This window comes from Zootoca vivipara, chromosome 16 (genome assembly GCF_963506605.1).
Source record: "Zootoca vivipara chromosome 16, rZooViv1.1, whole genome shotgun sequence".
NCBI lineage: Eukaryota > Metazoa > Chordata > Lepidosauria > Squamata > Lacertidae > Zootoca > Zootoca vivipara.
This window is the reverse complement of record NC_083291.1, coordinates 27,440,589-27,728,946: the sequence shown is the minus strand read 5'-3', so window position 1 is coordinate 27,728,946 and position 288,358 is coordinate 27,440,589. Positions and strand designations below refer to the sequence as shown.

The 288,358-nt window shown below is 44.4% G+C and overlaps 5 protein-coding genes across 9 annotated transcripts; 2 read left to right on the top strand and 3 right to left on the bottom strand.

Moving 5' to 3' along the window:
- Nucleotides 1-57,661: 57,661 nt before the first annotated feature.
- DUSP12 (dual specificity phosphatase 12) lies at nt 57,662-78,215 on the bottom strand. The gene is made up of 7 exons (XM_035141218.2): nt 78,173-78,215; nt 76,318-76,684; nt 73,458-73,571; nt 73,254-73,372; nt 66,608-66,704; nt 63,611-63,797; nt 57,662-62,959 (listed from the first exon to the last, which is right to left on the bottom strand). Exons 1-7 carry the CDS (start codon nt 78,213-78,215, stop codon nt 62,795-62,797), a joined length of 1,092 nt encoding a protein of 363 aa, XP_034997109.2. The 3' UTR covers nt 57,662-62,794.
- A 14,455-nt stretch (nt 78,216-92,670) lies between these two features.
- On the top strand, nt 92,671-100,155 carry TENT5C (terminal nucleotidyltransferase 5C). Its single transcript, XM_035097384.2, has 2 exons — nt 92,671-92,870; nt 96,580-100,155. Exon 2 carries the CDS (start codon nt 96,602-96,604, stop codon nt 97,763-97,765), a length of 1,164 nt encoding a protein of 387 aa, XP_034953275.2. The 5' UTR covers nt 92,671-92,870; nt 96,580-96,601; the 3' UTR covers nt 97,766-100,155.
- An 8,581-nt stretch (nt 100,156-108,736) lies between these two features.
- Nucleotides 108,737-137,140, bottom strand: GDAP2 (ganglioside induced differentiation associated protein 2). The gene is made up of 14 exons (XM_035140768.2): nt 136,652-137,140; nt 133,657-133,958; nt 131,624-131,763; nt 130,006-130,159; nt 124,108-124,196; nt 121,296-121,372; nt 119,574-119,733; nt 117,899-118,049; nt 117,437-117,513; nt 116,885-116,961; nt 115,439-115,578; nt 114,969-115,023; nt 112,500-112,643; nt 108,737-110,987 (listed from the first exon to the last, which is right to left on the bottom strand). The coding sequence occupies exons 2-14, from the start codon at nt 133,827-133,829 to the stop codon at nt 110,943-110,945; spliced, it is 1,482 nt and encodes a 493-aa protein (XP_034996659.1). The 5' UTR covers nt 133,830-133,958; nt 136,652-137,140; the 3' UTR covers nt 108,737-110,942.
- A 31-nt stretch (nt 137,141-137,171) lies between these two features.
- On the top strand, nt 137,172-162,849 carry WDR3 (WD repeat domain 3). 2 transcript variants are annotated; one of them, XM_035140766.2, is made up of 27 exons: nt 137,173-137,618; nt 138,839-139,042; nt 139,639-139,848; nt 140,287-140,405; nt 140,846-140,924; nt 142,570-142,665; nt 143,624-143,734; nt 144,618-144,719; nt 144,839-144,936; nt 145,675-145,779; nt 146,466-146,696; nt 147,201-147,294; nt 148,619-148,720; nt 149,390-149,475; nt 149,786-149,921; nt 150,471-150,527; nt 151,083-151,183; nt 152,204-152,315; nt 152,439-152,573; nt 152,962-153,012; nt 154,712-154,777; nt 155,924-156,016; nt 156,453-156,500; nt 156,916-156,959; nt 158,761-158,889; nt 160,595-160,688; nt 161,888-162,849. In XM_035140766.2, exons 2-27 carry the CDS (start codon nt 138,872-138,874, stop codon nt 162,041-162,043), a joined length of 2,826 nt encoding a protein of 941 aa, XP_034996657.1. In that variant the 5' UTR covers nt 137,173-137,618; nt 138,839-138,871; the 3' UTR covers nt 162,044-162,849. The 2 variants fall into 2 exon arrangements, with proteins under 2 accessions (XP_034996658.1, XP_034996657.1); XM_035140767.2 differs by lacking the exon at nt 158,761-158,889 and having other exon boundaries at nt 137,172-137,618.
- Nucleotides 162,850-163,865: 1,016 nt separating this feature from the next.
- SPAG17 (sperm associated antigen 17) lies at nt 163,866-251,877 on the bottom strand. 4 transcript variants are annotated; one of them, XM_060268869.1, is made up of 49 exons: nt 251,713-251,877; nt 248,772-248,912; nt 247,549-247,632; nt 244,871-245,002; nt 242,928-243,126; nt 240,951-241,145; nt 237,614-237,795; nt 236,039-236,179; nt 234,134-234,212; nt 232,387-232,478; nt 225,341-225,478; nt 224,958-225,068; nt 222,570-222,720; nt 220,207-220,437; nt 218,290-218,382; nt 216,531-216,580; nt 214,922-215,035; nt 213,761-213,915; nt 212,318-212,508; nt 210,795-210,880; nt 209,994-210,266; nt 209,286-209,397; nt 206,755-206,895; nt 206,389-206,502; nt 205,318-205,541; nt 202,844-202,961; nt 200,613-201,052; nt 199,592-199,718; nt 197,017-197,231; nt 195,526-195,670; nt 194,422-194,576; nt 192,148-192,339; nt 189,327-189,439; nt 188,028-188,158; nt 185,803-185,930; nt 184,826-185,008; nt 183,559-183,672; nt 182,746-182,791; nt 181,951-182,053; nt 181,495-181,548; nt 180,505-180,607; nt 180,182-180,287; nt 175,133-175,243; nt 170,560-170,705; nt 168,259-168,428; nt 168,011-168,071; nt 166,887-167,031; nt 165,497-165,634; nt 163,866-164,217 (listed from the first exon to the last, which is right to left on the bottom strand). In XM_060268869.1, exons 1-48 carry the CDS (start codon nt 251,812-251,814, stop codon nt 165,498-165,500), a joined length of 6,774 nt encoding a protein of 2,257 aa, XP_060124852.1. In that variant the 5' UTR covers nt 251,815-251,877; the 3' UTR covers nt 163,866-164,217; nt 165,497. The 4 variants fall into 4 exon arrangements, with proteins under 4 accessions (XP_060124852.1, XP_060124849.1, XP_060124851.1 ...); XM_060268866.1 differs by lacking the exons at nt 163,866-164,217; nt 165,497-165,634 and having other exon boundaries at nt 166,094-167,031; XM_060268868.1 differs by lacking the exons at nt 163,866-164,217; nt 165,497-165,634; nt 192,148-192,339 and having other exon boundaries at nt 166,094-167,031.
- Nucleotides 251,878-288,358: the final 36,481 nt, after the last annotated feature.

Below are 288,358 nucleotides of genomic sequence, written 5' to 3'. Positions count from 1 at the left end.
GCGAACGTAGGATTATATTAGCACAACGGATTGCGATCTTACCACATACTGGCTTTCCAGTACCAGGATATCCATGCACAGCTGTTTTTTCTTCTTCTGAATGGCCACTGTTAATACTTATTTCCATCTGTACTTTCCAGCATTTAATCACCTTCTGATCTTTTTGTTTGCAATTCTACCCCATCCCAAAATACTAGATAGATGATAGATAGATAGATAGATAGATAGATAGATAGATAGATAGATAGATAGATAGATAGATGGATAGATTAGATAGATAGATGATAGATAGATAGATAGATAGATAGATAGATAGATAGATAGATAGATAGATAGATAGATAGAACATTCAAGCATTTGATGAAGTGGATTGTACCTTGTGTTGTGTCCGCTTCATGTTGCGTCTTTTTGCATTACGTCCCGCAGCAACCCGGAAATACCGGAATGGGTTACTTCCGGGGTTTTCTGCTTGCGCATGCGCAGAAGCACTAGATCATGTTGCGCACCTGCGCAGACGCAGCGCTTCGAGTTGCGGGCATTTGACATTGCGGACAGGCCTCCGGAACGGATTCCGTCCGTAACACGAGGTACCACTGTACTGTAGCCCCTGAAAGCTTATGCCATAATAAAGTTGTTACTCTTTAAGGTCTCACAGACACTTTGTTGCATCCTCTCCTGAAAAACTTCCCCTCATCTTGTGCTCCTTTTCCCCATGAAACTATCTAGCCATGGAATCCTACTTATCATTTCCCTGAACTTAAAATATCTGTGTTCCTGAAAACCAAAGTACCTGTACATATTTCACTGTGCTCCCCTTTAGCTTTACATAAGAGGGTAAATTCCAGCATTACATGGTAATTTCTCCCCAATTTCCTGCTACTTTCAGCTCATTGGCCAATTCTTCCCTATTAGAATCAAGCTGGAGATAGCCAACCCGCTTATTCATTCTGCCACCATCTGAAAGAGAAAGCAGCAGGGCATACCAAAAATTTACTGGGGAATTACTGACTAACTCTTGGTTCCCTGAGGCATCTGCAATTTGATTCAGAAAAACACATTCCGCATTGTCTCTTTGGCTCAGCAGTCTGAAGCAGGCTGACCACAATGTTGCTATTTTATTTCTCCATTTATTTTTGCCCAGAAGCTTTTTTTACACTCCTGAATTTCTGTGCAGTTGTACATATTTGACATAGAATGCGACATTCCCCTCCCTTTCTGTTGCACCTATTCTTTTTGAACAACTTCCACCCTTCCATTACTCAGTGGTAGATCTAGAAATTTGGTGTTATGTTAGTGGATCCGGGAATTATATTTTTTTTTTAAGAAAATGAAAGGATTTTACTCTCCTGAAATATTAATTACAGTTTACAACTTTAAAAAGCGATACAAGTAATTTTCACCTGTGATCTCTGCTGCTGTTGATTTCAAATGTTGTGTGTATCTAGAAAACTCTTAATTAGGTGTCGTTGTCCCCCGGATGAGTTAGTAGAAACTATAAGTTTTAAATGAAAAGGAACCTGAAAGAAAACAGAAAACCAAAGAAGAATTAGTCCCAATAAAATAAGGACAGCAAATTGTGGGCAGATGATGTACTTTGAGAAAGTCCCCAATAAAAAGCCTAGTGTCAAGCAAAATTTAAATTGAAAAAATATCAAGATGGAGATTTTAAAGAGAATCAAGAAAAATAAAAACGCTTGCCGATTTGAAAAGCCAGGAGAAAATGAAGATAAATGAAGCAATATGAGAGAGAGAGAAAATCAAGTTTTGTTGACATTTCAAACTAACTAGCCTTTGGATGTAAAAAAGGAGTACATGAAAGGATAGGTGGATATCAAGTCTGCTTCCAGCAGAGTGAAAAATAAGTAGAGAAAATGGAATGATTCTGTTTGAAAAGACAGCCAGGGAAGCCATTTCATAAATGAGAAAGTATGCAACGATACCTAATTTGTAGTTGGGCAGGGAGAGTTGCTTCCTTTGCAGATGATGGGTACCAAAATCTTCTTGTGTTTCTCCCCTTCAGGTGTGTGTAAATCCAGAAGTTCCAAACATTCTAACACTTTAGGAAGAAAAATAATAATCACAAACTGATGATGATTTGCTGATTGTGAAAAAGGTAAAGAAGGCATTTTGAGGCCGAATCCTGAAGGTGGCAATGATAAGAAAGAGGCAGCTCGTCCTAGTCACCTGTGGAGGAGGAGCTAGAGAACTATTGCAGGTCCAGGATACTGCATGAAATTGTATGCTTCCCCTTAGGAAAGTTTCTGAGAGCCAATGGAATGTAGTGGGTAGAGTGCTGGACCAGGATCCTCTTCTTCTTCTTCCACTTCTTCCTCTTCCTCTTCTTCTTCTTCGCATGTCTCTTGTTATAAAAACACTCCCCTGATGCATCACTGTATTTGTCTAGGTAGGCAAGATCACATGGATCAGGAGGTCCAACATGCAGCCTAAGGCCTCAAGGCCCTTTTTTGTGACCCTCAGCAACATTTGACACCCCCTCCAGCCCTTCCACTGCCTTCCCAAAGCCAGGTAAGTGAGACACTGGGCTTTGGGAAGCAGGTGTGAGGGTTCTGACAGGGTCCTAGAAATGCATGTTCCCAGCTTTGGGAAGGGGGTGAGAGGCCTCTAGCAGCGAACATGGTACCAGTTTTAAAAAATGGATCCTGTTTAATTTATGTGGAAATCGGGAAAAGTCTCAATGAAAGAGGAACTGGTACCATGTTCACTCATTAGTTGAACGAGTAGAGCAAAGGTCGGGAGGTTGTGCATCCCTCTTTATTAAGGAAGTTTAGACTGTGATCTCAGAAGCCAAAACTCTCTCATTGACATTATCTGCATGACAGGTGATTCACTCAAATGTTCTCCTTTCTCTTTGTCATCCTCTACCTTGTACAAAATAATTGATGAGAGCATCAGCTGAGCCCAAGGCCCATCAGCTTCCTTTCCAGTGCTTTGTAGCCATATGTGATATGATCATAGCTAGGCCTGGCAGAGTGATTCATTTTCCTGTGATTTAGTAAGAAGGGATAATGATCAGTGGGCTTGATCCATCTGGTGCCTAGCACAAAAGCCCCTGATCTGCCAGCTTCACACCAACTGGCCACAAAACACAAGGGGAGATTAGAGGAGTCCCATTCTAAAGTTGCACTGGCTGCCCTAAAACTGTAGTGGCTGGTGAACAGAGCTAGGTTTCTGAAATTTGGCAGGATTCATGCTCTCAGAAGGGGGCGACTACTCATGTACAATAAAGCTCTGTCCCTGGTGCCTGCCAGTCCAATATTTTCTAATTATGAAGCAGAGAACAGGGCCTGTGATGCCTACTTTATGGTCCTTAAGATAACCTTAAATGTTCTCCTGAGCCTACAGAGGTTAATGCCACAGAGGCCAGATAGCCAAATTGCTATCAGTGTTGGATTAAAGTAATCTTCTCTGATCATCTCACTCCTCCAGCATTCCAGTGGCTGCATTTTGTGCCAATTACAGTTTCCTAACCACCTTTCAGGGACGCGGATGGCGCTGTGATCTAAACCACAGAGCCTAGGGCTTGCCAATCACAAGGTCGGCGGTTCAAATCCCTACGACGGAGTGAGCTCCCATTGCTCGGTCCCAGCTCCTGCCCACCTAGCAGTCTGAAAGCACATCAAAGTGCAAGTAGATAAGTAGGTACCGCTCTGGCGGGAAAGTAAACGCCGTTTCCGTGCGTCGCTCTGGTTCGCCAGAAGCTGCTTTGTCATGCTGGCCACATGACCCGGAAGCTGCCTGTGGGCAAACGCCGGCTCCCTCAGCCTATAGAGCAAGATGAGCACGCAACCCCAGAGTCATCCGTGAGTGGACCTAACGGTCAGGGGTACCTTTTACCTTTACCTTTACCCACCTTTCAAGGCGGCTCCAGATAGAAAACATGGCAAAAGACCAGTCTGAATGAAGCTAGTGTATGAGTGATTGAGATCAGATTCACCTTCTCTGATTGGTGAACTACCCAAAACTGGTAAATGTGTTCCTAATCACCAATGTCACCTGGGCATCCAAGGACAATGTTGGGTACAGGGGATATCCTGCCTCCAAACTGCACTCCTCCTGAAAAAAAACAAGAACATAGTCTCATTCAAAACAGGTTGCAGACAAACATAACTCCCAGTCAACAACCCTTGTACTTTGTCTGGCTCCGAATCAAGTTCTGCCTCGTTCCCCCCTCACCTAGACTACTTCCCTAGGCTTGCATGATGATGGAAAAAATAGGTAGAGCTACGTGTCATCTGCATATCGATGATATGTCAGCTCAAACCTTTGGCTAACCTATCACAGCAATTTCATGTAACGTTCATGGTATGGGAAACACCATCAGGCAAAATCCTTGGAGTGGATTAGTCATTCCCCAGCAACACTATAATATTGTCTTTCTGCCCCACCTTAGCAAGACGACTAAGAAGAATGCCATTATCCATGGTATCGAAAGCTGTTGAGTTTTCCAGGAGACTTAGCAAGGCCATGCTTCTCCTAAACAATCTTGGGCAGTTTTGAATATGCCCAGAGAAATGGCAGGAGGTGGTGTTGCCACCACTTGGTCAAGGAGCCCTACCCAGCACTTGGCCTACCACGTTTCACCATCTCACCCACTGCCACCAATTTGTGGAGTATTACCGTACTTACTGATTCCACCTTCTCAGTATACACAGTGGTACCTCGGTTTCCGAACAGCTTAGTTCCCAAACAACTTGGAACTCAAACGCTGCAAAGTCAGTGTTCCGGTTTGCAAACTTTGCTTCGAAAGCCAAACGTGCTCTGTTTTGAGTCCTGAGCTTCCTTTTTTGCTGTTGTGCTGCTACTTTGCACCCCCCATTATAATTCAAGTCTTCCGTTTCCAATTGCAGTGTTCTGAGGTGTCATTTGGAGCTTATATTTGGTGTTTCTGTTTTTGCTATTTATTTTGCGGGGTTTTTGTTTTTGAGGCTTTTTTGGTTAATTTGTTTTTGTGACTGTGTGGAATCCAGTTTAGGTACTGACTGATTGATAACAATGACTATCATCAGTGCAGGTAAGGGAAAAATAATTTTAATTTTTGTCATCTACAATACAGTCTTATTTATTTTATAGTACAGTACATTAATTATTGCTTTCATTTAATGAATCAATGTTCTTGTTAGATAGTAAAATCCATGTTAAATTGCTGTTTTAGGGGTTGTTTTTTAAAGTCTGGAATGGATTAATCCGTTTTGCATTACTTTCTTTGGGAAAGTGCACCTTGGTGTTGGAACACTTTAGTTTTGGAACCGACGTCCGGAAAGGATTAAGTTTGAGAACCAAGGTACCACTGTACCCCTATAGGATCCATGTTTCAAACAGTTCAAATAAACCATACCAGCTTTATCTAACCCTCTTAACTTACAGTTGGTGCCATTTAATTCCAACTTGTCCCTTTAACTACACACAAGAATGAGCAGATTAAGAGATCTGTATCAAACTAATATGATACCGTTAAATATAGTTTTATAATATAATATAATATAATAGGATATAATATTATATCAACTTGCAGCAATGTTATTAAACAACAGTTGGTTTGATAATTGCTTAATTGGGTCACTGTAACTCGAAGAGATCTTATTTTTGCTTGAAAACCAACGCTTGCTTCAAAAGAGGTGGCTATATATGCTTGACCTCGTTCTCACCCTCACGGAAAGTTAAAAGAAAATTTCCCTTTATCTTCCCACATAGTTTTTCTGGTCGCTCTGATAAGGCTCTCGCTGAAAGGATGCAAGGTAGAAGACAGTCTCTCAGCCATCACTCACATTAGACTACTCTGCTTCTTCAGGAGGCAGCTGGCCCTCAAACAGGAGGATAAGGAGATTGCAGAGAAGCTGGATGAATTCTTTGCATCTGTCTTCACAATGGAAGATATAAGACAGATCTCAGCACCTAAGCTAACTTTTGCAGGACGGGAGTCTGAGGAACTGAGGCAGAGAGTGGTGTCAAGAGATGAAGAAGGCCTAACAGACAATATCAAAACCGACAAATTGTCTGGGTGATATCAACCCGAGAGTTCTCAAATGAGTCAAACTTGAAATTGCTGATCTTTTAACAACAATACGTAACTTGTCCCTCAGATCAGCTTCCATACCTGAGGACTGGAAAGTAGTCAATGTAACACCAATTTATTTATTTTTTTAAAGGGTCTGGGGGATCCCGGGTGGCCCTGCACGGCATAGCTCATAGCTTCTCTGAGTTATTCAAGCCCCTTCGCCACGACAAGGCAGTGATCCATGAAGGGGAGAACAAACTTAGTTGGTCTCTAAGGTGCTACTGGACAATTCTACATATATATATATATATATATATATATATATATATATATATATATCTGTGTGTGTGTGTGTGTGTGTGTGTAGACTGTGTCAGACCAACACAGCTACCTACCTAAATCTAGAACCATGGAAGGCACCACATTGAGCCGCATGAAATGGAAGTCCAGGTATCTGAAGAAGTGTGCATGCACATGAAAGTTTATACCAAGTACAAACTTAGTTGGTCTCTAAGGTGCTACTGGACATTATTTGTGTGTGTGTGTGTGTGTGTGTGTGTGTGTGTGTGTGTGTGTGTGTGTGTAAAGGGACCCCTGACCATTAGGTCCAGTCGTGACAGACTCTGGGGTTACGCGCTCATCTCGCATTATTGGCCAAGGGAGCCGGCGTATAGCTTCCAGGTCATGTGGCCAGCATGAAAAAGCCGCTTCTGGCAAACCAGAGCAGCACATGGAAACGCCGTTTACCTTCCCGCTGTAGCGGTTCCTATTTATCTACTTGCATTTCGACGTGCTTTCGAAATATATATATATATATTAAAACATCAATCATTAAAAACTTCCCTAAACAGGACTGCCTTCAGATGTATTCTAAATGTCCTATAGATGTTTTACAGTGGCACCTCGGTTTAAGTACACAATTGGTTCCGGAAGTCTGTACTTAACCTGAAGTGAACTTTCCCATTGAAAGTAATGGAAAGTGGATTAATCCATTCCAGACGGGTCCGCGGAGTACTCAACCTGAAGCGTACTTAACCTGAAGCGAACTTTCCCATTGAAAGTAATAGAAAGTGGATTAATCCATTCCAGACGGGTCCGCAGAGTACTTAAACTGAAGCATACTTAACCCGAAGTATGAGTGTAATTGGTTCTGGAAGTCTGTACTTAAACTGAAGCATACTTAACCTGAAGCGAACTTTCCCATTGAAAGTAATGGAAAGTGGATTAATCCATTCCAGACGGGTCCGCGGAGTACTCAACCTGAAGCGTACTTAACCTGAAGTGAACTTTCCCATTGAAAGTAATGGAAAGTGGATTAATCCATTCCAGACGGGTCCGCAGAGTACTTAAACTGAAGCATACTTAACCCGAAGTATGAGTGTAATTGGTTCTGGAAGTCTGTACTTAAACTGAAGCATACTTAACCTGAAGTGAACTTTCCCATTGAAAGTAATGGAAAGTGGATTAATCCGTTCCAGACGGGTCCGCGGAGTACTTAAACTGAAAGTACTCAAACCGAAACATACTTAAACCGAGGTATGACTGTATTGTGCTTTTAATTCTGTTGGGAGCCACCCAGTGGCTGGAGAAACCCAGCCAGATGTGTGGGGTATAAATATATTATTATTATTATTACTACTACTACTACTACTACTACTATTAAAATGGCAAATGGCAAATGCCAAATGCCAAATGCAATGTATGTGCAGAAACAGGAATCCCCCCCATGTATCTAGAGTAAGGGTCCCCAAACTAAGGCCCAGGGGCTGGATGCAGCCCAATCGCCTTTTCAATCCGGCCCGTGGACGGTATGGGAATCAGCATGTTTTTACATGAGTAGAATGTGTCCTTTTATTTAAAATGCATCTCTGGGTTATTCGTGGGGCATAGGAATTCATTCATATTTTTTTCCAAAATATAGTCTGGCCCCCCACAAGGTCTGAGGGACAATGGACCGGCCTCCTGCTGAAATAGTTTGCTGACCCCTGATCTAGAGCCATTCCATGATTGCTGAAGCCACTAGCATTGTTGTTTTATGCGTAGTGGTCTTTCATCAATGAAGCTGTTGAGTCCTTCAGCACTGAAGACACTGAGCCAGAGGTCTGTTCATCTGATGAAAATGCACGCTATTGCTTGCACACGCCATGCTTGCAGTTGATGAATGCAATTGCATTAATGCTTTATGCTTACAATTGATAAATGGAATTCTCAGATGCAGACAGCAGATAAACGATGGTGCGGACTCCCTCTTTGGCTCTGCAGCGGCTCACCTTTGTAACTGCCAGAGGACCATTGATTAAGAGGGATCAGATTCTTCGCTAGCTTACTAATATCAAAGCAGAAAGATTAATCAAACACTACAACCTAGTGAAACTTGCCAAGGAAACAACTGCTTCTCTTGATGTATTAAGAATAGACTTTAAGCAATTAACAGAAAGAAGCTCGGGAGCAAATTCTGGATCCTGATGAGTGCAGAGGGTTTGCTGAAGTCTGTTGAGACTTCTGTTCCTAAGACCAACTTGAAAAACGTTAAGAACAAAAACATTCATTTAATCCAAATCATAGATCTTTTGCTCTTTTCATGGGGGTGGGGGAAGGAGAAGGGAGATGTACACCACATATTACTCATAAAACTTGTAATCTTATGTTGCTCTGACAGTGACTTAATGAAAATGAAAATAAAAACAGAGAAACTGTAAAAGGAAGTATCCTCTATAATAATATCCAAGTGTCTCTGCGTCCAGTCCCTGTGTCCGAGGGATTGCGCTACTGCGCATGTGCCCTACGGACAGCCGTTGGGACTTGGAGGCTCACGTGCGCCGCCGGGACTGTAGGCTCTTGCCACTCACTGTGATGGGAGGGATTAACTACGTGAGGCGAAGCAGGGCGGCACTGGAGAAAGACGTGGAGTCCTCCTGGAAGGAGCTGCCGACGCTGACGCATTGGGAGTCCCTCCAGGGAAATTATGTGTTTCTGTTAATGACCATGATGGTACCAGGGAAGTTCTCAAACAAGACATAATGACAATACACATAGTCCATCACCAATTATAGCTCACTGTTCTAGCACCCGTTAATTTAACGGGCTTCATGATACTAGTCTCAATATATCCTTTGAGACCTAAAAGAGCACAAGAAGATTGGGGGGGGGGAACCCTACCATGACCCATAAAAAATACATAGATTTGATACTTTGACTCCAAATTAGTTAGTTAAAAAAATGTCATAAATCTGCAACTCGATTAATTGACTTACATTGGAAGGAAACACTTGAATCAGGGAAGAGGGGGCACAAATGAAGCACTTTTCAAGTAACTGGTGATTCCAGAGACCTTACACACAAGGCTTAGTGACCCATAGGCAAGGTAGGAATCACTTTTGAGGTCAACCTGTGTCACTCACTTTGAATTAAGTGGCTTGGAGGAAACATGAATCAGGAACACCTTCCTCCCCACATTAAGGGCATGGCAGGATGGGGGGAAGAGCTGAGATTGGGGTATATCTTAACTGGTGGGGTTATTGTCAGCAAATTAGTTAGAAGACAGAAACAGAAATCTCTTGTAATTTTGTACCGGTGCCTTTAAAGTTTCCTCACAACATGACTGTCATTGAGATACAACAGCTTATATCTTGACAAGTGTGGGGGGGGGGGATCTCACAAGTGTTTGGTTCACTTTCCAAACTGTTTTCATCAATTGAGTTAGATCAGGGTCATGGTCCTTGGTATTGCTGCAGCCCATAACCCCTCTGGATAGTTATGAAGTGGAGAAACAGAAACTGCTTCTCCAAACACCACAACTATGTTTCATTTTGAGGTAACTGTACAAGTTCAAGCAAATCAGGTCCCTGCTGGATTTCCTTCCCCACCGCACCGCACCCCATTATAGACTGTGGAAAATATGTTGCCAAATCTAACAATGCATATTCTTGCTAGTTAGCATGTGAAGGGGTTAAGACCATAGAGGTGTATTACTGAGAGGCTGACTCAGACCATAGAAACATAATTGGTAGAGAAGGTTTTGTATGATGTCATTTCCTGCGACGGAAGGAGCAAATAAGCATTTCCTGTTCCTTCTCTCTCTCCAAAGCCATGGGAACAGATGTCTGTCTGCATGCTCCAACCTCAGGCATATGCCTGAGGCAGTTTTTGCTGTAAACACAAGTATTTTACCTGCATTTATTTTTATTGCTGTTGCTACTAAGGATGAATGTTTGACTGTGAGCAAGCTATAGGTTTTAAACTTACTTTTCAGTCTGTAGCCTGTTTCTTTGGTAAATGGGCAAACAAAAGCAGGTGATCAGCCTAACGGCTAATTCCTATGCTTTCAATTAAGCATAGGGATTTCAATTAAGCACTGCTTAAGATGGGATTTAAACTCTGCTGAGAGGGCTTTCTCTTGTGGAAGACGCTGCAAAAGCCCTATAGTTTGACAAAGGTTGGCAAAGCCGCTCTTTTCACCATTGGATCCTTTTATATAAATGGTCCCTCAATTCCGATGCTCTTTCAATGTGGTGGGCCTGATAGCTGGTTTTGTGCAATTCCTAGATCACCGAACGCCTTTGGAGACATGCGTAACTGCAATGGTCGCTTTGCTTACGGTTTGAATGCACTTTGGAATCGCTCTAACCAGGATGGTTGGCACGGGAAATGAAAGTCATGTTTTACTTCCCTGACACATGCAATTCCTTCACCAGTAAATGCCCTATTTTAAATTCCCCCACAGACTGGTGAAGGATCTAGGGTCCTCTCCAGAGTACATCCACCAGCCTCCTATGTTGCATCTGGAACAGACAAGCGCATATGCACTGCAGGAAGCACCATAGATCCCTGGTCTTCAACTGATAGGTTAGGACCCGTTAGTGAGTCACAGCCTGGTCCAAGGTGGGTTGCAACAGGATCACTACCCTCACTCAAACTATATGGTAAAAGATTAAGAAAAGGGTCCCCAAATGCATGTTTGAGTTAAAATTGAATCCTGGGTCTGAAAAGGTTGAGGGTATCTGCTGTAGATGATCCATGCAATGAACCAACTCAAAAGCCGGTATAATATATTTTTTTAAAATTCCTTCCGGTAGCACCTTAGAGACCAACTAAGTTTGTCATTGGTATGAGCTTTCGTGTGCATGCAGACTTCTTCAGATACCAAGTGTGCATGCACATGAAAGCTCATACCAATGACAAACTTAGCTGGTCTCTAAGGTGCTACTGGAAGGATTTTTTTTATTTTGTTTCGACTACGGCAGACCAACACGGCTACCTACCTGTAACTATAATATATTTTGTTCTTTGTTTTAACAAATTTTATATACAGTTGAATGTTGGTAAAATCTCTGAGCGGTTCCAAGGGGCTGTACAACAGTCACAACTTCCTGTATCGGGAAGTTTTTAATGTATGACTTTTTGTGTTTTTTTATACGTGCTGCAAGCCACCCTGAGTGGCTGGGGAAACCCAGCCAGATAGGCGGGGTATAAATAATAAAATTATCATCATCGTCATCACAAATGGCTATGCAAATTGCAATATTCTTGCCATGTAATTCCCCAGCTTTCTCATTTTCTTCCTCTTTCCCTCTCTTTCCCTTCTTATTTCATTGCTTCGTGAAGCATCACCCTGGGACGGCTGCATTAAGTGCTGAGTCTGTTTTCCCCCTTTTAACTACAAATACATTTGGAGCCTGCAAATACAGCTTGTTCTTTGATTTATAAAGGTCAGTGGGTGACTGCATAGATCAAAATTTGACTTGTTTTCAATAAAGGTTTAGCTCTGACAATCAATAAGCTCAAGACTTTCAGACTCGAGCCTCCAAACTCCTTGTTAAAACTCTGTGTCTACAGTCACCTTTGACATCCTGGCTTCACTCCTGCACCATGGGAGCAACAAAGAGAGCATCTTCTGTGACAAACAGCATCTCTTAGGAATTTGCTTATAGTTCCAATGTCAAGAGGATTATATACTGTCTCTCAATTAGAAGACCCTGGGCTGCATCCACAGAATGGTGAGCAGAAGGAAAATATCCACAACTCTTTACACAATGTTATGTGTAGGCCTGCCTCCATGGTGCAAAAGAGTGTATGCAAGCAGAATGTATTTGGATTTAGATTCACGTTTTTCCCATCCTGCTCCTCCATGAGGGGTAAAGCAACTCTACCGTGGGCAGAAGGCATCTTCCACATAAACAAGGGAATCTTTAGCTTCCATGTGTTATGTATTCAGTGGTTTGTCTTTGCCTGAGCTTGAGTCTGGACTAAGGATTCTGAGCTCCTGATTCGATACTTGATGTCCAATCACAGAACATTTCAGGATTTGGGCCTCTGCCATTGGCCCTTCAGCTCTGAGTCATGATTCGCAGCTTGGCAGTATAGACAGCCAATTACGTTGGGAGTGGGAGTGGCCCAGGACTTCAGGAATGTATATAAGCAATTGCTTTGCCCCTGTTTCCCAGTTATGTAGTTCAATAAAGGTTCTTGCTGTCATCGCTATGTCTTGCCTCGTGGGAACCCACCTACACTTCACTGGCGACGAAGGTGGGATGCAAGGCTAGGTATTCACCACGAAATATATTTTTGTTTACTATTGGCTACATTGCAGTCAAAAGCCTATTTTCAGCCACTATTCAATCCACACACATGGAGTTAGTTTTAAAACTGCCTCTTAAGAGCTAAATAACACATTACATAAAATGTGTGACTACATTAACATTATATATAGTATATATATAAAACCTTTGAAAGTGTCTGCTATTTCACCCACACACGCCCACACCCCAGCTGCTGCAGCAAATATTACCTTTGGGGGCAATTTTCATTGGGAACATGGTGCAAAGGGAAAGTCCCATTTCTGATGATGCTATGAAATAAACATGCATATAACAACAAAATGTGCACTTTTGCCCTTAGTGTCATATTGTTCTCTATCTGTGTTTTTCAGATATGACCTAACTTCTGATACTAGCCTTTGTATCAATCAAAGACCCAGTTCATCTTATTAGCTATAACTACAGTGGTACCTCAATTTACGAATGACTCGACAACCAAATTTTTCGACTTATGAATGGGGCAAATGGCCACACGCTTACGAATTTCTCAACATCCAAACAGAAACCGCGGCGGTTTTAGATAGGGTTTTTTCGACTTACAAATTTTTAGATGGGGTTGCTTCGACTTACGAATTTTTCCGTTTCCAATGCATTCCTATGGGAAATTGAGTTTCCAATGGCGCTTTTCGACTTACGCATTTTTTGACCTACAAAGGTGCCTTTGGAACGGATTAAATTTGTAAGTTGAGGCACCACTGTAGTAGCGTTTGAATTTTTCTGGCACTCTTCAGAATCTATGCAGCATTCTTCCACCCCAGGGCTAGAGAGTATTTTTTCCCTCTTGTTCCAGTGACATGTCAGAGAAGTGGATCCTAAGTCTCCCCTAGCTCACTTCCTGGGCACCAATGATACTTCCTTCCACATTGAGAGTGGACCTCCTTCTCTGCAAAGAAGGAGGTTCATAATGGCCTATGACTCCTGGGACACCCTCGCGGGGACTGTAGATGTCATGGATTGGCTGGATGTAAAGGAATGGTGGGAGGAACCAGCTAGGGAACGCCCAAGGGAACAAGGCTCGGAGCCAGAGGATTGGCAGTCGGATGACAATGAGTGGTCAGAGGGAGAAAAGGGATAAGAATGGTAGGAGGAGGTGTCAGAAGCGGGAGATGTAACAGGGCTTAGTGAGCTGGGAGAGCCTGTGGCAGAGAGAAATCCAGAATCAGAGGCAGAAGCTGAAGCTGAAGCAGGAGAGGAGGGAGGCCAAGAGGCAGAGTCCAGCTGGTGAAGAGGCACAGGTGTCTCCCCATCCTGCTGCGACAAGCTTCCTTCCCTCCTTGTCTCCCAGAACCAGGAGAGGCATGAAGAAGGCTGATGAATCAGCTTCACGCAGGCGCAGTCTCAGATAGCTTGGGGAAAAACTTGAAGAGGAGGGAACTTAGATGGCTGTGGGGAGGTGGGGACTTCTGGTCTTGACAACTACCTACTGTGGATGAGCTGCTGTGCTCATTAGGCCTGGCAGTCTGCCAGGTCTGTGCAGATTGTATTCTTGCCAATAAAGAGTTAAGTCCAACTTCTTCAGTGTGATTTACTGCTTGCTCTCTCCTGACAGTAGGATTTTTTCCTTAGAGGTTAATTTCATAAGGTTTGTTTTACAAAAACAAAAACAAGACATTGCATGTAATACTAGAAAGTGGGGAAATGCTTCGCATTGTTTTGAAATTCAGCATCACTTCAGAATCACACCATACTGAATTCAGCAGGACTTACTCCCAGCTAAGTGTGTTCAGTGGATTAAAAAATAAATAAATAATAACTACTTAAGTACCGTTGATTTATTCTTAAGGCAAGTAACCATTGATAGCCTTCTCCTCCAATGATCAGGCACCCACACCCCTGGGCAACATCATTTAAAAAGGTAAGTGTCAACAGCATCACCTCTGACCGGGAGTGAGCCAGAAGTAAATCACACCAAGCAAGTGAAGTTAACTCTTTATTAGCAAAAACAGGATCTGCACAGGAGTGTCAGGCCAAATGAGCGCAGCAACTAATATCTGGTGGGTCTTGTCATTTTCTCAGATTGTGGATTGTTCTGTTCAATCCTTGTTCTGTTGGAAATATTAAAATTATTTGCTGACCAGATCCCTAAATAGCCTAGTCCCAACATACACCCAGGGATTCCTTTCTTGTTCTAAACTTTCCTGTTCTCTGATTCAGAAGACCTAGGCATGACCCGGGAGCATTTGCGTGCCCAGGCGGAGACCCCCTGACCCCAGGTGACCCCCAGGTGGAATCATGACTCGTGACACGTGTTATGGGATTAAAATTGGCCACAACTTTATTAAACTTTCAGATGTAGGAAGACCTTGGCTTAGGCATTGGGCGTTTATCCCTCCCGGGGATCTGGGGCACATCAGGGTTAATCAATATGTCTGGAGTTTGGGCTGACTCTGGAAGATGTACGGTATGTTTAAGCAGAGAGCCCCCCCCCATTTAGCCACAACACAGGGGAGAGCACTGACAACCTTTCAGCATATGGCCAGTGTCTCCCCTCAACACAACCTCTTCAACGGGGAACCCTGGGATCGCTGTCGCTGGGAAGGGGGTCATCGCTTCACACCCACCCCCATTTAGGGAAGATAGACTAAAGGATTCCGCCTAAGGCCTGAAACCACCAAAGTTGTGATGTTTTGCTATGGGGAAGGCGAAACCTGCCAATGCAGGGAAATTCCTTCCCGGTCCTTCAACAGCAACCATCAAAGACCGTAGCAGCGCCCACATGCCTGTAAAGAAGATGTTAAAAAGTAAAGGGACCCCTGACCATTAGATCCAGTCGTGGATGACTCTGGGGTTGCGGTGCTCATCTCGCTATACTGGCCGAGGGAGCCGGCGTACAGCTTCCGGGTCATGTGGCCAGCATGACTAAGCCACTTCTGGCGAACCAGAGCAGCGCATGGAAACGTCGTTTACCTTCCCGCTGGAAGATACCTATTTATCTACTTGCACTGGCGTGCTTTCCAACTGCTAGGTTGGCAGGAGCAGGGACCAAGCAATGGGAGCTCAACCCGTCGCGGGGATTCGAACCGCCGACCTTCTGATCGGCAAGCCCTAGGCTCTGTGGTTTAGACCACAGCGCCACCTACATTCCTAAAAGAAGATGTTACCCTGCAATAAAAGGCATAACCAATTTCTCATTCTGGGACCTAGGAAGACAGTCTTGCCTCTTCTTCCTCTACTCTCAACATGGTTTTTCTTCCAGCAGACACATCAGAGCATAGAACAGCAAGCTCTTGTTTGGGGTCAGGCTATGCGTTGCTCATTCCTGCCCCATACGGTTCCAGAAATTACCCCGCCTAGTGCATCTCCCCATCTTCCATCCAGCTTTGGTACACAGTTGCTTGGAATCTGGTCCACATCCACCAGCTTTAAAATCCTGGCGGCTATGAAATGGCAGAGCACCATTATTAAAACTAATCATTGGGTGGCATCCAATGATGTCCGCCCAGTAGCAGAACAGAAAACCGCCTGCAACTTCAGATTTGTGCCTGCTGCCACACGCATCTCCTCTGGGGCAGATTTTGGAGTGATGGGGAGTGCAGGGAGGAGTAGAGGGAACAAAACCTGTGTTGCATGACCAGATGCTCACTCACCCTGCACTGGATCTCACCCATTGTTTTTTGAAGTAGCAGAATGAACTAGTTACCAGTGATGTACTGGCAGAGATCTTGACAACTACTGTTAAAAGCACGTAAAAGCACGTAAACAGTGCCAAACTGAGCCTGAGCTAGAGCAGCAGATTGCTTAGTGCTAGGTTTAGACTCTCAGCTAATATCTCTGAGCTGCTGGCTGCGGCGACTGTTCCTGCCATCTGTTATTTTCTCTAAATCTGTAAACTGACAAACGTAGCCTGATATAGAGGGATGCCGTGCATTTCCATAAACAGAAAAGGCTTTAAAAAACAAACTAACAAAGCAGCTAGTAGTACAATCACTCTGCTATCCTGCCACCATTTTACTTCCATTTCATCTGGCATGTTCACATATTTACATATCGCTGGATGGTTTAAAATCCATTTCACAGTACAGTCGTACTTTGGAAGTCGAACGGAATCCGTTCCAGAAGTCCGCTCAGCTTCCAAAACATTCGGAAACCAAAGTGCGGCTTCTGATTGGCTGCAGGAAGCCGAGGAAGCCCCATTGGACGTTCAGGTTCCAAAGAATGTTTGCAAACCTCACTTCCAGGTTTGTGGCGTTCGGGAGCCAAAATGTCTGAGTACCAAGGCGTTCAGGATCCAAGGTACGACTATATGTAGAAGTGTCCTTTCTTTTGCGCTCTCTCTCTCTCTCTGTGTGTGTGTGTACATACACACACACACACACCTGACCAGGGATCGATAGACTTATTTTATTTTTACTTTATATACCGTCTTGCTCCGGTGAGCATAGCTGCCAAGTCTCCCGTATTCCCCGGGAAACCCCCGTTTTTCCAGCTGTTCCCAGCCGGAAAAAAATGGATTTTTTTTGTTTTCCCCCGGTTTATTCTGGTGCGGCGGCCATTTTGGAATTGGGCGGAGCATGCTCAGAAGCAACTTTTGATGCTGCTCTGCCCAGTTCCAAAATGGCTGCAGCGCGACTTTTGGTGCGACGGCCATTTTGGAACTGGGCACAGCAGCATCAAAAGTCACTTCTGAGCATGCTCCGCCCAGTTCCAAAATGGCGGCAGCACTACTTCTGGTCTGCTACTTCCAGTCCGGTCCCTTATTTCTCAGGCTGGAACTTGGCAGGTATTCAATTCAGCTGGAACTGACTGCTGAATTCTGCACCAGCTAAAGTTTCCAAACCATCTTCAACCAAGCATCTGAAGTTGATATGCTTGCTTAATTTGTTTTTAAGGGAAGTCCTCCTTTTACCTTTAAAAATGTCTTCCTGTGCTGACTTTTTTTTAAAAAAAGAAGAAGAAATGTTTTCACTTAAATAAAATAATGACGAACAGCTAACAGGCACGCAGTAGGCAGCCTTCCCACCTTCCTCTGTTTACAGAAAAGTTCAAGGTTTTGGGAAGCAGGAGGCTCCCAGAAAGGCTGCAGAGCGCAGAGCGCCAGAGAGATTATTCGCAGAATGAAGAGACACAAAAGCACCTCAGCTGCCCCAACAGTAAAGTGCCTTCTGTTTTCAACTCTTAAAGGCTGGCTGAAAATTTTTCTACTCTGCAGGCAAGTCATAATACACATTTCCATAATAATTTAGCCGATTTCTGATTTTACCTTTTTTAATGCTTTTTTTTTGGCATGGTTTTATATAGTTGTTGTAAACCACTCTGATTTTCTTTTTTTATGGATATCATAGAGGTATATAAATATTTTTCTTTAAAAATAAATAAGTGCAACAGAAACCTCACACAACACTGATGAGAATTTCGCCGCAATCTCCTCTCCCCTATGGTAATTTTCCATCACAGTTTCTTTTCTCGGTTGATGGGGAATGGTAAAAAAATAAAAAATAAGCAAGAGAAATGTTCGGTCCTGTGCTATTGATAAGGTCGCACCATTTATCAAATGATAGTGTTGCCAGCACACACTTGCTAGATGCCTCTGAGGCGCAGAGAGAAGGGGCTCTGTTTCTTTCAGTTGCCCCCCCCCCCACCTTGAAGTCACTCCATCGTTTGCGAGAGAGTTGCTGTGGACAGGTAGCTAGCTCCCTCTCCATGTAGAAGGTGGCTGTCAAACCTCCCCCCCCCCCCCCCCGCTCAATAGGTTGCTTTCAACAACCCAGAGAGGATTAGTGTCCTTCATTTTGAAGGTCACATTTCTCCACGCTCTGCAGCACATATGCCCTGTTTCAGTTGCCTGGCAACTGTTGTATTTTCTTGGTCACACTGACAAGAGGTATTTGATATAATAAATAATGTCTAGCATAGCATCACCTTCTTTTTTCTGGTTCTTGTCTCTTCCCCTACTGTCACAATTTGTAATCCCAAAGTGGCTTTTGTGACTGCAAAGGATGGGGCTGAAAACTGAGCTCAGAGTATGCAGGTGTGTCCCTCATTTCCTGCCTTCATAATAAACCATTTCTTTTTGCATGGTTTGTCAGCACTGTAAATGCAGAGCACTTCTTCTTCTTCTTCTTCTTCTTTTCTCTCTCTCTCTCTCTCTCTCTCTCTCTCTCTTTCTTTCTTTCTCTCTCTCTCTCCAGCCTAGTTGCCATCTGGGACTGAATTCCAGTAACACACACACACACACACACACACATATAGAAGAAAGGAGCCATGAATAAGTGTGAGTCATCTCTGTTGTCAAAAAACACAGCTTTGAAAATTCCTACTATAAATTCCGAGGGCTTTCCCTCTCTTCCGAATTAGCAATCTGCCAAATTATTTACCATGAGATAGAGTCAGCAAACAGCATTGAATTCCACAGTGAGGTGAATAACAATCGTGAAGCCACTGCTGTCGACAATGACTTGCTGTTTCTTGTCACTTCTCCCCACCCCCTTTTAATGTAAGAGTCAGGAGAATAGAGGACAAAATGACATGGTGCAGGTAAATGGTGATTTCTGCCTCTGGAACGGCCATAAAAATACAGTGGCATAATTTTCTCAATAGCAGCACAAGCAAAAGTTTATTGCAACTCTTGTGTGACCCATTTGCATTTTTCTTCTTCTTACATTTATGCCTCACCTTTCTTCCATCGTGGAGCCCAAAGCTACATACCTGCAGTTCCCAGGTGAGTCACCCATCCAGGCACTGACAAGATCCCACCTGCTTCGCCTTAGCAAAGTGATGGCCCCATATGTCTTCAAACCCAGAACCAGAGACTCTACGGCATATTTTGAACATACAGGAAATTCCCAGCCCTGAATCTTGCAGAAGCAGAGACAGGGATGCCAAATTGAATAAAATATTGGGGGGCAAGGTAAGCCCCACACCCCATAATTGATCATTTTATTATTCATACCACACCCATCTGTGGCTGATGGCAATGTCCATCATTTTTTGGGGGGGGGCTCAAATATTTTATGGGGAGGGCAAAGGGACCTCGGCCCGTAGGAGTTGGCTCCTATGAGTGGAGAGGTTTGACTGGGCCAGAGGAATTGACCCCAGTGGGGATGAAATATTTTTAAAACAAAATCAAAGTGGAATACAAAGAATCATAGAATCATAGAGTTGGATGAGACCACAAGGGCCATCCAGTCCAACCCCCTGCCAAGCAGGAAACACCATCAAAGCATTCTTGACATATGCCTGTCAAGCCTCTGCTTAAAGACCTCCAAAGAAGGAGACTACACCACACTCCTTGGTAACAAATTCCATCGCCGAACAGCTCTTACTGTCAGGAGAGAGAGGAAATCCCTCCCTCTTTTCCGCCCGGATGACATGAGCCCAGCAAGTTGTTGGGAAAGGTGGCTTCAGGCCCAGCTCTAGGTGCAGTCCCGGTGGCACAGGGCACAAGGGCGCTGGGCTGGCGGGGGGCGCTGCACGGCGAAGCCGCACGGAAGCCGTGCTGCGCACTGCGAGGACGGGGGCGCCGGAGAGATTTCCACGCCTCAGCGCCAGGGCGCCCGACCTGCTCGAGACGGCCCTGGGTGGTTTGTACACCTCTCTCCCCTGATATTTGGATTGTTCCACCCATTCCAGATTATCTTATGCAAGATCACAGAATGCAGACGTGGGGAGAAAAAGAAAGGCAAAAATTAAAAAGTGATAGTGCATATTTATTAATCAGATGAAAACAAAGGAAATACGCCCAAGTCTTGCCGGATCCAAAGCCTGCCTTAGAGAGAGATGGGGGAGAAATGCAGCTCTCATTTGCACTTCCAGAAAGAGGATGCAAACTGGAACGCAGCTACCCTTTGAAATCTACACTACTCTGATATTTACAAAGCCGTTCTCTCACAAAAGGATGTGCACGAAAACATGTATATTCGGGGAATGTGTGCTTGAAAATGAAAGCAACTTACAGAAAAACATTAATTAGGGGGAAAACAGCTTCAAAAAAATCGTACATTAGGAGAAACGAGCACTAAACACCTTATGAATGTTAATGAGGAAATTAAAATAAAAAATAAAAATAGAATTACAAACTGAATCAGGAACGAGGCGAACAGAAGATTGGAAGAACAGAGGGAAAGCAAAAGCGGCAGGTTCATTCAACCCTACCTGCTTGTTCCTCAAAGATTTATTTATGTAAAACATTTTTTTTGTAAAACATTTATTAGCCTCTCTTCAGCCACAGCTTCCAGAGCTACAAAATAATACAGTAAACTCCAAGAGATTTGGCGGCCCGTTAAAAAGTTTGGCACAAAGCAAGCACATCCTAAAAAAGCTGTGTGTCTATTAAGGATAAACATAGTAATCTTAGGCCTTTGATTTTCTAATACTACAAGAACTAACCACTCATCAACTGTAGCAGGAAATGGGCATGGATGAAAAGAGGCAAAGTATCCTGCACTTGGTTTTGAGCTGAGCAGCACATTGTTCAGGAGCATCAAGTTAGCTGTTCATTCAGCGGACCCGACATTCGCAAGACCCGTCCTCTAAACTTACCCATATTACCTTGTCCCCCAATTTTCCCATTTTTTAAAAAACAGTTGTTCCTTATACAGTACATACAAAATAACAGGGTGCCTTCTATAAGTCACTGAGAATACAAAGTGGGGTTTGTTTTTTTCAGTTGTAGCTTATAAAACGCTTGCTGACCTAATGCTGCTGGAGACAAGGGTTGCAACAGCTTGTCAGTCAAATTATAAACCAGATCCAAGGGGGAAAGCCGTTTTCCTCCATGGCTGAGGCAGCCTCAGCACTACCCTCTAATATTTGGCATAGGTAAGGTAAAAAGGCAAAGGACCCCTGGACGGTTAAGTCCAGTCAAAGGCGACTATGGGGTTGCGGCACTCATCTCGCTTTCAGGCCAAGGGAGCTGGCGTTTGTCCACAGACAGCTTTCCAGGTCATGTGACCAGCAGGACTAAACTGCTTCCGGCGCAACGTGACGGAAACCAGAGCGCATGGAAACACCATTTACCTTCCCGCCACAGCGGTGCCTATTTATCTACTTGCACTGGTGTGCTTTTGAACTGCTAGGTTGGCAGGCGCTGGGACTGAACAATGGGAGCTCACCCCGTCGCGGGGATTCGAACTGCCGACCTTCCGATCTGCAAGCTGAAGAGGCTCAGTGGTTTAGACCACAGCGCCACCCGCATCCTCAGCACTACCCTCTAATATTTGGTATGGGAGTGTTTTGGTTACTGTATCTATTTGGCTCGTAAATCCAAAAAAAGGTGAAAGATTTTCTGCAATACTATCTTGCTGCGTTTAAAAGTTATGCTGCACATCCCCCCCAAAAAGAAGGTGTGCATTTGACTTCATGGCAAAGGAGGCATTGCTTCCATGTAATAGTGGTCACATTTCAACCCAGTCTCCAAAAGTCTCACGTTATTTATTTCGTTTCGCATGGCAGTCTTGCTACTGCTCACAGCTGATTCCTCGTTCAAAATCACTGAAGCTGTCAGCTGCCACTACTGCTCTCCCTCTCATCCAAAAAGTGATGGATGGTTTTTGAATCAGGTTGGGGGATCATTCCTACAATTCCCAAGGAGAGTGATATTTTGAAATGTGATAAAAACTTCACCAGTTGCTTTCTATTCTCGTGAAACCTGCAAATGGGATACATTTTTTTAAAAAAAATAATAAAATAAAATCCAAATTATGTTGCCTCAGGGCAGATACATTTTAAACCTTGCCATTTGCCTTTGATAGTTTTTCATTAGTATTTATTTCGGAAGAGAGCTGCCATTTCATTACCATAGCAACTCAAAGCAGAAACTATAAACGATGCAAATGGCACACACACACTAATGAGTCATTCCATAAAGGTGATGCATTTTAAAGACCACTGAAAATGAGGATCTTTTAGTTAATTTAGTCCAAGAACCAGCGGCGGAGCTTCATGCTCTGCCACCGGTGACGTGGTGCACATTCTGGAGGTAGGGCACGGCGCATGTTTCGGGGCAGGGTGCACCGTGCGCAGTGACGTGGCGCGCATTTTGGGGGCGGGGCCATAGCTGCCAAGTACCCCGTTTTCCCCGGGACACCCCCGTTTTTACTTACCTTTTCCCGGTGGTTCCCCGTATCACTTCATCTCCCGTTTTTCTCCGTTATTTTCTCCTGCTGGCGGCCATTTTTTTCTGATTTGCCCTTCTATGGGCACAAAAAAATGGCAGCCGCCGGCTTCAAAAGTCGCATCTACACATGACCGGAAGTGCGTAGACGCGACTTCCGGTGTCAGCGGCGGCCATTTTTGTGCCCATAGATGGGCGGGGCGACACCGGAAGTTACGTCGACGCAACTTCCGGTGTCACACGGCTGCCGGTCCCGGATTCTGCAGTCCGGGACTTGGAAGGTAAGGGCGGGGCGCATCGTGCACAGTGACGTAGCGCGCGTTTTGGGGCGGGCAGCAGCAATGGTGCCCCTGGGATCACGTCGCTCGGGGTGCACCGCCCCCACCTATCATCCTACGCCCCTGCCAAGAACCCATTTCACACTATGTGAATCAGAAAAATAAAAGATAAGGTGAATAAAATAATTTACAGGTGTTGTAGCTTCATCAGAAACCTCATTCTAAACTATTGGGAGGTTTAGGGAATGGCATACCCAGTACATCTTCTCTGGGAGCCAATATTTACCTCATTAGGATCAATTTTGAAACAATTGATATGTGCTGGTGAAAAGTTTGTGCAATTCTCAACCGTCCAGCCTGGCTATGTTTAGCCTTAACCTCTTCCTAAACCAGGCATGACCAAACTTGACCCTCCAGCTGTTTTGGGACTACAACTCCCATCATCCCTAGCTTACAGAACCGGTGGTCAAGGATGATGGGAATTGTAGTCCCAAAACAGCTGGAGGGCCAAGTTTGGCCAGTCCTAAACCCTCTGATTAGGGATAACAGGAACCAATATTTACATTGTAAGAAAGATGGCTGAACTGATGCCATTTTGTAGAGATCACTTTTCTATATCATAAAATAGTCAATCTGACCATTTTATGCAGGGCTAACTCCAAATGGTGTACATCCCTCCATTAACTTCCACACTGAGCTGTCCTTTGCATCGAATGGGGAAAGTGTAGCATTTTTTGAAGTCGATTTAAATCTGCTTTCTGTGTAAGTTATTTTATTTTTTTAAGTTATGGATTATTATCATAATAAATGATAAAGAACTCTTTTTTTAAAAGCTAAAGAAAAGCAACTGGGAGTCTGTGACACCTAAAAGAAAAACAAACTTATTGTGGCATAAGCTTTCATAATCTAGAGCCCATTTCCACAAAAGCTTATGCCTCAATAAATTTTAGTCTTTTTAATCTTAAAGGTGCCACAACAAGACCCTTTGCTGCAAAAAGACTCACGCAGAGCCACCCTTCTGGAATTTTTATTTTTTATTTTACTGAAAGAATCCATTCGTCTTTGTTTTTGTTTAATTGGGTCCCAACTTCCAAACCACTTTTTTTCCCCAAACACTGTTTACATGAAGAAATGAGAGTTTTGTGACATAACTTGTAATTGCTTTGTAAATGAATACATCAGCTAGAAATAAACATGACTGTTGTCCTCACAGAGTTCCCAATATCATATAGTATTTGACAGAAGAAAAGTATTGCAAACAATTTTATTCATATGGATAATATTTTGAGGGATCATCACTACAAATCTTTGCCCAGGTTTCATTGCTTCACTGAAAGTAACTACACTCAGACCTTGTCAGTATGAATATCTCTTTTCAGTATGAGTATCTCTCTCTCCTTTTTAAGAGGTAACCTGTTTTAAAATGATAGAAGGAACAGCACTGATTCACACACACACACACACCCTGTTCCCTGGCCCACAATAAGCCTTTCTTAAATGTCCGTGGGTAACCTGAATCTCCCTTTAAAAACAGCCAGTGGAAGCCCTTTTTAAAAGAAATTCATTTAACATCCTTAAAATAGGCAAAACAGCAGCACCACCACAAGGTTTTGAATGCTATTTTCCTTTCACCTTTTAACAGTCTGAGGTGCTATTTCTTTCAATATTGCCTTTCTGAAGTATGCAGTGTGTTATGTTCTGATGTGCAAGGCAGATGAATACAGTGGTACCTCTACTTACGAATGTTTCTACTTATGAATGGAGCTCCGTCCGCCATCTTGGATGCGGTTTAGATAGGGTTGCTTCTACTTATGAATTTTTTCTCCCAATGCATTCCTATGGGATTCGACTTACAATTTTTTTCTACTTACAAATGTGTGTTCGGAACGCATTAAATTCGTAAGTAGAGGTACCACTGTAAATGTAAACCTCAAAGAGTGCTCAGCAAATTCAGAAATGTTTAGAAAAGTACATTCCAGCATATAACTTTGGGTAGGCTGGCCTATCTGTTGGAGAGAGAGGTCTGGAAGACAGATCTCTTACTCTCTAATAGCAGAGTTAAGCACAATGGTGATTCCTCCAAACACATTAAAACTTTGTTAGTTTTACATCTGCCCTCATCTATCTTTAAACAAATGTTCCCCACAAAAATACTTAGGCTAAAATAAATCACACACAGCTTTGCAAAAAAAAAAAAGTGAATATTTTACTCACAGAATTTCCAACTTCATTTCCTTACAAAAGGATTATACAATATTTTGAGTAGCAAATGTGCAGGCTATAAAACCTCCTAATTTGGAGTGATAGTTCACCTGCAGCATTTGCCAAGTTGAGAGCCCAATCCACATGGCTCCTTTCTTGTTCCAGGAAGCAGTAAAAGAAGCAGACAGAGAAGGCAGGGAAGCAGGGGCAGCTGAGAGCCTTCCAAGCCACACCCCCTCTGGCAACTTGAGTTCAGGGCTCAGGTTAACCCTTTCATGCATACAAATTTGAGTCAGTAGCTGTATATTGCAACACTATCAGTTTGACAGATGACCTCCTACCTGTCTGGGCACTAGGGAAGCCCATGTAATAGGTGAGGTGAAGCCATTTACTTCAGGTGGTGAATCCACCCCCTGCTCCCCACACACCATGCAGCTGCCAGCCCCTCCAGGGCTTCACCCGCACTGCCAACACAGCCCCATTGCTGTGCATTGTGGTTACACTTGCAATGATGGGGTTGGCAGCAGCATAGGGGCAGGGTGGGAATCCAGATCTGGGAGGAGGCATCATGGCATTCTGCTTACAGAAGCAAGACATCTTGGGCTGGCCTTTTGGGCACTCTCAATAAAATGTCTAGGATCCTTAAATAATTGTTTCTGTTCAGGGACGAAACTTAAAGAAACTTTTAAGTGGAGCCAAAAGCTTGTGAAACATGAGAACTTTAGAAGGACCTGCTCAATTAGGTCAATGGCCCATCTACTTCATTAAGCAGGACCTGAGTGCAAGAGTGCTCGCCCCTCCTGCAGTTTCTATACAGAAGCATACTGCCCATAACTGTGGAGGCAGAGAAGAGCCATCATGGCTAGTAACCATTGATAGCCTTCTCCTCCAATGATCAGGCACCCACACCCCTGGGCAACATCATTTAAAAAGGTAAGTGTCAACAGCATCACCTCTGATGGGAGTGAGCCAGCAGTAAATCACACCAAGCAAGTGAAGTTAACTCTTTATTAGCAAAAACAGCATCTGCACAGGAGTGTCAGGCCAAATGAGCGCAGCAACTAATATCTGGTAGGTCTTGTTCTCATGAAGCAGTTACTGAAACTGAAGCTCCCCACTTCTCCACAGCTGCCCAATTCTCCTCCTCTCCAAGGGTTTTCCCAAGCAATGTGAAACTGTGCCTATGTGAAACTGACTTCTCCTTCACAGTTTTCATGGCTCTCCTGGTTCTGGGAGACAAGAAGGGAGGGGAGCTTGTTGCAGCAGGATGGGGACACACCTGTGCCTCTTCACCAGCTGGACTCTGCCTCTTGACCTCCCTCCTCTCCTGCTTCAGCTTCTGCCTCTGATTCTGAACTTCTCTCTGCCACAGGCTCTCCCAGCTCACTAAGCCCTGTTACATCACCAGCTTCTGATTCCTCCCATTTTTCTCCCTCTTCTCCCTCTGACCACTGGTTCCTCCAACCATTGCTCTGCATCCAACCAGTCTATGACACTACAACCACACAGTCACCAATACCCCCTGCACTCACACACCAGCCATGCCACGGAACTTTGCCAAAACCAACACATCAATGCAAACAAAAAACAAAAAAACCCACCCTTTATTGCAAGTAGGGATGGGAAAGAAATTTGATGTAGGTCTCATTTGAAACCAGGTCTATCCAGCTGGCACTTTTGGAAACAATATGAGAACTGGAACACACTCATCCCTCCAAATTTGCACTTATGTGAATTTTGTGATGCAGTTCACCAACCAAGCTATGTTTACAAAAATGCATGTATTTTTGTGCATAAAATGAATATACTGGTGAAATTAATACACAAAGCTGCATCATTTTAAGGAAAGCTGCTTGCACAAATGGGTACATTAGTCAAAACTGCACACCGTATAAAAATGTCTGTCTGCTGACACTAACTACTCTCTGAGAATACATTTTGTGCTATAAGTCTCAAAAGGGCTGATATTCAAGCTTTTAAAAAAAGGATATGAATACTGCTCAGCCTTTGGGAAGATCTTCTTTGTAAACCTGAAGCTTAATAATAATTCTAAGCACAAACAGCACTTTATTGACTGCATCTACTAATAACAGTTATTAGCACTATTAACATTATCTTTTCAGAGAGATTCTCGCTTGCAAAATATTAATGTCATAAGAAGAGAAGAGCTCACTGGAAGGACAGATCCTGAAGCTGAGGCTCCAATACAGTGGTGCCTCGCAAGATGAAATTAATTCGTTCCGCGAGTCGCTTCGTCTTGCGATAATTTCGTCTTGCGAAGCGCGGTTTGCCACGGCAAAAAGCAAAAAGCCGCCCAAAAAAATACGTCTTGTGAAGCATGGCCATAGAAAACTTCGTCTTGCAAGTCACCAAATACATCGCAAAATGCTTTCGTCTTGCGAGTTTTTCGTTGCGCGAGGCATTTGTCTTGTGAGGTACCACTGTACTTTGGCTACCTCATGAGAAGAGAAGACTCCCTGCAAAAGACCCTGATGTTGGGAAAGATTGAGGGCACAAGGAGAAGGGGACGACAGAGGACGAGGTGGTTGGACAACATGAGGGAGGCAGTGGAAGACAGGAGTGCCTGGCGTGCTCTGGTCTATGGGGTCACGAAGAGTTGGACACAACTAAACGACTAAACAACACGAAGAAGAGAAGAGCAGCTCTATTGGATCATTCCAAAAGCCCATCCAGTATAGCATCCTTTTCTTGCAGTAGCTGACCATGAAAAACCTACAAGCAGTATCTTGAATACAACAGCACCCTTCCCTTTGGTGAGTCCTAGCAACCAATATTCAGAGGCTTACTGCATCCCACAGTGGAGGCAGAGCCGTCATGGCCACTGATAGCTTTATTCTTCATTAAACATCATTTTAAAAAGATGAAGAGAACGGATGTTGATGCTGCTATATATGATTGAGAAGACCTTGGGCCTTAACAGAGCTTTATATCCTAGAAGAACCTGTATTAATATTATTGTTTGCTTTGGCAAACACTCCCGGCTTATTAGTTTTAATAACTGAGGCTGCAGTTACCTGGGCCTTACTGAATTCAACAGGACTTACTTCTGTGAGTCTGTTAAAAATCAGACTTAGAGAATGTTTTATTTATAAATACTAACATTACTTTAGAGACCGAGGGAAGATATGTCAACACGGCTATTATTTCTGGGAAGATTTCCCATCTATATGTACTAACAAGTGTTTTATTGACTGCTAATGAACTTGGATCACCAATGGTTCATGAGCTTCATTCATCTCGGCTGTCAGTCCTGGGGGACATGCTTCCTACCTTGCTAGCCTCTTTCCACCTGGCCTGGGAGAACAGGGCCGTGACTGACTCCAGCTACAAAAGCTGAGGCTGCTGTAGAAGCCAGAGACCATCTTGGTTTGAAGACCTCCTCCTTGCCTTGCTGGCCGTTTTTCTGCCAGGGCCCTGACTGACTCCTGCTGTGAAAACGGAGGTTGTGCCTAACAAACTTGGATTGGGGTATTGTTTAGGGGTGTTTGCTGCTGTTATTGATTTTAATTTTTTTATATCTTTCTTTTTAGATATTATTATTTATGTGGAAATTGTTCGGTTTGGTTGTGTACTTTTTGATTTGGCTTATTTATAGTTTATGACCACTTTCATTTGTAATTATGTAAATCTCTTCATGTTGTAAGCTGCCTTGAGCATGGTTTTAACTTTGGAATGGCAGCTTGCAGATAAAACAATGGTGATGATTCAGGTGGTTCGTAACAGGTCTGTAAAAATACAGTTAAAATTATGCTTCATCTAGTACAGTGCATTACAATTGCTCATCAAGTATAAAAAATCATCAAGTTATCCACAAATTCCCTCAGCCATTATCATCCATAAGGTGAGGTTGGGAACCACTGTACAATACTACCTTTTACTTTGGGACATGAAGAAAGGTCATTGAGTTGCCTGCTGTGACCAGTTTGCTAGGCACTGTGGATGAAATTGCTCAGATCTGTTCTTTTTGATGCTACAGTTGGAATAGAATCAGTTATGTAAGTTGGGTGATTGCCTGCTCTGTTGTTTTGGGCATCTTTCACTTGGTGCATCCCAAGGATTCTTGAACAAGTGAAGCAAATCATGAGTGTTTAGCACAGACATCCCCAAACTGCGGCCCTCCAGATGTTTTGGCCTACAACTCCCATGATCCCTAGCTAACAGGAAAAGTGGTCGGGAAAGATGGGAACTGTAGTCCAAAACATCTGGAGGGCCAAAGTTTGGGGATGCCTGGTTTAAGACCTTTATTGGAAAAAGCCACCTCTGATTCCTACCATATTAGACAACGTCCAAGCACTCTCCAACATTCCATTCCTGATCAAGGTTCTCAAATGCACAGCTTTGTGACTTATGTCCAGAGAGTCCTTCTGTATGAGGTATCTGGATCCACTTCCAACTTCAAGCCTGATTGCGGTACAGAATTAGCCTTGCAGTGTGACCAACACCAGAAACTAGAGTTGGTTAGTGTGTCCCTGTTGGTTCTGCTGGATCTCTCTAAAGCTTTTCATGGCACCAACCATGGTATTCTTTGGGGAAACCTGGGTAGGATGAGGGGCACCATTTTACACTGGTTCTGGTCATTCCTGCAAGGTGACTCCAAAAAAGTGGTGCTGGGGGGGGGAGGGGGAGAACCAGCTGGAAAAGAACCGTCCCTTCCTTCCTTCCGTACCCTGGAGGCTTTCGGTGGCAGGGAGAGTTCTGGGGTGTGGGGGGAAGGAGGGGAATGGAAGGAGATATATAAGTAAACAAATAAAAAATTTATTGATAATCTGATTAATTGGCTAAATGGACAATTTTAAATTAAATGAGATTAGAATGGTTGGTAAATAGTGAAAACTGTAAAGATGGAGCTGGTAAATGAAAATCAGCAAAGGGGGGTGGGTCTGGGGAAGCCCAAGAGACAATGTTTAGGAAATTAGATAAGGTTTAAATTTTTGATGTTGTGTGCTTTGTTTTTATTTTTATCATATTTTTTTAAGCTGTGGTTTCTTTCTGTTTTTTGTCATCATTTTTATTTTATTCTTTCTTTTATGTGTATGGTTTTTGTTATTATGTAAAATCTTACTATGTAAAATCAATAAAAATTAATTTTTTAAAAAAAGTGGTGCTGGGAGTCTACCGTTCAACACCTAGTCCATTGACCTGTGATGTCCCACAAGGGTCTATCTTGTTCCCCATGCTGTTTAAGGCCTTCATGACACCCCTAGAGGAGCCACCAATATGTGGATAGCTTCCAACTCTCTTTCCCATCCATTTCCAAGAAGATTAGAAGAGTACTAAATCAGTGCATGGCAGTGGTAATGGACTGGATGACAGCAGATAAATTAATCAAGGCAAGACAGAGGTCAGTGGAACTGCTGATTGTGGGCTATGAAAGGAGCCACAGGGACTCGGGGTTGCTGGGAGAGATTAGATCTTGACAGTGGAGTTGTAGCTTTTCTATCCTTACAGCATTCTTACTTAGCAATTCGAAGAGAGGAAGAGGGGCCAAAAAGAGGTATTGTATTTGGGCAGAGATGAATTTCTCATTATTGATTTGAACTAACCAGCCAATTATTTGCCTGTATTGCTAGCAACACGAGATACATTGGCCATTATTACATTCCATGAGCTACACTTTCTCTTATTTAAACCGTCTTTCACCTCTAGTATCTGACAGCCTGGCATGCCATCCATACAAAGGACTAAACTCCTCCCGCTGATGAATTGAGATAAATCTGTTTTATTTTTCAATCTATTGTAGTAATCCTTTTTACATCAGCACCTCTGCCAAAATATGTAATTTATATGCAAGGGCACACTTAGGAGATATATTAGATGAGGATGAACATTTCAACCACAGGTAACAAAGACAAGCAAGGGCTAGATTTCTTTACCTCTTAAGGAAATTTTTAAGCTTATATTGAATAAAAACAACAAGGGGAATAAACCGGAAAAAAATGAACATTCCATAACTAGCAGGACTCGAGTTCAAAAGCAGAAGAATGAATTGTGCATGTTAATGAACATTACAAGGTTCTGCTTTAGTTGTGATGCCACCCCCATTCTCTGAAAAGGTTCCATGTCGAAAGTGAGAAGAATAGTTTGGTGAGAGAGACTTTGAATGGGGGAAGGATAGAGCAAGAATGTAGAGATGCCATGCAATAGTCAACATGAGCTTGACATTGTGGTTTTATACAGCATCATCCATGCATCTAGTACTTACTGATTCATAAGAAAAACACAGGCAGCCTTTTGCCCTGCAGACCATAAATTCTACATTTCAACACTTGTTTGTATGCTGCCTTTCCATAGTTCAAACCATGCTCAAGGCAGCTTACAACATGAAAAACCCCACATAATTACACATAACAGAAGTAAAGGGAAAGGGAAAGGGACCCCTGACCATTAGGTCCAGTCGTGACCGACTCTGGGGTTGTGGTGCTCATCTCGCATTATTGGCCGAGGGAGCCGGCATACAGCTGCCAGGTCATGTGGCCACGTATTGCTCTGCTTTCCTTTGGACCCCATCCACAAGACCAAGAGTGTGGTCTTGTTGTCTGGGCAGCCCAGGACCTCTATACACACTGCCGGGGCTTGCACCCCGGGGAGGTCACTTTGGTGCTGCTAACATAGCAGTTTGACTTCACTCCTGGAGGCACACTCCATTGTCTCTCGAGACATGGATGCCAACAACAACAGCAACTAAGGGATTTCCAAGGACAAATAGGAGCAAGCTCTTCCTATGGTAGATGCTACGTTTTGCCAATATGGAAACCTTTGTGGGTCAAATAATCAGTCCTGAGTGTGACCTGCCTTACAGGCCTTTTCCACCTGGCCTGGGAGGGTGGGGCCCTGACTGACTGCAGCTACAAAGGATCAGGCTGCTGTACAGACACTTAGACTGGGGTATTGTTTAGGGGGGTGGGTTGTTGTTGTGGAATTTGTTGCTGTTATTGATATTAATTTTTTGTATCTTCATTTTAGATCTTATAATTGATGTGGAAATGGTGCAATTTCATGGTGTACTTTTTGACTTTTGCTTATTGTTTATGACTATTTCTGTTACAGGGGACGCGGGTGGCACTGTGGGTTAAACCGCAGAGCCTAGGGCTTGCCGATCAGGTTGGCGGTTCAAATCCCTGCGACGGGGTGAGCTCCCGTTGCTCGGTCCCAGCTCCTGCCAACCTAGCAGTTCAAAAGCACATCTAAGTGCAAGTAGATAAATAGATACCGCTACAGTGGGAAGGTAAACAGCGTTTTGTGTGCTGCTCCAGAAGCGGCTTTGTCATGCTGGGCACATGACCTGGAAGCTGTACGCCGGCTCCCTCGGCCAATAATGCGAGATGAGCGCCGCAACCCCAGAGTCTGTCACGACTGGGCCTAATGGTCAGGGGTCCCTTTACCTTTTAGCCCATATATTATGGACATGTAGAAAGACAGCAGGGAGAGGGCAAAAAAAAATGTGTTATAATAATAATGGGCAATTTCAGCTACCCTCCCATCAACTGGGCAAGCTTCTGTCCGGACCAAATTTGTTGATACAATAAATGACTGTGCCTTGGTCCAACATAGAGCTTAATCCTGAGTGGTGCCCAGAACCTTGGTGCAAGATGTAAGTGTTGTTGCACTGACCGGAAAGAGCAGCCACAGTCCTATGAGTGTCAAGTGGAACGTTTGCCCAGGAAGTCCAGTACTCTCACATTTGATGGCCTACCTTCCCAGGTTGATGAGCCTCATCTGCCCCTCACTTCCCTCTGCAACACAGGCAGTTGCCTTCTTGACCACTGGACCCACTATTGGTCTTGTCAACTCATCCTCTGGAGCCTGTCTTTGCATGCAGGGGAAGTCCTTAACTCACTGAGGGTTTGAGACCCATTGGCTATCCTCACCTGGTTTAGCTGGCCAGTTGAAGCTGTTTCCCAGGGTGTGGCCGCTGTTGCATGCTGACAGCTTCTAGGAGCCACAAGTGAGAGCTGAGTGCAGGGTTGGACCAAAGGTGGACAGACTACCCCAGAAGGAGCTTGATGTGTCCCCCACCAGAGCTACTACCCCTCCCCTAACACCCCATACACCCTTAGTAACACAGAGCTAATCAGCGGTGAACAATGATGCTCTGATTTTATATTGGGAAAGAGTGATGATTTGCATTGTTCTCGAAACTGGCGGTGAAACGCATCAACCGAAGAACCAATTTCAGGAGATTAAAACAACCAGCAGTGTGACTGGGCTTTTATACGTCTTCTTTATCTGGTATTTCTGAGCCCTCTGCCGATTCACGCTGGTGACAAAGACAAGCAGCTTTAATTAACTCATTAAACTTAAGCTTGGTCTAATTATCGGCTTCCAATAGTTGAATCTGTTATTTTGGACTCAGATGCGCTCTGTTTGATTATTCCTTTGATAACTTTTGACAAATACATCCCCGTTGAAGTGGAAGGGCTGCTTCCCTGTACAAGCTGCAGGAAAGCAACGTAGCTCTCTAATGTCAAGTGGCATAAAGGAAGGCTACAACATCTGCTCCCACGCCTATGGAACTGAGAGTAGACATTGTTGATGCTGGGGAGCCATTGTGAAGAGGGACATAGAAAGCGGAAGTGCACTTGCAGCAGTAACAGCCATTCAGCTCCAGAAGGACAATGGAGCCCTGTGGAAAAGCCACAGCTTGCTTTCATTCTTAGCCTTCCCGCAGATGTTTTGTCACATCTCTTGACATGAATACACCAGGGACCATCGGACTGTGGGGTTAGTGTACTGTTCAATAGCCTCCACTGCATTTTCCTTTTGATTAACCACTGGTTATTTTTCCAAAGATGCAGAATTAAACAAAGTGCTTGACAGGCTAGCAAGAAGTCCGTGTTTATTTTGTGTCGTAACAATTTCATTCACTGCTGGAAGTGCAATATATAAAAAGATAACAAAAGGAGACGAGGGGTTTCCTAATGTTCTATCGCATTATTGGGCAATGAAATTGGTAGCATTTGCTGAATTGTTTCTCTCATAAGTTGGTGGACACAGAAGGAAATAGTTCCATACAGGGATTCAAAAAGCTTAGCTGAAGGAAAACTGACTTTCAAGACAGACGGGTGTCAACAATGATCCCAGAATAGTGTTACGTTATGTAAAGGACTTGACTAATGAAACTAATCTTGAAATTGTTGTGGGCCTACTTCTGACTGCTAATATACCATACTTTTCTGTGTATAACATGCCCCCATGTATAAGATGCCCCTATTTGGGGGGACTAAAAATTAAGAAAATGGGGGAAGATTGCACAAAGTTGTTGAGCTTTTTTTTAAGGGAGATTGCCCAAATTCACTCACCCGCCTGGCCGACGCTAACACTCACGCACTCCTAATGTCTGTCCCCTCGCCAGCAAAAGCAGCCTATTGCCCGCCCAATTGCCACAGCAACACCCAATCAACACCACCCCTGGCCGCATACACCAATTACACGCTGCAGACCATCTCCGGCTCACAGTATCAACCAATCCCACATCATCCCTAGGCACTACCCATGTATAAGACGACCCACAATTTTAAACTTACTTTTCCAGTTAAAAACATAGTCTTATACAGACATCCCCAAACTTCGGCCCTCCAGAAGTTTTGGACTACAATTCCCATAATCCCTGACCACTGGTCCTCTTAGCTAGCGATCATGGGAGTTGTAGGCCAAAACATCTGGAGGGCCGCAGTTTGGGGATGCCTGGTCTTATACATGGAAAAGTACGGTACGTATGGCAGCAAACTGTATGTGAAGAGCTTCCCTCTTGATACCTGAATGGTACAGGAGAATATGGAACGCTGCCATTTTATCCAGATTTTGTTGTTGTTGTTGTTGTTGTTTAGTCGTTTAGTCGTGTCCGACTCTTCATGACCCCATGGACCAGAGCACGCCAGGCACTCCTGTCTTCCCCTGCCTCCCACAGTTTGGTCAACCTCATGTTGGTAGATTTACTTGCTATAAAAGAATGCTTGGTAGACAGTAGACAAACACGTTTATTGAAATATTAGTTTTATTCACAGTATTTTGGAATGGTAACTACCGGGACATTTTCTTTATTATAGAAGAATCATTGCTTACTGCTCTACTTTTTGTGAAAGAGCGTATCATGTAGATGTTGCTGACTTTGAAAATGTGTATAATTGGGTTTTGAGCATTATGAAAGCAATTGTCCCCAAATGAAATCCACAGAATACGGCATATCTGCCCTAGTGACTCCTAAAGCAATGGAGCTGGCCTGAAGCTACTCTCCGGTGACCAACAACATGCAGAACACTTCCCTCTTAGAGACTCTTGTTCTTTACTGTTCACATTTGTCATGGAATTCTACTCAATATTGATCCAGAGCAGTTTCCAATGTATAGTTAGCAGAGTAAAAACTTAAACACGTTGCAGAATCCCCAATAAATAGACCAGAGGCAATCATATTTAATCCAGCAGAGCTTTACGGCTACTGAAGGCAAATAAGCATAATGGTCACAAACCCAATACATTCAGGATTGGAACCATCCGTAAGAAATCTAATTGCAGCAGACTTAACTTACAATAACTTATAATAACTCTGAAACCTTAACACTAAGCATACTATATACATAACAGCACAGCAGAAGGAAGATAGATAGATAGATAGATAGATAGATAGATAGATAGATAGATAGATAGATAGATAGATAGATGATAGATAGATGATAGATAGAGTGAAACCCAGGCTCCTTCTGGCCTTTTACAGCCATCATGACATTGACAGAAGAGATAAGAGAACCAGTTTAAGCCAGCTGTATTCAGCTTCTCAGAAGGAATAAGCCAAACATCATGAACCTACTGCTTGCTTCTTTCACACAGAGAAGCTTCCAGAACCCTCTTGAATTAATTAGAATAGGAAATATCTCTACACATCAGATTAATACTTCCTGCACTAAGAAATGCAAACTGACAATATTATGTACTTGCTTGCTTCCCTGCATACCTTGCTTCCCTGCATACCTGCCAAGTCTCTCGCGGAGAAATCCGGGATCGACAGCCACACAGAAGTGTGTAGACGCAGCTTCCGGTGTCACTTTGCCCATCTATGAGCACCAGAAAATGGCCGGCGCTGGAAGTCACGTCTACGCATGTCCAGAAGTGCGTAGACGCAACTTCCGGTGTCAGTGCCGGCCATTTCCGGTGCCCATAGATGGACAAAGCGACACCGGAAGCTGCGTCTACACACTTCCGGACATGTGTAGACGCGACTTCCGGCACCGGCCATTTTCTGGTGCCCATAGATGGGCAAAGCGGCACCAGAAAAATGGCCGTCGACAGGAACCAAAATAAGGGAAATTAACGGGAGAGGAGCTGGAATGGAAGACCTCTGGGAAAGAGTAAGGAAAACCGGGGTTTCCCGGGAAATACGGGGTACTTGGCAGCTATGCTTCCCTGCATGGAGGATAGAGAAGGGTGGGTGTGCATTCAAAAAGTAGACCACTGTGCAATGTTAAAATGCACATTCATTGCATCGCCCACTTTCCACCCTGGCCCTGCCCCCCTCTGGCATATGGCCCCCAGAATGTTGCTCAAAAGGAATGTGGCCCTCGGACCAAAATAAATTTCACCACCCATTATATATTACGTCGTGTGTATTTTTTTTCCTGTAAGCCGTTACTGTCATAATCTGTGCAACATGCCTGTAGAACTATAAAAGTCATCCTTAGCTTTTGATAAGAAATAAACTTTGTATTTGTTTAGTGCTTTTAGCCATTCCAGCTGCTTTGCATATCTTGTTTTATAATAATCTGTATGGTAGGTCAGTTATTCTACTCACATTGTAGACAGGGCATGTGCAAGATCACTTAAAGATCTTGTGGCAGCAGTGAAATATAATTTCCTGATTTGTAACTCACAGAACAATCCTTTACACACACAAAAATACTAAGAAGAGATTACTGAAGCTTTTTCATGATGCAGTAAGATAAAAGAAAATAATATAAAGAAAATAAGGAAAAAGAAAATGCAGCATCCTCTCCCAAATGTATTTCTTAACCCTTGTCTCACTCACACAGAAAGTAGAGAACCCTCCCTGCTCTCACCTGGCAGGTTTCCTTTCTTCTCTCATGCTGGAAGGTCTATACTTTTACCGTGTGAGTTATATATTTAAACTACCTATAGATTTGAAAGGCCACATGTTGCATCCGTAATCTTGAAGACTTTTTGCTTTTGCCTTTATGAGGTCAGGAAACTGAAAAATACAGGCCAGAATGATGTCTGAAAAGCAGAAAAAAACCAAATGAATATAAAGACCGGAGTGAAGTTTTCATGGATAGACAGTTTGGGATGAGGGCGGTGTTGCATTAAAAATAGGATGTAACTAAATATACTGCAGTTCCGTCCTGCTGGCTAAAAATGGGGACATTTATGGGAAGTACCTGTGCAATTAACTCCACTCACAGCATTCTGCTATTTCCTATATCACTTGTAATTGCTTTGATAATGAATCAGAACATGGCAAGAAAATCCTTCCAGCTCTTATCAGGGGGAACAATTAATATATAGAAGGATTTGTCATAGACATGCATATCTTATATGTAAAGGATGTTGGGGAGATGTCAGGAACAAGACATATGTCAAAGCTGTAGCAGGTACTTTATAAACAATGGGGAAGAGTCAAGAGGGGGAGACAGAGGTGATTGAAAGCTGGAAGTGAAGTCAAAGCCTTAGGGAGGGGTGGTGAAGTCAAACCACATTGTTTTTTGCTGTGTTAACAGCACTGAAGTGACTTCTCTGGGGCCCAAGGCTGGGCAGTGTATATGGAGGTCCTGGGTTGCCCAAGTGACAAGACCAAACTCTCAGCTAGGGTTGCCAGACTCAGTAGTGGACAGGACTTCTGTGCCTTTAATTGCCCTGCTCTCTTTTGAGTCTGGAAACCTTAAAGAGAAACCAGCAGACCCTTTGCTTGGAAATTAAACAAAGGTTCTTCATAGTATGGAAAGCAATATTTACCTAGAATCATTCCTTCTTTCTTTTCAGTGTATTTCAGCTGGGAATCTTCCTGCTTCTCTGTGTTAGAAAGGAAAACCGTTTAATGCAAGCTTAGATGAGAGGTGGCGCTGTGGGTTAAACCACAGAGTCTACGGCTCGCCGATCAGAAGGTCGGCAGTTCAAATCCCCACAACGGGGTGAGCTCCCGTTGCTCGGTCCTGGCTCCTGCCAACCTAGCAGTTCGAAAACATGTCAAAGTGCAAGTAGATAAATAGGTACCGCTCCAGTGGGAAGGTAAACGGTGTTTCCGTGTGCTGCTCTGGTTTGCCAGAAGCGGCTTTGTCATGCTGGCCACATGACCCGGAAGCTGTATGCCGGCTCCCTCGGCCAATAATGTGAGATGAGTGCCGCAACCCCAGAGTCGGTCACGACTGGACCTAATGGTCCTTTACTTTAAGGGTTAGATGGACTTTATAACTACATTAAATGATTAAATCCACTCCAAAACTGAATCATTATTCATTGGTCCTCTCCATGATTTGTACCACATTAATTTGCCCAGAAACGCTTTAAAGTTAATGTTATTATGGCTATAAGTGAGGACTGCTGGCTGGGAGTGTTGAGAGCTGTATTCCAACAAGATCTGGAGGGCATTACATTGAATACCAGATATAGAGGACCAGAAAATGGCATTTTCCACCACTGATTCTCACAGGCAACTTCATTACTGCAGCATTTGTTTTACTGCATTCGTAGAAAACTGTCCAAGGTTGTGTTTTTCTTGTAGAGATGCGAGAAATTAAAATATCCCCACCCGCCCAAAAACGTTTTCTGAGGTTTGACTTGGTTCTAATCTAAGTTACCTTTAGATTTTAAATACTGCATCACACTTGCAAGGGGTAGCCATTTCCCAACATTCAGCTTCACAATATCAGGAATCCAGGAAGAAACAGATGACAAATTCATTCCTGAAAGACAGAAATTAAAAAGAATGAGATAGGTCTCAGCTAACTCTCCATGGTTTTTGTTTGGTTTTTCTGCAACACAATTTGTTCTTTTAAATGGGTATACCAACTTGACATAAATCGTTTTAACATTTAAAATTTTTAAAAACCCTGAAAGGTTGTTAACCAATTTGAATTTAGGTAATTAGTACTTCAAGGTGTTATTTCAAGCATTTTAACTACAATTAATTTCAAAGGGAGAGTTTTAAGCATTTACTCAACACTTTTCCTGCTTCTCACTCAGGTTCCTTTCATCAACCATCCACTACCTTCATGTGTGTGTAATCCTTGGACTCCAAAAGCAGCCCAGAGCAAAGAGAGAGAAGAGAGAAGAGAGAAGAGAGAAGAGAGAAGAGAGAAGAGAAGAGAAGAGAAGAGAAGAGAAAGAGAGAGAGAGAGAGAGAGAGAGAGAGAGAGAGAGAGAGAGAGAGAGAGAGAAAGGACTTCTGATTTTCCATCTTTCAGCTACATAAAATATTTTGTTTTTAATATGCACTCTAGAATGACATCCAACTGATCTACTTTCTGTTAGGCACTATTTCCCAATCTTCCAACCCAAATGTCTTGAATTAATTCCTTTTCACACAGAAAGTTCGAATGGTATTTCTCTAATTAATGGGTAAGCAAACTAAGGCCCGGGGGTCAGATCCGGCCCAATCGCCTTCTCAATCCGGCCCGTAGACGTTCCGGGAATCAGCGTGTTTTTACATGAGTAGAATGTGTGCTTTTATTTAAAATGCATCTCTGGGTTATTTGTGGGGCATAGGAATTCGTTCATCCCCCCCAAAAAAATAAAATAGTCCGGCCCCCCACAAGGTCTGAGGGACAGTGGACCGGCCCCCTGCTGAAAAAGTTTGCTGACCCCTGTTTTAATTATTGTTATTAATAAATGTCAGTGAAGTGTTGCTGTTTTTCTAATCAGACATATCAACTTTGTCTTCAATAATAGCAACTCTGATTTCTCTTCAGATCGTATCTTTTTTTTTCACTTTACTCATGACACAATCCTATGCAGTCCACTCAGAAGTCCCACTGCATTCAACACAACTTACTCCCTCGTAAGGGTGTGTGAAATTGCAACTTCGGTCCCATTTCACCATGCTGCCTTTTCTCCTAACAGCAACAATGAGCCCCTTCCATTTTCCCACAGTTCTCAGTAGAGTGCAACTTTCGGTTAAGGAAATACAAAGTATCTATTATGATTGTTTTAGTTGTGTGAGAACAGGAGGTCAACTATTTCAAAGGCTTTCCTCCTGTCTCATCATTCTTCATAGGGGTTACTGCAAATGTGTATCACTCGCAGACGCAGCAGGTGATGACTTCTTAATTTCAGTTGCATTTGCTGAGGGCTTGAGGGAGAAGTGACCTGCGACCTTATTACAGTGAGGTCTGGTGAGGAGGGAAACTGTAATTGTAGTGTAATAAAGCACATCCGGACCCTGTTTAAATGGCAGAATTTGCATTTAAATGGGAGATACAAAATGAAAACATGTAAATACTTGATAGGTGCAATTTTTGATTTACAGCTTGTCTAGCCAAGGTGAAACTGTTTCCGGTCCAGAGCAACTTGTGAAAAAAAAACACCAACTATCCATTTTAAACCATAAAACTTTGAAGAGCTTTTCTTTTTCAGATGTTAGGACACTCAATTCAATTGGTACATTATCTGGAGCGCCACCCCCCCTCAAAAAAAAACCCATTTCTGATACAAAAATAAATAATGGATATGGGCTATCTATGTTGTCTCTGACTATTAATCAGATTCTCTCTCTGGGAGTTGAACTAGCTTAATTTCAAGGCACAGGCACTGCAATGCTATATGATGTATTTTAGGCAGAAACAGACCATTTCAATTGACCTTTGGACTTTTCAAAACAACGGTTAAGTCTTTTAAATCTTTTTTTAAAAAACAACAACATATTGATTCGTATGCTGTTGGTGGATTCTTGTCGTTGTCTTGTTGGGCTGTGATATGTGATATAAGGGAGCCATACTGGGGTGAAGGTGTCTTCTTCTATTTGTGTCAGTTTCAGTTTGTTGATTAGTGGTTTTTTCTAAGAAGGCTGTTTCCCATACTATTTGGTACCATTGGTCTATAATTACTCCCGACAGGTCTCTCCAGTATCTGGCTAGGATGTTTCTGGCCGCTGAGAATAGGTGGGTTATGAGGTCTTTATGATGTGAATGGGCATTATTATCTTGGAAGATGTTTAGTAGGGCCAGTTCTGGGGTGACTTCTAATACTTGCTTACTTATTTTGCATATTTCTTGTATGATTGTTGTCCGGAATAGTTGGATTTGGGGGCATTCCCACCACATGTGGAGGTATGTGCCTGTGGAGGTGCACACTCTCCAGCATTTTGGCGAGGTTCCAGCCAGACAGTTTACAGAAGACAGCAACATCTTTCCCGCAAAGCACTCTCGCAGCAGAGATCCAACACAGAAATGGTAGGTTCCAGTCAGACCAGACATTATTATTACCAACACAAGAACAGATACACCCTCCTTTGTGAGGAGTCATTTGCCTCTGACCCACACCTCACAAGCAGTGGCGTAGCGTGGGTTGCCAGTGCTCAGGGCCACGCAAAAGGGGTGGGTGGAAGGGAAGGACGTGGATGGAGTATGTATGCAGATTGAACTGCCTAACGGTGTCCGCATCATCCAGCTGCAGAGATAAGAAGAGACTTTCTGTCGTCTGGTGTCAGGACGCTGTCAGCGGCACCTGGCTGGTTGCCCAGGAAAGTATAAAGATGAGGAAAAGTTTCTTATAGTCCTTTTTTATTGCAAACTTTACAGAGAGAGGATATAGAACCCAGCCTTTTGGATAATGCTGTTGTCCAGAGTGAATCTCCACTCCCTCTTCTCTCCCTCTTCCTCATTCGTCATCATCATCACCTCCTCTATGGGTGCCGCTAAGTGGCCTCTGTCTTCGAGCTCCTTGCTCTCCTACTTTTAAGACTCACTGGGTTCTGGAGATGGTGGGTCTGGAATGCTTTCTAGCAGGGGCGTAGCCAGGATAAACATTAGGGGGCAAGGGGCGGGGGCAAGGCACGGGGGAGGGGCCACAGTGGGGCAAGGAAAGCTATGGTCGTTCAGGGGCAAGGGGGCGCCAGGATCAGCCTGAAATCAGGCTGCTCCGACCCCCTCCGACCCCTCCGAAACCGGCAGGGGCGAGGGGGCACCAGGATCAGCCCAAAATCAGGCTGCTCCGACCCCCTCCTCCCCCTCCGCAACCGGCAGGGGCGAGGGGGCGCCAGGATCAGCCCAAAATCGGGCTGCTCTGACCCCCTCCTCTCCCTCCGCGATCGCCGGGGCAGGTGGAGGGAAAGTGGCTTTCCCTCCGCCCACCCCACAGCCAGCAAGGGAGAAGGGAGATGTCCCTTCTAGCCAGCTGGCTGTGGGGCGAGTGGAGGGAAAGCCAGCCAAACGCTTTGCACAGCTCTGGGGCTTTCCCTCCACCCGCCCCACAGCCAGCCAGGGAGAAGGGAGACGGCACCGGGCGGTGGTGGGCAGCGGGGCAGGCTGGCCAGCGGCCCTGCTTCTAGGGGGGCAATTGCCCCCTCCTGCCCCCCTGCCTATGCCCATGCTTTCTAGTGATGTGTCAGCCAGCTGCTGTTCTGGCTCTGCCTGCTCCTCCTCTCCCATGATTTCCCAACTCTTCCCCTCATCTGCTTCTGAGCTGTGACCTCCCGCAAACCACTCCTCCCTGGAACGGTCAGGATGAGGAGACGGTCTCCATCATTCCTCCTCCTCTGCCCTGCCCCTGACATCTGGAGAGGTCACTTCCTGGTTCGCATGGAGAAGCCATTTTCAATGGAGCCCAGCAATGGAAGCACACAGCTGTATTGAGGCAGCACCTGGTGTTGAAATTTTGTGCCCCCTAACAATTTTGCACCTGGGGCAACTGCCCTATGGCCCCTCCTGCGGCTCCTTGAACTTGTGACTTTGACTGCACTCAACTAACGATATCTTGGTTTTTTCTCTGCGAGGATAAACTTACACACTCCAACATGTTGTTGAGGTCCATCGAGGGATGTAAACATTTGGGAACAGGAGCCTCTAGAGTGAGTGAATGAATGCTGCCAATTGCATGGAAATTATCGGGCATGGAAGCAGCCGCAGTGACAATGAATCAGACATATAACTATTCAGTTCATCGGGAAGTTAGTAGGGAATTAAGAAACGACAATTATCACATTAAATTGCAACACTTATCCTTAACCCTAATGTTCGGATATCAGGGTGTTTCCATCTCAGGAGCGGTTTTTCATTATCAAACTGTCAAGGAGTAGGAAGCTGTCGTCTTGTAGGCTGTTACATTTTACGGGAAACTAATGCAAGCTTTTGCAGTAAATGAATATTTTTCTCTCTGTTACCTCTTAAGACATCTGAATAGACATTTCCTCAGCTTTTCTTCTCTGCTAGAAAATTATGGTGGTGATTAATTTTGTTGGTGAAATTATATCTGTTCCCACAGCAACCAGCTGGGATGTCACAAACTAAAATTATAACTATATGAAGAAAACCAGTGGTGAGATCCTTGTGCTAAACTTCCTATTAATGGAAGAGAAATGAAAGTCCATTTCTCATTAAATATCTGTTCTAAGCTGAATGCCTTTTTTATTATTACCTTCAGTGGCTGAAGCCTTCAGATCTGATTGTCATACCTTTCATAGAGCATGTTAAAACACATGGACAGAAACTTTATCTTGGACATTTCTTCAACTTACTATGAGTTAATCCCTGAACTTGTCCTAGAATAAAGGACCTCATGCTTTTGCTTGCGTTAAAATGGGGTGGAGAATGTTGCCTGTTTGTACTTGAACCTTCCTTGGAAGTGTTATTAGTGCCTCTTATTTGCTATTTTGATGCATCACAATTCTTTGCAATTTTTTTATTCTTCTATAGGGCTCGAAATTTTCAAAACAGAAATATACAGGAGAGAAGTGGGGGTGGATCTTCCCACAGAGGGACCATGTCAGTGGTGTTTTGTTTTTTTGTTCTTTTTATTATGTGTTTTATCTTGTATATTTAGGCTGCGAACCACCCTGAAATCTTCGGGTGAAGGGCAGTATACAAATTTAATAAGAAAAAAATAAACCTCATTAAAGAGTGGTTGGGTCATTTTTTTTCTAACACATTCCCCTCTTTCAATACAAAAACATTGCCTCCAACAAGCAATATCAGTATTCCCTTTTATGGGGCAGATCAATTGTGGTTGGCTGGGACTGCTGTAAACCAATCTGTGATCTTCGGGTGAAGGGCAGTATGTAAATTTAAATAACAACAACAACAACAACAACAACAACAACAACAACAACAACAACAACAACAACAGTGGGTGTTAGCAAATCCCAGAAGCAGAAATCAAATTTGCATCCTGGCTCCATTTTGCAATAAGCAGTGCTCTTTCCTTTAATAACGCCCAACATTTCTCTGATGAAAATAGGAATGTCCTATTGCCCCAGCTACTCTGGACAGCTTCCAACATATTTAAAAACTAATAAAACATTAAATAGTAAAAAAAAAAAACTTGCCTATACAGGGCTGCCTTCAGATATCTTCTGAAGGTTGTCTAGTTACTCATCTCCTTGGGTCGGGGGTCACATAACTCCATACCCTCCAACATTTCTGTAATGAAAATAGGGGCGTCCTAAAGAAAAGTGGGGCCTTCTGGGATCAAATCAGGAACCGGGGCAGCTTCTGTCCTTGGAAAAAAAGGGGTCTGCCCTTTTACATATGTCCCCCTGAACACTGCACTGCACAATATTCATTTCCATTATAGAGATGGTCACTGCTTGTTGTGCTTGCTAAGAGGGCGTGGATGCTGAAGCAGGGAGCCCCTCTTGCAAGCCAGGAGAAGCGCTTGCATTCTTCCTTTGAGGAGGCATACAATACTTCTGCCTGGAAAGCTTCCACGGCTATCAGGGGATGAAGAGACGAAAGCCCAGGTGAAAGGGGACAACCCTCACGTACATTCATTACGCTACTCCTGGCTGATTTGTGCTTTCCATGCATTGTTGCTAAGGAGAATAGTCTGCCAAGCTAGTGAGACTTGGTGGTGTGGTCTTTTTGGATCAGAGCAAAGGCCCATTAGTTGCTAACAATGTCCAGTCAAATCCTCCCAAGCAGGGCATAAAAAAGTGGTGGCTTTCTCGTGTTATTTATTCAGGTAATGAGCTGCTGCAACAGCTTTTCACAGAGCAAAACTCTGAGCAGAAAGGCAGAAAGGAGAACGGCCTGGTGGTGAAAGTAGGGCTTTTTCAGGCCCAGCCAAGATGTCTGTCCTCCTGGCAAAAGATGAGAGGACAAAGAGGCTTGGAGGCTGTCTGGTTGTCTGGCTGAGAAGCATGTTGCTCATTATCAAGGCCTTGCTTCTATGAGAGGTTCCCAAACTCCCTCTCTGCCCAAGGACCACTTGGAAATTGCCGAGGGTCTTCGCAGACCACTTCATTGCTTTTCTGCTTCTTGGTGGGCAATTGCAACGCGCTAGACACTGAAGTATTTTGAAGAAATTATATGGGATGCAAATTTTAACGCAGTAAAAAAAAACCACAAAAGCAGCAATTTAAAATGTCATTCAAAGAATAATACCGGTATGAATATTGCAATGTGATGGGTGTGCCTGTTGTGTTGAAGAAGTTCTTTGATGTTTGGTGCAGTATCTGTCAGCTCAAGTCTTAGGTCCGATTTGGCATCCATCCACTCCGGGTCACTCTCTTTCTCTTGCATGAGCTTCCTTAGCTTCTCTCCCCCCCTTTCTTGCTGCTCCCTTCGTTCCCATATATTGACTTTCCACTAAAGTGCCTTGTACTATTTCTAAATTTGCATCTATACGCATAAATTTTATGCAAATTTAATGTAGTTTTATGCAAATTTAATGTAGTTTTATGCAAATTTAATGTAGTTTTATGCAAATTTTATGCAAATGTTGTCAGGTTTTGGCCTCTTTTTTGGGAACGAATAACTGGCAACCCTACACACTGTCCCAGAAAAGGAGTAATTAACCTACCCAGACAAATAAGCATCCATTTCCTTTAACTCCCGCCTACCCTCTCAACCACAACACCACACCCTCATTCCTGCAGCACAGGCAAAAAACAACTTCCAAAATGTAATTCTATTTAGGCATTATTACAGCCAATTACATCAGAAGGATGTGTTAAGATGCCCTTTTATTACTCATCTGTGTTTCTTTTCCAGCCTCTGTGCAAATACTTTACCTCAGCAACCTATATTTTGCTAGCTAAATTTCTTTTGCACAGTGATAGCGAAGTATTCTGCTTTCCAAAATACATGGTCCCATTAATACTTAAAATGGTGTTTACATTTGTAAGAATGCTGAATAATTAAAAATGCACATCTAGCCAACTTAGCAGCAATAACTTCAAATGTAACTTTTATGAGGTACGCTTCCATTATTTATTTCAAGCGCAGCAATAATTATCAACAATAAAATTTAGTAACAAATGTCAAGAAGCTGCTAGAAATCATCTTGTGGCTAGGCAAATACTATACTGCGACTTCTTGTATATTACAAATGGGGGAAAGCTACGCAAGAACCAATTGCAGCTGGAAAGCAAAAACATTGCGACTCACCTAAGTATAGTTTGTCGTTTTTATTTGCATTCATCTGATTGTTGTTGTTTTCATGCAAGCCTGTGTGATTCCAATCCTATGGTCCTTGAGGTGGGCAATAGGATTCTGTGAATTTCCTTTTCCATGGATGGAAGGGGTGGTCCATGGTGGAGCCAGAAGCAGTGACTGAGTGTGTCCTCATGGCACCCGGGACAGGCCCAGCCCTCACTGCCAATGCAACGCCAGTCCTGATCTGCTTTGAGCCTTGGGTTGAAGGGTGCATGGCTGTTGCGTCCTCTTCACACCGCCCTGCCAGCGCCCCCCAGAAAATTGTGCCCACAGCAATCGCCCCAGCAGCCGCACACACACAAGCTACGCCCCTGGCCGGAAGTCCACCCACAGAGGGCTCCTCGTTGCAACCACAGAAATATCCACAGCAGACCCTCCTGTGCAGTTGGTGCTCTGAAGGTGGAAAATGCAAAAAGGAGGCATTATGGGGAAACTGGATCCAAAACCTTTTTGCTCATCTGGGCACACACACCAGGCCTGGATCTGAAATACTGATTCCTCTTCGCATTGGGAAAACAGCTGTTGGGGAAAAGCAGAGAGACCCTGCTTGTGCTCCTTCCACCCTTTAGCTGCGGGGATTTTTCTCTTGCCTTCAGTTCTCATACACCAGCTATGTCCAAAGTCCGTTTCAGGGGCCTAATCCAGCCCTCCAGTCGATTTAATCCGGTCCCCGTGGCAGTATATGTCCTGGGGTAAAATCCTACAAAAAGCTCAACAGCCGTGGGGGGAACTTCAATCCTAAGAAAAGCTAAACAACTTCAAACCTAAAAAAAGTCTCAGCAACTTTGGTCGACCCTCATGCATGTTCACTTAATCAAATCCAGCCTTCTTTGAAAAAAGTTTGGGCACCCCTGTCACCCACTGTGTGTGGGATGTTAGCATCCAAAATGCATGTGTAAAAGGCTAATCGCAAGAGCTGAGGAACTCTGTTGTGTCATAAACTCTACTGCAGTTATGGCAGTTAGTAGTACAGTCTTAACCAGGCATCCCCAAACTGCAGCCCTCCAGATGTTTTGGCCTACAACTCCCATGATCACTAGCTAAAAGGACCAGTGGTCGGGGAAGATGGGAATTGTAGCCCAAAACATCTGGAGGGCCGAAGTTTGGGGATGCCTGGTCTTAACAGTCAGAGCAGCAGGTGAATTGTGTTGTGTTGCTGCCTGCCTCGGAGTCAGTTAGTCTGTAACAGTTTAATCATGTTAAGATGTTTTGCATCCACCTCCATTGTATAATCCAGAATGCGGCAGCTAGACTGGTGACTTGGAGTGGCCGCCGAAACCATATAACACCGATCCTGAAAGACCTGAAAGGCCTACTCAAAGTGTTGGTGCTGACTTTTGAAGCCCTAAATGGCCTCAGCCCAGTATACCTGAAGGAGCGTCTCCACCCTCATCATTCACCCGGACACTGAGGTCCAGCTCCGAGGGCCTTCTGGCAGTTCCCCCACTGCGAGAACTGAAGCTATAGGGAACCAGGCAGAGGGCCTTCTCGGTAGTGGCGCCCGCCTTGTGGAACGCCCTCCCATCAGATTCCAAGGAAATAAACAACTACTGTATCTGACATAGAAGACATCTGAAGGCAGCCTTGTTTAGGGAAGTTTTTAATGTTTGATGTTTTATCATGTTTTAAATATTCTGTTGGCAGCCGCCCAGAGTGGCTGGGGAAACCCAGCCAGATGGGCGGGGTATGTATGTATGTATGTATGTATAAATACAGTGGTGCCTCAACTTACGAATGTGATCCGTTCCGTGGTGCTCTTCGTAAGTCGAAGTCTTCAGTTGTCGAAGTGCCTGTTTTGCGCATGCATGAAGCGCAATTTTGCGCTTCTGCGCAGGTGCAGAATGAAAGACTCCTGGGGTTGTCGACTTCGTAAGTCGAAACCTTCAGAAGTCGAGGCATTCGGATGTCGAGGTACCACTGTAAATAAATTTATTATTATTATTATTATTATTATTATTATTATTATTATTATTATTATGCAACTGCAAGTACACTAAGTAAAAGTTATTTGTTCTTTAAACTTTAAAAGAGTGTGACTTGCATTGTTTCTATAGGAGGGGAAAGAGAACTAATTAAAGGGTCAAGCTGACTTCCGCAAAATTCTGCTAAATGGGAACAAGTTTCCCACACTTTGTGCATCTTGGGTTGTCGCTCTGTATTTAGACGCCACCTTCTCGCCAGCTCCTCCCAGTGGTTCACAATAGGAATAAAGAAAATACAATGCATGCGGTAAGACAGATTGCCCATACAACATCCCAGGCATCATTTACAAACAAGCAGCAACAATCACACTGTTTTAAGGCTGGAACAGATAAAAGGCCTGAGACATTTAAAAGTCTTCCAACGGAGGTCACAGGAGAGCTTCTCGGAGGGAGGCATTCCATAGAAACATCTAAAAGAAAAAGCCCTTCCCCTCTCAACTCCCCTTACTCGGCAGGACTACTCCGAGAAAGATCTGCCTAACTGAATCATTCAAGAAAATTAATTTTCCACCAGCGGTTAAATGAATAATTCTGTACATTGCTTCCTCCCTAGGATGCTGGCAGACACACTGCATGCTGATGCTGCTTTTAATGGCAGACATCACTTCACACATGCTATTTGGACAGGTCGTGAAGCTGAGGCTCCAATACTTTGGCCACCTCATGAGAAGAGAAGACTCCCTGGAAAAGACCCTGATGTTGGGAAAGATGGAGGGCACAAGGAGAAGGGGACAACAGAGGATGAGATGGTTGGACAGTGTTCTCGAAGCTACCAACATGAGTCTGACCAAACTGCGGGAGGCAGTGGAAGACAGGAGTGCCTGGCGTGCTCTGGTCCATGGGGTCACGAAGTCGGACACGACTAAACAACAACAACAACACTAGACCTATAGTGGCACTAGGTCTTGCATATGTTCACAAGTAACCCTGCAGTGTCGCTCGTTGGGGTTTGAGGGGGGAGGGAAGAGACCCTTCCACTTGCGAGGGCGAAGTAGTGTTCTTTTCATTTCATGCTCCCAGCTCCAACTCAGAAGGGGCAAAACTGACCCATCAGCCTAGCAAGCAGCAGAGGACAAGCCAGGCCACAGGCCAAGCTCAATAATGCGTGAGCCTGAAACCCTGAATCAAGACATGCAGAGTTCAGTCTTACTGTATCTCTGGAACATGAGACCCCATGTCAACCCAGCAATGACCCCAGAGGGACATATTGAGTGCTGGGCTCACATGAGGGCTTCTATTCCTCAAGGAAGACGTGGCTGGCACCTGAGAGGAGTAGTTTTGGTCCTGGAAGCATAAAAGCCTTCAGATATTAAAAACACGATAAAACATCAAACATTTAAAAACGCCCCTAAACAGGGCTGCCTTCAGATGTTTTCTAAAAGTCAGATAGTTGTTTATTTCTTTGACATCTGATGGGAGGGCGTTCCACAGGGTGGGTGCCACTACCGAGAAGGCCCTCTGCCTGGTTCCCTGTAACCACACTTCTTACAGTGAGGGAACCGCCAGAAGGCCCTCGGAGCTGGACCTCAGTGTCCGGGCTGAATGATGGGGGTGGAGACGCTCCTTCAGGTATAAATTTAAAAATTGTCCAGTAGCACCTTAGAGACCAACTAAGTTTGTTCTGGGTATAAGCTTTTGTGTGCATGCACACTTCTTCAGATACACATGCATGCACACGAAAGCTTATACCCAGAACAAACTTAGTTGGTCTCTAAGGTGCTACTGGGCAATTTTTTATTTATTTCGACTGTGTCAGACCAACACGGCTACCCACCTGAATCCTTCAAGTATACTGAGCCGAGGCCGTTTAGGGCTTCAAAGGTCAGCACCAACACTTTGAATTGTGCTTGGAAATGTACTAGGAGCCAATGTAGGTTATATGATCACTCTCTCACTTCCTTGGAGCAAGTTACTCACTTACTTAGTTTATTGACTTGTTCTTATATTTTTTATTTATTAAATGTCTATACCACCCTTCATCTGAGGATCACAAGGCAGTTTACAATATAAATGCACAGAAATACGTAACTTTCACCTGACCACAAAACCCCCCAGGGAAGAATAGCACAAGCTCGTGACTCCTCCTCTGCATTGACAGAGAAAGACAAGCGATTGAACAGAGCGGCAGCTCCTATTATTAAGTGCAGATGGAAGAAGTCAAAACCCCATCAGCTAATAGCAGGCAAGATGAAGTCAAGCAGGCAATATTCTGGGAGATTTCAGACACATACTATATTTATATTTCTTAATTCTTCTGAGCGCTCCTCTATCGATTCTTAAAACAATGTGCTCCAACTCTTAATGTCCTTGTCAGCATGTTTGCAATCCTAAATGAAACTGACATAACGATGATCAAGCTAAGATATGTTTGGCACCATTTCAGAGACCAGGCGATTTATCAACAAAATAAAGGAACTGTCCATTTGCAGATGATGTTAACAAAACCGGAACTGGGCTCATTTTTACCGAGATGCGTTGATCTACTTCAAAATTATTTGGAGGGAGAGACTTCAGAAAGGTATGCACAATTAACATAGCTATTTAAAGTCTGTTAACTGGCAGCCAATGCAAAGATTTCAGAGCTGGCGAAAGTGTGTTAAATCACCTTTGATTTTACAAAGAACCTGGCACCTGCTCTTTGGGTCTCTTGCACAGGGCCTTATCAGGCAAGGCAGCTGAGGGAATTGGACTAATCTAATCTTGAAGCAACAGCAGCATGGAAAAGCACTTTGAAGGCCTGACAGGGGCTCAAAAATGGTCACAACCAAGCAGCAACATGTACCTTGCAAAAGGGAAACATTAGTCACAGAACCTAGATGTTTCTCAAAAGATAAGGACAGAATTAAATTCATTTCCATAGTGGAACAGAGCCTGTTTAATTGACATCCAGGAGATTAGAGGGCAAAAGTAGTCGAAGTTGCATCTAGGTCTTTTGGGGAAGTGGGGGGAGGTGAGCAAGACTATTTTTTTAAAAAAATAGATATTTGTTTGTTTATTAAATGTGTATTTCACATTTCCTCCTCAAAGCAGCGAACAGCAAGTGATGAAGCAATAAATCAAATCATTTCCAATACAGAGACAGCCTTGGAAAAATCTAAACATACTTACAAGGTTTGTTGGAAGAGGAAAGTCTTCAGTAGGTGCTGAAAAGACAACAGCGATGGCAGCGGTCCAATATTCGGTGGAATTAGCTTAACGTACCTTACTGTTCCACAATACAACAAGGGCTTCAACAGGGTCACCTGTTGAATCTACTGGCACCCTTACCATTGGGCATTTAGGAATCTATTGGATTCCCTTAGTCTCCAGGAACAGACCATCTTAATCTGCCTGCCATCCCTGCAGGAGGGGATTGGATGTGCAAATCCAAACTTCACCAGAAACAATGGGGTGATCCATGAACCCCCAAAAGGTGGTGACCTCTAATTTAGGCTGATCTTTGACATTAAAATGGGCAAATTCAGTAGGTGGTGTATCAACACCAAAGGTTCCCATGGAACATGCCAATATCTCAACAGAAAGCCTACCAAAGCTAGAGGCAGTGCTTAGCTGTTAGATCTTGGGAGATAACAATGTTTTTTGTGGGGGTGAATGATTGGGGGGGTGCTTTCCAGTCCTCCTGTAAAACAGAGGCTCTATGCAGATAATTAATTGAAGCACTCTATAAATGCTAGTGCTAGAAGCCTCCAAGACAAATGGAGAGAATCAGAGTCCTTGATGCGGAATGAGAACATAGGGATAGCAAACATACTGGAAACCTGGTGCAACAAGGAGAAACGGTAGAATGCAGGTCAACCCTGGATAGAAATTCTACACAGGAAGGGAAAGGAAGAACAAATCTTCCAGGTCAGTGGAAAGTGGAGTGGAGCTGTTCTTTTTGTCAAGGAGGAGTTAGGATCCAATAAGACAGAAAACCTAGGAGAAATCAATTCTTCCAATGAAGTACTGTGGCTGAGAACCTGAACGCAATAAGTAATTTAGTGTAGGGGACATACTATGCTGTTATTGACACCCGTCTATCTCGAGAGACAATGGTGTGTGCCTCCAGGGGTGAAGTCAAACTGCTGTGTTAGCAGCACCAAAGTGACCTCCCTGGGGTGCAGGCCTGGGCAGTGTGTATGGAAGTCCTGGGCTCCCTGAAGGACAAGATCCCCTTCTTGGCCTCACTGATGTGGTCCAAAGGAAAACAGAGCAATGGCATCAGCCGGGCTGCAGGAGTTGCCAGAAGGAGGCGTACAAGATGCCGTCCAACCGTCTTAGGGACTCCACTCCAGATTTGTGCAGGGTTTACTCCTTAGCTTTTTCTTCTCCCAATGATATCCCACAAGTGGAGATTCAGCATCAGTGTTTTCTTTCTCCTAGAAGGGCTACTTTCCCAGGTAGCCCCATTTGCCCCTCACTTCCCTCTACAACACATGCAGAGATCACCTTCTTGATTGTTGGTTGGTCAGTATTGGTGTAATCCACTCAATCCGCCAGAGCCTGTCTTTGCGGCATACTATAGCCCATAGGGACTCGGGTGGCGCTGTGGGTTAAACTACTGAGCCTAGGGCTTGCCGATCAGAAGGTTGGCGGTTCGAATCCTTGCGACGGGGTGAGCTCCCGTTGCTCGGTCCCAGCTCCTGCCAACCTAGCAGTTCGAAAGCATGTCAAAGTGCAAGTAGATAGATACCGCTACAGTGGGAAGGTAAACGGCGCTTCCGTGTGCTGCTCTGGTTTGCCAGAAGCGGCTTTGTCATGCTGGCCACATGACCTGGAAGCCGTACGCCGGCTCCCTTGGCCAATAACGCGAGATGAGCGCCGCAACCCCAGTCGGTCACGACTGGGCCTAATGGTCAGGGGTCCCTTTACCTTTATAGCCCATATATTATGGACATGTAGAAAGACAGCAGGGAGAGGGCCAAAAAAGTGTGTTGTAGTAATAATGGGCAATTTCAGCTACCCTCCCATCAACTGGGCAAGCTTCTGTCCGGACCAAATTTGTTGATACAATAAATGACTGTGCCTTGGTCCAACACAGAGCTTAATCCTGAGTGGTGCCCAGAACCTGGGGCAAGATGTAAGTGTTGTTGCACTGACCGGAAACAGCAGCCACCGTCCTATGAGTGTCAAGTGGAACGTTTGCCCAGGAAGTCCAGCACTCTCACATTTGATTTCAAGAGGGAACTTCTAAAGGACAAAGAGGATTTGTTAAAAGAGAGCGTCGAGGTTAAATCTCTCCAGTGTGCTCGGGCAGTTTTTAAAGCCTCAATATTATAAGCCCAGACAGAATGCATTCCACGGATTAGAAAAGGTACCATGACATCCAAGAAGATGTTGGTGTGGTTCAGGTTCACATGCTGAGTCAAAGAAGCTATAAAAGGCAAGAAAGCTTCCTTGAACTTTAAAAAGTCTTCTTGCCCAAATGAGAACAAAGGGAGAGCACAAATCCTGGCAAAACAATGCAAGCTGAAGGTAAGGGATCCAAATCAAGAATTTTGCTGAAGGGGTGGGACAAGTAAAAAAACACAACCCTCTTTAAATACACCAGAAGCAGGAAATCAGCCGCGAGACTGTTACAGAACAAAGGAGAGGAAGGGTCGTTAAGAGGTAAAGTAAAAGGTAAAGGATCCCTGGACGGTTAAGTCCATCAAAAGCAATTATGGGGTTGCAGCGCACATCTCGCTTTCACTGAGGGAGCTGGCATTTGTCCACAGACAGCTTTCTGGGTCATGTGGCCAGCATGACTAAACCGCTTCTGGCGCAATGGAGGACCGTGATGGAAACCAGAGCTCATGGAAACACTGTTTACCTTCCCGCCACAGCAGTACCCATTTATCTATTTGCACTGGCGTGCTTTCGAACTTGCTAGGTTGGCAGGAGGTGGGACAGAGCAATGGGAGCTCACTCTGTCGCGGGGATTCGAACTACCAACCTTCTGATCAGCAAGCCCAAGAGGCTCAGTGGTTTAGACCACAGCACCACCAGCATTGGTAAGAGAGGACAGGTAAAACTACAAAAGAGCTAGATGAATTCTCTGCCATTGGTCTTCATAGAGGAACGTTTGGACAAGTTGGGCAAGCCATGACTGAAGAACCTACTTTCCCCCCAGGTAGGAGATCTGAGAAGCAGAGACATATGGATGTAACAAGAAGAGTAAGCTGTAGGGTCAACTGACAAACTAAAAATTAACAAGTCAGTAGACCTGGATTACATCCACGTAGGAGCTCCTAAACCGTTTAAATGTGAAATTGCTGATCTTCTAACATGCAATTTGTCACTATCGAAAAATTGGAAGGGAGCCAACAGGACACCAGAGGGGAGGCCGGTGATGAGAGGCCTGTTAGCTGATCCCCAGTAAATAGGTGTAAGTAGAAAAAAATTGTAGAATTACCGTGTTTCCCCCTTTTTAAGACGTAGCCATAATATAAGACATAGCAGGATTTCTAAGCAGTTGCGCGATATAAGCCATAACCCGAAAATAAGACATAGTGATAGACCCTTCCCCCCTCCCGCCAGCCAACTCTCCCCCATAAAAATCTCTCCCCATTTTACTGTCGCTCCAAAGACACGTATTTCTTTTAAAAGCTTGTAAAAATGCACCGTAGAGCCGTTCCTGCAGCCTCGTGATTCCCCCTCCTGTTTCTGTAAGCATTTTTTAAAATACCTGTAAAAGGATTCCAAAATATATTTTTTTAGCTAGGCTGTGTGAGCTCTGCTTGCTTGGTGAAGAGGAGAAAAGTGGCATTTGCGGTGGGGAGAAGATGAAAGCACGAGGGAAAAAAGAGGGGCGATTGAAGACGCTGCCTTCCCCTTTAGGGAGAGACTCTGTGTGCGCGTCTCTCTCTCTCCCCCCCCCCGCCTCTCTCTCTCTCTCTATCTCTCTCACACACACACAGCCCACCTCTCGCTTCCCCCCACCTTTCCCCCTTTTAATAGCCTTTTAAAAAGTGAGGATTCTTTTTTCTTTCCATTGCTTGTCTGTAGAGCTTCCCCTTTAAGGATTTGTACCGGTACCGGGATCGCTGCCGGTGGCGCAGTCCTTGCCTTGGGGATTAAGGACTATCCCCTTCTCGCTGTTTAGGAGCTGCTAAACACTGCCCTACACCCTACACAAAAGTTAACATTTTGTGGGTAAGAGAAACACGGACGGGTTGTTAGGACCAGCAGATTATCTCACCCCGCTTTCTGCTGGCTCAATTGCTACTTAATTGCTACCATTTACCATCTTAATTGCTGCTCAGCTGGCTTCTTTGTTTTGTACAGTATCTCAGCCGGTAGCCTCTTTGCTATCAGTGCTACAAAGTGATACATTGTTGGAACTTTCGCTCTTAAGTCTTGGGCAGTTGGCTGGCTGGTAGAGATCCTTATTTGCTTTAGTATAGGCTACTGCTACGACTGCATCACACAGATAGATTCCATTATACAGTACTGGTTTAAATTTAAGAAGCTCCAGTGTAGCAGATTGCTATTAAGTGAGTCCCCACCTGGGAGGGGAGAGAGAGAGAGCAGCCCTTCGGAGGAGCTCCTTCCCTCCCTCACGAACATCCCAGGGCCGGGGAGAGAGGGCTGGGCCAGCGATGCACACACCTCCCTTCCCTCAGACTCCCTCTCATGGAGCTTGGTGGTGGCTGTTGCCCGTCATTTTCTTTCAGTCAAGAGTCCTGCCCCGCAGGGAGACAGGGAGCAAGAGGGGCACTGCTCCTGATGTAATAAAAATACCGGTAAGACATTCCCTGAAAATAAGCCACCCAGTGTTTTTTTGAGGAAAAAAAGTGATAAGACGGTGTCTTAAAATGTGGGAAAGACGGTAGTTTATCTTCACACATCAGTCTTACTGGAAAAAGGAGGGGACGAGTTTCTGGAATTGCCAGCTGGAAGGTCAGAGACAGGACTGAATCATAGCTGCCAAGTTTTCCCTTTTCTCACGAGGAAGCCTATTCAGCATAAGGGAATGGACTGAATGGATGGGGTTATGTATCTGCACACACAATGAGCTAAAGCACTAGAAATGTTGTGGTTGATTTCCCTATGCAACCATCTGCCCAACTGCACACATGTACTGCCACTTTCTCAGTCAAGTCCCCTCCTCAGGTGATCCATGCAGATCAGCTGGGGAATGGGAGGTTATTTTCTAACACAATGTGCTAATATCAGGATAAAAACCAGGTCCTTCTAAACCCTCAATCAGTGCAGTTCAGCTGAAAAATGGAGAAGGGCCTGGTTTTCATCCCCACTGTGGTTCAATGGGCAGGGAGATTTAAACCCGTATGCTGAAACTGGGAACAAAATCACCACCTCAGTTGATGTCAGGGAGCCAACCAGCAATAAATCACGCAAGTATGTGAAGTTAACTCTTTATTAGCAGAAACCAGGGGAGCCAGACCTAATGAGCCTAGAAGCTCTTCTCAGTAGGTCTTGCCCCTATGAGGCAATTGTGCAGGCTGAAGCTTTCCCACAGCTGCCTAATCCCCTCCTCCTCTGGAAACTTTCCAAGCAATCTGAGCTTCTGCTAACCCACCTATCTCTGCTCCTCCCTCTTCATGCATGCTTTTCTGGTCCTGGGAGACCAGAGGAGTGGAGCTGGTTGCAGCAGGAGGGGCAGACACTCGTACGTCTTCCCCAGCCAGACTCATTTCTGCCTCTTGTCCCCACCTCTGCTTCTGCCTCTGATTTTGGACTTCTCTCAGCCACAGACTCTTCCTGCTCACTAAGTCCTGTTACCACTTCAGCTTCCGACACTTCCTCTTCCCAAGTCTCCTTCTGATCACTCATCATCATCCAACTACCACTCTCTGGGCTCTTGGGGAGCCCTTCTTCCCTTGGGGATGCCCAGCGGTGCCTCCCACCATTCCTGTGTCCAGCCAGTCCATGACAGCTGATCCACTCTAATCAGTGGTATGTTGGGTGGGGAGCTGAGTGCCCAGTGACAGGGGCAAAAAGAGCTACCCGAGAAGGGAGGGCATGGCCTGGAAATCACCTAAGCCTATGGGCCAGAGACCTGTGTGGGCACAATTACTATTCTTTTAATAAAAGACCCACTGTTTTTGTCTTTTACTGTCTAAAGCAATTTTTTAGTTTTTCGAAACGGTTATTGTGGGTCATGGCACAGCAATGGCATGCATGCTCCAGCAGCAGAAGAGTTGCATGAAGGAGTAAGTGTGCAAGCATGGTCCCAGGTCTAACCTCTGGAAACATCACACAGGTGTCAATGTGCAGAAGGCAGAACAACACTTGCGTGAGCAATGCCTCCATGCATTCCACTGCAGCCCTATTCGTTTTTAGCGAGTAAATTGCAACAAATGAACTTCCAACATAGAACAGGAAAAAGAATGGGGGAAACATAGAAGGACAACATGGTTGGCAGCAACATTTCCTGCATTTTCCAAAAAAAAGGAAAAACAAAGGATTGTAATTGCAGACTAAATAGCTATACTTTTCTGATCCAGCCAGGCTATTCTACTGACCTTAAATTAATCGTCCTAGGTTAAGAAATCTGTCCAGTAATTTATAATGAATGGATGGGAAAACCACAAAGTGAACATAATAGGCAACTATATTTTGTACAGCTTTATTTGACAAACGTAAACAGTAGAATTTACTAAGAACCATTATCAACCAAACCAAAAAGTGCAGTAATACGAACCACCTCTAGATGTCACTTTTTATTCAACAATGCATAAATCCATTTCAACACAGCTCAAAACAATTAGCATTTAAAACGTAAAGCTAATCGTTGCTGACAACTTATTCAGCTTTCTATTACTATTTGACTTCGTTTAACCCAAAATGCTTTTAAACAGTTGTTTTCATCAACTCGTAAGAACAAATTAAACGAAACCTTGAAAAAGCTGCAGTCGAGAAATCTTGAAGCTAGCTGGTTTGCAAAAAATCGCTCCTCAATCCTACACATGATTACAGGTAAAGGTAAAGGGACCCCTGACCATTAGGTCCAGTTGCAGACGACTCTGGGGTTGCTACGCTCATCTCGCTTTACTGGCCGAGGGAGCCGACGTTTGTTCGCAGTTTTTCCGGGTCATGTGTCCAGCATGACTAAGCCACTTCTGGCAAAACCAGAGCAGCACACGGAAACACCGTTTACCTTCCCTATTTATCTACTTGCACTTTTGACGTGCTTTCGAAATGCTAGGTTGGCAGGAGCAGGGATCGAGCAACGGGAGCTCAACCCGTCGCAGGGATTCAAACTGCTGATCGGCAAGCCCTAGGCTCAGTGGTTTAGACCACAGCGCCACCCATCCCTTGACAAATGATTACTTGGAGTAAATCCCACTGAACCTGGCGAGACTACTTCTGAATAAACAATATTATTAATTAAACTTATATCCCATCCTTTCTCCCAAAGGAGCCGAGGGCTGCAATCGGCAATGTAGGACATGCACTGTATTGGGATAGTTGAGCACCATAAATGAAGAAGCATCTCTCAAGAATGAGCCAGCAAACTTACATCAAGAAAACATACAGCAAATGCAATAAAATGTGTAGGACACAGTAATTTCCTGGTGAGAGAATAAAAAAATTTCCAGATGTCTAGCACAATTACAAGGCACTTTGTTGGGAATACTGAATGTTATTTGATTACTAATCAGTGAATGTTTTATTGGACCGGCAATTTATCGCTACTGTAACAATGTAAGAATTTCTAGTTCTCTGTGCGTTGTCTGAACTATATAGCAGTCAGAAACTTCAATAGCACAAACAGTGGATTTATTCTTGCACTATTATACACATCACTGTGCAAGAGGCCCAGGTTTATCATTTTTGGACACGCATGGGGAATAGTACGGTACCTTGAAAAATCCCCCCCAAGCCCAAGAGGCTATGATCATTTCATAGCCGTGGTCAAAGTTCAAGAGCTGGAAGCCTTTTAGCTCCCCTGAGCAACACAGGTGTGTCTTAACCACAGCACAAGCCATGGAGCCTGAACTTTTCCTTCAGTGCACTTCTCAAGAACAGTGAAAGCAAAAACAGATTATAGCAGAGTTTGGTTTTGATGGTACAGCTTCTTACACCAGGATGAGGTGTGCTGCAGCATTTTGCAAAGTTCTACTATGCCAACGCAGGTCAAACCTCAATGTTTCCCTTTCTGTTTCTTAATTTGTAAATGGGCTTTCATGTTACACACAACTCTTCTTTATTTTTTGTAAATAATTTTTATCAATTTTCGATTACTAAAATCCAATAACGGCCACATTTTTTCAGTTTCAAGTTACAATTCATATTCAAATACAGTGGTGCCTCGACTTACGAAGGCGATCTGTTCCGCGGCGCTCTTCGGAAGTCGAAGCGTCCATTTTGCGCATGCGCACAACACACACACGGTGAAAATACTTCCGGGTTAGTGGACTTCGGAAGTCGAAACCTTCGGAAGTCGAGGTACCACTGTATGTATCGATTATAAAGCCAATTGTACATTTTCTGTGGCTTCCCATGTGGTGGATTTCAGGGTGCAAAGTTTTCATTTCTTCCTGCTTCCAAATTCTTAATTAATCTAATTACATTCAGTCCTGATCTTAATCCCTTATCATCAGCTACAGAATTCTACACGCAACTCTTCTAGTGATGGAGAGAGGGGCCACCATTTTATCCAGACACATTTCTAGCTTGCTTAAGTGTTCTGTGTTAACCCAAATACTGTATATTTCTGAGCCAAGAAAGACCTGCTATAATCTTACAAATTTGCCTCTTTCTAACCTTTGGACAAATGTATTACCTGAACTAGTGTCTGCCTCACTAAACATCCATACACTAAAAAAAAAAAAAAAAACCATACCCATCCACTAAATCAGGCTTCCTCAACCTTGGCCCTCCAGATGTTTTTGGCCTACAGATCCCATGATCCCTAGCTAGCAGGAACTAGTGGTCAGGGATTATGGGAATTGTCGGCGTTAACTCCTTCAATCTCAGAGTTTTACCAACCGACCCTTCCAATTTTATGGCTGTCCAATGCCTAGGCCTAATTTGTGTCACCTTTCATTTCTAAAATCTATTTCACAAGAATCTCAGCTTTTGTTTTAAAATATCAGCTTTTGTTTTTTTTAAAAAACCAGAATATGCAAAATAAGGAAACATGGAAATATATTTGGAACCAATTGCTCAAGGGGAATTAAGCAATACCGTGTCCCATGGAAAAGGATGAAACATACATAAAGTAGGCAATGTGCATATATTTAACAACAAATACTTGTACTTCCAAGATGTGCAAGTTGCAAGTCCCCTATCAGTTGAGGTGAGCAGTCCAGCCCTTATAAACTCCCTAACATTGAAAATATACTGCAAAAGCGTATTTAGTATTTGTCATCTTGCTTTAGATCTGCAGGCAGTGCTATGGCAGCCCTGTTTAGGGAAGTGTGGCGATCAGCCTAAAGGTAAGCCAGGTTACTAAGGGTTAATCCAAATAGAACTGTTAGAACCCAAGGGGGTGGGCTCTGGCAGAGTATAAAAACCCCACCCCTGGAGTCAGGTAGTCAGAGTTCGTGAGGTGGTTTGTGAGTTGGTAGTCAGTTGGAGAAGTACTCAGTTGGTTGTTAGAAGAGATAGAGCTGGTTTAATATTGAGGTGAGGCATAGATGGTGTGGGTTATTAATCAGTCAGGATAAAGAGTTTGTGTGTTTATTTACAGATACATTTAGTTTCTTTAGCGGTAATAGGCCGGTATAGGAAACATCTGTTATTTGTAACAATCTTAAGACAAATACTGAAACCATTACGCTTATGTACCAACAATAAAACAACATATTTTTAATTGCAGAATATCCTGGTCTGAAGTGATTAATAAGTGACAGCGGTTATTTACTTTGTCGTTGGTGCATCATCAATAGACCGTAAAACGTCCGGGGGTGCTGCGCAGGTCAGGGTGACCGCGACAGGAAGCTTTTAATGTTTGATGGATTTCTGTATTTTAATGTTTTGTTGGAAGCCGCCCAGAGTGGCTGGGGGAACCCGGCCAGATGGGTGGGGTATAAATAATAAATTATTATTATATTATTATTATACTTAATTATCTTCGACAACTGAGCATCTCTGTAATGTAACAACCTGCCAATTCCCCTCCCCTACCATTAACTCACACACCAAGTTTTCAGAATTTTTTTTAATTTCAAAATGCAATTTGCATACAGCACGTAATACCTTGTTGGAAGAAGATTACAAGCCCTTTCAGTAAATGACCTAGAAACCAAGACTAATCTTTGTCAGTCAAGTGATTCAGCAAATGCTGACTACCTGTAATTTGGATCCATTTCACAACAGATTGTTAGAAACCCTCATGATGTAGGATAGCATATAACTTATTGCTGATAAATCAACGCAACAGTCACCAGAGACACTCACAAAGCGATTTTTCTGATAGTCCTTTTCCAAGTTATAATCCAGTTTAAAGTGATAATTAGACATCAGGCATCCAGTGGCTGGCACGCCTGCATCATCGTGAGTAGTACTCTTCCTGTTCTGTATTCCCAAACATCCAATCATATTTCGCACCAAAACTATCAAATTTCAGAATGCTATTTTATAACAATCTAACAGCTGCAGAGTCTCCCTAATTACTTTTCCTTAATAGTCATTTGGACACTAAAACCAAGCGGGTTTGTTTATGAAAACCCTCTGGATGCAGAACATTTCGGAAAATTTCTTGACAAAACAAGTGAAAGAGCTAGGGACAAACAACAAATTGCATTGCACACATCTTGGTTTTGTTTCGAAGAAACCGTAGGCATGGGGATGGGGGAGGCTGATAAAAGTCAGGACCATAGCCTACAGGAAGAGTAGGGAGGTGAGATTTTTATCAGAACTGTGATGCAGAGAGAATGGTTAATTACCACATGCCACGGTCCTAATCTTGCCCCCAGCTCTGGCTTACCCCTAGGGCCTGCTCCCTCTTTCTTTTTTCCTTTTTTTTAAATGACACATGAAGTCTAGGTATTCTAGTACAAAATGACTTTTCTGGAAACACTCAACGTGGAGTTCAACTGCTGCTGTCGTACGTATGACTTGCTGTAAACCCATAGGGAGCACTATACAGGAACGAGGCCACTGACTGGACTGCGGAAGTACAAACCAAGTTCACCTTTTTACAGTCTGCAGATTACTCATGGGCAGCAGTCCTTTTACTTCATCCACACGGCTCTTGTGAATTTGGAAGGCAGGGGTCACCCAATGGCCGCACGAACATTGCTCACCTTGCCAATGGAAGGAGCCCAGCTTTGATGTACATTTTGGGCACAGAAGCTGCAAGAGAACAAGACAAATGAGTCACTTAACGCTCCATTTCATCTCTGAGTACAGGAAAAGATAAACTTCAAAACTAACCATCGCTATGGATCTCCAACTTTTAAAGATTTGACTGGTTCGTTCAAATCAACATAAAATCTGGCCTCCTCTGGCCACATTACTCAGCAACTGAAGTTCTGTTACCCAACCTCTCTCTTCCTGCAAACAATGCACACTCACACATGCAGAGAAGTATCTATGGGCCCTATAACCCCCCCCCCCCAAAGCCCATCATTTTCTCAACTCTATTGCATTTTTCAATACAGTGGAACCTTGGTTGTCAAACGTAATCCGTCCCGTAAGACCGCTTGACTTCCAAAACGTTCGACAACCGAGGCGCGATTGCTGGTCGGCAAAATTCATTGAGAAAATAGAGAAACACGCCTCGGAAGCCCTTTGACTTCCGAGGCGTATTCAAAAACAGAAGCATTCACTTCCAGGTTGTTGGCGTTCAAAAGTTGAAACGTTTCACTTCTGAAGTGTTCAACAACCGAGGTTCCAATGTATTTGCTCAGGTTCCCCTTCAGCTCACTACTTGCTTTGCTGCCATTTTCTTAGCTAACTAGTTGAAGATTTCCAAAGATTCAAACTGTAATTGCTTCCCCTCACCTGTCCATCCATCACTCCTAAGAGTGCAGGTTCCATCCACTGCATGGGCTCAATGAAGTAAGAAGTACACCTAGACTGGTCATCACAGTGAAAAGGGGCAGGTCTCGAAAGCCTCTTATGAGCAAAAGTGGCAGGTCCCTTGCCTTCATCATGAGACAAAATGCTTGAACTTCGAAAGAGCAGGCGCCTGTCCTCCAGAAACAAAGGTAACAGAATGACTTGGAAAGACATCTGAAAGCAATGTCATCTTTGTTCATTAAAGCATATGAAATGAAAGAAACATATAATCAAAAGCAAAAATATACTGTATCTAAACTATCCTTCACATCAATAAGATATGAGGAAGAAACCGTGAGTAAATAGTATGGAGTCAACAGAAAAATTCATTGTGGGAGTTCCTAATCATAAAGCAAACACATTCTTTCGTATGTAACAGGTTTTCATATTGCCACATTCATAAGTTCTTTAATCCATACATTAATTTAGGATGAAATCCTTCTTCCATTCTTCTAAAGATGTTATTTTGGTTACGTAGGCAGCTCTCCTGATCTGACTGCTGAAGCCTACTTGGAATTCCCATGTATCTCCAATATGGTCAAAGGATAAGGCATTTGCAAGCAACCTGCAATAAATTAACCCAGGTGGTCACTTGCGGCCAAGACTACTGGGTAGGCCTACAACAATAGTTTAGAATTGGATCTTCATTTTTCTTGCATTTTTTAAACTAATGCACACTTAGCACACCAACACCAGAAGGCACCACATCCTATACCACAACCCTATTACATATTCAGGCAGCAACCATTTTGCGCAGGGGTTCCATCCCCGGTCCCTACACCCATCGGCTGAGCGCCCTGCCCTGTTCTGCCTTCTTCCAGATCCAAAAGGACCTGCACATCAGTGACCACATGTCAACTGGATGCACCTGAAATAGTCATCACCTATACAGGTGTGGGAATGTTGCTAGGCCAGTCCCAATAGATGCTCTGAATTGTCAGGACTACAGGGAGGAGAAAGAGGATTCAAGTGAAAGGTGTGGCCAGGACCTGGACAATCCAGGGCAAGCTGGGGATGGGGAAGGAGATGTTGGTGCAGGAAGTACTCAGGAGGTGATGGGGATCGGTGAACAGGAACCAGAGCAACAGGACCCATCACCAGAGGACCCCACTGTGTCTATGTACACGGCAGGCTCTGATGTTTAGGGAGCAGCAGTTAGGGTGCTCCAGAAGGCTGAGGCAGGCAAGGGCCCACAGCCCAGCTCCCTAGCTGGCCGAGTGGGGCTCACTAGTTCTGGGAGGAAGTGTATGATTCCTCAGCTGGAGGAGGCTGGGAGCACGTGAGGGTCACATGCCTCTCATCAAGCCCAAATGCTGCAATCAGCATGTATAGTATAATAAGGCAGCAAAGCTGTTCAACTGCCCATGTTGAGGGACCTTGACTTGAGTGCTCTTGGACCTGCACAGGACTGCACTTTGGGTTTGATGCTGGACTGTATCCTAACTGCAGAACTTCAGGCTTAACCCTGAACCTCTTTTCCTGACCTTTGGACTTTGGATTTCTGACTCTGGGTGTTGCTTGTGCTGATTGACCCTCGGATTTTGAACTTGGATTTGGCACACTGACTTACTGCCAGGCAGGCCAGGGGATCAGGACAACGGGCCAAGATGACATCTTAGTCGGCCAGCAAACAAACTTGTAATCGGGTCAGACACAAAGACCACTAAAGTTGGCATGTGCAATCAGATTGCGTTCAGATCGGCTCCAGATCTTTGTTCAATGGGTCACTTAAGTAAATACACATCCAACACCCAATTCTCATGTAGCTGCTATCAGTTTGCCTGCAAGATAACAAGGGCTGCTACAAGGGGGGAAAGGAAGGATTGGGTCTCTCCTGCCACCATCTGCAGAGTTCTCTCCAAATCAAGCAATTGGCAGGCATTCCACTGCCTCTCAGCAGTAACCAGGGACCATTGCCAAAGGACATGAGCTGCTAAGAGCTGCAGGTTATCTCAGTTGACACTTCTACTCTCACCTCCAGCAAGGCAGACCTCATGGCTGTGCAGTCTAACTAGACACCAAATCACCACGGCTCCTTCAGAAAGCTCCCTCTGCTGCTGCATTAAGTTCCAAAACTTTTATAGCACTGTTTCCTTCTACTTTATATTATATATTGCCCATGAGGGTTAATTAAAACCAAATTGTTTTCTCACTCTGCTACAGAACCTTAGCGCTGGGCTTCTGACATCTGGAATCATACCTCTTTCCCTTTCCTTACACATTATGACCACAGCATCTCCATTTTTCAAGTATTATTTATAGATAATCTATTTGCTGCTGTATATCTGGGACACTGAGCTAGTTGTCATAAAAGCAGGCAAAGGGGTAAATCTGCATTGGGACAGTGTCACTTCAAACTGCACATAGAAACTGAATGATGGAATGCTTTCCTCATGCAGGGGAGGGGGCAGAACCCACAATGCATAGAAACCTAGCTTATTGCAGAGATGATTAGGTGGGGACCTTTCTGCCTGATTCTAGTTTTTTTATCTGCACCCCTTTTTCTGGTTCAGCAGAATAGTAAATCACCTTCCAATCTTCTTCAATTTTACATCCATTCACAAAAACAAGTTTACCACATCTTGCACAATTTGCAAGAACATGGTCAGTTTTACCTGTCAGAATAAGGTGCCCTACAAGTCAAAAGAGATATATTTTTCCACACAATAAATGTGCAGAACTAAACTTCCAGAGAAATATGGTTTTACTAAAAGCTTGCCAAAACACAGCCTTGGCGAGGACCCTTGTATCACAACATTTATCAGGCAGCACAAATACTACATTTATTTGTGTGAACTGAGTAAATCAAGAAAGGACACTTTTTTGGCTCCCCAGACCAGATCCATGGGGACAGAAGTGTTACTATTTGAAAATAACTGCTGTAAGTCACAGGACAGAGTAGTATGCAAAACTAATAAATATATTTGTGGAGCCCCGTACCTGCACTTTCTACACCTGTACAGAACCTCAGTGCTTGGAGTTTCCTGTACAGTGTTTGGATCAACTGCAAAGACATCTAGCGGCAGATTTCGTAGCTCTGAAAAGAAGAAGCAACGGTGCATTTATAAACTTGCAGACAGTAATCATTAAACATTAAAAGCTTGTATTGGTTTACTGCATTTATATACAGTATTATCCTTAAGCAAAATTTTCAACAAAATCTACTTTTAACAAAAGAAAATAGCTTTTGTCCCAATAAGTACCATAAAGAAGCTAATGCGGTTGAAACTACCTACGGTGAACTCCTTCCTTCATTAAAAAAGCCTATACTCAAGATGTGCATTTATTCTCACTTTATGAGATCATTGCAAAAACCAATTTCACATACGGTAAATATGCTATCAGCTATGTTGATCCATTATTATTTTTTTGAAACAAAAGCAACAGAATCTACTTCACTTATTTAATTAATTTATAGCCCGCTTTTCCTCCAAGAAGTTCAAGGTGCCGTGGTACCTTTATTATATTCACGTCAAAGTCTCAAAGCAGTACACTAACTTTTGCATTTCATGGAATTCTTGAGCAGGCTGGATGTTAAACAAAAGGGGTAGGAGAAATATGCTGGTGATAAAGGGCATAGTGGAAGCCTATTTGCAATATCTTTAGTAGATTATTCAGGAAGCTCGCTGTAAATAATTTAAGTTAGTGCTTGGTGCAAATGATCTGCTTGCTAGGGGGAAAAGCAGAAACCATCACACTCTTTTTGAAACTATCAAAGCCAGTACTTATATAGCTCTCCCTCTTTCTCTGGCAGTAATCTATGAAAGCCCTACACCTGCTTCCTATCCACTCCTGGATCCTGCATCCTTGCCTTCAAAACCATCAATAGACTTTCCCCTTACATCTCCACTCTTCTATCCAGATGCATTCAAATGCATGAAGAAGAAGAAGAGTTTGGATTTGATATCCCGCTTTATCACTACCTGAAGGAGTCTCAAAGCGGCTAACAATCTCCTTTCCCCTCCTCCCCCACAACAGACACCCTGTGAGGTGGGTGGGGCTGAGAGACTTCAAAGAAGTCTGACTAGCCCAAGGTCACCCAGCAGCTGCATGTGGAGGAGCGGATACACGAACCCGGTTCCCCAGATTAGGAGTCTACCGCTCTCAACCACTACACCACTGGCATGACTACTTCTTCACTTCACCACCAGTTGCCCCAAGGTCTCGTTTTAGTTTGTTTATTGAATCTATATCCCTCCCTTCCTCCCAAAGGAGCTTGGGGAGGGGGAAGTCTTCGGCTCCTTTAGATCACTCATTCTCCATTACTGCCAAATGCCTAGAGCAGGCATAGGCAAACTCAGCCCTCCAGATGTTTTGGAACTACAACTCCCATCATCCCTGACCACTGGTCCTGCTAGCTAGGGATGATGGGAGTTGTAGTCCCAAAACATCTGGAGGGCTGAGTTTGCCTATGCCTGGCCTAGAGCTGCCTCTCAAAATGCCTGTGATACTCCCACTCTCTTGCTTTCTTCAAATCCACCCTAAAAAGCCACATTTTCTGTGAAACCTTTGGCACGACCAACTGGGCCCAAAACCACATGTTGCATGTTCTTTCCCCTATTACTGCACCTCAGTTTCCATCCTTTTCCTCTGCTGCCTACATGTGTCCCCTGATCATACATTACATCTAAACACACTGGTTTCTATGGAGAGAGATGAAAGTGGAAAGTATTACTATTGCGTTTTAGGGGAAGGGAAGGGGCACTAGGGATCTTGCAGGCTGCAATGGAGGCCTGGGGCAGGGGGTGAATGAAAGCTTGAAATGTGAATGGTGCAAGTTTGGTCCACCCGAGGGTAGAAAGAAGAGCAAGATCAGGAGAGAGAGAGCAAGGAAGAGAGAAATGCAAGAGCTGAAGTGCCAATTACCTGTTCCAAAGGAAGAGTGAATATCCCAAGATTCAGTGTTATTCAAGAGTCTGGGGTTCTTGGAGTGGCCAAGTACAAATTTTTGGGTGGTCAGACAACTCTCAGATAACAGGATACAATTTTTTTATCTGGGGACAACCAGGGGAAAAGGCTGCAATGTAGGCAAGGATTCCAAAGATCCTCCAAGACCCACATGGCGCAATACCCAAGCAAGCAACATAGGTTTTCCTTGAACCCCCTGCCCCAAATGGGGAAAAGCAGAAAGTGTGCCTGTGGCGATCGGCCTAAAGTTAAGCCAGGTTACTAAGAGTTAATCCAAATAGAACTGTTAGAACCCAAGGGGGTGGGCTCTGGCAGAGTATAAAAACCCCACCCCTGGAGTCAGGGAGGGAGTTGGTAGTCAGTTGGTTGAGGTAGTCGGTTGGAGTTAGTCGGTTGGTTGTTGGTAGAGAGAGAGAGCTGGTTTTAAACATTGAGGTGAAGCATAGATGGTGGTTATAATCAGTCAGGATAGAGAGTTTGTGTGCTTATGTACAAATACATTTAGTTGTCGTTAGCGGTAATAGGCCGGTAATAGTTATAAATCAGAGGTAATAGGCCGGTATAGGAAACATCTGTTATTTGGAACATTCTTAAGACAAATACTGAAACCATTATGCTTATGTACGAACAATAAAGCAACATATTTTTACTTTCACACTATCCTGGTCTGAAGTGCTTATTAAGTGACAGCAGATATTTGTTTTGTCGTCGGCGCAGTCATCAATAGACCGTAAAACATCCAGGGGTGCTGCACAGGTCAGGGTGACCGCGACAGTGCCTTAAAAGGGGAGCATAAGCCTGTGCGTTCCCTTTAACTTCCTGACTAGATCTGAGAAAAATAACGAACACAAACAGACAAAAAGAAAGGAGTCAAGCAGAGGAGATAGGAAGGGGGAGCTACTAGCTAGGGCAAGAACAATCCATCCTGGAGGATCCCACAGACACTGCAAATGGACTGGGTGAACAATTCAATCCTTTGGGGGAAGAATTTAAAGATTCTGCTCTTAGGAAGGAGGGGATACCTAAAAGAAAAGACAGCAAGGTTGCAAATCTGGCATTGAAGAGGAAGAGCTTTCCCGTAACAAAAGGTAGCATCGCTTTTGATTGACAGTAGGATACTTTAAAGTTTCTTGCCATGGAGCAGTAATGAGATGACTTACAGCAAGCATGGCCAAACTTGGCCCTCCAGCTGTTTTGGGACTACAACTCCCATCATCCCTAGCTAACAGGATCAGTGGCCATGGATGATGGGAATTGTAGTCCCAAAACAGTTGAAGAGCCAAGTTTGGCCATGCCTGACTTACAGGCAAAGCTGAGTTCCATGTGGAAAACAGAAGAGGGAGCCTAAGCTCAGCTTAACCTTGAGCTGTGTCTAAGTCCATTACAAAACTGGGGTGGCAGTTCCTAACTTGTTGGAAAGAACTGAAGTGTGTTCTTATGCTGGCCGTGCGCAAAAGGGAATCAGATGCAAAGCAAGACATTTGCGGCTATGTCTTTGTTGCTTGTGGTAATGAGAACATGTCTAAATCTAAGAAGGGAGGTTTGCTGGTTCATGCCACCGTGTGCCTCCTTTGCTGTGCCTGAGAAAGCCCCATGCTTTGTACTGCCGCTCCTCATGTGAAGCACCAGGAGCAAAGAGGCATGCTGATGATGAAAAAAAGACTGAGCACATAGTACAGTCATACCTCGGTTTAAGAACACTTTGGTTTGAGAATATTCAGTTTAAGTACTCCGCGGACCCGTCTGGAACGGATTAATCCACTTTCCATTACTTTCAATGGGAAAGTTCGCTTCAGGTTAAGTACACTTCAGTTTAAGTACAGACTTCCGGAACCAATTGTGTACCACTGTACTGTAATATATTCCTAGGCTGTAAGTAAGCCACTTGGGGCAGATACCTCCTTGTAAAGTGTCATATTTAGCAATATACTATATAAATAGCTAATAAATATTATTATTAATTACAGCTCACAAGTCTCTGCCAAGCAGAAGGGGAAATGTTGCAGTCTTTTTATTAGCAAATCTCTAGGTAAATTTGTGAATAACTTCTGGAAGCACCATCTGAAGACTGTCATGTGTTGCAAATGGGGCTTCCACCCAGCTTCCTACCTGCACAGCGTTTCCCCTCACACAAACCTTTAACTCTGTTTGATGTTATTAGCCTTTTTAGCATCCAGCTTGAGGAAGAGTTTTGTGAAGCTCAAAAGCTAGTTTTAACAGATTATACTATTCCGGTTGAAACACTGTGTTTTATAAAATATGCTTACAGGATCCTCTCTTTCTTCACTGAGCAGAGGCACTAGAAAGTGGAGGATCCATACTTCTGCAATTCCAACCAGCTTTATATCTTACATAACATGGACTGCTTGATCTTTAGCCTTTACATTGTGAAAAATGCTTCACAAACACTGTGCATGTGCCTAAGTTCTTTTGTAGCACAAAACACCCAGTCCTGAGAGCAAGATAGGAGACCAAGAGAGAGAGAGAGGAGGAGGAGGAGGAGAAACTTTATTATTCTTACTGCAAGCAAAGCCCATTCTTTGGGTTTTCATATTTGATTTAGTCCAACCTGAAAACGATAACAAAATTCTAAACCAAGGATCCCATTGAGACTTGCCTCAACTGTTCCCTTATGCAGCTTGATAATGTGAAAAGAAAAGAAAGAATTACACATATCAGCCTCATTCATAGGGACATAAAAATGTGAATGTGCTTCCGCATAATTTAGACTGTTGAGATTTAGTACACACAAAAGGTCTGATTACAAAATAAAAAATTGAAAAGGAGGCATTTGTATAACTTGCCTTGAAAAGGGAGAGGGCATACATGAGACTGTAGCCCAAAACTGTTACACTAATCCAGGGGTCAGCAACCTTTTTCAGCCGTGGGCCGGTCCACCATCCCTCAGAACATGTGGTGGGCCGGACTATATTTTGGGGGGGGAAGTGAACGAATTCCTATGCCCCACAAATAACCCAGAGATGCATTTTAAATAAAAGGACACATTCTACTCATGTAAAAACACGCTGATTCCCGGACCGTCTGTGGGCCGGATTAAGGTGGTGATTGGGAGGCATGCAGCCCCTGGGCCTTAGGTTGCCTACCCTGCGCTAATCAGAAAGCTTAAGGCTTTTACACACAAACACCTTAAGACAGACTAGTAATCAGTAAAGTCTGAAATTAGAACGTTTTTACAACTAGCAATCAAAAACTCCATTTACTTTACCTAATTTCTAAATGACTTGAACTCCAGCACAGCAAGGAAACTCAACCATGTAGCCTGAAAGAAAACCACTCACGAGCATGCCACTCACAAGGTGTTTTATCTTGCTGAGCACTGCCCAGGGGACAGAGATGGCTGTAAGTTGCGTGGCTTACAGATGGATTTCATCCAGAGTAATAGAGGGGGGGGGCGCAAAACAGGGCTGTTACAGAGAAATGAAGCTGGCATGTGCCAAAAGAAAACCTGGAGTGGATTCTTCTGGAGGGAAGATTGCTGAAAACTGATTTCTGCTCTTGCACGAATGAGATCAAGTTTAGGTGTGCTAGATTATTCATAGTATAGCAAGGCTGGAGGCTTTTTGCAGCCTACCTACTGGCAGATCCTGCTTCTGCAAGTTTCCTCAGAAGATCGCAAACCCCTGGGCTCCTAACAACTGCCTTTTGCATCTGAGTACACTTCCAGCTGGCCTCTCTCACCCCATGTCCCACATCAGACAGAGGAAAAAGATTTGTTGCACCAACTTCCTCAGAACCAACTGGGGGAGTGAAGTGCCCAGAATAGAGATGCTACTGGATGGGAATTTTGAAATACCTAGATTTGATTTTGGGAAGGGGGTGTCTGTGTTCCTTAGTTAAGTATATGCTGTACTATAGAGGTGGGGGGAAGTGTTTCGTTTAGAGACATGCAGGGACGCTGTCATGTAGCACAGCAATTTTATTTGGAGGACAGATTGCACTCATATAGTGGAAAGAGAAAAACACTCGGCATGTGTTCAGGGATACTTTAGATATATTCCCACTGGCTACTAGAAATAATTTCCAGCTACCAAACCCAAACTTAAGATTGTGGACTCCTGCATCCATGGGACACAAAGCTGAACTGTGGGAATTATTTCCCCTTCACTGGGAATGTGGCTCCAAATTACACTCCCCTGTCAAGCAACAGCTCCAGCTGCTGAAGATTCTGAAGAATTCAACACTAGCAGGTAGAAAAAGCTAAAGTATGGACAGCTAGGTATACAGCAAAGAAGTTGCTGTTTGACTTTATAACTGCACTGTTTGTCTTTTTTTAATTCTTCTCAGAAGCTAATTTTTACTAGAGGTTGGGAAATGAGCAGGAAAATGAGAGGTGGAGCTGCTCTTACATGGCAAGTATTCAATGTACCAAGGCTCGAAGACAGGGGTCGGGGTGATTTCCAAAAGTAGTCAGTAACGCGTATCCATGCTTTAAGAATTCAAGCTTACTAATCTATCTATAATACAACTCATGTTTTGAAAAAGAGTGCTATTTATTACAGTTTTGTTATTACCCAAGGTGGAAGAACATTGGGGGGGGGGGCACAATTCAAGTAGAGTTCAATAAAGCAAGTTCAGTTCCAGTGTGAATAGCTGAATTTGTATGTAGCCATTTCTAGCCCAATGTTAAGAGATTAGAAAAGCACTTCTATTTCCTTACCAGGATATTTCTCTGTCACCTTTTGCAAACGATACTGTTTGTAAACAGGACTGGTTACATTGACTTCACATCCCATTTTTTCATAGAGTTTCAGTTGCCACTCGAAGCCTTCATTCATTCTGGAACAAAGGGGGAGAAAGCCTTCTGACTACATTCCAATCTTCACAAGGAAGAAAAACAATTTTTTATCAAATAAAAACGCACTTGGCATCTGGTTTGATGGCCTGAACAAAGGCATAGGCCTCTTCAAAAGGGAGGTTATTGGCTTTCATTAAATAGGCAGTCACGACAGCAACACTCCGGCTGACTCCAGCTTGACTGAAAACAAAACAAAACAAGGAGACACCCAATAAAATATGGTCACACACAACAAAAAATGGGGGGGGGGGACGACACAAATAACCAGATTCTTCATTCCCTTCAAACTGCATTTCCCCCTAGAGAACATCTTTCTTACAATACACTTGTACTCAGGGAATAGAGCACTGCACACACATTTCTCACGACAACTTTGGAAGATATACTTGTGTATCAATAGCTTTTCCCTTAGAAATACTATACTCAAGAGTCAGAGCCTCAAGTCTTCCCCAGATGCTCTTGGTGTATTTTGATGCACAATGTATTTTGTACTCTAGTTTCACAATACCCCTCATTACCTGCTGCCAACCCCACCCACCTGAAAGACATGACCTCCCTGAAAATTATCCTGCTCTTGTCCTAACAAACAAACAGATGGCAACAGTGTGGTGGAAATCCTGTACAGACAATGATTCACACACACACACACACACCCCTGGCACATAGCTGCCAAGTTATCCCTTTTTTTAAGGGATTTTCCCTTATGCTGAATAGGCTTCCTCGCGAGAAAAGGGAAAACTTGGCAGCTATGCCCTGGCACTTCCTAAACAAAAGTAAGAGCATAAGGGTCCTGCTCCATTTGACCAACACCCATATAGCCAAACATTTCTAACAGTGGCCAGGGCCGGCGCGGCCATTCAGGCGACCTAGGGAGCTGCCTAGGGCGCCAGAATGGAAGGGGCGCTGGCCAGCCTGCCCGCCTGCCCCCCCACCCCCTTCAGGCCGCTCTACAGCTGACAGGCGCAGTGGAGGCGGCCCCAGGCTCGCGCTCCCCGCGCGAAGCTCCGGAGGCGAGCAGGAGCCTGGGACCACCTCCCCGCGCCTCTCAGCTGTTTTTATTTTTATTTTTATTTTTTCTACTTTTTTCCTATTTATTTTTTTTTCTACTTTTTATTTTTATTTTTTCTATTTTCTATTTTTATTTTTTCTATTTTCTATTTTCTATTTTTCTATTTTTATTTTCTATTTTATTTTATTTTAGGGGGGGGGGCGCCAGAAGGTGATCTCGCCTAGGGCGCAAAAAACCCTAGCACCGGCCCTGACAGTGGCCATCTCCTGTCATTTGTCAGCAGTGTCTGGTATAATCAGTACACAAAACCAGAAATAAGGAAAGGGGGGGAGAGACTTGATGGAGAAAGTGGGAGACACATTCTACATCTTAGGGTAGGGCTATGATGTTTTGTTGATTATTGGCTAGAAAAGCAGGGTGCCACTTTTTAAAAAAGAGGAAGTGTACAAGAACAGACAAAAATTGCAGGTGATAGTGGCCATCTTCAAACAGGCATCTTGCACACACACCCCACACACACACCCTGCACCCTGTCTCTCACACAGAAGGGCAAGTGACTGTCCCAGATGGAGCCTGCTGTGGCTTTTGTCAAGCTTCATCAAAAAGAACACAGAAAGGAAATTGCATACACACGTAATCAACGAAGCAACAAAAATTTATTTGACTGCTCCGCCTTCTGTGCAGGCTAAGAGTTGGGACATGCTGAGATTTGGGAGCACATCGGGGCACAAGGTAAATTAGACAGTGAAAGTTCAGCCAAAAGTTAATGCTAGGGAAGGATTTGCCGGGGGGGGGGAGCACATTGCAGTCGTGTCTCATTGCCTGTATAGGTGATTTCCGGATTCTCCTGGAGGAGGTGTTTTTTTTTTCTTTTTAATACCCTGAGAGACAGAAGAAACTGAAGATTCAATGTTATCTGTGTTTGAGCACCAGCATGTCTAGGTCACACGTAATAAGATCCGAGTTAGAAAAAAGGCCAGAGAAACCCCGTCTTTTCCGGTACTTTGGCTTCTGGCTGGACATGGAGGTATCCGATCGCAGGCTGTGCTAAAAATAAAAAATAAAAACCAAAAAAGCACCCCTTTATTTCTCCCAATATCTGTTGGACAGCTCTTATTACCACCCTGATTTATAGATAGATATATCTGGCCAATATCCAACCTGCTTGTGGCAGCGTCCTTGATGTCAAGTGAGGATGGCCACATTGAAATGTTGCATAATTTTATTCATTTATTTATTTATTTATTTCAATTGGAACATGAGACACAGAAAAAGTAAAAAGCACTTCTCAGCATTAGGGAGAGAAGAAGTAAAAAGTATTTCTCGGCTGAAAAGGAAAGATGGGCAGTTGCCTTTCACAACAAAATGTGGCAGAACAATGTCAAAATGTCTCTGGGTTTTTACACACACACACACACACACACAATTGAGGGCAGAAACCAGGCCCTAGTGCTGCTTGTTATAATAATTGCTATATTATATTGTTTTCTTATATAATTATTATATGATGCTTGTAATAAATAAATAAATATTATTGTTCCACTGCCAGTCTGCAGCGCTCTAATAATAATAATAACAACAACAATTGTTGTTGTTGTTGTTGTTCTCCTGCTGTGCACTAATAATAATTATTATTGTTCCACTGCCAGTCTGCAGTGCTCTAATAATAATAATAATTCTTACTGTTTCACTGCCAGTCCGCAGCGCTATATTAATAATAATAATTGTTGTTGTTCTCCTGTCAGTCTGCAGCGCTATATTATTATTATTAATAATAATAATAGTTGTTGTTGTTCTCCTGTCAGTCTGCAGCGCAAAATAATAATAATAATAATAATAATAATAATAATAATAATAATAATAATAATAATAATAATAAATTCTGACTGTTCTCCTGCCCGTCTGCCGCGCTCTCACCATCGCACCACGGCGGCCCCTCCCCGCTCCCGCGCGCGGCTGATGAAGGAGGCGCAGGCGTCCAAGTGGCTCAGCAGGTCGGCCTCGGGCTGGTCCAGGGCCTGCACGTGCAGCACCGCTTCCAGCCCCGCTGCCGCCGAGGCCTCGGGCGGCTCCGAGTCCACCAGCAGCAGCGCGGAGGCCGACGCGCCATCCGGGAAGCCGCCACCGGCGCCGCTCAGATACAGGCCGGGGAGAACGGGAACCATGGCAAGGGCCAGGCCTCGCCGCCGCCTCAGCGCCCAGCAGCCACGGGTCGCTGCCGGGGTGGGCGGGAACTGCTGTGGCCCCGCCTTCCCGCTCCTTCCACGCCAATGAGGCGCCCTTCCTTGAGCAACCGTAAACTTGCGAAATGATAGACACGCACGCTTCCGCGATTATTTTTTTGTGGGTGTGGAATAGTACATACTGTATATCTAAATTAAGGAAAATAAAAAAATTCCTTCAGTAGCACCTTAAAGACCAACTAAGTTTTTATTTTGGTATGAGCTTTCGTGTGCATGCACACTTCTTCAGATACCCGCAAGTAACACTTGCGGGTTCCGTTTGATTCCCGCCCTTTTCTTCCGTTTTAAACTCAAAAAATATATATTATCCTACAACTGCAGAGCTCGATTATGTTATTATGTACACAAATTTAATAAATAAATAGCAGCAACAGCATTTATTCAGTAGATTTGTATACCACCCTCCACGCGAAGATCTCTGGGCATAAAAGTGCAAAATAAAAACACAAAATACATAATAAAAAGAAGACTCAAAACAAAAGAACAACTCCCCCCTTCCCACAAACACATTTAAAAGGATATAGGTGTTAATCAGCCCAAGGCCTAACTGAAGAGGAGCATTTTCACCTGTCACCTAAAGACATTTCTCATAAACTAAATTATTCTGAGATGATTTACTTAATCCTTTACTTTCTTCTAACCACAGGGGTCTGGAAAGAGTGGATTTCAAAATCAGCCCTTCTGATAATTGCCTATGATGCTATTCATTTATCACTGATAATTTTCTAACGAATATTGTTGGCATCTGTCTGTCTTGAGAGTCAATGGAGTGCGCCTCCGCGGGTGACCTGAAGCCGCTGCATAGCAGCACCAAAGTGACCTTTCCTGGGTGCAAGCCTTGGCAGTGCGTATGGAGGTCCTAGATTGCCCAGACCCCTGTCCTGGCCTTGCTGATGGGGGTCCAAAGGAAAGCAGAGCAATGGGTTTGGCATCAGCTTGGATGAAGGAGTTGCCGGAAAGAGGTGTACAAGGCGCCATTCAACCGTCTTAGAGACTCCAGAGCTGTGTACTTCTCAGCATTTTCTTACCATTGGACCCACTCTTGGTCTCATCTGCTCAATCCGCCAGAGTCTGTCTTCGCATTCAGGGGAAATCCCTAAGTCGCTGAGGGTTTGAGACCCATTGGCTACCATTACAGTCATACTTCGGGTTACGACTGCTGCGGGCTGCGGGCTGTGCCAAACCCGGAAGTAGCGGAATGCGTTACTTATGGGTTTCGGCGCTCGCACCTGCGCAGAAACACAAAATGACATGTGCAGAAGCGCGTCATGCGTGCCCAGACGTGGCGCTGCGGATTGCGAACGTGCCTCCTGCACGGATCACATTCGCAACCCGAGGTATGACTGTACGTGGTTTAGCCAGCTACTTGAAGCCATTCCCAGGATGTGGCTACTGTCGCATGCCAATGGTTTCTAGGAGCCACAGGCAGGTGAGAACTGAGTGCGGGGTGGGGACCAAAGGTGGACAGATTACCCCAGAAGAAGCACGACTTGTCCCTCACCAGAGGTACTATGCCTCCCCTAACATACCCTCCAACATTTCTCCGACGAAAATAGCTTTGTCCCATTCCATAATGATAATTTTACTATTTATACCCCACACATCTTACCGGGTTGCCCCAGTCACACTGGGCTGCTTCCAACATATATAAAAACACAGTAAAACATTTTTTAAAAAAACCTTCCCTATACAGGATTGCCTTCAGATGGCTTAGGGGTTGGATAACTCCATACACTCTGCCAACCTAGCAGTTCGAAAGCACGTCAAAAATGCAAGTAGATAAATAGGAACCGCTACAGCGGGAAGGTAAACGGCATTTCCATGTGCTGCTCTGGTTTGCCAGAAGCGGCTTTGTCATGCTGGCCACATGACCTGGAAGCTATACGCCGGCTCCCTCGGCCAATAATGCGAGATGAGCGCGCAACCCCAGAGTCGGTCACGACTGGACCTAATGGTCAGGGGTCCCTTTACCTTTTTAACTCCATACACTACAACATTTATCCAATGGTGATCCTTAGGGATTTCCTAAGGAAAAGCGGGGCATTCCGGGATCAAATCAGAAACCGGGATGGCTTCTCTAAATCAGGGATGTCCCTGAAAGATAAGGACATTTGGAGGGTTTGACCTAACTCCCCATAATAATAAAGATAGAATTAAAATATTTGGATAATGGGACTGAGTGGGGATTGTTGTGACGTGGGGTTTGTGATTTCAGCTCTCTTGACAAAACATGCTGGAGACAGTTCTCTAGTAACAGCTCTTTATTAAAGTGAACAAGACTGAAGACTGAGGAGAGGAAAGCTACATTTATAGGGACAGGGAACTAGCTAGGAAGGGATACATTTTGGAGGGAACAATATCAAGCAATCACAGTGCTGCCTTTTGGAGGAAACCAATAAGACAGAGGATCCAAATACAGCAGCTTAAATGAACCAATAGTAGCTGTACCCTCTGGAACCAAAAGGCAGTTACTTTATCCTAATGCAAATACAGACAATAATAATACAGATATAAAATCCTTTGACTCAATACACAACACCCCTCCCCCCCTAGTGAGCACAGCAGACGTAATCCCTCAGGTACTGTGGGGTCCTACAACTTCTACCTGATCTCCTGACAACAGGTGTTGCAGGTTCTGGATTGGGTGTTACCTGTGGTGGAGGGGCTGCTATAGGGGTTTCATCAGGAACAGATGGAGTCCCAGACATCTCAGGGTCCCCGACCTGTACCTTGTCATCATGAGGACTAGCAGACCCTGGTTCATTTGCTGAAGCCCCTGGTGACTGTACCTCTGGACCATTTTCACTCTGGTCTTGCAGCTGTGCGTCATTAGCCAGGGATGAATTATCTGACTCCTCCCTGCTGAGCGCCCGGCGCCTCAGCTGATCTATATGTCTCTTCCAAACTTGCCCATTTTCCAAGGTCACATAATAGGACACAGGTCCACTAGCCCGGGTGATCACACCGGCCACCCACCGCGGACCTCGTGAATAGTTCCTCACCCAGACCAGATCTTCAGGGGCGAGATACCTTGTTGTGTCAGTCTCAGCCTGGGGGGTTGCTCTTGAATTACGGTTTGGCATTTTATCTGGGTGGACATAATCCAGCACCGTTACCAGTCTTCTACCTAAGAGCAGCTCGGCTGGCGACTTGCCCGTCGCAGTACACGGCGTCGCATGCTGCAAAAATAACATTCGCGCAATGCGAGCCGACCAGTTACCCTCCATTAAGCGCGCAATGGATTCTTTGGCTGTTCTTACCATGCGCTCAGCCTGCCCATTGGAGGATGGGTGAAAGGGCGCGGATGTGACCCCTCTTATAAAGTTATCAGCCAAGAATGCCCTGAATTCTTGGGATACAAAAGCTGCCCCATTATCTGATACAATGGTCTCAGGTAACCCGTGGGTAGCAAACAGCTGCCTCAACACCTTGATTACGGCAGCTGATGCCATGCTAGGGACCATCGCCACTTCTAACCATTTGGAATATGCATCAACGATAACCAAAAAGACCTTCCCTTGGAATGGCCCAGCAAAATCTATGTGCAGCCGGCTCCAGGGAGTCCTGGACTGCTCCCACCAGTGGACTGGTGCTCTGGCCACTTCTGGCCGCACCTCTTGGCATGCCTTGCATGTTCGTACCCATTGTTCTATGTTCTGGTCCATTCCAGGCCACCACACATAACATCGGGCTAGCGACTTCATCCTGACCATTCCCGGGTGTCCCATGTGAAGCGTCTCAAGAACCCTGTTTCTCAGTGGTGCTGGGATTATCACCCTATCTCCCCATAGGAGACAACCCTTATGCATGGACAATTCGTGCTGCCTTGTTGCATAAGGCCTGAATTTTTCTTCATGCGGACCACCTGGCCACCCCCTCCCCACCCAAGTGAGCACACGGGAGAGAACAGCATCTTTCCTAGTTTTCTCAGCTATATCCGTAGCTGTTACAGGAGCCCCCGGAAGTGTTTCTAGCATCATAATGTGCTCCGCCGGAGCAGGATCCTCATTGCTCCCGCCAGGAAGGGGCAATCGACTCAGCGCATCAGCATGGCACAACTGTTTCCCCGGCACATGGGTCAAGGTGTACTGGAACCCATTCAGGAATATTGACCAACGCAACATTCTGGGGGAGAGAATTTGTGGCGTTTGTTTGTTTGGGTTGAACAACCCTAACAGTGGTTTGTGGTCCGTTTCAATGGAGAAATGGCGACCGTACAAATAATCATAGAACCTTTTGATTCCGGACACAATAGCCAGTGCCTCTTTATCAATTTGAGCATAGTTGCGCTCTGTGGGCGACAACGTACGGGAATAGAAAGAGATGGGCTTTTCCGACCCATCCGGTTCCCTATGACTCAGCACAGCCCCCAGACCGTATTGAGAGGCATCACATGCCAGGACCAGCGGCTTTGACTCATCATAATGAGCAAGGACGCTCCTGCTACTCAGCATTCCTCGCAAGGAGTCAAAAGCCTTCTGCTGCTCCCGCCCCCATCGCCACACATTCTTTTTCTGCAATAGTCTATGTAATGGTTCAGCTACCGAAGCTTTCTGGGGTAAGAACGAATGATAAAAGTTAATAAGTCCCAGGAATGACTGCAACTCCGTCTTGTTCTGTGGTCGTGGTGCCTCGATGATGGCCTTAATCTTAGCATCTGTGGGGTGGATGCCTGATGCATCAATTTTAAACCCCAAGAAATCCACAGTTGGCACCCCAAAACTGCATTTTTCTTTTTTCAGTTGCAACCCCACCTCCTTGAACTTGAGCAACACTGCACGGACACGCGCAACCAGTTCCTGTGGGTCTTTTCCAGCAATCAAAACATCATCAAAAAATGGCAAGACCCCCGGCAGACCTCTTAACAGGCGTTCCATGAGCCCTTGAAAAATCCCTGGGGCCACACAAACTCCGAACTGTAATCTGTTAACTCTGAATGCCCCTTTATGTGTGACAATAGTCTGTGCTTCCGCTGATTGTGGGGTTACTGGCAGCTGTTGGTAAGCTTGTGCCAGGTCAATTTTGGCGAACACCTTGCCCCCAGCCAGTTTAGCCAACAGATGTGATACGACTGGAATGGGGTATGAGTTTCCCCTGAGTGCCTTATTGATAGTACATTTATAATCTGCACATATCCTGACTTCCCCATTTGCTTTAAGGGGTGTGACGATTGGAGTCTCCCACTTAGCAGAGTCCACGGGTGAGAGAACTCCCTGCTTGACCAATTTATCCAGCTCTGCCTCGATCTTGGGTTGCAGTGCAAATGGCACTCGCCTTGGTTTGAGTCGGATTGGAGCCACCCCGGGGTCCAACTCGAAGTCAACTGGGGGCCCTTTATAACAACCCAGTTTTCCATTAAAGAGACCAGCAAATTCCTTGCATAATACCTCACTCATCTCAGGGCAGGTTTGGATTGAATTAAGCCCTGAGATACTCAGTCCCAGGGCAGGGAACCAGTCAGTGCCCAGGAGACTGGGGCGACTGCCCTTCGCAATCACCAGTTTGAGTACAGCCTGTTTGTCCCGGAACTGTACTCTCACGGCACACATTCCCATAACATGGATGCGGCCTGCTGAGTACGACTGCAAGGTTGCCGGAAAGGGCTCCAGAGGGGGCAACTTACCCCTGGGGAAGAATGTCTTCGCGGTCTGGTCCGACACGATGGTGAATGCGGATCCGGAGTCCACCTCCATGTCGCACTGCTGACCCTCAATCTTCACCTTGACGTGTGCCTTGCCTTGCGCTGGAAACTGCACGGCCCTCCCGTTGATCTCCGTTACGTAGTGGCAGTCCTTTAGAAAACGAGTTGCTGTGGGCGGTCTGCGATGCTCCAGTCTAGGTGCTCCTGTCGCTCCCGACGCCGCCGATCTACAGACCCTGGCGATGTGACCCGTCCTTCCGCACGTCCGGCAGATAGCATCCCTGAAACGACAACTCTTCCTTTCATGGTTTCCGCCACAACCTGGGCAACTGCCTCGGCGATCTCTGTGCACTGTGCAGGCCTGACGCACCGACTCGACCCCACGGACTGGGCTCTGGCTCGGAGTAGCCTCTAGCTCGTCCATGGCATGCGCAACTTCTATCTGTGGCTTAGTGGCCTTGCGACTGGCATCAAGCTCCTCTCTTTCATAATTCTCCGTGGCGGTGGCCTCTTTCAAGGCTGAAGCAAGGGTAACCTCTTCTTTAGCCACGATGCGTCTTCTGGCTTTCTTGCTGCTCAGACCACCAATAAACCGATCCAGGAGAGTCTCTTCCAGATTTTGGAAGCCGCAGTGCTGAGCGAGCTTCCGGAGTTCAGCCAGAAATGTGGATACAGACTCCCCAGCATGCTGCTGCCTCTTATGGAACTCCATCCGCCGGGCCATCTTGGTCTCAGTAGGCGCCAAGTGGCTTGTTAGGCAGGCAAGAATATCTTTGAGAGATGTCTCACTCAGCTTCGCTGGAGCAAGTAATGCCTTGGCCAGCTTGAAGGTCTCGGGCCCACAGTAGCTCAGGAATGTGGCCCTTCTTTTGCTGGCATCGGTGATCCCTTGAGCCACTGCAAAGAACTCGAAGCGTTCGACGTAGTCTTCCCAGGTGTGGGGCTCTGATGGCTGGAAGGGCTCCAATACCCTTGGACTCTCCATTGTCCTAGCGGGCAGGGTCGTCTTCTCAGCTGGCCAGTGAGTCTTGTTCTCAGCTGCAATCCGGACTCTGAGGCAGGGTTGTGTTTAACCGCTCCTCAGCATTCCGGATCCCACCTTCGTCGCCAGTTGTTGTGACGTGGGGTTTGTGATTTCAGCTCTCTTGACAAAACATGCTGGAGACAGTTCTCTAGTAACAGCTCTTTATTAAAGTGAACAAGACTGAAGACTGAGGAGAGGAAAGCTACATTTATAGGGACAGGGAACTAGCTAGGAAGGGATACATTTTGGAGGGAACAATATCAAGCAATCACAGTGCTGCCTTTTGGAGGAAACCAATAAGACAGAGGATCCAAATACAGCAGCTTAAATGAACCAATAGTAGCTGTACCCTCTGGAACCAAAAGGCAGTTACTTTATCCTAATGCAAATACAGACAATAATAATACAGATATAAAATCCTTTGACTCAATACACAACAGGGATTTTCTGGCTAAATATTTTTTACACAGATCAACAATGTCTTACAGAACCTGAGTTAAAATTAACTGTAGTATCAAGTACAGTGGTACCTCGGTTTTCGAATGTAATCCGTTCCGGAAGACCATTCGAGTTCCGAAACGTTCAAAAACCGAAAACTCAGTACGGAAGCCTCAATACGGAAAACTCAATACAGAAGGCATGTGGCATGTTCGACTTCCAAGGCGAGTTCAGAAACTGAAGCATTTACTTCTGGGTTTACAGCATTTGAAAACCAAAATGTTTGTCAACAGAGACGTTCGAAAACTGAGGTACCACTGTAATTGGTTTGCAATATACCAGATGCGGCATTTTCTAAGTCAACAAAGAGTCCAAACATGGGCATTATAACATAACTTGACTCCTTTTGAAAAGATTGTGCTCATTTATAATTCACTGGGTAAAGGTCTTGTTTCCCAAATTTATGGAACACTGTACTCTCAAATGCTGTCACCTCTCACAACTTTAAAAGCACAATAGGGATAAGATCTGGGTGAGCCATTAGATTATACTTTATGAAGCAGAATGTGAATAAAGGCCCCTTCAAATATGTCTCCGTAAGAATCCAGGAAAACACACTCAAAATCATGCACCAATTGTATATAGAGAACTAAAATGACTAAAAACGTATCAGCTATGTGTGGTTCACTTATTCACATGTGGTTGCAATGCCCCAAAAGTCTTTGTGTTTGGGGAAAAAAAAGTTTTTCATGAAGCAGCCCTTATCACAAAACAAGATACCTCTTTGGATCCTAAATAACACTCCTATCATACCATTCAGAAACTGTCCAACAACTTTCCCACAAGGATCTCATTACTCACCTGACGATTGCAGCAAAGCTTACTATTGCAAGGTATTGGAAGACGCTAAATGTAGACCTGTTTGAGATCCGGATCTTACAACTTTAGGGCTTAAAATTAATGGACAAATTGACAGCCCCCGTCCAAGAGAGCCAAAGAGACAATGAAACCACTACTTTTCAATCAATTTGGCATAGCTTTCTTACATATGCAATATTGATAGAACATGGTTACAGGCGTCTAGTGGCACATGGCAACTTGTGGAAGGAAATCTTTGTTTAAAAACTGAAAGAAAGGACTAAAAAGTTTGATCCAATTTAATGGACACTTTGTGCTTCTGCTGGGGATTCGGGTAGTAAGCTGTTGATTGTTGCTCTTTGTATAAATAAGGGGAAACAAATTTTTTTTAGAAAGGAAAGGTAGCATATCTATTAACAGAGTTCTCCAGGCACTTCCATGATATAAACCAGGAATACTGGAGCCTTCATGTTTGGCCAAATATTGCAGACCCTGGATAGGGTGGAAGATGAGGCTATGTAGGTTCAGATTTATCTAAGTCTGTTGGTTTGGTTACCCAGAAATCCAGCTGAATTTCTTAACTTCTCAGTGGTATGCTCTCTTTCCAAAGCACTAACAGTGGGTCGATTGATAGCAGATGGAGGGTTAGAGTCAGTGTTTTTTTCCTCTGACAGGAGTTGCTGTTCCAGATTTATTTCCAGCAAACAAACTTGTGGTGGATCCATTTGCTTTGAAATCATGATGATGATGGTGGTGGTGGTGGTGGTGGTGGTAGTGAGCTAGAGATCTACATTTCCCCCTAGCCAAGAGTTAAATAAAAAAAATAAAAGATTGATCGATCTGGAATGGATATGCAAGCAGAAGGTCCCAGCTTCAATCCCAGGCATCTCAAGGCTTTTCATCATGATGTGTTGGAGGGTATGTTAATTATGTGTAGGAGAGCTTTGTGCACAGGCTAAATGTGCACACACCAGGAATTAAACAATCAAGAGGTGACACCTATGGGTCAGGTGATGGTTAGAGACCTGTGTTCAAGCCCCCAGCCAGTTATGGACTGGTGCCCACATAACTCTCTCAAAATTCCAGATGTGCCCACTGGCCCCAGAACGTGAGAGATGCTGTAGAAGGCCACAGTGAGGTGACGAGCATCCTCCTCCTACCTTGAAGGGGAAACAAGAACCCCTGAATTCCTCAAATGGATCAAAGCTACATTGGACTATTGCATCTTGAAGCCTTACAGTTTGTCCTCCGAACCTGAGGACAGGGGTGGACTTTGGCCATCTTTGGTAGTATGACGCCCTGAGCAAGCCCAACATTTGGCACCCTGAAATGGATCTTCTCAATCATGGACTTTCTCAATTTTGCACCCCCTCGGCTCAGTTCCCTGTGCCAGGGAACCACCCATACTGGCCTAAATCTGGCACTGCCCAGGTCTCTTGCTGACAGACATAGCTCCTCTGGACATTTCCCCACCTCTCGGAGCAGCAGGTGGTGGTCTAGGAGCTATGAGCAGTCTGGCCATTGTCCCTTCCATTCTAGAGAGCACCAGTGGGACAGAAAATGGTCTCACCACCAACCCCATCACTCCCTGAACAGACTTCATTCAAGGGAGAGATGAAGGAGTTCATCTAATCATCATGTTCTGTTGAAAGGTCTTGTTGGGTGGGGTGGGGGGGTGTCATGTCACTTCACCCATTGCCTCATTAGATGCTCATGGCCTCCCAGGGCACATCTTGCCTTATAAATGAGAATAGGCATTTTCTTCTCGGGTATGCGGGTGGCGCTGTGGATTGAACCACAGAGCCTAGGGCTTGCTGATCAGAAGGTCAGCGGTTCGAATCCCCGTGACGGGGTGAGCTCCTGTTGCTCGGTCCCTGCTCCTGCCAACCTAGCAGTTCGAAAGCATGAAGTGCAAGTAGATAAATAGGTACTGCTTCAGCGGGGAGGTAAATGGCGTTTCCGTGTGCTGTTCTGGTTTGCCAGAAGCGGCTTAGTCATGCTGGCCACATGAGGGAGGTCTACGCCGGCTCCCTCAGCCAGTAAAGCGAGATGAGCGCCACAACCCCAGAGTCGTCCGCAACTGGACCTAATGGTCAGGGGTCCCTTTACCTTTTTTATGCCTTCCATGACCAGCCCTTTAAAAAACCCTGATGATCTGCCTCCTCTCTCACCCCCTACCCCACCAATAGAAGGATTTCCTTTAGATCTCCCTCTGTGGCCACTTTTGGAACCCAATTTCCTTGCTAAAGAACCCTCCAGACATCTCCAAAACATACTTTTGCTTCCTGAACATTTACAAAGCATCTCAGACAAGTCTGTACAGTATTCAGTTTGTGGCTGGGTTTGCCTGAGGTCCTTACAATTATTTTCAAATCCTCAAAAAAAAAAAGAACCAGGTGAGTCTTCTGGCAAGAACTATATCCCTTGTTCTCTGCAAAACAAATAATTCTCTTCCTAAAGACGTTTCTCTGGAGGCTAAGGACTATTTTGCCATTTGATTCAGGAAAGATGCCAACCGATCAGGAAGACCTTCAGATATTCAATCTGAAATTATGCAGAGAGCTTGTCCTTTCATCAAAAAAAGTCCATCCCTGATCAACCTTCTACATTTCAGCAGCCTAGTTGAGGTAGGAAAGGTCATTCTGTTGCTGCTGCTGTTAAACTGGTGGGCATCAGAACACCTTCCTGGTTTCAGTGGCGGACTTCGGACTTTAAAATTTAAGGGGCGCTCTGTGCGATGCCAAAATTCAGCACCTCCCCACCTCTCACCTTCCATTGTTTGTTATTGTTGCAGCACCCTCTTAGCTTGGTGCCCACTGTGTGGAACTAGACACAATCCCCTAAATAGAGTATCACAGCACATGGAGACTTGGATCTTTGGTTTCCAGTGATATATACGGTAGGTGGCTGCAGAATGTGGTTCCACCATTGCAACATGGTCTTATGTTCAAAAGCAGTGTTCCTTCTGCCGGCCAAAAGCTTTTTGGTTACTTTGTCTTTCTTTCTTTCTTTTCTTTCTCTGAACTCCTTTTTCATTTTATTTAACACCTGTGTCCGAAACCAGCAGTCTTGTTTACTGAGTTTGCTCTCAATCCTTCCCCAAATAAACTAGCTATTTCTCGGTTTCATCCACACTCTCCCACCACTGTCATTTCTGTAACAGAATTTACATTTTTACTGTTTTGTCCTGCCCTTGGTTGCATGCAGATATAGTTGCAGTGGGGAAAACACACTCCAATAAAATAAATGAATCCTATTTGTTTTACCTTTTCTGTTTAATGTGTTAATTTTTTTATAATCTAAGAATCAAATTAATCTTGGAAGTACTGTAGTCTTTTCTAATTCATCCTTAGAAGGATGTAGCAAATCAAAAAAAAATCCTGTAAATCAGAAAAAGAATCCAAAATCCATATTACGGTGATATACTTATCAGAAAAACAAAAATATTATAAAACAACATGCAAGCTTTTGAATACTCCATAACACTTCATTGGGTTACATACAGAGCAATTAAGAGTAGCAAAAGGCGGTAAGCTGGCTGATGCTGAAGCCATGGAGCCTGTATCTGACCACAGTCTTAAGACTAGCACAATGCCTAAAATAATTTTTCACACTTGATAAGATGAAGACTGCCTAGTTTCTCTTGATTCTTGTTTTCTACCTACCGAGAACAATCTATTATTTCACCTAAGGATGGGAATGACCTGCATGACAGCCAGTTTTTGTGATTCAAAGATGGGGCAAATCACCCTTGTTAAGTTAGACATCTTGTTCCCAGCAGGCCTGTTGCAAACTAGTGCCAGAATAGAGGTGGGTGTTGAATTAAGGAACAGGATGGATGCCAATGGGCATATGTTTGGGCCAGGAGTTTGTCTTCCGCAGCAGACAAGCTCACAGTCCTTCCATACAAAAATCCAGTCCTAAACTACATCCTTTGTTCCAACAGCCTGATTTAGAAAAGGGGGAAATAAGCATTTTCTTGATGCTATTGTTAAAGGAAATTAGGTTCGGAAACACTTGTTGATAACTCAGAGATCTATCAGAGGTTTGTGGTCTAAATTCTACTCCCTCCCCTCCCCACTGTAGTGCTTCTGGGGCTAGTGTAGCTAATCCCTTCCCACTTTTTTTTTTACACCATTACTAATGAACACACCTCCGCCAAGCATCTCAACACCAAACACAAAAAGTACCAGGTTTGGAAAGGGGCTGAGAACACTCAGTGTAATCATACCGACAGTGTCATTCAAAATCCATTGGGGTGGGGGGGGGGCAATACTAAGCAGTGTAACTTCGGATAAGCACTGGATTTTAAATTTATCCCGCTTTACATAGCATTCGTGTACTGAAACAGTCAGCTAGCTCAGCCAATCGAAGTCAGAGGGCCTGTAGTCTCTCAGCTGCACTGTGGTATCAGGGCATATTAAGAGTGGCTGGGGCAAGCCAGCCAGATGGGCGGGGTATGAAAAATAAAATTATTTTTTATTATTATTTTAAGTTTGAACCACTCACTGCTGGATGATCCTTGCTGCCCATGGTCAGTGAGCATGTTACTATTAAATAGTACAGTAAGTCATGCATTTTGAAGGCACTTTCCACCTACCCTGGGTTGTTTTATAGGAATGGGGAAATTGGATGTAGATGTGCCTAAGGATGCTTGCTTTGGGAGTCAGCCTCCTGGCCCTACCCCGTCCCTGGTCCTTTAAGCTGCAAGGAAGCAGGATCCCTCAAAATTTAAAGGATCAGCTGCCACCTATAGGACTCTTCTATTAGGTAAAGGTAAAAAGGTAAAGGACCCCTGGACGGTTAAGTCCAGTCAAAGGCGACTATGGGGTTGCGGCGCTCATCTTGCTTTCAGGCCGAGGGAGCCGGCGTTTGTCCACAGACACCTTCCCAGGTCATGTGGCCAGCATGACTAATCCGCTTCACAATGGAACACCGTGAAAACCAGAGCAGCGCACGGAAACGCCATTTACCTTCTCGCCGGAGCGGTGCCTATTTATCTACTTGCACTTTGACGCGCTTTTGAACTGCTAGGTTGGCAGGAGCAGGGACTGAGCAACGGGAGCTCACTCTGTCGCAGGGATTTGAACTGCCGACCTTCTAATCGGCAAGCCCAAGAGGCTCAGTGGTTTAGACCACAGCACCACCCGCATCCCTCTTCTATTACCTGTGTAGAGCAAGAGGGTTCAGGTGGCAGCTGTCCTCCAGAAGTTTATGACAAGCTGTTGCCAGGCAATTGCTTCTTTTGCAGCTAGAACAATGGCTGAATTGCACAGCTGTAGCAACGGGGTTTGTACAAAGAGTCTCCCAGTACCTTTAAAACAAATTTATTTTTTTACGCATTCATTTCTTTCATATGGTTTACCAAAATAAAAGATGGGACAATAAAATCAGGGGGGGGGCGGAAGGACAATCTGGAAACCCGCTGGAATTGACCACTGGGAGGAGTGCAGAAACGCCATGATGCATCTGTATCAGCGAAAGTGGCTGCAGTGAAACATGTCTCTTTCATCTGGATCTCTACAGCCACAGCAGGCGCTGTAACTCTCCAGTGGCTTGATTTTATCCACCCTGCCATGGCACTCTCTTGAAGGCAGATGGATCCCAGCAACCACAAACTATAATTATAAAGAAATAAATAAATTGGATGCTTCCTTTGTTGCCTGTTAAGCTGGGAAGGAAGGCGAGGGGAGTGAGCTACTAGGGAAGAAAGCACAAGAGGGGTGGGGGGATTCTGGGGATGAGAGAAGAGAATTTAACGTCAGAACTTATAAGGCAATGTATTAGGACCAACATTAGCTTTCTTTGCTTCTGTATGTGTGTTAGTTAAAGATCCCCCATACCCTTTCTCTTCCTAATTGACTGGGGAGCTTTTGCAAAGAGGCGAGTCTTCTTTCCTTTATGTTGCGACCCAAAAACACTTTCTAGGGAGTAAGACTGCAATCCTGTTTTAATCATTACCTAGGAGTAAGTACGAAGGAAATGTGTGGGGCTTACATCTGAGAAGATATGTAAAGGCTTGCATTCCTGTAGGTCCTATGGAGACTGAGGGTTGCAAACCTAAGCCCCTTTGAGCACAATAGCTCTTTCTTATGAGTAAGCATCCATGTATAGAATTGGACTATAAATGCATTTAAAGAGATGTTCTTGATTTCCTATCACACCGAAACTCAAGTACCCCATTGTATTATTTAGCCACATGTATAGCTGACATTCTTGAAGTAAAGGTAAAGGTAAAGGGGCCCCTTACCATCAGGTCCAGTCGTGTCCGACTCTGGGGTTGCGGCACTCATCTCGCTCTATAGGCCGAGGGAGCCGGCGTTTGTCCTCAGACAGCTTCCGGGTCATGTGGCCAGCATGACAAAGCTGCTTCTGGCAAACCAGAGCAGTGCACGGAAACGCCGTTTACCTTCCCGCCAGAGCGGTCCCTATTTATCTACTTGCACTTTGATGTGCTTTCAAACTGCTAGGTGGGCAGGTGCTGGGACCGAGCAATGGGAGCTCACCCCGTTGCAGGGATTCGAACTGCCGACCTTCTCATCAGCAAGCCCTAGACTCTGTGGTTTAACCCACAGCGCCACCTGGGTCCCAGGTGAAGTGAAGAATGTTAAATCTCTCATTAGTTTTCCAAATTGCAAAAGGGACATAACTTGACAGCTAAGTACCTGGAAATCAGGTTAAGGAACAGTGATTAATTTTGCCCCTTTGCTGCTTATTTAGGTGTTATCTGTTTTCTTCACTGAGGAGCAATCTATACATAGGAACTGAAGCAACAATTTTAAAGGACTTGCATTTTAATTCTTTAACTCTTTTGTTATGGTTATTGTTCAGCTTCAACAAATAAAAATATTAATGTCAAAACTGCTCGTTGTTTGAATTTCTGTTTCTGTATAAGCTCACTACCTTGTTTATTGCCATGTTTGAAATAAAGAACTCTTTTTTAATAAGAGTATGTGCAGAGTGTCATTCATACATACATACATCAAAGCAATTCAGTGCTACATAACACCACCTTTGAACCTGCCAGCTTTTCCAGCTTTAAAAAATGAACTTTTATTTTATTTTAAACACATATCTTTCCCTACAGAATTGTGCTCATCCCATGAAAATGTGTCTAGCATCAGGGTAGCAGAAGGACGCTCCATTTTATACCTGTAATAATCATGCTGTGACTTAAGTGAGCTTAAAATGCTAAACTGCACACGCTCATAGTATTTCTTTCGTCTTTCAAATAAGTTTGGCAAAGAATTTTGGTTTGTTTGTTTTTGCTCTAGAGTTTTTTGCTCATTTTGCTCATTTTTGCTCATTTTGCAGCAGCGGAAAAGCTGTAAAAACGTGGAAGCTTGATACAGTAGGCTTCACAATTGAAGTAACACACATTTTAACATGCTTTAATTCTTCCCCTCCTCCTTCAATTAATGTGCTGCATGCATTCACCACCAATCACAAGTTATGTTCACGAGTGTGAGACCACAAACCTCTGCTCCATTTCTCATTATCAGCCATTTATGGCTTTAAGAATAGAAGCTGTAAGTTTTCCCCGGCTTTAATAAAGCACTTAGCATCCTGTACAAGTAAAACCATCTGGTGTCTGAGTAAGTCTTAAGTCATAAAGTGATCTTGGTTAATTTCATAGGATGACATCTAAAGAACCGGCAGAGGGCACCCCCCAAATTGGAGCTGAAAAGTATCTATTTATTTGCAGAATCATTCGTGATTTATCAAAAATTCCTGCAGCATCATGCACTCCCCTCGACCCATCCCGAAGGCGGCCACCTATGTTTGCTGCTTCTTATCATGGCAACCCAATCACTGCTTGGACTCCAGGAAATAGAAGCAGTCTCATCATAGCTATACCCGGGGGGAAGTGTGGATGATGGGAAGAAGACCTCAGGCCACTGGATATGGGGGTGCCTATGTAAATACCGGTAACTGCATTTCAGAGGCGTGCCTTCCTTTAAAACAAAAAAACCCCAAAAAACCCAACTACACCTGCAGGTGGCTTTGGCTTACTCCGATCTCACTCAGCCTACTCCGGCTTCAAACCAGCTTGGCAGCGGAGCGAAACAGGAACGCCCAATCAATTGATCTGGGCTGAACGAACCCGAGGAGGGACCTCGCCTCCACTCGCCTCCGGCTGCCGGGGCGGGGTCCCGCTGGAAGGCGGGTCTCTATAAAGCTAGACACGCGGGACGGCCCCCCGCAAGAAAATTCTGGCCGCAGCTGCTGTTGCTGCGCGTTTTGGAGAGGAGCCTGCGGCGCTTTGGTGAGTGGAGCGCGGAGGCGAAGGGAGGCGCCGCTTTCCCCTTCCTCTCCTTCTCCTCCTCCGAAGGGAAACTCCTAGCTTGAAAGCTGAGCTTTGCCCATTCGACATAGGGAACAGAGAGTGGTTTTTTTGGGGGGGGGAGAGACTTTGAGCCCCTATATGCCAAGCAAATGGCAGGAAGCTTGGATGGCGGAATGGACGCCAGCGCTACTACTGGGTGCCAGCCGCCGCCGCCGCCCAGCTGCTGCGCCCTGTTAATGCGCGCTCCCTGCAAGCAGAAAGCTAGCGCATCAGGGAAAGAAGGGGTTGAGTGGGTTTTTGCTCTTTGGTTCGCTCCCCTTTCCTGCTTGCATAGAGTTTTTAATAGCGGAAGCATGGGAAGTTGCCGGTCTTCCCATCCGCACGACCGTCCCTGCATTTGTATGCGGTCCGTTCTTATTCCAACGCCTTGCTCTACTGTGACACACATTCTTCAAGATGCGGCTTGTTTTCCTAAATACTTGGGAGTAATTGCCACCGAAATTGCTGTGGCATGCTTCTGAGTAAATGCACGCAATAATGTTAGGAGGTGGTTTTTTTTTTTGTTTTTTTAAGGGGGAAGAAGCCCCAGTAGTGAGTGTCTTAGCTAAAAACCATAAGTAAGTTCTTGTGTTTCACAGCCCCCTTGCATAGATCTTTTCTTCACACCAAGTTAAATAGAAAAGGGGTGTGGAGTAGAGACCAATAAAAGTTCGTGATGGGTACTTGTCTTTAGATCAGAGTGGGAGGTACAAACTTAATTACTGTACAAAGAAATTGCAAAGCTGCCTTGAATACAATTCCATGTAGCTATTGGGTGTCTTATCGCTCGGTCTGGTTGAAATATGTAACTTAAGCTTTGGTTGGCACAGCAATAAAACTGTTAGCACATTTGCAAAACTAAGCCGGGTCTGGTATGGTTTCAAATTGGATAGGGGACCGTGTGTTAAGATTCCTGCATGTGGGCGTGGGTGGACTAGATGACTCTGGGTGCCCCTTCCAACTTTGATTCCTTTTCCCACTGGGGCACAGGCCACATGTGATCGAAAGCTTGTAGGTGTGTGTGTGGGGGGGGGGGGTTGTTTTGTTTTACCATGGCAGATAAGGAAGCACCTGCCACTCGGTTCCTGTTCGTTCTTCTAATTGCGAAAATGCCCCGAAAAGAATTCTGAAACTTGCCTGTTGTGAACATAAATTATGATGGAGTGGGCAAAGCTTGCACACTAATATGTTGATATCTCAGAGCCGTAAGGCTCTTAGCTCCCCCCCCTTTTTGTTCCTAAGAAGGCTGCCGCCTGTTTTCCCTGCAATCTTGTTTCTGGGACTGTCTAGCCTTTTGCTTCTGCCACTAACAAACCCTCTTTTGAGGGGCTGGCTAATATAGAGAGCCGTTGCCGTTCCTAGGTGTGACAGTGGTTAAGAGGCAGGGAAAGGCACCCCATTTGTGTAGCTAGCACCCATACAGACATTAGGGTTTCTTCCTCTCTCTTATTTCCCCTTATTTCCCCAATACTAAATAAGACTTGCAGGCCACAGTTGGGTGTTAGCTGTTCTACCTCCCCTGTGTTCAGCTGCCAAGTATTGGATGCCACACTTCCCTGTGCTTCTAATACTTCTAACCTTACACAAAGGATCACTGCCTGAACATACCTCTCTGGCATTGCCATTGCACATTGGTGAAGTCTCATCTCTATGACATGCTGGATTGGTTGGTTCAAACTAAGCAGTAGAATGTAAAATGGCAGTCCATGTGCATTGCAAGTCCAGTGTTCATGTGCCTGCACCTGTGAAGGGGGAGAGGGATTAGCATGTACATTGGTTTTGTCCTCGGTCAATGCCCAAACTAGAGCCTAATCGTCTGACTGGCAACGAGGATACTAAAATTCATTTTTTTCCAAGTCGCAGGTCCTTGGGAGAGCTTAATGGGGCACCCAACACCAGTTTCCCCCTCTAAAATATTTCAAATGTTTTAAAAGCAACATTTGGAGCAAAACAACAACACCCTGCTGTAGTTGGGCGTGGAAGATATTATAATAAAATAGTGCTAGTTGCAGGTAGGTAGCTGTGTTGGTCTGACGTCAAAACAAAAATTAAAAAAATTCCTTCCAGTAGCACCTTAGAGACCAACTAAGTTTGTCATCGGTATGAGCTTTCGTGTGCATGCACACTTCTTCAGATACTTAAGCTCATGCCAATGACAAACTTAGTTGGTCTCTAAGGTGCTACTGGAAGGAATAATAAAATAGGGCAGGGGTGGCCAACTCCCAAGAGACTGCTCAGAGTTAAAAAGAGGCAGTGATCTACCCCATTTTTGGGGGTTCAGGTTGTTGAGCTTTTTTAGGGAGGAAAGCCTGTTTTTTAGGGGTTCAGGTCAAAGTTGAGCTTTTTTAGGGGAGTCAAAGTTGTTGAGCTTCTTTGAGGGGAACCAGTGATCTACCACAGATGTCCAGTGATCTACCGGTAGATCACGATCTACCTGTTGGACGTGCCTGAAATAGGGTATGGGAGAAAAGAGGAGAGGTTCTCTCTGTGTCAGGTATTCTTCCTGTCAAGACGTTGTGGTATGTGAACTGCATTTTAGTAAATTAATGAGCTCTGGGTCATTGCCTAGAAACTGCCCTTGTGCAGCAGTTGTGTGGTGGTTGTTGTTGTTTAGTCGTTTAGTCATGTCCGACTCTTCGTGACCCCATGGACCAGAGCACGGCAGGCACTCCTGTCTTCCACTGCCTCCCGCAGTTTGGTCAGACTCATGTTCGTAGCTTTGAGAACACTGTCCTACCATCTCATCCTCTGTCGTCCCCTTCTCCTTGTGCCCTCCATCTTTCCCAACATCAGGGTCTTTTCCAGGGAATCTTCTCTTCTCATGAGGTGGCCAAAGTATTGGAGCCTCAGCTTCACGATCTGTCCTTCCAGTGAGCACTCAGGGCTGATTTCCTTAAGAATGGATAGGTTTGATCTTCTAGCAGTCCATGGGACTCTCAAGAGTCTCCTCCAGCACCATAATTCAAAAGCATCAATTCTTCGGCGATCAGCCTTTTTTATGGTCCAGCTCTCACTTCCATACATCACTACTGGGAAAACCATAACTTTAACTATATGGACCTTTGTCAGCAAGGGGATGTCTCTGCTTTTTAAGATGCTTAAACTCCAAAGAAACTCAGCCATATTAACTAAACCTGGAATATATAGGTATTTGTGTGGTGAGGGAGAGAGGGGTGGTGGTGTGTGGAAATTTGGGGGGCGGGGGGGAAATAGACAGAAAAGGTAATGAGACCAGAAATCTAAGGTACAACTCTATTCTATATTCAGAGTATTTTAAGGGAAGATGTTTGTGTTCCTCACAACAAATGAGCAGTACTTGCATTTGCTGCTTTGAACCTTTAGAAAGCTTGGAATATAAAATATAAAAGCTTAGAATATACTGCAGATAAACTGACTACAAAGGAAGGTTGACACAGTCCATCCTTCCATTGGTATTAATGGAGCCAACTTGGGCGACTAGGACTGAACCTGTGAACCACAGCAAGTCTGGTGGTGCACAGAATAAGTTTCCAGGCTGCTAGTTCTTCCCATGAAGGCCTTCCCTAACCAACTGCAGCCTCTCATATTAGCTGTACCCTGTTGGTATAACTGGATGGTCTGATTAACATGTTCTCTTTCTTTCTTCCTTCCTTCCTTTCTATTTTTTTAGTTACCTAAAAGATCAATCTACAATGGCAGACAATAGACCAAATGCTGATTCCTTGTCCCGCAGTGTGCTCAGCTGGGATCAGGTCAGTCGTCTTCATGAGGTCCTGTCCGAGGTGGTGCCAATTCATGGGAGAGGCAACTTTCCGACTCTGAAAATAACTCTGAAGGATATTGTCCAGACTGTTCGCCGCAGGCTAAGTGAAGCAAACATTAAGGTGCACGACGTCCGTCTGAATGGTTCTGTGGCAGGTCATGTCTTGGTCAAAGACAATGGACTGGGTTGCAAGGATCTAGACCTTGTCTTTCAAGTACGTCTCCCAAGTGAGACTGAGTTCCAGTTGGTCAGAGATGTGGTTTTGCAGTCCCTCTTAAAATTCTTGCCTGAAGGTGTGAACACAGTCAAAATTAGCCCCATGACCCTTAAGGAAGCCTATATTGAAAAGCTGGTGAAGGTGTGCACCGATATTGACCGATGGAGTCTAATTTCTCTCTTCAACAAGCATGGCAGGAATGTAGAGCTCAAGTTCGTGGATCGTATAAGGCGGCAGTTTGAATTTAGCGTGGACTCTTTTCAAATAATACTAGACTCTCTGCTCTTATTCTATGATTGCTCAGAGAACCCAATGTGCGAACATTTCCACCCAACTGTGATTGGCGAAAGCATGTATGGTGACTTTGAGGCAGCCTTGGATCACCTTAAGAACAGGCTGATCGCCACCAAGAACCCCGAGGAGATTCGAGGCGGCGGGCTCTTGAAGTACAGCAATCTGCTTGTGAGGGACTTCAAGCCCATGGACAAAGAGGAGATCAAAACCCTCGAGCGTTACATGTGTTCTAGGTTCTTCATAGACTTTCCAGACATTCTAGAGCAGAAGCGCAAGTTGGAGACATACCTCCTGAACCACTTTGCGGAAGAGGACAGGAGCAAATATGACTACCTCATGACCTTGCGCGAAGTCGTCAACGAGAGTACAGTGTGCCTCATGGGACATGAGCGAAGGCAGATACTGAACCTCATCTCCCTTCTGGCGCTCCGAGTGCTGGTGGAGCAAAACCTCATCCCGAATGCCACCAATGTCACTTGCTATTACCAGCCAGCTCCATATACCAGTGATTCAAACTTCAGCAGCTACTACGTCGCAGATACCTATGGCCAGTCTCATCCCACCTGGCTGCCTTGTAACTGATTTTGAGCTTCCTATTTTTCAAAGCCCCTAACCAACCAGATCTCATACATACCCAGTCGAATGGCTCCTGGTTCTCTTTCCTCATTCCTTAAGTAGCCTCGGTCAACCCATAGAGTGGGCCTCATCTTTCCTAGTTTCCTCTCCTCTCCTCTAACTGGGGGAACTGTCCTAAGGTTTGTATACAGTATATTATTGCCCAAAGCTTCTGAAAACTGAAGATAGAAAGATGCTGTTGGAGCCAAGCCAGACTAGTAGTAACTGCTCGATGGCTTCCATGCCATGTTGTCTTCTGAAGTTTGAATTAAGCTCTTTTTGCAAATAATGAGGACTAGGCTGATATGACTACGGAAGATCATAGCTACAGTCCTGTATGCCATTAGGCTGTTCAAAGTCAATAGGACTGAAGCAGCTTCTGAACTGTATGCAGGACTGAAGCCATTTTCTTCCCCCTCAGAAAGTCTTAAATTAGCAGTTGACTCATTGCTGCTGCTGCAGCAGGACTAAAGAATGAATTTCAGTTTGGAGAGGATAATGAAGTCTGCCAACAATTGTCACTTTTAGTTTAAAGAAATCGAGGCTATCCTAAGTTACATGATGCAGAAATTCTAAGAACCCAAGTCGAGTTTTTTTAAAAAAGCAAAGTACTAGAAAATATATGGTAATTACGAAACTTAAGTTTAATATATTATTTTTCCACTGGTGCTTGGACTGACCTGCCAGGGAAATATGGAATACTTTTGCCCCCAGAGTTCAGCTGAAACTGCAGGATTTTCCCGAGTCTCTGATGTCACAAGTCTGATCAGTAGGAAATTGGGATGGCTTTACTTTGTGATGTTTATGTACTGTACCGTTGGCTTGTAAGTGTGCATAGTTAGGGGTTTCTAGAGTACAGCAGTATCGTTGAAGACAAATTGGTAAAAAAAAACCAACCTCACTTGAAATAATTGTCCCAAGTTTGTAGATGGCTTGGACTGGAAGAGGGTTTCTATAACATGGATTTTCTAGTTTCGGGGGGGATTCCCCTTGAAAAATGGGTTCATTAATTTTTTTAAAAAAACCATTTATTTAAATGTGATATTTTTGGCTAAATGTCAGTTGTGTGCCCCCCTGCAAGTATATAATAGAGTGCCTTCTCACATGTGCTGTTTAAAGAGCCTGGCTTTAAGAAAGGATCCTGCAAAGAAGTGCTGTTCTAGCACCATAGTCTAAGTAAGGCTGTTAAAAGGGAACATGGTATAGACTAGAGATGTGGAAGACCCAGAAAAAAATTGGAAAAAGTGGGGGGAAACACATGTGTGTCCCCCCCCCCAAAAAATCCAGGCCTTCACATTGCTAGTGCAAAGGATCAGTGTTATGGTTAGCAATGTTAATGGGATCCATGTTTTGATGAACTGTCACAGGTACAGGAAATGCAGATAGTGGGTCCCAGCAGAAGTCTTGAAATTCATCTTATCAAATTCAAAAGGCAGTAAAAGAAAAAACAACCACCACCTCTTAGGCAATATAGCTGTCCACGGTGTTCCTATAGCTGAAAGCCTGGCTACTTACTTAATGGGCAAACTTTCTGTATATGTCCCCCCCCCCAAAGGAAACTAAGCTAAGGTTAGGCGTGTGATCGTGATGGAAATACCTACTTGGGAAACACACTGTATTTGGACGGCATTGGGTTAATGTGGAATAGTACTTGGCCCCCTTCTCATTTAATTGTTCAAAACAAGAGGGCAGAGGGTTTTCTTGTTCTTAGTACTGCTACTTCTGCAACACAGAGATAAACACTATCTGTAGCAATGCAGATGTCGCTGGCTGTTGGAAAGCAGCAGCACCTTGAGTTGAAGTAGTAGTTGAACAAAACGGATAAGCAGGGAAATGTAGGGCTTCTGATCTGAGTGCCAAGGACCTGCCAGTTTCAATTGCTTTTGGCCATTCTACACATTTTTTTGCTGAGTAATTTCAGACTGCCTGAATGTTTATTGGCTGTGCTCTTCTGCCTATACATCGATCTGCCCGTAGAGCAAGGCACATACTTACTCTTAATGCAAAGACTACAAAGTGCAGGATTGCTTCCTTTCACATGACTGTGTCTTGGGGTGGGGGTGGGGAAGGAACAGAAAGAAGGATCATATTAAGTGGGGCTACAGCAACAAAGCAAAGTTTAGATTTTTTTCCCCCCCTCAACATTGAACTCAAAGTTGAAATGGACTATAATCTTAAGAGTAGCATTTCTTTACGCTGGAAGAAACCTTTTCCATGCATGTCTGGTAAATATGTATTTCTTTAAATTGTAAACCTAATGTCAGTTGCCGGATGAGCAGCTCTTCGGAGTGCTAAGGATGCGTATCTTATTTTGGTTTCCTTAAGGTGAAAAATAAAGTCTGTCAACTTAAACATGACTGTTGTTGTTGTTGTTCTTCCTCCCCCCGCCACATTAAGGGGTTTCCCCCTTAATTAATAACTCCCCCACATACCCCTTGCCCAGTTCAAACGCCAAATATTTAATATCCTTTTAGTTCTTTAGCATCTTAGGTTGGATAAAGGTGTGGAACCAGCTTGCCTATTGACTTCTCAAGGGGTAGTGTAGGCTTCCCCAAACTGCGGCCCTCCAGATGTTTTGGCCTACAACTCCCATGATCCCTAGCTAACAGGACCAGTGGTCGGGGAAGATGGGAATTGTAGTCCAAAACATCTGGAGGGCTGAAGTTTGGGGGTGCCTGGGGTAGTGCTTATGGTGTCTCTCTTTCTACCAGCTAGGCCAGCCATCCCCAGATGTTTTGGCCTACAACTCCCATGATCCCTAGCTAAGATGACCAGTGGTCAGGGATGATGGGAATTGTAGTCCAAAACATCTGGAGGGCCGAAGTTTGGGGATGCCTGAGCTAGGCTGTTAACTCCTTACACATTAGGTTGAGACTGCACAAGCTCCTTCCTGTCTGGTCCTAGCACATGCATTAAGATCAGTGCCAGATTTACGTATAAGCAAAACAAGCTGTAGCTTAAGGCCCCACTCTCTTGGGACCCCCCCCCCCAAAAAAAAATCAAAGGGAAAAAAACCTGGATGTGCATTTCCAAAATATAAGATGAAAAAACCTACATGCAGCAACAGTGTTTTGTGTTGTGTAGGCTCCTATGATGTAAGTAATGGGCCCCGCCTGCTAGTCTGCTCCCTAAAATTTCACTTGCTCATTTCTATATACTGTATAGGGTGCCTACATTCTGCATGTGCAAATGGCTTTAGATACCTATTAGGTCCATAAATTACCATATAGCATATATTCAACACAAAAAAAACAGCAACAATTCATTGTTGACGAAGGACAGCTGGACATATAAAGGGCTCCATTACCTTCATTAGCTTAGGGCCTTATCAAACTTAAATCCAGCCCTGATTAAGATGATACTAGCATGACCACCACAGTGCCCTAGATTTCACAAAAAAACTCTCCCATCCAGGCCTATGAGACATTAATTCCAGAGCAGCCTGAATGAAAACAATCAGTAGTGCCCTAAGTTAATATTCGTCCCTGCTAAGTCATTATCCATTCACTTTATTTGTTGTATTCATATCACACCCTGGGGTGTATGGGGTGCTGGTGGGGGACACATCATGCTGCTCCTGGGCTTGGTTGCCCACCTTTGGTCCCCACCCTGCACTCAACTCTCACCTGTGGCTCCTTGAAGCTGTGAGCATTTGACAGGGACCAAGCCCCAGCAACAGATTCGGCTGGCTGGCTAAACCAGGTGAGGGTAGCTGATGGGTCTCAAACCCTCAGTGAGTTAGGGACCTCCCCTGCATGCAAAGACAGGCTCTGGTGGATTGAAGAGACGAGACAGAGAGTGGATCCAATGGTCAAGAAGGCAGTTTCTGCATCTGCTGTAGAGGGAAGTGAGGGGCAGATGGGGCCCAGAAGGAAATCTCCACTGCCTTGTGGGATATATTTGGGAGAAGAAAAGGCTAAGGAGTAAGCCCTACACAAATCCATATGCTGTAAGGTAAAGGTAAAGGGACCCCTGACCATTAGGTCCAGTCGTGACCGACTCTGGGGTTGCGCGCTCATCTCGCATTATTGGCCGAGGGAGCTGGCATACAGCTTCCAGGTCATGTGGCCAGCATGACAAAGCCGCTTCTGGCAAACCAGAGCAGCACATGGAAACGCCGTTTACCTTCCCACCGGAGCGGTACCTATTTATCTACTTGCATTTTGACATGCTTTCGAACTGCTAGGTTGGCAGGAGCTGGGACCAAGCAACGGGAGCTCACCCCGTCACAGGGATTCGAACCGCCGACCTTCTGATCAGCAAGCCCTAGGCTCAGTGGTTTAACCACAGCGCCACCTGGGTCCCAGCTATGCATAAAACCTGGCAGCCCAAATGGAATGAAAATCAAAGGATACAGTCAGTGGGAGCCAGTTGTGCAGCTGTGTATTCAGTAAGGATACAACTCTAGTATCCAGTGTAGGCAAACCCAAATGTGTATTCTAGATTATAACACAGGGATATCTGACTTCTGTATGATTTGTGTTAATTTTCCCTTCACAACTTTGTGAGAAACACCACATTTTATTAATGTAAAAAAACAGTATTTTGATCTTAGTTCTCAGTATGATGGGGATCTTATTTCTTCCCCACATGCAATGTTTCTCCATACAAAAAAAAAAAAAAAGCACCACCCAAATCTCCTTGCCGCTAGAAAACCAGCATGACAACTAGGCTAGAACCCCTCTCTCTGAAATCCAGTTTTCTATGGGGAAGGGATTTTGTGTCTGTTGGGCAATTTGGGGCACATTTGTACAGCAGTGGCATTGCTGGGATTTGCCGCTTCACTGATAACTAGATTCTGGTAAGATTAGGTTGTTGCTGCATTAGTATTTTTTTGGTAGGTTGTCCATGTTTCTGTTTGATAGCTGCGGCAAGAATAACCTTACTGCTTTCAGAACAGTTTGCTCTGAAAGGCTCAGAAGCAAACACCCCTCCCCGCAATTCTGGTTTCAAACACCTGTTGGTTTCAGCCCTGCACACCCTGGATATAATTACATTAGTAGTTAGAATGTGAGGCACAAATGCAGTTCTGAATTCAAACTGGTACAGAAGTAGTTTTACTTTTGGCTTGTCACGTGTGTTTTCCGAAAATGTATATTGGAGAGGACAGATCGTGAAGCTGAGGCTCCAATACTTTGGCCACCTCATGAGAAGAGAAGAATCCTTGGAAAAGACCCTGATGTTGGGAAAGATGGAGGGCGCAAGGAGAAGGGGACGACAGAGGACGAGATAGTTGGACAGTGTTCTCGAAGCTACGAACATGAGTTTGACCAAACTGCGGGAGGCAGTGCAAGACAGGAGTGCCTGGCGTGCTATGGTCCATGGGGTCACGAAGAGTCGGACACGACTAAACAACAACATATTGGAGAGGGGTGCATGCTTTATTGCCCTGGATAAAAACAGAGGCTGCAGAACACGTAGATGCAGCTTGCCCACTCCATCATGGTGTGTAAAATTCAAAGTAAACGTCTCTGTGCCTAGATAGGCAGCTTAGAGAGATTTTCTCTAAATGTCAGTTATGCATTACTTAAAAGAGAACACCAGTTTGCATATGATAACATATATGTATAGGTGCAAACTTACAAACAATTGCTGCAATTGAAATAGAAATCCTCTAACCATAATGGACTCAGGTGCTTGCTTAGTCTGACGTCCAGGTTTGTTAACTGTTGCTGCTTAGCAATTTCAGACAAAAAGGCTCAGGCCGGGGGGGGGGGGGATGGACCAGAAAACCTGGGGAAGAAACCCCCTTTCCCCAGAGATCCTTCCAATGGATAATATTGAAGCAATGTTTCCTTTTTCAGAATGAGCATCATACTTCTTATAGTCACAGCTCGCGGTTATGCTAAAAGCCTAGGATGAGAGCTAATGGTTAGGAATTGCCTGCTGGCACCTAGAGATCCTTCTCAAGGGTTTTGAAGGCGGGAGTCATTGGGGCTTAGAGAAGATGCCCTTCACCTAAGAAGAGGGCCCCTGGGGCCCTGGCATTTTGCTGCCTGAAGCAGAAGAGCAAATGCAGCCCCTCCTGGCATTAAGGTGCACAAGGACATAACACCGGTCTTGAAAGATCTACATTGGCTCCCAGTACGTTTCCGAGCACAGTTCAAAGTGTTGGTGCTGACCTTTAAAGCCCTAAATGGCCTTGGTCCAGTATACCTGAAGGAGCATCTCCACCCCCATCGTTCTGCCCGGACACTGAGGTCCAGGGCCGAGGGCCTTCTGGCGGTTCCCTCGTTGCGAGAAGCCAAGTTGCAGGGAACCAGGCAGAGGGCCTTCTCGGTGGTGGCGCCCGCCCTGTGGAACACCCTCCCATCAGATGCCCATCAGATGTCAAAGAGAAAAACAGCTACCAGATTTTCAGAAGGCATCTGAAGGGAGCCCTGTTTAGGGAGGCTTTCAATGTTTAATCAATTATTTTATTTTGTTTTTCTGTTGGAAGCCGCCCAGAGTGGCTGGGGAAACCCAGCCAGATGGGCGGGTAGAAATAAATTGTTGTTGTTGTTGTTTGTTGTTGTTATTAAGTGGATAGCAAGTCAGTTTGGCAGCTGACAGCAAATCCTACAAGTACACCTCCAGGAAATCAGCTGAGAGGCCATCAGGATGGGATAAGACATCCCCTACCACTCTCTGGAAGCCATTTGGATCCATTAAGGGAGTAAAGGACGGGGGCAGACCATTGAAATTGGTCACTAAAATGTCATTAAAAGGGCGGAATAGGGGTGGGGCAGAACACAGGCGGGAGGAACAATTTATGCAGTCCTCACTGATGCTCACAGGGGTCTGGAATGTAACCCCCATGCAAAATGAGGGTTGCCTGTATCAACAAAAGTGGCCAGCTACTCTCTTGGAAAAACTAACCCACCATATTCAGCTGTCTATCATCAGGTACAGCCAGAGGCTTTTTAATGTTGTATAGCAGAGAAGAGGGTTGGTGCTTTCCCCCTTTTTCCTTTTCCTTATATGAACCAAGCAAATATGGACAAGTCTCTGTCACTTGTTTGGCAGCAGGCTATGGAACAATAACACTTCACTGCTGGCTGATCTTAACTCTTCCTGGAGATTGTTCTGACAAACATTTCCTGGACATCCTCGTCACTGTGGAAATCAGAGATTAAGCTGGGAGAAGTATTGAGAGAACCAAAAGGCATTTCTTTGTTTAGTTCTGTTGGAAATGTTGACTCGTAAGTTTTGCACTGAAGCATGATCTATGGAACGGCACCCTGTGTCGTTTCTTATCCTTTGCTATCGTGTTACCCCCATAAGAACAGAATAAGGATTTGCTGGTACAGCGACACTGACATGAAGTGCTTTTAGTTAGAAACCCTGGTGCCATGAAGCAGAGAGGCAGATTCGTTCAAGGACTGAAATGCGGACGCTTACTTTGAATTCTGACAGTGATTTTCTGAAGGATGGTCTTTTCTGTAGCCGTGTGAAGCAGAATTGCAGAGAGCAACCCCGTGGTCCTAGCCGCAAAAGCAACAGCATACCGGTACTTCTGCATGTGAAGACATGCTCTGGCAGATTGAGAGGATGAAACCAAGAGTGGGTCCAATGGTCAAGAAGGCAGTTTCTGCACATGATGTAGAGGGAAGTGAGGGGCAGATGGGGCTCGTCAACCTGGGAAGGTAGCCCATCTAGGAGAAGGAAAACGCTGATGCTAAACCTCCTTTGCCTTGCGGCTATACGCATTCATGATTAAGGCTTTGGGTGTAAAACATCTTCAGGAGTACAGATGGAATCTTAACCCAACTTACCTGGTAAAGGTAAAGGTAAAGGTAAAGGGAACCCTGACCATTAAGTCCAGTTGTGGACGACTCTGGGGTTGCAACACTCAACTCGCTTTACTGGCCGAGGGAGCTGGTGTTTGTCTGCAGACAGTTTTTTCGGGTCATGTGGCCAGCATGGCTAAGCCGCTTCTGACAAACCAGAGCAGTGCACAGAAACGCTGTTTACCTTCCTGCTGGAGTGGTACCTATTTATCTACTTGCACTTTGACGTGCTTTCGATTTAAATTGGATTTACTGCTGAGTGGGCATGGTTAGGAATGGATTTCTGGTTAGCCTGGTAATGTATATAGATTGTATTGTTTTTATTATCAGCTGTTAGCGAAAGAAGTGACACGGATGTGGCAATGACAACTTCTACTGCATGGCAAACCGTGTGTCCATGTGTTTCTGTGTGTATGGCTTTTACAAAAAAATAAGAATCCTGAGCTACAGAATTCAGCTTTACTAACCCCCTTCCCCCAATCATGGTAGGAAACAGGATTAGAAATGCTACAAGGAATGTTAATGGCTATTGCCATCACCTCAGTTACACATAATTCAAGAGAATACACATTTCAGTATTACAACAGGTCTGACATTGAAATGAGTTGTGCACTTATAATGACCTGGTTTGATCTTATTATTATTATTATTTTAAAATTAAAGAAATTTGCAGCACTAAATATAGCTAACACTTGCATGAAACCTGACTGGCTCACAAATGAATGTCTGCAAGCGAGCAAACAGGGCTGAGTTTGAGTGCAAGCTCAATTATTGCAAAAATCGCCACCATCTCTACTTAAGAGAAATACGCCATCTTCAACTGTAGCAGATTTTGAGAGTACCAACTACTCTATTCCACATTACCGTAAGCATTAAGGAATGAAACTATTTAGCCAGTTTGTATTTTTTTCATCTTGGTTATAAAATGACTGCTTCCTGTTTACAAGCTGGGAGGTTGAAAAGGTCAGCCTGGGAAACTGAAACCTAGTTCTTAGTTACCAGAACCCGAAGAAAATGTAAATTTGCCACCTCAGATTTAGCTGCCTTAGTACACTACTCAGTGTAGGGAATTGAATGGGCGAGGAAGTAATCCTACAAACACTTACGGTACTTGAAACTAAGTTGCAAAGTGTTAACAAATTTATGCACAGGGCAACCCTGGTGCCCATAGAGTCCCTCCCTCCCTTCCACCTGCTGAAATTATTATTATAAGAAGTATTCTATTATTACAGTGCTTGTGTGATGCCCACAATTGCATCTGGATTGAAAATGGGTCCACAAACCCCCAAAGGTCATAACTGCTCCTAGTGGTGCAGCAATAAAACTGCAGGCACATTTGCAAAGCTAAGCAGGGTCCAGTATGATTTCAAATAGGGACCGCGTGTTGACATTCCTGCATCGCAGGGGGTTGGACTATATGACCCTTGGGGTCTCTTCCAACTCTACAATTCTATGGTTCTGTTACAGACGGCTGCTTAGAAGAGACACCTAGGAAAAACAGATTTCCACTTGGCAGCTGTGAGGACAACGCAGGTGGTTAAATTGTCTGGTTAGCAACACTCTCTCTCTCTTGGTGCAGGCTATAACCCTTGCCATATTAGGATGGAGGCTACAAATCTCCTAAACAATCATTTTTTATATTACTGTATTTCACAAATGAAGCCACTTTTCGATACCACCATTTATCCATAGATCCCAGGGTGGCTCGCAGGCAAGTACATTAAAAAACAGCAACATCTATATATATAAAAATGGTGAAGGTGCATGTGTGTTATTCCCCACTTTTCTCCCACAAGCACTTACCCGATCGTCCTGAAATTTGGCCACAACCTCAGAGTCACATGTGAGCAGGTAATCATGCACTTACACTGACCAGCTGACACACCGAACACAGGTAAAAACCTGGATTTGTGGTCAAAAAAATTGCGCCCTCCAGTGGACATTCAACAAACAACGGACAAACATACTCCCACAATCCCTCACGCCCCAGAGACCACGCCTCCAAATGAGAGCAAACCACCCCGAGACCAAGCCGCTCCCCAGGGACCAGCGCCCGCCCAGGAGATCACGTACCAGCGACCCCCTCCCCCACACACCCCGACTCCCCACACCCCCACCGCACGGATCCCACCCCCGCCAATCCCGCCACCTCCCGCGACCCCCTCCCGCCCTGAGCAAGCCCACTCCCCCCACACCTACGGATCCCACCCCCCCGATCCCTTAACCTCCCATGACCCCCTCCCCCCAGAGCAAGCCCACTCCCCACACCCCCACACCACGGATCGCACCCCCATCAATCCCGCCGCCTCCTGAGACCCACCCCGCCCCGGAGATCACACCGATCCACCCCCACCCCATGGATCCCGCCGCCACCGATAACGCCACCCCCATGAACCAGGCCGCCTCCACAACAGCACTGGGCCTCTCCAAAAGACAAAAATAAATACCTCACTTCAAAACATTAACTAACTTCTTCCTTTCTTCACAATTTCACACTAAGCCAAACAATTCTTTAGCAAGCCTGACAGGCCACATTTAGAAAATTGTGACCACTTTGTTCCTTCCTTGGTCCTGCTGCTGCAGCACTACTAAAAACGTTTTACATGTCAACCTGGACTTTTGCTTTGTATCTCCCAAGCAAACCAAAAGAAGGAAACAAAACTTGCCTACTGTATGTGGATTGTTTGGAACAAGACAAACCATCAGTCTGGGTTTGCACATATAATGGTAAGTCAAACCATGACTTAGCTTCTAATAGCAGCAGGAGCAGTGCAAAAATCCGGTTACAGGTTGGCTTAATAGAAACCCCAAAATATGTCCTACAAATAAACACAAAATAGATCACGTTTTCCTGATACAGCAAAACTTTATATTGCAGGGGAATGTTGTCATAATTCCAATCTCGAAAAGGGATGACCCGGGGGTGGTGGGAAGAGGGGGCGTGATACGTCTGGAACGGGACAGGTTGGGGGAAATCGCAGGGGAAAGCCGGGGGTGGGGGGAGGAGGGGGTGGGATATGTCATGGATCGACACAGGGTGGTGGCAGTCACAGGGATTAGCCACAGCAACGCGTGGCAGGGCCAGCTAGTACACTATAAAACATCAAAACAGGAGGAAATTCTTTTTTATGTTTAATTACTGTATAAGAATGAAAATATGATCTGTAAATATAAAACTGGGGGGGGGAACCCATAAACAGGATAAAATTAATTCTATCAATGTGGCATGAGCTCGTGTATTTAACCTCTGCTATGTGTTTGATGGTGGAATGTTCTCCAAGCCCACTGTGTCCTGTGCACAATCCTTTTCTGATTCCTGAACTCTCAGTGACACCCATACATCACAAAATGCAAACTATTCAGCACTCTGCAACCATTTCTGATGAAGCGGAATCCCGTTTTCTTCATTAAAAGGGAGCATGCTCATTTAATTAGAATGCTCATTTGTCATACAGAAATACCACCTCCGATTCCACACAATTACCTTTGATATTTAATTGGATGCAAGCTGTGACCATGTTCTCTCACTCTTGCTTATTTGAAATGGTTTTAATTTAGTGTCGTGCTTTGCAGCAGTCGGGATGAATGTGACAAGAGTGTGCTTTGCAGCGGTGGACCAGGAAGGCTCCCTTGGCACCAACATCATCTTTCGGGCCAGGTGAAGATGTTTCACCCCTCCTGGGCATTTCTAGTGTTAAGCCCTTGCTGTACTTCTTTCAATAATAGGGGTTTAGTCTTTGTGCTTTCAAGTACTGTATTGAGAGCAGTGCAGGGAAAGGAGAAAAGTTATCTTATGTTTGAATCACCTTCAGTGTTAAAGAAATATTCTATGTATTGAATTTTCATTTTGTAAAGTCACCTTGAGTCTCCTCTGCCCCCCCCTTTTTTTAAAAAAGTCAGGGTAGTGGCATCCTTTGAATTTCCTGCTTCAGATACTGAAGTGTTGTGGTTTGTCTCTGACTCAGTTTCCATCTATCCACATTGCAAAAAAATAATTTCAGTTCTACCTTTTGAGTTAGTTTCCTTCAGAATCTGCCCACTGCTTTTACTAGTTTTTCAGCGAATCTGAATCTTGAAACAGCAGAGACGTATTTTCAGAACCTCTTAGAGGTTTGTTTTTAAATGAGAATCAATTGCATTTGCTTACCAGTTTAGTGGGTCATGCAGGCATGTATCCATTAACATACCCATGCTGTGTACCTTGTATCTAAACCAGAGTAAGCTACTGCAGTTTTATCTGGTGCACATCTTCTCATATGGCGTAATTCTTCTCAAATCAGAAAGAACAGAGTAGAAAATAGTAGCAAGGAATGTGGCTGATTATATTATAGAAATATGAAATCCAACCAGGGTCATATCACCTCTCTGCTTTCTACAAACTTCACTTGCTTTCTCATGTGCGAATATTTTCTTCATCCTCCCGCCTTTTTCAGCCAGTGTCTCATCTAAAACTTCCTCTGAGGTTAAGTATTTAGAGAATCGTTGGATCCACCAGTTCAAAAATGTAAGAAGGCAGATAAAGCAACTATGAAAGCTGTAACATTCTGCAAGAAAAGTTATAGATTCAGTTCTACAAGGCCACTACCAAATAATTTATTTTCAAAATAAAAGTTGCATTATTTTACTCCTAATGATTAAAAATCTGCATCATAATGGAGATTATATAGTCCAGTTGATAATGGGTGTTTACACATCTTGTTCTTTCAAGTGTACAAGTAGCATGAACTACAGGAGGCACTGTTGATATGTCCTTCAGGTTTATTATTTTGTGGAAAAGCAGCAGCATCCTTACATCTCACATCATCCAGAAAAGAAAGACAAGACCGTCAGATTCCTAGCTAAGTAGCATTTATAATGCTTAACTTTGTAATAGCTGTAGGGACTTGCAACAGTGCCTTGCAGAAATTTCTACAGGGAATTCTGTAACTGTGTCACCACTGAGGGTGGACTCAAAGCGCGAAGACCTTAGAACATTGTTAAACAGATACTGTATCTTTTCCTCCAAACCACTCTAACACACATAACTGAAGGAATTGCTGAGAACTTTGCAGAGATCGGATTCCAACACGGTTCAGAGATCTCTTGGGAAAATGGCATTAATTGGGGGTGGGAGAGAAACCCTTGAAATCAAGAGGTGGGGGAATCTATGCTCATGTTCATAAATCAACTTTTCCACTGGACTGATGCTTAAATACACAGCACATTGCGACGAGAGTTTAGATTGCACGTGTCCTTGCAAATACCGTTGTAAAAAAATAGCAGAGGTGGGAGGAAACTCCTCTCTGTGATCTCTCTGAATAGGCTGGGTCAGCTCAGCATGTATGGCAAGCAGCATCTCATGAGGTTGGGAAAGCAGAAAGCGCAGAGCTGCAGAGTCAGAGGTCTGGAGAAGACGGATAGGAATAATACGATCCATTTTCCTACAAAGAGAAAGCGAGAGACAAAGATGAAATGGCACAGTGAATACACATGTAAAACACAAATCAATCTTCCTAAATCTTGCTGAATGAAGAGTTTCTCCTCAGCCCATTAAAAATCTATCTCAGAAGTGGGCAATCTTCCCTTCCTTTCAAAGGAACATTTTCTCCAAGGAATCTGTGGAAGTGGGCATGTCAGCTGTTTGCAGGGCCACCACTCTGACGGCAGCCACCATCCCAAATGTTTCTCTCAAGGATCTTTAACTCCCCCCGCCCCTGCAAAAAGTTCACTAACACACACAAAGAGGGAAGACTTTTGAAAGAGTGGATCTACAGTCGTACCTTGATTGTCAAACGCCTTGGTACTTGGACGTTTTGGCTCCCGAACGCAGCAAACCCGGAAGTGAGTGTTCCGGTTTGCGAACGTTTTTTGGAAGCCGAATGTCCGACGCGGCTTCCGACTGGCTGCAGGAAGCTGCTGCAGCCAACAGGAAGCCGTGCCTTGGTTTTCTAATCGTTCTGGGAGTCGAATCAGACAGGTCCCACTACCCTTCTGAGAAAAACCCCACCCCACCCTCCCACTCTATATAAGGGTCTGGTGACTTCTGTTTCAGTGTATCTAAAGAAGTGTGCATGCACACAAAAGCTTATACCCAGAACAAACTTAGTTGGTCTCTAAGGTTCTACTGGACATTATTTTTTTTTAATTGTATTCTCATACAGTCATTCTCATGTTTGTAACAAAGGTAGCAATCTAAACGTTGAAAAAAGTAACATAAGAATTGACCTACCAAATAATACAGTGTAATGTGCTGGGGGCTGGCTTATAAATGTTTCCCACACTAACTTTATGGTAGACTTGCAAAAAATCATGAGAGGCACCGGTAACTAGATTGTTAGTAAAGAAGCCCACAAACTTAGTTTAGGCATACTTGGAAGGAAAAAAACTAGGAGACGGAACAAGTTAAAGAGTGGGGGAAGATTTTCTCTTGGCGTACAACTTTAAGGAGTCTACTGCGCAAACCAGAAGCTAAGCTTTTAGAGGACATGTGCCTTATAACAGAAGCCATGATAAGCTGCTTCATGGCTATTGGGTGCTTTTCTCCCCCCAGCCCCCAGTGTACTGCAGATCATGCTCTCTTCAACAATCTTTTGAAAGTGAGGACTTAAGATGATTTAAGTACCACATATGTCAAACATGTCATGTTAAGCATTCCTCTTTGTTCCATATACTAGCTGCTGCCTGTGGGCTTCTCAGAACTACACACCAACTAAAACCATATTCACTTCAGTTTTACCAAGGTAGTGTGGCTAAAGCTCTTTCTGTTAGAGAAAATGCTTCAAGCCTTTCACAGATTCAGTCAGTTTCCAAGCTTTTTTCCTGTTTCAAAAGCAATCCCCTCAGATTTCTTTTAAATCAGGCAGAAGGAAAGCTCCTCACCCCTGGTTTGCTGTATGCAGCTGCTTACATACAGAAACAGAAGCAAACATTCAGTAGTGCCTGAAGCTACCTACCCTAGTATCATATTCAAGAACAAATGGGGGGAAGTCAATTTGTTCGGGTGGAATGGCTGCGAACAACTGTTGGAGGCTTTCCACGTGATGGATTTTGTCCTTTAGTCCCGAGACCGTAAAGGTTGTGAAAAACCATGTAGAAACCTAATAGACAAGAATGGGAAATAAATGTTACCAGAATGGGAAATAAATGTTACCAGAAAAACTGCCAATAACTGTCCAGAGTCTCAATCCTAACAATCTAGCAATTCCTTCACCATTTCAGCAGACAAAGGTAAAAGTGCATGCACAATTCAGATTGCTAGTTTAGCAATGTTAATATAGCATTATCTGGGGATGCAGGGGGCGCTGTGGGTTAAACTACAGAGCCTAGGGCTTGCTGATCAGAAGGTCGGCAATTCGAATCCCCGCAACGGGGTGAGCTCCCGTTGCTCGGTCCCAGCTCCTGCCAACCTGGCAGTTCGAAAGCACGTCAAAGTGGAAGTAGATAAATAGGTACCGCTACAGCGGGAAGGTAAACGGCATTTCCGTGTGCTGCTCTGGTTCGCCAGAAGCGGCTTTGTCATGCTGGCCACATGACCTGGAAGCTGTACGCCGGCTCCCTTGGTCAATAATGCGAGATGAGCGCCGCAACCCCAGAGTCGGTCACGACTGGACCTAATGGTCAGGGGTCCCTTTACCTTTACGTCTACATTTGTTGTTGTTGGTAGTACCGTGTTTCCCACATTTTAAGACACCGTCTTATATTTATTTTACCCAAGAAAATAAGCCTATGGCTTATTTTCGGGGGGGTGTCTTTTTAATTTTTTTTTAACTGTAATTACGGCAGCCAGCGTTGCTGCTGCTGGGTTCCGGAGGCAGCCTGCAGGGTCGGTGCCCAGCTGCGCCGGTGCTGGACACTGGAGAGAGCAGGAGACTGAGCAGCCACTGCGGCATCGCGCTGCCAGAGACTCGCAGCCACTGAGGAGCTTGCGGCGCCGGGGCTTGCGGGCGGCTCTCGCCTTTCCGCCCTTTCTCCTGCTCCCGGGGGAGACGTGGCTTCTATTCCCCATTGCCAAGGAAACAGCCCGGGGGAGAGACGCCAGAGCTGAGGCGCCCCCCGCCCGCGGATCCCACGTGCCGCCGAAAACGGCAATGCTTAGGGCCCCCCACTCCTCGCCCGAAGTGGAGTAAGGCCCCCCGAGCGGTCCAGGGCTTGCTTCCGAATGCGCAGGGACAGGACTGCGCTGTTAAACTCTTTGCAAACTCCTTGCCCAAAAGAAAGCTGTCCTGCAGAGTGCCGGATCGAGGAGCCGGTCTGCAGAGTCAGCGCCCAGCAGCGCGGCGCTGGATTGAGGAGGCGGTGCTTCGTGCGGAGCTGCTGGGCGCCGACCCGGCAGGCCGCTTCCTCGATCTGGCGGCCTCCCGGGTTGGCGCCCAGCAGCGCCGCGCGGAGCACCGCCGGTCTGTAGAGTCAGCGCCCAGCAGCACGGCGCTGGATTGAGGAGGCGGTGCTTCGTGCGGAGCTGCTGGGCGCCGACCCGGCAGGCCGCTTCCTCGATCCGGTGCTCCGCACGGCGCTGCTGGGCGCCCACCCGGGAGGCCGCCGGATCGAGGAAGCGGCCTGCCGGGTCGGCGCCCAGCAGCTCCGCACGAAGCACCGCCTCCTCAATCCAGCGCCGCGCTGCTGGGCGCTGACTCTGCAGACCGGCTCCTCGATCCGGCACTCTGCAGGACAGCTTTCTTTTGGGCAAGGAGTTTGCAAAGAGTTTAACAGCGCAGTCCTGTCCCTGCGCATTCGGAAGCAAGCCCTGGACCGCTCGGGGGGCCTTACTCCACTTCGGGCGAGGAGTGGGGGGCCCTAAGCATTGCCGTTTTCGGCGGCACGTGGGATCCGCGGGCGGGGGGCGCCTCAGCTCTGGCGTCTCTCCCCCGGGCTGTTTCCTTGGCAATGGGGAATAGAAGCCACGTCTCCCCCGGGAGCAGGAGAAAGGGCGGCAAGGCGAGAGCCGCCTGCAAGCCCCGGCGCCGCAAGCTCCTCAGTGGCTGCGAGTCTCTGGCAGCGCAATGCCACAGTGGCTGCTCAGTCTCCTCTCTCCCATGCCCAGCGCTGCTGGGAGCCGACCCTGCAGGCATGGCTTATTTTCGGGGTATGTCTTATATTTTACAAAGGCTTTAAAATCCTGCCATGGCTTATATTATGACTCCGTCTTAAAAAGGGGGAAACACGGTAGTAGTAGTAGTAATAATTACTCAGCCTTCACCCTAAGGGCAGGTATCTAAATGGCTTGGATGAGAAGCTTGAAAGAGCTAACCAATCCAAATGACAGTGGTCCTGATTCCTATCTTGCTATGTAATTAGTCAGCTCATGTTATAGAAGAAGCATGCAAAGGATTTGTACAAACTGATTATGCCCCATATTTTGGGATCCCACACATTCACTACAACCCAAAACGTACAATTTCCCCATTGAGTAGGGCATACTTCACCTTTGAGCGAAATGTTGGATGGACAAAGTACAGGGCCTTCAGATTTTTTTTGTACCTAGGTTAACAACAAGAGCAGTAAGCGCCTCAAGTTTTAAATGAACATTTGCAGAAATCAAACAAGTTCTTAGCAATCTGCTCCATGTAAAAAAGGGCACTTGTTTCAAGCCTCAACTTATTAATGTATGTGCAGCACTGGCCTGGATTGTTTCTGTGGTAAAGCTCTACAGAGACATTGAGTAGTCTCATGACAGCTGACATGCCTTTTGCATAAAGCCAAGGAAGTTTATTCTAGCAACCCAAAGGTGCTGTGTCGCATGAGTGACTGGGCACATTCTGAAACTAAGCCTCCTGTACTCACTGAACACACTGTGTCTCCAAGCCCACTCCCCTTTAAAAGTTTCTTTATGATGCTTTTTGATCCAAAAGGGAAGTAAGGAGAAAGGCTTCAGGGCAAGCCGAGTTATACTTACTTGGCATCAACAATGTCAGAGAGTTTTTTTAGGAAATCGGAATCTAGGTGATTGTAGATATTAGTGAGTGTGTGGAAATACACAATGACATATTCCTTCATTACAATGTGGTCCATTACATGAATGAAGTACAAGAGTGCCTGGAGAAAGAGAAAAGTCACAAATGTCAGATTTCAAAAGAGGACTGCAGCACCCATCCTTGCATGAGTAATACGGCTAAAAGCAGAGCAACCTTTAGGGGGATCGAGGAAAAAGTTATTTCAAACTTTTTGAATGTGCAGTGCTTACATATGGGAACAGATTCTCTCAAGAAATAAAAAAGTGAATGCTTCACAATAAATTCTCCCCCAAGAAAAGATGCCATTCCTTTCTCACCCAAAACAAGTGCTGAGCTCACAAATCCTGTTATCATGAACAAAGTGGTAGGCTTGAACCAGAAGCTGGCTCCAATCCCCCCTTATTTATTTATTGAATTTATATACTGCCCTATACCCGGAGGTCTCAGGGTGGTTCACAGAAAAGATCATAATATACAGAAAAAATAACAATAACCCAATAACCCCCTCCCCCCAAAACAGCCACATTTTAAAAGGGTATAGGATGTTGATCAGGTCAACCAAAGGTCTGGTTAAAAAGGAACGTTTTGCCTGACACCTAAAAGTGTATAATGAAGGTGCCTGACAAACTCCCCTGGGAGAGCATTCCACAGATGGGGGGGGCACTGCAGCGAAGGCCTATTCTCGTATTGCCACCCTCCGGACCTCTCAAGGAGGAGGCACACGAAGAAGGGACTCAGAAGATGATCTCAGGGTCCGGGTAGGTTCATATGGAAAGAGGCAGTCCTTGAGGTATTGTGGTCGTGAGCTGTTTAAGGCTTTATTGGTCAAAATCAGCACTTTGAATTGGGTCCAGAAACTAATTGGTAGCCAGTGCAGTCGGACCAGGATTGGTGTAATATGCCCAAACCGTCTTGCTCTGGTGAGCAACCTGGGTGCTAAATTCTGCACTAGCTGAAGTTTCCGAACAGTCTTCAGAGGCAGCCCTACGTATAACGCAGGCCTTACTCATGAAGTCTACTGGCCGGTCACTACCTGTGAAGAGATGTTGTGAATATGCCTATTTATGTCTGCAAAAAAAATCTGTCAATATACTAATGACAGTCAATTACCATCTATTACCCTTTCCCATCTAACTTAGGTGAAGTAGTGGAAATACTGGTGGAATTGTACTCCCAAGTAAAGACCAGGTCCACAGTTGGAGATGCTGTTAGCCTGCCTTATCGGATATGTTGATATGTTTTGAATTGAAATGAATTGTCATGTGCTCTGGAAATCCTCTTAGGGGTGAAGAGCAGGATATAAATGTACAAAAGAATAAATAAATCTGTATCCAAACAGAAATTTACTATTTAATCCCCAATAATTTTTATGTTTGTTAGGATCTTACCTTCTCCATGTCTATTAGAGTTACAGGAATATTCCTTCCAACCACTGCCATTACTGTACGACCACAGTTATCGACACCTACAAATAGAATATGAACATCAGAAACTTTTAAAGGTTAATTTTAAAGCCCCCCACTTCTGTGAGCAGAAATAAAGCTCATCTTAAAATCTGGTAATTCATAAACACATGGTTTTAGCAATGAGGGAGCAATACTATTAAATTAAATATTAGCTTTCACTTCATAGGGCACTGTTTCAAGGGCCACAGTTGTCTGGGACTGTATAGGTCATGCTCCTTGTTTTAAGCCCTTTTCAGGTCTATGACCATCCTCTACTGAAGGACTTATGACTTTCTTGCATTACTTTTGCCAGTCTTTGACTAAGTCAATTTACTTATGTGTACAAAATCAAAAATAATTTTCAAAGGCTGGACTCTCCTGTAAAGTGTAGCATTAAGACATGGAGGACTTCCTTTTATCACAGTATATCTTCATTACAATATATTCAATGAGGAAGAGTTAAGGGGCAATTAGAATTTGCGACCTTGAACTCACCAGTTTGGTATAAAGCTTTAAGGGACGCAATATCAGACAGGTCTTCCGCTCTTGCTCGACAAAGCCAGCGATTGTAACTGGAAGGCAGCCACATAAGGTTTCAGAACTTAGACTGATCTGGTTGTTCATGTTTGGCAATCAAAGAGCACCTCCACAGACATATTATTAGACAAATACAGCAAACAAATGTGCCACACTTCTCACATGATCTTATACTCTGTCATAATCCAAAAGGAAAACGCAAATGGAGCAGTGTGGGATTAAGTTGGAAATAATTGAACAAAAATAAGCAGCTGAGCTGCCATCCTTCCATTAAAAAGCACAGAAGCTATGTCTAAAGCCCCCAGCACAAGAGGAAGCATTCCCCACAATGCATAGTGTAGCAGCTCCAAGGCATACAGCACTGAAGTTCAAAACACAATGAATCACCAATAGGAACAGTCATCTGCAATAACTTCTTACTTTCTCTGATGCTGCTTTTGTAGTGCTGCCTCTGAGAGCTGCCCTTGAAGGATAAGACGCCTCTGTTTATCAACATCTCCCTCCATGCGGGCAAAAGCATGGGAACCAATAAATGAAAAGTCTGCTTCCAGGCCTTCCTCATCAGAATTATCTGCAAAAGATGAGCAAGAACAATGAAGTAGCTGTTCAAAGTAGAGCCACAATACAAGTCCAGTCCAGGAAAACAATGAGACTTATGGACGGGAGATAGAGATTATATTGCATTGCATTATGAGTTCATCAGTATCTTGTTCTGCAAAGCAAGCAGAGTGGATGAAGTGTGGCACTCAGAGTTCACCATATGGCAAGAATCAAGTATGTCAGCTAGGCGTAATTGTTCAGAGCCAAAACAGAACACTGAACATGTGAGTGCATTTTCTGGGAGATAGGAGGCATCCTGTGAAGTCTTAGCCAAGCCTTAATTACAGAACTTGCATGTATATATTAAGAAAGCATAGGGAGCCCCGCACTACCTTCTGAACCCTGACATTTGGATAGGACTGGAACCATCATGACCCTGTGCTCCTAACCCAGAGATGGTCAAATCCCTGATCATCCACCAAAACAATCAGGGCAGTTTCTGCTCCAAAGCCAGATTGGGATGGATATAAATAACCTCTGCCAGGAGGTTGATGAGCCACCACCTAAGCCTGGACCAGACTTAATAATGGTATATTAACAGACAGAATTTCCAGCCATGGAAATCTGAAGCTACTGTCATGGAAGAAGCAAGACTGCTCTTGTAAGACTTCATGGATAGCCTTTCATACAAAGGTTTGTGGTGGTTTTTACTCACAAGCTTTCCAAGCTGCATGAATAGATCTCTGCCATAGATGTCTATTTCTCATTGCTTTTTAAAATCCACCTTCTGGTTTTCGTGGTGTTTTTTAAAAAACCATTTTTAGTTGTTTCATTATTGTTTTGTACTTCACCTTGATATGCATTTGTGTGCATGCCTAAGGTGATGTATAGGAACAACAAATGATATATGTTCTGAGACTGCCCTCTTCCTGCTCTTCAGTGGTAACTGGCTGGAGTCAGGCATATGGATCTTGATGGCGGAGAAGATATGAAGATCAACAGGAGGTCAGTCAAGCCCTGCATCTAAAGCTAAAGTCTCCCACCAAAAATCTAGCTTTCTTGGCAAACATGAGAGGAAAACCAGATGAAGACTCTGCCTACAGCAGTGAGGAGAGGAAATTCAGGCAAGTTGTGCCTCTGAACACTGATGGAAGGAGTCACTTTTCATGAGATGCCCTCCTCTGACAAGGAATGACTGGGTCTGCTTTCATGGGGAAATAATAAAATACCGTATTTCCAGGGGGTTTCCCCTCCACGGAAGATCTGAAAGCTTTAAGTGTGCTTTAAACTTACATAGATCCAGAGCCACAGAAGATTTGCTCCCAGACATGAGAAGCCAAAACACGAGTCAAAGGGCAGGAGCTAATCCTATCTTATATCAGCTTCACAGACAATTCGCTTGACTTGTTCTTACCCTTTCCAGCTACAAATGGAAAAGCAGTTATAGTCTGAATACCTATCTCTCCCAATGCCTTGAGGATAACTACATTAGCTCTGTAGATAATGTTTATCCTAACTCTGCAGAAGACTCTCTGGACATAATCTGCATACTCACCCTCAGAAACACCTGGCTTTTCACTAATTCTGATCTGACGCTCTGGCACGACTGGCTCCCCTTCAGCATTGCCAATATCAACAGGAAGGAACGGAAAGGACTTTTTCTCCTCTTCTAGAGACCTTGGGAAATACAGAGGCAGCAACTTCTGATAAGTATCCTGGAGAAAGGAAAAAGTTTGAGAATGCTTTTTAGAGCTCCACTTTTCAAGGCAGGTTGAAAACAGGTCACAAAGACCATTAAATGCCACCAGGTATTCTTTTGCATGGTGAATCATGATAGCACCAAACTGACTGGTTAGTCAAGATCTACACTTCTCCCATAGGTGGAACAAAGTTGCAATGCATTTAGCAGCCCCCATAATTTTTCTTTCAACTTCTGACATGTGCCAAAAGGTTAGGATGCAGAGAATAAATTTTAATACAAGTTTGATACAATAACTCTACAGTCGTACCTTGGATCCCGAACGTCTTGGTACTCGTATGTTTTGGCTCCTGAACGCCACAAACCCGGAAGTGAGTGTTCCGGTTTGTGAATTTTTTTGGAACTCGACATAGCTGCCAAGTTATCCCTTTTTTAAAGGGATTTTCCCTTATGCTCAATAGGCTTCCTCGTGAGAAAAGGGAAAACTTGGCAGCTATGGAACTCGATTGTCCGACGCGGCTTCCATTGAGTGCAAGAAGTTCCTGCAGCCAATCGGAAGCCACGCCTTGGCTTTCGAACGTTTTCGGAAGTCAAACGGACTTTCGGAATGGATTCCGTTCGAGAACCAAGGTACGACTGTATTCACTTATATCCATCCTATGCTTATCCCTTAATGCTAGGGATGGGGAACTTGTGGATTTGATGTGTCGTGGAGTCCAATAGATGGTTCTCTACAAGCCTTCCATCCTTTTCTTATGTATCAACATTTTTGCGCAGGGCAGGTACCAGAATTCTGCTTCCAGTGTGCAGCAGAACACTTACTGTGGCAAGCAAAGAAAGTCCCACCCAGCTATGAACAGCTGTGTTCTGTTTTGGTTGCTCAGAAGGGATCATCTTCAACCCTTAACTCTTCCCCAAAGTGCTTTGGAAGCACTTGTGGACCATAAGCCTCCCATCTCCCTTTCTAGCTTCAAGCTGAAGTGCAGAGCCCAGGTTTGTGTCTCTGCTTCCAAGGAACATAGAGCACCTCACAAGCACAGAATCAAAGGAAGCTCCCGCTGCCATCTCCACCTCTGAGCTGGAGAGGGGTGTGTGAGTTTGTTGGCTTGGTTCCACCCTTTTGGGGCACTGGGAATGTGCCTTTAAGTGCAGAGCCAAATCAAAACCCCAGCTCTCCCGTCCAGCTCCAGCACTAAAGCTGTGGCAGTGAGTATGGGATTGCCCCAAACTTCATGCTGCAATTCAGAAAAGTGGCCTTGGGGAAGGAAATGGGTCCTAGGAGCCACCACAGGATAACTTTCAATATTAGTACTTTGCACACATAAATTGCACTTTTGGTTTATAGATGAGATGGACTGGAGGCTATTTAGAAAAACTGAGAAATGGCAACTTGGGAGTATATTTGTCTGAAGGAATAAGAAGGTATTGAAACCAAGTTTATTGTGTACTTTTGGATGAGAAGTTAATTGAATCACTGGAGTGGAGAGCAGTAAAAAGATCAAGGCATGAGGGTTTTGGGACTCGGTTAGCTCAGCAGCACAGCAATGCCTACAGACATAAACAGAGTACTTTACATACCTCTTCAAGTTCAGACACTGCAAACACCACTTTTTCAAGGGTTTCCCCGTGAACCTCTAAAAATCGCCGGACGGTTCCTGCAATGGGGGGTGGATGGAAGGAAGAGGGAGAAATCAACACACAGAGTCAGCAAAACGAGAAGAAACAGGCACCCATGTTGATGTAAAATATAGGGCTACCTTTTTCTATGCCATTCTTTAATGTTATTAATTGATCTAATTTAATTTAATTAGTTATTTTGCCCATTCTTGTTGACCACATGTACTGTGGTGGTGTTTGGGGTTCCGGGCAATAGTATCTTTGGGTTTGAGATTTCGTTTTCTCAGTCTCAATTAATGCCTTTCCCAGAAGAATGCTGTACCGTGTTTCTCATATTATAAGACATGTCTTATATTAATTTTTTCCTCAAAAAAACACGACATGGCTTATTTTCAAGGGAAGTCTTATTTTTTAATAAAGTGCACGCGGGCGCTGTTTGCCGGGCTTGTCAAGCCCAGCAAACAGCGCCCGCCGATCTTCGGTGACAGGCGGGGGTGGGCGGAGAGCGGAGAACGATCTCCGCTTCCCCCCCCCACCTGTCACACAGCACAGGTCTGAAGATTGGCGGGCGCTGTTTGCCGGGCTTGTCAAGCCCAGCAAGGAGCGCCCGCCGATCTTCGGTGACAGGCGGGGGTGGGGGGAGAGCAGAGAACGATCTCCGCTTCCCCCCCACCCCCGCCTGTCACACAGCACAGGTCCGAAGATCGGAGGGCGCTGTTTGCCGGGCTTGTCAAGCCCAGCAAGGAGCGCCCGCCGATCTTCGGTGACAGGCGGGGGTGGGGGGAGAGCGGAGAATGATCTCCGCTTCTCCCCCACCCCCGCCTGTCACACAGCACAGGTCCGAAGATCGGCAGGCGCTGTTTGCCGGGCTTGTCAAGCCCAGCAAACAGCGCCCGCCGATCTTCGGTGACAGGCGGGGGTGGGGGGAGAGCAGAGAACGATCTCCGCTTCCCCCCACCCCCGCCTGTCACACAGCACAGGTCCGAAGATCGGAGGGCGCTGTTTGCCGGGCTTGTCAAGCCCAGCAAGGAGCGCCCGCCAATCTTCGGTGACAGGCGGGGGTGGGGGGAGAGCAGAGAACGGTCTCCGCTTCCCCCCACCCCCGCCTGTCACACAGCACAGGTCCGAAGATCGGAGGGCGCTGTTTGCCGGGCTTGTCAAGCCCAGCAAGGAGCGCCCGCCAATCTTCGGTGACAGGCGGGGGTGGGGGGAGAGCGGAGAATGATCTCCGCTTCTCCCCCACCCCCGCCTGTCACACAGCACAGGTCCGAAGATCGGCGGGCGCTGTTTGCCGGGCTTGTCAAGCCCAGCAAACAGCGCCCGCCAATCTTCGGTGACAGGCGGGGGTGGGGGGAGAGCGGAGAACGATCTCCGCTTTTCCCCCCACCCCGCCCGTCACACAGCACAGGGCCGAAGATCGGCGGGCGCTGTTTGCCGGGCTTGTCAAGCCCAGCAAACAGCGCCCGCCGATCTTCGGTGACAGGCGGGGGTGGGGGGAGAGCGGAGAACGATCTCCGCTTCCCCCCCACCCCCGCCCGTCACACAGCACGGGGCCGAAGATCGGCGGGCGCTGTTTGCCGGGCTTGTCAAGCCCAGCAAGGAGCGCCCGCCGATCTTCGGTGACAGGCGGGGGTGGGGGGAGAGCGGAGAACGATCTCCGCTTCCCCCCCCACCCCCGCCTGTCACACAGCACAGGTCCGAAGATCGGCGGGCGCTGTTTGCCGGGCTTGTCAAGCCCAGCAAGGAGCGCCCGCCGATCTTCGTTGACAGGCGGGGGTGGGGGGAGAGCGGAGAACGATCTCCGCTTCCCCCCCACCCCCGCCTGTCACACAGCACAGGTCCGAAGATCGGCGGGCGCTGTTTGCCGGGCTTGACAAGCCCAGCAAGGAGCGCCCGCCGATCTTCGGCTCTGTCCCCCGATGCGCTACGGCTCGGGGAAGCAGGCAGGGAGCTCCTGCTGGGTCCCGCGCCTTCGCCTCTTGCTCGGTCGGGGCTTTGCGATAGTGCTTATTTTCGGGGTATGTCTTATTTTTCACCAACCCTTTGAAATCCTGTCATGGCTTATTTTTTGGGGATGCCTTAAAATATGAGAAACACGGTACATAGGGAAACAAGTACCTACAGCCCTTAGTGCAACTTTCGTGAAAGTCCTTTACGACTCCTTCATTTTACTTCACCAGAAGGGCTGTTGTAAAATGTTAGAATCGTTTTCTCTAATTGAAAAGACAGTTGCACTTTTCACTGTAAAGACAGCCGGTTGCAACTTAGTGTAAGGGAAGTGGAGCAGGGGATTGGAGAGGGGTTTTTGCAGTCAGAAGATTGCAATATAGTCCCCACTTCAGTAATTATGTTTTGAATTGGGCTGTAGGGAGTTCAACCACCCACTACCATCTTTCTCAACCTACTTCAACGTAGCACCACATCAAGACAGCTGTGCCGCCAACTGCAAATAAAGGAAGACTGCATTCCTAGCAACAAAAAGGGGAAGTCACCTACCTCACTGTTTTACTAGTTCCTCAAATTTTAACTTGCATAGTCTTATAGTTTCTACATTACGACAACTTAAGTGAAAGCTTTGCAACACTGAAGACCTAAGGTGGCTTAGATTAACATATATATTTTCCTATGAACCCTTTGCCACAACCCTCAAGTCCCAATATTCAACTGTAACTAAGCCCAAGTATATATAACCAAAATAATCACATTCTTAGCAAAGCAAAATGCATGTAAACGAAGCTGTACATCCAGCAAAGATCCTTTCAAGGCTACTTACGCAATGCTATGTGGGTAGCATCCACTAAAGGGTAACCTCGTTTCACCGTGTTTATCACACAGAATCCGACTGAGGACATTGCTTGCTCCCTGCAGCCAGAAGAATAATTAAAAGTGTAAGCATCACAAACACATCAATGCAACTGATGTCATAGCATAGCAGGATCATGTCAGCTTATTCTGTATGAATAGGCTGCATTTGTTGTAGTGGTACAACAGTGGTGATTAAAATTACCAGAGCAACACCAAATTTAGAATCAAATAGTAAAAAGGATTCACAGAGATGGCTTAATCCATAATACCGTGTTTCTCATATTATAAGTCATGTCTTATATTAATTTTTTCTTCAAAAAAACACGACATGGCTTATTTTTGAGGGATGTCTTATTTTTTAATAAAGTGCACGCGGGCGCTGTTTGCCGGGCTTGTCAAGCCCAGCAAACAGCGCCCGCCGATCTTCGGTGACAGGCGGGGATGGGCGGAGAGCGGAGAACGATCTCCGCTTCCCCCCCACCCCCGCCTGTCACACAGCACAGGTCGGCGGGCGCTGTTTGCCGGGCTTGTCAAGCCCAGCTAGGAGCGCCCGCCGATCTTCGGTGACAGGCGGGGATGGGGGGAGAGCGGAGAACGATCTCCGCTTCTCCCCCACCCCCGCCTGTCACACAGCACAGGTCGGCGGGCGCTGTTTGCCGGGCTTGTCAAGCCCAGCAAACAGCGCCCGCCGATCTTTGGTGACAGGCGGGGGTGGGGGGAGAGCGGAGCACGATCTCCGCTTCCCCCCCACCCCCGCCTGTCACACAGGACAGGTCCGAAGATCGGCGGGCGCTGTTTGCCGGGCTTGTCAAGCCCAGCAAGGAGCGCCCGCCGATCTTTGGTGACAGGCGGGGGTGGGGGGAGAGCGGAGCACGATCTCCGCTTCCCCCCCACCCCCGCCTGTCACACAGCACAGGTCGGCGGGCGCTGTTTGCCGGGCTTGTCAAGCCCAGCTAGGAGCGCCCGCCGATCTTCGGTGACAGGCGGGGATGGGGGGAGAGCGGAGAACGATCTCCGCTTCTCCCCCACCCCCGCCTGTCACACAGCACAGGTCGGCGGGCGCTGTTTGCCGGGCTTGTCAAGCCCAGCAAACAGCGCCCGCCGATCTTTGGTGACAGGCGGGGGTGGGGGGAGAGCGGAGCACGATCTCCGCTTCCCCCCCACCCCCGCCTGTCACACAGGACAGGTCCGAAGATCGGCGGGCGCTGTTTGCCGGGCTTGTCAAGCCCAGCAAACAGCGCCCGCCGATCTTCGGTGACAGGCGGGGGTGGGGGGAGAGCGGAGAACGATCTCCGCTTCCCCCCCACCCCCGCCTGTCACACAGGACAGGTCCGAAGATCGGCGGGCGCTGTTTGCCGGGCTTGTCAAGCCCAGCAAACAGCGCCCGCCGATCTTCGGTGACAGGCGGGGGTGGGGGGAGAGCGGAGAACGATCTCCGCTTCCCCCCACCCCCCCTGTCACACAGCACAGGTCGGCGGGCGCTGTTTGCCGGGCTTGTCAAGCCCAGCTAGGAGCGCCCGCCGATCTTCGGTGACAGGCGGGGGTGGGGGGAGAGCGGAGAACGATCTCCGCTTCCCCCCCCCGCCTGTCACACAGGACAGGTCCGAAGATCGGCGGGCGCTGTTTGCCGGGCTTGTCAAGCCCAGCAAACAGCGCCCGCCGATCTTTGGTGACAGGCGGGGGTGGGGGGAGAGCGGAGAACGATCTCCGCTTCCCCCCCCCACCCCCCCTGTCACACAGGACAGGTCCGAAGATCGGCGGGCGCTGTTTGCCGGGCTTGTCAAGCCCAGCAAGGAGCGCCCGCCGATCTTCGGCTCTGTCCCCCGATGCGCGACGGCTCGGGGAAGCAGGCAGGGAGCTCCTGCTGGGTCCCGCGCCTTCGCCTCTCGCTCAGTCGGGGCTACACGACATGGCTTATTTTCGGGGTATGTCTTATTTTTCACCAACCCTTAGAAATCCTGTCATGGCTTATTTTTTGGGGATGCCTTAAAATATGAGAAACACGGTAGGTGCCCATGACTAACATGATTATGGATGTTTATACTTTTGCTTCATACTGTGGATAGATTGTGCTCTCCAAAAGCTTTTAAGAGCAGGAAAGGATTCTATTGAAATTTTCCCCAAACCCCCACTGCTCCTAATAGCTGTTATAACAACTCTTGACATAGGAGGTTTACGTGTTTTCAGTATCATTGGATGTTTTATGTTTGCTGGTGACTTCTTAAGACATGGCTTTCATATCATAAGGAGGAGCTATAGTGTAAACTATGCCAAAAGATGTGAAGACTGGATCACATTAAAAAATGAACATGTTGATTACTGGGGATGTGTAGTTGTAAAATAAAAAGTATTACTGGTTATTTCTTAAAATAACCTATAGATTTCAATTTAAAAAAACAGAAACAAAGTAAATTTTCCAAAATTTTAAGATTATGAACTTGGGAGATGACAAATCCAAAATAAACTGAAGGTGGGGAATAATTTAACTTAAGTATTCTGAAGCTTAAGACGTTTGATGTCGTGGCATGAGGACAAAGCATAGTCCTGATATTTGATAAATTCTGTCTAAGTGACAGCATGAAACCAAACAAACAATTTGAAAGGAGTCCAAGAGATTATATGAGGTTTGGGAAAGAAATAAAATGTTGTTAGAGACAAAGACCCCATGGTGGATTTCGCCTGTAGAGGTGTTAACTGTTAAAAAGATAAATAAGGAGGGGAGGAGGGCCACATACGAGGAGATTTTGATGAAATCAGATAGAGGTTGGAAATTAAAACCATATGAAGAAATAAAAGAGGTATTGACCGCATGGTTGCAGTACCACCAAGTAAATGATGTATTGTTAAATGATAGAAAAATAGGTTTTGAAGATAAAAGGTCCAAACTTCAAATAAAATTGTTGGAAGGCAGAGTGAAATTGTTATCGAAAAAGTATAATTTTTTGTTAAGCGTGGTTTACGAAAGATGAAATGACAAAAGATGTGACGATAAAATGGGCAAGAGATTTTGGGTACAATATTGATGCGTGGTTGAAATTGTGGAATCAAACATTGAAATTTACTGCATGTACCGCTCTGAAAGAAAATGTACAGTAATGAAAATGATGTATAGATGTACCTAACACCAGTAAAATCAGCTAAAATGTATAGAATGAGTAGTAAATCATGCTGGAAATGTAAAGATAAAGACGGTGAATTTTATCATATGTGGTGGACATGCGAAAAAGTAAAAAGATTTTGGGAAACGATATATAATGAATTGAAAAAGATGTTTAGGTATATTTCCCCAAAAAACCTGAAGCTTTTCTATTGGGACTAATGGGAGAGGAGATAGCAAAAGGAGACCAGAGACTATTTATGTATGTCACAACCGTGGCAAGGACTTTACCAGCCCCCAAATGGAAACTACAAGAGATACCGACAATTCAGAGTGGCAGACGAAAATGATTGACTATGCAGAGTTAGCAAAGTTGACCTGCGGAATCCGTAACCAGGGAGAGGCAAAGTTCCAAAGTGAATGGAGTAAAATCACGGACTATATAGAGAAGAACTGTAGAAGTTTAAAGACACTTGCAGGACTGAAATAAATCCTACGAACTGATTTAAAATGTGGGTAAAAAAGAACTGCGAGATAAGAGTGAGAAATAAAGCCGAATGACGGGAGGGAGGGAAGTCACAGCTCGGCAGAGCGAAATGAACTGAGATGGGTGAATATAAGATGAATTGTATTTAAAAAAATTGTTTTTGTTTTGTTTTGTTTGTTTGGAAAAAGTTAATAAAAAATTATTCTAAAAAATATATATGAAAGGAGTCCAAGAGAATCATAAATGCCGTTAATCATTCAGAAGAGCACAGTGTTGCAAATTTTACTGTTTCAAAGAGCACCAACAGATTATACAAAGATGATGTAGACCTAGAGCTCACCTAGGTTTACAACTGAGGAGGTTGTAACGTTGAAGGTTACCTCCTGTAAGAGTAGTGGGGGTGCTCTCCGCAAGAAATGGTGCTGATCACTCAAAGCTATACATATTTCAGTCTTTATTTACATATGTACAAAGCAGCAGACATCATTCAGCCATCTGTAATGTCGGACTCAGATCCAGGAAGTAACTTTTGGCGGCTTTTTCTCCAACATAAAAGCTCAGGCGGCCCTACTCTCCGCTTCTGTGTTTTACGTTTCCACTCCTGCCTCTCCCTTGCTGACGGGACCTGCGTAATCTCCCCCTGTGTTCCTGAGCTGGTGGAGCGGTGCTGAGGCTCCTGTTCAGTGTCCTCGAGCCCTTTCACTCCCTGGCTGCTTCCTGCCACCCCCTCCCCTTCTCCTACCACTATTTCCTGTCCTTCTTCTCCCAGCCGTCCCTGCCCAGCCTCCCTCTCCCTCTCTACCCTCAAGGTCTTGCTAGGCAGTGCCCTGACACCTCCCAACATGTAATTTTGCACACAAACTCACAGTCTTAGATGTGAGACACCTAACAAACCAATAGTCTGCACAGGACAAGAAACACAGTGCTTGTGATCTTAAACAATTTTTCAGACATTGGGCAAGACAAAAAAACCACACAGAGCTGCCACCATTCACCACTATCCCACCTCACAAACACAAAATCCACATGAAGACACTGTAGAAGTCTGCAAAACATGTCTGGGGTTACATCAGATAGGAGATGTGTTAAGCAGCTTAGCAATGGAAAAGAGGGTTTAAAGAAAACAATAGAATTTTTTTAGTAAATGATGTCAGTTTGCATCCTTAATCTAATAGTCATTCTCTGAACTGATCCTCAATTGTCATTCCCTCTGTGAATGATTATGTTATTTACATTTATTATGTTATTATAAACACCATCTCCAACTCCTCAAAAGATTCCATCAATGGTGTGTCCGAAAAATTTCACACATCACTTGGGAAGACAGGTGAACCAATATCAGTATACTGGAAGAAGATAAGATCACCAGTGTCGAAGCAATGATTCTTCAACATCAACTTTGTTGGACTGGTCATGTTCTGTGGATGTGTGAGTATCATCTTCCAAAGCAACTACTCTATGCCAAATGTAAAAATGGAAAGCGTAATGCTGGTGGTCAGCAAAAGAGGTTTAAAGACTCTCTCAAGGCAAATCTATATAAAAAAAATGTAGTATAAACACAGACAACTGGGAAAGGTGTCATGGGCTTTGAAGACGCTCGAACTCAGGATGAAAGGGAGAAATGTGCTAAGAGGAAGGCATGCTTGGAAGGCACCCTCACCGTGATCACTGTGGAAGTACGTGTGGATCCCAAATTGGCCTCCACAGTCACTTACAGACTCACTATTATAAGCCTGTTCATGGAAGACAATCTTACTCGGCTACAAGTGATCGCCAAAGAAGAATTTATACTTAACAAGTGCTTTGCTAATAATAACAATAGCAACAACAACAACAACAACGATACTTTTATTTATTTATAACCTGCCCATCTGGCTGGGTTACTCCAGCCACTCTGGGCGGCTTTGAACCCATATAAAAACATAATATCAGGCTTTCCAATACATTCTGTTCCTTGGAATGCCATATAGTGCTTCTCAACATCTACCCCCATTACTAAGCAACTAATACTGGAATGTGGGAATGGAAGAATCTAAAGCACGTGTAAAATATATGTTTGGATGAAGAGAGCCAGGGGATTAGATGTTGACGTATATACTTCACAAGCTATCCAAGATGTTAAGGTATGATAGATAACTTTCAAAACTTGTTTCTTTGCACTAGTTATGCATTCCAAAATTTTATATGCATTGTTGTGCTCTCTCTTTCTCTCTCTCTGTGTGTGTTTGTGTATGTGTGTGTTTCACAAGGTACTTGCCTGTCACAAGCAGACACATGCTTACTTTGCAAGTTGCAGAATGTTGCGATAGCAGCTGTACAGGGAGCTTTCTGCTGCTGTCCGGTATCGACTTTTGTATTTGGGACCCACAGTGTGAATGATGAAACGGGCAGCTAGATTAAATCCTTTTGTCAGCTTTGCTTCTCCTGTCCGGCAGCCTATAGGAAAACAAAACAAAGCAGGATGAGCTAAGTAATATTGAAGCGACTGAAGGATAAGGATTTTAGGCTTAGCACAGAGACCCTCTTTTATGGATGGATTTGGGAACACACAACAGCTCCCAAACCTATGTAAGAGTAAAAAGCAACTTGCACAACTGTGTAGCTGGGTACAGAGAAGTCGCAGTTAGATATAGAGATAAGCCATGGTTTACTGAGAGAACAAGCTGGTGCAAGCCTTGGGTTCACACAACCCTACACTGGTGCAGGTAGAGGGGGAGGCGGAAGTGGAATCTGGAAGCTTTTGCTTCCATTTTTTATTTTTAATTACCTGCAGCTTAGTTTTGTCCAAATCTGACAGACCAACTTTATAAGCAATGGTCTTGAAGCTGACCTATTCTGGTAAATCACAAGAAGTGTTGCAATATTTTATAAAGATCTGCCATGAATGTTTTTCATGATTTATTCATATCATCACCTATTCATTCTTGCATCGCTAATGGTCATTTTAAGGAAATTTATTACCTTGCTTATTTTACGAGGAAGTTCAGCTGTGCAATTTGTAATTTGAAGGGGGAAGAGGGAGGAGGAGAGAGACATACTTTGAATTCAGAAGCTATTCTCTAAATCAGATATTGTTGTAGGGGAAGAGTTTGGTTAACCCTGCAATGCACACACAACAGTCGTTGATGCAGTTTATTTATGATTTACTCATGTTGTTGCTTTCTATATGTAAACGCTTGGAACAGAATTGGGCTGCAAGTTTAATTCTTCCTCAGATATGTATTTTTTTGTAACCAAATTCTCTGTTCAAAAAATCATCACTCCAAATATTTGCTTCCATTACACCGAATTGTGTTTTTATTAAATTAATTAGAAAGCTCTGTAAGAGGGCTGAGAATTAATTTCATATTTGTTGACAGGTGGGATAATTTTATACACAGCAAAGACAGCTCCATCCACCCAAGAAGCAAGCAAATATGCATCAGTGACAAAATTAACTTAATATATCAGATTTAAAGAACAAAGTTAGAGACAATATACCTTTTTGGTCAGCTGGAATAAATGGGTCTGTCACTATAGGGATTATGGGTAATTCCTGGTACAGCATATGATTGTGCAACTTTTTGAATTGCTCGTACTCTTGGTTACTTTGTAGAGTTATATTTATCAGCTTCTAATTTTATTGTATTGTTACTTTTTATCAGCTTTGTAACTGATAAATTGAATTGTTACTATATAAGATGAGTATATGAAAAATTAATTTTAAAATATGCCAAATTTTTGTTTAATTTCTGTCTTACACGTATGTAGCCTGGTCATTATGACAGACACGTTTTAACTTTACAGCATAGTTTGTTCATGGTTTTTATTGTGAAATGAACTTTTAAAACCAAAGTGCAGTCCCCTTTTTGGTTCAAGCTGAATGTTTTGAAGTCAATCAAAAGTATTTACTATACTTACCTTTGAGCTTCTGTAGCTCAGCCCTCAGGTCAGGTCCCGCATGTGTGCAGATACTTTCAGACACTGGGTTCTTGTCGGTGAGAGACTCATTGCTGGTGTTCACGATGGCTGTGCAGTTCAGCAATGCTACATCTCCCCTCCTGAGGAAAAATCACTACCATTCAGCAGGCGGCATGGAAGAAAACAGAAGTACAACACACACACAGGAAGCTCATCAGAGCTGTTACATGATACAATGGAAAAACATAACCTCATTTTCAATACAGTGGAACCTCGGTTTTCGAATGTAATCCGTTCTGGAAGACCGTTCGACTTCTGAAACGTTTGAAAACCAAGGATCAATGGGCGGTTGGCAGAATCCATTGAAAAATGGAGAAACACGCCTTGGAAGCCATTCGACTTCTGAGGCGCGTTCGAAAACGGAAGCAATTGCTTTCGAGTTTCCGACGTTCGGCTTCTGAATTGTTCGGTTTCCGAGATGTTCGAAAACCGAGGTTCCCTTGTGCTTACAAGTTAAGAGTTATGTAACAGTACAAAGGGAAATTACAGAAGAGTTATTTGAACATATATTATCTTGCTCATGGAGTTCAAAGGCTTAATACCAACTCTACACCAAGGATGGGGAATCTGTAGCCTTCCAGATGTTGTTGGGCAGAAACTCCTATCAGGCCTAGCAAGCATGGTGAGTTGTCAGGAATGAAGGAAGTGTAGTCCTAAAACATCTGGAGGGCCATAAGTTCCTCTACCTCTGCTTTGTGCTCATTATTAGTACAGACGATACAGTTAAGAAGATTTAGGGCATTATACATCTATAGAACAGCAGAAATTTATATGCAAGTGATAGCCATGGGACTTCATAGCCGCCACAGAACATTTTTAAGAGGAGGCTTTTGGTACACTTGGTCCAGAATGCAGCAGCAAGGATGTTAACAAGAGCATTTCTATGGGATCCTGTTATACCTATCTTGCAATTTCGCCACTGACTGACAATCTGCTTCTGGGCACAATTCAAAGTACTGGTGATGACCTTTAAAGCCCTTAATGACTTAGACCTGGGGCTGCCTCCTCCTATACCAGGCATCCCCAAACTTCGGCCCTCCAGATGTTTTGGACTACAATTCCCATCTTACCCGACTACTGGTCCTGTTAGCTAGGGATCATGGGAGTTGTAGGCAAAAACATCTGGAGGGCCACAGTTTGGAGATGCCTGTCCTATACCAGTCATCCCACTCCCTAAAATCAAAAGCTGATGCCTTTCTCTGCATCCCACATATGGCAGAGGCACAGTTCATGGCTATGAGAGATACAGCCTTTTTTAGTGGCTGCACCAATATTGTTGAATCCTTGCTCCATGCAGCGCAGATGACTTCTTTTTCTGGTCATCTTTAACCAGCTGTTAAATACATTTTTATTCCGGCAGGTTTATCCATTTATTTTTTAATCTTCTATACGGTCTTTAGGACAATAATCTCACAAAGGGTGTACAATGAAGAAAATACATCAAATGAAAATGGGAAAAGTCCCATTATATTTAAATAATACATGCTGACTACAACCAGCAATGGATAATTGGCTCCAGTATTTGTTAGCACACTTAAAACTCCTAAGGCCATTATAAAAGTATCTCTCTTCAAAGCTCATTAAAAATATATCAGAGGCAGCGCCTGCTTAACTTTTGGGTTGTATTCAAAAAGCCAGGGGGCCACTGCAGAAAAGTCCTGTCTCTTATTCCTGCTAGCCAGATAGATTTAGCTGACAGACATCTCAACAGCACCTTGGACAAAGATTTTAGGATTATGGTATATGGGTATAATTTTTTGCCTAAAGTCATTTTTACCCATTATCACTGCTGTTGTTGCTTTTAAATGGACTTTTAATGTTGTGCTATTTTATTTGTTGTTGTGCATTTTATATATTCACTCCCCCGTGAATATTGGCAAAAATTTAAACCAAAAAATCATTGAGTCACATAATGCCTAAGCATTTTATGTTAACAAATGCAATTATTTCAAAATCATGATGTGCAAGCTTACCATAATATTATTTTTGCACTGATGTCTTTCCTATATGGGAAGGGTGAGCAAGCATCAACTTGAGTCTTTTCTACTGGAATTGGAGAGTTCAACTGATCTGCCACATAAAGATCAGTCCAGCCTTGCAAACCATCAATATCCACAAAATTGGAAGGAGCCCCCAAAGGATCCATGGAAGGGATCGGGAATTAGTTCAGGTTACTTCATAAGCACTCTACACTCCTACTGAAGTCTTGCTGGTATTCTGGACACACCACAATCAAGACACTCGTGCTCTTTGTTAAAAACGGAGATGAAAGTTCCTGTGAAAAAGCACATCAGTAAATCATTGTGCTGTGTGAGCTTGGAAAAAAACAGATGTGTGTGTGTTTTGACAAAAGGTTCCTTCATAATAAATTTGTAAGAACCCGAAGGGCACTTGCTTAGAGAAACACACATTCAGGGATGTGCAGTTTTCCTCCCATATGATGCCATTTCAGGAATACTGTACTATTTACTCCTAGACTAGTCTCCAAGAAGGCATTTAGGTGTTGCTCCCAAAGAAGCAGAAAATGTAGTCCAGAAGCAGGTTTGCCACTTCAGATTGCAGGCAAGAGCCTGCATGATAAAATGCTCCTTCATATGATGTGTTTTATGTACACTTACAACACTTGCATGTCAGGGAAATGGGTTCTGGCCTAGATTTCTCATAATATGCTAGTTTTCTTTGTGTAGATTTACATCTATATACGTTGCAAGGATGTTGCAATGTTTGATTATTTCTCTTTTATCAAAGAGAAACTGCAAATAGTAATGCCAACAGGGCCATGAAATGCAGGAGGGCAATAATAAGGCTACACAGAGCTGGGTCAAGGTTTAAATAATAAGAATAAGAATAATACTCATTCAGAACAAGGGTAACACATTTTCTTCCCCCTTAGGTTCTCTCCATGGCCATGTATGAGGGTAACAAATGCCAGTTGTTTTTGTCCTTGTTTTCATTATATATCATGTTTTTCCATTCTGTATTTTTACACTGAGAACCGGCCCTGACATCTTCAGGTGAAGGGCTGTATACGAATCTGATAAAACAAAATAATAAATAAATTCACCGGGCAAGGCACATCTAGCCCATAAAGGTTTCTGCTCTGGATCAAGAAAAAGCCTTTTCTGCAGGGAGAAGAACTAGAATTTACCCCCCAAACTGGCAGAAATAAGAGACCTGTTATTACCCAGCATGCTGCTTAGTTACACTTGAGAAGTTTCCCTTCCTTTCAGAGGAATGAAAAGACAGGCAAGCGAGGAAATAAGTGGTTATTGGTTTGGTTTGTTCCTGTTCTCATTATGTACTTTGTCTATTTTGTGTAGTTAATGCTGTGGACTGGCCACCCCAAGATCTTCGGGTGAAGGGTGGCATACAAATTTAATAAATAAATAAAACACACTTTGTTTGTTTGCTTATTAAATCTGTCTACTGCCCTTTATCTGTGGATCTCAGGGTAGTTCATAACACGGCCGCAGCCAGGGGGTGCAGCTGCCCCCCCCAAATCAAGGAAACAAATAAAAATACATAATTGACCAATTGGGTTGCAGATAACTCGGTTCTGCCTCAACATAAATCCTACCCCCCCAAATAAATTCTACCTATGCCCATTGCTCCCAGCAACAATTTTTTAAAGCTTGATATTTTAGTATGCTTTTATATACGCTGTAAGCCGCTCAGAGTGGCTGGGGAAACCCAGTTAGATGAGTGGGGAATAAATGAAATAATAATAAGTTGTTGTTGTTGTTGTGAACTGCCCTGAGACTGACAATGAAGGACAGTACAGTATACAAATTTAATAAACGAAACACACTGGGGTGTGTGTGTTATTGGGTTGTTGTTTTTATTTTTATTATATATATTGTAGTTTTTAAGGTGCTCTTTTCTGTGAACCACTCTGAAACCTCCGGGTATAGAGCGGTATATAAATTCAATAAATCATCATCATCATCATCGCCGGATTTACAGTAGGTTTGCTGAGGCCCTAAGCTACTGAAGGTAATGGGGCCCTTTATATTACCAGCTCTCCTTTGTAGCTGGTTTTTTTGTGTTGAATATATGCTATATGGTAATTTGTGGACCTAAAGCCATTTGTGCATGACAAAATATGTATTTTATCAAATGAGCAAACCAGTGATATTTTCGGGAGAAGGGTAGCAGGCGGGACCCATTATTTACATCATAGGAGCCTACACAACACAAAACACTGTTGCTGTACGTAGGTTTTATTTTATTTGCTTTTTATCTTATATTTTGGAAATGCAGTTTTTCCCCTTTAAATTTTTTTTTTGGCCCCACTCGGGCCCTAAACTATAGCTTGTTTAGCTTATACATAATCTGGCACTGAATTGCTGCCCTTCATCTGCAGATCTCAGGGCCGTTCACAACACCAATACGTATAGTAGTAGTAGTAGTAGTAGTAGTACAGTAGTAGTAGTAATAATAATAATAATAATAATAGTAACAACAATAATAATACAAACAACTTCCTCTGTTTACGTTGTGAGCCGCCCTGAGATCTGCGGGTGAAGGGTGGTATGCAAAATTAATAATAAAAAATAAAATAATAATAAAATAATAATAATAAATAAAATTATTATTATTATTATTATTATTATTATTATTATTAATACAAACAACTTTCTCTGTTTATGTTGTGAGCCGCCCTGAGCTCTGCGGATTAAGGGCGGTATGCAAAATTAATAAATAACAACGATGGTGGTGGTGATAATAATGAGTAGTAAAGCGGCGCGAGGCGGGCCCGGCGACGGAAAGGGAACCCGGAAGACCCTCTCGTTGGGTTCCAATCCTGAAGTAACTGAGGGGGTTGAAGCGGCGCCGGCGCGTGAGGGGAGAAGAGGAGCCGTTAGGAAGCCCAGCAGGAGCTGGGAGGCGGTGGGGGGAGGGGACACGACGCGCGGCGGCGCTGACTGACTGACTGAGGGAGGGAGGCGGCCGCGGGGGAACACTCACGGTCGCTGCTGCTGCCACTGCTGCTTCCGCCACCCGTTAAGGCCCGGCACCGCTCGGAGTCCTCCTCTCCCTCACGAGACGGGGGAGACCAGCGCAGCCCTGAACGAAACAAAAGCCTCCTCCTACTCCGCCGTCTTCCGGTGAACGCCCCGATCCTGCCCAAGCGCCACCTAGCCGCTCTTCGCCTCCCGCCTCCAAGCCCTCCTTCGCCCGAGAGGAGGGAGGGAAGGAAGGAAGGTCGCACGCCGCAGGGACAGGGGGAACAAACCGCGCTGAGGCGACCGTCGGCGCTGAATCGAAGGGACACCCCAGGGTCATCTAGTCCGACCCCCTGCATGCAATACGCGGATCTCTCTGCCCAGCGGGGGGGGGGGAGAACCGCCCGGGACGTTTTGTTTTCAAGCAGTGGTGCGAGCTAGAAACCCCTTTTGAAGGAAAGACGGACTTTCAAGAAGGACTTTCTTTTACTCGACCTGAATTCTCCCTCCCGCTCTCCCCCACCTACCACCAGTGCCATGGAGGTGCAGGTTGGCCCACACAACAGCCTTGCAGGGCAGGACCGTTGCGGGGTAGATGAAACTCAGCCCAGCCAAGCTGCCCTCCACAGCCCAAATCCAGTTGCACACAGCAGGCTGGTAGAAGACATCTGAAGGCAGCTGGAAGTCGCCCCCCCCCCGCTCCATTTGACTTATTGAGTGACTTGAGAGTTTCTAGTACTGTACCACCTTAGGAAGAGAAGACGCGGCTCCTGTTTTGAACTCGGAAGCTGCCCACGCAGGCAACGACGTCAGTGTGTCTCTATAGTCTTGTTATCTCTTCGTAGTTTTTGAGCGGCTTCCTTTTCCGGTGACGCTTCGCCCCTCCCCTTCCCCTTCCCTCAAATGGTCAGTCGCTCTCGGAGCCTGAGCCCCGCGGTGATGAGCACGTGCTGCGCAGAAGCTTGGGGAAAATAAACCTGCAGCTGACGGTGAGTACAGCGAGCGAGCGGGGATGCGGTTAGGGCTGTTGGGTCAGAGCTCACCAAGGAAGCGCAGAGAGAGTGTGTCTCTGACCCAGTGCAGAGTACATTTCTCTCGTTTCCCGCATAGAGGGCATATCCGTGTGGACGATAGAACACGGGGTGCTTTAGTTGTCACCCTCGCCGTCGGGTCTTCTCTTTGCGTGTTTCCTGAGAGAAATTCCAACTCGTGAGCACCTACTCAAGTATAGGGAGTCCGTATTGGCGGCAGAGCCCTGTACCTGAATTGGGGTCCGTGCATTGGAATACGTCTGCGGACAGCCACGCTGAATATGGGGCTGAAGGTGTGGTCATGCTCCTCCATCAGTACAGATGTGCCCTGCATGCAAGTAGCATGTGAACAGGGCTACTGGCTTTCCAGGTCACATCTTTTGAGTAAGGTGTTGCTAATTTACATAGTTTGCCTGCCTGATTTGGATTTAATTGGCTTCCTGCATTGCAGGGGGTTGGGCTAGATGAATACTATGATTCAGTGATTTTTTAAAAAAATCATAGAATTGTAGAGTTGGGAGGTACTCCGAGGGTCATCTAGTCCAACCCCCAGCAATGCAGGCATCTTTTACCCAATGTAGGGCTCAGACCCATGACCATGAAATTAAGAGTCCCACGCTGTACCAACTGAGCTATTCTTTGGCAATGTCCCGGGAAAATGAAATTGTTTAGTTCCAGTGGACCTGAATTGTATGCGTAGATAACATTTGCTCAGATGTATCCTAAAGGCACTGCTAAAAGTGGTCCCTCGACCTACGAATTACTCAACATCCGTAGGTTTCGACTTATGAAGGGGACAAATGGACGCACGCTTACGAATTTTTCTACATCCGAACGGAAACCATTGGAGGCTTTAAATGCAGTTTCCTCGACTTACGAATTTTTACATGCAGTTTTTTCGACTTACGAATTTTTCCAAATATATTTTTTCCTATGGGAAACCGTGTTTCAACTTCCGAACTTTGTGCCTTCGGAACGGATTAAGTTCGTAAGTCGAGGGACCACTGTACATACAAGTAATCCATTAAAAACAGCAGGAAATGCTGCAAATGCCATGGAAAGTAATGTTTTGTGGTAATTCTTAAGAGGTGCAAGAAAAACAGCCATTGCCTAAGAGCCAATACCCATTTTCTGCATTTCTGCTTCAGAATTAACATTTGCCTCCTCCCCTTGTCCAGACTGGATTCTGCAAAGACCTGCAAACCTCTCCAATGGGGCTTACCAAGCAATATCTGCGTTACACGGGCGCTGCCCTTTTTGGAGTGGTTGCCAGCCAAAAAGGCAATATTGTCTATGTGACACTGCGGGGCGAAAAAGGTCGTTATGTAGCAGTGCCAGCCTGTGAGCATGTTTTCATCTGGGATACTCGGAAAGGAGAGAAGGTGAGCAACTTAATTAGCATCTGAGACGGATGCGCAATAGTCCAAGATGTCCTGTTTCTTGCATTTCATGTATAACAATGTATTTTTGTTTGCTGTGGTCACACAGAGCTGTGATGGTGTCTGCTGATGGCACGGTGTAAGGCGGCTCTTTCAGCATTTTTCTATTGCCATTCCCTACACTGGATAGAACTCTGCTTATCCATATTGCATAGAAATACTTGAATTAAGCCACAAGAGTTGATATTATAGCAGTGCCTCTTAGAGCACTTTCAGTGGTAATCTTTTTCTTGCTAGCAGTTTCTGCCCTTTTATTTATCTGCTGCATGTAATACAGAATGTATTCCTCTTACTGTGGATTATATAGTCTAAATAGCAGTAACATCGATTTTTAATAAGGTATTAGCAGACTTGGAGGAACCCCTGCACTTAAAATTGCTCTGAGTACATGATTGTTAACTGTAGTTAATAAATTTGTGTTATGAGCCCTAAGGCTTGCAGTATATATTTAATTAAAAGATGTGCCCTTCCAGCTTTTTCTAGGTGAGCATGGCTGTGCCACACCATATGGCAATGGTCTCTTGTATTTCACCTTGCAGGTTCTCATCCTTCAGGGCCAAAAGCAGGAGGTTACTGCTCTTTGCCCATCCCCAGATGGTCTTCACTTGGCTGTTGGATATGAGGATGGCTCAATCCATGTATTCAGTCTCCTAAGTGGTGAAGGAAATGTTACTTTCAATGGTCATAAGGCTGCTGTTACTGCCTTGAAGTATGATGAGCTGGGAGGAAGACTGGCTTCAGGATCAAAGGTTAGAAATTATTTGGATAACTGGTGGGTAATAGATGTAACTAAAGTGTGTCAACTGATTGTTGATAATGTGGTTCAAATTTAGATACATATGTGGCATGTAGTGGATGAGGACTGGTGTGTTGGTTGAACATAACATCCCTGAAGCTTCAGAACATCGTTGTCATAATTGATCATTTCTGTTTCATTGTAAATTGCTTTGAGGGCCATGAAAAGGTGATACAATGAAGAAAGAAGGCCATAAAAATATCAAGTATCTAGCCTGTTAATATTTTTGTGTTTTAAAATTTGAGGACAATGGTGAGGTAATACCGGGAGGTTAATTGTAGGTTGGTATTTGCTTGTTTTTAATACCTTGAATCCCTTGCTCAGTTTGGTTCATAGTGGGCATGGCTAAGGCAGTAGCATGTGTTCATTCTCAGTTTCCTTCTCCTTTTAGGACACAGATGTCATCATCTGGGATGTGATCAATGAGAGTGGTTTGTACCGGCTGAAGGGCCACAAAGATGCCGTTACACAGGTGGTTCTTTTGAAGAAGAAGAATATCCTGGTTTCCAGGTAAAGGTGCTCAGTTAAGAATACATCAGGCAAACCTGCTAAAATATGTTCTGAAGGGATAGTTAAAATTCAGAGGGGTTGTGTCTCAGATGGGAATCATAGAATTCTAGGGTCATCTGGTCTGAACCCCCTGCAATGCCAGAATCTCAATTAAAGCATCTATGACAGATGGCCATCCAACTTCTGCTTAAAAACCTCCAATGAAGGAATTCTGTGCTTCATTAAAGTTAAGCTGTACATGGCCCTGTTTTCTAGTTTTTCCACTTTGTAATGCATGTTTATGCTGACCTTGAAACTCTCAGTTCACACACTGATACTCTGTACACATATGGTAGCCACGGCAGACCAGAGATGCTTGACCCAGAGTGCTTAATATTAACCTAAAAGTTTAAGCAGGGTGAAACTATTGCCATTCATTGCCTTATCTTTTTTTTTTACAGTGGAAAAGACACCCTGGTGAAATGGTGGGACCTGGATACACAACACTGCTTCAAAACATTGGTTGGGCACCGTACTGAGGTAAGTAGGATGCAGAAGTTCATATAACAAGATTATGCAGAAAAAGGCATGACTGTAGTTTCCCTGTTTCTCTATCTTTGGTTTTTATGCAAGGTAGGATAAGAAGTTGTGTGAATGTTTAATTCAGAAGTCAGCCTCATTGAACTTATTTTCCAAGTAACTGCGGAATTTATTCCCAACTAAATGTGTGCTTATGAGCATATCCTTAATTCATCTGAGAGATGCATCATATGACTTTCTGATACAACGCCAGTAGGAAGAATACCACCTTTGAACTGAATCTACATATCTCGATAAACTGGCTTCCCTTGTAGTTCATAAAAAGGTAAAGGGACCCCTGACCATTAGGTCCAGTCGTGACCGACTCTGGGGTTGCGCGCTCATATCGCATTATTGGCCGAGGGAGCCGGCGTATAGCTTCCAGGTCATGTGGCCAGTTCATAATTTGCTTCTATTATTAATTCATCTTTGAGGGGAATATTGCATTTATTGTATGTGTGATAAAATCAATGATAAATAAAAAGGCAAGTATGGCCATCTCAGGAGCCATACAGTTTTAACCCCCCCCCCCCGTTTCATTTAAAATGTGTAGTTTGACAAGATGCATCATAGTGGTCCAGTCTACAAATTTTGTTGTGCAAATGTTTCATTTTGTTTCTCTGACATAAAGGAAAGCATGCTGTTGCCATAGTGAACCAGAAAGTGTGTACAGTATTAGGATATTGGAAGTGGGTGTTATTGGGTTGTTGTTTTTATTTTGATTATGTGTTTTGTGTTCCGGTTTTGTTCTGTGAGCCGCCTTAGACCTTCAGGTATATTCAATAAATAAATAAATGTTCCAACCAATTTTACATGTGTTTGTCTTGCACAGAACTTTTGGCTCCTACCTGTGATGGTGTGTGCTGTAGGATATTTTCATTTAGTATCTCTTAGGTAAAGTGGCACTAATTAATCTGGCCTCTTTTAGCAAGGGGACAGTATCTCTTGTGTGGCTGTCTTCCCCTTTCTCCAGTAGAAAGGGCCAATTCGAATTTTGCTTCCATAAACACCCCCCGAATGCCAAAGTGGAAGGAGTCCTCACCCAGTTAGCTCCTGTCTACTCCAATGCATAAGGGCATTCTGCAGCTTCATTGCTGTGCTGTTTCTGCCATCTAAAAGCCCATAGTGGTTCTTTCCACATACATACACACTGCAGAATAACCAGCTAATACAGGGGGGATTTAGTCATTGCCAGCAGCAAGGAGGAAGGAGACATTTAGTGGTACAGTGACCCTGCTAGGCAGGACAACCAACCCTGATCAGAAAGAAGGTGCAGCACTGGAGGCCAGGCACAAACTCCATTATGTAGGGACCAGGAAAGGCATGGTGCTGGGGGTTCACCATCTATGAAACATTCCTTCCATTTTTGGGGTCCAGAAGATGTCTGGGATGGTTGAATTCTGTAAGAAAGAGCAGTTCCAGAGCTGTTATAGGACCCCTTTTCTACTTCTCAAAAAGTGGCCCATTTTCATTTAGTAGCTCTAGTTTTATTTATCCTACAAACACAAGGAATCCAAATTGGTTTTGAATGGCTTATTTATTGCTGTTAATAAGGGGGCTGATCCTAATTAAAGATAATGAAGCCCTTTGGCATGTTCTCATTTAGGTGTGGGGATTAGCTATAGTTTCTGAGGAGAAGCTGCTTATCACCGGTTCTGCTGACAGCGAATTGCGGGCATGGGACATCAGCTATTTCCAGGAGGTAAGAGCATAACACTTGCATCATAACATTTGTATCTGTTTGTTTTTATGGAATTTGTATTATTCCCTTATTTGTATTCGGTATCGCTACTTGCCTCCTTGAACACTCTGCAGAAGTGTGGGACGTAAATGTAAACGAATAATAATAATTTTCCTGTGCCTTGTTACAATAATCCTTTGAATATACCACTGCCTTTCTTGTATTAAAAGTGGCCTAGGAAGTTCTAAAACTTCCTAGTTCCATTATTTTTCAGTTCCATTATTTTTCAGTATTCTGCAAATAGGGATGCAAAACTCCCCATGTGATCTGTAATAAAGAAGAGGGTTCACAGAAGTTCTAACACTGGCCTTTTTAGGAAAAAGTCACTTCCTTGCCTTTATTTGGGCAATAAATAAAGCTTTGTAGATGCAAAGCTGCAGGTATTAAATATGAAATTTGTAACTATAATTGAAGGAATAACTTGGGTTATGAAGCAGCCATCTATATTTCCTCTTAACACTCCCTGTTACAATATGGGAGCAATTGGAGATGCCTCAGAGATTACTTGGCCACCACGTGGTTCCTCTCGTTTCCTTCCTGTTGCTTCATTGGATTAGGCCGCATGCAGCATGATTGCACTGGCTGGATTGCACTGGCTGGCCAAAAGGTGAATCTGAGAAGTGGCATAATAACTGACTTACTTTCTGTTTTCAGTAGGCACAGCACGGTTGGAAATCAGTGTCTGTTCAGCATGCTTTATGCCTAATTGCCCCAATGCTCAGTTTTGGTTGTTTCACTAATTCAGTTGTCAAGCACTTGCCTATCCTTTGGCTTTCGAGTGCAAGCATATCTTCCATTCTGCACCTCTTAAAACGTTAAGTGAATGAAGAATTGGCTTGCAAGAGGGAAAATGGAAGTTAGAGAGTGAGGCCTTGTCGTTATTCTAAATGTATTTTACTGATTTTGGCACCATAAACAGGAACCAGACCCAAGTGAGCCAGAGTACAAGAGAAGCAAAGGGCTTGCAGAGCACACTGGAGGATCTTCTGAAGAGGATAGGACAGAAGATCAGGATGATACGGACGATGAGGTAGTTTTCTGCTCATGATCTTAGGGATACAACATTCATGAGTGTTCTTCAACATACTTAAAATCTGTTAAAATGTCCCTATCTGAAATGCATACAAAGGGTGAATGTGCTCTTAGTTATCACTGGGTACGTTTTCTGTGTTACTTGTGCATATTGGTCAATATAAAATAAAACTAAAAACTCTGAAGGGAAGAATACACAATTGTGATGGACAGTCAGGTTGGATTCAAACCATATTCATTTGCTGCCCTAAGGATTTCTTACAATGTGGGTGAGGGTGTTCAGTCTCCTCTCTCCTGTTCCTCCCCAAACAAGACCACCTGCTCCTTTCCCTCCCTTTTTAGCAGTAATCTTTGTTCCATAGAAATGCTTTCCTTTAATGCATTGGCAAGTTGATGCAGAATCTGTGTCAGAACGTTGGTTCCTCTTTGCATTAAAAAGTCATTTTGTGCATCCTTAGTTTCAGTGCTGAAGCTGATCTGCTTTAAACAGCCTTGATTGCTCCTGGACCCACAATTCTGAGATATCTGCTCTGTAATTGGCCGCTGACCCTTGGTTGCTTTTGCTGTAGTTGGAGGCGAGCAAACTATACTGTGGAAGGAGAGTTTGGGAATCCATTCTTATGGTGTACTTACTTTGGCTTGCAGTGCTAGGTTGAACATCTCTTGATACCCGTATGTATCTGGAAGAATGTTTGACTTCCAGACCATCAGTGCTTTTAGGAGTCCTCTTGAAAGAAGCCATTTATGGTGTATTTGTACCAATTATTTGCAATACTGTCCTGAATTACTATTCTCTTTTGATGTACGCTTTTGGTGACTATTTTTTTATTATTAAAAAAATCACCCTATGGTTGTTTTCAATTCTTTTTGTTTGTTTTTAGCACATCCTGAAGTGTGTGAAAGCTGGTTCTGTCATGCGGGAAGGAAGGGACCGAGTTGTTAATCTTGCTACTGACCGCACAGGGCGGATTCTCGCTTGCCATGTATGTTACTAGCTTTTGGAACTAACCGGGGGGGGGGGTCCTACCTTTCTTTGAGCACTTTTCTATAGAGATTTCTGGTTCAGAGACCCGTGCAACTGACTTTGTTATCATTTTCCAAGGGAACGGACTCTGTCCTGGAAGTGTTTTATGTCCTTAGCGAACAAGAGGTTCGCAAGAAAATTGAGAAGAAGATGAAGAAAGCAAGGAAAAAAGCCAAGTAAATGCATATTGGCAATACATTTTATTTGTTTATGCTGAGAACCAATAAAGAGCTTGATTCATGTCAGGATGGAAGTGTCCTGTCATATGCAAAGGGCTTTAAATGTAGCTTCATAATCTGTGATGAGTAAATCCTACACTTGCAATTGGAATAATTTGTGTATAGCACACAAATTTACAGTTTATTTTACACGTTGCTGAGAGGTTCAGTAAAATAAAGTTCTAATCTACTGCCTTTTAAAATGCATTTTTTAATCCTTCCCCTTAAGACTCGTGTGTGGAAGGTCTTGTCAGTTTTGATGGTGCAACACTGCTGCATAATACTCTGTCTGGCCCAGCTATGTTACAAAACCTTTAATCTACTTAGCCACCTTGAGATGGAGCTTTGGGGATTTCATGGAAAATCTCAGCAATGCAGCTCTCTTCTGCCCTCTTAGCGCAGCACAAAACAAAGCAGCTAACTGTTTAGTAGTAAAGGATTTGGTAGAGGTGGGAAGTCTCCAATTTGCTGAAATATATTGGATAGTGGGAGAGATTGAGAAGAGCAGGCAAATTCCACCTAAGGAGTTTCAGGGAAGAGGCACTTTGGAGTTAGTTGACACCCCCTAGAGGCTGAGTTTAGCTCAAGAGCTGCCAGCTGACATTATTCTGTTTATGTGCATTTTTGCTCTTCTTTTCTGACTCTAGCTGAGGTTGAGTTTAACATTTGTCTCATTTTTTTCCTGGTTTTTCCTAGGAAGAGGTCAGGTGTGGAGGAGGAAGAATGCGATATCATTGTGGAGTGCAGCTTACAAGACAAGATTCAGCGTCTCACTAACATCAAAGCTTCTTCTAAAATCAAGTGAGTTCAAGGCATTAAGGGTGTTGCTCATAATTTGGATGCTCTTAAAGAGAGCTAGTGTGGCATAATGGTTAGAGTGTTGAACTATGACCTGGGATACCAGGGTTCAAATCCCCACCACATAAATCCCAGAGCACTTAACAGTAAAAGAGATGAGAGGGGGAAAGGGGAGAGCTTAGAGAAGCCAAGGGTTATAAAGGGTAAATGCGAGCAAGGATAGTTACATGTACGTGAGCTTTTTTTTAAGCTTGTGTGTCTCTTCTGGTGTAGATTTTGAGGGACTGGGAAATAGGTGGCATGATGCAAATGTCTGGGAGAATTCTAGGTAGTAAGGCGCAAAGGGTGGAGGAGCTATTTAAACGAATAAGAGAATTTTGGCTGCTGAGAGTGATAGAGCTGGATGAGGAGAGTTGTGCACCCTGTTGGGTTGCACATGGGGAAATGGGATGGGACAAACCTGGCACTGGAGGGTTGGAGGTTAAGACAAGGAATTTGCAGAGTGTAGAAGGGATGGGGACCAAGAAAAGGGAATTGAGGAGAGGGAGGGGTGCCACTTGACCAGAACTACAAGAGAATGGGACGTTCTGAGCTTGTGTTTTTTAAACTATACCATTGTGCTTAGCCCCCTCAACTCTTTTATATGCTACCTGATGTTTTTTAACAATGATAATTATTTTATTAAACAGGTCTTTTGACTTGATACTCAGCCCAAAAGGGGAGCTGAAAGCCACTGTAATGCTCCAGAACAACATAATTGAATCTTACAGCCTGAATCCAAGAGCGCAGATACTCCAAGTTCTACAAGTATCCAAAATAACTATTGGTGGTCACCGCAGTGATGTCAGAACCCTGGCATTTAGCTCGGACAACATTGCCATTCTCTCTGCTGCTGCTGAATCAGTTAAGATTTGGAACAGGTATGAAATGTCTCTGACCATTGGAAGAGAAACTAGTTGCAGTACAATGTTTACAGGAAGCATTAAACATATTAACTTTAGGTATACTGTATATTCAGATGGCTTCACACTGAGTTTAGGAAGAAGCCTTTCTTCTTTTGCCAGCGATCTTTTGGCATTTTCTTGTAGCCACAGATGAGGCCAAAAACCTGGGGTTGTGCCAGTCACTAAACTAATTTGACACACAGCTTCCTTGTGGTTAACCTTTTTGAAACTGAGGGCCACAGTCCCTTGAAGGAAAGTGATGGGGGCCTGCATATGCGGTTCTCTCTTGGCATTCCTTTTCCATTAATTCTCTCTCACCCACACCACCCATTCATTCATAGTATCTCCCTTCCTTCCTGCAACATCACCCATTCGTTCACACGCGTGTCAAGAATGTTATGTGTTCCCGATTTTACTGAGTCTTTCTCCAATTCTGCCTTCCCTCTATGTGTATCTTTCATGTGTCATTTCTAATCCCAGGTCTACCTTACAATGTATCCGGACCATGGCGTGTGAATATGCGCTTTGTTCACTCTTTGTTCCCGGAGATCGGCAGGTCATTATAGGAACCAAGGTAAATTTCTGTACCTTCTCAACCTGAACAATCCCCCGCATGTTTCAAGTGTCATCTTTAGAGGAAGTTCAGTATGTCTAACTTAGAACCATGTGGGATGTTAATTCTGGAGGCATAGCTCCTCAACAAATGGAGATGCAATTTAGTGTTTGTCCTAGGTATACAATCTGGGAGAAAAATCCTTATTGTACACCTAATGCCTGATTTTCAGTATATTGCTTGGGCTAGATAAGCCTCGGAGCAGTAGGGAAGTATACTTCTGTGTGTTTTCCAAATTACTCGGAGGACATAGGAGAAAATAGGATCAGGTGATGAAATTTATGGATTTGTTTGAAGGCCTGTGGCTGGAAATGTTTTCTCTTACATGGCCAACTTTGGCCACAGCCATTATAACACCATATTTTTCAAACATGGAGTTATACTTCAGGTGACTTGGAAGAAAATTGCTACTATACCTACTCATGAGTCAGACCGTGGATGTGCTAAACTGCTCCTAGTTGTCTTTGACTTTAATGAGTCAAAGACTCATTAGACCATACGAGTGTGCTAGGAGCATAGCTGTGAGTGAAAAATGAAACACAAGAGATTTCCCTGGTATTGCTGCCTCTCTCCTGCACCTGGGACTTGATAAGGAACTGTCTTTTGTTTTGGCCAGAGTGTAATGCAGGGGTCAGCAAACTTTTTCAGCAGGGGGCCGGTCCACTGTCCCTCAGACCTTGTGGGGGGCTGGACTATATTTTGAAAAAAGAAATGAACAAATTCATATGCCCCACAAATAACCCAGAGATGAATTTTAAATAAAAGGACACATTCTACTCATGTAAAAACACGCTGTTCCTGGACCGTCTGCAGGTCGGATTTAGAACGCAATTGGGCCGGCCCTGCCCCCCGCCCCCAGGCCTTGGTTTGCCTACCCATGGTGTAATGTCTCTATTTCTTCACTGGCGTCTCCCTTGGGTGTAATTATTGAAAAATCAATAGCAGTGAAAATCATTATTGCTAAGAGAGAGTTACAAATCAGCAAGTGCCCCATTTGGATCTTGCCTCAACCGTAAACTCATTAGGCACACCTTTCTTTCTCAGCCGCAGCCTCCTTCAACCCCAAATCTGCATTATGGGATAAGAATGCCCACCTACTTTACAGGATTGTAAATTAAGCTGCTAAGCTGTTGTTGGGTCATTGCTCAAAATCGGATGTTATTCTAGGCAGATGTAATTGAATCTGCCTGACCATCCCACTTTCCTTGGATGCTATAATGAGTTACCTTCTGTAGAATTTGGAATCATCTCTGTCACTAATGACCTGGCTTTATTATTGCTTTAGACAGGGAAGCTGCAGCTGTTTGATCTGGCTTCTGGGATTTTATTGGAGACCATTGATGCTCATGATGGGGGTTTGTGGTCCATATCTCCTTCTTCAGACCAGGTAATTAAAGCACACTTTCTAATTTCTCGCTATATGAACAGACTCGGACCATGTGGTAGTCGACTGAGGCCCTTCTTCATTTGCCCTCTGCTCAGGCAGTCTAGAGGGTAGCAACAAAATAATGGACATTTTCAGTGGTTGCTCCCCGCTTGTGGATTGCGCTCCTCAGGGAGGCTTGCCTGGCATCATCAATACATAGGGCTAGGTGCCAGGTGAAAACATTTCATTTCTGCCAGGACTTTGGCTCTTAATTTTCTGTGGTATTGGGATGTTTTAATCCTTTTAAAAACAGGATTGTCTTTTAAAATTTTCTTCATTTTGCTTTTATGCCAGCTTTAATGTATGTGTGTGTTTCACTTTGAGTTACCATGGTAAAAAAGTGACCAATAAATTTAAATAATAATTCATATGAATTATTGGTATCACATTTAAGGATGCTCATTATCATCGATGTTGTTGTTGTTGTTGATGATATTTATATACCACCATTTATATACCATCCTTTATCAAAAGATCTCAACAATTAGTGCTGTCATGTATTGTGATTATGTTTTTATTCTGCTTATTTTATAGTTTTTATTCTGCTTGTAAATCAATTTGATACTTTTTGTAGTGGGAAGTGATCCACACGTTTGATGAAATAAATGTGAATTTTCCTTTTCCCATCAGCGTGGCTTTGTTACAGGAGGTGCGGATAAATGTGTCAAGTTCTGGGAGTTTGAACTGGTGAAGGATAAGGACAGTGTCCAAAAGAGGTGAGGGTGTTTTTTCAGGAAGCAAAGCACATCTGAACTCCACATTTTGTCCTCACTCTCTTGGGAGTGTACAGTTTCCTCAAAAATACAGCACAACATTGTCTTCCCATCTGCTAACATCTGCTTCCCAACACAAGTTTCTCCTCCCTGAAAGAATGGGGGAAACGGTGGGAGTATGGCGAACCTCTGGGCACTAAACACTGAGGTTTGGGGTCTCCTTGCCTAAGAACTTGCAATGCACATCTAACAAAGCTTTCTGAATTTGCTGTGCAATACCAGTTCAATCAGTTTTATGCTTATATGATCCTAGGCTTTCTGTGAAGCAGACACGCATCTTGCAACTGGATGAAGATGTTCTCTGTGTACGGTACAGCCCCAACCAAAAGCTTTTGGCTGTAGCCTTACTGGACTGCACTGTGAAAATATTCTACACTGATACCCTCAAGGTAAACAAGGCTATCTTTGGAAATTTAGGTCCAAAACTCTGGGAAGCAGTTGCCGCTTGCTGTGATGGCCTTTTGGTTTCCTCATCTTACGTGTTTTCATTGAGCGATCTTGGCAAGTCCATTATTTTTCAGTATTCTGCAAATAGGGATGCAAAACTCCCCGTGTGAGTCTGTAATAAAGAAGAGGGTTCAAAGTAGTAGAACGTACGCTTTGAGCGTATAAGGCCCCATGGTCTAATGCTGCCAACTCCATTTAAATGGATGTCATGTGATCAGCACTGAGACTTTGGCAAACTGCCACTCAAAAGCAGAAAATATTGTGATAGATGGACAAATATTCTGACCTGGTAGAAGGAAGCTTTCAGCTTCTGCTTGCGGGAGAATGGTGGAAAGGGCAAGTTTCTTCCACACTTATGCACACTTTTAATACATTGCTTTGATGTGTTTTTGTTTGTTTTGTTTACAATCAAGTGGCGTATATAAAATTTATGCCATTAAATAAAGAAACCTGTAACTAGCTGCTATACATGTCGTCTTCTTGCTTTCCAGTTCTTTTTGTCTCTCTATGGACACAAGTTGCCTGTGCTATGCATGGATATCTCCTATGTGAGTATGCCATTTGTTGGAGATTTTGGCATTGTTCATGACAAATGCACATTTCCTTTCCCAGTTGTAAATCTTCTCTGTGCTGCTTCATGCTAGTCTCATAGTTCAGTACAGACCATAGAAAGGTGTGAGTTGAATGAAGGCAAGAAGTTGTAGCCTCCTTATGTTGAGGAGCTCTTGCTCCCCCAGTGGTTGGCTTGAAGGCAGCCCAAAGCTGTGTCCATACCTACTTTGGTGTGTACTTTTAACTTTTGAAAGTTATGTGCACTGATTGGAATAACGAAGTGGTTGTGGAACATTCCATGGGGCATAAATGTCTGGTGTAATGAAAACACAGAGCTTCTTGGAGCCTTAGGTACACTGAAATAAGAACACATAGAGTTGGCTGCCTGATGATGAGAGCTAAGAAATTAATTTGCTTCACTTTCCTTGAAGCATAACACAAGATCTTGTTCTAAGTGTGTGTTACTTGACAGGACAGTAGATGGAAGCTGGGGGTAATCATGCTCTCACATCCACAACTGAGTTCCCTTTTCTTTCATTTTTCTGTTACAGGATGGAGCATTAATTGCAACTGGCTCTGCTGACAGGAACGTGAAGATCTGGGGCTTGGACTTTGGAGATTGCCACAAGTCTCTCTTTGCCCATGATGATAGGTGGGCAGATATCAAAGGGCACCTAGATGCCCCTGGTGTAGCATTTCTCCCTGCCCCCAAAACTAGGTTTCTCTGGTACTTAAGTTCACAATTGTCATAACCTCTGTGGCGTCCAATATATGGGGCTGCATTCTGCAAGCTCTAGGCTAGAATGCCAGTTTAAGTTGGCCTTGCTGAATCTCCTAGTTTGGAGCCTGCAGAATATGAGGTGCTTCTTCCCATCCCCTTAACTTTGGCATCAGACACCTCAGTGGAAGGGCAGGTCACAGGCCCTTAGCTGCACAGTTCTGTCACCATTCATTGGTATTAAACACATTTCTATGATTTGACCATGCTGTACAGTCTGGGTTTTCTTATTGTGGATTTGTACTTGTGGTACTTAAGGGACCAGGGGTGCAGGACAGGCATTCACTGCTTGTGTCCATGTGTCTTGGGATCTTGAGTTTTTGTAGGAAAGAGAAGCCGCAGCGTTTTAGCCCTGAGCTTTTGCTTCCCTTCAAGACATCACATAACTTGCTAGCCCTTTCTGTTCACAAACCCCATGAAAACAGTTCAAGGAAAATGCTGGTGATAGCTAGTTAAGTCATGCTTGGAATAGAACCATTGATTTCAGCGAGTCTACTCTCGGGATGACTAACATTGAATATCACCTTTTGACCTCGCTGGAGAAATCCCTGGTGCTCCTGCCATTTTTAAGTTGAATGCAGCATAATGTTGCATCAGTAGTGCTGATGGGGATTCTGATGACAGCAGCAGATGCTTCTTGGCTCTCCTTGAGTGCTGTTGCTTGGCTGCTAGTGTTTCTTTTAAAAGCACCTGGCCTTCTGGAATGGAAGCCACAGACTCCAGAGGGAAGGAATAAGGACAGGAGAATGGAAGGAAGTGGCAACTGAAGTCATAGCTGCATGTATCTTTTCCCCTTTCTAAATAACCTCTGAGAAATGTAGAAATGTTACTATGAATGTTGTATTGGAAATGGTAGTGATATGGTACTCCATATCTTTCTCTTCTTCTCTTTAGTGTGATGTTTCTTCAGTTTGTACCCAAGTCCCACCTCTTCTTTACAGCAGGGAAGGATCGCAAGATTAAGCAGTGGGATGCTGATAAGTTTGAGCATATCCAAACCCTGGAGGTAAAATAGGAGAAGTGTGTATTTGCCAATCTGGAAGCAGTGATCACTTCTGTTGATTGGTAGACATCATGCAGAATGGTCTCTCCCCTTTCACTCCTCACTATCTGTATATCTGATTTGTAGGGGCATCACCAGGAAGTGTGGTGTTTGGCACTCAGTCCCAACGGAGACTTTCTCGTCTCCTCTTCTCATGACAAATCGTTGCGTCTCTGGGATAGGACAAGGGAGGTCATTGTTCTGGAGGAGGAGAGAGAGATGGTAAGAAATGTCGTCCTGTGTAAGAGGGTACCTTTGGTTGTTGTTTAGTCGTTTAGTCGTGTCCGACTCTTCGTGACCCCATGGACCAGAGCACACCAAGCAAATACACACACCTTTGGTATCCACTCTTAATCTTAAAAGGGATCCAGATTCCAGTTCTTGTGCATCTCTTCCTTTTAAAATAACTAAATTTGTGTGTCCATATTTTTCGGCATTCTTTCCAAGGTATTTTTGTTTTTTGTTAAAGTCACTTTTGACTTAAAAGGACCATGGGAAGGAGATATGTACTGGAAAATGTGCTGCTTCAGGTATTCTGAATTAGAAGCAGTTGTGTTTCAGTGCTTGCTAATGCTGACAAACTGACAAACTGAATTGTTTTCCTCTGCAGCAAAGAGAAATGGAGTATGAAGACAGTGTAGCAAAGGAGGACCAGCCTGTGGTAAGTAATATGTTTGCACATTCAAATGTTCTTGCTCCCAAGTCAAGCAGTGAAGTTTCCTGGGAGTCTCAAGATGCGATTCTCCAGCGACAGTGGAAAGTCCAGACATTTCAGTGCATTGGGGGATGTACAATATGTCAGCTCACATTTCTTGGCTGTGTTTGTGCTCGACATTTGAAATGCATGTTTTGGGTTACCGATTCGATTGAGCTTGGAGATAACTTGAACACTTGCTTTGGTAACTAAAATAGCATTCAGTTTTAGTTTGTGCCAGAATTTTCACTTAATCTGCTTTTCAGAAAACCATCACATGCATTTTGGCTTACCACTTACAAAGCACCTGAAATGTTCTGAGCATCACTGCACACATATTGGACAGTCCTTGCTTGCAGGCTCACAATCATAATACAGAAGGAATGCAAGCATTAGAGTATCTGCTTCTTCATTGAATGATGGATGGGATCAAGTTGATGTTTTTCCAGGGAGGCAGGTAGTGCAGCCTTCCAGTGGCCCCTGTTAGATGGTAGAGGCCAGAATGTGCCTCTCCTAGTTCTGCAGTCCCAGGGGAAGGGGAAAGCAAGCTTCCTGCGCCTCCTTTTCTGGACCATGTCATTTGCTCTCCTGCTTGAGTGAGGCAGGAGAGCAGTTTCCCACTGGAAACAATACCACAATTATTTCAGAACCGAAGAAGCAGGTATGCTGGAAAGCTGTTTGAAGATTTTTTGAGGAGTGTATTCAACTAACTTTTACTCAGGTCCCAAAACTTCAGTGGGTCTACTCTGAATAATAGTTAACTAAAACCCTATATTTGGTTTTAAGTGAGATCTTAACATTTCTAAACAAATTAAATAGATATTAGTTGTTAATCCAACAGTTCAGTTGATGAAATATACAAGGAAATGAAACTGCATTTAACAGAATTCAGCATTGCCCAGACAGGGTCAGCTATGCTTCAGTGCAACGACATTCTGGTGTTTCTGTAGTGGAAGAACATACACAAAAGAGCAAAATGTAATCTGCTTTGGTGGTCTTTGTCAACTAAGCGGTATACAAATCTTGTAAAATAAAACGAGAGAATTGCCCTCAGTAGTAACCCCCAGTACAAGCAGGTACCTACCCACTTCAGTCTGGAAGGAACAGCAGCTCATAATTTTACCACAGCAGACCTCTTGCTGTTTTATATGCCCTGTGTCACTTGGTTCATAATTTCTTCCCTGCTAATAAAACAGGGAGACATATTGGCACTGTGTTGTTGGCATCTGTCTGTCTTGAGAGACACATTGTGGGGTGAAGTCAAACCACTGAAGAATCACAGCATCTGCTGTAGTTTCAACAACCAGTAACTTGTAAATGCTGCCTCCCGTGTTGCTTTTGCTGCATTAGCAGCACTGAAGTGCCCTCCCTGGGGCACAAGCCTGGGTAGTGTGTATGGCGGTCCTGGGCTGCCCAGATGACAAGACCACCCCTCTCAGCTTCACTGATGTGGTCCAAAGGAAAGCAGAGCAATATGTTTTGCACCAGCTTAGCTTTGCACTGTACTTACTGTTAGAGAAAATTGAGACTGGTTAACCATTCCTGTTCCGTTACCATTCAAACAGACCTATACAACTGTTCTGAGGCAAACGAGATAAAACTGCTTTGGCCATCGTGATGTTGGAGAGGCTGTGACACCTTTTTTTGTTTGTTTGTTTCTTTTCAGGTTCCTGGGGAGACTCGGGGAGAGGCTGGGTTGGCAGGAAAGAAGACCATTGAAACTGTCAAGGCAGTAAGTTTGACCCTCCAGGTTCCTTAATGCGGGGCACTCATTAGGGAAAAAATATGACTCTAGTTTGGAGTGTTCTGTTTAAATCTCTGGTTACATGTTAGTGCTAGGGAGTGTCTCTTAAGGAAGCACAGCTTTTAAACTGAATTAGGCTTCATCGACCTCTTCAGTGAGAGATGGAAATTGCCCATAACATGCAAGTCATGTCTTCTGCGACAGAGATGTATTGCTGACCTTTGCAGAACTCCACTTGATGATCACCACCACACTTATTTTTCTAGCAGTTCTACAGCTGTGGGAGAAAAGGCAGCACTTTCTCAGCTGCATTTTGCATGCCCTCTTGTTTCAGTGGCACTTAGAGCCATGAGGTGGAGTGGGCACAGGGGGGGTTACAACAGTCTGCCATCCCCCAACAACCACCTTGAGGATCAAAAGGAGAAATTCCATTATTTAATATGCTGCCCATCTAACTGGGTTGCCCCAGCTATTCTGAGCGGCTCCCAAATATTCACAATAAAGCATCAAACATTTAAAGCTTCGCTATACAGGGCTGCCTTCAGATGTCTTCTAAAAGCCAAAAGGTTGATTTCCCTGACATCTGGCATTCCATAGGATGGGCGCTACTACCAAGAAGGCCTTCTGCCTGGCTCCCTGTAACCTCCACTTGTTGCAGTGAGGGAGCTGCCAGAAGATCCTTGGAGTGGGATCTCAGTGTCTGGGCTGAACGATGGGGGTGGAGATGCTCTTCATGTATGCAGCTATTTAGGGCTTTAAAGTTCAGCACCAACACTTTGAATTGTGGTCGGAAACGTACTGGGAGCCAATGTATATCCTCTATGGTTGGTGCTACACGGTCCCGGCGGCTGCTCCCACTCAACAATCTGGCAGCCACATTCTGGATTAGCTGTAGTTTCTGAGTCGCCTTCAAAGGTGAGTGCGTTGCAGTAGTTCAAACGGGAGATAAGCAGAGCATGTACCACTCTGGCGAGACAGTGCACAGGCAGGGCCTCGGTCGTCTCACCAGGTGCAAATGTGTTTGTTTGTTCCACCCTCTTGTGCATAATCAAATGGATGTTCAACTATCTACTCCGCATTATAACTGCACCTTCCTTTTGTTGTGCTGCTAATGTGCAATTTTTGTGTTTGTAGGCTGAACGGATCATGGAAGCCATTGAGCTGTACAGAGAAGAAACAGCCAAGCTGGAACAGCATAAAGTGATCTGTATAGCGGCAGGAAAAGAGGTGGGAAGGAGTTGTGGTCTGTTCAGCACAGTGTGATGCCAGTTTCTTTCTCACAACACTTTTAAAAAATCAAAGGGAAGGAGATGAAAAAGGGTAGTAGATTTGTGTGATCTCATGATGTGATGTGCAATTCACTTATTCATTTTATATGTCTGCTGCTTTCCCACCCAAAAAATAAATTAAAGTGCTCAAAGTGGCTTACAAGAAAGGAAACAGAAATACTTTTCAAACAAACACTACAAAAGGAGCTTTATAATCACATAGCAAAATAATAACATAGTACCAATTTCATAATAACAAAGCAAAACAAGAGCAAACATAATAACATACCCAAACCCCCCACATTTCAATAAAATAAATAAAACAGTATTACTTAAACCATTATGCCGTTCTACAGACACATGTGCCTGACTTGCAACCTGCTTTCTTTCTGCAGGTTCCTCTTCCAGTAAACCCAATTCTCCAGGCATATGGCAATATTTCGGTAAGTGAAGTGTGTGGCCGCTTTCTGGAATTTTGAGACATGTGGAATGTTAAGCTGCCTTTTCCTGGCATTCTTGTGTTCCGGATTGTGTGCAGTGCTATTGAGGGGAAGTGGGGAGTTGTCATGGGTTGGGGTATGTGTGTTTTGATTAGTTTGACTTAGTCTATTATTCTGCTGCTGCCTCTTTCAATAAAAAATAATTGTCTTAAGAAACCGAGACATTGACATTGGTTTGCAGGCCAAACTTTTCAACACTGAGTGGGATGTGGGGTAGGAGTTCTTTGTAGAGCCAGAGAAATTGGCTCTCCAGTGAAATTCATAGTAAGCCATTTATGCTTACTGGAACTGAGATACAGATTTTTTCCATAAGAAATTTCAGCTAGCAATGAAATCCACACTTGCCCTTTTCTTGCAGCCTTCTGCGTACGTACTGGATGTCCTCAAGAAGGTTAAGTCAAGGTGAGTACCAGGAAGCTGCTTCAGAGTATTGTGAATGGGCTGATAGATTTGACTGAAGGAGGAGCTGAGGTTGGAATAAGATGGTTACACCAAAGTTCTACGTTCTCTGGGCTTAGGATGTATGCACATTCATGAAACATCAAAGTAGTTACTTCCTATTTCCTGGGAGGTTTTTAAGCAGAGGTTGGATGGCCATCTGTCATGGATGATCTAGTTGAGATTCCTGCATTGTAGGGGGTTGGACCAGATGACCCTCAAGGTTCCTTCCAGCTTTACGGCTCTATGTTTTTATGTGTTAACACAGCTTGCTGTGAGAAGGTATTTGAATTTGAGTATTTGAGTACTTGAATCTGGAATATAAGACCTGCAGATTCTGAAGATTTACGGTATACAGAGACCTTGACCATTGGGGTCATAAGTTCTTTAGTGTTCATAGTGCATGGTAGTGAGGACCAAAGTCAGTACTCTGCTACCAGAGTGCTTTTGACTGGAGATAGCAGGCATATGTGCAGGCTTTGGGAACATAGGAAACTGCCTAGCACTTTGTCCAACCATTGACTCACTTAGCTCAGTACTGGCTACCCTGACTGGCAGCAGCAGTTATTTAGGATCCAGGCAGGAATCATAGAGTTGCCAGGGACTTGAACCTGTGTGCAAAGCAAAGGTTCTACCACTGAGCTCTGGTCCTTTCCCATTGGGAAACAGGTATCGTGAGGTTGGCACTTGTGAGTGTATTCAACATTGCTTACAACTTCTTTGCAAAACGGTTAGTGAACTTTCTGCAGCAAGTCTTGTTATGGAATGGCGGGAAGTTTGGGTCCTGGCAGAGCTGTGGCTAGAAATTGCAAGAGTTGACATTTAAGCCTCATTCCATCCAGATGATCCCTGCTTTGCTGATCGGTCACATGAAGTTTTTCCTGGGAAAGCAGGCAGTAACAGTGCCAAGCAACTGTTGAAAAAGCCTTGCTTTGCTATGGTGGAAGCTGTTGCCCTGCCACTTTTGTGCTAGAGAAGGGTGGTTCAATGTGCGGTCCAAGTGCTCCCTCAGGTCCTTTTTTGGGCAGCCCTTGAAAACATTTAACAACCCCCCAACCCTTACACTATGTCCCCAAAGCCAGGCAAGTGAGGTGCTGGACTTCAGGAAGGAGGCATGAGGGCTCTGACAGCATCCTAAAGTTCTCCCGACTCCTTCCCAAAGCCTAGTTTGCACTTTCCCAGCTTTGGGAAGGAGGTGGGAGGACTCTAGGACCTTCCAGAGCCTTGTGCCTCCTTCCCAAAGCCCAGTGCTTCCCCCTCCTGCATGACAAGGCAGTGTGCAGCCCATGGGTTCTGTGTCAAAGTACTCTTGTGGCTCACTTGGTATGATAAGTTGGGTCCCCCTGTGTTAGAGGCATCCCACTGATAATGGCTTGCTATTATAGCTTGATGCTAGGCCTGGGCAATGTATTGATACATCATCCAGGATCGGTTTGAGGGTCAGATTGCCATAGTGTTTTGACCCAGCGGTATATCGCATGTGGGGCTTGCTGGCCAGCCGACACCTTACCTTTCTCCTCTGGTCGAGCAGGTGGACTGTCTCCTTTCTCCTTGTGCTGGGTGCTGGTGGCAGTGGGAGCGGTGGCAGTTTCACCCGAGTGCCTGGCAGGGCCTGGTCCGATGTTCCTTCCTTTTCAACATCGTGATGTATCATTGTATCGCAATGTTTAGCTGGTGATACATTGAAATGTTGAAACCTGAAATTGCCCAGCCTTCCTTGACGCCTGGGGTGTGAGGATGCCTTACTCTCCTCTCTTCACCACAGTGAATTGGAAGAATCTCTGCTGGTGCTGCCCTTTTCATATGTGCCTGATCTCCTTGAGCTCTTCAATCAACACCTCCAGTTGGGTTCAGAGGTAGAACTGCTATGCCGAGCTCTCCTGTTCCTTCTCAGGTAAACCCCACAGCTGAAAAGAATGCAGGGAAGCTTCCTGGCTTTGAAGCTGGTCATGTCTAGCTCTGCGCCTTGATGTGAGCCTGCACATGAATGGTTCTGACCAAAAGGCGAATGAGCTCTATGGTGCCATAGGTAAAGGTAAAGGGACCCCTGACCATTAGGTCCAGTCGTGACTGACTCTGGGGTTGCGGTGCTCATCTCACGTTATTGGCCAAGGGAGCTGGTGTACAGCTTCCGGGTCATGTGGGCAGCATGACAAAGCCACTTCTGGCGAACCAGAGCAGCACACGGAAACGCTTGGAGCGGTCCCTCTTTATCTACTTGCACTTTGATGTGCTTTTGAACTGCTAGGTTGGCAGGAGCTGGGACCGAGCAACGGGAGCTCACCCCGTCGCAGGGATTCGAACCGCTGACCTTCTGATCAGCAAGCCCTAGGCTCTGTGGTTTAACCCACAGCGCCATCTGCGTCCCTATGGTGCCATAGAGACTTCCTTTTATTCTTAAAACATAGGCTTTCTCAATGCTTCCAGTGGCATTAACTTTATTAAAAGGCAAGTATGACAAACCATTGCCTTTTCAACCCCTCAGGCAGAGCTGTCTTTTAAGAGGCTTTCTCTATCACTTATTTCAAATAGTGATTTCCAGATGGACAGTAAACTGAGTTGCCAGATAGCAGCATGTTCCTTAATTCTGCTTCAGCCCTTGTACAAGAAGAAGTCATCATAGTCTCTGTTTAGGTCTGGTCTTGGCAAAACCAGACTTCAGTGTGAATTGCTCTGCTACCTCTCAGTTTTCTTCCCCCTCCCCTGCAAATCGAGGCATCATGATAGCCTTAGGAGAATGCCCAGGAAGTTTAAAGGGTCTTTCATAAGCTCTGTATTTCTCAATCAGATATGTCACTTAATCATCAAACTTGGCGTCTACAACATGGTGCCTCTGAGTGCAGCAGCATCTGTGAATAGCTCTCCTGCCACCCGTATGAAGCCTTTGTACTCCTCTCCTGCCTACTTTGCCAGGAGTTAACCTTTTCTCCTCTCTTTGGAGTGGGAAGGGAGCAAATTCTGCCTGGAAAACTACAGAGTTGAGAAAGAAAATGGAAAGCATGTTGCTCACTCCCACTTCCTCTTTCAAATGTCTAGTTTTATAGGTTGAGCTTGGCACTGACTTAGAAAGCAGAGTGACCAGGAGGAAAAGCAGAGAGAGAGAAAGGAGGAGGAGGAAGAGTGGTCTGACCAAAAATAAATGGAAAGAGTGTGTGTTCCTTCTCTCCGGGTGGCTCTGTGCTTGTTTTTAATCCCTTTTCCTTTCTAGATGCATGTTCTTGCTTCGTTTCCTCCTCTCCTTTTGGGGTGTGTGTGTGTCTGCTTCTCTCTACCCCATGGTCTGCTTGTGGCTTCTCCTAATCTCTCCTCTTTGGGGGGATCTGGTTTTTTACCGTGACCAGATATAATGAGATCCAACACTGCAACAGTGAATATTCCTCCCACCCACCACCAAGCAACATGACAATTCAATGGAAACATGACTGCCCCCACTTTCTGTTTTACTTTACCAATGTAACACACTTCAAATTGAAGGGTGGATCCTGGGCACCTCGTAATCAACCAGGAGGCCAGAAAAGAGTAGATCTTATGGATTAGTCTGGAAACCAAAACTTGGCAGTCTGACAGTGTTTTGGGTTCTCTCCCCACTCCATCCCTAGGATACACTTTGGACGGATCACAACCAATCAGCTTCTTGTTAATGTGATGGAGAACCTGAAGAAAACCACCATCTCTAAAGTTAGCCAAGTGAGGGTAAGTAAGTGTGCGCACCTATAGGGAATTTACACAATCTATGGGTAGTGTGTGTAAAGGGTACAAATTTTGGATGCTCCTCTGCTTTACCCAAGCTGTACTGCCTCTTGATCCCTCTTCCGGTGTCAGTAATGGCGTGGGACAGCAACCAAGTTCTGGCTATCACACATACAGTGCCATAAACATCTAATTATGAATCTTCGTATTTGAAATTTACATTTATTATAATAATTGCATCATTACAGATCAATCTTGTACCATTTTCCTATTTAGTTTATTGGGTCTGTTCAGCTGTGCTAGCAATGTGACGAGCTTAATCATGGGGGTCAGAGCATATGGTCGTATTGGGGACATCACTGCAAAAGGCTTCCGTGGCAAGCAGTCTTTGTCTTGGCAGGAACATTTGCAAGGAATTTCCCCGTGACACCATTAGCACAGCTACTGCTTCCATAGTTCACTCAGATGGAGAGAAGCAGGGAGGCTCGTGATTGTGGTGAGGAGGACCACCCTGATTGAAAGTATTTGCTGTTTACTGTTTCCATCACAATCCATACCTTTCCCTCTGCCAGGAACATAGAAAAATTATCAATGTGATTGGGATGAATAATTTTAGCAAGCACTGGTTGTGAAGGCTGTTTCAGGAATATCTGTGTTGCGACAGTAACATGTGCATCTCTTTGCCCATATATAACAGAGCAGGGTTAAGCATGTGAGCTGGGAAATCTCACTTCAGCCTTGCTGGCCTATTACTTTTTCCAGATTTAGGGGCCCACCAGCAGTTAAAGGAGGATAAAGTTGGAATATTTTATTGGGTAGCTGTGAAGATTACTGAGACACTGGAGGAAATGAACACTATGCTATGCTGATCGTTCTATCAGAGCAAGATTTTTGACTTCCTAGACAGAATGATCCCCTGTTCTTCCATGCACTTTTCTGGAAGTGTTCTCGCACCGAGCCAATTTTGTGGGGGCATGGCGTGGGGGGAGGAAGAGAGGGGAAGCCTCATCATGCAAATGGAAGTCCTTGCAGGGACTTCAGCTAACAGGGTTCATTAGCTGAATCCTGCCCAGTGTCTCTGACATAGTTTGGTATTAGAACAGTAGGGAAAGAACCACTGAAGTTGGCAAGTGATGGCAAAAGTATTCCATGTCTGCCCTCTTCCTGCTTCTTACGTAGGTATACTTATGTTCTGTCTATAGGATGTGCTGGGATTTAATATGGCCGGCCTGCAGTTTCTAAAGAAAGAAATAGAAGCCAAAGATGAAGTGACTTTTTTTGCTGATGCTACTGACCGATTTGAGGAGAAAAAAAGGAAGAGAAAGAAGAAACAGAAGATGATTCTTGCAATGGTCTAATTGGGGCATTTTGGATTTGTTGCTCCAGGAGAAGGCGGGTTTGTTGTCTCCAGCACAGAGGGGTGTGAGGTTTTGTGGAAGCTTAACCCGAGCTGCGTCAAATTGTCACTCACAAATCAAAAGGGCTGGGTCACAGAGGGATCAAAACACTGCCCCCCCTCCCCGGCTTATATTTCACCTGCTGTTAGCAGCTGCTTCTTTCCCTGATCTGTGGCCTTGGCACCTTTTAAACAGACCTCTCTTCCTCCCCACCAGCATAGTGACCTCACATCACACAGCCAATTGGATTTGGGAATGAGTCATCACCAAGTTTAAATCATAAGGACAGTACTCCCTGCCCTCACTCAAGTGGACCAGTATTTTTTGCCAGTTTGCAACAGCATTCCTCCACCACTGTCAAATTTTGGTGCAGATGTGTTGAGTGAAGCAAAATGTACTATCTGTGGGGTTTGGCTTGTTTCCTTTGAAGTTTTTCTGCACTAAAGTTCACTAAAGAGTTGCGGAAATTTTAAAAGCCCTCAAATGGTGCATGTACTTATCCACTGAACGTATCCATCAAGCAATGTGGCGGTGCCTTTTCTGAGAAGGGATGCTTAGACCTTGTTTAGATGCTCCTATACGGCCACATTCCAAATGCAAACCAATAGCTAAATTATTGTGTTAGCTCTTAAACCAAGTTGGCTACAGGATTGAAAGGTCTAAGGGAAATAAGTAATATCCCTCCCTTTGTCATTATCAATGTGTCTCAGGTGTTCAAGACATTTTGCATTGTCTGCTTTTGAATAAACTGCAGAGGTGTGTATTAATTTGTTCACAGAAGCAAACTTATCCACTACTCACACTTGGCTCACTTTGGTTTAGTTCAAGGGTTGCCAGCCTGGTGCTGTGCTGCCTATGAACCAGCTTTATGGGGCTGGGTGCTTGTGTTGCATGTCAAGGGGTTTTTCTGAGAGTGTCTATCAGATTATGGTGGTGAAGGTTATTAATGCATGGTGTGTAAGTCTGAGATGAACTGGCAGAATTTAGAAGCTTGAAGCTCATTTCTACAAACGTGAAATGCTTTCGCATGCCAGTTTCTTTATCCAAGCTAGGGCACTCAAAAACACCACCAGAGGTTAAAGAAGGCAGTGGCGGAGCTTCATGCTCTGGCACCGGGGGCAGGTCTGGTGCCCGTTCTGGGGGCGGGGCACGCCTTCCGGAGGGATGGGGCATGCGTTCCGGGGGGGCATGTGTTTTGGGGGCGGGGCGGGCACCCCTTGGAGCCCGCCACTCGGGGTGCCCCACCACCCTTATCTTCCTACGCCCCTGAAAGGAGGAGGCACACAATTACATGGGACTTTTTATAGAATTTCATAGTTAACCCCACTGAACTCAAGATAGTTTGCTTCAAAGTAGATATAGAGGATTGTACTGTAAGTTACATTTAAATCTTCTACCTTTACAGTAGTTAACAGATATATGTGCCCCATCAGCAACAAAAATATTAATGAGACATCACTCAATATAGCCCACTAATGTCAACCCGGGGTCACGAAGAGTCGGACACGACTAAACAACAAATGTCAACCTGAGAGTGGAAGGTTCTCTTCCTCACTGGGAAAGAATGGGCAGGATTCCCTTCATAGAGCATTTGGTTTTTAATTTCCCCCTCCTTTTGCTTCATGTCTTATCTTAAAACAGCAACTGAATCTGGCAATTAGTCTAACTGCATAGGTATTTCTCTCCAGTAAAACTGCTTGGTAGCACAAATGGAGTGGAAAGCTCATTTCCCAGTTCCACTGTTAAATAAAATATTGTCAGAGTCCCAATCAGAGAACCACAATGACGAGGAACTAAATTTTATTGTTAAACGTTGATGCCTAAATATATATTAATAAGCTAATGTAGCAGGTGAACACCACTGAAGTATTGATGGGAAATTTTTATATTTCAGAAACATCAAGATGATATTGCTGCTAGATACTTTTATCATTGTAGGGCTGTCGTGATGTTATCATCACCATTCCAAGCCTTCCATGGTCTGTTTTGAAAAACAGCAACAATGTGAAGTTTAAAGATAGCCGGGTTGTGTTACAAACTTCATTGCAGTCCTTGTTGCAGCATTGAAATTCCAGCACAGGGCAACGTGACAGTTTGATCACCAAGGAGAAAATTCTGCCCACTGAGAAATGAGTCTGAAACCAAGAAAACTGAAAATTTCAAAAACTGCCTTTTTGTGCTTATTTCACTAATCTTAAGAGCACTTGTGGATAACCTCCATGTGGCCCACTGCAGGTGGCCAAGTCACCCTCCTGCCGCTGAATTCATCCCCTTGCTGAATTTTACCTAGCGCTCCCCTCCCCACTTCAGAAGCAAATCACATTTCTCTCAGCTTGCCAAACAGCTTTAGGGCAGGCTGTGAGGAGCATGCTGAGACAGAGCCATCCCTCTCTGAATGTAAACAGCATCCCTCCCAGCCTACCAAGCAACTGGCAGGCAGAGGGGAGCGTGGATGTGACAGGGAGCGGAGGCACTCCGGGAGAGCCATGGTGTGGGCCTTCCTCCATAAATCCTGCTGCAGTAGGCGAGGTCCAACGCCGAGGGCCTTCTGGCGGTTCCCTCGCTGCGAGAAGCCAAGTTACAGGGAACCAGGCAGAAAGCCTTCTCGGAAGTGGCACCTGCCCTGTGGAACGCCCTCCCACCAGATGTCAAAGAGAACAATAACTAGCAGACTTTTAGAAGACATCTGAAGACAGCCCTGTTTAGGGAAGCTTTTAATGTTTGGACTACTGTATTAATATTTTGTTGGAAGCCGCCCAGAGTGGCTGGGGTAATAATAGTAATAATAATAATAATAATCTCTCCCTGTTGAAGTGGAGAGAGTCTTTAAAAGCCCTGTGTGCATATGCCCAGGTCACTGGCATATGGCCCCTGAGCACTCGCTCACTGTTGCTTGGGGACAAAATGGTTGCTCACCCCTAATTTAGAGGGGAACACTGCAATTGATCAGTAGCAGACCAGCTGAATCTGCTTTAGGAGTCAAATTCAGCAATAAGTGTTGACAGCAGTTCCTCCTCAACCACAAGGGTTTAATGGAGGAGCCCTGGCAGGAAGAAAAGGGGTAATAGGTTTATCTTCCACTTGTTTCCAGAATGGATGCAACCTCCGCTAAAGCTGCTCCTGTGCTCTCCTACCCCCATCTTTCAAATTATTGCTATACCAGTAATCCTTGACCTATTGTCTTAATGGTGAGGTAGGCAGTGCCATGAAACTATTTTGGACTATGACACCAATGCCGCGGCCTCCATACAATTGGCAAGGAAGCTATACAAAAGAGCCAGTGCGTTATAAATTTCAGGATCTTCAATTTTGCAAGATGCACTGAGGTCTCCACCGTGTGGTAGGAATCAGTTATCAGAAAGTACATACTGTTCAAACGGAGTTTCCACGCTTAAATGCAATTGAATTACTTACGTTAACCAGGCAGCTTGTGGGGTAGTATAACTCTAAAATGAGAGGTTGGACTTTCTGAAACCAGCTGAGTGGTAGCAGCCTTCCCCCCTTGAGGATAGTTGGGAGGTCTGCTGTCATAGATGTTGCTTGTTAAGACTGGTGAAAGGCATGTTAAGGATGGATGTTGATTTGTGAAGCACTTTTGTGTGCCCTGTTAATATATATAAAGAGCATCTCTTCTAACCAGCAGAGGACTGCTTTGGCATTTAGGTTCCGGATTGCACTTCCGGTGACAAAAAAAAGCATTGTGAAACTAGTAAAGAACAGAGATGGGAGCAAGCTCCATTAACTATGAACCCCCAAATTTGGGATCCCCTGCAAACCTGTGCCATAGTTTTGCAGCTCCCCCCCCAAACCGAGTAATGGATACATTCGTTGCAAAACTTTGTCAAAGCTTTGAAAGGGACCCCAATTTTCAGGGTTCATAGTTAATGAAGCTATGGGAGCAGGCTGATTCAGGAGACAAGAGCTGGTGTTATTTAAGTAGGGTTTAGCTCACATCTGAGATATGAAGTTGGGTTCTCTCCAAACTTACTCTTTCGCTGGATGATGAAGAGAAGCTTCAATGATTAGCAGCTTCCTAAGTTCCTACAAATGGTGGAAGGGGCAGAGGTGCCACCCTATTCCTCATTGGTATCTAGTAGTTAACTAAGCAAGCATATGGCAGTGGCCTTCAAATATCTGAAAGGCTGCCACACAGAAGATGGAGCAGAAAACAGGACGAGAACTAATGGGAGGGAGTTGCATGGGTGGAGATTTCTACTGTTCCTGTCATTGGTTTTATTCTTTTCTATTGTGTTTGTAAATCACTTTGAGTCATTTCCAGGAGAACCTTACAAAGAAGTCTTTACAACATCAGAAGAACCTTAAGATCAAAAGCCATTTTACAGTTGGACAGACTGTCCCTAGTGGTGGTAGACTGCTTAAATTGATACTGTTTTTTTCAAAGCTGCTGTTCAGAGCATATAGGATTCCAACTACGCTCAGCCAATGTTAAGGAGAATATTTCTGGCTGAAAGGGCAGTGGGACCACAGGATGGCCCTGTAAAAAGCTCTAAACATTTAGCCTTTATATAATTTCTATTCCCAAACATTAAAACAACATTTCGAAACAATCTGGGTTGTGTAAACTTCTCCAATGGTTGGAGTTTACCCCCAAAGGCACACTCTTCCATTGTCTCCCGAGAGAGACAGATGTCAATAATAAACATCTTTCTCCAAAAGCATTTTAAGGGACTCACGTCTTCAAAATAAAGTAACTTGCTCAAAGTGTGGGGCCGGGGGCGTTCTGTGGCCATCTGTGCAGTAAAGGCCACCAGTTTGTCCTGCACAGAAAAGCAATAAAGGATATTTGCTTCCACAGGTAGGAAGAGAGTTTCTGTTTCTGTGTAAATTTCGATCCGATGCGAAACTTCACCCGCTCCCTCACTGCCTTCTACGCCAATAGCCATAGCATAAATATCGACTTCCAAATCTGTTTGCAATCCAGAAGCTACCTATAAAAAAGGATCATTAAAATTGAGCAACGCTAAACCTCTTCATGAATGGTTTTTCTCGCATCATGCAGGAAGACACCAGAAAACACTTAACAGTAAAAAAAAAAGGGAGGGGATGAAGCGGAAAGTACCCCCGATTAGTTGGACTCACTTTGAGGGTTGTTTGCTCTACCAAAAGGTGAACAAGGACCAGGGGAACAATGGATGAGGAATGGGAGAACCTCGCCTACAACATTCAAGATGGTGCAGCCTCATAGCGAGATGCATAGATGTTACAAAACAGGATATTACACCTCCAATAGAATCCTCTTTACCACCCTTACTATAGAGCAAGTGGCTCCCAATGTGAGCAACAAGCTGTGTGCAGAGAATTCAAATGCACCTTTTCCAAAAAAAAAGGATGTGTGCTCTTCACTGTTTGCTGTAGTGTAGAAGAATGGGCAGTAGCATACCGGAAGTCCCTTTGGATAAATTATTCTGAGGACTGTCCTTAGATCAGACAGTTGGAATGTATTTTGGCTTAGCGGCCTTTTAAAAACCAAATGATGTTTCTCATTGTCGCTGGAGTGTGGGGGGTGGTTAAGCTTCAGAAAATAAAATTCATTTTTTCTTTCTTTTTAACAGAGAAGGAAAATAAAGAGCTGCAGATTTAGAAGAGCGGGAAGTGGAGCAGGCAGGAGTTCAGAAAAATCTTAAGCAAGAGAGCTGAAAGAGCTGCTCTTCCCAGGCAAGGCAGGAAAAGCAACTGGAGAAAGCACTTGGGGGGATGACCATGTGCGCCTGCCTCATGTGATAAATTGAGATTTGTCAGGATTAGGAGAGCTGAAACTGAGATTCAGTTCATAGCTTCTAATGCCTTTTATAGAAAGCTTCTGCCACTGCAATATTGGAAACTCCTCCCTCCTAAGCAACATCTTGAAACATGGAGGACCCCAGCACATTAAAAAACACATGACAAGCCAAACACCCCATAACTTACAGGCCCTGGGGTGTAGCACACTCGCAATCCAGTACGGGGTGGTGGTTGTTTCACCCGAAACCTGCCAAGAAACAAAGTTAGCTAGCCTGTTGGTTGAGAAGTAAGAAAATAGCAGAAACGTAGAACCTCTTGCTTTTTTCACAATTGCCAAGATTTCTCTGCACCCCTTTAGCATTTTGTGGAAGTCTTGCCGAACATGTAGGAGCAAGGAAACAAACATGGTGCTTCAAATAAATAAATATGCCAACCTGCAGAAATTCATCCCGATGTTCTTCAAGACTACTATGGTTTTGTAAGTGCAGCCCTCCTTGAGCACCCCAAATGACACCTTAGGTGGGATGAGAAGAAAGCCTGACATTTGCTGTGAAGCTGCTGAAGCAGAGCATGTGTGAACTTTGCCAGAAACGGGATCTTCACCCTGCATGAATGAGAAGCACTGATTAGGGAGGCCAAACATACTCCTAATTGGAAGGCAAGCCGGCATGAGAAAAATGACCCATTATCAAGCAATCCATTCACAGCAGTGAACTCGTACGCTTCGCAGTAGACTGGAGCTCTGTGCCCAGAACCCCTAACTCAGATGCCTAACACAACCAGTGTCAGACACTGATGGGCGCCTGCCAGTGGTACTCTGCCCAGTGCCAACCTGGACCCCTGCCTAGCACTGTTACCTCCCCAGAGTCTCCACAGGGCACAGATGCTTTGCTTGCTGCTCCTGCCAGTCAATTGCTTCAGTCAAAGAATAGGGTGAGATATTACCCAGTGGTGGTGGGCAGCAGAACTGATTATAGAAGCTATGCTGGCAATTGGTTTGGGTCTCTGGGTGATGGCCACCATCTTGGACTCTTTGCAAGATATAATACCTGATGTTGCGTATTGCCTCTTGGGGAACCCAGTATTTATTTAGTCAACAAAATGTGTAAACTGCTTAACTGTAATAAATCCTCTAAGACAGTGGTTCCCAACAGGTGGTCCGGGGACCCCCAGGGGTCCGCGAGCTATGCCAGAGGGGTCCGCAAGATGCTATTAGAATAAAAAATATATTAAATATATTTCGTATGATAACAGATTTTTTGTTTTGGCCGCTTCCTGCATGAGCAGAGTCTAGCGCAAAACTAGAATTAGATAGAGGCAGTAGTTCTGCTGTATGCCGTTAGGTGGCGCTTTACAAACACTACTGTTTTGCAAAGAGGCAGCGCGCGCATTCTACTAACGCTCACCTCCCCAAGATGCTTTGCGCGCGTCGGCTTCATTTGTGCGCTACTGCGCAGGTACCCTGTCTTCTCCATTCCCCTCCCTCCTCCCTGGCGCGCGCTGCCTCTTTGCAAAACAGTAGTGTTTGTAAACAAAGCAAGCATTTTCTTCCATGTGTTTCATGAAAAACAAATATAGGAATCGGCTCGACATGCGGTTGGATTTCAGAGTGAAAGTTTCAAGTTTGGAACCTAATATTTCAGAAATAATGGACTCAAAGGACAGATTTAACTCATCTCATTAAGAACTGAAAATTGAAACTAACTGTATACTGATGGAGTACTCTGTTGTAACTGTAAAAAACATATAAATATAAAATATAAAAAGACTCTGAATTTGGCTCTCACTTTTTAATTTTAGGATTAGGAATTAATGGGGGTCCTTGTCACAATAGCGGCTCGATGAGGGGTCCTCGAGAAAATTTTGTTGGGAACCCCTGCTCTAAGAGGTTTGCAAGAAATACAGTGGCCTTCGCACATGGAACACAGCCAATGCCAGCTCTACTCCCATCGGGCCCAGCCCTAGTCCCTAACATAGTCCAAGCAATATGGCAATTTTTGTTGGGTAGAAATAGCAAAAGTTGAATGTTTAAGCGGATGTACAATGGCTGACCTAGAACTGATGTCATGTCATGTGGAAATGCACAGAACCGTTCATAAGGCTGATTTGTCATCACATACAGATGCAAAGGAAAAAGTCCAATCGTATTGACTTCAGCACGGGGAAACTTGTGCAAAATCAGCCCTTCAGTTTTGGGGCGAGTGGGGAACTAGAGGTTACAACAAATTCCCATCAACCACTCACACAGAGTGACCATCTATGAAAACATGATGCACCTTATACTGAGCCAGGCAATAATCCTTCCAGCCTAGAGTCGTCAATAGCTTTCCGACATCTCTTGCAGAGAGGAGTCTTTCCCAACCCAATTACCCAAGATCTTTTAACTGGAGATGGAAATAGCAGAGATCAAAATGTGTGAGCTGCCACTGAACTGTGCAGCCTCCCTCTGCTTCTGCTTGGCTCTGGCATTTCTCAATGGCCAATGCAAGGCTGGAGGTAGACCGTCATTTTTTTAATATGCTAAATGTAGCGCAATAGAGCCACTTTTCATTTTGTCTCACCGTTGTCTTGGGTTAAATGGATTGTGCAGGTTTCTAAGCACTATTACATCAGTATAACAGCAGCTGATGCATCTTAAGAAAAAAAAGGTTTCAAGAAAGAAGTTGTACTTCTACAGTTTGTATTCATGGTTAGGGTATAGAAATGGTGGAACAGTGGAAGATCAACTTTCTTACCTTTCGTCTGGGTACAGAGTGTGTCTTGTCTCTCAGTATGGACACAGGCAATTTCACCTTCTCTTTCCTTGGGGATCCTGCTGCATCCACCAGAAGAGACTGGAGTTTTGGCTCAAAGACAATCTCCAATCTACTCTCAGCCATTTCTGTTGAAAATTAAGAGAGTTCCAAGGCTGACTGCAGAGTTTGCACGAGTCCACTTCTACAGTTCTTGCGCAATTCATTGAGAGCTATTAGCTTTTCTTTTCTGAAATGCATTCATGGCATGCATCCGTATATCTCGGGTAGGCAGCCTAAGGCCCAGGGGCCGGATCCGGCCCAATCGCCTTCTAAATCCGGCCCATGGATGGTCTGGGAATCAGCATGTTTTTACATGAGTAGAATGTGTGATTTTATTTAAAATGCATGGCTGGGTTATTTGTGGGGCATAGGAATTCGTTCACCCCCCCCAAAAAAAAATAGTCCGCCCCCCCAAGGTCTGAGGGACAGTGGACCGACCCCCTGCTGAAAAAAGGTTGTTGACCCCTGATATATCTGCTCAAATTCCAACAACCCTTTCTGGGAGGTGTCCCCTATCTTAGGTTTGTTTCGGGGCCAAACTAGATGTGGTATATCAGCATACCCATTTGTTTAAACCAGTGTTTCTCAACCTTTTTTGGGCCACGGCACACTTGTTCCGTGAAAAAAATCACGAGGCACACCACCATTAAAAAAGTTAAAAAATTTAACTCTGTGCCGCCCTATATTATAATTATGACTGTAAGAAACACTTGCCAAATATTGCTTTCCGGCGGGTCAGCGGTGTGTATTGGCGGCTGCCAGGCTCGTTTGCACTGAGCTTTGGGAAAGAGGAGGAGAAATATTGCTTTCCGGCGGGTCAGCGTTGTCTATTGGCGGCTGCCAGGCACGTGACAATGCAAATCGCCCTTCTCGTCGCCGCACGTCGCGGCACACCAGCCAGCGTCTCGCGGCACACTAGTGTGCCACGGAACAGTGGTTGAGAAACGCTGGTTTAAACCAAGGTGTGTCCTGACCATGAATAAAGAAAGGCCCAATCACAAACAAAGGAAAGGATAGGTACATGGGGCCAAATTTGTAGAACAAAAGGGGAACGTGGATTAGGGGAGCCTGTGGCTCTTGTGCAGGAACTGCTTACTTTCCTATAGCCTCAGGTTCGAGGTACATTTCTGCAAGCCAGTCTTACTTTTGGTACCTAAGGACAAAGTGTCTAAGACTAAGGGGATAAACTTAGGGAAGGTAAGACACGGATGGAAGTGACAGTGTATCATCCCGCCATCCCTACAGGGCCGGCCCTACGTGTAGGCTGGGTGGCGCAGGGCACCATGGCGCCGGCCCGCCAGGAGGGCGCCGCGAGCTGCGCCCGCCCGCTGGCCGGCCAGTCCGCCGCGCAGCTGCGCCCACCGCGCTGGGAAACGGGGCAGGAGGGCGCCGGAGAGATCGTGCTGTGCCTGCCTGCCCGCCGCGCAGTGTGCTGCGCCCGTCCGCCCACCGCGCTGGGAAACGGGGCGGGAGGGCGCCGGAGAGATCCGGCGCACCACAGCGCCAGGGGCGCTTAAGACGGCCCTGCATCCCTACACTCCTTAAACCAAACTTCCATCTCTTTTCCATGTGACTGGAACAGACATAGGTTTAAGCATGCTGATTTGCTTGCTGTAATATCTACTTGGACGTTAAAAGTGGATTAGCCATCTTGGACTGCCTGCAGCTCTTAGTAACCTAAGTTTCACCCCCACCTTATTATTAGCTACCTAAGGTGGTCTCACTTCCCTACATTTTCTCATAGTCTTTTTCACTTTCTCATAGTCTTTTTTCTGGGAACTGGAATACATTTAAAAACAAACAAACCTAAATGAAGCAATAAAACATAAGAAGAAAACCCTTGATCCAAAAGTAGTAGCAGTCCTAATTGCAGAAGGCATGACTGGTTTTTTTTGTTTTTGGAAAAAATAAGCCTGAAACAACATGCTACTAGTAAGAATGTTGTTGTTGTTGTTTAGTCGTTTAGTCGTGTCCGACTCTTCGTGACCCCATGGACCATAGCACGCCAGGCACTCCTGTCTTGCACTGCCTCCCGCAGTTTGGTCAAACTCATGTTCGTAGCTTCAAGAACACTGTCCAACCATCTTGTCCTCTGTCGTCCCCTTCTCCTAGTGCCCTCAATCTTTCCCAACATCAGGGTCTTTTCCAAGGATTCTTCTCATGAGGTGGCCAAAGTATTGGAGCCTCAGCTTCACGATCTGTCCTTCCAGGGAGCACTCAGGGCTGATTTCCTTAAGAATGGATAGGTTTGATCTTCTTGCAGTCCATGGGACTCTCAAGAGTCTCCTCCAGCACCATAATTCAAAAGCATCGATTCTTTGGCGATCAGCCTTCTTTATGGTCCAGCTCTCACTTCCATACATCACTACTGGGAAAACCATAGCTTTAACTATACGGACCTTTGTCGGCAAGGTGATGTCTCTGCTTTTTAAGATGCTGTCTAGGTTTGCCATTGCTTTTCTCCCAAGAAGCAGGCGTCTTTTAATTTCGTGACTGCTGTCACCATCTGCAGTGATCTAGTAAGAATACTTGGCATTTATACAGCTAGTAAGAATACTTGGCATTTATACAGCTCTCATCCAGTGCAATCCTGTATGTCCTTTCTTAAAAGCAATGCTGTTAGCCTGTAAACATTGGCTCCACAAATCAGGTTTTTCAAGTTTCTCCTTTGATAGTTTTTCTGAACTATCTTTCTATGATACCAACAAGTTTTTGTAATTTAAGGACTGTGGGCAAACAACAATTCGTTTAGACTTAAAGGTTATATTTGTAAAAGGTAAACTAATTGTAAGTACCAGGATTGGGCATCTATCACCCTGTGAAGTGTTGCACACACTTTTGTGCTTCAAGGCCTAGTTTCAGAAATTTGTGCCGTTTTAATCTCAGAAATATAGAACACTCTAGAGCAGGCATGTCAAACCTTGGGCCTCCAGATGTTTTTGGCCTACAACTCCCATGATCCCTAGCTAGCAGGACCAGTGGTTGGGGAAGATGGGAATTGTAGTCCAAAACATCTGGAGGGCCGCAGGTTTGACATGCCTGCTCTAGAGGATCTCAGAAAAGTTTCAGAGGCAGATTCTTAGTAGCAGTTCCCTCTGTATGGAATGCCCTCCCTGAATGTGGGCAGCCCTGTATAGGGAAGGTTTTAATGTTTGAGGGGCAGAGTCCAAATAATAAAATTAATAAAATAATTAACATTCTGGAGGAATTTAATGTTCCTACTCAACCAGGTATTTCATAGCTCAAATCCACTATTCTTGGCACCCTTGAAATTAACTGTGAGGTGATTGTTTTAAATGTTTGTTTGTTTGTTTGATGGCCCTGGGTTCCTTTGGGAAGAGTTAGTTAGTAAATGAGTTATGTTTCTATTAGTAAATGGAGTACATGGAGGCGGTTGGAGGATGGATGGCGGCTAACAGATTGAGGTTGAATCCTGACAAGACAGAAGTACTGTTCGTGGGGGACAGGAGGCGGGCAGGTGTGGAGGATTCCCTGGTTCTTAATGGGGTAACTGTGCCCCTGAAGGAACAGGTGCGCAGCCTGGGAGTCATTCTGGACTCACAGCTGTCCATGGAGGCGCAGGTCAATTCTGTGTCCAGGGTAGCTGTCTATCAGCTCCACCTGGTACGCAGGCTGAGACCCTACCTGCCTGCAGACTGTCTAGCCAGAGTGGTGCATGCTCTAGTTATCTCCCGCTTGGACTACTGCAATGCGCTCTACATGGGGCTACCTTTGAAGGTGACTCGGAAACTACAACTAATCCAGAATGCGGCAGCTAGACTGGTGACTGGGAGCGGCCGCTGAGACCACATAACACCGGTCTTGAAAGATCTACATTGGCTCCCAGTACGTTTCCGAGCACAATTCAAAGTGTTGGTGCTGACCTTTGAAGCCCTAAATGGCCTCGGTTCAGTATACCTGAAGGAGCGTCTCCACCTCCATCATTCTGCCCGGACACTGAGGTCCAGCACCGAGGGTCTTCTGGCGGTTCCCTCGTTGCGAGAAGCCAAGTTGCAGGGAACTAGGCAGAGGGCCTTCTCAGTGGTGGCGCCTGCCCTGTGAAACGCCCTCCCAACAGATGTCAAAAAGGAAAACAACTACCAGACTTTTAGAAGACATCTGAAGGCAGCCCTGTTCAGGGAGGCTTTCAATGTTGAATAGATTACTGTGTTCTATTTTTCTGTTGGAAGCCGCCCAGAGTGGCTGGGGAGACCCAGCCAGATGGGCGGGGTATAAATAACAATATTATTATTATCATTATTATTATGAAGGCACGTCAAGTCTCCAGTGGTTTACCATCCAAAGGAAACTAGCACTAAGTGCTGTCTCTAGTTTTCTACAGCAGCTCAACTTTGGCTCCTCCCTGGGGGTAGTCAAATATCACAAAGGTCTGCTCATCTATCACTGTGCCAGCATGCAAACCTGCCAATTCTCAACTGCTGGCAAAACTTTTATTTGTTGCCACGTCTAATTTATTACTTCCTTTTCCAAGTGGCCTGCTGAAATACTTTACCTGTTGTGGAGAAATCTGGGTAAACTTCAGCACAGATTACAGAATAACCTGATGGATCAGTGAGCGTACTGTAGCCTGAAACCTTGCTTCTGTCTGACACCTCCATCGTTCCTAGAGAAATATAATAGCGACATTGACAAGTGAATAATTACATTGACAAACTAACAATACTACAAACTTAGGGCACCCCCCCCCCCAAAGAATCCTGAGCACTTCCTGTTGAAGAGCTGCACAATAGCATGGCTTTTGAATAGCACTTGCTCATTTCAACAGGGCACATGCGAGAAAAGTTCTTGGCAATTTTGCCATTCCTTTATATCTATGTGTTGCTTAATGCCAAAATAGGCTTCTAAGCAGTTTTCAAGTATAAAAACCAATTGCACAAGGGTTAAAATATTTTTTAAAAAAACCATAACAAAAATAAATAATAAATTAGTTACAATTATTAATTTAATTAAAAGTTAATAACTGTAATTTAATTATTAAATGAAAATACACAATAAGGCAATTTGATTCGAACATTAAAACGTACATAGTTAAATTATGCAATTAACCAATTCCATTAACATTAGCGCAGGAATTAAAACAAGACACTCGGTTCCAGAGACAAAGGGACTACCTGTGTAGTAAGCAGGGCTTCAAAAGCTGGCAGGCTACCAATACTGATGGATTTTCTCATATTTCATAACATTGGTGCCATGAGTGAAAAAGCCCACGCCATCACAACAATCATTAGTGGAGGGGAATTGGGTGTTTCAGGTAATTTGGTCCAGAGTTTTTAGGGATTCATACATAAGTCTTAAGAAGTTAAAACTGGCTTGGTGGCCAATATCCCTTGGTGGCAGTGCATATCCCTTGAGCACAGGTGTGATGCGTGTCATGGAATTCTACTCAATATTGATCCAGAGTAGATTCCAATGTATAGTTAGCAGCAGGGTCGTCTTAAGCACCTTTGGCGCCCTGGCGACGTGGTGCGACGGATCCCTCCGCCGCCCCGTTTTCTAGTGCGACGGGCGGGCGGGCAGCCAGGCTCAGTGCGCAGCGCGGTCACCGAGGGCGCTGCTGCGCGACGGGCGGGCGGGCGGGCAGGTGCGGCTGCGTGGCGCCCCCCCTGGTGGGCCGGCGCCATGGTGCCCCGCGCCACCCAGCCTGGCCGTAGAGCCGGCCCTGGTTAGCAGAGTAAAAACTTCAAACATGTTGCAGGATTCTCAAAAAACAGACCAGCGGCAATAAATATTTCATCCAGCAGAGCTTTACTGCTACTGAAGGCAAATGAGCATTATGGCCACAAATCCAATACATTCGGGATTGGCACAGTCCATAAGAAATCCAGTTGCAGCAGACTTAACTTAAACTTACAATAACATATAATAAGTCTAAACCAGGCATCCCCAAACCTCAGCCCTCCAGATGTTTTGGACTACAATTCCCATCTTCCCCGATCACTGGTCCTGTTAGCTAGGGATCATGGGAGTTGTAGGCCAAAACATCTGGAGGGCCGAAGTTTGGGGATGCCTGGTTTAAAAACCATAAAACTATACAGAACAGCACACCAGAAGGAAAGCAGATAGAAAGAGAAAGTGAAACCCAGGCTCCTTCTGGGCTTACTTTTATAGTCAGCATGACCTTGACAGAAGAGGTAAGAGAACTCGTTTAAACCAGCTGTACTCAGCTTCTCTGAAGGAATAACCCAAACATCATGAACCTTCTGCTTGTTTCTTTCACACAGAGAAGCTTCCAGAACCTTCTTGAATTAAGTAGAATAGAAAAGATCTCTGCACATCAGATCAATACTTTCTGCACTAAGAAATGGAAACTGACAATATGTGCCCAATAAGGGGCACCACTCGCTACCCAGGCCATGGCATTCTGCCCCTGCTGAATCCTCCAGACCAGCTGTAAGTGAAGTCCAACACAGAGCACATTATAGTAGTCTAAGTGTGAGGTTACCAGCACAAAATAGCCAAGCCAACCATGTTCAGGAAAGGGTCCAGCTGCTACAGCAGCCAAAGCTGGAGACAGGTGGTTCCAAGAGAACCCCTAAGCTGTGTATAAAACAATGCCTGGTTTAGAGGAAGTGGATAGGGAGATCCTGGAGGCGGATGGAGGATGGATGGCGGCTAACAGATTGAGGCTGAATCCTGGACACGACAGAAGTTCTGTTTGTGGGGGACAGGAGGTGGGCAGGTGTGGAGGACTCCCTGGTCCTGAATGGGGTAACTGTGCCCCTGAAGGACCAGGTGCGCAGCCTGGGAGTCGTTTTGGACTCACAGCTGTCCATGGAGGCGCAGATCAATTCTGTGTCCAGGGTAGCTGTCTACCAGCTCTATCTGGTGCGCAGGTGAGACCCTTTCTGCCCACAGACTGTCTCGCCAGAGTGTTGCATGCTCTAGTTATCTCTCGCTTGGACTACTGCAATGCGCTCTACGTGGGGCTACCTTTGAAGATGACCTGGAAACTACAACTAATCCAGAATGCGGCAGCTAGACTGGTGACTGGGAGTGGCCGCCAAGACAACCTAAGACCTTGAAAGACATTGCCTCCCAGTACGTTTCCGAGCACAATTCAAAGTGTTGGTGCTGACCTTTAAAGCCCAAATGGGCTTGGCCCAGTATACCTGAAGGAGCGTCTCCACCCCCATCGTTCTGCCCGGACACTGAAGTCCAGCACCAAGGGCCTTCTGGCGGTTCCCTTCTTGCGAGAAGCCAAGTTGCAGGGAACCAGGCAGAGGGCCTTCTCGGTAGTGGCACCCGCCCTGTGGAACGCCCTCCCATCAGATGTCAAAGGGAAAAACAGCTACCAGATTTTTAGAAGACATCTGAAGGCAGCCCTGTTTAGGGAGGCTTTTAATGTTTAATAGATTACTGTATTTTATTTTTCTGTTGGAAGCCGCCCAGAGTTATGAAGCTTCATAGAGCTTCATAAAGAGCACTGGGGATAAGGTAGCACCATGTGTTGCCCCACAAACTGAGTTGCTAGACAACTCAGGGTCCTTCTCCCCAGTGCTACTCTTTGAGATTGTGCAAGCAGGAGCTAGGAGCACCTTTGGGAAAATCAGCAGACCGCAGGGATATTGATCAGTTAGAAATTCCACAGGAAGAGAGAAGGATAAAATACAGGACGCAGAGAGAGAAGCTCACTTACCACTACATATTTGGAACCTTTTGGTCATGGTAATCCAGGGCAATGACTGCGCAACATTTGGCTCATTGCTTATTCCTATGGACCCTGCTCTGCTAGATCATCATATTTTACTGGGAGATTAAAATGGCTCTTGGGCTCCATTTAAGCTCATGTTTGATGCAATGTCAACTTCATTAAATCATAGAATCACAGAATTGTAGAGTTGGAAGGAACCCTGAGGATCATTTAGTCCAGAGCTTTGCAAACTTTTCATGTTTGTGACACACTTTTTAGACTTGCATAATTTCGCAACACAGTACAGTCGTGCCTTGGAAGTCAAACGGAATCCGTTCCGGAAGTCCATTCGACTTCCAAAACGTTTGAAAACCAAATCGCGGCTTCTGATTGGCTGCAGGAAAGGCAGAAGCCCCGTCAGACGTTTTGGTTTCAAAAGAAGGTTCGCAAACCGGAACAATCACTTCCGGGTTTGGGAGCCAAAACGTCTGAGTTCCAGGGCGTTTGGGATCCAAGGTACGACTGTAATTCAGTTTTACTAGCAAATCAGAGGTTAAACTAATCCCTTATAAGAGCATTCGCATGACACACCTACCGTGTTTCCCCTTTTTTAAGACACCGTCTTTCTTTTTTTACTCAAAAAAACCCACGGTATCTTATTTTCAGGGGATGTCTTGTACCTGGGCGCTCTGTGCGGCGCTGCAGCAGCAGCCGGTTCCAGACACCAAAGAAGCAGGCCGCTGGCTCAGCGCTCCGCCCGGCGTTGCTGGGCGCTCCTCTCTGCAGCTGCCGGTTCCGGTGGCGGGGCGGCAGGCAAAAAAAAAAAAAAAAGAGGCCAGGCCGCTGCAGGGCGTTCCGAGCACTCGATGCTGCGGAGCCCTCCTCTCTGCAGCTGCCGGTTCCGGTGGCGGGGCGGCAGGCAAAAAAGAAAAAAAAGAGGCCAGGCCGCTGCAGGGCATTCCGAGCGCTCGGCGCTGCGGAGCGCTCTGCTCTGCAGCTGCTGGTGGCGGGGCGGCAGGCAAATTTTTTTTAAAGAGGCCAGGCCGCTGTGCTCCGCCCGGCGCTGCAGGGCGTTCCAAGCACTCGGCGCTGCGGAGCGCTTCGCTCTGTAGCTGCCGGTTCCAGTGGCGGGGCGGCAGGCAAAAAAGAAAAAAAAGAGAGGCCAGATCGCTGCGCTCCGCCCGGCACTGCGGAGCGCTCTGCTCTGCAGCTGCTGGTTCCGGTGGCAGGGCGGCAGGTCGCCTCGGGCAGGCAAAAAAAAGAGAGGCCAGGCTGCTGGCTTGGGCGCTCCGTGCGCTTGCTGCTGCAGCAGCAGCAGCCGGTTCCAGACCCCTCTGGCTGGCTGGGTCCCGCTGGCTGGCTGGGGCGCTCGGCGGTCTCATTCTACACGGCATGGAGGTATGCCTTATTTTCGGGGGGTGTCTTATATTTCACTAAAGCTAAAAAATGCTGCCATGGCTTACTTTCTGACTACGTATTAAAAAGGGGAAAACACGGTACATACTGCAGCCGACACACTAGCGTCTCACGGCACACACTTTGGAAAACACTGATCTAGTCCAACTGCCTGAAATGCAGAAATACGCAGCAATGCAAGAATGTCAAGCTGTTCCGTATGGGGATCGAACCTGCAACCTTGGTGTTATCAGTACCACGCTCCAACCAACTGAGCTATCTAGGCCAAATGTGTGAAGCTGTCCTGGAAGGGGTGGGGTGGGGGAAGGAACTGGCCTCTTTCTGTGATGCTACTTATGTGCCCTGTTGTGCTTTACAGCAGCACACAAGGAGCATGAGAAAATGCTGTGCAACTTGCAAGCACTACCACCATGTCCAACTATGCAGGATGTAAAGGCAAATGGGGACCCAGCACTCACAAATTCAAGAGAGGACCATTTCGTATTGCAGCATTACCTAGATTGCTTTCACCCGTTTCTGTAATTGTATCCAGCAATGGTCCCTTCTTTCCTTTCTTTGAGAATGGAGGGAGCTTTTTTGAAAGACTTTCAACATCAGGAAGCTTTAAAGAAAAAAACGGAGGAGGAAATTAACTTTCTAACAAAAGTAGTCAAAATATGAGTAACAAATTTATGTCCACTAGTGCCGTACACACAGTTCCATAAGTCTGAGCAGTGAGAAGGGCAAAGTTATCAGGAGCAGGTTGTCAGTAGCCCAGTACAGCGTAAATGAGGTGTTTGTTTTAACCCAACTCTGCTGAACTTTCACAGCCCAATTACCTCCTTATTCAGAAATTCCATGCCAAATTCTGAACTGAAATAGGGGGGGATGACTTTGTTCCTTATCTTCATAAGACATTCCTTTCCATCCTCAATTTCCTGCCTAATTGGAAGGAAAAGAAGAAATCCACAGCACTATGATGATTTTACACTGCTTTATAACCAGGAATTATGGATTGCCCATAGTTAAGTCTAGAACGTTAACAAATGAAAAACTGGGCAAATTTGCCCCATCAGGACAGGAGAAAAACCACCCTTCCTTCCTTCCTTCCTTCCTTCCTTTGTCGAGAGACAATGGAGTACACCTCTGGGGGGAAGTCAAATGGCTGCATTAGTAGCACCAAAGTGACCTCCCCGGGGTGCAAGCCTAGGCAGTCCATATGGAGGTCCTGAGCTGCCCAGACAACAAGACCCTGCTCTTGGCCTCACTCATGTGGTCCAAAGGATAGCAGAGGAATACCGTATTGGCCCGAATATAAGCCACACCTGAATATAAGCCGCAGCTTTAAAATTGGGGGGAGGGAAGGAAAAAAAGAAAAAATACCCAAATATAAGCCGCTCCCTTCCTTGCTGCTCCTGGCTGCATACTTTGGGGGAGGGGGGAAGAGCTGTGCTGTGTTGCCGGCTTATATCCTGGTGCTGTTTGCCCCACGTTCCTTGCTGCTTACCGTAAGGTCACGAATATAAGCCACACTTTAACTTTTCATGGTCAGAATTTGGGGGGCGGAAAGTGTGGGTTATATTTGGGCCAATATGGTACATCTGGGACCAGCGTAGCTGCAGGAGTTGCCGGAAGGAGGCACCTTAGGGACTTGCCGGATTTGTGTAGGGTTTATTCCTTAACCCTTTCTTCTCCCGAAGATATCCCGCAAGGCAGCAGGGGTTTCCAAAATCTACAGACTCAGCCACATTTCTTTCTCCCCCTGCACCCCACCCCAGCTTCCACTTAGGAACTTCTGAATCCTACCCTTAAACTAGCAGCACTGTTACCTGGTCTGCGCAAGCTTGACCTGCCAGAAAGATACATCCTGTTTCTCTTCCTGGCTGTATGAGAAGAAATGAAGAAGTTCACCAAATATTATTTTTGAAATACGACATTGACATCTTATGCAATGAAGTAATACAATATATGAAATCTTTAACAATGTTACCTTCACTTGTAAAGATTCCTGCAATTGGCAACTGGCCTGTAATAATGCCTGTGAATAAATAATTCACTCCCAATATCCTTAGGAGCACTTTTTTACTTTAACGTAAAACACACACCATCGGAGCTTGTGATTTAGGGCCTAGCTAGAGAAGACGGCTGAATCTGCGACAACAATTATGTTAGCATAATTGTCTAGTGGTCCAGATCAGGCTAATTACAACACCACACACCTTACAGGTAATGAATAAGTCATGGTTGTGCATTCATGACAACATCTTATTATAGTGAACTCTTACCGGAACCTCTGCCAATATTCTTCTGTTTTCTTTGCAAGTGACTCCCTTGACGGATGGTGTGAGTGTGAAGCCACTGCCTGCTCATATATATCAGCAATATGAGCTGTAAAGCCACAAGAGAAAGCAATGAACCAACATGTCTCAATCTGTTCTGACATTCACATACCTGTGTTGTCTTCTGTTCTGCTGCTATCACCTTATTTTATACAGGTCTTTCTTCTGCTTCATTGCCCACCAATGCAGACATAGACTATATATGCATTTTTTATGTATATCATGGAGCACAGTTTACATGCATATTTCAGCCGTCAATAGATATTTGTGAATTAATTACTTCCCCCGTGTTTCCGTTTTCAAAGTTAAGAAATTTCCAGAGGGGTAACTATTAATCTTTTGCAGCAAGAACGCCAAAGAGCTTTGTGGCACGAGAACTTTATTTTTCCTGATCATGAGCTGCAGAACCACTTTTTTATGAGGAGAAGTGTAAATGAGAGACCTTTAAAATGCTGGCACCTCTCCACGCATGGCCTATAAGAAGGAGGGAGGGAAGTTGGCAATAAGGGTTGGTGGAAGAGAAGCTTTACATCCAGCAGCCATTTTCACTGGCAATTCTCTTCGCCAGCAGTTCTTTAACAGATATTACTTAAGCACCAGCAACAAGATTTCCCTACTGGCCCCAAAATGTAATGATAAAAATAAAAAGCTAACAGAATATTTGTGGCAGATGAAGAGAAGTATTGCATGCAAGACTCACTAGTGATTTTTAAAGAGCAAAGCAAGTTTTCTCATTCTTACCTCTGCTGCATTGCTCTTCTGAAGGTTCTTCAAGGTTAGGGAAAGACTGCAATGAACAAACATAGCTTGAGTTGTGTAGTTCGAAACACATATTTTCCAAGGCATTTCAGCCACACCAAAGATTTAACAAACAGCCACCAAAGGCATTGGCGATACAGTGGTCTGTGTCATTCCTGCAGTCAATATGTGAGTCTGAAAGAAGATGACTATTGTGAGAGACCAGGATAGAAATATCAGGAACCGGCAATCAGATGTTACCATGAATTTATGCCTAGCGTTCAGCAAGCATCGCCTCCTACTTTGGAGCCATTTCCTGGTGAGGGAGCAGGGAATGAAAAGCTGCTTTTGCTACGGCACACTTAGATAGCTTCACCTGTTACTTGCAATGGCTGTCAGGAACAGAATCTCATTTTGACCGCTCCGCCATTTACTCAACACCCACTCTTCTGTTTCTGTATTTTATTTCTGTGCCTTGCTATCAAAGAAAAGAGTTCAAAGAAGTTCCATTTAAGTCTCTGGTTCCAGCTGTGAACAGAGTGGAACTGGGCAGAGAAAAGGTTCCCGTTATGAGACAATGAAGTGAATGAAGTGCAAACCCAGAGTTTTCTGGTTCAGAAGTAATGGTTAACAATGGATCGCTACAAAGGGGAAGAAATAGGAGAATGTAAGGGAAGGAGAAAACAGACCCCAAGGTTTGGGGAAATGCAGAAATGAGCCACTGCTGTAATGAAGGCACTGCCACTCTCCCTTCTCTTAGAAAGGGAATTTAAGGGAGCCTGAATTTAAGGGAACAATGAAACATGCAGTCCTTACCATAACTAGCTTGAGAAGGTCAGCAGCATTTTCCTTCTCTTCTTCCATTCGTGGATCTTTAATAGACATCTCTTCCATTTCTTCTTCTTCCTTCATGATTTTTTCAATGTACTCCTTAAAAACAGAGCAGTGGAGAAGAAACAGGAAAAATAAACTTTCTATTAAAAATGTTCATTAGAGTAAGCTGCAGTGAAAGTGAAAACTAACAGTTGGTTCTGTGTATGCATTTTTGTCAAATTACTATAATTTATTTTATTTTATTAGAAATCAGACCTCTGTGAGCTAAAAGGTGGGTTTTGAGAGTCGCTTCAAGTGTGGCAGTGTTTTGAGGGCATACGGGACCTTCAATTTCTGGTTCCTTCACACTTCTCTATTGTCTGAAATAAAATTTCACGGGGAAATATGCCTGCTCCTTCTACATTGATATGGAAAGATTTTGCATCCCCAAGGGGAGGGAGACAGAAAAAAAATCTATTTTGTAAGATATAGAGATAAAGATAAACAGAATGAGGTACTTCTGCTGCCTGCATATTCCACACTATTTCTGTTCAAAGCTGTTCTGAGACAGTTACTGGTACGGAACACACATAGAATCATAGAATCATAGAGTTGGAAGAGACCACAAGAGCCATCCAGTCCAACCGCCTGCCAAGCAGGAAGCACCATCAAAGCATTCCTGACAGATGGCTGTCAAGCCTCCGCTTAAAGACCTCCAAAGAAGGAGACTCCACCACACTCCTTGGCAAGCCTACTCAGAATGACCACTGGATCATTGGGGGAAAGGAATATAAAGGACTTTGTTTTCCATATGAACCTTGATTAAACGAGAGGTTTTCCTGAGCTCTGGTGCAGTACTGTATTCTTAGTTCTTTTCTTTTCTTCTGGATCATTTATCAAGCCTACCTCCTGGCATAGCTGCCAAGTTATCCCTTTTTTAAAGGGATTTTCCCTTATGCTGAATAGGCTTCCTCGTGAGAAAAGGGAAAACTTGGCAGCTATGCCTCCTGGTTTGCCATCTGATCCTGCCTGGATTTTCAGTCCTGACTCCTGACTTGTTCTTTAATTCTGCTTCCTGATTTGCCTTCCAATCTTGACTTGCTCGTTGGTTCTAAGCCATCAAGTAGAACTTCTGGGAATTTCTTGGACATCATTGAAATTCAAGCTTCTCTGAGCATTCAGGGTTTTTTTTTTTAATATATGTACTATTGAAAGCTTAACAGATCATCTGTGAGTTTGCTTCACTAGATCTTCACAGGGTTTGCCTTACCTTCACAGAAAGCTGCAATTTGTGTCTGAGCTCATCAGTGACTGGTGAATACTGGATCAACCGGCGGATTTGGAGTACATTTGGACATTTCTGTATAGGTGCAGGAGAACCTGCCAACTGCTTGAATTCTATGCACAGGCCTTTCCAAGCGTTCATTCCAAATGGAGGGCCTGGAGTCTTCCTCTGAATCCAAATGACAAAGAGAAAAATCAAGATTTTACCTGTTATGCATTGTTATGCATTTTAGTGGGACTTTCATCCTTCAGAGATGTAGCAAGAGTCGATTTTTAGATGCCTAAATCGACATATTAAAATGAGGGTGTTTTCTGGGTCACAAATGTTTCATAGAATCATAGAGTTGGAAGAGACCTCAAGGGCCATCCAGTCCAACCCCCTGCCAAGCAGGAAACACCATCAAAGCATTCTTGACATATGCCTGTCAAGCCTCTGCTTAAAGACCTCCAAAGAAGGAGACTCCACCACACTCCTTGGCAGCAAATTCCACTGCCGAACAGCTCTTACTGTCAGGAAGTTCTTCCTAATGTTGAGGTGGAATCTTCTTTCTTGAAGTTTGAATCCATTGCTCCGTGTCCGCTTCTCTGGAGCAGCAGAATTAATCTACATCTCTTTTCTTTTCTTCTCTCCTCACACCCCAAAGGATTGCTGGGGAAATTACCTTAATGAAGCAAAGTCCAAAGTCTACTAAAAGGCCAAAATATAAGGGACAGCATACAGCAGCTGAAAATTTGAGGAAAGCTGTCACAGTGACGTCACCAGCATACTCTCCTAATCATTTCCTTGGCTGGTAGAAGTGGATACTTGCAGAGCATGCGCAGAAGCAACTTCCGGTGCTGCTCTGCCCAGTTCCAAAATGGCCACAGCGCGACTTCCGGTGCAGATCCCGGATTTCTGGGAGTTGGCACCTATGGTAATATCACAATCAAGTACTGAAGGAAGCAATTCTGAATGCTGCATACCTCAACTGGTGGGAAATTTTCCCAGGCCCTTGATTGGAGATTATAAGGGATGATAGTGGATGAATCTCTCTTCATCACCCACCGAGAAGCTTCACTCAAAGGGCGAAGTACGGTAATGCTTAGGATTCCTGGTTTGAAAGACAAATAGGAAACCCAGGGAAAATCACTAGTCATTCTATATCTGGAAAGATTCATGGAGGTTGCCGTGTTGGTCTGATGCAGTCGAAATATATATAAAAATATTTAAAAAAATGTCCAGCAGCACCTTAGAGACCAACTAAGTTTGTTCTAGTTTGAGTACTCCAGGAAGCGGCATGGTGGTACATTTTGAAATGCAGGAAATCATCATGGCAGCTCCCTTAGCCACATGCAGGGGCGGAGCAAGCGGGGGCGGTCCGCCCTGAGTGACGCCCTGGGGGGGGGTGGCAGACACTCGGCCCTGGCCCGTCCCTCGCCTCCACCCGCAAATGCACAGTCTGATCGGGGTGCCGCTGACGTGCGGCGGCTCCACGGAGCGCCGCTCGTGCACGGTGGCCCATTAAGGGGTGCCGAGTGTGTGCGGAACACCGTGGAGCTGCTGCACGCCAGCGACACCCCAATCGGACTGCGCAAGCGCCAGATCTAGCACATGCGCAGTCAACACGGGGTCACGGTGACGTCACCGTGACCCCGTGCTGACTGCACACGTGCTGAATCCGGCACTACGTAACACGCATGCATCGCTACTTTGCGCCCCCGGGTGCATGGCAATTTGCCACCCCGGGTGCCGCGCCGTCTCCCTACGCCCCTGGCCACATGGCCTAAAAAAGTACAAACGTGAAGGCAGCTGTGTTGATGCATTATGACACCTGCCCCCACCCCACCACAAAAAGAGCAGGATTACATTCCAGGGTGCACAATTTACGAGGATTGGCATGATTGCAATGCAAAGAAAATGTGCTGCAGATAATCAGATTATTAGGCAGAAGGAAAAGCCCACTTTGCCAAAACTAGGGATTATCGGGGTAGCTCCCACACCAATGCTGCCATTCACAACTATAACTGGGGTGGGGGTGGGGAGTGTGTAAATAAAATTTGATTAATTTCCTGCAGACCCCCGAGACTCCTGCAGGAAACTTCACCTGTAAGATGAAATTCAAACAGCCTTAAAAATATGTCACCAAGTATTTGAAGAAAAGGGGAAGTCTTTCCCATTACTGATAAACAGATGGGGGAAAATGTGCTTATATAGAGAGTGGGACCTTGGTTGTAAAACTTTATCCATTCCGGGAGTCCGTTCGAATCCCGAAACAGTTTGAAAACCAAGGTATTACTGTATTTAAAACCTAGCTGGACATGCTCTCCTGTGCAAAAACATCCAAAGCATGATCAAGGTGTCTCCCTTGCCATTTATAGTATACTTGCAGAAGCAAAGGAAAACTACTGACTTGGTGACAGGATTTAAAGAAACACTCATATCTTCATTAACAAAATATGTAGAAGATAAAGGAAGAATATAGTGTACTTTTTAGAAACAGCAATATGGAACAAGGGAAAATAAATCAGAAGGGGATGTTGGGGAAGGCCCAGGAGGGAGAGAAGAGGGAATGTGTAATATGAATGTTATGGATATGTGATTTATGTAATAATAGAAAATAATAATAATAATAATAATAATAATAATAATAATAATAATAATAATAATAAATTTAAAACAAAACAGAACAAAACAAAACACCCAAAGCATGTTTTTTATTTAACACCATTCCTAAAGAATCTTCACTGGCTCCCAGTACGTTTCCGACCACAATTCAAAGTGTTGGCGTTGACCTTTAAAGCCCTAAACAGCCTCAGCCCAGTATACCTGAAGGAGCGTCTCCACCCCTATCGTTCAGCCCAGACACTGAGGTCCAGCTCCGAGGGCCTTCAGGCAGTTCCCTCATTGGAAGAAGCAAAGTTACAGGGAACCAGGCAGAGGGCCTTCTCAGTAGTGGTGCCCTCCCTTTGCAATGCCCTCCCATCAGATGTCAAGTAAATAAACAACTATCCGGCTTTTAGAAGACATCTGAAAGCAATCCTGTTAAGGGAAGTTTTTATGTTTGATGTTTCATCATGTTTTTAATATTCAGTTGGGAGCCGCCCAGAGTGGCTGGGGAAATCCAGCCAGATGGGCGGGGTATAAATACAAAATTTATCATCATCATCATCAAAACAAGACTGATCTGAATGGACGACTGTGTTCCTACCTGGGCATTCTTGTATTGGCTCTTGTACAACTGCTGTAACTGGATCACCATAAGCATTGGTCAGGTATTCCTCCGCATCCCTGGTACGGAGGAGTTCAGTCCCTGAGCCGTCAGCATACACAATGAAGAATCTAAATCATCAACCCCACACATCTGGTCAGTTCAAGTTCAAGCAAAGTATATAATGAACAAAAGCAGAACAGTAGAAGAATCAATGAAAAGTCAAAACTGGGCTACTATAAATTTCCCTCCAAACCATGCAAGATTGACTCAGTCACTTCATATGCATTGCTTTTAAAAAAAACCTTGGATCATCACAATGTAGAACAGGCATCCCCAAACTGCGGCCCTCCAGATGTTTTGGCTTACAACTCCCATGATCCCTAGCTAACAGGACCAGTGGTCAGGGATGATGGGAATTGTAGTCCAAAACATCTGGAGGGCCGAAGTTTGGGGATGCCTGATGTAGAACAACAAAGGAGGGGCAGATATGCACAACAAATGTGGTGAGGAATAAAAGAGAACCAAGGAAACATCAAGCAATAGTTAAAATTGTTGGCTTAGGTTGTACCCGTGTTTCCCCCTTTTTAAGACACCGTCTTATAACTTTTTTTCCTAAAAAAAAAACACAGGGTGGCTTTCTTTCGGTGGGATGTCTTATTTTTTTTTATTACCGGTATGGTTTTTACGGCTCATGGCACTGCTGGGCTCTCTTGAGTGCTCGGCGCTGCAGCAGGCACTGGTTCCGGGTGGCGGGGCGGCAGGCGTCCTTGGCCGGGCCAGGCGGAGGCTTCTGGCTCAGGCGCTCCGCCCGCCGCTGCAGGGCGCTCCAAGCTCCTTTGCCGGGCCAGGCAAGGAAGAAGCAGTGAGCCCAGCGGTGGCGGCAAGCACGGAAGCGGCAGGGACGGCTGTGGACGAGAAGGCGGAGCGCGGGGATGCAGCCAGCAAGGTAGGAGCGTGATCAGCTGTTAAGCAGAGCTCTTGGAGCGCCGCTTCACAGCTGATCGCGCTCCTGCAGTGCCGGCCGCATGGAGTGACTCTGTGAGTGGAGGTGCCTGTGGGGGTTGGTTTCCGCGGCGCGGAAGTATGGCTTATTTTCGGGGTATGTCTTATATTTCTCAAATGCTTAAAAACCCTGCCATGGCTTACTTTATGACTACGTATTAAAAAAGGGAAAACGGTATATATGTGTAAATAGGCCATTTATCTGAAAGACCAAAAAAGAAGAAGAAGCAATAGTTAAAATCTGGCACCTGGCCCTATAAATGACATATTGGGCAACATTTATTGATTTCATACCTGGGTGCATGTTCCCCATATACGACTGGCAATTTAATTTCTGCGATCTCTGATTCCTTTCCATCAGCATCAGTGTTAGCAATGAATTCGGAGGTGCTGCCATCAGCCATGACCTGCAATAAAAAGCAAAGTCACCTGTCCGTAACTATTGTTCTGGGTACCCATATCTTTGGCATTATGCATACAGAGGTTATTTTCACCTGAAGCTGTAGGGAGGAACTACCTTTTTCATTGCATGCAAGTCTTGTCTCTTCCGCTAAAGCCTCACCTGTTACAATCATCTATTTAAATTTAAAGGGCTGGGATCATTTGACTAAAAGACTGAGTTGTTGAAGGGCAATGATGGTGTTTTTCAAACACTTCTGTAATGCTTTAAGCCCCGCCCCCCATCATCCCTTGGGTAATATTTTGGGGTGATCTTCAAACAGGGGCAAAAGTGTTCAACTGAGACCAGTTGCACAAAACCAATGCAGGCAGGCAGGCAGGCAGGCAGGCAGGCAGGCAGGCAGGCAGGCAGGCAGGCAGGCAGGCAGGCAGGCAGGCAGGGAGAGAGAGAGAGAGAGAAAGAAAGAAAGAAAGAAAGAAAGAAAGAAAGAAAGAAAGAAAGAAAGAAAGAAAGAGGGACATCTGCTGAACATATGTTTTCATGAACATTTTGCTCAACTCTACTTTAAAGCCACTAATTGCTTCATTTGAAGTGGTGACATCATTCTCATCTTTCTCTCGCTTTCACCAGATAATCTGGCATGGCTTATACAGGAGCCCTAAAAAAGAGGTATAAAATGCAAACAGAGAGGGAGCAGAGATGGCCTTGTGTTACATCCCCAGGAGACCTTCTCCTTCTCCAAATGTCACTAGCTAGCTGTGTTGTAATGTGTGTGTCTACACTTCTGCCTGATCAGCCTGTTCCCGGAGTTGTGTGTTCCATTACATGTGGCATGATTCAAGCATCTCCCCACAAGGAGTCTCCTCTTGTTCTAATGCTACTCTTCTCACATAACCACTTCACTGTGGCTCTTTGCCATAGGCCAAGCCAGTGTAATGGCAATAATAATAATAATAATAATAATAATAATAATAATAATAATAATAATAATATATTATTATTATTATTTATACCCCGCCCATCTGGCTGGGTTTCCCCAGCCACTCTGGGCGGCTTCCAACGGAAGTATTAAAATACAATAATTTATTAAACATTAAAAGCTTCCCTAAACAGGGCTGCCTTCCGATGTCCAGCACTGGCTTTTGATAACAGATGCAGGCATCAAATCTCAGCTCAGCTATGAAGCCCCCTGCATGGGCGTAGGCAGGGGGGCAGGAGGGGGCAATTGCCCCCCCTAGAAGCAAAAGGCTGAGGGGCGCAGGCGCGGCAGCCCCAGGCTCCCGCTCCCAGCGCGAAGCTCCAGAGGCGCGCGGGGAGCGTAAGCAGAGGAGCGCTAAGCAGGAGTGGGGAGCGTAAGCGGAGGAGGCAGCCATAGGAAGACCAGGGAGACGCGGAGGAGGCACCCACAGGCTCGCGTTCCCCGCGCACCTCTGGGGCTTCGCTCCGGGAGCGGGAGCCTGGGGCCGCCTTCTCGGAAGACCGGGGAGACGCGGAGGAGGCAGCCACAGGCTCGTGTTCCGCGCGCACCTCTGGGGCTTCGCGCCGGGAGCCTGGGGCCGCCTCCTCAGAAGACCGAGGAGGCAGCCACAGGCTTGCGTTCCCCGCGCACCTCTGGGGCTTCGCGCCGGGAGCCTGGGGCCGCCTCCTCGGAAGACCAGGGAGGCACAGGCAACGTAGCCCCGCCCACATTCCCACTGTGGCCCCTCCCCCCGCCCCTTGCCCCCCCCTAATTTTTATCCTGGGTACGCCCATGGCCCCCTGTGTAAACCTAAGACTAGTCACTGGCAGCATAACAGGAATTATTGTGAGGATAGCATTGGGAAAGGTGGGGGAAGATTAACACGAATGCTTTCCTTGAAGAAAGGGATAGAAGGAACAAAAATGTAAGAAATTAAAAACATGCAAATTTTCTTTACTCATGCATATAATCTCACATATCTAGAAGAAATACATAAATACATAAACCACAGAACGTCACAAAATCTAAAGCGCTTGTTTTCTCAAGATCTTGGAAGCCTCATAGGTGAGAGATCAGTGGAAACCCGTTGGAACAGGTTAAAAACTTTCCTAGTCCTAGGTGTCCACTTCCAATATAACACTTCCTGGAAATACCATTGTAAAGCTTAAAAGGGAGCGGATACTCTAGCTCTGGCTATCACCCGTTTCTTCTTTAACAAAGGGAATCTGTTCATCCCAGCTGCACTTCTTATCTGCTCAACAATTGTAGTAATGATATTGTGAAGAACGTGGCAAGATTTTTGAGTGATGACATCACCGTAGGTCCTAAGAGCCATCTTTGTACCTCATGATGTCTGGACAGTTTTATCCTAAAGTATCTCCAACTATGTTTCGTTAACTGTGTTGTGTTCTCATCCATGTATACGAAGCCAATAAATGAGATTGATTTAAAAACAAGCAAACAAGCAAACACACAAACATAAACCACAGTTGGCACTGACTAGAATTTCTGGCTTTGAACAAAGCGCAAAGCGCAATCAGTTGAAAAGAGAGGCAAGTGCTTCCAATGTTCTTCTCAGAGTCATGTCAGAGGAGGAGCTGGAAGCAAACTAGCTGGTGGCTATTTAAATTTATATTAATAAATTAAAAGCCAAATGATTAACTATATTTATTTCAAATAATTACAATCCAATTTAAAACCAAACCTTGTAATACAAATCCACACAATGAACTCCAGAACAAACTCTAATATTTTACCTTAAAAATGTTTCCTGCATGGTCTGTCACCTCACAGGCAATACTGGAGTTGTGTTTCATAACATATTTCCCTGCCTGCTGCTCCTCAAAACTGGATACAAGATCACTTCCACTTTTTTCAAATGCCTCTGGAGAGTAAACTGCACAACAATTTTCATCGACGAAGAGGCAGCCTTTGTTCATGGGCAGTATCTAACACAATAGAGGAGAATCAGCCACTCATAAATTTACTAAGCGATGTAAGTGTTATGGAAATGCAGAATGAATTAGTTTGAAAACAGACTGCAGTCCATCCCTTTATGCTTGACTATTTTTCATGTACCTCTTCCTGCTTGCCATTTATTAACCTTCTTGTCCTCACAGAGGCGTAGCAAAGTCAAAGTCAAAGTTGTTGACTTTTTTTAAGGAGAGGGTTGGCGCCGCAAAACTTCCACCGATCATGGAAGTGGGGCTGCCTGAAAGAAATAACTGGCCGGCTCTCACCTTGAGGAGCAGACAGAGAAGGCAGCAGCAGTGGCTGGCGCAGCTCTCAATGGCAAGAAATACCTTCCCATCCCAAGGATTATCCAGGACTAGGGATGGATATACTCAGTTTCTTAAAGTGAGCGCTTTCTTTTTTTTAACGAAACAGACCAGGAGACCCCAGCAGAATGCCTTGTGCAAAGTGCTTTTAGGTTTGGTGGCTGTTGTTTTTAAGCGCATGTTGCCTCTCTCTGTGCTTCTCATCTGAAAGGGGAAGGAGCAGGAGGCAGGGAGAGCAGTCTCTAACCGGCCAGGATGTTGGTGAAAAGAAATACTGCTGCCGCTGCCCCATTCATATGCTCCCCTCCCCCGGGCCCCATGACGGGCGCTTAAAAACAACAGCCGCCAAGCCTAAAAGCACTTTGCACAAAGTGCGCGAGAGGGGAGCATATGAATGGGGTGGCGGCAGCAGCAGTACGGTATATTCCTGTGTACAAGACTACTTTTTAACCCAGGAAAACCTTCTCAAAATTCGGGGGTCGTCTTATACGCCGGGTCGTATTTCTTATACAGTGTGTGTATCCCAAACTCTATATTTTAACTGGAAAAGTTGGGGGTCGTCTTATACGCCGGAATATACGGTATTTCTTTTCACCATCATCCTGGCCAGTTAGAGATGGCTCTCCCCGCCTCCTGCTCCTTCCCCTTCTGGAGGAGAAATAGAGACAGCAACAACTAGAGTGGCAAGCTCCGTGCGCGGCCCTGCCTGCCACTCATGGCAGGTGAAGCAGCCAACGGAGCCTTGCCTCGCCCCTCCCAAGAGCAATGGTGAAATGTTGACTGCTCCATTGGCTGCTTCACATGTCACTCAATAGAGTGGGGCTGTGGTGGGCGGGGCCGCGCTCTTCAAGAGCACCGTAAAACTAAAGGACATAATGCTCCGAGGCAGCAGTGCGGCTATCATCGGTGGAGGGGCACGCCGACCTGTCACCCTCTCCCCCCAGTGTCACCCGGTGCACAGCACTCCCTTGCTATGCCCGTGTCCTCAGGAATAACAGTTAACTTAGCTCAGTGATGGCCAAATTTGGCCCTCCAGCTGTTTTGGGACTACAACTCCCATCATCCCTAGCTAACAGGACCAGTGGTCAGGGATGATGGGAACTGTAGTCCCAAACAGCTGGAGGGCCAAGTTTGGTCATCACTGAATCTTAGCAGCTTTGAGAGCTGTATTAGAATACTGACATTTATCGATTTCACATTAAACATGGCATAACTGGAAATCTGGGGCATGGGAAATAACGGGGCACAAAATGGACATTGTAACTTAAGGAGTTAGACCGGTGGTTCTCAAAGGGTGTGCCACAATGGTGTGGCAAGGTGAGAGGGTGGCGAGTGTGGCACGAAGATTCAAGGAAAAACATTTAAACATTTCAATATAGTATAGTATAGTATAGTATAGTATAGTATAGTATAGTATAGTATCAAAATAATTTTTGTTTTCAAAATATGGATAGATATCTTTTCAGAATGAGAGCTAGAGCATCAAGTGATACTGAAGACAATCCTAGTTGTGATCCAGAATCACCTTTTAATCAAAAAGGAGAAAGGGTCGGCTGCAGGAGTTGCCAGGAAGAGGCGCACAGGGCAGCATCCAACCACCTTAGGGACGCCACTCTGGATTTGTGTGCAGGGTTTATACCTTAGCCTGAAGAAGTTCCACAAGGCAGCAGGTAGAATGGTGGTGTAGAAATTTAATAAAAATAAAAATAATAGTAGTAGTATCTCAGCATACATTTTTAATTGTAGACTCACTTGGTATGTTCCTTCAGGCTTTGATATAATCGAGGTTCCATCAGCAAAGATGGCACAACATGTACTGTCCTCACAATTTGTTATGATCGTTGCAAAGTCTGGATTTTCTACACGCATGCATTTCACTTTCCTTGTGATGGTTTGGGGCTCGGTGTCTAGGAATGAAACCAGGTCAACAAACTTCAGAAGAACATTTATACCGTGAACTGTGACGAAGCCTAAGATGAATGGCAGAACAATGTTATTTCTCACAAGAATGGCTTCAAAACTCTCGTCTTTTACTATTAAACTTGCCATTGTATCCTTGGAGCTCAGATTTATAACACTTTCTGCCAACTGAATACTTTCTGACAAATACACTTCAATAAATTTGGTTTCTATACACGGCAGTAGCTGTTTCAACCATCTCCTTCTGCTGATTCTGCCCTGATACCTTTAGCACCTTTCAGGATTTTGGACAAACTTCATTGCATGATGAATCCCTCCCTGCTTTAAGAGAATACCAGAATTCAATGCATTTGACAGGACAAAAGAATAAATTAAATTCTGTTCAAGATTCAAAAGTATTATCTGATGCATCCAATAGCAACACCTGACTGAGAGCAACTGCTTATTTAACCACTATTCTTGGTGCAAAAGGTCTGTATGTTGGTACGATATTAGCTAAATGCCTCCATCTTGCTATATTGAGAATGAGGTTCTTCAGACTTCCCTAGGTGAGATGGAAGATTCTGCTTGTGGCAAATATAACTTTGTTCTCTGATCGTCACAAATAAAGTGAGCAGACTGGGGGCAGCCGCCATCATCAGCAGCTATACTGTAACTCTCAATCTGTTTAAAGATGTATTTAATCTTTGAGAACAAAAACATAGGACACCTTTCTTGTTGACTAGAGAGGACTTTGGTCCATCACCAGGATTCAGAAGATGAACAACTAAAATCAGCGGAATGTAATTCTTCAAAATAGCTTCTACAATCGGTGCAAAATGAATTTCTCCTTGTGGAAATGATAAAGTAATAGGCAACTGAAAACACAGGCATTTCAACGGTCCCACCTTTGTTTTTTTGCAACGAAAAGGAGCTATACGAGAATCATACTCCTACCTGTTTCTTCACTGTCAGTGGACTCAACCATTTCAACACACTCTTGGAAGAAAGTGGTTATTCTGGTGCCATCAGCATGATCTACTATTCTGGAACCATCGCTTTTCTCCACCACAACGACCATATCTTCCCTTATAGTCATTACCTGGAGAAATAGAGGCAATTGAGGGTGCCACTGAGTGCTGCACCAGCAGCACTGAAGTGACCTCCCTGGGGCACAAGCCTGGCCAGTGTGTACGGAGGTCCTGGACTGCCCAGGCAATAAGGACCCCCTCATGGCCTCACTGATGTGGTCCAGAGCAATGTTTGGCACCAGCCTGGCTGCAGGAATTGCCAGGAGGAGTCATCTCAGGCACCATCCAACCATCATAGGGTTGTATGGATTTGTATAGGGTTTACTCCAGGGGTCAACAAACTTTTTCAGCAGGGGGCCAGTCCACTGTCCCTCAGACCTTATGGGGGGGCCGGACTATTTTTTTTGGGGGGGGGAGATGAACGAATTCCCAAGCCCCACAAATAACCCAGAGATGCATTTTAAATAAAAGGGCACATTCTACTCATGTAAAAACACGCTGACTCCCGGACTGTCTGCGGGCCAGATTTGGAAGCCGATTGGGCCGGATCCAGCCCCCAGGCCTTAGTTCGCCTACCCATGGTTTACTCCTTAGCCTTTCCTTCTCCCGAAGCTATCTCGCAAGGCAGCAGAGGTTTAGGACCAGAGTTTTCCTTCTCCTAGATGGGCTACCTTTCCAGGTTGACGAGCCTCATCTGCCCCTCACTTCCCTCTACAGCAGGTGCAGAAACTGCCTTCTTGACCATTGGAGCCACTATTAGTCTCATCTGCTCAATCTGCAAGAGCCTGTCTTCGCCTACAGGGGAAGTTCTTAAGTCACCGAGGGTTTGAGACCCATCGGCTGCCCTCGCCAGGTTTAGCCGGCCAGTCAAAGTCATTTCCAGGGTGTGGCCGCTATCACATGCTGACAGCTTCTAGGAGCCACAGGTGAAAGCTGAGTGCAAGGTGGAGGCCAAATGTGAACAAACTACCCAAGAAAGAATGCAACAGGTCCCCCACCAGAAGTACTACGCTTCCCCTAAACCCTATACATGCCAATAGAAGAATACTGATGAAGTTTTATCGGTGGGTTAATCCTGAACACGAAATCAGAACACTTTACAGTCAAACCTTGGTTTTCAAACAGCTTAGTTCTAGAACGTTTTGGCTCCCGAATGCCACAAACGCGGAAGGGAGTGTTCCGCTTTGCAAACTATTTTCGGAAGCTGAACGTCCGGCGGGGCTTTCATGGCTTCTGATTGGCTGCAGGAAACCGCGCTTTGGTTTCCAAACGTTTTGGAAGTCGAACGGACTTCCGGAACTGATTCCGTTCGACTTCCGAGGTAGGACCGCATTACATATTTTGGAGGTGCGTGCTTGCTCCTCACACCCTCTTGGAGGTATGACAAAGCCATGGGAGATTACAAACACAGTATTACCGTTCCAGTAACTGGGTCGGTGGCCTGGTAGGCCAACAGTGGCTTCAGGTCCAGCTTCTCTGATCCCTTGGTGCCTATCTGAATACCTGATGGGGTAGTGGTTATCCAGGTGCCTGCCAGGGCATCTGGGGAGTGTTCCATATCTAATGGGTGATCCTGAGCAGCGATTTCAGCTGCTTCAACTTTTAGTGCAGGGGCACCCTTGGTACCTTTTCCTAGAAGAGAAGGGGAAAAATTAGGATCACTTAAATACACTAACAGCACTATATGATCATCGTCACTGCTGCCGCCACCACAACCTTCTGTGGGGTCATTTTCCATTAACCTCTCCCCTGACAAAAAGAATCCTACACAGAATGACAGGCAGGAACCCTGAAGTTTGGAAGACTTCTTTCTTCCTTGCTGCTCTTGGGCTGGCCTTGTCTGAGGACAGAACTGGTCTTCTCTATACCATAAAAGGTAAAGGGACCCTGACCATTAGGTCCAGTCGTGACCGACTCTGGGGTTGCACGCTCATCTCGCATTATTGGCCGAGGGAGCCGGCGTATAGCTTCCAGGTCATGTGGCCAGCATGACAAAGCCGCTTCTGGCAAACCAGAGCAGCACATGGAAACGCCGTTTACCTTCCCGCTGTAGTGGTTCCTATTTATCTACTTGCATTTTGATGTGCTTTCGAACTGCTAGGTTGGCAGGAGCTGGGACCAACCAACGGGAGCTCACCCCGTCACAGGGATCCGAACCGCCCTGTGACGGTCAGCAAGCCTTAGGCTCAGTGGTTTAAGTCACAGCACCACCTGGGTCCCCCATCTCTATACCATAGCTAGTCCCAAGAACAGAGAGATGAATGCTGAGGCTGCTCCTAAGAGCATGCTCACGACAATCTTTCTCAGTCAGCTGCTGACCAACATTTTTAACTTGAGGTTTCAAGAGACCCTACTGACAAGAGATAGGCTTGCAAGGGGTCTTAAGGGATGGACTTTCCCTGTTCTTCCACTTGCCAAAGTTTAAAGCTCAGCCTGTGCCTTTCAATATGAACTGTTGTTACATGGGTATGTCTACATGCCCACCCTACATTAAAATCCAAACCACCCTCCTAAGAGGAACAGAAATAGTTTCCTTAGAAGAAAAAACATGCATTGTCTAAACACATGTTGATACTTTCTTTCTTTCTTTCTTGGTTTTTCACAATTTTATATATTTTAACTTTAACCATTTCAAACATTAAAATAAAAGGTTCTTTGAACCTTCAGACCTCCTTCTCTCCCTCCATGGGTTCCATATTTAAAATTAAATTTACTGCATCTTTTACCATTGTCTATCTGTCGTACGTCCATAGTTACCATAGTTAATTCCACATTACAAGTGTCACTACATCCCTGCAAGTGATTTTAACTGTTTACTGTGGTCATTTAAATAAATTAAAAAATTACTGCAATCTTTTAAAAATACTTGATCTTCCTGGTTTCGGATGCATGTTTATGTTGGGAGATTCATTCCCCGTCTGCAGTCATAGGAGTATCATATGACTGTATGTGTTTTGTTCCCACAGAATGGATGTGACGTAGACAGGATGTTTGTCTTACTGTTGTTCCTAAGCGGGACTGTTGTTCTCCATGGTTCTTTCTCCTTACTGGCTGTGATGCCAGAGAGAGGGAGCCATGATGTAGAGCTCCCACCTGTTTATATGTCAATAAAGCAGTTTAGCCTTATTTACTGACTTGTGTGTGTTGTTCTTCACGTTTGTGAGAGCAATCGCATATTTGGCCTGTGGGACCAGTTTAGCCATTGGCCCCCGGGACGGCTTAAATGCTAATAGTTTATACTTTCATTTAAAAGGTAAAGGTAAAGGGACCCCTGACCATTAGGTCCAGTCGTGACCGACTCTGGGGTTGCGCGCTCATCTCGCATTGGCCGAGGGAGCCGGCGTATAGCTTCCAGGTCATGTGGCCAGCATGACAAAGCCGCTTCTGGTAAACCAGAGCAGCACATGGAAACGCCGTTTACCTTCCCGCTATAGCGATTCCTATTTATCTACTTGTATTTTGATGTGCTTTCGAACTGCTAGGTTGGCAGGAGCTGGGACCAAGCAATGGGAGCTCACCCCATCACAGGGATTCGAACTGCCGACCTTCTGATCAGCAAGCCCTCGGCTCAGTGGTTTAGCCCACAGCGCCACCTGGGTCCCTATACTTTCATTTACCACTCCTTATACCCAATAAAAGGACTCTCCCACAATATCTAAATGAAGGAGTGGTTTATGGCGCAGAAAAGTAAGACAGAGAATATAGAGCTATACTTTACACTCATGATATATGAATGCCCTTGGATAAATGTGAGCAGCAATTAATTCATTCACACATTCTTAGAGAGCAAAGGGTCTCTATTTACTTAAAGGCCTACAGGGTGAGTGCAACATTTGTCTCATAGTCATGCTTAAAAAAAGAAGAGCGAGATTTATACCATTCTGAATTGTGATTGCCATCTTGATATCAGACCAAATGGTAAAGTATATGGGAACATAAAACATGAACCAGACAATAAAAGTTGCAGATTACTCAGCCCCCTGACCACCTACTAGATTTCTTGGTGCTTGTATCAGGAGGAGGTGTGGCCTCTGTATGTGGTGTACTTGCAGGAGGTGGAGGTGGTAAAACAGGACCAGAATCAGGGCTTCTCATCACTGTGCCGTCAGCAAACAGTATCTAGGGGAGAAAAAAAAAGTGTTAAAATCCTTACATTCAATGATATTTACATTTGGCAAATAAAACTATCAGGGCAATTTGAAGTAAGCCTCAATGAACTCAATGGGACTTACTCACAGGTAATAGGATTACAGCCTAAAATGCTCAAATATGGGTGGCATAAATGAGGAACTAGCTCAGGAATATTTTGGGGGGGAACACTGATACAGTATTGGTTAAGTTGGTTACGAACTTAATTCGTTCCAGAGGTCCGTTCTTAACCTGAAGTACCACTTTAGCTAATGGGGCCTCCAGCTGCCGCCATGCTGCCAGTGCACAATTTCTGTTCTCATCCTGGGGCAAAGTTCTTAACCCAAAGTATTACTTCCGGGTTAGCAGAGTCTGTAACCCGAAGTGTTTGTAACCCGAGGTACCACTGTATAGACAAATACAATTGCAACATACCCATGGCTGAAAGTAATTCTTAACAGGGGCTATATTTTGAATTAAGAAATGACCTAAAGGCCAGGAACATTTGCTAAGCACACTGACTCACTTGTACCCACATGAGCAAAGAGAGAAAGAACTCAGAATGCTGCAGCAGAAGAGGATTTCTTATTTACCATCACTAGCCAGACTTCTGGGCATGTAAATCTGCAGGAGGTATAAGTTGTATTTGCGGAATATTGAATTATAACTACAGCAATGCTTTTTGTGGGCTGACAAAGTGAAGAGTAACTCTACTTGACATTTTGGGAATATGTTATAGTTAAATAAAAGTCTAAGCAGGAATTGAAATATGCACAGCTGATGGGAAATGAAGAAGGGGGATTTTGTGCTGAGGTAACCATCGCTCCTGTAAATAAACAATAAAAGTGAATCTAAGTCAATGTCAAATGAATTTTGTTAGCATACCTGAGTGGATCCATCCAACATGTACTTTATGACAGTTCCTTGTCTCGTAGTAACTCTAGACACTTCCTGATCTATTGGGTTCTTCACTGCTTTTTGCAGCTGTGAATGCTTCACCCTTTGGGGATAACTCTGCCTAGTAAATATCTCAAAAATAGATTCCCTGGCTTTGTTTGCATGGTCCTCCTCTGTTTCAGCCTCAGCCTTGCCTTCATGGGCCTCATCCTTTAAGGTATCATCTGCCACATATTCATCAAGGGGCTTGCCTTCATCTGCCTTGTCTTCATTTCCTTTGGTCTTGCTTGCTATGGTTTCATGGGCCTTCACTTGCTCTTCTTTGGCTTCTTGTGTCTTAATTTCATCAATTTTGCCCTCATCCAATTTAGCTTCGTCTATTTTGCTTCCTTCACCTTCATTCTTGGGCTTGTTTCCCATTTCTTCACCTTTCACAGATCAAAACACGATTCCCATTAGTAGGTAATAATTATTAGCAACTGCCATGTGCAAACTATGGAGCCAACTAGTATATGCCAAAAATATCAGGGTGGTAAATGAATGACTTCAAGATAGATATTGTCCAGATGTTACGCCCAATTTAGATTGAGAGCCAATCTATATGGATGACAGTAGTTCTACTTATTTAAACATGGAACCACAAAAATTATGTAGAAAAGTGGGGATAATCTAAGATTAATAGCAGAAATGGATATATGGGGGACAGTGCAAAACCCTCCCTATAGTTGCAGATTACATCCTTCCAGCCCCAGTTATAAGAAGTCTACTCACTGATGGAAGAGAGTTTTGCACTCCTTATCTACACACCTCTTTCAAAAATCAGACACTTGTCACCTCTCTCTACATGATCAGGGCATTTTGTATTTAAATACACACAACTGCTGCAGTCATATTTATTTTGGCACTAAAAGTATCAGTACGTTAGTCCAGTGGTTCCCAACAGGTGGTCCGCGAGCTATGCCAGAGGGGTCCGCAAGATGCTATTAGAATAAAAAATATATTAAATATATTTCGTATGATAACAGATTTTTTGTTTTGGCCGCTTCCTGCATGAGCAGAGTCTAGCGCAAAACTAGAATTAGATAGAGGCAGTAGTTCTGCTGTATGCCGTTGGGTGGCGCTTTACAAACACTACTGTTTTGCAAAGAGGCAGCGCGCGCATTCTACTAACGCTCACCTCCCCAAGATGCTTTGCACGCGTCGGCTTCATTTGTGCGCTACTGCGCAGGTACCCTGTCTTCTCCATTCCCCTCCCTCCTCCCTGGCGCGCGCTGCCTCTTTGCAAAACAGTAGTGTTTGTAAACAAAGCGTTTTTCGCGGAAGCTACAGTTCACGTAGTTAAAAATGGACCGTTGGTTAAAAAGTGGTTCATCTCATTAAGAACTGAATACTGTATACTGATGGAGTACTCTGTTGTAACTGTAAAAAAACGTATAAATATAAAATATAAAAAGACTCTTAATTTGGCTCTCACTTTTTAATTCTAGGATTAGGAATTAATGGGGGTCCTTGTCACAATAGCGGCTCGATGAGGGGTCCTCGAGAAAATTTTGTTGGGAACCCCTGCGTTAGTCAAAACTGCATTATTAGGAGAATTTTGCACTAAAATGGTAATGGATTAAAAACAACAACAACCTGCCAATTGCTACAAAATGTGGATAATTTAATTTAAAAATGGGGAAATGAGAAACTGGGGCAACAAAAATTGACAGATCTTTCCATTCCTACCTATTGTACAAAGGTAAGGGTCACACCCATTGCTCCACCCACTTCCCCTTGGCTCCACCCACCACTGGCATACAGCCCTAAAAGACTGTTCCATAGCTGTCAAGTTATCCCTTTTCTCATGAGGAAGCCTATTCAGCATAAGGGAATTTCCCTTAAAAAAAGGGAGAACTTGACAGCTATGGACTGTTCTCCCTTCAGACCTATATGTCACACCATTCAGCAGTCCCATCAACCTCATGTTGTCATTGTTACCACATCTGCTTCTACCCCCACCTCCATCCTCGATTCTTATGCAATTGCAGCAGATGTTGGAGAGCAAAGCACAGCAAGTATCTGCAACACTTCCCTTCCAACCAGCTCCATCATGGCATTCTATGGCAGCAGGCATCAGCCCTCAGTTCCCACCCATCTCCACCTGGATTCAGAATGCCTTCAAAATGAATACTTTTGCAAAAGAACGTTGTGCTCATGTAACAATGATCAGCACTAACCTGTGAATTTTTGGCCAAGAAAGCTTAGTACCAATCCATTGGGACAGGACACATTCAAACTATTGAAAACACGGGGATCTGGAATAGTTTGTGTTTGGGTCAACTCGTCTATATCTACCTAGAGAATGAAAGAGACACAGAAAATAGCATTTCTAAAAATATTTAGCTCTCCACAATTGAAGGATCTACTATATAATAGGCTGATACGACTACATTCACACACTTTGTGGGCTAGGATATCATCTCACTGGCAAATAATATAATTGAAAACATGTTTTCTTATAATTCTTTGCCTGCGTTTAAATAAAAGTTTTAAAATGCAGTCAGTAGAGAAAATCATTACTGTAAACATTTTGAAGAAAAGATCGCCACAGCTTTTAGATTCTTTTGACATAAACTACTGCTGTATTAGATACAAATGGTGTTTTACAAAGTAGGTGGTTACGCTATCCAATACCTACAGTGTCCTTTAAAAACAAATCACAACACACATCTCCCTCTTGTCCTGGGAATCTGCCTTCCCCATTGCCAGCACCAGTAGAATCTTTTCTCCTCCAGGGCTGGTAATGTGGCAAGTGCACACCTCCTATCAGCCATGGGCATGGTGACTGGCTCCTCTGGCTTGGCATGGCAGCTTTAAATTTAAATGTTTACATGGGAAGATAGCATTGTGAAGACAACGTATTTCCATAGGACAGCCCTTGTGAGATTAAGGGGTTACAGCTCTAGTTCCTGTGCTGGGGGATGTCTCTGACAGCATATTTTGCCTTTCCCTGACTTGGATCAAAACCACCACCCTCCAAATTCAACTGTGAAACTCCGGCTGGAGGGCTTGCCTCTCTATTGCCAAGATTCACTTAAGCACAACCACCTTCTGCATCCTGCCACCATTGTGCTCTGGCACCAAACGGCCCTGTGGGCTTTGATGGCAGAGCTGAAATAATGTGTGGCCCGTAACTTCTCGTCTTGTTTTGGCAAAGATTCTACCTGCTCATGGGGGATCTCTGACTAGTCAGTTGGGCACCATCTGGGAAGTGCTGGCCTCTTTGTAACTCTGCACAGCTCCTGAGAGGCTCTTTCCATGGAGTTACAAGAAGTCTAGGGTTTTCACACACACACACACACCCCAACAACTGACCCTGTGGCATGTATTGTGGGCTGCAGCCAATCTCAGCTGCATGTCCTGCTTCAGTCAAGTGAAAACTAAATAAATTTGGGGAGTGAGAGAGTGAGAAAGCTCCAGTGATATCTACCCACAAGCCTTGCTCTAAGAGAACAAAGGCAGGCAATCTTTTTAAGGGAGTTGAAAGTGGTCTGGGAGAATCTTTGCTTCCTGTGGGATAATTACACATTACCTTTTGCACCACCACAACCTCTGATTTGGCAATACCAGTGCTAAAGTGGCACACCATGAGCAGCAGTTGATCTGTCAAACATCCTTCAGTTTTCCATCTCCAACCTAAGCGGAGGGAAGGCTGGAACTCGGTGGGAGATCCTCTGTCTGGAAAATACCTATAGCTCTACTTCAGAAGTAGACGGGGCAATCTTCTCCTCCATTCTCCTCAAGGAGAATGGAACTGTAGGTGACATTATTCCAAAAGAGGTCAGAATTCTACCGCACGCATTGTACTAGGTGCTAATGTAAGGTCACATTAGTGATCACTGCTCAGTGTAAAAGGCAAAGGACCCCTGGACGGTTAAGTCCAGTCAAAGGCGACTATGGGGTTGCGGCGCTCATCTCGTTTTCAGGCCAAGGAAGTCGGTGTTTGTCCGCAGACAGCTTTCTGGGTCATGTGGCCAGCATGACTAAACCGCTTCTGGCGCAACAGGACACCGCGACGGAAACCAGAGCGCACAGAAACACCATTTACCTTTCTGCCAAAACAGTACCTATTTATCTACTTGCACTGGCGTGCTTTCAAACTGCTAGGTTAGCAGGAGCTGAGACAGTCAAATGAAAAGATTCCAAGAGCTCTGGCCAGGTAGTAGATTAATTTTTAGAAAGTTTTAAGTTGAGAATAATAAGACAAATTCCAGTAGCAATCCAGTTTTTAGAAATCCAGGACGAGGCCCTGTTTCGGTTTATTCTTCATCAGCTCTAGTTTCATAGTTTCAAGGTCAAAGCGTACCATTCATGCTGAGACAGAGCAACAGGAGCTCACTCTGTTGCAGGGATTCGAACCGCCAACCTTCCAATTGGCAAGCCCAAGAGGCTCAGTGGTTTAGACCACAGTGCCACCCATGTCCTCCATGCGCCAGTAGCAGTTTAGTCATGCTGGCCACATGACCTAGATAGCTGTTTGTGGACAAACGCCGGCTCCCTCGGCCTGAAAACGAGATAAGCGCCACAACCCCATAGTCGCCTTTGAATGGACCTAACCATCCAGGGGTCCTTTACCACTCAGTGTACTATAGCAATGATATACATTCCCTCAGAGCTCAGGAACCACACTTAGTAGGAAATACAGCAACACCTTTTTCTCATCTTGCTTTGAAGCGTCTTCTGGCGAGCTAGTCACTGTGAGGCGGGAGCTCATATTGGTAGGTTGTAAGCTTTTGCCTGATTTTTCTTTAGAAGGCTTAGTCTTTCCTGTCGTCGCAGTAGCAGGAGTAGAAACAGGCGAGGTAACCAAAGCGGAAGTGGGCACATTTACGGAAGGGATGGTCAGAATGGTCGCTAAATTGGGATCACTTTCTTCTGTAGGGGAACAAAATGGTTTATATGAAATAAAAGAATATCACAGACATGGAAATTTCTTGTGTATTTAGGAGGACTTGGGGGAAAATATTATTTTTTCAAAATGCTTGTTTAAAGACAAAAGAAGAAAGTTGAAATACAACTGGATACCTAAGGCCACATGGAGATGATGTGCTCTTGCTCTGTGTCACCGGTTACAATCTAAGTTTATGTGTTAGGCCAGGGGTCAGCAAACTTTTTCAGCAGGGGGCCGGTCCACTGTTCCTCAGACCTTGTGGGGGGCCGGACTATATTTTGAAAAAAAATATGAACGAATTCCTATGCCCCACAAATAACCCAGAGATGCATTTTAAATAAAAGGACACATTCTACTCATGTAAAAAAACCAGGCAGGCCCCACAAATAACCCAGAGATGCATTTTAAATAAAAGGACACATCCTATTCATGTAAAAACATGCTGATTCCCGGACTGTCTGCGGACCGGATTTAGAATACGATTGGGCCTTAGTTTGGGGACCCCTGTGTTAGGCCTTGGGCCAAGCTCTAAGACAGGCCACAGCTGAGGATTCAATTCTGGTGCAGTCCAAAGTGCCAGACACACAAGGTTTTGACCCATTAAAGCCTTAAATGCCTCAAGGACCGCCGCTCCCCATAAGAACTGACCCAGACCCTGTGATCAACAACTGAGGCCCTTCTTTGTGTACCACTTCCACAAGAGGTCAAGAGGGCAGCAGCACGAGAATGAAACAGATATGACAAAGATCTTAGAAAATGATTTGATAAAATTAATAAAAATTTACTGGTTAGAAAATGATTTGATAATTTTCTTCATTTTGCTTGTTTTACCTTTTGCTTTTCCTGATGCTCCATAGCAGCTAAAGGAGAGGTGGATTTCATTTTCTAAGGTTGCAGAAAATGATCCAAACTTGCTCACAGCTTTCGATTGATTCACTGGTTTGTCTAAAGAAGAAGTGAAAGAAGACAACACGAGTTTTTAATATTAAAATGAGTTGCTTTCTCTCTTTAGGGGTAGCTAAGCCTTTTTGACTCTAAGGTCACATTAATCCTTGGCCAACTCCCTGGGAGAAGCAAACATTGGTTATTTCGTAGAGCTTTGGTCTTTCTAACTTTCTAGGGAAACTTCAGTGAAATAACACTCATCATACTTTTCAAATCATTTTATTTATATACAACTGATGCTAACACACTGACCTGGCTCTGGCTCTTGATCACTTGGGGAGTCATCTCTTTCTTCATTACTTTCTTTCTCTTGTTCGCATTTCTGGGGGTCTACGATATGAATGAAGAAACAGTGGTTGTCCTTTATTACCTTCACTTTGACCAAAGTTGCCCCTAGGAGAAAAGGAAAGAAAAATAATAAACAGAAATAAAATAGTCACCGAAGACTTGTGTTTCTGGTACCAGAGAATGAATAAGGCCACAATTAAATAAAACAGATTGCTAGAGCACGGGTGTCAAACACAAGGCCCGGGGGCCAAATCCAGCCCGCCAGACCTCGTCATGTGGCCCGCCGAGCACCCCAGCTAGCGGGACCCAGCAGTGGGACCTTGCTGCTGAAGCGCCGCGCCAACAAAGCGCCGACAAACAGCTGGGGCCGGGGAAATGCTTTTTGCCCCTGGGTCCCTTCGCGCTCTTTTCTGGCGCTGAATCAAGGCGGCGACCCCCCCTTCCCTTTCTTTCTTCCTCTCTCTCGTTCTTATTCTTTCTTTCCCTCTACTTCCTTCCTTATTTCTCCCTTTCTGTCTTCTCTCCCTCTTTCTTTTTCTTTCCTTCTTTATTCCCTTCCTTATTTCCTACTCTTCTTTCTCTCCCCTCTTTCCTTCCTTCCTCTCTCCCTCCCACTCCCTCTTTTCTTCCTCCCTCCCTCCCCTCCCTCTCCCTCTCCCTCTCCTCAGAAACATAGGATGCTGCTTTATACTTCTGGCCCTTAAACCCTGGAACCAGGAGAGCAGCTCCAGTGAGTCAACCTCAGCCAGTCACTTTGGTGAAGGGTGGTGGCTCACTGGCAGAACATCTGTCCTGCATGCAGAAGGACCCCAGCATCTGCAGGTACTAGCAGCTCTGCAAAGGTCCTGCATGAAACCCTAGCGAGCCTCCACCACCCAGTGCAGTTACCAAAAATCATTTTTCAATAAATTGTACAATAATTGTACATTTGAATATCTACTTGCCATTATTCTGACTATGTTTCTGCTTTCAGAGCTAGTTATTACTTACATTATTACAAAAAAACAGTAATAATTGAATGCAGTGACAATAATTTATGATAATAAAGAGTGGACACATAGTCCTACAGATACAACCGGCCCTTTGAGGGTGACCAAACTGCTGATGTGGCCCCCGATGAATTTGAGTTTGACACTCCTGTGCTAGAGTATTTGCTGAACTGGTTTGCACTGGTTCCCAAGGTTAGATAGAGCTGTGTTTCCACATTAACTTCTCTAATTACATTCACAATGTTAAAATGTGACTGCAAGATATTCATTCTCCCATTTTACAAAAGTAAAATGTAAGCCGCATTTAAAACAGAACTTTCAATCAAATGTTTTCCTTGAGGCATAGAAATATATCCTTAGAACCAGGATTCTAATCAACTTAGTCCAGAGTTTTATTTTAGAATATGGTGCTCCTCATTATCAGTGAATGCCAAAGCGTATCTCATACATTATCCTCTAAGTTTTATTACCGCAGTATTATTGTGTTTATATTCCTCCTTTCTTCCAACAAGCTCCAGGAGGCATACATTGTTTTCCTGGAGCGCCTGTGGTGGCGCCTGTCCTGTGGAACGCCCTCCCATCAGATGTCAAAGAGAAAAACAGCTACCAGGTTTTTAGAAGGCATCTGAAGGCAGCCCTGTTTAGGGAGGCTTTTAATGTTTAATTGTTTTATTTCATTTTTCTGTTGGAAGCCGCCCAGAGTGGTTGGGGAAACCCAGCCAGATGGGCGGGGTATAAATAAATTATTATTATTATTATTATTATTATTATTATTATTATTATTATTCCTTCTCCCCATGTTATCCTCACAACAACCCTGTAAGGTAAAGTTAGACTAGGAGACAGCAGCTGGCCAACACTCACCCAGTGAGTTGCATGGCTGGGTGGGATTTGAACCCTGGTCGCCCATCTCTAACACTCTAACAAATGCCTGGGGGGGGGGCAGGGGTGGAGGAAGGGGAGTGCGGTGGGGGCAGTCCGCCCCGGGTGTCACCACTGAGGGGGATGATAAAATGCCGGGCGACACTCACTGCGGGGCCTGCAGCGAGCCCGAGCCACACGCCTCTCCTGGGAGTGACGCGGTGACTTGGGCGCCCGCAGGCTCTGCGCTGCCCCAAACGGTCCGCCCACTGCCTCCCCCTCAGCTGTAGGGCAGCTGAGTGGGAGGAGGCAGACTCATTCCTCGGAAGCCCTCTGGTGCGTCCTGCCCTGGCTGGCCCCCGCCCTGCAGGTGGCTGGCCCCGCCCCTGGACGCAGGGCACATGCGCTGCCCCAGGTGCCCGATTGGCTTGCTCCGCTGCTGGGTGGTGGTTGAGAGAAGATGCCAATGGCTACTCAGTGAATTCTTGACAGAGGCAAAATTCAAATCAGGAGCTCCTGATTCATAGCCTACTCTGTTAACCACAATGCTACACTACTATTGCTTCAACAGTGAAACATCTATCAATACTTTTTTCTAAATGCATGTTTAGAAATCCATAGAAATGCCAAGTGCGAAAGAATCACCTTTTTCGAAAGTTATCCTTTCTGCCTGGATTTGTCCTCCATCAGTAGGGAACAGGTATCGGGTAGTCCCTGCAACTTGAATGGGATTCTCAGCCATATTGTATCCAAGAAACTAGGACAGAACAGTTACAGGAAAAGGTACAATTAGACAGAAGTTTTCAGCCCGGGAAAACTGGCATACTCTAGAAGCAAGACGACTCCACCACTATTTTGTGACTCATGAAGTGTGTGGTTTTTTTTCTGCATCAATTTATTTCTTTATAATTGAAAATATTTCCATAAAATATAAATATTTTGAAAACCCATGAAGTGTGTGAATCCTGCCCTTTATATAGCTATCATCTACAGTGGACGCTCAGGTTGCGAACATAATCCGTGTGGGAGGCATGGCCATGGCGAGGAGCCACCCCTGCAAAAAAAAGGTACTGCTTGCATGTGCTTTCATTTGTACTCATACGGGCTAAAGCCCACATCGAAACTGCTTTGGGAAAGAAGGCATTATTTGGTCATTAAAAAGATGAAAAATGTGTCAGAATTGGGGTTGATGTGTATATCACTAAAAGAAACACCCCATGGAACGCATTAAATGCACACTGAAGAATGGTAAAACTTGCTTCAGGCACAATATGCCTCTGCAGAAAAGCTCGAGACAAGATATACAGGCACCATATGAAAAAAGGCAATATCTTTCTAATAGGAGAAACGCACCTCATATTCTTTCACGGGTGGCTGAGGAGGGATAGTTTGTTTACTCTGCTTGGCCAGCCTTGCCTGTTCTTCAGCGTCTGGTGATTTAGCCGACTCTGGTGACCTGGACGGCGATTTCTTGTCTTTTTTCTTTTTGGATGCCTTTCCTTCATCAGAAGGTGCTTGCTCCTTACTCTGGCCTTTTTTCTTGCCAGGTTTCTCCTTCTTCTCAGCTTTTTTCAATTCTTTCAACCGCTCTTCCTCTAACAGCCGCTCCTGTTCCTCCTTCCAAGCCTGTCCAAACAATTAAGACTTCAGGGCCTAACTTAACATGATGGTCTTCACTTTGCAGTGCATGGGAAACTTTTCATTTCAACCTTTTTTTGAGTCACTATTGGATTACTTTTAGTTTAATCCTTCTTCCCTCCTTTTTAAAAATGTCAATATTTTAAGTGATTTTAATATATTATTTAAAGCCCTGTAATTATCTGTTTCCAAAACTTTCCAATACAAACTGAAAGTATGTGCGTGCAGCTTATAACAACAACAAAAAAATCATTACTATTATCACACTGCAGGTGCTGTTGTTGCCATAAGTACGTTTTATTTATTTAAGCATTTATTTAATTTGTATGCTGCCCTTCATCCGAAGATCTCAGGGCGGTTCACAGCAAAAATATACAAGATAAAAACACAACATGCATAATAAAAACAGGAACAAAAACAAAACACCCTTAGGTGTATAAAAACACTTGGAACAAATGAAATTATTTTTGGATTAGGCTTTTCCTTTCCCTCCCCCCCACTTTTTTTTGTTGTTACCTTGAGAGAGTCATCTCTGACAAAAATGTTTTTTTCTTTCTCAGCTACAGGTTCTGGAGAAATGTCGATTTTACTTTTGGCAGGACCTTGAGAATTGAGATAAAGATAAAGCATCTTTAAAAGTATGTTGCAACAGCAACCACCAACTACCAAGAAATATTCGTTAAAAGATCAATAGAACGAATGCAACACCAAAGCTTGAAAAGTAGAGCTCAAATTCCCATACTGTATTTGGCACAAGCAATCTGGCTATGACTCTATCTCTTTCCATCATCTCATATGCTCCCTTATACTCTGAGAAAAGTCATTTAAAGGCACGTCAATTTTAACTTGGCAACATTTATTTGTAAGCTACATTAAAGCATGAAGATCACGGGCCAAATGTTCCTTGAGCTCTAAAATAAAAATGTGTTCCTTCTTAATAATGAGCTTGTGTGCAAGCCCTGGTAGGAGTCAATAAAGGGAGACCCCCAAGATGCAGAAATAACAGCAAGCACTTCATATCATCACCCACCGCATACTGCAACTACACACTCACAAATCACACAGCAACCCCTCTCTCATACTCCGATCTCACTAGCTACGAGGTTTTTAAAAAGTACTTTAGCCATTTTAGAACCAAATTTGGAGGGGATGGGTGAGTTTCTTGGAGAGTGGAGCCGGGGATGGAATGGTTAACCCTCCCCCACCAGCTAAAATATCCAAGTCAACCACTGTGTCCAAACAATTAGGCTTGGAGAAAACCCTTCTCTTGCAAGCAAACCAAGGGTTTTTTCCAAGCCTAATTGCAGCAAGAGGGGTTATCTACATTGGCTCCCAGTATGTTTCCGAGCACAGCTCAAAGTGTTGGTGCTGACCTTTAAAGCCCTAAATGGCCTCGGTCCAGTATACCTGAAGAAGCATCTCCACCCCCATCGTTCTGCCCGGACACTGAGGTCCAGTACCGAGGGCCTTCTGGTGGTTCCCTCGTTGCGAGAAGCCAAGTTGCAGGGAACCAGGCAGAGGGCCTTCTCGGTGGTGGCGCCCGCCCTGTGGAACGCCCTCCCATCAGATGTCAAAGAGAAAAAGCAGCTACTAGATTTTTAGAAGACATCTGAAGGCAGCCCTGTTTAGGGAGGCTTTTTAATGTTTAATAGATTATTTTATTTTATGTTGGAAGCCGCCCAGAGTGGCTGGGGAAACCCAGCCAGATGGGCGGGGTATAAATAATAAATTATTATTATTATTATTATTATTATTATTATTATTATTATTTCTCGTCCCCCAGCTGTGGCCCTTCTGAAAATGCTCCTCCCCTGCTGCAGGTAGGCATGAACAAAGCCTTCTATGGCACCCAAGACAAGGCCTTTGGGTGGGCAATTCCCTAACACAGGTAAATGGAGTTGGCTTATATAATTTGCTGCATGCTTCCATTTATGCCTAGGGATTGCAAGTTGTTTTCTGAATAAGAACATGGCTATTATTATACATGCTTACCTGGCCCACTGAACTTACCTCTGAGTAGGCTTATGTAGTAAACTTACTTTTGGACTTCTTCTGTGCAGCACCCTTTTTGCCAGTAGGTGGGGACTTGACTTCGACAGGTGCTTTTTCTGCTAACTCTTTAGCTAACCTAAGTGCTTCCAGTTCTTTTGCCATTTTTTCTTCCTGATATTTTACTTCTTCTCTTACTATCCATTCATCTATGGAAGCAGCCACCAGTTCTAGGTAATTCCTGGGGAAAAATAATTTCTACTATTATCGATAAGAAAGCAGAGTGATCAAGAATCTTTTCCTTCTCATATGAAAGAATTAAAACCCTTAGTTTATATTGCATTTTATATTTTAAAAATATTTCTGCATTATTAACTCTGCGGATTATTTTTTAAAAAAACAAGTATGCAAATCGGATCTGCACAGCAGCTGATGAAATGGTTCCCCTCTGGAAACTGCTGGCTGCTGTGGGGTGACAGAAAGGGCACTTGAATGCTTGACTTTTTGGAGTTTCAATCAGCACTGTGCAATCAGCTTAATAGCTAGATGTGTGCTGTATGTAAACATGAGATGCCAGCATAGGCAATGGCAGCTGGCCAGCAATGCATCTGCACAGGGCAGACTGAGCTATCCTCTTCCTTCCTCACTTGTCCACCACTGCTTTGGGTTAAGGACATTAATTCTCACTCTTAAGAGCACAAAGCCCCAAATGCTGCAACTTTTCCACATCAGGAAGTTGCTTCTGCTCCTTGACCATTTGGATTGCCCCATATTGAATGTTTCCCAACTCTGCAATATCCTTTTTTGAGCAGAACAATACTGTGATCCAAGAGGGGTATCTTTCCCATAGAGGCAAGTGGCGCGGGGCGCCAGGGCACCAAGTTCTGGAGGGTGCCAGGGAAGAGGCAGAGGCTGGATGCGGCGCCTCCCGGCATCAGCTCACTGCCTCCGCCATGCCACGCCGAAGCAGCCCCGCGCCTGGAGCCTCCACCTTTCCCCTGCTGGAGGAGCCGCCCTCCAGCCGCTGCCCGCCTCCACCAGCCCCGCAAAGCTGCCAGCAGCGTCGTAAGAAGGTCAGCAACTCTGGGAAACGGGGGGGGGGACGGAGGGATCTTTGCACCACGGCTTATACTTCAGGCGGCCCTGAGAGTAGTCACGCCATATAATGGCTTTATGGCATTGACAACTTTATTTTCAATCCCTTTCCACATGTTCCTTAATGTGGAATTTGCCTTTTTCACAGCTGCCACCCACTGGATCAACATATTCCTCAAACTCTGCACTATGCTTCATTCCAGGTCCCTCGCCACCTATTCCATATATTCAAAATGGAGTGTTTTGGGGTGGGGTTTTTTTTTGCAGCAATGTGCACCCGTTTACACTTGCTTGCACTTGCCATTCTCATCATGAATCGCCATCATCTCCTTTTCATGCTGCATTCCATACCTATGGCTTCTAGGATATTTGGAGGCATGGCCTGAAGAACCTCTCACCTGAATCCAACGTCAGAATGCAACGCAACATTCCAGGACTCTTCAAACTGGCAACGTTGGTTCATAGGATTATGAAGGACTACCAGCAAGGAGTTATCTTGAGTGTGATAATAAGAATCAATGCATTTGTAATGCTGGGCTGCATTGTGAAGAACCTGAGAACGAAAGGAAAACTCAACTTTTGTAACTGACTGGCAATGGGGAAAGGGCATTTTGGGGGAACAGTTTTAACATAAAAAACATATTTATAGCACATTTAATGTACTTTTTTGTAACTAATACTAGACATTGATTGCCCAGATGGTGACCACCATCAGGAGTGGGGCAGGGAAAGTGCAATATTGTTGCTTTTGCTTGTGGCAGCTTTCAAGACCATTGAGCAATTAATCCTCCTGCACAGTTTCCATGGGTTGGTGGCACGGTGTTGCTGTGGCTATTATTGATTTCATTTATTGAATTTGTTAGTTGTTTTATCTTGCCTAGGGGAACCCGAAGGTTCCATTCCTACCTACAGGATTCAGTTCAGAAAATACTGTTGGAAGATTACATGTCTAACCCCCTAGCAGTTGTGCCACAGGGCACTATTCTTATTTCCAATGTTGTTTAATATAAAGGCATTGGAGCTGGCATTAGGAGGTTCGGGGTCCAATGTCATTAACACGCTGATGACACCAGCTCTATCTTAGTTAATATACGGGCTTCATGACAGGTTGATTGTATCATGTGTACGCAAATACATTTTATTGCAGAAGAGCTATGATGGAAGAGTAACTCCCCCTCTGCCCAGAAAAAGGTGCCCAGCAAGTTCTTCATATGTAAATAAGAGAAGGAACATCTCTTTCACTAAGTCCTGTGTGACCTATTTTTTGTATCAAGGGAAAGGACACTCCTAGAAGTAAAGATGGGTACAGTAAACGACACCTCTACTCTTCCCAACAAGTAATACCTATGATGATATCCAAGATAAAACAGAATACAAAGACAATTCCCCCTGCTTTGGTGACAGGCGTGCAATTAAGATTTAACAGGGTTGCTAAGCGCAAATGGTTAAGAAACATCACTCATCAGCTTTACATCTGAAGCAGGGATATAGAAATGAAATGCTCAATATACTTTTCTGTTTCCCCCCTCTACATCATGAAGAAAAAGCAGCTAAAATACCTGGAAGAGAAGGTGTGGTTGAAAATGTTCTGCAAAACTCCAGTCTTTCAAACACCGCTGCTGGGTCTCCTGTATGGCAACTAATTCTGTATCTGCCTCTGCATCTAAATGTATCTTAAGAAACACCAAGAGATATAAAACACTAATGACATACAACGAAGACCACAGAGCAGGGGTTTAAGCAGTGGTTTGGTGGCCATCTGTCATGTATGAGATTCCTGCATTGCTAGGAGTTGGACTAGATAATCCTCGGGGGTCCTTTCCAACTCTACAGTTCTATGATTCTAACCTTTTCCTTTTTGGCTTGGGAGTCACAAAACTAATTTTTAATTTGGTAAATGGGAAGACTTGGACAGATCCTTTCAGACAAGCATCAACACCCATCCCAACAAAAACTATCACATAGATTCTCTCTCAAATAATCTATCAGAGTAAGCTTGACATGGATCTGCTCAGATAAAGGAGAAAGCTCGCACTGAGAATGGAAGCTGGAATGGGAGGTGTCACCTGCCTCTCCTTTCAATAAAAAACGCAATACAGAAGTAAAAAAGTGGGGGGGGGGGGAGGACACAACTAGATGTGAGACCAGAAAGAATGCAAAAGTACTAACAGAATTAATTAGTTCCCCAAAATGCCTACTAATAGGATTTATTACAGCTCAGTCTATTTTGGAACACAGGTTTCTTCTTCAAGAGCAATCTTGAACTTTCAAATTATATAAAGCAATGGGAGCAGCTTCAACAAATACTACCAACTGACCTTCGAACATCATGAGAAAAACTTGCACCATATATCATGGTGACAGATAGACCTAACTAGTATTTTCCCCCTATGACCAAATTGAAATGCTGAGATGTGAGTTGAGTAGATCTGTGTTGCACCTGCAGTTAGCTGAAGCTATCTCATGATCAGTTCATTCCTAGTATTGTAATGCTAACAGCTCTGCTGTTCCCCCAGCCAGCCAGACTGCATGCATAAGGCAGCCCAAGAATCCCCTTGCACAAATAACCCCACATCCTAGCATTTATGAATTTACAGCAGGCACGTCCAACAGGTGGATCGAGATCACTGGCTCCCCCCACAGAAGCTCAACAACTTTGCCTCCCCTAAAAAAACCTCAACAACTTTGAGCTGAACCCCTAAAAAGGGGGGCTTTCCTCCTCCCTAAAAAGCTCAACAACTCTGAGCTAAACTCCCCAAAATGGGGGTAGATCACTGCCAGGTTTACCCCAAATCTCTACCACCATTAAATACCCTCTCCTAGAGCCCCAATTCAAAAAAAAAGTCACGCGGGGCTGCTAAATTTGCTTAGATGTATGTCAAGGGAACTGCCCATACTGAAAGGAGACAGAATCGCAGGCAGTACAGAATGATAATGGGTAAGAATTTTTAACCAGTTATGATTCTAGAGTACAACAATGTAGCATTAGAAGATTCTTTTCTACTTTTATTAGCATACATATAATCTTTAAGAGGAAAGGTTTTGAATCACTAAAGAGCATCTATCATTATATATACATGTGAAATTAAAAACACACAGGAAATTCTCAGCTCCCATAATTCACATGTACAGACTTTACAGTACATTTCAATCAAGAGTATTTCTTACCTTATTTTCAAGAGGAGCGTTGAGATCACTCCTAAATTCAGCAACCCGATCTGAAAAATAAAGCTAAATAGATGGGTGGATGGATAAGAGATGCATACACTAACATACCCACAGACATATTTTATCTTTTCATCTGGTTAATTGTTTGGCTGTTCCTGTTACTTAAATGCTGGTGGCCCAATCTCCATCCTGCTCTACCCTGATAAACGGTCTCTACATTGTTCAGAGCACCGGCTTGCCTCTTTCTTACAATATTCCTCTCTCTTAATAATAATGTCTGTTTATGAACTTCCATGGAAATCCTTGGGTCAGCAAGTGCATGAACCAGGAGGATTCGCTTCTTTATGGCACAGTCCCATTCAAAAGAAATCAACGGACTTTACTCCCAGTATATAGGATTGTAGCCTTAATTCTTTTTCTCCTTAATCTGAAATGGACAATCTGTGTGTCTTCGTGTTTCACATACACACATACTCTTTAACAACAAATGAGAGGCGAGGGTGCACCTTTGGCCAATGTGATTGGCAGAGCCCGTGTGATGCCATAGCCAAATGGCTCATGTAGCGCTCCCCCTGTTTAGCTCTGACACCTAAGGTGTGCTGTGTGCGAGGACTGCACCTAGCTTTTTCCAGTAGGAAGACTGGACCCGGGACCACCTGTTTATGAGGTCTGCTGCACTACACGGCTTGTGTTCTTAATTCAGCTTTCTTGCTTCTGGTGGGCAGGGGCGTCTTGCCCATAGAGGCAAGTGGCGCGGGGAACCAGGGCGCCAAGTTCGCACCCAGTTCTGGAGGGCGCCTGGGAAGAGGCGGAGGCTGGACGCAGCACCTCCTGGCATCGGCTCACTGCCCTCGTCCACTGCGTCAAAGCAGAGCCTCCGCCTGCCGTGGCCACCAAGGCACAGGGAAGAGGCAGGGCGTGGTGCCCTCGCCCGCCACGCTGAAGCAGCGCCATGCCCGGAGCCTCCAACTCTTCCCTGCTGGAGGAGCTGCCTTCCAGCTGCTGCCCGCCTCCTTCAGCGCAGCAAAGCTGAGAAAGGAGGGTGGGGCGCAGGAGGAGGCTTAAGACGGCCCTGGCCTTGAGTCCCGTCCTTCAACTATTTCTCCCACGGATTGGGTGGGGGGAAAAGTATGCATTCACCCACCTCGGCTTGTCTGCTTATCATTTCTGCAAAAAAGCCTTCCACAGCATCTTGCGTGGAAGAAGGCACCGCAGACACCAGAGCCGGCCCTGTGTTCACCCGCTGCTCTGCGAAAGCACGGGAAAGTGAGGTAACAGGTCTGGCGCCTCAGGAGGCACAGTTGCTCGAACTAAGCACGTGTGCGTCCCCAAGGCAGGGCGTGGCTCCGGCTTTCCGGCTGGGAAAGGGGAGGGCGGGTCACTGGAAGGATCTCTGAACCACGGCGCTGGATAGGCTTAAGACGGCCCTGCTGGTGGGCATAGCTAAGTGTGTGAACTGGCAGCTACACTCTACTGCTGGGAGTGCATAGGATGCTGACTACGCAATACTAAAAATTATCTTAGCATAAACTAGCTGCTGGTTCTGCCAGCCTGCTGGATTGCCTTGTGATTCTTTAAGGAACATAACAGACTTTCAGGGATAAGCTTTGCTTAGCTGTTGGTATTCTCTGCAGATAAGTTTGTTAGTATGGGTGTATTTTGGCAGACTGATCACCGATGAGAAAAATGAGTGCTTTGTTTTAATGCCAAAGTGAAGACAGAGGGAAAGGGAAAGAGGCTGTTTCCAAATAAAGCCTACCTGAATGGTAAAGTCCTGATGGTCTCTGAATACTGTTCTCAAATGTAAAAGGGAAATATTGTCGACTATGAAAAGCACTGTCAGTGAAAAGCCCTATGAACAGGAGGTGCAAATCAGAGAAATTCCGAAGTCAGAATGGGAGTTCCCTAATCTCCAGTTTAAGTTTCAACATTCAAAGTGGCTGCACAGAAACAATGTGGGAAAAGCAGATTGGCCTCTTGTGGACTCTGGTAGTGTCACGTGGTCTGTGAATAGTGCAGTTGCTCATCTGCAGCATGGCCTGAGGGCAAGTGGACTGTGGAGAGGGACTGACCTCTGAAAAATGTTAAATATGGACCATGACTTCACTGTGAAGGAGAATGAAGGCATGTCAAATAACTTTGAATCCTTTCGGCTCTGAAGTAATATCGCAAATAGATTAAAAATGGTAAGATCAAAAGAGAATACTGTGACCTAAGCAATACTATAAGACTCAGATTTCTGACAGCATCAGCACAATTCCCTAGCTATGTTTACTTGGAAGAATCTTCAACAGAGCTTATTCCTTAGTACTTGTGTTTAGGATTGTAGCCATCTCCAAACATATATAACATTAACAATCTCAATATAAATTCCTTTAACAGCTGCTGTTGGCATCTGTCTATTTTGGGAGACAATGGAAGAGTATACCTTTGAGAATAAAGTCAAACCACTAGAGAGTTACAGTGCCTGCTGTGCCCATAGAGACCAATATGGAAGAGATATGTTTCATTGCAGGTGGAGCAGATGGAGGCATCTGGTTTCACTAGTAGAGGTGCACCATGGTGTTCTTAAGTAGTATACCTGCATTCTTTAGTACTGTAATCTGTTTTATGATCTCAGCATTTCCCATCCTACTCTGTGGCAAATATAGACCAGGCCCTGGCAGTCAAACCTTTTCTTCCTTATTCTAACTGCCTTGCCTTTAAACTGCCAAGTACCCCGTTTTCCCCGGGAAACCCCCGTATTTTCTTACCGTTTCCCGCAGGTGTCCCGAATGGCAAAATACCCCGTATTCTCCCAGATTACGGAGCTCCTGCCGGTGGCCATGTTCTTCTGGTGCCGGCACTTCTACGCACTTCCGGACATGCATAGAAGCGACTTCCGATGCCACTGTGCCCATTTCCAAAATGTCCGTAGCGCCAGAAGTTGCTTCTACGCATGTCCGGAAGTGCATAGAAGCAACTTCTGGTGCTGCGGACATTTTGGAAACAGGCACAGCGGCATCAGAAGTCGCTTCTACGCATGTCCAGAAGTGCGTAGAAGCGACTGCCGGTGCTGCGGCGCTGCCGATCCCAGATTTTTCAATCCGGACCTTGGGACCTATGTTTTAAATTTTCTTCCTACTCTGCCTCCCAGCCCTCATCATCCCTGCTTAGCTAGGATACTTCCATATGTTTCATCCTTTGGCTAACAACACTTAGCTTTCTCCTATCTCTAGCTCTTCTTTTAGGTTTTTCAAAAGAACCACTTTCTCTGTGATCTGTGCAAAATGTGTATGCAGAGCCTTCTTGGAGATGCCACACGTCACCATTGCAGAGCAGAAGTCTGCGAACAGGGGCATCAGCAATTTTGCTTTGGGTGTGGGTGTGGGTGTGGGCCAAGGCAAACAATGGTCATGCTGGAAAATGTATCTCTTGGCCAAGATGACTTACAAAGCATTCTTTAAAATCCCTTTTTGAACTTGTGCCTTTATTGCCCTTTGTTTCAGCAGCAAATGTATATAAATCTTTCAGTAAGAGGTCTAGCAATAACACGCACCGTTTTAATACATGGTTGTGAATTTTTCTTGATTTTACTGTTTTATCTTTCATAAACAGCTTTGAGGTGTTTTTTAAACAATCAAGTGATATATAAATTTCATTAAATAAATAAATAAAATTATGGTAACCTATGTACCTGATTTGTTCAGATACTCTTCCTGTGATATTTTTAGGTCCATCAATTCTTGTCTCAGTTGTCTGGCAAAATTAGCAGGATTATCCCATGGGATGTAAGACACCTCATCATCACCACCAAGCATTCTGCCACAGCCTTCTAGCTGCCCAGAGTCATCTACCTTTGTCAGCCTCAGACTTTCAAATGTAAACACTTTAAAAGCTCGCTCTATTTCAGCCCAGTTCATGTGTTCTGTAGGAAGATCAAGGCACAGAAAGTAAACTCAACAATGCCAGCAAAGTGTGTCCCATGATGAGATATTTTTCCTACAGGCACTGGTCACTTTTCATTGATATACAGGAATCCCTCCCACTTGTGCATTATCATCTTGTGTGCATCTGTGAATATTTGCGGCGCCAGGAAATAATAATTTAATTCATACCAGGAAATGGAGGGAGAGAGCTGGTGTCAGGGGCTGGATTGAGGAATTGTGGGAGCCCCCCCCCTTTCTGAACCTTCCCAAGGGCAGGAGGGCAGTACAGTGGTGCCTCTCTTAACGAACGCCCCGTAAGACGAAATTTTCGTTTAAAGAACGGATTTTTCTAGCGGAGGTTACCTCGCTAGATGAATTCGTTTTATGAAGAATTCGTCTAGTGAATCACGGTTTCCCATAGGAATGCATTGAAATTCAATTAATGCATTCCTATGGGCAAATAAAAAAAATTCAGTGCATTCCTATGGGATTCGCTAGATGAATTTTTCGTTATAAGAATAGACCCGTGGAACGAATTAAATTCGTCTAGCGAGGCACCACTGTATTGATTTAGAACAGTGGTTTGCAGAGGGGCATAGTCCAGAGGGGGAAAGCTGGGAAATACTGGATGAGGAACAGCTAGAAGAGGAACCACCAGGAGAGAGACAGCTGGCAGATTCTGTGTCCTTGGAAATAATCCCTAACCCCCCTTCGCCTAAGACTAGATGGGCTTTGAGAGTGATAGAACAGAAAGTGTAGCGGCAACAAGCTCAGATTACCAGATGTAGGAGTGACATAGATGAATGGGGACGGAGGGGGTGAACCTTAACTGGGAGCAACGCCATTTCTAGAGAGATATGCATTCCTTTCTCTCTCGCTTTGATTATTAAAGAAAGTAACTGGTAAGAACGCTCCTTTCGTTTGATCTGCTTATTTACTGCCACTAGGGGAGGGATCCGGTCCCCCAAAGCCTGACAGCTGGAGAGTCCTTGTGGCTCATGAGGAGACCCACCTTGGAGCTTGAAGAGGACTTCAGTAAGGCCAGGGAAGGGAGTCCAGCAGGGCTTTGTTTAGGCTGCTCAGCCTCCCTGCCAAACACCTGACACGGGGGGAGCACAGCAGCAGCATAGAGCTGGGTGATAGCTGGTTTTCAACATTGTGATAGATCAGCAGCTGAATATCGTGATGTACTGATATATCACGACGCCTGAAATTGCCCAACCCTAACCCATATCACTCCTGCTCACCTCTCAGCTGATCAAGGCAATTTGAACTGGCGATACATTGTGGCTTCCTGGCTGCCGCCAGCACAGCTCAGGAAGGCAGGAGGGAATGAGGTGCTGGCAGTGGCTGGGGAACTGCAAGTATTGCCAGCTCAAAAAGTCTGAAACTGGTATCGCGGTTTGAAGGTCATACCACTTTCAGACAATTAATTGCAATATCGCCCAGCTCTACAGCTGCAGCCACTTTCCCACACATTCTCCAGGCAGCCCCAGAGCTTCAATTCCAGTTGTGGATCTTTTTTCGTACAGTATTTTTGATCTGGGTTGCAGAGAGAGTGGCAGAGCGGGCATTTAAAGGGTGTTTAGAGGGTGCTCCCCACTTATGTGATTTCCACTTATGCACGCGGAGCACTGGAATGTAACCCCTACAGAAGTGGGGAGTCGCCTGTACTGTACTATATTACCTATTTTTTAAAATACAATGTACGGCTTACAGCCCAGACTTATGAATTGGGGAAAGAGTTCAGGAACAGGAAGAGCAGTGACTTGCACTGCAACAGGTGAAGCATAATCCCTTCGTGCCTGGCAACCGGAGCAATTCTAGACAATTCTACCCTATTTACCAGGAAACCTCTCTTATTACCATTTATAACAAAATAAAAAAAACCCTTCCAGTAGCACCTTAGAGACCAACAAAGTTTGTCATAGGTATGAGCTTTCGTGTGCATGCACACTTCTTCAGATGTAGTTCACACTTGTACCAGCCTCTTCTTGCCAAGGGAGGCCTATAATACATTAAAAAGGTGTGAAGGGAGTCAAACCTTTACCTGGTCCTATAAAAAATACCTTATTACAACCAGTTTGGACTTGGGGGGGGGGAACTGTTTACAATAAAGGAATCGTGTTACCACTAGTGCAATAATGCATGAGCTCATGGATTCTGGCAAGGCGTCTGGTATTGGTTCCAGGTGGCGGAAGAGGGAATTTAAGAAGATCCATCAAAGGCAGTTTGCACATCATTTCATCTTCAACCTTGGCTGGGTCTAAACTACCCTGCATCTGAAGCGAAAAAAGAAACAATCAAATATTAACCGATGTTTATGCCCTATATATCCTACATAAAAATATTTCTGAACTTGAAAATTGAACTGAAAACTGACACTTAGAAATTTTGGAGGGGGACACAAGTATGCAATAGTTGACACCCATAATGCAATCCCATATATGCCTGCTGTCACTTCTCTGCATGCAATATTGTGGCAGCACATACGCTTTAGAACTCCCTGCCTATAGATATCAAGCAGGCGCCTTTGCTGTATTATTTTCGGCACCTGTGAAAAACATCCTTGTTTAGACAAGTCTACCCAGATGCTTAGACATGCTAATGGGAATTTAATGTTTTAGTATTTTTGAACATTTGTATGTTTTAATGTTTTAAGTCTTAATAATACAGTCGTACCTTGGTTCTCCAATGCCTTGGTACTCATACGTTTTGGCACCTGAATGCCCAAACCCAGAAGTAAGTGTTCTGGTTTGCAAACGTTTTTCAGAAGCTGAATGTCTGACGCGGCTTCCGCTTGACCGCTGCCAATTGGAAGCCGCACCTTGGTTTTCAAATGGTTTTGGGAGTTGAACGGACTCCCAGAATGGATTACGTTCAGGAACCAAGGTACCACTGTAATTATTATTATTATTATTATTATTATTATTATTATTATTATTATTATTATTTCTCCCTGATTTTGTGGTTTTACCTTTTGTTAACCACTTTTAAAGGAGATTTTATTGTAAAAAAAGGTTTTAGGAGCAGAATGTAATTTTATTTGAATGTCAGATCTTAGTGAATAGCAAGCTCTGTAACCAGCAGATAGGGTGTATGTGTGTGTGTGTGTGTGTGTGTATATATATATATATATATATATATATATATATATATATATATATATATAATATTTTTATTGGTTTTCCAAATTAATACAAATCTGTCCAAATTATTTAAATTTGATCCAATTTCTTTTAAAAATTAGGTTTCCCGTTCCTGTTGCAAATGTATGTCCATCATTTCCTGATGTAGCCACTTCATTCTTCGTTAATCTTCTCTTCATCCTTCTCTTGATGCAAAGCGATATGTTCTTTTATTGGGTGAAGTGAACTGGGCAAATTTTGCCCAGTACGGGGGGGGGGGCAGATGGTAGAAATGGTAACCTTGGTCACCGCCATGCAAAAATAAGGAACAAAAGGTATTTATACCAAATAAGCAAAGATATTAACACCAAATCAGTAATCTAAAATGTCGCACCATTTGGTAGTCAGTTTGATGTTACCATGGTCTGGCACTATATTGGGAGTGGGAGAGTGTGTACCCATATCATACAATTCATTTCACTATTTAAGGTATATTAGGGGGGATTTCTCCACCCCCATCATTCAGCTTGGATACTGAGATCCAACTGTGAGAGCTTCCTGGCAGTTCCCCCACTGTGATAAGTGAAATTACAGGGAACCAATCATAGGGTCTTCTCAGTAGCAGCACCTGCCCTGTGAAACAGCCTCCCATCAGATGTCAAGGAAATAAACGGACTTTTAGAAGACATCTTCCCTTTATAGGGAAGCTTTTAATATTTGATGTCTTACTGTGTTTTAATTTATTGGAAACCACCCAGAGTGGCTGGGGTGACCCTGTCAGATGGGCAGGGTATAAATATATTATTGGTGGCACTGTGGTCTAAACCACTGAGCCTCTTGGGTTTCCCCATTAGGTCAGTGGTTCGAATCCGCACTATGGAGTGAGCTCCCATTGCTCTGTCCCAGCTTCTGCCAACCTAGCAGTTCGAAAGCACACCAGTGCAAACAGATAAATAGGTACTGCTGTGCTAGGAAGGTAAATGGCATTTCCATGAGCTCTGATTTCTGTCACGGTGTTCCATTGCGCCAGAAGTAGTTAGTCATGCTGGCCATATGACCCGGAAAACTGTCTGTGGACAAACGGCGGCTCCCTTGGGCCTGAAGCAAGATGAGTACCTCAACCCCATAGTTGCCTTTGACTGGACTTAACCATCCAGGGGTCCTTTACCTCAATGATGATGATGATGATGATGATGATGATGATGATGATGATGCAATGAGTGTGAAATTAGTTCCAGCCTCTGAAGTCCTTTGGGTCCTAGCAAATATACAGGAAAATGTTCCTACCTGCTATTTCCCCCTCATTGTTCAAAGTGTCTTTATTTACACATTCAATGCTACTGAGAAAGGAAGGAAGGAAGGAAGGAAGACTAAACTGCACAACATTCTACCTTTAGGAAGTACAATCTCTGGGACAGGGTATCATGGTAGTTCAGTATAAGAGGCCATTTCTGATCCATGGTCTTGTCTTTATTTTGAGGATAAAAGGAGTTGTAAAGATTCTGTTAATAAAAGTAAAAGCACAAATTTAAAATACAGTATCTATATTTTTAAACAACAAAATAGTAATACAGTCATACCTCGGGTTGAATACGCTGCGGGTTGCGTACTTTTGGGTTAAGGACCGTGCGGACCCAGAAGTGTTTACTTCTGGGTTCCGCCATGCATGCGCAGAAGCATTCTGTGCACTTTGCACGTGCGCAGAAGCACTCTATCGACCCCAAAACGGATTGAGTACGCAACCCGAGGTACCACTGTACTTGGCAATACAAACCTTTTTCTCACTCTCAGGAAGGGCAAGAGAAGGAAGGATCGAAACCATGTGACTTGCAATGGTATGATCCAGCCCATCTTCACGAGGCTCTGGAACCACCAAGCTTGGTGGTGTAAGATTCTGTTCTGATGCAACAACCTAGCAAAAGAAAACATAAATAGGATAACTCCATGGCTGTCATGGTTATAATATGAGCATCAGGACAGTCAGAATCCCAGCAGAATCCCAAATCTGTCCATTATCAGGAACAAGGAATACTGGGACCCACCCAGCTTAGGATGGAGTCACTATAGATTAATAATAATAATAATAATAATAATAATAATAATAATAATAATAATTTCTACCCTGCCCATCTGGCTGGGTTTCCCCAGTCACTCTGGGCGGCTTTCAACAGAACATTAAAAACAGAATAAGACTTCAAACATTAAAAGCTTCCCTAAACAGGGCTGCCTTCAGATGTCTTCAACAACTATGAAAACTGTTGACTGAGGGACTTCCGGTAATGGTGCGCTAGGGAACGGATCGCGGAGAGGGAGCTCCGGCAATCTGGGAGCTCTAAAAAGCAGACAAAGTACGCTTTGGAGGGGGGCTGGCGCCTAAAACCCCTCCAAGGGAAAGGTGAGGGTACGGGTCCCTCACTGAAGCTGAGAAAAGCGGCGTGATTTCGGCAGAACTTGGCGGCGGCACCATTGAATGGTGAGAGTCGCTGAGAGGAGCCGCACGCAAAAACTCTACAGTGTCTGCTGCAGCGGCGCCCGAGAATCTCCGCTCCTAGCAAGCACCAGAGCTCTTCGACAAGATACATCTTAACGATAAACCGACCGTGAGTGTTACAAAGTTGACATAAAGATTACAAAACTAAGACCGCGGGCGGGAGGCTAAGTCGAAGGAGTCAGTAAACGCACCGCTGTTTAATTGCGAAAGAGCCCTCTGACAGAACAAGAGTTGTTTATTGAACAACGGGTCACTGTTTAAACGCGCTGGGGGAAGTCAGAGAGATTGAAAGAGACAGGAAAACCGAGCGCAAGAGTAAAAATAGAATTTAATTGAACAATTGATTACTATCCCTCATTTCAAGATGGAGATCGGGAGGCTTGAAAAGACATTTTGAAAGGTTCTTTTCCGAAGCGAAAGACAAGGAGAAGGAGGAGGAGGGGGAAACAGGGTGGAGGAGGAGGTGAAGAGGAGAGAAGGAGATCAAAGACATTGCAGCTGCAGCTGTTGTATCTACGTGACAAAGAGGGAAAGCTGAGGCTGGAAACTGAAAGCTGGCAGACTGCCAAGGCATCGAAACTTAGCAGACTTTTAAAGCCCACAAAGTACTCCCCCCCCTTTTCTCTCGACTTTTTCTTTTCTTGATGAGACTGCTGTAAGGAAAGGATGATGAAAGACTGAATACACAGAAGGATACTCCCAGATAGGGAAAGGAAAGGGGAAAATTAGGACTCTGAGTATTTATCCTCAAACAGAGGAATAAAATGCCCATAAGAAAGTTCAAGGAGAATCCAGCTAGTTCCACTGCATTGGCAGGGAACCAACCAAGAAGGCAATCAATGTCAACTCCAATCCCAGAAGGTGAGTCCTTGGCAGACATAAAAGAACTGATAATAGGAATGAATAAAACTTTAAACGAAAAATTGGACTCAGTTGAAACCAAAGTGGACTCAATTGAGATTAAAGTGGGTGACAACACCAAGATGATAGAGGAGTTGACTGGGCAGATGAGAGAGCTGCATAATAAAAACAAGGAACTAGATAAAGCGGTGAAAGACATAAATGTGAAGATAGGAAAACAAGAGGAAGCAATAAAAAAGATAGCTGCAGAAAACAAAGATCTAAGATCAGTAAAGGAGAAAGAAGATGAAATGACACAAAGATTGAAAAAGAAGCAAGAGGAGCTTGAAGATCAGATTGCTTTTCTCGAGATGAGGCAGAAGGAGCTGATTTTAAGGATGAGGGGTGTCCCGGAGTCGGCAAGAGAGCAAATAGAAGAAAAAATGATTAAAGGATTGGCAACATGGCTAAAAGTGAGAGAAGAGGATCTGATGCTTGATATAGACAAGATCTATAGAGTAAGAACGGATAGGACAAAAAACTTCAAGGGACCGGGAGATGTGATGATTTTCTTAAATTCAATGCTCCTCAAAGAGAAAATTTTGCAGAGGAAAAAGGTTGAGGATTTGACGATAGAAGGAAGAACAGTAGCCATCTTCAAAGAAATTCCGAAGAGATTTAGGCTCAAGAGACAGGGCTACAAAGCAGTAACAGAGACCCTAAGCAAAAATGGAATATGGTACATATGGGAGTATCCTGAAGGATTGACTTTCACCTTCAAAGGCAAAAAGAAGACCTTTAGATCGGTGGCGGAGGCGGAAAGATTTTGCAACAGAAACAAAAAGGAACTGTTTAAAGAACTGGAGGAAGACAAGGAAGACGAAGACCTGCAAGTGGGCGAAAGCTCTTGAAGATTGTTGTATATAAAAGAACTTCTCTTCTTTTGTTTATAGGGAGACTGATCTTCTTTCCATTTCCTTTTTAGGGGGAGGGGGGACTTCTCTCCCTTTGGATAAAGATCTTCACCCCTTGTTTCTTCTTCCCCTCCCCTTTTTTCTTGTTGTAAAACAACAAGAGGAGAGTATAAGTTAAGGAATTTGGGATAAAATCTCCCTGTATTCTTCCTGGAAGGGGTTGTAGTGAGAAGTGCAGACACACTCTTACCAACTAGAGCTCTTAGGTGGAGGGGTGGAAAACTTAGACTTTGGAAATATCACATTCTTTGTTTACTTTCACCCCTCCCCCTCTTTAATTCTTTCATTTTTAAGTCCTGGTTTTGAAGTTTGTAAATTTTCTCCCCAATTTATTTTTATTTAATTGAAACAGAGTTTAAATAAAGTAATGGATTTAAATATTATATCCTGGAACGTGAATGGTTTAAACGATAAATTAAAAAGAAACAAAATAGAACATATAATAAAAAAAGGTAGCTGGGACGTTGTATGTTTCCAGGAATCTCACGTATCACAAAATCATGAAAGGGTTTTGATAAATAAGAGAATAGGAAATGAATTTATTTCATCAAACAAAAAGAAGAAAAAGGGAGTAATAATTTACGTTAAACCAAAGATTAAGGCAGAAAAGTTATTCCAAGATGAAGAGGGGAGAATGGTTGGGGTGCGTCTGTACTTACCAAAGGGAAATGTATGTATTGTAAATATCTATGCACCAAATGGATGCAAAAAGGAATTTTTTGAGAAATTGGGAAAGAAAATGGGGGATCATATAATGGATGAAGAAATAGTGCTTTTAGGAGACTTTAATGGTGTTATGCAGGGGGAGGTGGATAGAACAGAGGGGAGGAGGGGGAACGGGGGAAGACTGCCAGAAGTTTTTCGAAATTTGGTACAAAACTACAACTTAGAAGATGTATGGAGAAAAGAAAATCCAAAGGAGAAAAAATTTACTTATTACTCTGGGGCAAAAAAATCAGCCTCTAGGATTGATATGATATGGCTCTCACCGAAATTGATACAGATGACGGGGAAAACTGAAATCTTGGTTAAATCAATTACAGACCATAATCCAACAATGGTGAAAATTAAAGGGAAAGATATAAAAAATAGAAGGTGGAGAATGGATGAAAGGATATTAAATGATGAGGATTTTATACAGAAAGTTAAAAAATTACTAAAGGAATTTTATGAGAAAAATATGTCGGAGGAAGTAGAGTTAAAGACAACCTGGGATGCGAGTAAAGCCTTTATAAGGGGATTATATATACAGCAAAAAAGTAGAGTTAAAAAAGAAAGGGAAAAAAATATGGAAAAATTACAAAAGGAAATTAATGAAAAGGAAAGGGAATTGGCAGATAGTCCAAAAAATGAGGATTTGAAAATGAGAGTGAAGGTATTACAAAAAGAATTATCTATATTGGTCGGACAAGAAATTGAGAATAAAATAAGATGGCTTAAACAAAAAACATTCGAATGGGGAGATAAAGTAGGAAAATTATTAGCATGGAAATTAAGGGAAAATCAAAAAGAGAGATTAATTACGGAAATAAATTATAAAGGGAAAAAATTGAGAAGGCAAGAGGAAATACAGAAATGTTTTAATCATTTTTATAAGAACCTATATGAGGAAAAGAAACTAGATAAGGGGAAATTAGAGGAATATTTTTCAAAAAGGAGGAAAGATAAAATATTAGAAGAGGAGAGAGAAATGTTAAATAAATCAGTGTCAAAACAAGAGATATATGAAGCCATAAATAAATTAAAATTGGGGAAGTCACCCGGAACGGATGGCTTGTCGAGCAGACATTATAAAGTATTTAGAGAAGAATTAGGAGAAATTTTACAAAAAGTGATGAATGATATCTTAGAGAAGGGAACCATACCCAAGACATGGGAAGAAGGTTATATAGTATTAATACCGAAGGGAGAGCAAGAGGAAAGACAGGTAGGGGACTTTAGGCCAATTTCGTTACTTAATGTTGATTATAAAATATTTACGGACATCTTAGCGGCTAGATTGAAAAAAATATTAATTAGGATTATAGGGCAAGACCAACAAGGATTTTTACCGGGAAGAAAATTGGCAAAAAATGTGAGAGTGGTACTGGATCTATTGGAATATTTGGATTGGTCTCCGGGGAAGAGGGCAGCCTTTGTCTTTTTAGATATAGAAAAAGCCTTTGACTCTCTATCTTGGAAATTTATGAAAAGATCATTAAAAGAAATTGGAATAGATGATAAATTTATGAGAGGAATTAATTCAATATATAATAATCAAACGGCTAAGTTAATACTGAATGGAGAGGTATTAGAGGATTTCGCAATAAAGAGGGGAACAAGACAGGGCTGCCCTCTATCCCCGTTGTTATTTATAATATCAATAGAATTTTTAATAGTGGATATTAAGAAGGAGGAGGAAATTGAAGGAATCAGAGTGAAAGATAAAAATTTGAAGATAAAAGCTTTTGCGGACGATATGATTGTAATGTTAGAAGAGCCAGAGATTTCAATCAAAAAATTAGAGGAGATATTAAATTCTTTTGAAGAAATATCAGGATTAAAAATTAATGAAAAAAAGACAAAAATGATGTTGAAAAATGTGGGACAATTGGACAAAAGCAAATTGCAACAAATTTCAAATTGGGAAATTGTGAATAAATTTAAATATTTGGGTATCATAATTAGTACTAATAATATAGATTTATATGAAAATAATTATGGAAAATTATGGAGGGAAATAAAGAAAGATATGGAGAGATGGAGGGGCTTAAATCTCTCTCTCTCAGGTAGGATAGCAACAATAAAGATGGCAATTTTACCAAAAATTTTATTTTTATTTCAAATGTTGCCTATATTGGGGGAGAGAAAGATTTTTGAAGAATGGAGGAGAGATTTAAGTAAATTTATATGGTTGGACAAGAAACCAAGGATCCAGTACAGACTACTTACGGATGTTAAAAGTAGAGGGGGGTGGGGGGTACCAGATTTGAGACTCTATTATGCATCATCGTGTATGTGCTGGCTTAAAGATTGGTTAATATTAGAAGATGAAGAGTTACTAGAGGTGGAAGGATTTAGAAATGTTGGGGGATGGCATACATATTTATTAGAAATAGAGAAAGGGAAAAATAAACAATTTAGTAATCATGTGATCAAAAAATCAATATTTAAGATTTGGAAAGAATTTAAAAATCTAATGGAACCGAAGATACCATGGTGGGCCTCGCCCTTCGAGATGACAGCCCTAGGGAGAAGGTGGAAAAAAGGAAGATGGTTGACGTACCAAGAGGTTTTGGTGAGTGAAGAGGGACAATGGAAACTAAAACCATATGAAGAGATCAAGCAGTACTGCAACAGTTGGTTGCAGTACGTACAGATTCAAAGCCTTTTTCAGGAACATAAAAAAATAGGATTTACAATTGGAAAGTCAAAATTACAAGAATTATTAATAGAAAATAAGGAAAAGCCATTATCAAAAATATATAAATTCTTGTTAGAATGGGAATTAAAAGATGAAGTAGTTAAGGAGGTAATGATAAAGTGGGCACAAGATTTAGGGAGGCCGATCTATGCAGCACAATGGGAGAGTATATGGAAGGTTTCAATGCGATTCACGGCTAGTATGAATATAAAAGAAAATATCTTAAAACTTATTTATAGATGGCATTTGACTCCCAGTAAATTGGCCAAAATATATAGGAATGATTTAGATAATTGTTGGAAATGCGGCGAGAAAGGAGGAAATTTTTTTCATTGTTGGTGGGCCTGTGGAAAAATATATAAATGGTGGGACGAAATCTATGAAGAAATGAAAAAAATGTTGAGGTTGACTTTTAGAAAAAAACCAGAGTATTTATTATTGAGCATTATCCCAGAAAATATTCCTGAGAACAAAAGAAATATTTTTTTGTATGCGAGCGTGGCAGCGAGACTAGTGATAGCTAGGAAATGGAGGAAGGAAGATCTACCCACAATCCAAGAATGGCAATTAAAACTGATTGAATTTATGAATCTAGAAAGAATGACGGCAGCAATTCGGAATACTTCTAAGCAGAAATCTAAATTGGAATGGGGAGTGGTAGAGGAATATTTTAAAAGAAATGGTGTTAAAACAGAGTTGATGATCTGTTTAAATTAGATAGTCATGAGGAAAATTAGAATCTGGAAAATGTTAGTGTGATAAAACAAAATTAATCGAAATTAAGATAGACATGATAAATGAAGGAACGCAATTTTTAAAATATATTTAGAAGACAAGCGGTGGGAAATGACTCGGAAGGTAACTCTTTTATCCTTTTTCTTTATTTTTTTCTTTTTTTCTTTTAAAAAAGAAAAAGAAAACTGTTGACTGAGAACTGGGACAGTTATAATTGAGAAAGCTCCAGTCCCGTTAACTAGTAAAGCAGTTATTTCCCCATAAGGTCACTTTCCTGTGCATACCATGTGAAGGACTTTTAGCTGCACACAAAACCTTAAAAAGAAAGAAAGAAAGAAAAGACTACTATTCTTGAATATACTGATGACTGTGCTTACCTGTTGCAACATGCATTCCAGTATCAAGGGAACAGAAACAATCTCATCAGGGACTGGGTTCAGGAGGTCATTATAATACCTCATGTCCACATCTGTAATCAAAAAGTAATGTTGCCCTTTCTTCATATATAATATTTGTACCGGTCTGTCATCATACTGAAATTTGTGTGGTCACCAACAGATGGAGCTAGCATCGCAAAGTGTCATATGAATGACAGTGTATTGACAATCTAGTGTGGGGTTTTCCTGAGAACCAAAGAAGCCTGAGACCAGCAGACCCAATTCTGAGCAGTATGCAGGAAAGTCCAGGGCCTAGTTCGGCCCCAACGTTCCTCCTTCTTCATCTCTGCTGAAAGATGGGCCTGCTGGGCTTGGGTTTCCCTCAGCCTACCAGAACACCTCAAACTCTTGTATTTGGGCATGGGCCTCTTGGGCTGTGGCAGGAGAAGGAAGCATCAGCGACAGTGTTCCAGGCTGCGGCCTGGAAAAGTCCCAGAGGGGGCTGGCAGCTCCAGAGTACATTGCTTCAGCAGGAGGAAAATTCAGGAATCCCACCCCCAAGCTGTTGCAGAGATTGGTATAACTGCATATGACATCAGCAACAGCACATATGTGGGTGAGGAAGGAGGAGACTGCTTGGGGTTGGAGAGCAGAGATGAGAAGGGGGCAATGAAGAGCTGCAAAATCACCATGTGGGTGTTCCATGTCAAGGGAAAACTTGGAAGGGAGGTGGTTTGAAAAAAAGGGGGGGTGAAGGCAAAATGGGGTTGGAAAAGAGAGATGGCTTTAGAAATGGGGAGGTGAAAAGGGAGGTTAGTAATTGCATTGGGTAGGGAGGTCTAACTGGTTAAATGGGAGTCTATGTGCAAGGAGGAGTTGCAAAAAAAAGGAAGGGGAGGAGGTGTAGGAGGGGTTGAAAGTGAAAAGGGGTATACAAAGGGGGCTGCAGAGTAGGAAGGAGTGGTGGCTTCAGAATTGATGGGGAAGGCAAAAATTAGTTGCAATGTATGGGAGGAGGAAGATCCAGGCGGTTAGGTGCAAGGTGGGTATAAGAAATGGACCTATAGGGAAGAAGATATATACAATGGCTGATCCTCCATATTGGAGAATATAAAATCTACCCTGAAATAAACAGCACGTTTTTGACATTCAGTATGCCTTGATGCGGGACCCAGGTGGCGCTGTGGGCTAAACCACTGAGCCTAGGGCTTGCTGATCAGAAGGTCAGCTGTTCGAATCCCTGTGACGGGGTGAGCTCCCGTTGCTTGGTCCCAGCTCCTGCCAACCTAGCAGTTCGAAAGCATGTCAAAGTGCAAGTAGATAAATAGGAACCGCTATAGCGGGAAGGTAAACGGCGTTTCCATGTGCTGCTCTGGTTTGCCGGAAGCGGCTTTGTCATACTGGCCACATGACCTGGAAGCTATACGCTGGCTCCCTCGGCCAATAATGCGAGATGAGCGCGCAACCCCAGAATCGGTCACGACTGGACCTAATGGTCAGGGGTCCCTTTACCTTTACCTTTATGCCTTGATGCAGTGAAAATGCTTAAGAATTGCTTCAGAAGGCATCTCACTACAGATGCTAGAATTCTCAGGTTCTGGATGGCAGCTTTAATCAAAACTCATCACCCCACTGCTATCTGCAGAAGGTTTACACATATTTTGCCCTATTTCTCCAGCATGTTGAAAAGGAATTACTCTTTTCGATGACAAAGTTTAGGAATAACTTACAGACACTTCACACATACCTGTTGTTAAAACTGGTGCAGCAGGCTCTTCTGCTGCCTGCTTTCTCCTTGAAGGTGTGGTTGGAGCAGGGGGTGGTACCTTGTGAAACAAAAACATTTATGACAATACAGCCGTCTTATATTCAACTTTTCAACCCAGTTATTGCAGTACTTGAATTAAGTACTTAAACAGGTTGTCAATTTTGCTGCTGGACACTCTTTGTGAATAATGTGATGCAAGGAACTACTGCAGGTTTGAGTCACATAGAGTGCTGGAGGAATCTTGGGATCACCTGGAGGAGAATTTTTGAATTAAGGTAGAATTTAGGCTGTCCTTTCCATGACTTAGATGAACCCCCTCCTTTCCGACACAATTCACACAACCTGTTTAACCATTTGCAAGGCAACCTATAGGCCAAAAGGCCTGTCAAAATTAAAATGTCTTTGCCAGCCAACGCATGGCCATCTGAAATGGGACTAGCTGGCCTGCCCTTGGCAAGGAGTTCCAGCACCTGAGAGCAGCCAAGAAAGTCCTCTCTCGAGTCCCCACCAAATGTACTTCAGGACAGAAAGATGGATATCTTCTGCGGATCTTAGAATCCAGATTTGCATGGGTGAATAACTTCCCACATAGTCACATAGGGGTTTGTAGATCATAACCAGTATATTTGATTATGCTTTTGGGAAAGGGACGGGTAGCCAGCTCTGGTCTGGCTTTTGCTTTTTCAACTGGCTAAACTTTATGAGTAGTCAAAGTCCTATGGAGAGCCTGTTGTAGTAGACTTGGGCTTTAAACTGTAAAAAGAAGGGTTAGTTCCTATGTCCTCAGACTATGTCATATATTACAACAAAATACCCCCTCCCCAAAAAATTCCACCTTCTCACCTGATCTTTGGGAGGTTCACTACCTCCAAATGTAACAAAATTTTGCTGGGCTGCAGCCTCCTGCTTCCTAAACCTGTGCAATGTCATAAATGTAGGTTGCTCCTATGACAAATGGCTGTGGCTTCCTGTGTTGCCTATTCCGATGCCTCCTTATCCATGCCCCACAAAGGGCTCCTTTCACCCCCCTCCCCCATGCGTCTTGAACCCTTGTTCTAGGGAGTCTTTGGGTGGGAGAGGGTGTCATGCCTCCCCTCACTTCCTCTGTGATTTGAAGTCAAAAAGCGCTTACATGTTCAGTAGATACATGAGTATGTGTGTACAGGTACGTGGTGGGTGAGTAAAAAGGGGAGATTCATACCCCTGTGGAGCAGGATTTAGAGCCTGCTCTACAGTAGCAAAGGCAGCAGAGGCTGCTGTGGCATTACTGTGTCTGGCGGAGGTTAGATTGTATATGTGGAGCTGAGAGTTGTTATAGGGGAATCTCCCCATAGCTCACACCAAAATTGGCTCCTTCTGTAATGTCTTCACTGATACACTTTGGTACGCCACCCCACAACTGGCAGGGCTCCCATGGACTCTGGTTGTGTAGCTGGAAGTAAGAATGTAAGAACCTGCTAGATCAGGCCAATGGCCCATCTTGTCCAACGTCCTGTTCTCACAGTGGCCAACCGGATGCCTGTGCAAAGCTCAAAAGCAGCACCGGAATGCCACAGCACTCTCCCCACTTGTGATTCCTAACAACTGGTATTCGTGTACTTTGTGTACTTCTCCCTTCTTTGCCATTTGGGGTGCTTTCTTCTTCTTTACTTGTGCTTGGATCAGATATAAGTGCCCCAAAGGAATAGCAGGATCTTAGAACTGCCCAGTGACCCGAGAAGTAATGGCTTTTCCAAGACTAATCCATCCAACCATTTTTGCTCTGGACCACACTACTGACACTGAACTATCTACTAGATGATGCATATTTATGCAGAAATGTACTCCTATGCACAATTTTACATGGAAATACATCTGCTACCAAGCATGGACGTGGTCTCTAACCTCAGTCTTGCTCTTCTTTTCTACTACGGGGACATTAATAAATTTGGTGGATTTCAAGAAGTGCTGATGCTGTCTTTTCCAGTCCAGGCAGTCATACATCAAACATGCCACAACTTCAAAGAGCTCCGTTCCAAATTCAAGCTACACAAAATAAAAGGAGGAAATATAAAGACTGGCTTTATAACATGCAGAACACATGGGAACTCAGCCAACTTCTAAGCAATGAATTATACATGCTATCGAATAACACAACAAGCATGACTTTGCCCTATTCAGTTTGAATGCATTTTAATATAAATATTATCCCACCTCAAAAAAACCCCCCAGATTTCCATTATGGGAGAGTTCCTATTTTTTCTTCCACTCACCAACACGTGGCAGTGAATCCATACCACCAAAGACCAGAATTCCAAGCTAAATGACAACTACAGCAAATGCCTTTTCTTTCCATCATCCGTTTAGGAGAATTTGGTATACAAGACATATTGTTTTGCAAATGAAGCTTCTGTTCAACCATGCCCTTGTATGGTTTTGCAAGTCTCCCCATGCTTCCCCTTTAAACATCCAATCTTGGAGGCTTGTAAGTGGAGTGTGGGGAGACTTGTAAAGCCCTTTAAGCAGCTGAATGAGTGAGCTTCTTTCTCCTCTTCCCCACCTTCTGCTGCCTGCTTGGGATGGGCAGGAGGAGACAGGAGCCTTTAAACGTCTGAGCAGGCAGCAGGGACGAAGGATTAGAGAAAGGAGACTGTACAATGCAGACGTCTTTCTACTCGTTGTCGCCCGCTCAGATTTTAAACAGAGGAGCACTCTCCCTTTCAGACAGCTCTTGCTTGAACCTCTGCTTTTCAGAGGCTCCAGCAGGAGTGCTGGGCTGCTTGAACCAATGAATGATGCATTACATCCTGTCCTGCCGCCAATCAGCTGACAGCACCAGATATATCAGTTGATGGGTTGTGTGGGTGGGCATAGTTTGGGGAAAATGGCTTTGTGGGTCAAACTGGACTCCCTGGAAGGCCAAGATTCGCCATGGGCTGGAGGTTCCCCATCTCTGCTCTAGGAAGCCTCAAACTGAACCTTAAGGGTCTATTGATCTATAACAATACCTTGGTGAGGGACTATGCTAAACCTCGGGGTTCAGATTAACATCTATTCCCACTCCAGAATTAGAAACAGATGTCACACCATGCACTATTGCCCACTTACACAACACAAATGCTTCTTGTAAAAGACAATGGGCGCAAGAGAATTTCCTCCTTTTCCTCCCATATGGCCCGTACCATCCCCAAATCTGATCCAAAGTGTTGGGGGAAGGCCCTAGATCCTATTTAGGGGGTGCATGGGCAAGGAGAGCGGGGAAGTGATCAATGGCGCAAGGAGAAATCCATGCACTAACAGAATGTTAACCTCAGTGCTGCATCAAATATAACCCAATACAACTAGCCAGGGCCTTTAGTTCAGGGGGAACTCACAGGAACTCAGTTCCCGCACCTCTCAGGTGGGCACCATTGCCATACTAAGAAAATGAGGGTGAGTTCTGGCACCACTTTTTCCTAGAAAAACAGCACTGCTACTAACCAACATGTCAGCGTTACTCCAGTCGGCAGGAAAGGAAGACTCCTTGACTAGGTGATGGAGTCGAGCTATCTGAAAAAGATTTGATCCTGGTTTCCCACTATTCAGAATAGGTTCCAAATATTTCCAGAAGGTTTGCAGGTCCTTGGCAGCTTTCATCTTCTTCTTCTTTTCAGCTTCGACAACTAGGGTTGCATGAGCATGGAATTATTTTAGCAGGCAAGTATGCCCATGGCAAATCTTAAGCATACTTTGGGCAAAAAGGATTAAGCCACGGTCAGCTCGCTCTTTTGCAAAGCCTATTTAATAATCTAAGCTTTGGTCAGATAACATGATACACAGGAATGGATGAATCTGTCAACTTTGGTTTCTTTCAGTTTTGTCATTTTTCCAAGTTCAGTTCTCTACCTTTCCATGGCAGCTTTTTTTGTTAGGTCCTCATGAAAACTGATCAGCATTTTAGTGAGAATTTCTCCTAATTGTCATGGACTGATTGGATGCAGAGGAATGGTAGGGGGAACCAGATGGGGAACCCAAAGGGAAAAAGGCTCAGAAGCCAGGGAGCGGTGGTGGGACAGCAGTGAGTGGTCAGAGGGAGATGAGGAAGAGGAGGTGTCGAAAGCTGAAGAGGTAAGAGGGCTTAGTGAGCTGGGAGTCTGTGGCAGAGACAAGTCCAGAGGCAGAGGAAGAAGCTGAAACAGGCAAGTGGGAGGAGGGAGGTCAAGAAGCAGAGGTGATCAGGCTGGTGAAGTTTCCTGGGTATCTCCCCCTCCTGCTGCGACAAGCTCCCTTCTCCCCTGACTCCCAGAAATAGAAGAGGCATGAAACTGGAGGAGCAAAGACAGGCACAGTCTCTGATTGCTGGGGGTGAGGAGCCCTGGAGAGGAGGAAACATAGATGGTTTTAGGGAGGTGGGGCGTTTTAGTTTTGGCAACTGAGTTCATGGAGCAAGACTTACAGGGAATAAGCTGCTGTGCTCATTAGGCCTGACACTCAGTCAAGTCTGTGAAGATCGTGTTTTTGCTAATAAAGAGTTAACTCCAACTTGGAGCTGTTGGAACTGGCCAGCTCGTTCTGTGACACTAATGTACACATTTTGTAAAGCAGTTTCCCCTAACGTAATGCACTTCTTCCTCCCTTCCTCTTTGGCCTATTCTTTTGAATAGGATCTACCCCTCAATTTCTACATTCCAGTCATGAGTTTCATAGTTGCCATCCTGTATTAAGAGCTCAAATTCATCCTGCTTGTTTCCTATACTGTGTGCTTTAGTATAGAAAGTGAAACCACAAGTCCAGCTGTTTCCTTCAATGAAGCTATTATTCCCAGTACAGTGGTACCTCGGTTTATGAACACAATTGGTTCCGGAAGTCTGTTCATAAACTGAAGCGTTCATAAACTGAAGCGAACTTTCCCATTGAAAGTAATGGAAAGTGGATTAATCCGTTCCAGACGGTCTGCGGAGTAACCGTTCATAAACTGAAGCGAACTTTTCCATTGAAAGTAATGGAAAGTGGATTAATCCGTTCCAGACGGGTCCGTGAAGTACTTAAACTGAAGCGTTCATAAACTGAAACATGGGTGTAATTGGTTCCAGAAGTATGTTCATAAACTGAAGCGTTCATAAACTGAAGCGAACTTTCCCATTAAAAGTAATGGAAAGTGAATTAATCCGTTCCAGATGGGTCCGCGGCGTTCATAAACCGAAAATTCATAAACCGAGGTTCCACTGTACTAGGTATTCCTGTCATCTGTAATATTGTCTCCCTCCCCCTCAGGATTTAGTTTAAAGCTTTCCTGGGCAGCTTCACAAGACTCTTAGCAAACATACTCTTGCCAACTGCTGTGAGGTGCAAGCCATCTCTTACCATAAGTCCTTCCTCAAGGAAACGGAGACCATGATCTAAGAAGCCAAACCTTGGATCCAACTTCCTCCTTCCTGCTGCTTGACTTTACAAATACTCTCATTGCCTTTCTTTCCTTCCACCTGTCCCTTACCTAGCTGCACCTTAGGAGACCCTGGACCACAGCACCAGCCTAGAATAGAGGCATTTTTTTTGTTGGCTCCATAGAGCTATTAAGCAGGAAGACTCAACCATCATTACTGATGTTAAGACAACTACTGTAGCCCAGGGAATCCCACAGTATGGTGGTGACTTGGCACAAAGTTTTTTTAAAATTATTGCATTATAATAATGCGACAAATAAACAATGCAACAAATAAACCTTAATTAACATAAAGCACAAGAGCTTTATGTTATGTTTGTATGTTTACATTAAGATCTTTTTAAGTATTTAAGTGGCAAAGAGGACAGGCAATTCATCTCACCAGAGGGCACATGGATGAGTTGGTTGTCTACTTCCCCACCACCACCACCACCACCATTTGAACATGCCCAACTCTCTCCCTTTGATGCTGGGCTGGGGTGCACTAACTTGGGATTCTGATGGCTTCCAAGGGTCTAAAAGGTTACAGAAAACCCAGCAGAGGGCCTTCTCAGTAGTGGCGCAAGCCCTGCGGAACACCCTCCCATAAGATGTCAAAGAGATAAATAACTACACAAACTTCCATAGACATCTGAAGACAGCCCTGTACAGTGGTACCTCGGTTTAAGTACACAATTGGTTCCGGAAGTCTGTACTTAACCTGAAGCGAACTTTCCCATTGAAAGTAATGGAAAGTGGATTAATCCGTTCCAGACCGTCTGCGGAGTACTTAAACTGAAGCGTACTTACTTAACCTGAAGCGAACTTTCCCATTGAAAGTAATGGAAAGTGGATTAATCCATTCCAGACGGGTCCGCGGAGTACTTAAACTGAAAGTACTCAAACCGAAGCATACTTAAACCGAGGTATGACTGTATCGGAAAGTTTTTAATGTGTGATGTTCTATTGTGCCTTTGTATATTTGTTGGAAGCTTCTCAGAGTGGCTGGGGCAACCCAGCCAAAAGGGTGGGGGTACACAAAATTATTATTATTATTATTATTATTATTATTAAGCTAGTATGCCCTTGCTAACTATAAGTGACTTTGGGGTGGGAGAAAGAAGGATCAGTTTGACTCCCCAGTGTTTTTCTGCAAGGACTGTGCCCTGTGCCATGATCACCCTTACCTATTACTCTTCTGGTTCATCCACAAATGGACTTAGCTCAGGAATAAGATACAGATTTTAAAGTCTATTAAAATATCAATAGTATATCTTGGTTTTTGGTTTGTTTGTTTTTGGTAAAGCTAATTAAAATGCTCAAAGTATGCTACAACAAAAATGCCCATCTAAAACAAGAACAAGAATGGTGGATCTTCAGGTTCATATCACATACAATTGCTAATCATCAGCTCACCTTCTGCTTCAAGAAATGGTTCTTCCTGCAGAGCAACTGCTTCCAGGTGGGTCTGGAGTGGCTCATAATTGTCAGAAGAAATCTTAATGACGCTTGCAACATTGATCCCAAGATCGGATAGCACAGGCAGAAGTTGAGGGTAGTGAAAACCACTAATTATGAAATAATACTGAGCACCGTCATCTGGTTCATCATCTGTTCAAAACATCATACAAACCAATTGGTTTTATTAAAGCATAATATTGAGAAAGCATCCAAATTGGCAGTTTACATATATATGGTAGATGACTTGCATATAAATTATTTTCCATAAATACATCTATTACAAATCCTGCTTTTCAAATGCATGTAACTTTTGAAGACTTACAGTTCGGATTGTATCATATGCAATTCATAAGGGGATTGGGTGTAACTCAGGAGGGGGCAGGGAGGCTGGGAGAAACCCTTTTAAAATAAGGTTATTAGTGTGCAACTATTTAACTAACATTTAGTGTTTGGAGAGAGTTGAAAAATGTATGTCCTGCCCAAGTAGTATCATTCCCTAGGTTGTCTTCAGAAAGACATTTCCAAGGAAATTTGTTCCTGCCAATGCTGGGATGTGCTGCCATGGAATGGAAGAAAGAGGCAATATAGGCATCCCTTATTTTATTTCTGAGGCATTTCCCAGCAAGCATTGCCAAAAGTATAACTGACAGGTGACATTAAAAGGATTATACCATATTGAGATTCACTGAACAAGCAATGGAAGGCAACATGGGGTGGGGGGAGCATCTCGTCTCCTTTCATGTGAGCAGGAAATGGGAACAATTATCCAAGGAATACCCTGCTCTTCCTATACCTGTTTATTCAGCACATGCAATGCTTCTGGATACACATCATATTCTTTTACTAAGTACAAGAATTGTTTCTGAATGAGGCTATCCCCTTTGCCTATGTGCACAAGGCAGTCACAAAAAGAAAGACCTTCTCCGAGACCACATAACACCGGTCTTGAAAGATCTACATTGGCTCCCAGTACATTTCCGAGCACAGTTCAAAGTGTTGGTGCTGACCTTTAAAGCCCTAAATGGCCTCGGTCCAGTATACCTGAAGGAGCATCTCCACCCCCATCGTTCTGTCCGGACACTGAGGTCTAGTACCAAGGGCCTTCTGGCGTTTCCCTCGTTGCGAGAAGCCAAGTTGCAGGCAACCAGGCAGAGGGCCTTCTCGGTGGTGGCGCCCGCCCTGTGGAACGCCCTCCCATCAGATGTCAAAGAGAAAAACAGCTACCAGATTTTTAGAAGACATCTGAAGGCAGCCCTGTTTAGGGAGGCTGTTAATGTTTAATAGATTATTTTATTTCATTTTTCTGTTGGAAGCCGCCCAGAGTGGCTGGGGAAACCCAGCTGGATGGGTGGGGTATAAATAATAAATTAATATTACAGTATTAGTATTAGTATTATAGTATTTACAGGCAAATTTAGCAGTTTGTGAGGCTAAACATGCTGTGCTGAATGCTAAGTTCCTCTTGAAACGAGCAGGACATATTTCTAAAAACGTTAAATCTAAAAGCAAAGATCAAAAGGATTTGCTTAATCGTCATTTACTGTGTTCATATACAAGTAGGTAGCCGTGTTGGTCTGAGTCGAAGCAAAATAAAAAAATTCCTTCAGTAGCACCTTAAAGACCAACTAAGTTTTTATTTTGGTATGAGAGTATATGACGAAGTGTGCATGCGCACGAAAGCTCATACCAAAATAAAAACTTAGTTGGTCTTTAAGGTGCTACTGAAGGAATATTTTTTATTGTGTTCATATAGTCTATGTTTACTGGCTTCCAGTAATTTAATTTATTACATTCTAATATGATGTCTCATATGCTTGCGCTTCTCAGAATGCCAGGATTAGCCACAGCTTCCTCTTACTGCGAATCAGTCTGAAGTCCTGAATCTGTAGTTCTTTTGACATGAAGCATACAACTGATTTATATTTTACACACCGATGTATTTGTCAAGATCATCTTCTTCTCCACGTCGTTTAAGTTTGGTGTCTTTCTTAATGGCAGCTGTTGACACACTTGGTGACTCAGCTCCCTTCTTCTTCCCTTTCCCTTTGGCACTGGGAGGTTTCTCCTTTTTGCCGCCTTTCCCTTTCCCTTTCCCCTTTTCGTCTTTCTCCTTGTCCTTGTCCTCGGGTGTCTACACCAAATTAGATAAACTACATGCACATCTTATGGAAAACAACAGGGGGAAATATTACGGTGGCGTAATACAATCATTAGTATACCTATCTGAGGCAGCACAGCACACTTCTCCCTCAACCCAATGCCCTCCAGGATACTTACTATAACCTGCTGGAGCCCAATGTTCCTTCTTTTCCCTATGTACATTTTAGTTTCCTTCTCACTCCTCAACAAATACTTTGACATTCCACACACCCTGACAACTCAGATTTTTCTCAGACCATTTAAAATACCCCACCCCACATATTCTAACCGACAATTTCTGCATGCTTCCAAATGAATAGACATCCAACCACTCAAGTTTGCTACTAGTTAGAGTGGTTACATTTTATTCTGCCCTTCTTCAAGGGAAGTATCTCTGCTTCCACTTTATAGCTTAATCAGGGAAGATAGGCACTCTGGCACTGGAAGAGGCAAATATAACATATAATATAACAATGTTATTATATTACTCAAGTCAGCCCATTTGATGTGGGCAGTGGTCATTGTTGTCCTAAGAGCTGACAACAGCCCACAACTGCCTACCCAGGCTGGAAGCTGCTCCTCCATTCTCAAAGGTCGTTCTTTTTTCTTTCTTTCTTTTTTTCCTCAACCAGAACTTTTTTCTACAACCAGAAATGTTGGGGGCTGAACCTAGGGCAGGCATAGGCAACCTTGGCTCTCCAGATGTTTTGGAACTACAACTCCCATGATCCCTAGCTAACAGGGCCAGTGGTCAGGGATCACGGGAGTTGTAGTTCCAAAACATCTGGAGAGCCACGGTTGCCTATGCCTGACCTAGAGCATAAAAGCACCTGTTCTACCCCTGAACTATTTGCCACTTGTTTTAGCCTTTAAAACACTCAAGAGCACTCAGCTCTTAGGACAACAATGACTGCTCCCCACATCAAATGGGGGGGGTGTTCTTTGCGTGGTTGCGCACAGTCGCCCCCCCCCCCGATCCTACACGGTTCCCGAAAATACAACCTGGCTTTGCCCCCTCCCACACTGGATACCTGGAAGTTTCCACCTAACCTCAGTTAACCAATCCCGTGGGGGGGCATTGCCAGGGGAGTTGGCCAGGTAGGGTGGGACCGCCCTGCCCACACAATAGAGGGTGGAACTTACGTGGGAGTCCTCGGCAGTTTCAGGCCTTGGGCAGAATCCTTTAGTCTAAAGGTAAAAGGTAAAGGGGCCCCTGACCATCAGGTCCAGTTGTGTCCGACTCTGGGGTTGCAGCGCTCATCTCACTCTATTGCCGAGGGAGCCGGCGTTTGTCCACAGACAGCTTCCGGGTCATGTGGCCAGCATGACAAAGCTGCTTCTGGCGAACCTGAGCAGCACACGGAAACGCTGTTTACCTTCCTGCCGGAGCGGTCCCTATTTATCTACTTGCACTTTGTTGTGCTTTCGAACTGCTAGGTGGGCAGGAGCTGGGACCGAGCAACGGGAGCTCACCCCGTTGCAAGGATTCGAACCGCCGACCTTCTGATCAGCAAGCCCTAGACTCTGTGCTGGCCACATGACCTGGAAGCTGTCTGTGGACAAACACCGGCTCCCTCGGCCTATAGAGCGAGATGAGTGCCGCAACCCCAGAGTTGTCCGCGACTGGACCTAACGGTCAGGGGTACCTTTACCTTTAGCTTTTTACAATTTGTTATGTTTCAGCTCTGAAGTCCATTGAATTCAATGGGACTTACTCCCAGGTGATCCTAAAATACCTTCTTTTCAGCAGCCCTTCTCTGCAGGTCCTTCTGTTTAATGCAGAGCATCTGATATTTAATTAACTTTCCAATCAGAGTTACAGGAAGTGCTTCTCCATTATTGAGAATGATTTTTGCCACCTCTAACACCTGAAAAGAGAAAGCGAATGATTACTGCTTCAGTATCAAATTCAGTGTATGTGGTGTCCTACAACATAAGCATATTGGTTCAAGATAGGGAATGAGGAATAGTGATGTACCAGTCTGGTTTGCAAGTCTGGCCTGTCTTCAAAGGTAAGGAAAAATCAGCTATAGAGCCTGTTCCAACCCCTCTAGAAAGGCTGTAATTCACCAATAGCAACCTGGGCAAAACAGGACATGATTCTGTGCTGGCAAATTTTGGTTAGTGTAGCAAACAGAAGTGGGAGCCTGCCATATTTGACCTGGTGCAAAATTAAACCATGGATGTGGGTGTCATGGAAACACAGGTGCTTAGGACATGGGACAACGATATGCCCAGTAGAATAAGCACTATTGGTTTAGCATTCAAGTGGTGTTCATAGATTCCACCATACCTTCAGGTTCAGATTTCAGGTATGATATGGCACTGCTATAACATAGCTATTTTTAAGTACAATTTGTTCAGATAGTAAACCAACAATGGGAACCTTTGTACCTGCAAACACAAATGGAAACTAACCAATGGCAGTTTCAGAAATACTTTTGGGTGCTAGAGTTTCCATCCGGGTACAATTTCCCCCTTTCTTGTTCATACTGATTCTGCTGTTGTGTAGCCTAATTGGGGTGGAATAAGGTTATTGAATTTTCTTTGGGTGATGACAGCAGTAAGAACATACGGCTACGTTGTCCAGATGTGTGGCATTGACAAGCTGTTTTATGACTATGTTTTTTACAGCTTGCTTCCACCAAATTTCATATAGCTTACTAACATCTGGGATCTTTTCCTGACATTCACATAACCACTTAAAAACAACAACATGACACAAAAACTCATCAATGGTTTTTAGAAGAAAGAGAGAGGTGTTGCATGATAGTGACTTAAAACGTTCTTCCAAGGTTGAAAGTGTTTCTACGGAAGACTTTATCTAAAACATTTCTCCAATTTTCTTTTTAAGAATACTGGATCTATTTATAGCTTTTGAATGAATGAGGTGTTACTCCACAGTTCTGACATCCTCTCATACCCTCGCACCTCTGGAGAAATTGCACTCGACTGCATATGGTGTCGATTTTGATTTCACAGATATGGACGACTGTTCTTGCTGCATGTCGATATGTTGTCTGAAGCTGGCAGGCTTCATGTTGAGAATGTAGTCAAAGGGCTTCACTCTCGACAAATGCAAGGGCAGAGAAAGATGCTATGTAGTTCCTAGCCTACAGCTGGTAGGGTTCACATGGTGAATGAGCGAGAGTCACTGTAACTTTGTACCATCAACTGCAGGCTGCACTGGAACTGTGTAAAGGATTAATACAGACATCCCCAAACTGCGGCCCTCCAGATGTTTTGGCGTACAACTCCCATGATCCCTAGCTAACAGGACCAGTGGTCAGGGATGATGGGAATTGTAGTCCAAAACATCTGGAGGGCCGAAGTTTGGGGATGTCTGGATTAATAGTTTCAGATGACTTAAACAAGTCAGCAGAGTTGGAAACCTTCTAAGTGATATCCTAAATGCAGCAAGTTTTCACCAAAGGGTATCACCCCTTTTGGGGGCATTACTTTGGGTGTAAGAAAGCAAGGGGGAAGAGCCAGGTCTCACTCACCTGAGCATGGAGAGTGTAATTAAAGTGATAATCACAGGTGGATCTTTCAATGGTTAACTGAAACATGAGCACAACTGCTAACATATTTATATCTACCCTAATTGACTTCTGGAGGGCTGGGTGCACGTGTGGTTTTTGTTAACTACATTTATTTTTTATTATTATAAAGTAACACTGTTGATTATTCTCAGGACAATGCTGGATTGGACTGCACTAGGACCAGAGAGCCAATGATTCAGGAAGGAGATGCAGGTACCACTATGGTCAGGGAGTGCTATAGCAGTGTAGGGAAGGGACATCAGGTCTTGATAATACTAGTGGCTTGTCTGTAGTCTTAAACCTGAAGATGCTTTGAAGGAACACCAAGTTGGTTAATGGGATCCAGGAAAAGCATGCCAACCTTGCTCATGTGACTGAGACCTGGTGGCCTTCTACAGTCCACTGCACCTAGAGGAGTGCCAAACAAACAGAAAGAAAAAAATGTTCCAGAAGTTCTAAACCACTATTTGTTTATGCACTGGAAGCTCAAATCTTGCAAACCATGGTTTGGTATAATGATTTTATAGAGTCCAAACCTATACAAGTCCAGTTGTGCGTTGTGTGCCTTGAAGCTGTCTGTCTTGTTTTGGACTCCAAAATAAGTGCAGACGTGTGAAATGACTTATGAAATAGCGCTTAGCTGCTCATCATATAACATCCTGACACATCATTGCTTACCCTTAGTATGTTGACTAGAAATGGTATGGTGTACACTATTCTACATCTAGTGTCTCATAAAAAAATATGTTTCAAGGTTTTCTTCAGTACCAGCTGCAAAGCAAACAGCCCCAACCATGAAAGCATTCTCTTCCGAAGAGACAAGAGCTAGAAAAGTAATCCAAGCAATGGTAATTAAAAATGCTTTCACTCACCTCAGTAAACAAAGGTGGTTCTTTTTCCTTTTCCTTTTCCTTTTCTTTGCCCTTTGGTTTGCTTACATCTCCACTTGCCATGATCTGTAAAACATATAGTGTAATGAACAAATACAAGAGAATTAATTTTCTGAATTTATTTTATGCTCACCTAGGTTTGTAATACTCAGACATGCTCAGAGTGAGATGTGTTGCTTAATGTAGACCAGGCTTCCTCAAACTCAGCCCCCCAGATGTTTTGGCCTACAACTCCCATGATCCCTAGCTAGCAGGACCAGTGGTCAGGGATGATGGGAATTGTAGTCTCAAAAACATCTGGAGGGCAGAGTTTGAGGAATCCTCATGTAGACTAAGAAGACAAAGAGCTATTTTAGCAGGGTCTGAAGGCTTGGGGGAACTCTGTAAAATTTACCTTTTTTTTTACTCTGACTAACACGCTCCTGTGACATATCACAATCTGATTCTGAAACTCCTCTTTGTCTCAAAATGGCTTCTCATGTGCATGGTGAGGATGGCTACTTTTTTGAATAACACATGCTCAATTATCCTTTGCGTAAGCGGAACTGGTTTTGCTACTTCTTAAATCCCTAGCCTAATCTTCTAAGAAGAGTACATGTATTGAACTCTAAGGAAAGTAAGTATATCGAACTTTATTTTTTTATTTTTTTAATCAAACTTTATTTCAATTCCTTAAAATATTACATCCAAATACAAACGAAAAAAGAAAAGGAATTAAAGTATATTGAACTTTACATAGCTTATAAACATGTTGCATGTTAGACATTTAAAACTATCCTGACCAAAGTCTTAAACTACTACTAATAAAGCTCTTGTAAGTTATAGTATCAAGACTCAACTGAGAGTACAGGTTTCTTACTCCAAGATTTCCACTCAGCTATCTGACAAAGCAAAGGGGGTAAAACAGCTTCCAATTGTCTTCCTCCAATCCAGTTTCAAGGGATGCAAATGAGCCCCAGGGTGATTCCTCTCAACCCAGCTACATCTAGCCTTTAAATTCTGCCTCCATGTAAATGCCCACTTCCTTCTCCTCCAGCTTATCCTGAGAATCATATCTCAGGAGACCAGGAAGCACATTTCCATCTCTTGGCAATGGGGTGAGCATTATTTTACATCACTATTGGTCATAGGTAGAGATGCATTCTCGTTTCAGTTTTAACCCCAGCATCCACACCCCACCTCTCACCATTATGAATACCAAATACCTGTGCTAACATTCCTTCCCAAGTCACCATACTAAAGAGCCTCCGCATTGGCACCTGCACAGCAAGAGACAGGGCCTTTGTGTGAAGTTCATCCTCGGTTTGGTCCCCAACAACCATTGCGATACTGGGAATCCAATTTTCCTATCCCAAAAACAAACAAACAACTTTTACATTCAAGAATTATAAACAACTACTCTCTTACCACCAGATGGCAATATTATACTGCAGAATAATTTTCTTAATCTATTTGATGCCAGCAAAATTCAGTGACAATTTTCTGTATGATTTAGACACACATACTTGCATTGGTTGTGAAAATAATATGAAGCAAAGTTTCACATTTATAATTTCTTACACACTTAGAAATGTATGGCAGATCAAAACACACTTCAGAACAAATGGAATTTTATATTAATATCTGCAAAGGCAATGACAAGCTACGCTTTTAAAATGATTGCTCAAATATGACCTTGTATTTTCCATCAGGATATATAAGCTGTTAAATGTTAATGATTTCCAAAGAGAGCTGTCATATTTGCCAATCCTTTGTCTCCACTTCAAATACATCTAATTCTTTAACTCCTATTTTTGAGGTCCACCCAAAATACTGAAACAAGCCACAGCAAAATTCAAATCTAAAGCCATTATGCTAGATTTCTGAATCAAAAAGAAGGCTTCAGTGATGCAAGACAAGTGTGGAAAGTAATCAGGATTGTCCTTGTGTTGCTATCTGTAAATGGCCCTTCTTTCAATTACCGGTAATTGTTAGCCAGTGTTAGCCAATAAATACACTTTATTAGTCTTGCTTATTAAAGGGCTGCTTGAAAGGTTGGCAGCACCATTATGAAATTAATGGATAATGACCTTAATAATAATGACCTATATGAATAATATATCAATAATGTATCAAGCCATCGTACATTTCACAGTTGTCAATAATAAAGTCCAGCAGCCTTTGGGGTGCCAAATGTGACCTTCAGCAACTCTTCCACACCCCATACAAATAACTGAACTGTCTTCAGGGCGAAGATGCTAATGATCCTTTTAATAAGAAATTGACTGAGCAATGGCTGATACTGTATCACTACATCAGCCTCTGTCAGCATCTCCTTTAAATTAGCTGCACAGGTGTCATCTGGATTTACAGGGGGTTGAGGGGAGAGCAGAACATCACATTTATTTTATTTAGGATTTCATTCACACACACACACACACACCTTTTTAATTAAAACAATACTGAAAGCAGTTTGCAAAATTCAATTAAAAAATAAAAGCATAATAAAGCATTTCAGCAGAAATCAATGCAATATTAGTTGCAACTGAATTATGTCCCATTAATTTCAGTTGGATGTGAAACTATCAGGCACTGTAGATAACTCTAAGAAGGGCATAAAAAAAATTCCTTCAGTAGCACCTTAAAGACCAACTAAGGGCAGTAAAGCTGTGAAACTAGTGGCTTGCATAGCTGCCAAGTTATCCCTTTTTTTAAGGGATTTTCCCTTATGCTGAATAGGCTTCCTTGCGAGAAAAGGGAAAACTTGGCAGCTATGGTGGCTTGCTTAACTATGCTGACTAGTCATTTTAAAGCATTAGGCTCATCTAAGTCTACTGACTGCAGCTGGGCTCAGAAATGCCTATTGCCACAAAGGATCAGGCTGCTCATGAATTTGTTGCTGAAACAAAATCTGATCTGAGGATCTCACAGCTCAGTTTTTTATTCAGTGTATTTAAAATACATGACCCCACCCCACCCTGCCCAATAAAGAATCCTGGGAACTGTAGTTTGTTAAGGGTGCTGAGAACTGTAGCTGTGAGGGAAACTACAATTCCCAGAGTTCTTTGGCTAAAGTGACATGCTTTAAATGTATGGTGTGCTCTTGTTAGTCTCAGACCAAAATGATGCATTAGCTCCTTGCTCAAGGCTGAATATTGACACCTGTCCAAGGATCAAAGAAACTTCAAGGACTAAACAGCCAGTGTGTTATAGTGGTTGACTAGGACCTGGGAGACCTGGATTTGAATCTCCACTTGGCCATGAAGCTCACTGGGCAACCTTGGGGTCAGTCAAGGCCTCTCAGACTAACCAACACCTCACAGGGTTGTTGTGCAGATGGAATTAGGAAGCAAGAGAACCATGTAGGTCACCTTGGGAGGGGGGGGAGAAGGCGAAATATAAATGCAAATAATAAGATAAATGAAATGATCCTTTTTTTATGCACCACCTTGTGCTCCTTGGAGAAAATGAGGCATGTAAATGTGCTAAATTCCACTTTATTCAATTGGCGAGTTGGGGGCTACTCCCAAGGATAAGTGTAGGGCTCGCCTGGGCTACATCACATCACATGCCCTTCCTTCAATGTAAAACACACAAAACAAAGAGGGAGACTGAAGCAAAACTAGGATCTCTAGCATGGCTGAGCTCAAGTGAAGCTTGTACAAGTGTGTATGTGTGTATGTCTACACACACGTGTGTATGAGTTTGTATATATTTGTGTACATGTGTGTGTATCTGTGAATATGTGTGTGTGTGTGTGTGTGTGTATGCAATGCTTTTTGGAGGGGAACGCAGGTGTACGCAAACCCCTAAACATTTTGTAAATCTTTGTACTTTTGTCCATTTACTGTTATTTATTTTCCCCGATTTGAAATATAAAATGGTGATTTTCTTGAGTCAAAATGAGAGCACCCCCTAAACATTTTTTAAGGAAAAAAAGCACTATATGTGTTCACATGTGTACAAATATGTGTGTGTACATATGTGTGTATATGTTTGTGTACATATGAGTGCGTGTATCTGTGTGTACATGTTTTTGTGCACACGTATATGTGTGTATATATGTTTGTGTTTACATATGTGTGTGCACATATATATATGAATGTGTGTGTGCACACATACGCGTGTGTGTACGTGTGTCTCCCCGCCCCGCCCCCACCAACGCACCTCCTCTAAGCGTGCAGACACCAGCCCAGCCTCCCAGTTCTTGGAACCGGTCCCGCTAGGCGCCGAGGCCCCGCTGCCGCTCTTGGGCCGCTTCGGAGCCATCGCGAGTTTCCCCGGAGGGACGGAAGGCCACAGTCGGCGCGGAAGAGAAAGAGTCCGAGCGGTCGCCTTGGCAACGAGAACCTGACCGGCCCTTCGCGCATGCGCCGAAAGAGCCGGCGTAGCCAGGGCAACCCGAGCGGCGCCTGGCCTGGGGGCGTGGCCCGCCCATCGCGTCGCGCGGCGAGGTTGCCCCGGGGTCGCTTCCGACTCTGTGCCAGAATTTGTTGCTCCTCGTAGCTGCTCGCCACCCTTTGGGTTGGTTGGCTGGGAGTTACGAGGGTGGGTCACAAAAGGAGCTTCAAAACATAATTATTAATTCCATAGCCATTAATTTAAGGTCACTGATTTTTATTTATCTACGTATTTATTTGGTGCCAACACGAAAAGCCGGATCAATCCGTGTTGCTCAGCATCTTTTTCCTACCTTGGCCTCTCCCGAGCTCGCAATTTATTTTCTTTTTAAATGTGCATAACTTTTTGCTCACATTTGGATAGTATTGGAAAACCTGTCTTGGAAAAAAAATTCATCTTGTGCTTTCATGCTGTAAACTGGCCTGTGGTCTTAAGGGCGGCATGCACCTTTACTAAATAAATAAAAAAAATACCTTACAAAATGTTGCACTTCAGTGTTTGTGTGTGTCCTCGCAGTGTTAACAATGCATAGGACTTCAATCATGCGGAGTCTTCAAAAATGTGTGTTACGCTATGTATTGCTACTCTGTGTGCGTGTAAAATGATGGATCAACACATCTCCTGTCTGCATTTTTGAGCTCTTCTTGGGGCATGGCTCTCCTTAGGGACATGGCTTTGGGGCTGTCACATTGAACTCCTGCACTTAAAATGTACCACTAAGCTTAACACATGATCCTATTACACTGAGACAACTCAATGTTGTCTATATTGAAAAAATATAGCTGGGAAAAGTGTATCGTAAGGCACTTGGAAGGTTTGGCAGGCATATTAAAGGCAGCCTCAAAAGGAAAAACGTACATGAGTATATAAATCACATAATCTGATATCACAATACATAACACTATTTAAAAGCATAGCACATCCACTCCATGTCCACCTCCGAGGATAATGGCAAAGAGATGTACTTGGTCTTTGTCCTTCATCTGTAGTTTGTACCAATAGGTGCAGGATCAGAGGCTCCTCACTAGACTCCCAGCATTTCAAGAGTCCTTTCACCTTTCCCACCAGTGGAAAGCAAAGTTTCATAGCTGCTTCTGTATTTTACAGATCAGGCTCTGGAGGAGTATGTGACTCCTTGAACAACCCAGGTATTCCATGTTGTTCTTAACCATCATTATAATAATGTGCTATCTGCAGGTTTAGAAACTGCAATGTTAAATTATCTGTCTGCCCCATTCATGTATAATGTGGGGGTGGTTGTTTTTTATATCAAGAAGGGACACATGGGTGAAGGGAGCTGAACTCTTCCACCTTGTTCCTCCCCATAGTCAATCACTCAGACATACACACACCTGGCCAGCCTGGCTTGTATTGGACACAGGCTAGGGGGGAAATGTTGGCTGGCCATGGAGAGCAAAGGTGAATATGTTACACACACACACCCCAATCCCTTTTATACATGAACAGAGCAGAAACTTCATTAAATAAATGACTGTCACCACCCCATCAAGTTCAGCCTATATACTTTGCACTAGTTCAATGTACAGGGAGCTGTAGCTTGACTTCAGCATAGAACTTTCCTTAACGGACAAGAAATAAAAGGAAGTAGAAATAAATAAATAGAAGCCTTGCCTTCTATATTATGGACCAAAGTCTACCCTAGTTGTGTTTTTTTCCCTTTTCCCTTTTTGGGGGGTTATGCTTGAAGTGTTTCTCCAAGACACTAGTCCAAAATCAATAGAGGGTTGGTTTGGCCTGAATTTGAAAGCTGCAGTTCTACACAGAAGGACGCTGGGAGGATTTGCCTTATAATGTATCTAACAAATTACAAATCCAAATGGGATTTACGTGAAACCAAGTATTCTGGGGCTCTTGGCATGTCTTGGAAGAAGAGTGAGCAAACCAAACTCGCACAATAGTGTTGGAGCATGACCTCAGCCTGGACCCATACTGTGCAGTGACTTGGAGGTCTGCACAGGTGTGGGCAAGCTAGGCTCACACTCTCTGGCCGAAATCACATTCCAAATATTACCATATGTTCCCACACGGAGACGAAAGAAGAGAGAGGATTGCTGCTTGGGAGAGAATAGGAGAGCTGCCAAGATAAAGAATTCATTACAGGGGAGTCATGTTGTGATCTTACACTGGAGAGAAGTGAAATATTTTGTGTGATTTAACATTCTGTGAAAATATCCCAAAACACATGCTTACCCCCTCCTCTACCCCTAGCTCTATTATACCCATCTGGCTGCTCAGAGCCAGGAATCTTTATTTAAATTTCAAGCAAGCCTTTGCTGAATTATTGATTCAGTCCAAAATTTCTGCTGGGAGGATACTGCCCTTCCCTGTTCATTCAAGTGCCTGAGCTAGTAGCAACCAAAGGTTTTTTAGGCAAGTACAAATGGGGAGGAGAGATACATTGTGTGCAAAAAAGAAGGACAAAAAGAAAGAGGAACGGAAGAAGGGAAGGTCACCTAAATAGTTGGATGAACCAGTCCTTTTAAAAAGCAGGAGGATGGAAAATTTGACCAGAAAAGGTAGTAGACTTAAAGATGGTTGGGAAATTTCAAGTGCTACAAAATGCAGCCACCTGGCTACTGGTTGGATTTCGGCAACTGGAGCATATGACACCTACATTGCTCTAGCAATATAGTTGCCATTCCCAGGCCCCCAATTTAAAGTCCAGGTGAGGTCCTTTAAAGCCTTGAGCAGGTTGGCACCAGGCTACTTAAAGAGCTGCCTGCACCTGTATCAACTGGCCTGTACCTTAAGATCTGCTCTGAAGGCTTTACAGCAGGCACCCCCAAACTGCGGCCCTCCAGATATTTTGGCCTACAACTCCCATGATCCCTAGTTAACAGGACCAGTGGTCAGGGATGATGGGAATAGTAGTCTAAAGCATCTGGAGGGCCAAAGTTTGGGGATGCCTGCTTTACAGCAACAGTTAGGTTGGCTGGGACGTAGAACAGGGCCTACTTGTCAGTGGTCCCACAGTTATGGAATTCAATCCTACATGTGATCAGAAAGGCCCCTCCCTCAGTACATTTATACAGGCCTTGAATACAAACTTTCATGTCATGGTCTCTAGTGGCTAACCGTAAACTGAGCTATAGAAGTGATGTTGTATGGCCTGGGTTTTTGTATCTAACGTATGCTAGGCTATTTTTTATTTGTATGGTGGTTTTTGTGAAGTAGATCTTCAAAATTCCATTTTATTGATAATGGGTGATATCCCATTAAGGCATAGTCAGAGTAGAGCCAGCCACTGAAATCAATGGGCTTTGAGTGAAGGTAAATCCTGAAATACATCAGTGTACTGGGATTCTATCCAATCTTAAATCTTCTCAGCCAGTGTCTCTGGAGCATAAGATTGTGCATGTCATTTTTAACTTTTTGAAATAGGCTTACAGATTTAGTGTCTACATCTGGGGTCAGCAAACTTTTTTCAGCAGGGGGCACTGTCCCTCAGACCTTGTGGGGGGCTGGACTATATTTTGAAGGGAAAAAAATGAATGAATTCCTATGCCCCACAAATAACCCAGAGATGCATTTTAAATAAAAGGACACATTCTACTTGTGTAAAAACATGCTGATTCCTGGACCGTCTGCGGGATTTAAAAGGCGATTGGGCCGAATCCGGTCCCCGGGCCTTAGTTTGCCTACCCATGGTCTACATTGATGTACCAACACACTGAACATCCCAATTCCTTCTTATCGGTATATATTATTATTCGGTGTCTACTTAATAAGTGTTATCAACAGCTGCCAGTGAATTATATTTGAGATGCATTTTTTATGTACGTATGCATATTACTCAAAAGAGGTTTTACACTCTCTATGAAATTTAATGTCAAGGCACAACTAAGAACATTTGATTTGACATTAATTGACAGTTGTTATTTGACAGTATTTGCCATACGACACGCAGGAGCAATCTGCATTTGACTGCTTTTGACAGATGATGTGTAGTAGCAATTGGCAATATTTGATAGCTGACATGTGAGAACAGTCAGCAAGTTTCTGGCAGCTGCCATGCAATAGCAGCACTCAGTAAACAAATATCAGCTTTTGAACCAGGCTTCATTTCAGCCAAGCAAACCCCTGCTTTAAAAGAAAGCTAAAACTGAGCAATCTACATTCGGAAGTTGCATTTTGATCACTTGTGGAATTTCAGCATTTTCTAAATTTCATAGCTGATGCAGACCTCCATTTGAACCCTATTCTTTGTAAGCAGCTTCCCCCATGTTAACCGGATTTGTTTCATGTTAAGATGGCAATTTCAGCAGCAGCAAAGCTTATTTCCTTTTACTTAAAAGCTAGGCAGCGATGCTAGCCATGAACCGCCAGAAGAGTGTGTTGCAAGCCTCTGCTGGGAGTTGTTTTCAAGCACTTGATTCTGGAGCCCCAGGAAAGCTTTTTTCTGTCCTGTTAGTTTTGTTAAAATAAATACATAATCCCGAGTTTGTTATAATGGCAGCTAAAGCTTGCTAGCTTTAGGTTTAATGTAATACTGTATCTATTGTCTGTGAACTGGTTATGTTTTTCCGTTTGATTGAAATGTTACATCCCAGTCCTTGGGAAGAATTTACCATGCCTGAGCCCATTGGGTCAGTTGCTATGGATAGCTCAGTTGGTTAGAGTGTGGTGCTAATAATTGCTGAGGTTAGAGGTTTGATTCCTGTATAGGACAGCTGCATATTTCTGTGTTGCAGGGGATTGGACCCTCAAGGTCCCTTCCAACTCTACAATTCTATGAGGCTATGAAAATACATGCTATTAAATTCTAAACTTCGATGACTCTTGGAGAACACGGCTGTGCCTGTCTACTCATAAGTAAGTGAGCTCATTGGGGCTTACTTCCAAGTGTGTATAGGCTTGTGCTTGTTTGACCAAAACTAAAACTGCAAACATTCAGATGTCAAGGAGATGTTGTTGTTTAGTCGTTTAGTTGTGTCCGAATCTTCATGACCCCATGGACCAGAGCACGCCAGGCACTCCTGTCTTGCACTGCCTCCCGCAGTTTGGTCAAACTCATGTTCGTAGCTTCAAGAACACCGTCCAACCATCTCGTCCTCTGTCGTCCCCTTCTCCTAGTGCCCTCAATCTTTCCCAACATCAGGGTCTTTTCCAAGGATTCTTCTCTTCTCATGAGGTGGCCAAAGTATTGGAGCCTCAGCTTCACGATCTGTCCTTCCAGTGAGCACTCAGGGCTGATTTCCTTAAGAATGGATAGGTTTGATCTTCTTGCAGTCCATGGGACTCTCAAGAGTCTCCTCCAGCACCATAACTCAAAAGCATCAATTCTTCGGCGATCAGCCTTCTTTATGGTCCAGCTCTCACTTCCATACATCACTACTGGGAAAACCATAGCTTTAACTATACGGACCTTTGTAGGCAAGGTGATGTCTCTGCTTTTTAAGATGCTGTCTAGGTTTGTCATTGCTTTCCTCCCGAGAAGCGGGCGTCTTTTAATTTCGTGACTGCTGTCACCATCTGCAGTGATCAAGGAGCCCAAGAAAGTAAAATCTCTCACTGCCTCCATTTCTTCCCCTTCTATTTGCCAGGAGGTGATGGGACCAGTGGCCATGATCTTGGTTTTTTTGATGTTGAGCTTCAGACCATATTTTGCGCTCTCCTCTTTCACCCTCATTAAAAGGTTCTTTTAATGTCAAGGAGATAAGTAACTGCAATGTTTAGAAGACATCCGAAGGCAACCCTGTATAGGGAAGTTTTAAAAAGTTTTATTATGTTTTTATATATGCTGAAAGCCACACACCATGGCTGGGGCAACCCAGTCAGATGGGCAGGTTACAAATACGGTAATAAAATTATTATTAAGGAAGAAGACATCCCTATTTTCATCAGAGGGTATGGATTTCCTTGTATGTATAATCTGACCAGTTTGCACACTGCGACTCTCAGCCAAAACTTCAAATGTAGTTCCCCCTGTACACATGCAATAATTGACACATTTGGATGAGGACTCACAATAACAGCCGGCTATCTCGAGTAGACAGAATAGAGATTTGCCATTGTGCTCCACCTCTATCCTTACTAAGGCCACATTCAAGCATGCTAAAAACATTTAAATCTGCTGTGCTGCAGCTGTCCCGGAGTTCCTGGCAACACTCTTGAACTTCTGTGTATTGGAGAAGGTGGCACATTATTGCCTAAGGAGATGGTGGGAGGTTGAACTATCAAATTCCAGATTTCAACAATAAAAGCCCTACATTTCCTGAGAACTTTTTTTTTTAATACTTCCTTCAGATGCCCCAAACCTGTTATATTTTCTTAGCTTGCTAGCATGGACCCCATCTGAGAGCTGTTTCCATAACTAGGCAACCCAGTTAGAGCAGGAATTCCTCACATAGTGGGGAGCTGATACAGGAAGAACACCTGCCTGTGAATTGTTTCTGACTATGAATCAGAAAGAAGGGGACAAGGCAGATGGCCTGGCATTGCTAGTGTTTCTAATTGTCATTTGAGAAGGAGGACTTAGTCTGTGGTGCCAAAAGCTCAGTGGTGGAAGAGGAGGATAAACAGCGTGATGAAAGTGGAAGAGCTTTTAATGATCACACCACAACATGTTTTCAGCTAAGCTGAGCTGTTGGGTCACACAGTGGAAATGAACACACAAAAAGCTGGAGATCCTTATTTATTTATTTATTTATTTTTATAACACTCTAAATTCATATGTTGTTTTCTAGTAGCATTATAACAAAACTGAATTCATTCATTCATTCATTTAGTATACTGCCCATCATCCACAGATCTCAGGGCGGGTCACAACGTAAAAAATACAAGATAAAAACACAAAATACTTAATAAAAACAACAACAAAACAAATCACAGGTCAATAAACCTCCTCTCACAAACACATTTTAAAGGTAGGTAGCCGTGTTGGTCTGAGTCGAAGCAAAATAAAAAAATTCCTTCAGTAGCACCTTAAAGACCAACTAAGTTTTTTATTTTGGTATGAGCTTTCGTGTGCATGCACACTTCTTCAGATACACAGATACACTGAAACAGAAGTAACCAGACCCTTATGTATATTCAGAGGATGGGGGTGGGAATGGGTGATGGGCGGATAGGAGTGGTAAACCTGTTGATGGCTGTTAACGACTGCTGATGATTGCAATAGGTCCTGTGGGGAAAAAGGAAGGGCTGAGGCGCTAAAGAAAGCTTGATCATGCATAATGAGATAAGAATCCTATGTCTTTGTTCATCCCAGGTGGCTCCATGGTTTTAAGCTTGGTAACATTTTAAAGGGTATAGGACGTTAATCAGCCAACGGCCTGGTTGAAGAGAAACGTTTTTGCCTGGTACCTAAAGGCACCTGGGGGAAGAGCATCCCAGATACCAGCCACCTGGAGACTCTTCTGCCCATAGTCGCAGCCACAGTTCTCCCCACTCCAGCCCAGGAGTAAAGGGACATCATGGCGGGAGGGGGGGGGATAGCTATTCCAGACAGCTGGAAAGAGACAGAAAAGAGAAGCAGCCTCAGACCATCTCAGCCTGGAATCTAGCAGGTCTGCAGATTCTGATCCACATATTGTCCTGGTTGCTGAGGATCAGATGAGTTCACTTCAGAAGCTGAGCCCGCTCAATTCTTCCCTTACCCATAAGGCTTGGGGTTGGGTGTGCATGATGAAGACTGAAGGAAGAAGAGAAATGCCACACATTTGTGGGCGACCACTTTGGCATTTCTTGCTTCTCCTTGTGAAGATCCATTTGTACAGAACACATTGGTAGAGCAGACATACATTATTCAACTTGTTGAGGATCCCTCCTATTTGAACCCGGCAATAGTTGACACCAGGGGTTTACCTACAAACTGCTAGCAAATACAGTCACAAATCCTGAATAGGGATGGAAGAATCTATCAATTTCAGTTTCTCTCAAGTTCTCTCCCCACCCCCAGATCTTAAATCCAGTTCTCCATATTTCCACACCAGTGTGCATTTTTTTAATTATAAAAAGTCCTCATGGAAATTAACCAGCATTTGAATCTAATTTCTGCTAATATACACACACTTGAATGCAATTGTTTCAAACTTACACATTTTTGCAAAGCAGTTTTGCCTAATATACACATTATTCACTAGGATATTCGTTTTCATGCACACTTTACCACATCATACTCATGTTTGGCTGGGAAATTGTGAATTTCGAAGGATGGCTGTGTTTCAGTTCTTGCATTGTTTTGGGCAAGGCAAATTAGGGAGGTTATGTTTAAATGGAAACAGAACCAAATTTCTCACTGCAAATAACAAGGAACTTTCCTATATGCAATATCTTCTGGAGGGAGAGAGGAAAACAAAACTGTTAAAATGGCTGCATCGCCTCTATGTCACTCCTCCCGCAATTCCTCTTGTAGGCAGTTGCCTGCTCCCCCCCCCTCTCTCTGAAGCTCACCCCACACCAATCCCTTCTGAGCAGCTGTTGTCCATCTGGCTGCCCTTGGTTCCTTGTCAGCTGTTTGATGTCACCTATCAATCTTCCATTTTTGCTGCAAATCTCTGATGATCAAGTTTCACATTGCTAGGCCCCTGGTTATAAAGCTGCCTTCATTGGCATTATCAGTAATTATAACAAAAAAAAATCTTAGGAAACTCCTCGTTGCATAAACAGACACTCAATTCCCATCTGTTGCTTTAGGGCATTCATATTTGGACAAACCACCCCAGATTTTGTGATGAGCTGTTCAACTACATATACCCTAAACTTAATTAAGCTGCCTTTCTGAAAAGAAAGTTTTAAATAGCTTAAAGTCACTACAGTATTTTACTCTCTCATTGTTAACCCTTATGTTGCATTGACTTCTTTGCAATTTCAGTGCTCCTCCTCATCTCCTTAACCTTCTATGAACTGAACTGAAGTCAAGATGACAGGCACCTCCTGTTCTTTTATCATGCGCTGTAGCCAGAGCCCCTAATGCTCCCATCCGCCAGCACAGGGATCGCCAATTGCAACCCAGATATGAAATGTCTGATAGCTCAGTTGGCTGCAGCAGCATGATGCTGATAATGCCAAGGTTGCAGGTTCGATCACTGTCAGGGACAGCTGCATAGTCCTGCCTTGCAATGGATTGGATCAGGCATCCCCAAACTGCGGCCCTCCAGATGTTTTGGCCTACAACTCCCATGATCCCTAGCTAACAGGACCAGTGGTCGGAGAAGATGGGAATTGTAGTCCAAAACATCTGGAGGGCCGAAGTTTGGGGATGCCTGGATTAGATTAAATGATCCTCAGGGTCCCTTCCAACTCTATGATTCCATGAGTGTAGCAGAGCCACTCTGATCCTGCAAAATCCACAAAAGATATATGGGTGATACTTAAGAGTTTAACAAGGGTGCCAACCCCCAACCCCAGGGTAGTTATAATATAGGATGACTTAAAGGTAAATATAAAGTGACAACTGTGGGATGTGAAACACAAGAGCAATCAAGTACAACATCCCTAGAGTGGACATAAAAGGGGATGTCTGGACCAGCCAGTCGGAACTTCCTGTTTCTCCTAGGCTGGGACAGACTTCCTCTGCATGTGACTAGAGGTGGGCGTGACCTCACCTGCCCAGGTAACAAAAGCCATCTCTCTCTCTCTCTGACTACATTAGTTGAAGAAGCAACATCTGCTTAGCCAAGAGAGAACAAATGGACTATCTCCTTATGGGATAGTTTCCAGGTGTATATTACTTTTATAACTTTAATAATAATAATAATAATAATAATAATAATAATAATAATAATAATATATTTCTACCCTGCCCATCTGGCTGGGTTTCCCCAGCCACTCTGGGCGGCTTCCAACAGAATAAAATAATCTATTAAAGATTAAAAGCCTCCCTAAACAGGGCAGCCTTCAGATGTCTTCTAAAAATCTGGTAGATGTTTTTCTCTTTGACATCTGATGGGAGGGCGTTCCACAGGGTGGGCGCCACTACCGAGAAGGCCCTCTGCCTGGTTCCCTGCAACTTGGCTTCTCACAATGAGGGAACCGCCAGAAGGCCCTCGGTACTGGACCTCAGTGTCCAGGCAGAACGATGGGGGTGGAGACGCTCCTTCAGGTATACTGGACCAAGGCCGTTTAGGGCTTTAAATGGCCTCGGTCTGCCTTCTGGGATTCATTTGTGAACATAATGTGTGAGTAAACTCTTTTTATACTTTAAAGAAGACTGTGTCATGTCTATCTTTTTATGAGGGACTAAAGGGGAAATTACCAAGGAAACTTATTTTAGAGGCTTTAGCGAGCCTGAGCAAACGCATCTGCTGTGCAAGTTTAGAAAGGGGAATATTACTCTGCTAAATTGTAGAACTTGTTAACACAAGTTGGAGTCCAGTTCCTGTCAACTTTCCAGTTTTAAGCTACTCCTGATCTTTCTTCTTCTTCTTCTTCTTCTTCTTCTTCTTCTTCTTCTTCTTCTTCTTCTTCTTCTTCTTCTTCTTCTTCTTCTTCTTCTTCCTTGGCAATCGTAGCCGAGTAAGATTGTCTTCCATAAACACGGTTTTAACAATGGGTCCGTAAGTGACTGTGGAGGCCAATTCTGGATCCACACGTCCTTCCACAGTGGGGACATTGGTTTCTGGCAGGGAGTTGATCACGATGTGGATTTGCCAAGCGTGCCTTCCTCTTAGCACGTTTCTCCCTTGCATCCTGAGATCGAGTGTCTTCAAAGCCCACCACACCTTTGGTAAAGGCTGTTCTCCAACCGGAGCGCTCGCAGGCCAGTGTTTCCCAGTTGTCAGTGTTTATACTACATTTTTAAAGATTTGCCTTGAGACAGTCTTTAAATCTCTTTTCTTGACCACCAGCATTACGCTTTCCATTTTTAAGTTCAGAATAGAGTAGTTGCTTTGGAAGACGATCACCAGGCATCCGCACAACATGACCAGTCCAACAAAGCTGATGTTGATGTTGAAGAATCATTGCTTCGACACTGGTGATCTTTGCTTCTTCCAGTACTCCAGATCTTTAACCCTTATCACTCCCCTTAAGACTCTGGATTTCTAAACAATCACATTAAGGCATCAATACACTATCCCTTTCAGATGTTTTTCTTTAGCTGTTGGAAGTAGATGGATTCAGGTGGGGTGGTGGTGGAGGCAGCACCACATGGCTAATGTGTCAGAGCTACAGGGGCAGCTCCCCAACTGGCTGCATTTCTACTGGGAACCATCTGCCGAGGTGAAACTACTTGTGCCATCAACCAACAAAGCTGAGTTGTTGCTAGGCCTACAGAACCCAACTTAAGCAGAGACTCTCCTCCACAAATGGGAAGGGTTTAAACTTCAGGAAAAAAATAGAAAATGGGATGGGCGCTGTGAAGAATACCTTGTTTTATTGTTTCTGGCCTCTCACCTTGAGATTTAACGCTTTCCATTGAAGACACTGAGAAGGAAGTTCCAGTCAAATCAAGATCTGGTAATCCAATCTCTGAGAGGCAGCACTCTCACTCAAGTACAAGTCTTTGAGGAAAGTCATTGAAGTTTAATTAGGCTGGATGCACACACATATCTATATAGTGTAGATATACATTCATAGCTCACAGTCTTTCCTGTCCATCTTCAAGTGTGCATTTTTGACAGTCAGTTGTGCTGTTAAATATATATAGGCCATTTCCCCCACGCTGTCCAACAGCGCCAGGCTGTTTAGCACAGACATTTGCCCTGGTCTTGACAATGAGGCAGAGGAATAGGAGCTGACTACCTCCTATGGGAAGCGAGAGAGTTTTATTCATTCACTGTGACACTATGGGCTAATAGAAGGAAAATATTGATGTTTTATTAAATTACTCCTCTATTTCAGATCACATAACATGTCTAAGATCTAAACAATGATCCTGCTCTGGAGGAATGCCTGTCTGAGACTGATGAGATAAACGTTGTGTGGGAAGATCTCTCAAGGTTTGCTAAATTACTTCCCTTATTTAATTAGAAATTAATTGAAAACACTCCTCGTTCAACAGCTCTATACTCACAACCTGATTTGTTGATAATAGCCTCATTCCCCTTGCAATATTCCCTACAGATTTGACCATAATTATGTCCCTGATTTTACACTTTCAGGTCCTCTTGAAAGAAAACTAGCATTGTAGATAATTGATTAATAGGAATATAAGGCAATGTGCGAAGCCACATCCTAGGCAAATCTCTGACCAAGACACATTGCTTGTAAATTGCACAATGATAATTTATGAGCTGAATGGGATAGAAAATGGATATCTTTTTGTGGATAGAATGATGGTTGGCCAGAAACCAAATTAATGGAAAAAGAGATAATTTAAGTGGCAGGTAATTCAGAAATAAGGAAAAATTAGCATTATGTTACTGAACTGAACATAATTAGATGCTCACAGCTGCCTTTCAACCAAATGGCTCCCACATGCACACTGTATCAATATTACTACCTTGATATAAAACACTTGGCACATTTCTTTAAATGCTTGCATTTCATTCATTTTATACATAGATGAACCACAATCAGGCTTCCTTTCATTGCTAGCATGTGGAATGTTGAAGAATGTTTTAATCAGTTTTTAGTTTGTTGCTGATTTTTTGCTTTTGAAGGTTAAATAGTTCTTTCTGCTGATATCTCATTGTTTTATTCTCTTGTAAACTTAGAGGGTTTTTTAAAAATCCAATCCAATGGTGTATGAATTTTATGAAATAAAATAAATAAGGTCCTTCAGAAGCTATATGAATAGGCAACTATGCAGAACTTTTCCTTGGATGAAGTTTATTCATGAGAAAATGGTGGACATGATGCTTTTCATATTTAGTGACTAGGGATGTCAAGTAAAGGTAAAGGTAGCCCTGACCATTAGGTCCAGTCGCAGACGACTCTGGGGTTGTGCGCTCATCTTGCTCTATAGGCTGAGGGAGCCGGCGTTTGTCCGCAGACAGCTTCCGGGTCATGTGGCCAGCATGACTAAGCCACTTCTGGCGAACCAGAGCAGCACACGGAAACGCTGTTTACCTTCCCGACGGAGCGGTACCTATTTATCTACTTGCACTTTGGCGTGCTTTTGAACTGCTAGGTGGGCAGGAGCTGGGGGCTGAGCAACGGGAGCTCACCCCGTCGCGGGGATTCAAACCGCCTACCTTCTGATCGGCAAGCCCTAGGCTCTGTGGTTTAGACCGCAGTGCCACACGTGTCAAGTGATGTGCTAGACTGGTGACTGGGAGTGGCTGCCGGGACCATATAACACCAGTCCTGAAAGACCTACATTGGCTTCGAGTACATTTCTGAGCACAATTCAAAGTGCTGGTGCTGAATTTTAAAGCCCTTAACAGCCATGGCCCAGTATACCGAAGGAGTGTCTTCACCCCCATTGTTCAGCCCGGACACTGAGGTCCAGCGCCGAGGGCCTTCTGGTGGTTCCCTCTCTGTGAGAAGTGAGGTTACAGGGAACCAGGCAGAGATGCAGGCATTGTGGTGAAACACCGCCCCCACAATAATTGGATGCAGAATTTCTTCTCCTCTTGGAGGTGTTTGGTGAAGGAACCCCCCCCCCCAAAATTTATCTGTCCACAAATAGGCTGGGGAATTTTGAGAGGACCTTTGCACAACTACACCATATTTACCTTGTTTCTGAAGGACCTAGACAGTACAGGTTTTGTACTTACATCTCCAAGGAATCTATTTAAGACAACAGAAGGTTTTATTTTTCTGGCCTCCCGCCTTCCCTCCCTCCAATCGCGAAGGGAGATGGCAACGGATGAAAGCAAAAAGAGACAAAAGCCATAAATTAACCAGGGAAGAGAGAGAGAGGGAAACATCCACAAACGACTGACAAGATTAATATGCAGTTGATGGGAAGCACTTTCACACCAGGGTGCCAACAAATAAACACAATTCAAAAATATCATCCCTGCTCTAGTACGGGATTTCCCGAGACAGAAAGCGACTTGCCCATTTGCACTATGAAGTTCGCATGTCCCAAATTCCTAAAATGGGAACCTGATAGGGGGAGATGTGCATGTGTGTGCGTCGTGTGGAAGACAGAGAGAGGGAGTGAAAAGTAGGTCACGGTGCAAGGTTAGAGTTTTCAGCATTAAAACAGGGAATGGGGAGCAAAGCTGGTGAACCTTGGAGTATGCATGGGAACCTGAAGATGGGGAGTATTCAGAATTGCCTTGAAGCTTGCCAGCTGCTGTGAATGCTAAGCTAGCTGCTCTGTCATTGGAAAGGCAAGAGGGTGCCACTTCCTGCCTGCCTGCTGTGTGGCTGCGATTGTTCAAGGGAGCCTTTCAGCAACACTGGCTCTCAGGCTCCATTGTTCTTCACAAGATAATGTAGCTCTCTTAGCTATCTCTCTCTCTACAACAGGCACCCCCAAACTCGGCCCTCCAGCTGTTTTGGGACTACAACTCCCATCATCCCTAGCTAACAGGACCAGTGGTCAGGGATGATGGGAAGTGTAGTCCCAAAACAGCTGGAGGGCCGCAGTTTGGGGATGCCCGCTCTACAAGCTTTGGCTACTCTTTTGTGCTCCTCTGGGAGTAAACCCAGTTTCTTTGGACGCCTGCCATTTTCTTTCTCGTTGGAATGGTTTATGGTCTTTATATATATACATAATTCTTATTTATTTTCCATTTCATATCATACATTCACATCATCATTATTCACTTTACCGCCCTGGCTCTTTAGAGCCTACCGACTTCCTTCCCTCCTGCCTCAAAATTAACTTTTACGCCATTGCAATTTATACATTTTCCAATTCTAATTACACTCATTACAGAATGACTCAGAATTTAAATAAATATAGAACGATATAAAATTTCTCATTACAAGTCTTCAGACAACCCTGCTAATGATGTTAATTGCTTACAATAATCTTTCAGATATCGTATAAATTTACTCCAATTCTTTCAGAATACTTTATCGTGCTGGTTTCAGAATTTTTCCTGTCAGCTTCGCCAGTTCTGCAAAGTCCACCATCTTCATCTGTCCCTCTTCTTTCGTTGGTATTTCTTGATGTTTCCATTTGGGGGCTAAAAGAATTCTTGCCGCAGTTGTTGCATTCATAAAGAGTCTTTTATCTTCCCTTTTATTTGTCACTTCAGTTTCTTACTTTAAAGGAACCCTCGCATATCTTGAGTTCCTTTTTGCTCACCAAAGGCCCATCTAGTCCAACATTGTGTTCACTTTCTCTCTCACACACACCCTGTCTCGCCCTGCCATGCCATGCATGGGAGAACCCCCAGAACAGCATGTGGGGTGGAAAGGGGAGATTGTTCTGTTGGCCAAGCAGATATGTTTGCACTGATGGAATTATTGCTCAGTGCGGAGCGACATTATTGCAGTCAAACCAACAGTCCATGTTTTGCCAGATAGGCTCATGAGTGGGTTGAGGCTCACGAAGCTTTCCTGTAAAATTTGCTAGAGAGAACACTGTGAAATCACTTCCTTTGTCTATTTTGGCAGGAAGCTGTAACACTTCCTCCCTGCCTGGGCAGCCTCCGTTTTCTTCATCATTCTGCCAAGCTGGACACATGTGCATGTCTGACGTCTGCAGCTCAGACCCCATTTTTAAGCTTTGTACATTTGTAACTGAGGGACGCGGGTGGCGCTGTGGGTTAAACTTCTGAGCCTCTTGGGCTTGCCGATCAGAAGGTTGGCGGTTCGAATCCCCGCAATGGGGTGAGCTCCCGTTGCTCGGTCCCAGCTCCTGCCAACCTAGCAGTTTGAAAGCACGTCAAAGTGCAAGTAGATAAATAGGTACCGCTCCGGCGGGAAGGTAAATGGTGTTTCTCTGCGCTGCTCTGGTTTGCCAGAAGCGCCTTTGTCATGCTGGCCACATGACCTAGAAGCTGTATGCCGCCTCCCTCGGCTGATAGAACGAGATGAGCGCCGCAACCCCAGAGTCGGTCACAACTGGACCTAATGGTCAGGGGTCCCTTTACCTTTTTACCTTTGTAACTAAGATAATAGTTTTCAACCTGCCTACATTTTGCTACTGTAAACTTCCAGAAGTAGATTACATAAGTAAATATTTTTATTTTTTCATAAAACAATGTGCGTGAGAGTATTTTTTTAAGGGAAAGAAAAGGGGTAATACCAGAAAAATCCAGTCTGCCTAAAAGCATTCTTGGTAATTATTGTAAAAGGTTAAACAAACCTTGTCTTAGCTTCCAGGTTTAAGCTGCCAAGTATGGATAATACCTAAACAATATATCGTCTTCTAGTGTCTAAATCAATTGCTACAAATGCTATGTTGAATTCCACCCAAAGTGGAATATATAAAGGCATACAATAATGAGTATTTTGTGTGGAGGGGAAATGCATCGTTCTACCCGGACACTGAGGTCCAGCGCCGAGGGCCTTCTGGCGGTTCCCTCACTGTGAGAAGCAAAGCTACAGGGAACCAGGCAGAGGGCCTTCTCGGTAGTGGCGCCCGCCCTGTGGAACGCCCTCCCATCTGATGTCAAAGAGTTAAACAACTACCTGACATTTAGAAAACATCTGAAGGCAGCCCTGTTTAGGAAAGTTTTTAATGTGTGACATTTTAATGTATTTTAATCTTTGTTGGAAGCCGCCCAGAGTGGCTGGGGAGGCCACAAATAAATTATTATTATTATTATTATTATTATTATTATTATTATTATTTCACAAATAATCCAAGATTTCATGCAGTATTTAAGAAAATCACAGATGCAGAAACTGACTGGAACAGACTAATGAATGACCACATGCAAACACTGACGTGAACTGACCCATCCGCTTCCACTTGTGAGGTGCCTTGGGAAAGTTTGCCCTGAAAAATGGCATATGAGTGCTGAAATAAATAATAATAATAATAATAATAATAATAATAATAATAATAATAATAATAATAATAATTTATTTATACCCCGCCCATCTGGCCGGGTCTCCCCAGCCACTCTGGGCGGCTTCCAACAGAAGAATAAAACACAATAATCTATTAAACATTAAAAGCCTCCCTGAACAGGGCTGCCTTCAGATGTCTTCTAAAAGTCTGGTAGTTGTTTTCCTTTTTGACATCTGATGGGAGGGCGTTCCACAGGGCAGGCGCCACCACCGAGAAGGCCCTCTGCCTAGTTCCCTGCAACTTGGCTTCTCGCAACGAGGGAACCTCCAGAAGGCCCTCAGTGCTGGACCTCAGTGTCCGGGCAGAATGATGGGGGTGTAGACGCTCCTTCAGGTATACTGGACCAAGGCCATTTAGGGCTTTAAAGGTCAGCACCAACACTTTGAATTGTGCTCGGAAACGTACTGGGAGCCAATGTAGATCTTTCAAGACCGGTTTTATGTGGTCTCTAAATGATGGATATGAGTCACCCAGCATAAACCTCAATGAAATGAGTAGGAGCTTCACAAGGTTGCTCTTCATTTCAGTGGGGTTTAGATGGGAGCATATCCTGGTGAATTCTGCTCTGTGGCTGCCACCCATCATAACACCACAAATCCACTACCGGAGAGGGCCAACCTAGTAAAATAAATACAGCTATAGTAAAGAGTTCCACTCCAGAGTTTTGTGGGAAATAGGCAAGAGTCTTCGCCAAAAGTTCTTTTTACACTGTAGTGGCTGCCAGCATCAAAAAGTAATTAAGAAATGTGAAAGCACCAAGTTAAATTCTAACTTGAATATCTATATCAAGGAGTAAGATCAGTCATAGAAAAGGGAGCGAGGTCAGACTGCTCAGTGCATCTGACAAGTTTATTGCAAGCTGATCTGTAACATTACTAACGTGGGTTTTCAATGTGCAGAACTTAATACTTGCTGCTCAGCTTCCACCTTCCACTTTCCTGACCTGGTGGTCTGATTACTTGCTCTCGTCTTCTTTCCCCTTGTATTATTTGCAATTCCGTTTATGTCACTTGCAATGTATTGAGGTGAGCGCAAAGAAGAGAAATACAAGCACTTTTGCTCAGATACTCTTGATCCTTCTGCATTATAGGTGGCAGTCTAGTATATTTGCATCAACATATTATATGGTCATAGCATCTTACTCCATGTCCCCCTTCCCTCGTTTAACTTCCCTTTTTATATTTGTTTGTATTACATTTATTATGTTGCTTTTAAATGTCAGTTAATAAAAGTCAGTTACAGTGGTACCTTGGTTCTCAAACGCCTTGGAATTCAAACAACTTGGAACTCAAACACTGCAAACCCGGAAGTAAGTGTTCCGGTTTGCGAACTTTTTTCGGAAGCTGAACATGCTCCCTTTTGAGTGTTACGCTTCCGATTTGGGTGCCATACTTCCATTTTGAGTGTTACGCTGAGGTCTCTCCATTTTTCCTATTTTGCGTTTTTGTTTTTGCAGCTTTTTTGTGTGACTGTGTGGAACCCAGTTCAGCTACTGATTGACTGATTGTGTGACTGCAGTACATTGTTTGTTGCTTTCATTTTATGGATCACTGGTCCCATTAGAGAGTAAAATTCATGTTAAATTGCTGTTTTAGGGGTTGTTGTTTTTTTTTTTTTGCATGACTTTCTATGGGAAAGCGCGCCTTGGTTTTGGAACGCTTTGGTTTTGGAATGGACTTCCAGAACGGATTAAGTTTGAGAACCAAGGTACCACTGTATTCATCTAAATCGCATCAATATTTTCTAAAATCGTGATTTAACAATCACGTATATATTTCAGTAAAATGCTCAACATCTGTCCGGAACACACTTACTATTGAGTAAGGCCCGCTGAATAAAGTGAGCTCTGAGAAAAGCATAATAATAATAATAATAATAATAATAATAATAATAATAATAATTCACTGTACATAGTTATGCTAATGAACCACGCCAGCTCAGCGGAACTAACTCGATTGGCCGTTATTGGGGACAAAGGCCAGTAACTGCCCACCAAGGAAACCATCGGAGGGCCAGGCCAGGGGGCATGGGGCCCTTTCTTTACTGGGTGCCAGTGGGCAGAGACAAAGGCCAAGTTTATGGTTCCGACTTTGAATGACATAGGGTATGGGGAGGTCCTTGGAGTCGGTTATGAGCAAGAAGCAGAAGGAGGGGCAGATCTCCATGTGAGCTGGGGGAACTAAGAGACACAGAGGATGGGTTTCTGCTGCCCTTAAGGGGGAAACCAGTCCCTTCGTGGGATGGAACTGCTCCATCTAGGTCCAGGTTGTATACGGGAATTTTTTCAGCCGGAGCTCAGTTCTGTCACCTCTCAGGTGGGCGCCATTGCCATTCTAAGAGAACAAGTTCACGGTGAGCTCCGGCACCTCTTTTTCTAGAAAAATAGCAGTTTGCGAGACCATTGACTCAGCAAAGGTCTTGGGAAACAATAAGATCTCAGTAGCATGGTACTGCTAGATAGGAATGACTTGAGCATTGGGGAAATCAGAAGATTTGTAAAGTTTCAAAAACCTGCTTGGTCAGAGATTATAGTGGGACAGAGGGAATGACTATGGAACGATTGGAAATGCAAATTTTTATCGCTTGCCCTTCAGCTCTCTTAAAAACTATCATCTGTCCCCAGCTGGAGCCTTACTGCAGGCCAAACACTTTTGCCTCACAAGATCACAGCTGGGGCACATAGATCAGATCAAAGAGCCACTGCAGACGGAGTTTCATTATAACTCTCTGCATTGACTGAGGGTTTCCTTATAAATGTTTCTAAAGCTAGTTTGATCAGTTGCCTCCTCCAATTCACATCTGCATGAATTTCAGCAATCTGTCATAAAGCCTAGTAACGCTAGCTTTAAATTCGGGACAGAATTAGGAGAGAGGTTGTCCATCTCAGAGGTTGATATCAGAGATCAGTGTTCCAAATTGCACCAGAAATCCACATGAGTAGAGCAGGCTCCCTGTTGAACGACTTATCCCTCCAAAGTGTAGAAGATCATGGAACAAGCAGTGGGAACGCAACAAAAGAATCCGTGAACTTACCTTCACTGTCCCATTCATGCTGTTCTAATTGTGTGTGAACACCTGAACAGGGAGGAAGCTTTTTGCAGACCAGGGTGGTTACGTTCTAAACCAATAAAGCTGTTCAATTCTAAACCAATAAAGCTGTTCGATTCAAAGATGGAAATCTGTTTTTCCATCATGGGGAATCTGAAGCATTCGTGGTCATTGTTTTCAGCGTTGTGTATCTACAACTTAGGTGGTTAACCTGCGGAACAGGTTAGGCCACAAGCCACCACCAGGCATTGTTGTGAGGATAAAGTAGGGTTGGGGAAGTACTACGTAGTCTGCCTTGAACTTCTTGGAGGAAGGTAGGATAGAAATGTAATAAAATAAATCAAAAGACAGAGGAGCACAGTACGAAGCTTTATGGAAGGTCTTAGTCATTGTTTCTTCAATCAATCAGTCATTTGTCGCCTTTTCAAAGTTAAAGCCATGCGAAAAGTGGCTTATAGCATATTAAAAAGAATCACAGAATTATATTGAGCTAAATGAGTTTTGTAGAATCTCCAGCCGTTGTAGTATTTTTAAATTCCACCCCCAAATTTCAACCCCATACAGTAACATCGGGAGGACTTTGCTGATAAATGCTTTTCTAATTGGTGGAACCAACTGGCCGCAAAAATGCAAAAATATCTAGAGGATAGTGGAATACCTAAAATAGCAAAAGATAAAATGACCATTTTGAATGCACCGGTGACAGTGATGGAATTATAGCAAGCAATCTCACAAGTAAAACTTTCGAAAGCACCTGGACCTGATGGACTTTCAACAATATACCGTATTATAAGAAGTTGCAAGATTACCCAAAACAACCATTGAAGGACATTATGAATATGACTTTAAATATAGGTGAGCTGCCAGAATCTTGGAAGAATGCTTCTATAACTTTGATTATATACCCCGAGCAGCTTAAAAATTATCGACCTATATCTTTGTTGAACAATGATTATAAACCTTTTGTAAATATATTAGCAAATAGGTTGAAATTGGTATTTTTTTAAAAAAAAATCACATAATTACAAACGTAACAAATATAGTCATAAAAAATAAGCAAAACGTACACCAAATTGAACCACTCCTGGTCATCTGTACTGTCCTAAAGTCTTTTGTGGCCTTTCCCATTTAAAAACAATCAAACGTACCAAGAATGCCAAAATGAAGCTTGCATTGTTATGAAATATAGGCACACCTTTAGTCACTACCTGCTCTGTGCTGATGCACCCATGCATTCCCATTCTACCCTTTCCGCTTCCGGATTTCTAGAGTTTTCTGGATGGTTTTTTCCTTATCAGATAATCCAAGCTCTAAATTTGTGCGTTTCCTTTCCTTCCTTGCAAAACAAGTTGACAGGATGGAACAGCCAATGTCTCCCAATTGACCTTCAGGGTCAAGGGCATTGCACTGATCTTGGGCTGGCAGTAATAGTTGTGTTGACAGATCTGTTTCACCAGCTGTACAGCAAGCTATGTGGGACCAGGCGGGGAGTTAACTCTTCTTTAGCTAGCTGATTACATTGCCAAATGTTTTATTTGTCCATGAAGCAGATGATGGCCTTTTCAGTTTGCAAAATAGCAGATACCTCCAGAGTGACTTATCACGTATCAAATAAAGAGATGCATAGAGCGTTAATATTCACATTCTTTTCTCCACATAGTTTCTACTCTATAGATTTGTTCCTTCTGTCCATGTGATTTTTTAAAAAAAATACCATTCTTTAAATAACACCCCATATCCTTCTGCTTCTCAGGCAATGTAACCTCCAGCTTAAGAGATATTCCTTCCCCCCCCCCCCCACACACACTTCTGATTTGCCTCCACCCCCAGGAGACAGAGAACTTCTCCTTTAAAGCAAAGTTGTCAACCTTGTTCCAAAGCCCAATACTGCTATGCTAGTAGGAATGGGAGAATAGGTCATTTTTTGTTTCTCTAAATTTCCCATTGGTCCAATCTTAAGTTTGGTTCTCTACATTCCACATCACTTTGTGGTTTTATTTTTAAAATCTCTCGTGAAAAGTTCACCAGCATTTTTTGGTGCAAATTTCTTACTATGCGTATTTTTATATGCAAATTTCCTTAATATACACATTTCCCCCCGACTGATTTCCCCTAATATAATGCATTTTTAATGTTATTTTTGCTAATATGTGCATTTATACATACACCTTAGCCCAGTACATGCATTTTTGCATATATTGCTTGACTGAATAACTGCATTACAAAATTCGGATAAGTGTAAGTTTCAAAGTTAAGTTTCAGTTAGTAAATTGTTTCAGAAAGTCCAAATTAGATAAGTTCCTAAATGTCAGGCTCTCTTTAGCTATAAAAATGTGTACTACTTCTATCTCATTTTCCCAAAAGAGAATGTACTGCTAGCTCTGCCATTGCTTACATTAACAGTGAGAGGGGCAGTGCTATACTTAGCCAGCTTCAGAGGCTATAATTGGGGTGCACATATGTACAACTCAAAGTGGAGAGCAGCAGCAGAAACCTTTCCCCTGCATGAATGTGTTGCAAGAGCTGAAACACTTAATAAGACCCATACTAACCAAGGCACTTTAACGATCCAGCAGAAGTGGCTACAGTGGCAAGAAGCAGCTTAAGGGCTACACAGAAACAATGCAATGCCTACTGAAGGGATATAAAACTCTGATGGCAATCCACCAGCTCAGAGGTTTTCAACCATTTTGAGCCCACGGCTCCATTGACCAACGTCTTTCTTTCTTTCTTTCTCTTTCTTTCTTTCTTTCTTTTTATAAATTTAAAATTTTAAGTTTATTTCAAAATTCAAAAATCAGTACATCAAACAATGCAAACTGACATCACATATAAAAACTTTTATACATGCACAAAAAAGAAAAAAAAAGTTCTCTCCCTACACCCTTCACCCCCCCCCCGTGTTGATTTCCCACCTTTTCTACATTGTGCCTAATATTTCCTCAATCTCATGTATACTTCTTTCTATTTTTTCATTTCCTTTTAATCATTTTTTGAACCCTTTACATGTCTGCTATAAGGTCAATTTTCTCTGCGGTATGGCTTAGATACTCCTTAAACATTTTCTAATCTTTATCTTTTTTCTGATCAGATATCCCTTTAGCTTTCCCTGGTTTTTTTTTTTTTGCCAAATTTTGATACAATTTTATGTGCCATTCTTCCTTACTCAGTACTCTAACACTCTTCCAATTTTTTGCGACTAGGAGTCTGTTTGGTGGCATTGTAAAGAAATAAAAAAATTCTGGGAAGAAATATACAGAGAATTGAAAAAGACTCATTCAAGAAAGAACCAGAATTATTTTTATTAGAAATATTAAGTGATGGAATTAAAGAAAGAGATAGATGTATATTAATGTATGCAACTGCAACCAACTACATTTTTTCTGTGGCACCCCTGTGGGGCTCAAGCACCTAGTTATGTCACCCCCTTGCCTGCAGGGCTTGCAGCCTCTCACCCCTTTTCGAACACCCTCCCTTGTGGAGTATTCTCTCAGCCTCCTCTCCCTTCTCCCTGGGAGTCCCCTGGGCAGCCGCCACCACCACCCCGGTCTCTGAGCTGCCACCCTCCTGCCCCAAAAAGATCTGCCTCCTCCCACTGCCCAGAGGGGTCTGGGAAGAGGGCGCCCCCAGGCTTAGGAGCCCAATGGAGACTGGGCAAAGATGAATGTGAGGCCAACACCTTACCTTGGGAGGCAGTAGCGGGCACTGCTGGGCTTGCATGGCAGAAAGGCTGTCCTTCAACACTGGGCACACAGCAAGCCTTGCACACAGCAAGAACAGGAAAGCACTTGCCTATCTGCCCAGCATCCCACTTGTTGATCCATTCCCAAAATCAAGGGCTGGTGGACTGACTGGCTGGGCTCCCTCGCCCACTTGCTTGCTTACTCTGAGGCTGCCTCAGCTCCTGGCAATCCAGCACCCCCTGACCAGCCCCAGAGGTCCCATTTGCTTGCGGAGCTTGAAGGCAGGGCTGCTGCAACAAACAGCTGTGCAAGCCTTTGGGAGGCAGAGATGCGAGAGGGCATCAGAGGGAGGGAGGGGAGGGAAGAGGCCAGTGTTGCACACAGCACCCCTGGGCATCATTCAAGGCACCCCAGGGTGCCACGGCACACTAGCTGAAAACCACTGGGCTAGCTTCAGGATGGGACAAGCCCTTCAGCTAGAGGGGAATATGATCTTCTGTTCTGAACATCTAAAAAAAACCCAAATGAAAGCATTGACTGATCAATTGAGTGCTTATTGAGTGCTTATTGTCCCATGTCTTCTTTTCTTTGAACTGGAATGTGATGCACCTTATGATGGCGCCTGCTGGAGGTTTAGTCCTAGGTTGGCTGATTGTACAGTTATTGAAGTTAACTTGAGCTAGACACTACTCACCTACTGTTCTCCGCACCAGAGAAACGACAACAAATTTTGCGGCACCTTAAAGACTAACAAATTCATGGTAGTGCCAGTTTCCATGGCTCCAGATCCCACCTGGTCAGAAGCATGAAGTGAGGAACTACAGTGGTACCTCGCAAGACAGACGAATGCCTCGCACAACGAAAAACTCACAAGACGAAAGCGTTTTGCGATCTTTTTGTTGACTCGCAAGACGAATTTTTCTATGGCTGTGCTTCGCAAGATGATTTTTTCTATGGCCACGCTTCGCAAAACGAATTTTTTTGCATTTTTTTGCTTTGATTTGTTTAAATTGGAAAACCGCAAGACGAAATTTTCGCAATACAAAACAACTTGCGGAACGAAATAATTTAGTCTAGCGAGGCATCACTGTAAGTACCGGTAGTTGCATCAGTTGCAAGAATTCAGGCCCATGAAAGAATATACTACAATGGATTTGCTATTATTGAAGGTTCCTAAAAACTCTTGGTTGTTTCTGCCAATGCGGCTACCAAACTGGAATGTAATTAGATAGTTACATAAATAATAATAATTATTTTATCAAGTTGTCTGATGTATAACATAAGTTTGCGTTTTTACAGTATTTTAAAATGCATGCTCTGCTCACAGCATTCTAGATGGGGTAATGGAAGAAAAAAAAGAGAAGGTTACAATCACACAGGTTTATTTTAAATCAAAAGATCAGTCTAACTTAGCTAGTTACATATTACCTGCTGGAGCAAAGGTTTGGGTTTCAGAATATGCACAGTTCCTTGCAGAAAATAGGTTTTGAGCGAGAGGATATTTGGGCCCTCAATATAGAGGTTTCCAAGGAGCCCAGGAATGAGAGTGAAACCTTTCTTAAAGCTGTCTTTTTATTGGAGATGTATTGTTGTCTTGACCCAATCATGAAATCTGCTCCATTTCTGATATGTCTGTGGTCTCTGTGAGAAAACTAGTTAGCTCAACCACCATCTAAGGGACTCTCAACTCATATTACAACAAAGCTCTCCAGTTTTGACCAGCTAGGCTTTGTAAATATTAAAAAAGGATTAACTGGGGGTATACGGGGGGAAATCACTGCTTCAGAATTCACTATTCAGGATTCTGTTCAGATTCAGGACTCACTGCAAGGGTGAGAAGTCTTTGGTGCTCTAGGGGACACTATTCAACTTCAACAGAATGTAGGGATGTATCATAATCACCTCTGCCCTTTAACCATTAATCAATTCACTAAATAAAGTTAAATATATTTGCCTACTACTAATATCTCAGTATAGATGCCACATTGAGATAAACAAAAAAGAATAATATTTTAATATTTTTCCTTCCCTGATAGAACCAAAATAATCTCAAAAAGTAAGCTAGCATCCCCCTAACTCTGAGCCCTACCAATTAAAATTTGTCCTACCCATTCAAATCCCCCCACAATAATTTGATTAATTAACCATAATTAAATTTCCAAAGCATGGCTTTCTAATTAATTGTGGAGTCAAAGCAAGTACACAAATTTTAAATTACATCCTCACATTTATCCAAGTTATGTGTTTGTTGCATTGCAATTAATCCATATGTACAATTCTTTTCTGAAATGATATTCTGGGGCTATTCTACATGTCCAGCATGGATGCATTCATGGTTAAGTACCAGATAGTGTGAAACTGCCTACGAGAGACACTGATTCATCCAAGAAATTCACAGGAATCTCCTTTATGGTGTCAGCCTGAAATCCTGCTTCTATCCTGGCCTTTCCACTTCTGCTTTCCAATGAAACTGAGCCTTGATTATCACCTCAGGATGTCATATGAGCTTCAGATGGCTATAAAAGGTTGTGAGCAAGTAAACTGCGTCTCACTCTGGTCTCGCATACCTTACCTCACTCAACATTTGGCATCAGACGTTGCCTTCCAGTGCCACTATGTCTTGCCTAGCACAGCAGTTCTATTAAACTGATTTAAAAGCTGCCACATACAGGGCCTGTGGTTTTTTAAATAAAGGTACTATGTGGGTGGTGCTGTGGTCTAAACCACTGAGCCTCTTGGGCTTGCCGATCAGAAGGTCGGCAGTTCAAATCCTCGCGATGGGGTGAGCTCCCATTGCTCGGTCCCAGCTCCTGCCAACCTAGCAGTTCGAAAACATGCCAAAAAGTGCAAGTAAATAAATAGGTACCACTCCGGTGGGAAGGTAAACAGAGTTTCCATGCGCTGCTCTGGTTTTGGTGTTCCGTTGCGCCAGAAGCAGCTTAGTCATGCTGGCCACATGACCCGGAAAAACTGTCTGCGGACAAACGCTGGCTCCCTGGGCCTATAGAGCAAGATGAGTGCCGCAACCCCAGAGTCATCTGTGACTGGACCTAACTGTCAGGGGTCCTTTACCTTTACCTTTTTTACTATTTCCGAGACTGAGGCTGAAGCTGAGTGGTGCAGCAGCCTTCAGTGGTGATGCTCAGCAGAAAAAAATCCTCTTGTTCGAATGGGATGGTTTAATAGCAGTGTTCTTTTCACCTTTGGTCTGGATATTGATGCTGTAATAACTGTGCCCATTTTATATTTTGGTGTGATGTTACCTGATGCTTAGCCATAAAAATGATTGCATTTGCATGGTATGGAAGCCTCCTTTGAGTGATCACACATCCCGTTTTAGCCATTAGCAGGACAATGAGACTCCGACACAGAAACCGTGACTCTGACTAGCGACATTGCCTCTTCATTCCTCTCTCTTGCAAAAATTGTAGTCATCGCTGCATAATTCACCAGAAGCTGATATAGCTGTTTTGTTGGGGTCTGTCTTGGGAGACAATGGAGAAGTGCACCTTGGGGGGTGAACTCAAACCACTGGTCAAACACTGGCCTGCTGTGGTTGTAAAGACCTATATGGGAGAGACATGTTTTGTTGCAGCTGGGACAGGTGAAGATGTCCACTTGTGCTGCTGCAGAGGCACCATGATGCTTATTCTCTCTGCATTCCTCCCAGCAGTCATTCCTCCTCTGGTCACTGCTCTGGAGACATGAACAGGCTGTTTGTCTCCAGGCACTATAGTCATCTGCAAGGGATTCCCACATGGCGTTGTTGTTACCAACCTTCCTGTCTTGTTTGCAGGCCTGGTGTGTGCAAGCAGCTCCCCATAGACCCCGTCTTTGGGGGGGATCCTGCCATCTTCCATTCTGCGGACATGACCAAGCCAGCGTAAGGTTAAAAAGGTAAAGGCAATGGACCGCTGGACAATTTTCCAGATCACGTGGCCAGCATAACTAAACTGCTTCTGGTGCAACAGAACACCGTGATGGAAGCCAGAGCGCATGGAAACGCTGTTTACCTTCCTGCCACAGTGATACCTATTTATCTACTTGCACTAGCATGCTTTCAAACTGCTAGATTGGCAGGAGCTGGGAGAGAGCGACGGGAGCTCACCCCATCGTGCAGATTCAAATGGCCAACCTTCCAATCAACAAGTCCAAGAGTCTCAGTGGTTTAGACCACAGCACCACCCGTGTCACTGAGACATAGCAGCTAAACTCTTTCTATAAGCTGAGCAAGTCCTGTAGGGATTGGAGTTATTATGTGCATGAGTGAAGGAAAGCACAGACACAGGAAAACTGTCAGTACCACAGCCCAGTTCTAGCTTCTGTGAGAAATTTGAAACAATTGCAAATGTCATTGCAATTGGGTCAGGATCATGAAATGCAACAATCCACCGCTGTAAGTAGTTGAGCTCTTTTGCTGCTATTATTTCCACTGCTCAGGACAGAAAACATCTCCATCGTGTTCATGGCTAAATTCATTACCTAAAGATAACCATGTGCTTGTGTACCTGCCAACGAGAAGTCGTCATGCATCTATTGAAGTCAAGGCAGACTTCATTTAGACAGACAAAATGGTGCCTCCTCTTCATCCTACACATAAACACCAGCTGGACTGACAGGTGAATCTTACTTCAACACTGGCAGTGGGACAGCACCTTCCACAGCACCAAAGGTGGAGGGATATTTCAGGGACCCAGGACAGGCCTTGGGAGCATACACAGGTCTGTCCCACAGCCAAGAGGAATGGCCAAAGACCTAAGGATCAAATAATCCAAAACTTTATTGTGGTCCAAAGACCCACAAAACAATTTCAAAACTAGATACAGTTAAAACGACCAGACAGATGGAAGAAACCACGGCAGTCATTTTGTTTTATGTAGGGCATTATGATATTTGTTTCTTATAACCTCTGAAAGAAACTTTGCCACAGCCAGTGTAATATCATTTGACCTGTCTTCCAAAAGATATTTTATATGGGAGGTGAAATATACTCGGAGTCAAGAGTGAATTTCATGCTCTTTATTCAGCTCATAGTCATCAAGGAGGAGAAGAGAAGACGAATGGCTCTTTTCCCAAAACCATCTGCTTATATACATTATTTACACAATGGGCCTTGCGTGATTGGCTACTTCAGGGCTACACCTGTGGGCCAATTATATTGTGGATTGACTTTTGCCTGCAGCCTGATTGGCTGCTCCTACAGGCCAATCAGGTAGCAGATTCACTTCTGCCAGCCGCCTGATTGGCTGCTCCAGCAGGCCAATCAGGTTGCGGATTCACTTCCACCTGGAGTTGGATTGGGTAGCTCCCGCTGATTCTGAATCCTATTGTTCTAGGATTCAGCTCAGTACATAACACCCCTCCCCTCTAAGTTCCAGTCCTGCCCGGGAAGTTGCATTCGTAGTCCCCAAGGTCTGCTGGCCGCCTCCGTGTGCGTTGTGGCCTGGGGTGTTCCTTGGTCAGGGGTTCTGGTTCTGGCTCGTGTTCCGAGGCTGCTGGCTGTGCCGGGGCTGTCTGGTCTGGCGCCACTGAACCACTAGGTTGTAGCTCTGGTTCCGGTGTCCTTCCAGCCTCGGGGCGCCCCTCTGTGCCTACTGCTTCCTCTGCCCACCCCTCTCGCTCTACAGGCCTCACTGCCCTGCTGTCCCCTTGGGACCCCTCTGTCCCGCTCTCCTCCCGGGTTCCTCCTGGGAATCGTCGCCGTATCTGGTCGCAGTGGCGGCGCCAACATTGCCCCCCTTCCGTTAGTACCTCGTACGACACGGGACCGGTCACCTTGGTGACTGTGGCGGGTACCCATGCTGGGCCTGCCCCAAAATTCTTTGCATACACTGGGTCCCGGGCCACAAATGTCCGGGGGTTCCTGCCTTTCCCCACCACTACCTCATCCTGAGCTCTGTCGGGGTGAAGTCGGTCCAGTCTAGTTGCAAGGCGCCGGCCCATTAGTAATTCAGCTGGGCTCCGGCCCGTCGTTGTGCTTGGGGTGCTGTGCTGTGCTAGAAGAAATGCGGCAAGGCGGTATTCCCAGTCCCCTTGTGTCATGCGGCGGAGGCTGTCCTTGGTGGTCCGCACCATGCGCTCCGCTTGGCCATTGGTGGCAGGGTGGAATGGTGCTGAGCGGATGTGGCGGATGGCGTTCTGCGCTGTGAAGGTCTGGAACTCCTCTGACGTGAATGCGGTTCCATTGTCCGAGACGAGGGTGTCAGGGAGCCCGTGGGTCGCAAACAGCTTACGTAGTACCCGGATGGCTGCCACCGTAGAAGTGGATGGTACCAGTGCGACCTCCAGCCATTTGGTGTAGGAATCCACCACTATGAAGAATGTTTTTCCCTGGAAGGGGCCAACGAAGTCCACGTGCAAGCGTGACCATGGATGTCGGGCGGACTCCCAGGGCTGGACTGGGGCCCTTGGGGGATCCGGGCGGGATTCTTGGCAGGTCTGGCAGTGTTGGACCCAGGCCTCTATCTCTCTGTCAATCCCCGGCCACCAAACATAACTCCTGGCAAGGGCCTTCATCCTCACTACCCCTGGGTGTGTCTCGTGTAGGGCTGTGAGGACCCTTTTGCGGAGGGGCTGGGGAACAACAACCCTGCTTCCCCATAACAGGCACCCCTTGTGGGCCGACAGTTCATGTTTGCGGTTTGTGTAGCCAGCGAATTCTGGCCCGGGGCTGCTGCTGGGCCATCCTCGCCACACCCAGTCCAGGACCCGGGAGATGACCCTATCTTTTGTGGAATGGTGCGCAACTTCTTGTGCCTGAATGGGTCGGTCGGGAAGCAGCTCCAGGGTCATAACCTCTTGCGCAGGCGCTGGGTCGGGGCCTGTTTCTGGTAGTGGTAGCCTGCTGAGGGCGTCTGCGTGGCCCATCGCCTTCCCAGGGCGGTGGATTAGTGCATACTGGTAGCCGGCAAGGAAAATTGACCACCTGAGGACACGTGGAGACAACACTTGGGGGGTCTGCTTCTCAGGGGCAAACAGGCCAAGCAACGGCTTGTGGTCAGTCACTATGGTAAAGGGCCGCCCGTACAAGAAATCATGGAATTTTTTTACGCCCTTCACGATTGCCAGACCCTCCTTGTCAATCTGTGAGTAGTTTCGTTCGGCTGCAGCAAGCGTCTGGGAGAAGTATGCCACCGGCACCTCTCTTCCATCCGGGAGTTGGTGTCCCAGGACAGCGCCGATGCCATAGGGAGAGGCGTCGCATGCCAGCACCACTGGCAGCCTCTCGTCGAAGTGTGCTAAGACCGAGTTCGAGACGAGCAAGTCCTTGACTGCCTGGAATGCGGCCCTTTGTCGCTGGCCCCACACCCAAGGGGCCCTTTTATCTAGGAGTCTGTGTAGGGGCTCCGCTACCGCTGCCTTATGGGGAAGGAAGGCATGGTAAAAGTTCAATAGTCCCAAGAATGACTGAAGTTCGGGCTTGCTCTTGGGCGCTGGGGCCTCACAAATGGCCCGTACCTTGTCACCGGTTGGATGGACCCCTTCTGCGTCCACCTTAAATCCCAGAAAGTCCACCTGCGGCACTCCCAGTAAACACTTTTCCCGCTTCACCTTGAGGCCCGCCGTCTGGAAACGGTGCAGGACGGAGCGGAGGCGGTCCTCAAATTCCTCTGGTGTGGGCCCGGCAATCAGTACATCACCGAAGAAGGGGGTGACACCAGGAATCCCTTTAAGGAGAGAGTCCATTAGATTCTGGAATATGCCTGGTGCCACGCTAACGCCAAATTGCAGCCGCTTTACTCTGAATGCCCCTCTGTGCGTCACAATCGTCTGAGCCTCTGCTGTGGCTTCGTCCACAGGCAACTGTTGATACGCTTGGGCCAAGTCCAGTTTGCCAAAGATTTTTGACCCAGCCAGGGTGGCGAGGACATGGCTGACCACTGGCACTGGGTATGCATGGGCCGTGAGAGCCTTGTTTATGGTGCATTTGTAGTCTGCACAGATGCGGACCGAACCGTTAGGCTTGACGGGTGTGACAATTGGAGTTTCCCAGGGGGCGTTGGGCACCGGCTCCAGCACTCCTTGCTCCACGAGCCGGTCCAATTCCTCGTCTATGCGGGGTTTCAGGGCAAACGGGACCCGGCGGGCCTTGTGCCTGATGGGTCGTACAGCGGGGTCTAGCTGTAGGGCAATGGGGGGTCCTGTATATCGTCCCAATGCCCCATCGAAAACCCCTGGAAACTCTTTGCATATGGCGTCCACGTCCACTTGTAAGCTAGTGCGGTTCACCCCGGTAACGGCTAGCCCCAGAGTTCCAAACCATGCCAGTCCCAGTAAGCTAACGTAGGGGCCCTTAACTACCAGCAAGTCCAATTGTTGCTTTCGCCCTCGATATTGCACCCTGAAGGTCCCCACCCCCATAGTAGGGACCTTACGTTTCTGGAAGTCCCGGAGGGTGAATGGGGCCGGCCTTAGTTTGGGACCCCCATTAGGGCACAGTTCCCTTAATGTTCGGGCCGAGATTATGGATAGAGTTGAACCCGTGTCCAGCTCCATGCGGCATGGGGCTCCCTCTATCTGTACCTCTATATAAATTTTCTCTGTGCTGGGATGGGGCAACTGGAATACCTGGTAGTCCGTGATCTCCGTCGAGTTGCCTTGGTGCATGGTGCCGTGTGACCTGGGGCTCCTGGGTCGGTCATCTGATGCTTGTCGACGGGTGAGTCGAGCCCGACACACCCGGGCGATGTGTCCCAATTTTCTGCACTGCCTGCACTCTGCGTTGCGGAAACGACAGGTCCTCCTCTCGTGGTTCTCCCCGCAGCTTGCACAGTTCCCTCCTTCTCGTCGAGGCTGCTGTGGTGTGTGTGCTGCTTGAGTGCGCCGCTGTACTCGGTGTACTTCCTCCCTGTCAGATTCGGATTCGTCGGTGAGGTCTTCGTGGTAGACCCTCGGTTGGGATGGCGGGGCCGGTCGTGCCTCTTGCGTTGACCTCTCGGCGGCTTCGGTTGCCAGGGCTTCCTCCAGAGCAATCTGGAACGTGAGGTCTTTTTTGGCGTAGAGGCGTCGTTGCAACATCTCGTCCCTCAGGCCACCGACGAGGCGGTCACGAAGCATGTTCACCAATTCTGAGAAGTTGCATAACCGGGCGGCTTGGCGGAGGGAGGTCACAAACCCAGTTATGGTTTCCCCCGGGGCTTGCCGTTTTGCGTAGAAGGCATTTCGGCAAGCTACCACCGAGGGCTGTGGTGAGAAGTGCTCCTTCAGCCGTTCCATTATTGTTTTGTAAGAGACGGTAGCGACATCTCTAGGTGCAAGGAGATCCCGGGCGATTTCAAACGTCTCCTCTCCACAGACGCTGAAGAATGTCGCCCTCTTCATGGCATCGTTGGTGACTTCTTTCGCTTGCAGGAGGAAGTTGAAACGGGCGGCGTACCCTTCCCAGTCTCCTGATGCTGGTTTGAATGGCGAGAAGCTGCTGTCGGTTGCCATTCTGGGTTCCTTGGGTCCTGGAGCTGAAGCCTGGATGCACGGTGCGATGCAGCGGTGCAGCAGGTGGCGGTGCTGCGGTGCAGTGCGTGGTGGCGGTCAGCTCAGCAGGATCCCACCTTCGTCGCCAGTGAAATATACTCGGAGTCAAGAGTGAATTTCATGCTCTTTATTCAGCTCATAGTCATCAAGGAGGAGAAGAGAAGACGAATGGCTCTTTTCCCAAAACCATCTGCTTATATACATTATTTACACAATGGGCCTTGCGTGATTGGCTACTTCAGGGCTACACCTGTGGGCCAATTATATTGTGGATTGACTTTTGCCTGCAGCCTGATTGGCTGCTCCTACAGGCCAATCAGGTAGCAGATTCACTTCTGCCAGCCGCCTGATTGGCTGCTCCAGCAGGCCAATCAGGTTGCGGATTCACTTCCACCTGGAGTTGGATTGGGTAGCTCCCGCTGATTCTGAATCCTATTGTTCTAGGATTCAGCTCAGTACATAACAGGAGGCTTCAGATTTTCCCGGCAAAGGGTAAGGGTTTGATCAGTTGATCCCTTGCTTGCTCATATTGCCCACAATGCAGTAGGATATGCTAAGGAGGAACAGATCTCTCCCCCCACTGAAATTTGCTGCACAGGATGGTCACTTCCATAGCTGCCAAGTCTCCCGTTTTCCCCGGGAAATCCCAGTTTTTCCAGCTGAAAAAACTGATTTTTTTGTCCCCCCCCCCGTTTATTCTGGCATGGCGGCCATTTTGGAACTGGGCGGAGCATGTTCAGAAGCAACTTTTGATGCTGCTCTGCCCAGTTCCAAAATGGCTGCAGTGCGACTTCTGGCACAGTGGCCATTTTGGAACTGGGCAAAGCAGCATCAAAAGTCACTTCTGAGCATGCTCCGCCCAGTTCCAAAATGGCGGCAGCGCTACTTCCGGTCTGCTATTTCCGGCCCGGTCCCTTATTTCTCTGACAGCAACTTGGCAGGTATGGTCACTTCGCTCTGCCTCATGATAAGGCCATGATGATTTATTTGGATGAACAAATTGTGTTAGTCTTTAAGGTGTGATACAACTTAATGGTTGCTTTTCTGCAATAAATTAATATGCCCACCCCTTTGGAAGTTCTTCCTAAGTGTGGCCACTCTTCTAAATCCTATTATAGCTTTGGGGAAATGGCTATCGCTAAGCAGCTTTTAATCAATGTTTTCCACAATGTCACCCAAATCCTCTTCTGCTTGGGGCATCGTGGGTGAAGGGCAGTCTGTTTGTTCTAATTCCCCCTCAGTGACTTCATCCCATTGCAAATATGAATGGCTACATCGTGTTATGTTGTCATCGAGTTCTCTGCCTCATCCCTGGCTGCTGTTTGCATGATCCCATGCGACTAATTCAGGAAGGAAGGAAAAGCAGTAGTCAGGGAAGGGAAGGCACTGAAGCTGCCCAAGTCTGGGAAAGCAATGATGCCAACCAGGATCAAAATAAATTATTATTCATGCAATTTAAAGTGTTGTTCGGGGGGGGGATGTTACTCCATCAAAACTTAAAATTTCTATGCAGCAATCAAAAGTGGAAAATATTTCGTTCTTGCGAACTTTAATTGCTAAATTATGGAGAAGCCAGGAAGTCCCAACTATAAGAGAGTGGCAGGAGAAAGTAATCAGCTACATCGATTTGGCCAAATTGACAAACTCGATAAGGGGTGGTTCGAACAAAAAATTTAAAGAAAATTGGGAAAAATTTGGAATATATATAAAGGAACTTGGGTTTAAGACAAATATCTTGTAAAGTTCCCAAGAGGAAGATAAGCAGAAGCAGCAAAAACAATTATAAATTTGAAGCCAGGAAGGAAGAGAAGGGGAAGTCGAAATGTATAAGAAGATAAGAATATAGGTGATTATGAAAAGGTATAAGTTAAGAATATTGTAGAAGATAGGTTAAACTATATTTGGATTCATATGATGGATTATTTGTGTATTTACTTTGTTTTATCTTAGTTGGGTGTATTGTTTTATTTTTTTAATCAATAAAGTTTTTTTTTTAAAAAAAGTGGAAAATATTTCACGTAGCTCCAGAAAAATACAGTTTACGAGTTTGTGTGCCTAAACCTCTGCAAACTGGAACAACACTGCATTTTAGCTGGCCTTTTGCTAAAATCACCCTACTGTTAACTCACAGTTGAATTTCACTAGTGACCATCTGAAGGGGTCTTCAGTATCCGTCTCCTGTGTGTGTTTTCCACCTCAAGTTCTGTGATTCTTCTGCTATTCTCACTATGAACAGAAAATCTGCTTGGTGCTGTAAGTCTTACTAAAACTGTCTCCACCTCAGTTTACTTGAGGCATCATTTTACCAGTTTTGATATCTGAAGAAGGAGGCTACTTTTAAAACACCAATGCCATCTGGAAATAGCTTTTCTGTTCCAAATAGCCATGTCATTTGATTTATTACCCTGCCCAGCGCCCAATATAGAGCGGCACAGGTCATGACAGCTTAACTGTGGTAAACGCTTTCCAGCATTCAGGCCACCACCTAGCAGAGGGTGACAAGTTTAGCTCTGAGTGAGGATCATCTGCTCTTGCTTTGACATGTCCCTCACACTTCTGAGGTGCATCGTGGAGATCTAATTACAGGCCAACCAAAAGCAGGGACACGCAGCAACTTAATTGAGGGCGAAATGAATTAATTAGCGAAGCATCTGAGGATTCTCTCAGTGAGCGCACACAGGCCTCAGCAAGGTATCAGTTTCTTCTCCCTCCCCAAGTGCCACTCCATACATGCTTAAGTTGTGTAGGCAAGAGCCATCTGAAGGGAGTGATATAAATCAGGCTGCCAGTACTTGTCTTCCTAATGCTGGGGGTTTCTGATCATTCTGATTTCTAATTTCCTTGCGATGTTTGCAAACTGAATGCAGTGTGGGTATTTTTGCAGTGTGGGTATTTTCAGCCTACGATAATACCAGTATCAGAAAGAGAAATGGAGAAAAAGCAGAGAGAGGTTCAAAATCAGGAGGGTTATTTCCTTTGCAGCTGTTTGTTTCTTTAGAACAGGCATCCCCAAACTTTGGCCCTCCAGATGTTTTGGACCACAATTCCCATCTTCCCCGACCACTGGTCCTGTTAGCTAGGGATCATGGGAGTTGTAGGCCAAAACATCTGGAGGGCCGCAGTTTGGGGATACCTGCTCTAGAATTAAATCTGTGGCCATGCTGTCAAATGTTGTCTCATGCAGTGGTTTGTTCTTCCACAATGTCACAGTCCCACACAACACAATAGCCAGCTTATATTATTCACCTCCACTGCAACTTCAAAAGATAGTCTGCAGCAAGTCTTATTTATAAACTCTTATAAACAGCACAAATACCCTTCTTATATCAACTTTTACCTCCAGTTCCACACAAATGCCTGTCTAGCACTTTCTAGATTT

What these genes read in the sequence shown, in the direction of transcription:
- GDAP2 (XM_035140768.2), bottom strand. Translation starts at nt 133,829, where the DNA reads ATGGATCCTTTGGGGGCTCCTTCCAATTTTGTGGATATTGATGGTTTG. An exon ending in TCTGACATTGTTGATGCCAA is followed by an intron (nt 115,024 to 115,438) that starts GTAAGTATAACT and finishes TTGTTAACCTAG; the next exon opens with GTACAAAAAAAATCTGAAGG. An exon ending in TTCTTGAATATGATACTAGG is followed by an intron (nt 110,988 to 112,499) that starts GTAGGTAGCTTC and finishes TTCTCTTTGTAG; the next exon opens with GAAAATGGATCGTATTATTC.
- DUSP12 (XM_035141218.2), bottom strand. Translation starts at nt 78,215, where the DNA reads ATGGAATGGGACAAAGCTATTTTCGTCGGAGAAATGTTGGAGG. An exon ending in CGTCGGAGAAATGTTGGAGG is followed by an intron (nt 76,685 to 78,172) that starts GTATGTTAGGGG and finishes CGGTTGCTCAAG; the next exon opens with GAAGGGCGCCTCATTGGCGT. An exon ending in GGGGCCGCCGTGGTGCGATG is followed by an intron (nt 73,572 to 76,317) that starts GTGAGAGCGCGG and finishes TTTTGTTTTCAG; the next exon opens with TCAAGCTGGAGTCAGCCGGA.
- WDR3 (XM_035140766.2), top strand. Translation starts at nt 138,872, where the DNA reads ATGGGGCTTACCAAGCAATATCTGCGTTACACGGGCGCTGCCCTTTTT. An exon ending in CTCTTTGCCCATGATGATAG is followed by an intron (nt 151,184 to 152,203) that starts GTGGGCAGATAT and finishes TCTTCTCTTTAG; the next exon opens with TGTGATGTTTCTTCAGTTTG. An exon ending in CTAAAGTTAGCCAAGTGAGG is followed by an intron (nt 160,689 to 161,887) that starts GTAAGTAAGTGT and finishes TTCTGTCTATAG; the next exon opens with GATGTGCTGGGATTTAATAT.
- SPAG17 (XM_060268866.1), bottom strand. Translation starts at nt 251,814, where the DNA reads ATGGCTCCGAAGCGGCCCAAGAGCGGCAGCGGGGCCTCGGCGCCTAGC. An exon ending in TGGAATGCATGTTGCAACAG is followed by an intron (nt 225,479 to 232,386) that starts GTAAGCACAGTC and finishes TTCTTTTGCTAG; the next exon opens with GTTGTTGCATCAGAACAGAA. An exon ending in AGCATCAGGAAAAGCAAAAG is followed by an intron (nt 205,542 to 206,388) that starts GTAAAACAAGCA and finishes GTTCCCCTACAG; the next exon opens with AAGAAAGTGATCCCAATTTA.
- TENT5C (XM_035097384.2), top strand. Translation starts at nt 96,602, where the DNA reads ATGGCAGACAATAGACCAAATGCTGATTCCTTGTCCCGCAGTGTGCTC.